This window comes from Balaenoptera acutorostrata, chromosome 10 (genome assembly GCF_949987535.1).
Source record: "Balaenoptera acutorostrata chromosome 10, mBalAcu1.1, whole genome shotgun sequence".
Lineage (NCBI taxonomy): Eukaryota > Metazoa > Chordata > Mammalia > Artiodactyla > Balaenopteridae > Balaenoptera > Balaenoptera acutorostrata.
In genome coordinates this window covers 68,047,719-68,290,907 of record NC_080073.1, presented here as the reverse complement: position 1 = coordinate 68,290,907, position 243,189 = coordinate 68,047,719, and the positions used below count along the sequence as shown (strand labels likewise).

The 243,189-nt window shown below is 47.6% G+C and overlaps 7 protein-coding genes and 1 non-coding gene across 24 annotated transcripts; 2 read left to right on the top strand and 6 right to left on the bottom strand.

Annotated features, from left to right (window-relative positions):
- Nucleotides 1-85,082: 85,082 nt before the first annotated feature.
- On the top strand, nt 85,083-98,485 carry TULP1 (TUB like protein 1). Of its 2 annotated transcripts, none has more exons than XM_007197983.2 (14): nt 85,083-85,129; nt 85,245-85,296; nt 85,668-85,746; nt 86,059-86,217; nt 87,102-87,236; nt 87,958-88,059; nt 88,136-88,255; nt 88,993-89,108; nt 92,057-92,227; nt 92,424-92,536; nt 93,563-93,674; nt 93,754-93,852; nt 96,041-96,212; nt 98,223-98,485. In XM_007197983.2, exons 1-14 carry the CDS (start codon nt 85,083-85,085, stop codon nt 98,354-98,356), a joined length of 1,611 nt encoding a protein of 536 aa, XP_007198045.1. In that variant the 3' UTR covers nt 98,357-98,485. The 2 variants fall into 2 exon arrangements, with proteins under 2 accessions (XP_007198045.1, XP_007198046.1); XM_007197984.2 differs by lacking the exon at nt 86,059-86,217 and adding an exon at nt 85,921-85,927 and having other exon boundaries at nt 85,668-85,748.
- Nucleotides 98,486-99,550: 1,065 nt separating this feature from the next.
- TEAD3 (TEA domain transcription factor 3) lies at nt 99,551-121,929 on the top strand. 5 transcript variants are annotated; one of them, XM_057554271.1, is made up of 15 exons: nt 99,551-99,800; nt 109,027-109,043; nt 109,222-109,480; nt 111,566-111,630; nt 115,613-115,675; nt 115,891-115,953; nt 116,767-116,778; nt 117,674-117,811; nt 117,920-117,969; nt 118,555-118,616; nt 119,259-119,392; nt 119,542-119,715; nt 119,901-120,041; nt 120,118-120,270; nt 120,469-121,929. In XM_057554271.1, exons 3-15 carry the CDS (start codon nt 109,474-109,476, stop codon nt 120,580-120,582), a joined length of 1,176 nt encoding a protein of 391 aa, XP_057410254.1. In that variant the 5' UTR covers nt 99,551-99,800; nt 109,027-109,043; nt 109,222-109,473; the 3' UTR covers nt 120,583-121,929. The 5 variants fall into 5 exon arrangements, with proteins under 5 accessions (XP_057410254.1, XP_057410255.1, XP_057410251.1 ...); XM_057554272.1 differs by lacking the exon at nt 109,027-109,043; XM_057554268.1 differs by lacking the exons at nt 99,551-99,800; nt 109,027-109,043 and adding an exon at nt 107,350-107,385.
- Nucleotides 114,980-115,246, bottom strand: LOC130709012 (ATP synthase subunit f, mitochondrial-like). The gene has a single exon (XM_057554282.1). It carries the CDS (start codon nt 115,244-115,246, stop codon nt 114,980-114,982), a length of 267 nt encoding a protein of 88 aa, XP_057410265.1.
- Nucleotides 121,930-126,699: 4,770 nt separating the features above from the next.
- On the bottom strand, nt 126,700-129,218 carry RPL10A (ribosomal protein L10a). The gene is made up of 6 exons (XM_007197986.3): nt 129,149-129,218; nt 128,726-128,800; nt 128,570-128,650; nt 128,067-128,215; nt 127,188-127,360; nt 126,700-126,903 (listed from the first exon to the last, which is right to left on the bottom strand). Exons 1-6 carry the CDS (start codon nt 129,151-129,153, stop codon nt 126,733-126,735), a joined length of 654 nt encoding a protein of 217 aa, XP_007198048.1. The 5' UTR covers nt 129,154-129,218; the 3' UTR covers nt 126,700-126,732.
- Nucleotides 129,195-141,978, bottom strand: FANCE (FA complementation group E). Of its 10 annotated transcripts, none has more exons than XR_009009540.1 (11): nt 141,517-141,978; nt 138,418-139,042; nt 137,804-137,848; nt 137,410-137,478; nt 136,969-137,112; nt 136,430-136,553; nt 136,126-136,204; nt 134,701-134,767; nt 132,684-132,809; nt 130,841-131,150; nt 129,195-129,328 (listed from the first exon to the last, which is right to left on the bottom strand). XR_009009540.1 is itself a non-coding variant. In XM_057555079.1 (10 exons), the coding sequence occupies exons 1-10, from the start codon at nt 141,762-141,764 to the stop codon at nt 131,049-131,051; spliced, it is 1,629 nt and encodes a 542-aa protein (XP_057411062.1). In that variant the 5' UTR covers nt 141,765-141,978; the 3' UTR covers nt 130,427-131,048. The 10 variants fall into 10 exon arrangements, 6 of the variants coding, with proteins under 6 accessions (XP_057411062.1, XP_057411064.1, XP_057411065.1 ...); XR_009009539.1 differs by lacking the exon at nt 129,195-129,328 and adding an exon at nt 129,432-129,669; XR_009009541.1 differs by lacking the exon at nt 129,195-129,328 and having other exon boundaries at nt 130,427-131,150; nt 134,701-134,763.
- A 3,089-nt stretch (nt 141,979-145,067) lies between these two features.
- LOC103003481 (E3 ubiquitin-protein ligase makorin-1-like) lies at nt 145,068-160,862 on the bottom strand. The gene is made up of 9 exons (XM_028162756.2): nt 160,732-160,862; nt 155,467-155,551; nt 150,436-150,555; nt 150,013-150,257; nt 147,790-147,893; nt 147,428-147,600; nt 147,194-147,304; nt 145,530-145,665; nt 145,068-145,281 (listed from the first exon to the last, which is right to left on the bottom strand). The coding sequence occupies exons 2-9, from the start codon at nt 155,535-155,537 to the stop codon at nt 145,144-145,146; spliced, it is 1,098 nt and encodes a 365-aa protein (XP_028018557.2). The 5' UTR covers nt 155,538-155,551; nt 160,732-160,862; the 3' UTR covers nt 145,068-145,143.
- Nucleotides 159,321-242,747, bottom strand: PPARD (peroxisome proliferator activated receptor delta). Of its 3 annotated transcripts, XM_007197988.2 has the most exons (9): nt 242,606-242,747; nt 238,900-238,984; nt 187,673-188,623; nt 173,302-173,532; nt 164,450-164,604; nt 163,509-163,647; nt 162,661-162,863; nt 162,031-162,481; nt 159,321-161,384 (listed from the first exon to the last, which is right to left on the bottom strand). In XM_007197988.2, the coding sequence occupies exons 4-9, from the start codon at nt 173,429-173,431 to the stop codon at nt 161,137-161,139; spliced, it is 1,326 nt and encodes a 441-aa protein (XP_007198050.1). In that variant the 5' UTR covers nt 173,432-173,532; nt 187,673-188,623; nt 238,900-238,984; nt 242,606-242,747; the 3' UTR covers nt 159,321-161,136. The 3 variants fall into 3 exon arrangements, with proteins under 3 accessions (XP_007198050.1, XP_007198049.1, XP_007198051.1); XM_007197987.2 differs by lacking the exon at nt 187,673-188,623; XM_007197989.2 differs by lacking the exons at nt 187,673-188,623; nt 238,900-238,984 and having other exon boundaries at nt 242,606-242,741.
- LOC114235954 (U6 spliceosomal RNA) lies at nt 222,790-222,896 on the bottom strand. Its single transcript, XR_003622024.1, has one exon. It is a non-coding gene; the product is annotated as a U6 spliceosomal RNA (small nuclear RNA).
- Nucleotides 242,748-243,189: the final 442 nt, after the last annotated feature.

Sequence of the window (243,189 nt, the reverse complement as noted above, 5' to 3'; positions counted from 1 at the left end):
TATTTCAATAAAACTGTATGTCGATTACATTTCAATAAAACTGTCAATTATATTTTCAATAAAAAGTATTTACTTCAATAAAAGAAATAAATAATTTTATTTATTTCTTGAAATAAAATTTCAAGAAAAATTGAGAAAAAGACACTATCCACAGAGTAAAAAGGCAACCCACAGAATGGGAGAAAGTATTTGTAACATATATCTGATAAGGAATTAATATCCAGAATATATGAAGAACTCCTAAACTCAACAACAAAATAATTGATTCAAAAATGGACAAAGGACTTGAATAAACATTTCTACATAGATGATACACAAATGGCCAAGAAACACATGAAAAGATGCTCAACATCACTAATCAGAATTAAATGTAAATCAAAACTACAATGAGATATCACCTTACATCCACTGTGATGGCTACTATCAAATAAACAGAAAACAAATGTCAGAAAGTACATGGAGAAATTGGAAACCTTGTGCACTATCGGTGGGAATGCAAAAGCTACAGCCACTGTGGAAAACAGTGTGGCAGTTCCTCAAACAATTAAAAGTAGGATTACCATATGATCTAGCAATCCCACTACTGCGTATATACCCAAAAGAACTAAAAGCAGGTTTTTAAGAGATATTTTTACACCCATGTTCACAGCAGCATTACTCACAATAGCTAAAACATGGAAGTAACCCAAGTGTCCATCACTAAATGAATGGATAGGCAAAACGCAGTATATGCATAAAAAGGAATTTTTTTTTTTTTTTTTTTTTTGGCTGTGCTGCGCGGCTGGCGGGATCTTAGTTCCCCAACCAGGGACTGAACCCGGGCCCCCAGCAGTGCAAGTGCAGAGTCCTAACCACTGGACCACCAGAGAATTCCCCATATAATAGAATATTATTGAGCCTTAAAAACGAAAGAAATCCTGACACATATGACTACGTGGTTGAACCTTGAGGACATTTATGTTAAATGAACTAAGTCAGTCACAAAAAGACAAATAATGTTTGATTCCACTTATGTGACATATCTAGAGTAGTCAAAATCATAAAGACACAAATTGTATGGTGGTTACCAGGGGTTGGGACGAGCAGAGAATGGGCAGATGTTGCTTAATGGGCATAAAGTTTCAGATTCACAAGATGAAAAGATTTATGGGGATGGATGGTAGTGATGGCTGCACAACAATGTGAATGTATTTAAGACCATTAAACTTTACATGTTAAAATAGGTAAGATGCCTATAGGCTACCATTTTCGATTATTTTTAGTAATTTTCTCTCTGTTTGCCTCCATGCCTGATTAATGTGTTCATAATCCTATTTCTTGATCTGACAATTTTCTACTTCATCTGTTGACTAGCTGTTATGGTAAATAAGGATTTATTTAGTTCTTTGTACCTTTTCTCCTGCCCTCATCCTTCCAGTAGAGTTATATCTCAGTTTTTTGCTAAATCAAGCAGTCTGTGTTTACATTATTAATACCATAAAAATATTGTTTCCTGCAAAGCTAAGTTTATACCTTTCTTACATACTTACTGTTTTTTCTGAGATCAATAATTGCCTGGTTTGTTTATTGGTTTGTTTCCAACGTATCTATTCTTAATTTTTTACACACTCCACTATATCTGTTACGTACCTACTAATACAATTTTCAAATATCGAACTCTGAGATAGTCCAAATGTTCAACCCATTTGGAAACCGATGCCCTTCACATCTCCATCCTCCTGCTGTGATCTGGACTGGTTATTCTCTGAGGTCTGCTATACAGCTGATATTCTAGAACATGGCATCATCCTTGACTACTTTCTTTCACACTACATCCAGTCTGCAGACAAATCTACTGCCTGTACCTTCAAAATGTATCCAGAACCTGATCTCCTCTCTCAACCTCCTCTGCTACCATCCTGCCCAAGCCACCATCAGCTCTCACCCAAACGACTGAAAGTATCTCCTTAATCCTTCCACCCAACCCCCTTTGGCCTGCACTCCACACTATAGCCTTTAACAACATAGCTCAAATCATGTCTCATGTATTTATAGTGAAGTGTAAATAAAGAAAAGAGCTATGTACTGTTGGAAAAAAAAAATGGGTAAGATGGTAAATTTTACGAGTATTCTAACACAATAAAAGAAATGTGGGACTTCCCTGGTTGCACAGTGGTTAAGAATCCTCCTGCCGGGCTTCCCTGGTGGTGCAGTGGTTAAGAATCTGCCTGCCAATGCAGGGGACACGGGTTCGAGCCCTGGTCTGGGAAGATCCCACGTGCCGCGGAGCCGGCTAGGCCTGTGAGCCACAACTACTGAGCCTGCGCGTCTGGAGCCTGTGCTCCCCAACGGGAGAGGCCGTGACAGTGAGAGGCCTGCACACTGCGATGAAGAGTGGCCCCCACTCGCCGCAACTGGAGAAAGCCCTCACACAGAAACGAAGATCCAACACAGCCAAAAATAAATAAATAAATAAAAATTTTGAAAAATGAATCCTCCTGCCAATGCAGGGGACACGGGTTCGATCCCTAGTCCGCAAAGATCCCACGTGCCGTGGAGCAACTAAGCCCACATGCCGCAACTACTGAACCTACGTGCCACAACTATTGAAGCCCGCGCACTCTAGGGCCTGCATGCCGCAGCTACTAAGCCCATGTGCTGCTACTACTGAAGCCCGCACGCCTAGAGCCCGTGCTCCAAAACAAGAGAAGCCACTACAACGAGAAGCCCATGAACCACAACAAAGAGTAGACCCTGCTCGCCGCAATTAGAGAAAGCCCGCACGCAGCAACGATGACCCAACATAGCCAAAAAAATAAAAAAAACGAAATGTGAAGTAGAGTGTTTTCCTTAGAAGTACTTCTAGGACCACCCTCCTAGTCAGCAACCAGCAAGCTCCCAAACATTTATGGCCCATTTGGGTACCACTGTTCTATATGCAGGGGATCCTGAGAGAAGGACAGGGCCCTTGTGCTTGAGAAGCTCACAGACAAGTAGGAAAGGAGGCACGGAGATGGTTGGACCACTGCAGAGCATCTGTCATCTGCTATTCAGACCTACAAAACCTGGAGAACAGAGCAGGAAACTTAATTCTGCCTCCTCAGTGTCCTGCTCGTACAGTGTCCCAGCCAGGGCCCACCCCACAGCCAACATCCAGACCCACTACACACAAATGGCCCTTCTGCAACAGCATCTGACGTAGGTACCTGCCCTGATGTAGACCCTGCCCCGGGCCCAGTCTGGGTAAGTTTCTCCTGGTGGCAGAATCTTAATTCCTCCTTGGCGCAGTACCTCCCTCTTTAAAGGAGCTCCAGGCAGAAGTCTGGGGCGTCGGGGGGCTGTTTTTCAGTGATTCACCCACTAGGCTGCAGCTACAAAATCCCCAGAAGTTTCCTTTAGTTAACAAAGCAACTGGATGGATACACCATGCCTAACCTTGTTTACTGCATATCTACTAGAAAGTATAGAGTTTCAAAGAAAGAAGTTTGATGCTTAATTAGAATTAGCCCCTGCCCTTATGAATGTAAATTGGTACAGCCACTATGGAGAACAGTATGGAGGTTCCTTAAGAAACTAAAAATAGAGCTACCATATGATCCAGCAATCCCACGCCTGAGCATATATCCAGAGAAAAACATGGTTTGAAAGGATACATGCACCCCAATGTTCACTGCAACGCTGTTTACAATAGTCAAGACATGGAAGCAACCTAAATGTTCATTTACAGAGGAATGGATAAAGATAATGTGGTACACATATACAATGGAATACTACTCAGCCATTAAAAAGAATGAAATAATGCCATTTGCAGCAACATGGGTGGACCTGGAGATTATCATACTAAGTGAAGTAAGTCAGACAGAGAAAGACAAATATCATATGATATCACTTATATGCAGAATCTAAAAAAGTGATATAAATGAACTTATTTACAAAGCAGAAACAGAGTCACAGACTTAGAGAATGAACTTACGGTTACCAGGGGGAAGGGTGGGGGAGAGGGATAGATTGGGAGTTTGGGACTGAGATGTACACACTGCTATATTTAAAATATATAACTAATAAGGACCTACTGTATAGCACAAGGAACTCTGCTCAATATTCTGTAAAAACCTAAATGGGAAAAGGATTTGGAAAAGAATAGACACATGTACATGTATAACTGAATCACTTTGCTGTACACCTGAAACTAACACAACACTGTTAATCAACTACATTCCAATATAAAATAAAATTTTTTTAAAAAGAACATAAAAGGGGGGAAAAAAGAACTACCCCTCTTAGAGGGGCGTCAGTTCCCAATATTGAGGGGAGACCCACACCCTTGCTGCCAACCTGGCCTCCCTGCAGACAGCGCTGCTCTGTTGGAGGGGGCTGTTGAATCCCTCTCCCCTCTCTCCTCCGCACAGTTTCTAGAAGGGTCTCTAAGCTTCCTCTGAGCCCAGCTGTGGCTTATTAACAGGGGCAGGTGGTAATAAGACTTTACAGCGAAGCATGCACTCTTCAGTTGTTATCAAACATGACAGCAAATAAACCAAGTGCCACCTTCAGGCTGTGAATCTGGGCCTCAAGAACCAAGTTTTGTGGGACGACCCAAGTTGGCTGTATGATAGCCGGGACCAGATTTCCTGTGGACAGTGCTACACACCTTTGTGCTGTGATTTCACCATCCCGACTCCAAAATGATGCTCCCCCGGAAGGTCCTCGTCAGGGCTTCGAAATCTGAGGAACCCCAAGGCAGAGTGGCAAGAGCACAGGATCAGGTCCAGCTCCGTGTTGAAAGGAAGTGATTTTGGTCAAGTCACCTCTTCCCTCTTGAGACTTCAGTTTCCTCACTTGTAAAACAGCTAATATTTATTTAACTTTTCACATTTTAATTGTGGTTAAAAAAAACATAAAATTTATCATCTTAATCATTTTTAAATGTATAGTTCAACAGTGTTAAGCATTTTTCCACTGTTGTGCAACCAATCTCCAGAACTTTTTCATTGTGCAAAACTGCAATTCTATACCCACTAACCCAATTCCCATTCTCCCCTCCTCCCCAGCCCCTGGCAACCACCATTCTACTTTCTATTTCTATAAATTTGATTACTGTAGATTCCCTCATATAAGTAGGATCACACAGTATTTGTCTCTTTGTGATTGGTTTATTTCACTTAGAAAAATGTCCTCAAGTTTCATCCATGTTGTAGCATATGTCAGAATTTCCTTCCTTTTTAAGGCTGAATAATATTCCTTTGTATGTATATACCATATTTTGTTTATCCATTCAACCACTGATGGACACTTGGATTGCTTCCACCTTTTGGCTATTGTGAGTAATGCTGCTGTGAATGCAAGGGTACAAATATCTCTTTGAGATCCTTCTTTCAGTTGCTTTGGACATAGACCCAGAAGTGAGGTTGCTGGATCATAGGATGATTCTAATTTTTGAAGAACCACCACAGTGTTTTCCATGGAGGCTGCACGATTTTACATTCCCACCAACAGTGAACAAGGGTTCCAATTTCTCTACATCAGGGGTCCCCAACCCTCAGGCCACAGACCGGTACTGGTCCATGGCCTGTTAGGAGCCAGACCGCAGAGTAGGAGGTGAGTGGCGGGCAAGCGAGCGAAGCTTCATCTGTATTTACAGCCACTCCCCATCACTCACATTACTACCTGAGCTCCGCCTCCTGTCAGATCAGCAGTGGCATTAGATTCTCATAAGAACGTGAACCCTACTGTGAACTGTGCATGCGAGGGATCTAGGTTGCACGCTCCTTATGAGAATCTAATGCCTGATGATCTGAGGTGGAGCTGAGGCTGTGATGCTAGCGCTGGGGAGCGGCTGCAAATACAGATTATCATTAGCAGAGGGGTTTGACTGCACAGAGACCATAATAAATCAATTGCTTGTAGACTCATATATCAAAACCCTATCAGGGAGTGGCAAGGGACAATTAAGCTGCATCTGGTGGCAGGCTTTATAGTAGAAAGTGAGTTGATGTACTTCAGTTGTACAGCTGCCTCTGGTGGCAGGCTTTAAGTCAGAATCAGACACTTATTTTAGTCTGCGTGTGGCCCACCCATTATTTTATTTACCACTTCTGTCCGCGCCTTTTTCCCACACTGCACACTTGTCTCAGTCACAGTTTTGGTAAGTCCACAAGCTAACCCTAGCCAAAATGAGTAAAAAAACAAATGTCTCTGGAGAGCATCTTTGAAAAGGGGGAAAGACCCAATGATGAGACAGCAGAAGACTCTAAGACTGCCAACAAAAAGAAAGCTTCATTTAAAAGAAAATACCAAGAGTCCTACTTAAATTACGGGTTCATTGCAACAGGTGATTCACATTCTCCAAGCCTGCTTTGTACAATATGTGGTGACCGGCTATCCAATGAAGCCATGAAACCTTCAAAACTGCTTTGCCACATGGAGACTAAGCACCCTGAATTAAAAGACAAGCCTTTGGAGTTTTTCAAAAGAAAAAAAAACGTGAACACAAAGAACAGAAGGAATTATTGAAGGCCACCACTTCATCAAATGTGTCTGCACTGAGAGCATCATTCTTAGTGGCTAACTGCATTGCTAAAGCTAAGAAGCCCTTTAGTATTGGTGAAGAGTTGATCCCGTCTGCAGCTATGGACATTTGTTGTGAACTTTTAGGGGAGGCTGCAGTTCGAAAGGTGGCATGTGTTCCTCTTTCGGCTAGCACCATAACTAGACGAATTAATGAAATAGCAGAGGATATTGAGGCACAATTGTTAGAGAGGATTAATGGGTCACTGTGGTACATGATTCAGGTTGACGAGTCTACCGATGTTGACAACAAGGCAACAATGCTTGTTTCTGTGCGATGTATTTTTCAGGAGGACGTGCATGAGGATATGTTATGTGTACTTTTGTTGCCAACCAACACCACAGCTGCAGAATTAGTCAAGTCTTTGAACGATTACATATCAGGAAAACTGAATTGGTCATTTTGTGTCGGTATATGCACAGACGGAGCGGCTGCCATGACTGGATGGCTTTCTGGTTTCACCACTCCAGTCAAAGAGGTCGCTTCTGAATGTGAGTCTATGCACTGTGTCATCCATAGAGAAATGCCGGCTAGCCAAAAAATGTCACCTGAACTTAACAACGTTTTACAGGATGTGATTAAAATTATCAACCACATTAAAGTACATGCCCTTAACTCACATCTGTTCATGCAGCTCTGTGAGGAGACAGACACAGAGCACACACGTCTTCTCTTATACACAGAAGTGAGATGGCTTTCTAAAGGTAGATCACTGGCCAGAGTTTTTGAGTTACGAGAGCCACTCCAGAGATTTCTTTTATTTTTTTTAAAGATCTTAAATATTTAGACTGCGCTGGGTCTTAGTTGTGGCATGCGGGCTTCTTAGTTACGGCATGCATGCGGTATCTAGTTCCCCACCCAGGGATCGAACTCAGACCCCCTGTACTGGGAGAGTGGAGTCTCACCCACTGGACCACCAGGGAAGTCCCATCCAGAGATTTCTTTTAGAAAAATAGTCACCACTGGCAGCACATTTCAGTGACACAGAATGGGTCGCAAAACTTGCTTACTTGTGTGACATATTCAACCCGCTCAATGAACTCAATCTGTCACTTCAGGGAAGAAGACAACTGTGCTCAAGTCAGCAGATAATGTGGTGCCTTCAAAACCAAACTGGAATTATGGGGGCGATGAGTGAACACTGGGATTTTTGACATGTTTCAAACATTAGCAGAGATTTTGAAAGAGACTGAGCCAGGGCCTTTTTTCTCCCAGCTGGTGCGCGATCACCTATCTCAGCTTTCAAAAGAGCTTGAGCATTACTTCCCAACCACAAAAGACTCCCGAATTGGGAAGGAATGGATCCGCGACCCATTTGTGAATAAGCCAAGTGAATCGACTTTTTCCGTGCTAGAAGACGATCAACTGCTTGAGATCTCAAATGACGGTGGCCTTAAAGGTATGTTTGAGACAACCTCAAATCTCCATATGTTCTGGATTAAAGTCAAGGTGGACTATCCTGAGACTGCCACAAAAGCACTGAAAAGCCTGCTTCCATTTCCAACATCCTATCTTTGTGAAGCAGGATTTTCTGCAGTGACAGCAACCAAAACGAGATTACAGAGTAGACTGGACCTAAGCAACACACTTCGGGTGTCAATGTCTCCCATCACCCCCAGATGGGACCATCTAGTTGCAGGAAAACAAGCTCAGGGCTCCTACTGATTCTGCATTATGGTGAGTTGTATAATTATTTCATTATATATTACAATGTAATAGTAATAGAAATAAAGTGCACAGTAAATGCAATGAGCTTGAATCATCCCGAAACCACCCCCCTTCCCCATCCATGGAAAAATTGTCTTCCACAAAACCGGTCCCTGGTGCCAAAAAGTTTGGGAACCGCTGCTCTACAGCCTCACCAACACTTGCTATTCTCTGGGTTTTTTGATTAGCAGCCATCTTTATGGTTACGAGGTGATATTTCATTGTGGTTTTGACTTGCATTTCCCTAATGTTTAGTGATGTTGAGCATCTTTTCATATGCTTATTGGCCTTTTGCATATCATCACTGGAGAAATGTCTATTCAAGTCCTTTCCCTATTTTTTATTCTGGTTATTTGGTTTTTTTGCTGTTGAGTAATAATAGCTTACATTTATTTAGCTCACATTATAGTGTAGAAAGTATGCTCAGGACCAAACTAAGACAGGCAGTACCCTGGCAGGCTAACACTCTGGTGTCATTTCAAACTCATAGTCTTTTTTTTTTTTTTTTTTTGAAGTATAGTTGATTTACAACATCGTGTTACTTTCAAGTATACAGCAAAGTGATTCAAGTTATATTTTCTTTTTATTTTCCATTACAGTTTATTATAAGATATTGAATATTATTCCTTATGTTATACAGTAAATCCTTGTTGCTTATCTATTTAATATATAGTGGTTTGTTAATCCCATACTCCTAATTTATCCCTCCCCCTCTTTTCCCCTTTGGTAACCATAAGTTTGTTTTCTATGTCTGTGAGTCTGTTTCTGTTTTGTAAATAGATTCATTTATATTATTTTTTAGATTCCACATATAAGTGATATCATATTTGTCTTTCTCTGATTTACTTCACTTAGTATGATATTTTCTAGGTCCATCCATATTGCTGCAAATGGCAATATTTCATGCTTTCTTATGGCTGAGTAATATTCCATTGTGTATATATACCACATCTTCTTTATCCATCCATTTATGGACACTTAGGTTGCTTCCATGTCTTGTCTATAGTAAACAGTGCTGCTATGAAAACTGGGGTGCATGTACCTTTTCCAATTAGAGTTCAAATCCATAGTCTTTAAATATTTGCTAAACATTTACTTGGAGGGAAGAGGAACAAGGAGAAACTGATTTCCTGTTATTAAAACTTATATATATGGATGCAGCATTATTCACAATAGTCAAGACATGGAAACAACCTAAGTGTCCATTGATGAATGAATAAAGAAGATGTGGTGTATATATACAATGGAATATTATTCAGCCATGAGAAAGAAAGATATCCTGCCATTTATGACATGGATGGACCTTGAGGGCATTATACTAAGTGAGATAAATCAGACAAAGGAAAACAAATATTCTATGATACAACTCATACATGGAATCTAAAAAAGGCAAACACATAGAAACAGAGTGGCAATTACCAGGGGCTGTGAGGTGGGGGAAATGGGGAGATGTTGTTAAAGGATACAGACTTGCAACTAGAAGAGAAGTAAGTTCTGGAAATCTAATGCACAGCACAGTGATTACAGTCAACAACACTGTATTATAAACTTCAAGGTTGCTAAGAGACTAGATCTTAAATGTGCTCACCACAAAAAATAATTATGTGCCAATAGAGGTGTTAGCCAGTGCTAACTGTGGTAATTCTATTGCAATATGTAAATGTTTCAAATCAACATGTTGTACACCTTAAACTTACACAATGTTATAAATCAACTATATCTCAATTTTTTTTTTTAATATGTAGAAACAGATCCACTAATTCACCCCTACTGGCCACAGTCTGAACAAAAAGATTTTGGTTTGGTTCTTTTTGTTTGTTTTATAAAATCGTTCCAACTTTTCTGAAATTCTTGTTCTCCCTTCAGTTTTTGTCTCTGATCTCCAAACCAGATAAATTCTTGGGAGGCATATTAAAGGGCTTAGGATTTTGATAATGAAATGAATCACTCCTTCCCAATAAACAGCATCAAGCCAAGCATTACTCAGTCTTGCAGTTTCAGCTGAGTGCCCTGCCAACTTTCAGCTGATGGAGACAGAGACTCCGTACAAGTGCTGGAAAACTCTCACAAGATAGGTGGGTGCTAGCAAGCAAAGCTTTCCATCTCATCTTGTGGGTGCTGGATCAATTTGCATTTCAAGTTATATAAAGAGACATCTGCAGAGACCTGAGTGGCCTGACAGATACTGCTGATTTACCGAAGTGATTTTTTAATTAGGAGATATTTGTAAGATACACTTAAGTGTAGAAAGTAATGATACCCATGTACCCATCACTAAGCATAAACAGGTGGTGACATTTTTCATTTTGAAGAAAGAAAATGTTTCAGGGGAATTCCCTGGCTGTCCAGTAGTTAGGACTCCTTGCTTCCACCGCAAGGGGCACAGGTTCCATCCCTGGTCAGGGAACTAAGATCCCGCAAGCTGAACAGCGAAGGAAGGAAGGGAGGGAGATGTTTCAGATACAACTGAAGTTCCACATCTTTTCCCTGACCGTCCCTCCTCAGAGGTACCTATTATCCTGGAGTTAGTGCATGTCATTCCGGTGAATGATTTTGTTCTCATTGTGTACTTATCTACAAACAATCTAGGCTATTGCTTTGGGTGTCTGTGAGTTTCACATAAATGATAGCTATGTGGCCATCTGTCACTATTTTGGCTGCTCAGTGTCTGAGGCCCCTTCCCAGGAGGAGGAAGAGTCCCTTCACCATGAGAGCTAAAAGGCCAGCGGGCTGCCCTCCCAGCTTGGGACAGGCCTGTGACCACACGAGGGTCTGCAATCAGACCACAGCCCCTGACAGCACTGGCAGCGCTGACCAAAGGGCCTGGGGCTCGGCTGTAGCCACACAATTTGGTCCTGGATCTCAGTCCTTCAGCTCTCCTGCTGATTCTGTGAACTACCATTATCCTCCCAATGAATCCTTTTTCTGCTTAAGTGAGAAGCATTTTCTTTACTTACCGTTAAGAACCTGATTGAAAATGATACTTTTGCAACTCGCTTTTTTCATTCAACTTTTTTTTTCAGACTCAAATTAATATAATTGAAGGGCAGCAGAATATGCCACTCCAAAACATGCCACTTTGGCATATTGATATTTTGAATTAAAGGTACTTGAGAAACAGGAGGACAGGCTGATCCTCCTTTGTCTCCCTGAACTGTACTATAGATCTCGGAGGCTTTGCTCATTTTGCTTCATTCTTTCCTCTTTCTGTTCCTTATACTGATAATCTCAGTTGAACTCTCTCCAAATTTTCTGGTTCTTTTGCCTGCTCAAATATTTTGTTGAGCCCCTCTAGTGAATTTTTCATCTCAGTTATTGCACTTTTTAACTTCAGAGTTTCTATTTGGTTCTTTATTATAATTTGTATCTTTGTTGATATTCCCTATTTAGTGAGATATTGCTCTCATATTTTCACTTAGTTCTTTATTTCCAATTTTTTTAAGTTTATGTCTTTTTTTAAATTGAGGCATAATCAACATATAATATTATGTTAGTTTCAGATATACAACATGATTCAATATTTGTATATATTGCAAAACGATCACCACAATAAGTCTAGTTAACATCTAGCACTATACACAGTTACAATTAGTGCCATTGGTGTAGTGGTAGGTATTATGCAAGATTCCCATAGTTACAATTTTTCTTGTGATTAGAACTTTTAAGATCTACTCTTAGCAATGTTCAAATATGCAATACAGTATCAATTATAGTGACCATGCTGTACATTATATCCCCATGACTTGTTTATTTTATAACTGGATGTTTGTATCTTTTGATTCCCTTCACTCATTTCACCCACCCTTCACTTAATTTTTTAGAAATTATTTTCTTTAGTTCTTTAAACATACTTAAAATAGGTGATTTAAAGTATTTCCCCGGCAGTCCAGTGGTTAGGACTCCATGCTCTCACTGCCGAGGGCCTGGGTTCGATCCCTGGTTGGGCAACTAAAATCCCACAAGCCATGTGGGGTGGCCAAAAAATATATATAATAAAGTATTTTTCTAGTTGGTTCCACATCTAGACTTCGTTAGAAATGGTTTTTATTGATTACATTTTTCTGTGTATGGGCCACATTTTTGTGTTCCTTTTCATGTCTCAATTTTTTGTTGAAAAATGAACATTTTAAATAATATAATATGGTAACTCTGCAAGTCAGATTCTCTTCCTCCCCAGCAGCTTGTTATAATTGCTATTTTTTGTAGTGACGTTTCCAAAGTAACTATGTAAAGTCTGTATTCTTTGTTGTATATGGCCACTGAAGTCTCTTCTTAGTTAGCTTAGTTGTCAGCTAATGATTGCACAGAGATTTCCTTAATCGCCTGGAATCAATAAGACTCCAAGTCTTTGCCAAAGGGCTCTGTGCGCATGTTGGGGTATGCATTCAACAATCAGCCTGGAAGTTGACAGCTCTGCCTTAGCCTTTACTCCCTCCTTGCAAGGAGCCTCAAGGTCAAAGAGAGGTGAGAGCTTAGCATCTTCTCAGGCCTTTTCCTTAGCATGCATACAGCTCTGGGCATACTCACAACCCGACACATGCATGTGGCCTTCTAGATTCCCAGAAATATGTCAGTGCTTTTATTTTTTTTTTAAAGAATTTCACTTTTTTTTTTTTTTTAATTTGTTTTTGGCTGTGTTGGGTCTTCGTTTCTGTGCAAGGGCTTTCTCTAGTTGCGGCGAGCGGGGGCCACTCTTCATCGCGGTGTGCGGGCCTCTCACTATCGCGGCCTCTCTTGTTGCAGAGCACAGGCTCCAGACGCGCAGGCTCAGTAGTTGTGGCACACGGGCTTAGTTGCTCCGTGGCATGTGGGATCTTCCTGGACCAGGGCTCGAAACCGTATCCCCTGCATTGGCAGGCAGACTCCCAACCACTGCGCCACCAGGGAAGCCCCTGTCAGCTCTTTTTAAGACCCCTATGGACATCTCATTTCCCACTTTTCCTTTTAAGATTTCTAGATTGTCTATCATGTGTTCCAAATGCTATCCACTGTCTCAACACAGCCACAAAGGCAAGCAATTGCCTATCATTGTTTTTAACAAACACCTCCACCCCAACCCATACCAGAAAAAGGCTTTATGCATTGAGTGAAAGAAGCCAGGTCAAACACAGTCAGCTTTACAGGTGGTGTTTTCCAGGGCACCACTTGACAGGTCAAATAATGATAATCCTCTGAGAATGAGGCTTTGAAGTTCTAGACCTCTTCTCCTTCAGTGGCTACTACGCCGCTAGTTTCCACTGCGAGTGAAGTCTATTAGTTTTCAAAGATAACACAGAGGGCTTCCCTGGTGGCGCAGTGGTTGAGAGTCTGCCTGCCAGTGCAGGGGACACGGGTTCGAGCCCTGGTCTGGGAAGATCTCACATGCCGCGGAGCAACTAGGCCCATGGGCCACAACTACTGAGCCTGCGCGTCTGGAGCCTGTGCTCCGCAACAAGAGAGGCCACAACAGTGAAAGGCCCGCGCACCGCGATGAAGAGTGGCCCCCACTTGCCACAACTAGAGAAAGCCCACGCACGGAAACGAAGACCCAACACAGCCAAATAAATAAATAAATAAATAAATAAATAAATAAATAAATAAAAAGTCAGGAGCTCTTTAAAAAAAAAAAAAAAGATAACACAGAGTAGAAGAGAAGGGGATGGCACTAGGGGAAAGTTAAAACCCTAAAAAGCTCAGAGGACTCTGGGAATATGGAAAGTAGGAAACACCAGGAACAAGTCTCCCCACCTACACAACAACTGCACTCACAGAATCTGATGTAACTATTTCGGAACTCTGGGGTCTGCTGAAGGCTAGCAACTTACAGGAGAAGACATTAATGGTGAATTGAGGTTAATTTTGGTCACTTTCAGCTCTTATCATAGTAGCAGATACCCATCACCCCCCCACCCCAGCCATGTGGCAGGAAGCCGTGCAAGTTTTCCTGGAGCAGCTGTACCCAGCCTGTGGGAGCTAGGGTGGGCAAAAAGGACTCCTACCTCCAAATATTGGGTATCTGTGCTCTGACTGCCAACTGCTGCTTCTGATCACAGAGATGCAGACAGATATGAGGACAGTCATTGTTGTTTCACCTCCCCCTATTGTGGCAGCCCCTCCATCTCTGGCTCAAGTGACTTCCAGGGGGATTTAAAGGGCCAGTGCAATTCCCACCCCCCTTTGCTGTTCACTCCTTGTTCTCCTTTGGAGAGCCAGATATTAAATACTAGGATATTCAAAAACAACTGCAAATACGGGGAAAATCAGAAAGCGACCACATATGCCCAGGGAAAAGCTCAGAAAAGACCCAAGAAGACATTAAGTTTACACCTCAGACCAACCCTCAGCACAGAGACAGTCTATAGCAATCAAAAAACTAAATAAATAAATAACAAAATACAGCAAAACCTGGGGAACGGGGAGAATCTGATTTCCAGAGTTAATATCACATTATTAGATTCAAATGGCTTGAGTGCAACAAAAACATCACAAGGCATACAAAGAAACAGGAAAGTATGGCCCATTCAAAGGAAAAAATAATTCAACAGAATCTTTCCCTGAAAAAGACCTCGTGGCAGATATACTACCAAAATTTTAAAACAGCTGTCTTAAAGATGCTCAGAGAACTAAAGGAAGATATGGAGAAAGTCAGGAATACAATGTGTGAACAAAATGGAACTATCAACAGAGATTTTAAAAACGTAAAGAGAAACCAAAAAGACTCAAGCTGAAAAGTATAATAACTGAAATGAAAAATTCACTAGACAGATTGAAAGGCAGATTTGAGCAGACAGAAGAAAGAATCAGAGATCCTTAACGTAGGACAATGGAAATTATTGAGACTGAACAACAGAAAGAAAAAAAGGTTCAAGAAAAGTGAACAGAGCCTAAGGGACCTGTGGGACACCATCAAGTGGACCAATATACACATCATGAGAGTCCAGAAGAAGGAGAGAAAGGGGCAGAGAGAATATTTGCACAGTGGCTAAAAACTTCCCAAATTTGATGTAAGACATGAATATGAACATCCAAAAAGCTCAATGAACTCCAAGCTAGACTGACTGACTCAGAGACCCATCTCAAGATAGATTATAATTACACTTTCAAAAGCCTAAGACAGAGAGCAAATCTTGAAAGTAGCAAGAAAGAAGTGAACCACCACATACAAGGGATTCTCAGTAGGATGATGAGCAGATTTCTCATCAGAATGTTAGAGGTCAGAAGACAGTAGGTTGGTATATTTAGTGCTAAATGGAAAAAACTCAACCACGAATCCTATATCTAGCCAAACTGTCCTTCAAAAGTGAGGGAGAAATCAAGACATTCCCAGGTGAACAAAAGTTGATAGACTGTGACCACTAGACCTGCCCTGCAAGAAATGGTCAAGGAGTCCTCCCAGGTAAAATAAAAGGATACTAGAGAGTACCTTGAAGCAATATAGAAGTATAAAGATCTCAATAAAGGTAAATACATGGACAATTGTAAAAGCTAGTATTAATATAACAATGATTTTTAACTGTACTTGGTTTTCTACATTCCACAAGACAATAATACATTAAAAAAAAATTAGTGTAAAAGTATTATTGTAACTTTGGCTTGTCACTCCAAATCTTGTTTTCTACATAATTCAAGAGACTAATGTAGTTAAAAGAATGATTAGTTTATATTTTTGGTCCTTACAATATAAAAAGATATAATTCTGTGATATCAACTACCAAGGGTGGTGGGGAAAGAGCTATAAAGGAACAGAGTTTTTGTATGTTATTGAAGTTAATCTACTATAAATTTATACTAGAATATTGTAACTTTAGGATATTAAATGTAATCCCCATGGTAACCATAAAGAAAATATCTAAAGAATACACATAAAAGGAAACAAGAAGGAATTTAAACATTTCACTAAAAAAAACAAACAAAAAAATCAACCTAACACAAAAGACAGGAATGAAAGAAATGAGGGACAAAACACTCTAGGGCATATAGAAAACAACACAATGACAGAAGTCCTCTGTATCAGTAATACTTTAAATGCAAATGGATTAAACCCTCCAATGAAAGGAGAGATTGGCAGAATAGATGAAAACACAGATCCAACTGTATGCTACCTACAAGAGACTCACTTGAGATCCAAAGACATAAAAGGTTAAAAGAGAAAGGATGGAAAAATATATTCCGTGTAAATACTAACCAAAAGACAGCAGGGGGACTTCCCTGGTGGCACAGTGGTTAAGAATGTGCCTGCCAATGCAGGGGACACGGGTTCGAACCCTGGTCCGGGAAGATCCTACATGCCGTGGAGCAACTAAGCCTGTGTGCCACAACTACTGAGCCCATGTGCTGTAACTACTGAAGCCCACGGGCCTAGAGCCCATGCTCCACAAGAGAAGCCACCACAGTGAGAAGCCCGTGCACTGCAACGAATAGTAGCCCCCTCTCGCTGCAACTAGAGAAAGCCCACGCGCAGCAACGAAGACCCAATGCAGCCAAAAATAAATAAATAAGTAAATAAATTTATTTTTTTAAAAAAGACAGCAGGAATGGCTATATTAATATCAGACAAAATAGACTTTAAATCAAAAAAGTTTACAAGGGACAAAGAAGGACTGTATATATTAAAGAAAGGCTCAAAATATCAAGAAGATAAAACAATATAAACATTTACACACCTAATGACAGACTATCAAAACATATGAAGCAAAACCTGATGGAATTGAAGAGAGAGTTAGACAGGTCTAAAATAGTAGTTGGAGACTTCATGACTCAACTCATAAGAATGGAGAGAACAACCAGACAGAAGATAATTAAGGAAAGAGAGGACTCAAGCAATGTAATAAACCAACTAGATCTGAGAGTCATATGCCGAACACTCTACCCAATAAGAACAGCATACACATTCTTCTCAAGTACACATGGGACATTTTCCAAGATAGACCATATGTTATGCCGCAAGTATGTCTCAACAGATTCTAAAAGATAGACATCATCCAAAGTATTTTCTCTGACCGTAATGGGATGAAGTTAGAAATCAGTAATATACAGAAAACTGGAAATTTTACAAAACTGTGGAAATTAAACAACATATTTTTAAATGACCCATGGACCAAAGAAAAAATCACAAGGGAAATTAGAAAATACTTAGAGATGAATGAAAATGAAAACACAACATACCAAAACTTATGGTACATGGCAAAAACGGTGCTAAGGGGGAAATTTTTAGCTATAAATGTTTATGGGTGTTTTTCTGTTTAGTTTATTTATTTTATTTATTATTTTATTTTTTGGCTGCGTTGGGTCTTCGCTGCTGCACGTGGGCTTTCTCTAGTTGTGGTGAGTGGGGGCTACTCTTCATTGCAGTGCACGGGCTTCTCATTGAAGCGGCTTCTCTTGTTGCAGAGCATGGGCTCTAGGTATGCAGGCTTCAGTAGTTGTGGCACATGGGCTCAGTAGTTGTGGCTCGCAGGCTCTAAAGCGCAGGCTCAGTAGTTGTGGCGCATGGGATTAGTTGTCCCACGGCATGTGGGATCTCCCCGGACCAGGGCTCGAACCTGTGTCCCCTGCATTGGCAGGCAGATTCTTAACCACTGCGCCACCAGGGAAGTCCCTATAAATGTTTATGTTAAAAAAAAAAAAAAGGGCTTCCGTGGTGGCGCAGTGGTTGAGAATCTGCCTGCCAATGCAGGGGACACGGGTTCGAGCCCTGGTCCGGGAAGATCCCACATGCCACGGAGCAACTAGGCCCGTGAGCCACAATTACTGAGCCTGCGCGTCTGGAGCCTGTGCTCCGCAACAAGAGAGGCCGCGACAGTGACAGGCCCGCGCACCGCGATGAAGAGTGGCCCCCGCTTGCCGCAACTAGAGAAAGCCCTCGCACAGAAACGAAGACCCAACACAGCCATAAATAAATTAATTAATTAATTAAAAAAAAACAACACAGGAAAGTCTCCAATCAAGAATCTAATTTTGCAACTTAAGGAACTAGAAAAAGAACAAACTAAACCCAAAGGTAGCAGAAGGAAGGAAATAATGAAAACTAGAACACAGAATAAACACAGTAGAGAACAGAAAACAGTGAGGACTTCCAGGGTGGTCCAATGGCTAAGACTCCATGCTCCCAATGCAGGGGGCCCAGGTTCGATCCCTGGTCAGAGAACTAGGTCCCACATGCCGCAACTAAAAGATCCCACATGCCGCAACTAAGACCTGAGGCAGCCAAATAAATAAAATTTTTTTTTTAAAAAAAGAAAAAGAAAATAGTGAAACCAAGGTTGTTCTTCAAAAAGAGTAACGAAATTGACAAACCTTTAGCTAGATGGACTAAGACAAAAAGAGGGAAGACTCAAATTACTAAAACCAGAAACGGAAGTAGGGACATTTCTAACAATGCTAAAGAAATAAAAAGGACCGTAAGAGAGTGCTATGAACAACTGTACACCAAAAAAAACCGGAAACCTAAGTGAAAGAGACAAATTCCTAGAACACAAAACCTACTAAGACTAAATCATTTAGAAAAAACCTGAGGGAGCCGGTGCATCAGTTGCTGGTGGGTGCACAGCCCGGGAATGGGGGCAGGGAGGCAGCTCTCTACCCATACTCTTCTAGGTCAGTGATGCACTGCAGCAGCTGCAGGGCCTCCTGACGGCAGATGAGCACGTGACCAACTCGGCCTTCCGCACCAACTTCAACCACGTGCGGCTGTGCCTGCTGGGGCACGTGCGCTGCCCGGCCACACATGATCCTGACCAAGGTGCTGTGTGACCAGGCACTCCACGTGCCCCTGGTTGTCTCAGCCTTCTACACCTGCGTGAATACTCTCCAGAGAAAGAATGACATAATTTTGGACCTGAAAAGCAATTCTAGAATTCATCTGAGCGGTCCATGATGTGCTAGCCTTTTGTACAGCTGACCAACTTCAGCTTGTTCCTGTTCACTGGAGAAAAGCTTTCACTGGACTCTGGTTTTCCACAAGCCACCTTCTTTTGCTTTTCACAACAGAGTGGTCATGGCACACTGAAGTCAGCTTTCACCTTCCTTAATATAAAGGAGGCAAAGCAGTTGAAAGGGCCCCGGCGAAATGAGAAGTCAAGAACTCCCTATAAGTGACTTTTTTTTTCCCTTAAATACAGTGGATTGCCTGCAGATAAAATACTCTGCTTACCAGTTATGTGCTCCATTTTGAATAATTACTATTCCACAGACCCAACTGTTTTTTAATTAGCAATGATAACTTTAAATTTTATTCAGTCTTTTCTGCCATTCTAATCTAAAATTATTACTTCTCTAATTTTTTAATTTATTTATTTATTTTATTTATTTTTTGGCTGTGCTGGGTCTTCGTTTCTGTGCGAGGGCTTTCTCTAGTTGTGGCAAGCGGGGGCCACTCTTCATCGCGGTGCGCGGGCCTCTCACTATCGCGGCCTCTCTTGTTGCGGAGCACAGGCTCCAGACGCGCAGGCTCAGTAGTTGTGGCTCACGGGCCTAGTTTCTCCACGGCATGTGGGATCTTCCCAGACCAGGGCTCGAACCCGTGTCCCCTGCATTGGCAGGCAGATTCTCAACGACTGAGCCACCAGGGAAGACCCTCTCTAATTTTTTAACTTCTCTAATATTTTTGTTTCTCTAATACTTTGGTTAATATTAACAGTGGCAAAATGATATTTTATAATCATTGCTATTTCTATTCTAATATTTTAATGCCAGTTGATTTAACAAACCGCCTTTTGACTGTATACATCTCCCTTCTAAAATCTCAGGTTTCTCCTAAATACTTTTGGATCAGATTACCTTTTATACCAAAAATAGTGAAAAAATAGTGCTTATAGTAAATTTCTATTTGTACAAAATTCAGTCAAGAAGAAGACTGAATAACCAGCTTTTCCCCAAAATACTGTATAATAATTTATTGTTATGCTTATACTAAAGTTCTGCAAGTACATTTTGTATCAAAAAAAAAGAAAAAGAAAAAGCTGAATAGTAAGGAGATTGAATCAGATATCAAAACCTCCCAAAAAACAAAAGTCTAGGACCAGATGGTTTCACTGGTGAATTCTACCAAACATTTGAATACCAATTCTTCCCAAAAACTGAAGAGGAGGGAACACTACCAAACTCACTTTATGAGGCCAGTATTACCTTGATACCACAACCAGATTAGGACACTACAAGAAAAGAAAATTACAGGTCAATATCCCTGATGAAAACAGATGCAAAAAACCTCAACAAAATATTAGCAAACCAAATTCAACAATATATTTCCAGGATCATATACCATGATCAAGGGGGATTTATCCCTGGGATGCAAGGATAGTTCCACAACCCCAAATCAATGTGATACACCACATTCACAAATGAAGGATAAAAACCAAATAATCATCTCAATAGAAGCAGAAAAGGCATTTGACAAAATTCAACATCCTTTCATGAAAAAACTCACAACAAAATGAGTACAGAGGAAACATACCTCAACACAATAAAGGCCATATATGACAAGCCCACAGCTAACAACCTACTCAATGGTGAAAAGCTGAAAGTTCTTCCTCTAAGATCAAAAGCAAGAGAAGGATGTCCACTCTCACCGCTTTTATTCAACATAGTATTGGAAGTCCGAACCACAGCAATTGGGCAAGAGAAAGAAATAAAAGGCCTGCAAATCAGAAAGGAAGAATTAAAACTGTCACTGTTTGTAGCTGACATAATATTATACATAGAAAACCCTAAGAGTCCAGTTCAAGATGGCAACATAGGAAGATCCTAAACACACCTCCTCCCACAGACACACTAAGTCTACAGCTACATATGGAACAATTTCCTCTTAAAAAAACAAACAAAAAACAAACCCAAGAACCCGCTGAGTAACTCACACACGAGGAAAACAAGAAAGAGATCACATCCAGGTGTGTAAAAGAGGCTGAGAAACAATCTTGCCATAAACCTCACACCTGGTGTGGCGACCCACAGTCAGGTGGGAACTCAAAACCTGGAGCTTCTCCCTGAGAGGCAAAGGGTTTGAACCCCACATCAAGCATCCCTACTTTTAAAACCTGAGAAATGAGGGAATTCCCTGGCGGTCCAGTGGTCAGGACTCCTCGCTTTCACTGTTGAGGTCCTGGGTTCAATCCCTGGTTGGGGAACAAAGATTCTGCAAGCTACATGGTTGCATGCCAAAAATAAAAAAATAAAATAAAACCTGAGAAACGAGCCCCCAAAACACTGAGCTTTGAAAACCAACAGGTCTTGCATCCACAAGAACCACAAGGCTATAGGGAACTGAGAAATGGCTCTTTAACACCTCATGCACTTGGACTCACCCATCCCAGGGACCAGCACAGAAGCATCCAATTTAGAGTTGCCCAGACTTTACATGAAAGAGGCTCATTTGCTGGTCTTGGAGCACCAGCCCGAGGGGCAAGCATCTAGTACCCCCACAGGTGGAGGCTGACAGGTGCCATGTTTGCGTTTTCTGTCTTGCTCCAGTTGGTGGGCACCATTTTTTGAAACTCTTCTAAGCCTTTTTTTCTGGCAAGAGCTTTTACACATGGTTGGTGCCCCAGTTTTTAAAGCTGCTGCCCAGAAGATGCTCCTTGATCACCTGGCTCTGGAGGCCAGGAGTCTTGCATTCCTGAGTCTCATGGGATTGTAACACACAGAGAGACAGTTTTTGTCAGACTACCACCACCTCGCACTGCACAGACAGCAGACTGAAACACACCCCAAGTCTTTTCTGAGAAAGAGACCTATTTGCTTGTCAAGAAGCTTCAGTCTGAGGGGCAAGCTTCTGGTTTGGCACACATCTAGGGGCCTATGGAGGTGTTCTCGGGGAATGGACATCAGTGGACACAATCCCTGTACTCTTCCTCTGCCTTGATCCAGCTCACCGGTGTCTCCCATAAAGGAGCTTACACCCATGCTTGGTGCCCTGATTTTTGCAGCTGCCACCAAGGGACACTTCTACATCACCTGGCTCTGTGACCTGTGGGGCTCACACTTTCAGTCCCACAGAACAATATATTTTTTCATACTTTAAAAGCTGCTGCCTAAGGGTCTGGCATCTAATCAGCCTGAATCCGGGTGCTGACTGACTCCTCTCCTTGCAGAAACTGACAGGTCTTAGAACACCCTCAAAGACTGGAAGCTATTTTTTATAAATTTATTTATTTATTTTTGGCTGTGTTGGGTCTTCGTTGCTGCGCATGGGCTTTTTCTAGTTGTGGCGAGCAGGGGCTACCCTTTGCTGTGGTGCGCAGGCTTCTCATTGCAGTGGCTTCTCTTATTGCGGAGCACGGGTTCTAGGCACACCGGTTTCAGTAGTTGTGGCGCATGGGCTCAGTGGTTGTGGCACGCGGGCTCAGTAGTTGTGGCTCGCGGGCTCTAGAGCACAGGCTCAGTAGCTGTGGTGCACAGGTTAGGTTGCTCCGCAGCATGTGGGACCCTCCTGGACCAGGGCTCAAACTCATGTCCCCTGCATTGGCAGGTGGACTCTCAACCACTGCGCCACCAGGGAAGTCCCCAAAGACTGGAAGCTATTAAAAACAAAACAGGCTGCTTGGATAATCACAAAGGTTTGAGAGACAACGAACAGCTAGGGCAGGACTGAATGATAAGATTCATCTCCTACATGAGGCCACTCCTTCAAGACTGGGAGAGGTAGTTATTTTATTTACTGTATAAAAACTAACACAGAGAGTAAAGCAAAATGAGGAAAGAGAGGAATATGTTCCAACTGAAACAACAAGAAAAAAAACTCAGGGAAAAAACCTCAATGAAACAGAGATAATTAATTTACCCAAAAAGAGTTTAAAGTAATGATTATAAAGATGCTCACCAGGGAGATCCCTGGTGGTCCAGTGGTTAGGACTTGGTGCTTTCACTGCTGTGGGCCCAGGTTCAATCCCTGGCTGGGGAACTAGGATCCCACAAGCCATGCAGCAGGGCAAAAAAACAAAAACGAAACAAAACTCACCAGACTCAGGAGAAGAATTGATGAATTCAGTGAGAAATTCAACAAAGGATACAAAATATAAGAAAGTACAAAATAGAAGTTGGGGAGCTGAAAAGCACAATAACTGAACTGAAAGATATACTAGAGGGGTTCAACAGCAGACAAGACGAAGCAAAAGACAGGATCGATCAACTCGAAGACAGGGCAGTGGAACTCACCTAATCAGAACAGCAAAAAGAAAAAAGGGAAAAAAAGTGAACTTAAGGGACTTATGGGACAATATCAAGCAGACTGACATTTGCATTACAGGAATCCTAAAAGGAGAAAAGACAGAGCAAGAGGTAGAAATTATATTTGAAGAAATAATTACTGAAAACTTCCCTAACCTGGGGAAGGAAAACAGACTTTCAGATCCAGGAAGCTCACAGAGTGCCAAACAAGATGATCCCAAGAGACCCACACCAAGATACATTATAATTAAATATCAAAAGTTAAAAACAAGGAGGGAATCTTAAAAGTAATAAGAGAAAAACAACTTTTTATGTATAAGGAAACCCGCATAAGACTATCAGTAGATTTTTCAGCAGAAACTTTGCAGGCCAGAAAGGAGTGGCATAATATTCAAAGTGCTAAGGGGAAAAACTCCCAACCAAGAATATTCTACCCAGAATATTTATCATTCAGAAGTGAAACAGAGATAGTCTTCCAGACAAGCAAAAGCCAAAGCAGTTCATGACCACTAAACCAGCCTTACAAGAAATGTTAGAGACTTCTTTAAGCTGAAAAGAGTGCTAATTAGTAAGAAGAAAACATATGAAGGTATAAACTTTACTGGTAAAGGTAAATATATAGTAAAGGAGGTGGATTAATCACTTATAAAACTAATATGAAGGTTAAAAGACAAAAAGTAGTAAAAACTAACTATAAATACAGTAATTAGTTAAGGGATACACAAGATAAAAAGACGTAAAATGTAACATTAAAAACAAAACTTGGAGGGAAGAGTTAAAATGTAGCATTTTACAATTCATTCAAATAAGTTGTTATCAACTTTAAAATAGGCTGTTATAAATGTAAGTTGCTATATGCAACCCGCATGGTAACCACAAAGCAAAAACCTATGGTAGATAAAGACAGAGGAATATAAACATACCACTAAGAAAAAATCATCACACAACAGAGAGAGAAAGCAGGAAAAGAAAGTAACAGAGATAAACTACAAAACAGCCAGAAAATAATGAACAAAATGACAATAAGTATATACCTATCAATAATTATTTTAAATGTAAAAGACTAAATTCTCCAATCAAAAGACACAGTGATTAAAGCAACAGAGCTCCTAAATGATACAATAGAACAGTTAGACTTAACTGATATTTTCAGGACATTACATCCCCAGAAAAGCAGAATACACATTCTTTTCAAGTGCACATGGAACATTCTCTAGGATTGACCACATACTAGGGCACAAAACAAGCCTTAACAAATTTAAGAGTATAAAAATTATTTCAAGCATCTTTTCTGACCACAACAGCATGAAACTAGAAATCAACCACAGAAAAAGAAATGAGAAAAAAACAATTACATGGAGACTAAACAACATGCTACTAAAAATCCAATGGGTCAGTGATGAAATCAAAGAAGAAATTTAAAAATACCTTGGCAAATGACAATGAAAACACAACTATACAAAACCTGTGGATGCAGCAAAAGCAGTTCTTAGAGGGAAATTCATAGCAATGCAAGCCTTCTTTAAGAAACAAAAAAATCTCAAATAAACAACCTAGCCCACCACTTAAAAGAACAAGAAAAAGAACAAACAAACCCTAAAGTCAGCAGAAGGAAGGAGATAATAAAGATCAGAGAAGAAATAAATAAAATAGATTAAAAATAAAATAGAAAACTCTCAGCCATGTGAGAATACAGTGAGAAGGTGGCAACCTACAAATTAGGAAGGGGGCTTTCACCTGACACAGGATTTGCTGGTACTTTGATCTTGTACTTCCCAGCTTCTAATAGAACTGTGAGAAATAAATGTTGTTTAAGTGGAAAAAAATAGAGAAATCAATAAAACCAAGAGCTGACTCTTTGAAGGGGTAAAAACTATTGACAAACCTCTGGCCAGGCTCACCAAGATGAAAAGAGAGAAGACCCAAATAAACAAAGTAAGAAATAAAAGAGGAAAAATCAATTGATACCACAGAAATACAAAAAACCATAAGAGTCTACTATGAACAATTATATGCCGACAAATTCGAAGACGTAGATGAAATGGACAACTTTCTAGAAGCACACAGCCCACCAAAACTGAATCAAGAAGAAATAGGTAACTTGAACAGACTGACTACTAGAAATGAAATAGAATCTGTAATTTAAAAACTCCCTACAAACAAAAGTCCAGGACCAGATGGTTTCACAGGTGAATTCTACATACAAAGATCCCTCTCAAAGTCTTCCAAAACACTGAAGAAGTGGGGACTTCCCTGGTGGCTCAGTGATTAAGAATCTGCCTGCCAAAGCAGTGGACATGGGTTCGGTCCCTGGTCCGGGAAGATCCCACATGCCGCCACAACTACTGGGCCTGTGCTCTAGAGTCAGCAAGCCACAACTACTGAGCCCATGTGCCACAACTACTGAAGCCTGTGTGCTCTAGGGTCCGCATGCCGCAACTACTGAGCCCACGTGCCGCAACTACTGAGACCCACACACTGCAACTACCGAAGCCCGCACGCCTAGAGCCCATGCTCCACAACAAGAGAAACCCCCGCTTGCTGCAACTAGAGAAAGCCCATGCACAGCAACGAAGACCCAACGCAGCCAAAAAATAAATTAATTAATAAATTTTTAAAAATTCGACATCTGGACTTCCCTGGTGGCGCAGTGGCTAAGAATCCCCCTGCCAATGCAGGGGACAAGGGTTTGAGCCCTGCTCCAGGAAGATCCCACATGCCACAGAACAACTAAGCCTGTGTGCCACAACTACTGAGCCTGCGCTCTAGAGCTCACGAGCCACAACTACTGAGCCCACATGCCACAACTACTGAAGCCCACGCACCTAGAGCCCGTGCTCCACAACAAGAGAAGCCACCACAATTAGAAGTCTACGCACCACAACAAAGAGTAGCCCCCACTCGCCGCAACTAGAGAAAGCCTGCGTGCAGCAACAAAGACCCAAACCAGCCAAATATAAAAAAAATTTTTTTAATTGGTAGGAAAGAGGTAAAACTGTCATTATATGCAGATGACATAACACTATATATAGAAAACCCTAAAGACTTCACACAAAAAACTACTAGAACTGATAAATGAATTAAACAAGGTAGCAGGATACAAGATTAACATACAGAAATCTGTTGCATTTCTTTACACTAACAATAAAATATCAGAAAGGGAATGTAAACAAACAATCCCTTTTACAATTGCATCAAAAATAAAATACTTAAGGAATTCCCTGGCAATCCAGTGGTTAGAACTCAGTGCTTTCACTGCCGGGGCCCAGGTTCAATCCCTGGTGCGGAACTAAGATCCCGCAAGCCATGCGGTGTGGTCAAAAATAAATAAATAAATAAATAAATAAATAAATAAATAAAGATTGAACAGATGACAGCAGCCTCGCTTTGAAAAATATTTTTAAATAAATAAAATAAAAGAGGAATAAATCTCACCAAAGAGGTGAAAGATTTATATGCTGAGAACTACAAAATTAATAAAGGAAACTGAAGATAATTCAAAGAAATGGAAAGATAGCCCATGCTTTTGGATTGGAAGAATTAATATTGTTAAAATGGCCATACTACCCAAAGCAATCTACAGATTTAATGCAATCACTATCAAAATACCCGTGACATTTTTCACAGAACTAGAACAAATAATCCTAAAATTTATATGGAACCATAATAGACCCAGAATTGCCAAAGCAGTCCTGAGGAAGAAGAACAAAGCAGGAGGCATAGCCCTCCCAGACTTCAGACAGTACTGCAAAGCTAATCAAAACAGCCTGGTATTGGGCTTCCCTGGCTGCACAGTGGTTGAGAATCTGCCTGCCAATGCAGGGGACACGGGTTCAAGCCCTGGTCTGGGAGGATCCCACATGCCGCAGAGCAACTAGACCTGTGAGCCACAACTATTGAGCCTGCGTGTCTGGAGCCTATGCCCCGCAACAAGAGAGGCTGCGAGAGTGAGAGGCCCGCACACCGCAATGAAGAGTGGCCCCCGCTTGCCGCAACTAGAGAAAGCCCTCGCACAGAAATGAAGACCCAACACAACCAAAAATAAATAAATAAATAAAAATTAAAAAAAAAAAAGAAGAATGTGCCCATTTCTTCCAGGTTGTCCATTAAAAAAAAAAAAAAAAAAGTCTACAAATAGGGACTTCCCTGGTGGTCCAGTCGGTAAAACTCCACTTTCCCAATGCAGGGGTCCCGGGTTCAATCCCTGGTAAGGGAACTAGATCCTGCATGCATGCCGCAACTAAGACCCCGCACAGCCAAAATAAATAAATAAATAAATATTTTTTTTAAAAAAAGTCTACAAATAATAAATGCTGGAGAGGATATGGAAAAAAGGGAACCCTCTTACATTGTTGGTGGAAACGTAAATTATGTAGCCACTTTTGAAAAAAGTATGGAGGTTCCTCAAAAAAATAAAACCAGCAGTGCCATATGATCCAGCAATCCCACTCCTGGGCATCATATATCTGGACAAAACTATTATAATGCAAAAAGATACATGCACCCCTATGTTCATAGCAGCACTATTTATGATAGCCAAGACATGGAAACAACCTAAATGTCCATCGACAGATGAATGGATAAAGAAGATGTGGTATATCTATATCTACATAGATATAGATATATAGATATACAATGGAATATTACTCAGCCATCAAAAAGGATGAAATAATGCCATTTGCAGCAACATGGATGGACACAGAGATTATCATACTAAGTACAGTAAGTCAGAAAGAGAAAGTCAAATCCATATGATACCACTTATATGTGGAATCTAAAATACGACACAAATGAACACCTCTATGAAACAAAAACAGACTCACAGATATAGGAAACAGACTTGTGGTTGCCAAGGGGGAAGGTGAGTGGGGGAGGAAAGGGTTGGAAGTTTGGGATTAGCAGATGCAAGCTATTACATATAGGATGGATAAACAACTTCCTACTGTATAGAACAGGGAACTATATTCAATATCCTGTGATAAACCATAATGGAAAAGAATCTGGAAAGAAATATATATATGTATAACTGAGTCACTTTGCTTTACGGCAGAAATTAAACACAACACTGTAAATCAACTATATTTCAATATAGTTTTTTAAAAGATAGTGGCTAACAACAACAACAAACACAGAAAATAACAAGTGTTGAGGGTATGGAGAAATTTGGAACCCCTGAATGTTGCTGGTGGGAATACAAAATTGTTTAGCTGCTGTGCAAAACATATATCAATTCCTCAAAAAATTAACCATAGAATTATCACATGATCCAGCAATTCTACATCTGGTATATATCCCAAAGAAATGAAAGAAGGGACCCACAAAGATATTTGTACACCCATGTTCACTGTAGCATTATTCACATTATTCACAATTCACAATTATTCCAAAAGGTGGAAGCAAATCAACTATACTTCAATCAAAAAAATATTTTTTTAAAGGTGGAAGCAACCTAAGTGTCTGCCATCAGATGATGGATAAATAAAATGTGGTATATCCATACAATGGATTATTTAGCCTTAAAACGGAAGGTAATCCTGTCACATGCTACAACATGAATGAATCTTAAAGATATTATGCTAAGTTAAGTAAAATAAGCCAATCACAAAACAACAAATACAGTTGACCCTTGAACAAAGAGGGGGTTAATCCACATATAACTTATAGTCAGCCCTTTGTATCCATGGGTCCTCCAAATCTATTGGATTCAACCAATCATAGACCATGTAGTAGTGTAGTACTTACTACTGAAAAATATCTGGGTGTAAGTGGACCCATGCAGTTCAAACTTGCATTGTTCAAGGGTCAACTGTACTGTATGACACCACTTATAAGGTACACAGAATAGTCAAATTCATAGAGACAGAAAATCGAATGGTGGTTACCAGAGGCTAGGGGGAAAGGAAATGGGGAATTATTATTTAATAGGTACAGAGTTTCAGTTGGAGAAGATGATAAAGTTCTGGAGCTGGGTAGTGGTGATGGTTGTACAACAACATGAATGTACTTAATGTCATTTTACACTTAAAAATGGTAAATTCTATGTTATATATTTTGCCACAAAAAAGAGTGACAGAAAAATAAAGACATTTTCAGAAAAAAAAAAAAAAAGACAGAGTGATTGAATGGATAAAAAAGCAAGACCCCTCTATATACAGCCTACAAGAGACTCACTTCAGATGTAAGGACACACACAAACTGAAAGCGAAGGCATGGAAAAGATACTCTATACAAATGGAAACCAAAAGATAGGGTAGCTATACTCATATCAGACAAAATTGATTTTAAGACAAAGACTAATAAGAGACAAAAAAGGGCATTAAATTATGATAGAGGGGTCAATCCAACAAGAAGATACAACATTTATAAATATTTATGCAACCAACATAGGAGTACCTAAATATATAAAGCAAATATTAACAGACCTAAAGCAAGAAATAGACAGCAATACAATAATAATGGGGGTTTTTAATGCCCCACTTTCATCAATGGATAGATCATCAAGACAGACAATCAATAAGGAAACAGCAACCTTAACACTTTAGACCAGATAAATTTAACAGATATATACAGAACACTTCATTCAAAAATATATAAAATATATTCTTCTCAAATACACATGGAACATTCTCCAGGACAGATCATATGTTAGGCCACAAAACAAGTCTCAGTAAACTTAAGAAGACTGAAATCATATCAAGAATCTTTTCTGACCACAAAGGTATGAAACTAGAAATAACTTACAAGAAGAAAACTGGAAAATTCACAAATATGTGGAGATTAAACAATATGCTACTGAACAACCAGTGGGTCAAAGAAGAAATCAAAAGAGAAATCAAAAATTCCTTGAGACAGGGACTTCCCTGGTGGCACAGTGGTTAAGAATCCACCTTCCAATGCAGGGGACATGGGTTCTAGCCCTGGTCCAGGAAGATCCCACATGTTGCAGAGCAACTAAGCCCTAGTGCTACAACTACTGAGCTCATGTGCCACAACTACTGAAGCCCGCATGCCTAGAGCCCATGCTCCACAACAAGAGAAGCCCACACACCGCAACGAAGAGTAGCCCCTGCTCGCCGCAACTAGAGAAAGACCTCACGCAGCAATGAAGACCTTGTGCAGCCAAAAATAAATAAATAAATTTATTTTTTTAAAAAATACCTTGAGACAAATGAAAATAGAAATACAACATACTCAAACTTATGAGATGCAGCAAAAGCAATTCTAAGAGGGAAGTTCATAAATGATAAATACCTACATCAAGAAACAAGAAAAATCTCAAACAACCAAACTTTACACCTCATGGAAATAAAAAAGAACAAATGAAACCCAAAGATGGTGGAGGAAAGAAATAAAGATCAGAGTGGAAATAGCAACTAAAAAGACATTAGAAATATCAATGAAATGAAGAGTGGGTTCTTTGAAAAGAAACAAAATTGAGAAACCTTTAGCTGGACCCACCAAGAAAAAAAGAGGTCTCAAATAAAACCAAAATAACAGAGGAGACATTACAACTGATACCACAGAAACACAAAGAATCATAAGAGACTACTATGAACAATTATATGGCAACAAATTTGACAACCTAGAAGAAATGGATAAATTCCTAGAAACATACAACATACAAGATTGAATCATGAAGAAATAGAAAATCTGAGCAGACTGACTACTAGCAGTGAGTTTGCATCAGTAATCAAAAATCTCCCAACAGTTAATGCATTGGTTGTTTCGCTAGGAAGCATAGTAGTAAGCGCTAATATCATTCTTCCTAATGAACATACAACCTGGTACATATTTCATCATGAAATGGATTGTGAAGTGGCACTATTATCACTTACACTACTACTTTCTGGGTGCAGCATCAGAATGCATCAAGTTTGGGATCAAGTCAGACATAGACCCACTTAGACAAATATCTTGACATAGTAGTTCGGATGAGTTGATTTACAAGAGTTGATTCTAGCCTGTAAAGAACATACAGCAACTTGCTTTGGACTAGTCTTACATAAAGGGGTTTGTGGTTGAATGAAAAGAGCTACTAAACCACTCCTCCGAAAAGCGAACCTCACAGATGTTTCTGCTGGTTTCGGTTGAGAGAAACTACGTGGTTTACGAACAAACTCATAGACGTGTTGTTTCACAAGCTTTTGATTTTTTCCGGTAAAAGCACCTCTTCAGGGTACCATGTTACCTTTTATCTTCCAGTTCCAAATGGCTTGTCGAGTTTATATCCCTTGTATTGTAGCCGACCCCATGTGTATCAAGAGCACACACCTCATCCCGTGTGTATCACAAGCAGTGAAGGCACTTGACCCTGAAGCCAGATTCCCACGCAGGACCCAACATTGTCCTGTTGGTTCCCAATTCCTCCACTGTGGCTTTACTCAATGTTTTTTTGTTTGTTTTTTGTTTGTTTTTTCATTTGTTTTGTTTTTTGGCTGCACTGCACAGCTTATAGGATCTTATTTCCCAACCAGGGATTGAGTCTGGGCCCCAGCAGTGAAAGCGCCATGTCCTAACACTGGACCACCAGGGAATTCCCTATTCGATGTCTGTTAAATGGCCTGGTCTTTAATTATAAACAACCACTCAAAAATACAAATGCTTCTGGAGGGGCTGAGAGGCTAGTCAGTTGTATGTAACTGAATGTCTTTAATCCTTTCTTTCTCTGTTCATGGTGAAACAGCTCCACTAAAGACTCAGGAGGGTGGGGTATGGGAGTGATGAAGTAATAAATAATTGAACTACTAAAAAAAAAAAAACTTCCAACAAAAAAAAGTTCAGAAGTAGACAGCTTCACTGGTGAATTCTACCAAACATTCAAAGATGAATTAATATCAATCCTTCTCAAACTCTTCCAAAAAATAGAAGAGGAGGAAGACTTCTAAACTCATCTTACAAGGTCAGCATTACACTTATACCAAAACAAGAAGGACACCACAGAAAATTACAGGCCAATATCACTGATGAACATAGATGTAAAAATCCTCAACAAAATATTAGTAAACCAAATTCAACAATACATTAAAAGGATCATACACCACGATGAAGCAGGGTTTATTCCATGGATGCAAGGATGGTTCAACATCCCCAAATCAATGTGATACACCAAATTAGCAAGATGAAGGATAAAAATCACATGATCATCTAATTAGATGCAGAAAATCATTTGACAAAATTCAACATCCATTTATGATGAAAACTCTCAACAAAGTGGGTGCAGAGGGAACAAACTTCAACATAATAAAGGCCATATATGATAAGCCCACAGCTAACATCATACTCAATGATGAAAAGCTGAAAGCTTTTCCTCTAAGATCAGGAGCAAGACAAGGATACCCACTCTCACCACTTTTATTAAACATAGACAGAGCAATTAGGCAAGAAAAAAATAAAATAAAAGTCATCCAAATCAGAAAGGAAGAAGTAAAACTGTCACTATTTGCCAATGACAAGATTTTATATATAGAAAACCCTAAAGACTCAACCAAAAAAAAAAAAACAAACCCCTGTTAGAGCTAAGAAATAAATTCAGTAAAGTTGCAGGATACAGAATCAACATACAGGGCTTCCCTGGTGGTGCAGTGGTTGAGAATCTGCCTGCCAATGCAGGGGACACGCGTTCGAGCCCTGGTCTGGGAAGATCCCACATGCCGTGGAGCAACTGGGCCCGTGAGCCACAATTACTGAGCTTGCGCGTCTGGAGCCTGTGCTCCGCAACAAGAGAGGCCGTGACAGTGAGAGGCCTGCGCACCGCGATGAAGAGTGGCCCCCACTTGCCACAACTAGAGAAAGCCCTCGCACAGAAACGAAGACCCAACACAGCCAAAAATAAATAAATAAATAAATAATTTTTTAAAAAAAATCAACATACAAAAATATGTTGCATTTTTTTAATAAATGTATTTATTTATTTTTGGCTGCGTTGGGTCTTCGTTGTTGCGTTCAGGCTTTCTCTAGTTACAGTGAGCAGGGGATACTCTTCATTGCCGTGCATGGGCTTCTCATTGCGGTGGCTTCTCTTGTTGCAGAGCACAGGCTCTAGGTGCGTGGGCTTCAGTACTTGTGGCCTGTGGGCTCTAGAGCGCAGGCTCAGTAGTTGTGGTGCATGGGCTTAGTTGCTCTGCAGCATGTGGGATCTTCCCAGACCAGGGCTTGAACCCCTGTCCCCTGCTTTGGCAGGTGGATTCTTAACCATTGCGCCACAAGGGAAGTCTGATATGTTGCATTTTTATATACTAACAATGAACTATCAGAAAGAGAAATTTAAGCAATACCACTTACAGCTGCATCAAAAAGAGTAAAATACCCTTGAATAAGTTTAACCAAGGAATTGAAAGACCTGTACACTGAGAACTATAGACACTGATAAAATAAACTGAAGACACAAATAAATGGAAAGCTATTCCATGCTCATGGAATGGAAGAATATTTGTAAATGTCCATACTACCCAAAGAAACCGACAGATTCAACGCAATCTCTATTGAAATTCCAATGGCATCTTTCACATAAACAGAACAATTTTAAAATTTGTATGAAACTACGTAAGTCCTTGAATAGCCAAGGCAATCTTTTTTTTTTTTTCTGGTTTTTTTGCATTGGGTCTTCATTGCTGCACACAGGCTTTAGTTGCAGTGAGCAGGAGTTACTCTTCATCATGGTGCACGGGCTTCTCATTGCAGTGGCTTCTCTTGTTGCAGAGCATGGACTCTTGGTGTGCAGGCTCAGTAGTTGTAGCTCGCAGGCTCTAGAGCGCAGGCTCAGTAGTTGTGGTGCACGGGCTTAGTTGCTCCACAGCATGTGGGATTTTCCTGGACCAGGGCTTGAATCCATGTCCGCTGCAAGGGCAGGCAGATTCTTAACCACTGTGCCACCAGGGAAGTCCAGCCAAGGCAATCTTGATCAAGAAGAACAAGCTGGAGGCATCATGCTTCCTGATGTCAAACTATATTACAAAGCTACAGTGTCAAAACAGTAATGGTATTGGCATAAAAACAGACACATAGATCAATGGAACAGAATAGAGAGCGCAGATATAAACCCACACAAATATGGTCAATTAATTTATGACAATATGCCAGAATATACAATGGGGAAAGGACAGTCTCTTCAACAAATGGTGGGAAATGGACTGCCATATTGGGAAAACTGGAGAGTAACATTCAAAAGGATGAAACTGGACCACTATCTTACACCATACATAAAAATCAACTCAAAATGGTGAAGAGTTGAATGTAAGACCTAAAAGCATAAAACTCCTACAAGAAAAAATAGAGGAAAACCTCCTTGACATTGGTCTTGGCAATGATTTCTTGGATTTTACACCAAAAGCAAAGGCAATAGAAGAAAAAAACAAATAAGTGGGACTCCATTAAACTAAAAAGCTTCTATACAGCAAAGAAAACCATCAACAAAGTGAAAAGGCAACCTACCAAATGGGAGAAAATATTTGCAAAGTACATATTTGATAAAGGGTTAACATTGAAAATATATAAAGAACTCATGCACTTCAAAAGAAAAAATAATCCAATTAAAAAATGGGCAGAAGAAATGAATAGATATTTTTCCAAAGAAGACATACAAATGGCCAACAGATACTGAAAATGTGCTCAACATCACTAATCATCAGAAAAATGCAAATTAAAATCACAATGAGATATCACTTCATATCTGTTAGAATGGCTACTATCAAAAAGACAAGAGATAACAAGTCTTGGGAGGATGTGGAGAAAAAGGAACCCTTGTGCACTGTTAGTGGGACTGTGAATTGCAACAGCCACTATGGAAAACCACACTCTTCCTCAAAAACTGAAAAATAGAACTACCATGTGATCCAGTAGTTCCATTCTGAGTATTTATCCAAAGGAGACAAAATCACTGTCTCATAAAGATATCTGCATCCCCATGTTCACTGCAGCATTATTTACAATAGCCAAGACATGGAAACAATCTAAATGTCCATTGATGGATGAATGGATAAAGAAGTAGTGGTATATATATAATGGAATATTATTCAGCCATAAGAAAGAAGGAAAGCCTGCCATTTGTGACAATGTGGATGGACCTTGAAGGCATTATGCTAAGTAAAATAAAATTCAGACAGAGAAAGACAAATACTGTATGATCACACTTATAGCTGGAATCTTTTTTTTGTTTGTTTGTTTGGCTGCATTGGGTCTTCATTGCTGCGCCTAGGCTTTCTCTAGTTGAGGCAAGCTGGGGCTACTCTTTGTTGCAGTGCACAGGCTTCTCACTGTCATGGCTTCTCTTGTTGCAGAGCATGGCCTCTAGAGCATAGGCTCAGTAGTTGTGGCGCACAGGCTTAGTTGCTCCATGGCATGTGGGATCTTCCTGGGCCAGGGATCAAACCCATGTCCCCTGCATTGGCAGGTGGATTCTTAACAACTGTGCCACCATGGAAGCCCTATCTCAATCTTTTAAAAATCTCCCAACAAAGAAAAGTCCTAGGGAATTCCCTGGCTGTCCAGTAGTTAGGACTCCACGCTTCCACTGCAGGGGGCCCAGGGTTTGATCCCTGGTCAGGGAACTAAGATCCCGCAAGCCGCACAGCGTGGCCAAAAAAAAAAAAAAAAAAATCCTAGATCTGACAGCTTCACTGGTAAATTCTACCAAACATTTAAATAAGAACTAATACCAATCCTTCTCAAATTATTCCCAAAAACTGAAGAGGAGGGAACACTTCCTAACTCATTTTCTGAGGCCAGCATAACCCTAATACCAAAGCCAAACAAAAACACTAGAAGGAAACTGCAGATCAATATCCCTTACGAACACCAATACAAAATCCTCAACAAAATACTAGCAAACAGAAATCAACAGCATATTAAAAGGATTATACTCCATGACCAATGGAATGTATTCATGTAACGCAAGGATGGTTCAACATACAAAAATTATTCAATATACAGTAATATGCCAAATCAACAAAATAAAGGGGAAAAAAAAAACACATGACCATCTCAATTGATGCAGAAAGGAATTTGACAAATTCAGCGTCCTTTCATGATAAAAACACTCAACCAAATAGGAATAGAAGGAAACTATCTCAACATAATAAAAGATATGTACGAAAACTCAAAGCAAACATCATACTCAATGGTGAAAGACTAAAAGCTTTTCTTCTAAGATCAGGAACAAGGCAAGGATACCCAATTTCACCACTTCTACTCAAATAATACTGGAAGTTCTAGCCAGAGCAATTAGACAAGAGAAAGAAATAAAAGGCATCCAAATTGGAAAGGAAGAAGTAAAATTATTTCTGTTTGCAGATGATATGATCTCATGTGTAGAAAATCCAAAAGCCTCCACAAAAAAGCTACTGGAGCTAATAAATGAATTCAGCAAAGTAGAAGGATACAAAGTCAACACACAAAAATCAGTTGCATTTCTATACACAATGAACTATCTGAAAATGAGTTACAAAAACAATTCCATTTACAATAGCATCAAAAAGAATAAAATACTCAGCAATTAACTTAAACAAGGTGGTAAAGACATACAATGAAAAGTATAAAACATTGCTGAAAGAAATAAAAGACAACAGAAATAAATGGTAACATATTGCATATTCATGGATTGGAAGACTTAATATTATTAAAATGTCAATACTACCCAAAACAACCTACAGATTCAAAGCAATCTCTATCAAAATCCCAATGATGTTTTTTGCAGAAATAGAAAAACCCATTCTAAAATTCATATGGAAACTCAAGGGGCCCCGAATAGCCTAAACAATCTGGAAAGGACAAACTGGATAGCTCACACTTCCTGATTTCAAAACTTACTACAAAGCTACTGTAATCAAAACTGTGTAGTTTTAACATAAAGACAGACATATAGACAAATGGAATAGAATATAAATAGCCCAGAAATAAACCCTCACTTACATGGTCAAATGATTTTTGGCAAAGGTGCCAAGACCATTCAATGAGAAAAGGACAGTCTTGTCAACAAATGGTGCTGGAGAAACTGGGTGTCCACATGCAAAGAATGAAGTTGGGCCCTTTCCTCATACCACAGACAAAAATTAACTCAAAATGGATCAAAGACCTAAATATAAGACCTGAAACAATAAAACTCTTAGAAAAAAATTGGACAAAACTTCACAACATTGGATTTGGCAATGATTTCTTGGATATGACACCAAAGGCACGGGTAACAAAAGAAAGACAAATTAGACTTCATAAAAATTTTTTTAATTTTGTGCACCAAGAGACACTATCCACAGAGTTAAAAGGGAACACACAGAATGGGAGAAAATATTTGCAAATTATGTATATAAGGGATTAATATGCAGAATATGCATAGAACATCTAAAACTCAACCAAAAAACAACCTAATTCAAGAACGGGCAAAGGACTTGGATACTCCTCCAAAGAAGATAAACAAATGGCCAATAAGCACAGGAAAAATGCTCAACGTCACTCAGTCCTTAAGGAAATGCAAATCAAAACCACAATGAGATACTACCTTATACCCATTAGGATGGCTACGATCAAAAAAACTAAAAACGGGCTTCCCTGGTGGCGCAGTGGTTGAGAATCTGCCTGCCAATGCAGGGGACACGGGTTCGAGCCCTGGTCTGGGAAGATCCCACATGCCGCGGAGCAGCTGGGCCCGTGAGCCACAACTGCTGAGCCTGCGCGTCTGGAGCCTGTGCTCTGCAACAAGAGAGGCCGCGATAGTGAGAGGCCCGCACACCGTGATGAAGAGTGGCCCCCACTTGCCACAACTAGAGAAAGCCCTCGCACAGAAACGAGGACCCAACACAGCCATAAATGAATAAATTAATTAATTAAAAGAAAAAAAAAACTAAAAACAACAAATGTTGGTGATGAGGTGGATAAACTGGAAAGTTTGTGCCTTTTTGGTGGGAATGTAAGATGGTTCAGCCACTGTGGAAAACAGTACAGCAGTTCCTCAAAAAATTAGAAATAGAATTACTATATGATCCAACAATTCCACTCCCAGGTATATACCCCAAAGAATTTAAGGCAGGGGCTCAAAGAGATATTCGTACACCTATTTCACAGCAGTATTATTCACAATAGCTAAAACACGGAAGCAACAAAGTGTCCACAGCTGATGAATGGATAAGCAAAATGTCGTATACACATACAATGGAATATTATTCAGCCTTAAAAAGAAAGTAAATTCTACAAAATGCTACAACATGGATGAACATTGAGGACATTTTGCTAAGTGAAATAAGCCAGTCACGAAATACAAATACTGTACGATTCCACTTGTATGAGGTACTCCGAGTAGTCAAATTCATAAAGACAGAAATTGCAATGGTGGTCCTAGGGTGGGAAGAGTGAAGAATGGGGAGTTATTGTTTAAAAAGTATAGAGCTTCAGTTTTACAAGATGAAAAGAAATATGGTGATGAATTGTGACAATGGTTGCACAACAATGTGTATGTATTTAATACCACTGAACCGTACAGTTAAAAATGGTTATGGCAGTAAATTTGATGTTATGTGTATTTCACCACAATAAAAAAAAAAAAAACCCACAACACTAAAAAGCTCACTATTCTTACTGGGATTCAGCCATTTTTCTTGCATAAATGCTTCCTGAATTGCTGCAAGCCTTTGGTTAATTTCCAGAGTTTGGAAAAGTTAACTCTGACCATTTTGGCCAGTTTTCTCATTGCTTTTATAGAGGAGAGAAATTTTGGAGATCCTTACTTTGTTGTTTTTGCCAATACCCATGGCTTTGCATTGTGCATATCCCCATGGCCGCCTGCTTCTACCACTTGGGGAAAAGTAAAGGCTATAATAACCCCAGGCCAGGATTTCCCTGGTGGCGCAGTGGTTAAGAATCCACCTGCCAATGCAAGGGACATGGGTTTGAGCCCTGGTCCGGGAAGATCCCACATGCTGCAGAGCAACTAAGCCCATGTGCCACAACTACTAAGCCTGCGCTCTAGAGCCTATGAGCCACAACTACTGAGCCTGTGTGCCACAAATACTGAAGCCCCCACGCCTAGAGCCCGTGCTCCACAACAAGAGAAGCCACCGCAATGAGAAGACTGCACACTGCAACGAAGAGTAGCCCCCACTCGCCACAACCAGAGAAAAGCCCGTGCTCAGCAACAAAGACCCAACGCAGCCAAAAATAAGAATTTTTTTAAAAATGATAATAACCCCAGGCCATTAGGAAAATTCCTGCTGGCTGGAAAGGGCCCCAGCTCGACCTGTAAAGCTCACCTCTGCCAAAGATGAACAATCAAAAAGGAACCTGTGCAAAGATACTAGATGAAAAATGGAGGAAAAAAGCAGGACAAACATGAACACTGAAAAACACTTAGAAAACTGTTACCAGAAAGCAGGTGAAAAAATCCCATCAGATATTTCATCTTCAATTTTTAAAAAATCAACTCTTCCATGAAACCAGAGCCCCAGGACAAGAGTAAAAAGATGTATGAGCACTGCATAAAAAAAGAGCAAAATGTGAACTGGCAAAATGCAGGAAATAAGTGAAAGTAAGAAAATTAAAGCAACACAGAAGAGAAGATGAAATTGGAAAGTATCACAGGGAAAAGAGAGGCTGAGACACACAGAAGGGGGTTTAAAGGACTGGTCTTTGAAGAGTGAGCAAGATGAAATGAAAATACTTAAACAGGCTTAAAAGGAAATAATATACATGGCAAATGGGCAAGAGAGAATATACATATATATAAATATATATATATATATACACATACACACACACATATATATGTTATTGGCATCCCTAAGGAAGCAAATCCAAAGACGGAATTAAAAACAGAATCCTGGGACTTCCCTAGTGGCACAGTGGTTAAGACTCCGCACTCCCAATGCAGGGGGCCCGGGTTCAATTCCCGGTCAGGGAACTAGATCCCACACGCATGCTGAAACTAAGAGTTCGAATGCCACAACTAAGGAGCCCGCAAGCCTCAACTGAGGAGCCCTCGAGCCGCAACTAAGACCCAGTGCAACCAAATAAATAAAAATAAATAAAAATAAAAAAAACGGAATCCTGACACGGCTTCTGGCAATGAGAAAACACATGAGACAAGTAGAAAGGCCAGGTCCCATTAAAAGGGGATATAAATGGTGAACACTTCCAATGCTGGCAAATTTGCTGGACTTCAAAGATAAGAATCCTTTGAACCAAAAAAAAAAAAATCCTTTGAACCAACAGGCAAACAGATCACATCACGTCAGAAATATGGCAGGGCTCACATGACCCTGCACCTATAGTCAGTGTTGGGTGACAGTGGAGCCAGCAAGGCCTCAAAATGCAGGAAAAAGCAAACATTACCCAAGACATTTATACTCAGCGCAAACAGTTTTGTACATGCTCAAGGACTATTGTTCTCAGAAGCCTTCCTGAGGAAAAGACTCAAAGGTGAAATTCAGCCACCCAAGAGGGAAAGTCAGAACAGAAGATCTGGTGTAGCAGGTCTCCTGTGATGACCCGGCGGAGGACTCCTGCCTCTGTGTTCACTGCCCCATTTCATACCCCAGGTGAATCATTTTAACACCCCCTTCTCCATAAACAAAATTATTTTCAGTAATAATCATGTTCTAATCAGTAATCATTTTCTTGACTCATTCTTCAGTTTTAAAATAGCTATTAAAAAGAATAACTTCAAAATTTAAAAATATTCAATCAAGCAAAGTATTTCATGTATGAAAATTTGTGTTGACCAAAGAATATATACATTTACGCCCGCGCACACACACACGCACACACCTTGCAGTTTACACTCAATTTTGCCATTTAAAATTTTAAACACAAAATAAGAACTTTAATTGATCACATAAAGACTGACAGAATTAAAATTATACCAGTTCTGTTTTATAATTTTTACAACCACTATGCCATCACTGTTTATTTCATATTCACTAATTAAATGAAGGAATACACAGTACAGATGGGGCTGGAGACACACAATACACCTGAAGTGAGCTTGAAGGATTTCAAACCTCTAGGTCCCTACTTTCCTAATGAACCTATGTAACTGAGTTTATATGGGTGTGTGTTGGGTCAGGGGGAGGTTTCCTACTATATCAATTGAGAGTTCTCCAAATTAGCTTCCATGTAGACTATAAAGCATAAATAATAAAAATGTGCTAATTTGAAGCACATGGTTTTATACTGAAATTCAACAATGACCGAAGCAATTGTAACGAAAGATTTGGGGAAGGGTACATTTTACCACTAATATTGTTTAGGATTGCCAGTGCAAGGTTTTACAATAAAAAGCAGACAAGCTATTAGGTTTTATCATTGTTTTTAAAATTCTCTACATCTGTCTCATCAATTTTACATTTTGCAACCTTGCTATGATCTAAGAAAGAAGTCACAGGTAGAAAAGTAAAAGTGGGCAGTCATTTAAACAGGGAAAACAGTCCCTATTATATATTCAAGCTAGACCACCTAAATCAACACAAGGTAGAATTACAACAACAAATCTCCACAGACCATGCACTCCCTTAGTGCCAGCACCTGGGGCTGACATGCCCACTGCCCACCCTAGTCCAGCACTGGAATCTCCCCAGTCCTCCTCCTGCCCTTGTTACTTGACCCTGGAAACTCACTGCTCCAGATCCCCAGCCAGGAGGCTACTCACGCTTGGAGGCGCTGCCCTCTGGGTCAGGTACAGACAGACACTGACACACGTGTGGTGGAGAAATGTGTCCCGCTGGCTGCTCCAAAGATCCATTCAGGGGCAAGCAACAAAGCCCAGAAGACACTGGAACTGAAGACAACGGTGAATAAGGACATGAGCGTCATGGCCCAGCAGAGAAGTAGCAAGATGTTGCCAGAGAAAGCAGAACGAGACCTGAAATGAATGAGCCAGAAGAGGTTCCACCTATCAGAAGAGGCCAGCAGTCTGATTGCCTACAAGCTGAAGGATATTGGTGATTCAGAATTTGCAAATTGTCCCGGCCTGACAGCCAAGGAGAGGGCACTTGTTTTTGATCTAGAACCCGTGGTTTTCACCAGGCACCTGGGAGCCTATAATTATTACGCTTTATTGGGAATTGGTGCATTTGCCATCTTCCTCCAGGGAACTTTCTTTTCCATCAAGAGTAGAAGATATCAGAGGACTGAACAACGGGTTCTGCAGAAATCTTTTTCTTAGTAATAAAATAAGTTATTTCAAAACGTCAATTTATGACCAAAAGAGCAAAACAGCTCTGATCTCTTTTGAAGAAAATAATGTACAAAAGGAGAATTCACCTGAAGAGGTGCCTGGGCTTTACAATGCACTCTTCTAGAAGTCTTGAGGATCTGGACCAAATGCAGGGTGTAAAATCTGCTTGTCTGTGGGCTGGGGTGTGGGGTGGAGGGGGTGGGGTGGAGGGGCGGGGGAGGGGGAGCTGAGGGAAAAGAGAATGTAAAGGAGATGTGGGAAGCTTGTAACAAGGAATTTGGTATAACTTTAGGAAGGAAAAGAAAAGCCCTTAAAGAAACAAAACCGATTAGAAAGAAGATGAAGTCTGAATGCCTTCAAATTCTAGAGAAGAAAAATACCGGATTTAAGAAGAGCACGGAGCAGTTATCATGGGAAGCTTCAGATGAGAGCAACATTCCAAGCCTTCCGCCGACTCCAGAAGACTTCGTGCAAGAGCGCCCCCTACTGGCCACACGGTGCAATCACAGGGGGGCTTTAAAACCTCGGACTCTAGGCCCCACCCACTTCCAGAGAGCCTCACTTAATGGGTCTCAGGTGTGGCCTGATTGTTGGGATTTTAAAACTCCCCAGGTGATTCTAGTGAGCAGCCAGGATTGACAACCAGAAGCTCTGACTTCTGAAAAAGAAAGAAATTCAAATTTTGGATAATTGCATTATACAGCTGACAATGACAGGATGACAATGCCTTAAAGCTGGAAAAGGCCATGAACAAAATTCTGGTTAAAAAATATTGTATTTGAGCTGGAAAAAACTCAAATGTTCGTCAACAGGAGGATGGATAACCAATCTGCTCTATCCACACACTAGGATACCACTCAGTGATAAAAAAGGAACTATCTTATACGGGCACCAAGGATACCTCTCAAAAACATTATGCTATGCTGAGTGAAAAAAAAAATCAGACACAAAAGAGCACTTCCTATATGGTTTTGATTATGTGAAGTCCAAGAACAGGCAAGATTAATCTGTGGTGACAGAAATCAGAACAGTGGTTGCCCCTGGGGAGCAGAGGTGGGAATTGACTGGGAAAAGCCACAAGACAGAATGTTCTCTACGTTGTTTTGAGTGGTGGCTACACAGGTGCATACATTGTCAAAATTCATCAAACTGGACACTTAACATCAGAGTATTTTTTGCATGTAAATTACACTCAATTTTTTAAAAAGAGTCCTGTACTTGAAAAAGAGACCATTTCTAATCAAACTGAGTGATGAGGTGTAAGCCTGACAAGAGCTATATTCTGCCACAGAGATGGTGGAGCAGAAATACAGAACCTTGCAGCATAGAGCAGACACCTTTAAGTACTGCATCAGCAGAGAAAGGAGCTTGGCAGGAGAAGCTGGCTTGAGAAAGAATGAATGGGGGAATTCCCTGGCAGTCCAGTGGTTAGGACTTGGCACTTTCACTGCCGTGAGCCTGGTTCAATCCCTGGTCAGGGAACTAAGATCCCACAAGCTGCCAAAAAAAAAAAAAAGCATGAATGAACAGGAGGAGAGCAGAAGCTCTTAGCTACAGAGGAAGCAAAAAACTTCTAAGCAAAAAATTCAAGAACGGGAAGGCAAATTACAGAAAGGAGAGAGGGAGAGAGAATGATCAGTCTAATAAAACCTAGACTACTCTTCATGATCAGAAAGTTCATGATGATCCGAGAGCTGCTGTTGCTGCCAAGAGAGCTCTTGCTGGAGAGAAGAAGCAAGCAGTCAGTCTGTGACAGAAATTAATATAAGTAAAACCAAAGACAGCGATGCTTCAAATAACAGTGACTATAAAACCAATTCTAGAAAGATGGGATCATAAAATACTACTATCGAGAGGTCCTCTAAGCCAGACATGGGCAAACTTTTCCCAGTAATGGGCCAGATAGTAAATATCTCAGGCTGTGCAGGACATAGGGTCTCTGTCACAAATACTCAACACTGCCATCATAGCATGAAAGTAGCCATAGACAATACATAAATGAATGAAGGTGCCTATGTTCCAGTAAAACTCTATCTACAAAAACACATCACAGATCTTTGCAAGACAGGCCACGATGGCTGACTCCCTTCCAGTCAAAAGAGAGTACAAGGGACTTCCCTGGTGGCACAGTGGTTAAGAATCCACCTGTCAATGCAGGGGACACGGGTTTGAGCCCTGGTCTGGGAAGATACCACATGCCGCAGAGCAACTAAGCCCATGCACCACAACTACTGAGCCTGTGCTCTAGAGCCCATGAGCCACAACTACAGAGCCCACGTGCCACAACTACTGAAGCCCGCATGCCTAGAGCCTCTGTTCCACAAGAGAAGCCACTGCAATGAGAAGCCCGCGCACCGCAACAAAGAGTAGCCCCCACTCGCCACAACTAGAGAAAGCCCACACACAGCAACGAAAACCCAATGCAGCCAAAATAAATAAATAAATAAATTTATTTATTTATTTAAAAAAGAGAGAGAGTAGGAAAGGAGAAAGGGCCAGCACAACTCGGAGTTGCACACATCACTTTCATTCACATTCAGTGACCAGAACTTAATCCTTGGGCCATAGCAAGCTCCAAGGAAGGCTGGAAGTGTGGTCTACACCATGAACAGCCATGTGTCTATCAAGAATCAGGCATCCACATAAAAAGAAATGAAATGGAGGTATTTGTAATGAGGTGGATGGAGTTAGAGTCTGTCATACAGAGTGAAGTAAGTCAGAAAGAGAAAAACAAATACAGTATGCTAACACATATATATGGAATCTAAGGAAGAAAAAAAAAAAAGGCCATGAAGAACCTAGTGACAAGATGGGAATAAAGACACAGACCTACTAGAGAATGGACTTGAGGATTTGGGAAGGGGGTGGGGTGAGATGTGACAGGGTAAGAGCGTGTCATGGACATATATACACTACCAAATGTAAAATAGATAGCTAGTGGGAAGCAGCCGCATAGCACAGGGAGATCAGCTCGGTGCTTTGTGACCACCTAGAGGGGTGGGATGGGGAGGGTGGGAGGGAGGGAGATGCAAGAGGGAAGAGATATTGGAACATATTGTATATGTATAACTGATTCACTTTGTTATACAGCAGAAGCTAACACACCATTGTAAGGCAATTATACTTCAATAAAGATGTTTAAAAAAAAAAAAAAAGAATCAGGCATCTGCCACCTAAAAAACTAGTAGAGCTAATAAACTAGTTCAGCAAAGTTGTGGTATACAAGACCAATTTACAAAAATCAGTTGTATTTCTAAACACTTAGCAATGAACAATCCAAAAATGAAAACGAAATTAAGAAAACAATTCCATTCACAAAAGCAACAAAAAGGATAAAATACATAGGAGTAAATTTAACAAAAGCAGTACAAGACTTGTATGCTAAAAACTACAAAACATCGTTGAAAGAAATTAAAAACCTACATAAATGGAAAGACATCCTGTGTTCATGGATGGGAAGACTTAATATTGTTAAGATGTCAATACTCCCCAAATTCGTCTACAATTCAATGCAATTCATATCAAAATTTCAACTGCCTTTTTTATAGAAATGGATAAGCTGATCTTAAAATTCATATGGAATTGCAGGGGATTCTGAATAGCCAAAATAATTATGAAAAGGAACAAAGTTGGAGGACTCATAGTTCTGCTTTCAAAATTCACTACAAAGCTACAGTAATGAAGACTATGTGTTACTAACATAAGGATAGACATAGAGATAAAATAGAACTGACAGCCCAGAAATAAACCCATACATCTATGGTCAGTTGATTTTTGACAAGGGTACCAAGACCATTCACTGAGGAAAAAGTAGTCTTTTCAACAAATGGTGCTGGTTCAACTAGATATTCACATGCAAAAGAATAAAGTTGGACCCTTACCTCACACCATATATAAAAATCAACTCAAAGCAGATCAAAGACCTAAACATGGGAGCTAAAACTATAAAACTATTAGAAGACAACACAGGGATAAATCTTCATGACCTCGGATAAAGCAATACACACACTTATATGCACAGAATCTCAATACCTCTGGAAGATAACAAGAATCCACTGGTAATAGTAGCTGCATCTAAGGAGGGAAACTGGATAACTGGGGAATGGAAAGAGGGGGAATTACTTTCAAAGGCATATTCATTTTTACCTTTTAAATGTTCTACCATGTGTTTATAATATCTATTCAAAAAATACAATTTAATTTAAAAGAAACAAAAAAACAGATGGCAGGCTGGATTTGGCCTGAGGGGTTGCCTAGCCCTGCTCTACATCAAAATGGCTTAACGTAATGGGAAAATTCACTTCCTCCTGTGTTTCCTTTACTGCTCACACTACTCTACTACAAAACTACTGCACTTCTGACACCAGATGTGTGGGTATTTTCCACACATTCAAGCAATTCTGTGATGTCAGCTGGGTGTTCTACAGTTTAACTCAATTTTACACTATCTACCTGGAGCTTACGTCAGATCCCACAGGTTAAGGACTCAGTCCACAAGACTGCCCACTACCCCAACTTCAGATGCCAATCAAAAGTCCAGGTTGTCTCTTGCACTTCTGACCAGTGAACTATAAATTCCCCTCCTCAGTTTCAATTAATTTGCTAGAGTGGCTCACAGAACTCAGGAAAACATTTACTTACTAGATTATCAGTTTATTACAAAAGGATATAACTCAGGAACAGCCAGATGGGAGAGATGCAGAGGGTAAGGTATGTAGGAATGGGGGTGGAGCTTCCATGCCCTCTCAGAGCACACCACTCTCCCAGCACCTCCTGAACCATGTCCTTTTGGGTTTTTAAGGAAGCTATGTTATGTAGGCATGATTGATTGAATCACTGGCCATTGATGATTGAACTCAATCTCCAGCCCCTCACCCCTTCCCAAAGAGGAGCTCAAAGTTCCAACCCTCTAATCAGTGATTGGTTCCCCTGGTAACCAGCCCCCATCCTTTGGGGCTTTCCAAAAGCCACCTCATTAACACAAAGCAACTGTGATTGAAACAGGTTTGTTATGAAAAAATTAACAAAACACTCTTTTTGCCGTTATGGCTCTGAAGCTGTTTCAGAAACCAAGGACAAAAGACCAAATATTATGACAAAAAATTCTCCCACTGCACTTATTTAGGAAATTCCAAGGGTTTTAGGAGCTCTGTGCCAGAAGCAGGAGGAAGACCAAATACATATTCTTATAAGTCACATTCCTTTGGCCCTCCACTGAAATCAGCAGTGCACTCTATCCTCAATAAATGATAAGTCTATTGCCATAGAATGTTATGAATTAGGACAGGCCAGCTGCTACAATGAACAGACGCCAAAATATGTAAGGCTCATACACAATAGAAATTTCTTTGTGTGCTATGTAACAGTACTGAGCAGGTGAATAGCCATTGTCCATGCGGTCATTTAGGTACCCAGGCTATTGGAAGAAACGCAGGCCCAGTAGCACAACACGTAGCGTAACCACAGAACCAGCCCAAACTGGCCCTATCCTGCTTCTAATAAGACAGTGAGTTGCTTTTCAGAGACAACAGAACAAAACCTCAAGTCATATAGCCAATGCATGAGCAGAGGAGAAAATTTTGACCTCAATTAACTGCCCCCAATGGAAACAGAGGACCAGGACATGACTGGAACCTGAACCCTGGAACCCTTTCAGAAGCGAAGTGTCATTGTCCAGGAAGATCTGGTGCTGAAGTCCCCTTTGCCACACCTTACTGTAAATGGCCAAGTTCCAAAGCCCTCCAATCAAAACCTGAGCCACCAGCACTTCCCCAGACCAACCCTCCTCCCCTACCTCATAAAAGTTTGACTGAACCTCAGATTGGAGAGACAGATCTGAGCTTTGTCTCCTGTCTGCTTGCTTGGCTACTGTGCCATAAAGACTTTTCTCTCTGCAGAAGACTATTGCCTCGGTATTTGGCCTTTCTCTGCTCAGCGGGCAACGAGCCTATTCGCTCGGTTACAGCAGCAGCGTAGGGGGCTAGAACACAGGCAGCCTGGTGCTTGGCCTAGAGTCCAGTTTCTTAGCCATGCTGAGCCCAAACACCAAGCTGCTTAGGTGCATTTTACTTTCAAAATTTTTTTATTTCTTGACCCTGCATCATAAGGAGCATCTTTATTAAATTAAGAACAGTGCTGGGTATGTTAATTTGGTGTGTAGAATATTTTTTTTATTTTCTTTTTTTTAATTTTTAATTTTTAATTTTTTTTGTTTTTTAGCTGTGTTGGGTCTTTGTTGCTGCACGCGGGCTTTCTATAGTTGTGGCGAGCAGGGGCTACTCTTCATTGTGGTGCACGGGCTTCTCACTGTGGTGGCTTCTCTTGTTGAGGAGCACGGGCCCTAGGCACGCGGGCTTCAGTAGTTGTGGCACGCAGGCTCTAGAGCGCAGGCTCAGTAGTTGTGGCGCATGGGCTTAGCTGCTCCGTGGCATGTGGGATCTTCCCGGACCAGGGCTCGAACCCGTGTCCCCTGCATTGGCAGGCGGATTCCTAACCACTGCGCCACCAGGGAAGTCCCTAGAATATTTTAAATGAGTGTAAGATTGAATAAATGTATGAATGAATAACCACTACTATGATGTGACTTCAGTCCTTTCCTTCTCGTTTTACATTTACTTAGAGCTGTCTTTTACTATAGGCAACCTCAAATCCTTCTAGGTAGTGGGTATGTTATTCTAGTAAATAAATCAGAGGGTTGAAAATAAGGGCCCCTCTATGGACTCAAAACAGACAGGACACTGACCTGTCTGGTTAAGCCATGTGGATGTGACACTAGAAGAACTAATTTCCTTAGGAAAGTCATCTCTCACGTCAATTTAATCCAATTCAGTATTCATATATTAGCTTCCTGTGGCTGCTGTAACAAAGATCACAAACTTGATGGCTTAAAACAGAAACTTACTCCGTTACACTTCTGGAGGCTCTAGAGGAGAATCTGCTCCATGTCTCTTCCAGCTTCCAGTGGCTACCAGCAGTCCTTGGCTTACAGCTGCATCACCCCAGTCTTCCAAGCCAGCATCTTATTATCTCCCTTTGCTCCATCTTCACATCACCTTTTTCTCTATCAAATCTTCTTTTGCATCCCTCTTATAAGGATATTACATGTGTGTGCATTCAGAGAACACCTGGATAATCTAGGATAATTACCTCATCTCAAAATTCTTAATTTCTTCTGCAAAGATCCTCCCCGCACCCCCGGTTCCATGGATTAGGACATGGATATCTTTTGTGGGCACATTGATTCATTCAATATTCATTACTCAACTCTTTACTGAATATTTGTATAAGTCAGCATTCAGTCTTGTGGGTATGCAAAAATTTATAAAACAGGGTCTTTGACTTCTGATTTTAATACAGTAAAGTTGATATTTTCCCCCTTGTCTAGAAATCATCTGTATAAGTCAGGGTCCAGTCAAGAAAATAGATTCCACACTAGTTATTTTAACAGAGAGAATGTAAAATAGGACATGGATTAAACAGGGGCTGGAGGACTTAAAAAGCAAAAGTGGGACACGGAGGTCGCACCAAGATATGTGTGCTACTCCAGGAAGCGACTCCCACCGGAAGGGCTGGGGGGAAAAAGGAAAGATGCTAAAAGTTTAGAGGGGGCGCCTCTTGGATGTGTTCCGGACCTCCGAGGAAAGGAAGGAACCAGCTGCTGCTACCATGTCAATGGCTCCAAGGAAGGGCCTCCTACTACTGGGCTCGACCTCCAAGGAGGGATGCTGTGTCACTGGTGCGAGTGTTTCAAGGGGTTGTGGGGAGACTGGAGCCTGGACTCCCAAAACAAGCTGGAGGCGGAAGCCAACCTGTGCGGCCTGGGGTGATGTGCTCATTGCTGATGAAATGCTGGGAAGGCTCAGCAAGCGCACAGGGCAAATCCCTACTCCGGCCCTCCGGTCTCCCTCTAGCGCCCCCTGCCGGCAGAAGTCCGCAGGAAACCATCTAGCAGGAGAAACTCCACAGAGTTCCACCTCCAACGCGTTAGAGCAGAACATAGAAGGGTAGATTAGGAGCTGAAAGACAATAACAATCGACACAAGCCACCCCTCTGGCTCCTCAGCATCCATTTCCACCCTTCTACTTATACTTGAACTTCCATATTCCAACGAAACAACTTTATGCTTCTGCCTAACAAGATAGATGCAACTATCCTTCAAACAAATGAAGACACTGTCACTGTTTCCCCAAAAGGGGACACACTAAGTCCCTACGGCCATCTCTAAATGATGTTAATGACTATGAGAGTCAACCACAGTTCTAGCTGAATATTCTGTAATCTAGAGACTAAATCATAACATTAACCATCAATAATAATCCTTATATAAAATAAAAAGGGCAGTTGAAGTCAGAGGGAAAAGGAAATACATTTATATACACATACATACATATATTTATATATATATATTTCTTTATACATATATATGTGTGTGTTATGGGTAGAGTTGGGTCTCCCAAAAAGATGAGTTGATGTCCTAACCCCCAGTACCTCAGAATGTGACCTCATTTAGAAATAGAGTCTTTGCAGATATAATGAAGTTAAGATGAGGTCATTAGGGTGGACCCTAATCTAATATGACTGGTGTTCTTTTCTTTCTTCCTTCCTTTCTTTCTTTCTTCCTTTCTTTCTTTCTTTCCCTTTCTTTCTCCCTTCCTCCCTCCCTTCCTCCCTTCCTTCCTTCCTTCCTTCCTTCCTTCCTTCCTTTCTTTCTTTCTTTCTTTCTTTCTTTCTTTCTTTCTTTCTTTCTTTCTTTCTTGGCTGCATTGGGTCTTTGTTGCTGCGCATGGGCTTTCTCTAGTTGCGGTGAACGGGGGCTACACTTCATTGCGGTGCACAGGCTTCTCATTGCAGTGGCTTCTCTTTGTTGTGGAGCACGGGCTCTAGGCACACAAGCTTCAGTAGTTGTGGCACGTGGGCTCAGTAGTTGTGGCTCACAGGCTCTAGAGCACAGGCTCAGTAGTTGTGGTGCATGGGCTTAGTTGCTCCGCAGCATGTGGGATATTCCTGGACCAGGGCTCGAAGCTGAGTCCCCTGCGTTGGCAGGCAGATTCTTAATCACTGCACCACCAGGGAAGTTCAGACTGGTGTTCTTATAAGAAGAGGCAAATGTCATGTGAAGACACGGACACGGAAAGAACAGCACATTCTCAGAGACAGAGATTAGGGTGATGTGTCTACAAGCCAAGGAACACCGAGGACTGTTGAGAACCAACAGAAACTGAAAGAGGCAAGAAAAGATTCTTCCCTCGAGCCCTTGGAGAGAGCATGATCCTGCCCAAACCTTGATTTCAGACTTCCACCTCCTGAACTGTGAAAGAATACATTTCTGTTGTTTTTTAAGGCACTCAGCCTGTACCTTTGTTACAGCAGCCCTAGGAAACTAGCTCTGTGTGTGTGTGTATACATACATACATATGTGTGTGTGTGTGTATGTGTGTGTATATATATACACACACACACATAATAAGCAAGAAAGAAAGTGTACCTAGCTAGTACATTCTCGTTTTTGTAATTCACTACAAGGCAGTAGTTAATGTCAATAACTTCTTTCTTTCATTCCCCATCCCATGTTCCCTTTGCCTTCAACTAGCATCTCAGCTGGCTGAATTCTTTATTTGATGGGGTAACCCTTTATTTAATTACTGAAGAATATGAGTTATCAGTGGTCCTGTCTTTTGTTGATTGCTATTGTTTTCCATTAGCTTTTACTTTGGAATATGAAGCACTAAGAGGCACCCCAGAGAACATTCCTGATTCTAGACATACTTCTGACCCTCTTTTCCTTGGTCACTAGGTTTGATCATTCCAGCAAGTAGAGTAACCCCTTCCTTTGCCTGTTGGTTCAGTGACATGAGGAGCCCCAAATGGCCAGGTGGCAGTCTCGGCTTCCAGATTAATGAAATCAATGTCATGTCCCATGGCAGAAGCAATTCCTCTACTGGGAACAATGACCTTTAAACCAACAGAGCTCAGATTTGCAGGAATAGGAAGTACCTATATATTATTAGATGTTATGATGAGAGGAACCATGTACACTTTCACCGTTTGATTTCCAGATCTGTATATTCTGGGCACTTCTTTGAAGCAGTTCATCTTATAAGATGAACCCCAGTATTTCAAGATGTTGTCGCTTTTATGACTTGGTGGGTCAGATAATTCCCAGTACCTAACAGGCACCTCAGATCACATGGCCACTTGATGTCTCGCAGCCAAACATTCAGTCTCTACCAGGTCCTAGAAGAAAGCTTGCAGCTAAATCAAAAGGAAAATAGTTCTCTGCAGAACACAGCATGGAATTGCTTGGAGAGCTTACATGTGTGTGCTGTGATTCTCCATCAGGGCTTGCATGGTTGGATCATAAAAGGCCCAAGTGATGGAGCCATTTGTACTGCAGCCTGAGCCCGCTGCAGAGCCCACCCCTCCCTGGACCCCACTCAGAACTCAGTAAATGGGTCTGAGTTGTACACTCAGTGTGATGTTCATCGCCTCCTGTATTCATTCCCTAGGACTGCTGTAACAGGTTACCACGAACACGATGGCTTAAAACTTCAGAAATTTATTTTCTCATAGTTCTAGAGGCTGGAAGTCTGAAATCAAGGTGTCACGCTCTCTCAAAGGGTCTATGTGAGAATCCATCCCATGCCTTTCTATCTCCCAGCTTCCGGTGGTTCCCGGCAGTCCTCGGTGTTTCTTGGGTTGCAGACACATCACTGTAATCTCTGCCTCAGCCAGAACATGGCCTTCTCCCTGTGTGTCCCTGTGTGTCTTTACATGACATTTGCCTCTTCTTATAAGAACACCAGTCATATTAGATTAGGGTCCACCCTAATGACCTCATCTTAACTCGATTACATCTGCAAAGACCCTATTTCTAAATGAGGTCACATTCTGAGGTATCGGGGGTTAGGATGTCAACATATCTTCTTGGGAAATGCAATTCAAACCATGACACCCTTCAGATCCAAAAAGACCCACAAAGCATTGGACATCATTTTTAGTCAGAGGCAGTACAAGGTACCACACTCACCTTTAAGGAAATAACCCAACTTACTCCAAACCACTGGACCCTCAGAAAGGTTGTTGAGATGGCAAGTTCCTACATTTTTACAGGCTTTGTCTCCCACCCGCTGGCTTGCTTGGGCCTTACTAAGGTATCTAAAGTCCTTGCTATGACCTGCTCCTCAGGTCCAATCAGATTAACATCATCAAGGCCGTGACATTCCGTGAGATAGTAGGATGATGGAAACCTCTGCAGACTAGATTACAAGAGAACTAGAGGGTTGACGTGACCCTGAGGAAAGATTGTAAAGGTATACTGTTGGGAATGATAGGTGATAGTAAACTGCCTTTGGTAATACTTGCAAGTTGTTACAGAGAAAATATCATTTGCCAGATCAATAGTGCTATACCAGGGGGACATGCAGCTATAATAATTTGTTCCAATAAAGATCTGGAACAGCAACTACAATTGGAGTCACCATCTGATTATGTTTACAATGAATTACAGAAATTTGCTCTGAAAGCCATCTCTTCTGCACAAACCAAACAGATAAGATAAATGGGGGTGTAACAAGTAGCGTCATCCCTGCAGTCTCCCCAAGTCTGCAACATTGCTTTTACTTTACTACCTGGTTACAGAGGGTAAGTTCTGGGATTCTTCCTTGTGGTCCTTCCTGCCAAAATAGCCTTTATTCAATGGTTCTGAGAGCCAATGTGAGGATTCTACCACTGTCCTAGTATTCATTCAAGAACTAGGGAAAGAGCCACAGGTTGGGTCTAGGGTTCTGCTTGGCTCACTGTGATTTTGATTTTAGCAAAAATTCCATTTGTCATCTGACCACTTTAAGCCCCTACTGGCTTTTTTGGTTCCCAGGAATTAATGACAATTCAAAGCCAGTATCTAGTGATCTCCAAAGAGTCTGAGAATGTCCCTTTCCCCAAGACACAGTTACCCTAGTAAATGGCTGCAGGGCTTGGGAGATTTATATTGCATGCTTACGGGAGTTTGCAAGATCCTATCTCAAAGGGACCCCAGCCTCAACTCAATCAAGGGGCTCTGGGGCCTTCTCCAGTGGCCCAGTGGTTACGACTCTGTGCTTCCATTGCAGTGGGCATGGGTTTGATCCCTGGTCCGGGAACCAAGATCCCGCGTGCCGCACGGTGCGGCCAAAAAATAAATAGATAAATAATTTTTTTAAAAAAAGAAAGGGGCTCTGAGTATATGAACTGCCTTAGGTCCAGAAACTGGGTGGGGTCTGTGACCATTATCGTGGGGACTAAGGGTTCTGGCCACCTGACCTGTCATGTTTCTGCTCTGCAGATCAAGAAATATTTTACAGGTTGTTCATCTATTTTATTCCTAGGGACACCATGGTCAATTAGCCACCCTCGAAACCCATGCAGATCAAAGCATTCTGATTACCATTCTCTGATGCCCATTATGGCTCTGGTGACTAAATGCTGCCATGTGACCTCTCCTGCTCCAGGACTCCAGCTTTCCTATTGAAATATGGGAGCCTGTCTCAGGGGTGGGTCCCCCCCCAACTCCTGGACAGTGGGAAGCAGCCAGCAGAGAGCTGGTCGAGGACACTGGGAACCCCCTTGTTACAGAATCCTAATGCCCTGGGGTGGGTGTAACTTCTGGGACTTCTCAGGAGATGCAACAGGAGGGGATGTGCCTGTCACATGTGACAAATCCACTTCACATTTCTTCTTTCCTGCATGTTTGGACTCCTTCTCCTACGTAATTCCAGGGACGTGCTAGCACCTCAACTTCACCAAATGGAGGCAATCACTGAGTCCAAGTTTTAGTCAATCACCCAAGCAAACTGCTAACTCCTCTCTCAGCTGCAGCAGCTGACATACTGTGGCAGATCCCAAAATAAAATGGCAACAATCCCTCCCCTCTGTGTGTAAACCCCTTCACAATGTAACTTTACTGCAATTCCCATCAAGGGGGGCATCTATTTCTCCACTCCCTTAAATGCGAATTGGTCTTGTAATGTGCTATGACCAACAGAATACGGCAGAGGTGATTTTGTGGGTGTTCTGAGGCCAGGTCCCCAGAGGCTTTGCAGCTTCCACTCGCCCTGCCCTTCCATTCTGTCACTGCCCTGAGACTGCCAGGGAAAGAAGCCAGGGCGGTCCTTTTGGAGGATGAGAGAGCGCATCGAGAGACAGTCCCAACGGAGGGCCAGCACTAACAGGCCAACTCTCTTGGGTAGTTCATCCAGCCCCAGACAAGCCACCAAAGACTGCCACCAGGTGAGACCAGCAGAAGAATCGCCCAGCTGAGCCCAACTAAATTGTTGACCCACAGAATCATGAGCAAATAAAACAGTTATTGTTTTATGTCACTAAGTTACACAGCAACAGATAACTAGGGCACACGTCCCATCCAGAGTCTCTAGTAAGTGATCTCATATTGATGAATCCAGTAACAGAAATGCCACTTCTGACGAAACTAGGAGATAACTAAAACCACAAACTACAAAATGGGCAAAGGCGGTGCCCAAAGCAATGGAGATGAAGAATTGGGGAGAGTGGGGAGATAAGTGGAGAGAGGATGCCTACATCTCAGATCTCAGGCAGGGCCAGCAAAGAGCAGGCCCAAATGAGAGGCCTGTCACTGGTAACAGCAAACCCTCAGGTGTGACCATGGGGGAGAGTTTGGAGGCCAGGTGAAGGGCAAGGTCACAGGTAGAGAGAAGTCAGGGGACTGAGAGGCCAGGGATGGGAAGGACCATCTATGTGGACATTGAACATGTAAAGAATTATGACTGGAGAGACTCCTCTGGTGGCGCAGGGGTTAAGAATCTGCCTGCCGGGCTTCCCTGGTGGTGCAGTGGTTGAGAATCTGCCTGCCAATGCAGGGGACACGGGTTCGAGCCCTGGTCTGGGAAGATCCCGCATGCCGCGGAGCAACTGCGCCCGTGAGCCACAACTACTGAGCCTGCGCGTCTGGAGCCTGTGCTCCGCAACAAGAGAGGCCGCGATAGTGAAAGGCCCGCGCCCCGCGATGAAGAGTGGCCCCCACTTGCCGCAACTAGAGGAAGCCCTCGCACAGAAACGAAGACCCAACACAGCCAAAAATAAATAATAAATAAATAAATTTATAAAAAAAAAAAAAAAAAAGAATCTGCCTGCCAATGCAGGGGTCACGGGTTCAAGCCCTGGTCTAGGAAGATCCCACATGCCACGGAGCAACTAGGCCCGTGAGCCACAACTACTGAGCCTGCGCTCTAGAGCCTGTGAGCCACAACTATTGAGCCCACGTGCCACAATTACTAAAGCCCGCACTCCTAGAGCCCATGCTCCACAAGAGAAGCCACTGCAACGAGAAGCTCGCAGACCACAAGGAAGACTAGCTCCCGCTCACTGCAACTAGAGAAAGCCCGCATGCAGCAACAAAGACCCAATGCAGCCAAAAAAAAATTAATTAAATTAATTAATTAATTTTTTAAAAAAAGAATTATGACTGGAACAAACAGCCCATTGAAAATGGGCAGATGGGCTTCCCTGGTGGCGCAGTGGTTGAGAATCTGCCTGCCAATGCAGGGGACACGGGTTCGAGCCCTGGTCTGGGAAGATCCCACATGCCGCGGAGCAACTAGGCCCGTGTGCCACAACTACTGAGCCTGCGCGTCTGGAGCTTGTGCTCCGCAATGAGAGAGGCTGCGACAGTGAGAGGTCTGCGCACCCCAATGAAGAGTGGCCCCCGCTCGCCGCAACTAGAGAAAGCCCTTGTACAGAAACGAAGACCCAACACAGCTAAAAAATAAATAAATTAATTAATTAATTTTTAAAAAAAAGAAAAGAAAATGGGCAGAGTAGCTGAATAGACATTTTTCCAAAGAAGACATACAGATGACCAACAGGTACATGAAAAAATGTTCATCATCACTAATCATCAGGGAAATGCAAATCAAAACCACAATGAGCTATCACCTTACACCTGTCAGAATGGCCATCAACAAAAAGACAAGAAATAACAAGCGTTGGTGAGGATGTGGAGAAAAGGGAACCCTTGTGTGCTGTTGGTAGGAGTGTAAAATGGTGCAGCCACTATGAAAAACAGTATAGAAGTTCCTCAAAAAATTAAAAATAGAACTACCACACAATCCAGCAATTCCACTTCTGGGTATTTTTCCAAAGAAAATAAAACCACGTATTTGATAAGATACATGCACCCCTATGTTTGTTGCAGCATTATTTACAATTGCCAAGGTATGGAAGAAACTAAGTGACCACAAGAGATGAATGGATAAAGAAGATGTTACATATATATATATGAAATGGAATATTACTCAGCCATTAAAAAAATAATGAAATCTTGCCATTTGCAACAACATGGATAGACCATGAGGGTATCATGCTAAGTGAAATAAGTCAGACAGAGAAAGACAAATACTGTATGATTTTACTTATATGTGGAATCTAAAAAATAAAACAAATGAACAAACATAACAAAATAGAGGGACTAGCCTCATCCACCAGAGGGAAGACAGCAGAAGCAAGAAGAACAGAAGCAAGAAGAACTACAAAAGCAAAAAGACAGCAGAAGCAAGAAGAACTACAATCCTGCAGCCTGTGGAACAAAATCCACATTCACAGAAAGATAGACAAGAATGAAAAGGCAGAGGGCTATGTACTAGACGAAGGAACAAGATAAAACCCCAGAAAAACAACTAAATGAAGTGGAGATAGGCAACCTTCCAGAAAAAGAATTCAGAATAATGATAGTGAAGATGATCCAGGACCTCGGAAAAACAATGGAGGCAAAGATCGAGAAGATGCAAGAAATGTTTAACAAAGACCTAGAAGAATTAAAGAACAAACAAACAGAGATGAACAATACAATAACTGAAATGAAAAATACACTAGAAGGAATCAATAGCAGAATAACTGAGGCAGAAGAACAGATAAGTGACCTGGAAGACAGAATGGTGGAATTCACTGCCATGGAACAGAATAAAGAAAAAAGAAAGAAAAGAAATGAAGACAGCCTAAGAGACCTCTGGGACAACATTAAACGCACCAACATTCACATTATAGGGGTCCCAGAAGGAGAAGAGAGAGAGAAAGCACCAGAGAAAATATTTGAAGAGATTATAGTCAAACACTTCCCTAACATGGGAAAGGAAATAGCCACCCAAGTCCAGCAAGCGCAGAGAGTCCCAGGCAGGATAAACCCAAGGAGAAGCATGCTGAGACACATAGTAATCAAACTGGCAAAAATTAAATACAAAGAAAAATTATTGAAAGCAGCAAGGGAAAAATGACAAATAACATACAAGGGAACTCCCATAAGGTTAACAGCTCATTTCTCAGCAGAAACTCTACAAGCCAGAAGGGAGTGGCATGATATACTTAAAGTGATGAAAGGGAAGAACCTACAACCAAGATTACTCTAGCAAGGATCTCATTCAGATTCGATGGAGAAATCAAAAGCTTTACAGACAAGCAAAAGCTAAGAGAATTCAGCACCACCAAACCAGCTCTACAACAAATGCTAAAGGAAATTCTCTAAGTGGGAAACACAAGAGAAGAAAAGGACCTACAAAAACAAACCCAAAACAATTCAGAAAATGGTAATAGGAACACACATATTGATAATTACCTTAAACATGAATGGATTAAATGCTCCAACCGAAAGACATAGGCTTGCTGAGATACAAAAACAAGACCCATATATATGCTGTCTACAAGAGACCCACTTCAGACCTAGGGACACATACAGACTGAAAGTGAGGGGATGGAAAAAGATAGTCCATGCAAATGGAAATCAAAAGAAAGCTGGAGTAGCAATACTAATATCAGATAAAATAGACTTTAAAATAAAGAATGTTACATGAGACAAGGAAGGACACTACATAATGATCAAGGGATCAATTCAAGAAGAAGATATAGCAATTATAAATATATATGCACCCAACATAGGAGCACCTCAATATATAAGGCAACTGCTAACAGCTATAAAAAAGGAAATCAACAGTAACACAATCATAGTAGGGGAGTTTAACACCCCACTTTCACCAACGGACAGATCACCCAAAATGAAAATTAATAAGGAAACAGAAGCTTTAAATGACACATTAGACCAGATAGATTTAATCGATATATATAGGACGTTCCATCCAAAATCAGCAGATTACACTTTCTTCTCAAGTGCACACGGAACATTCTCCAGGATAGATCACATCTTGGACCACAAGTCAAGCCTCAGTAAATTTAAGAAAATTGAAATCATATCAAGCATCTTTTCTGACCACAATGCTATGAGATTAGAAATGAATTACAGGGAAAAAAACGTAAAAAACACAAACACATGGAGGCTAAAAAATACGTTACTAAATAACCAAGAGATCACTGAAGAAATCAAAGAGGAAATCAAAAAATACCTAGAGACAAATGACAATGAAAACACGACGATCCAAAACCTACGGGATGCAGCAAAAGCAGTTCTAAGAGGGAAGTTTATAGCTATACAAGCCTACCTCAAGAAACAAGAAAAATCTCAACTAAACGATCTAATCCTACACCTAAAGGAACTAGAGAAAGAAGAACAAACAAAACCCAAAGTTAGCAGAAGGAAAGAAATCATAAAGATCAGAGCAGAAATAAATGAAATAGAAACAAAGAAAACAATAGCAAAGATCAATAAAACTAAAAGCTGGTTCTTTTTTTTTTTAATTAATTAATTTATTTAATTTATTTATTTTTGGCCGCATTGGGTCTTCCTTGCTATGTGCGTGCTTTCTCCAGTTGCGGTGAGTGGGGGCTACTCTTCGTTGCGGTGCATGGGCTTCTCATTGCGGTGGCTTCTCTTGTTGCGGAGCATGGGCTGTAGGCGCGTGGGCTTCAGTAGTTGGGGCACGAGGACTCAGTAGTTGTGGTTTTTGGGCTCTAGAGCGCAGGCTCAGTAGTTGTGGCGCATGGGCTTCATTGCTCCGCGGAGTGTGGGAACTTCCCGGACCAGGGCTTGAACCCTTGTCCCCTGCACTAGCAGGCGGATTCTTAACCACTGCGCCACCAGGGAAGCCCTAAAAGCTGGTTCTTTGAGACGATAAACAAAATTGATAAACCATTAGCCAGACTCATCAAGAAAAAGAGGGAGACGACTCAACTCAATAAAATTAGAAATGAAAAAGGAGAAGTTACAACAGACACTGCAGAAATACAAAGCATCCTAAGAGACTACTACAAGCAATTCTATGCCAATAAAATGGACAACCTGGAAGAAATGGATAAATTCTTAGAAAGGTATAACCTTCCAAGACTGAACCAGGAAGAAATAGAAAATATGAACAGACCAATTACAAGTAATGAAATTGAAACTGTGATTTAAAATCTTCCAACAGACAAAAGTTCAGGACCACATGGCTTCACAGGTGAATTCTATCAAACATTTAGAAAAGAGCTAGCACCCATCCTTCTCAAACTCTTCCCCAAAATTGCAGAGGAAGGAACACTCCCAAACTCATTCTATGAGGCCACCATCACCCTGATACCAAAACCAGACAAAGATACTACAAAAAAAGAAAATTACAGACCAATATCACTGATGAATATAGATGCAAAAATGCTCAACAAAATACTAGCAAACAGAATCCAAGAACACATTAAAAGGATCATACACCATGATCAAGTGGGATTTATCCCAGGGATGCAAGGATTCTTCAATATATGCAAATCAATCAATGTGATACACCATATTAACAAATTGAAGAATAAAAACCATATGATCATCTCAATAGATGCAGAAAAAGCTTTGGACAAAATTCAACACCCATTTATGATAAAAACTCTCCAGAAAGTGGGCATAGAGGGAACCTACCTCAACATAATAAAGGCCATATACGACAAACCCACAGCAAACATCATTCTCAATGGTGAAAAACTGAAAGCATTTCCTCCAAGATCAGGAAGAAGACAAGGATGTCCACACTCACCACTATTATTCAACACAGTTTTGGAAGTCTTAGCCACGGCAATCAGAGAAGAAAAAGAAGTAAAAGGAATACAAACTGGAAAAGAAGAAGTAAAACTGTCACTGTTTGCAGATGACATGATACTATACACAGAGAATCCTAAAGATGCCACCAGAAAACTACTAGAGCTAATCAATGAATCTGGTAAAGTTGCAGGATAAAAAATTAATGCACAGAAATGTCTTGCATTCCTATACACTAATGATGAAAAATCTGAAAGAGAAATTAAGGAAACTCTCCCATTTACCATTGCAACAAAAAGAATAAAATACCTAGGAATAAACCTACCTAGGGAGACAAAAACCTGTATGCAGAAAACTATAAGACACTGATGAAAGAAATTAAAGATGATACCAACAGATGGGGAGATATACCATGTTCTTGGACTGGAAGGATCAATATTGTGAAAATGACTATACTACCCAAAGCAATCTACAGATTCAATGCAATCCCTATCAAATTACCAATGGCATTTTTTACAGAACTAGAACAAAAAATCTTAAAATTTGTATGGAGACACAAAAGACCCCGAATAGCCAAAGCAGTCTTGAGGGAAAAAAACGGAGCTGGAGGAATCAGACTCCCTGACTTCAGCCTATACCTCAAAGCTACAGTAATCAAGACAATATGGTACTGGCACAAAAACAGAAATATAGATCAGTGGAACAAGATAGAAAACCCAGAGATAAACCCACGCACCTATGGTCAACTAATCTATGACAAAGGAGGCAAGGATATACAATGGAGAAAAGACAGTCTCTTCAATAAGTGGTGCTGGGAAAACTGGACAGCTACATGTAAAAGAATGAAATTAGAACACTCCCTAACACCATACACAAAAATAAACTCAAAATGGATTAGAGACCTAAATGTAAGACCGGACACTATAAAACTCTTAGAGGAAAACATAGGCAGAACACTCTTTGACATAAATCACAGCAAGATCTTTTTTGATCCACCTCCTAGAGTAATGGAAATAAAAACAAAAATAAACAAATGGGACCTAACGAAACTTCAAAGCTTTTGCACAGCAAAGGAAACCATAAACAAGACGAAAAGACAACCCTCAGAATGGGAGAAAATATTTGCAAATGAATCAACAGACAAAGGATTAATGTCCAAAAGATATAGAGAGCTCATGCAGCTCAATATTAAAAAAACAAACAACCCAATCCAAAAATGGGCAGAAGACCTAAATAGACATTTCCCCAAAGAAGACATACAGATGGCCAAGAAGCACATGAAAAGCTGCTCAACATCACTAATTATTAGAGAAATGCACATCAAAACTACAATGAGGTATCACCTCACACCGGTTAGAATGGGCATCATCAGAAAATCTACAAACAACAAATGCTGGCAAGGGTGTGGAGAAAAGGGAACCCTCTTGTTCTGTTGGTGGGAATGTAAATTGATACAGCCACTATGGAGAACAGTATGGAGGTTCCTCAAAAAAAACTAAAAATAGAATTACCATATGACCCAGCAATCCCACTACTGGGCATATACCCAGAGAAAACCATAATTCAAAAAGACACATGCACCCCAATGTTCATTGCAGCACTATTTACAATAGCCAGGACATGGAAGCAACCTAAATGCCCATCGACAGACGAATGGATAAAGAAGTTGTGGTACATATATACAATGGAATATTATGCAGCCATAAAAAGGAACGAAATTGGGTCAGTTGTAGAGATGTGGATGGATGTAGAGACTGTCATACAGAGTGAAGTAAGTCAGAAAGAGAAAAACAAATATCATATATTAACACATATATGTGGAACCTAGAAAAATGGTACAGATGAACTGGTTTGCAGGGCAGAAATTGAGACACAGATGTAGAGAACAAACTTATGGACACCAAGGGGGGGAAAGCGGCGGGGGGTGGTGGTGGTGGTGGAGGTGTGATGAATTGGCAGATTGGGATTGACATATATACACTAATATGTATAAAATGGATGACTAATAAGAACCTGCTGTATAAAAAAATAAATAAAATTCAGAAAAAAAAAAAAAAACCAGAGGGACTTCCCTGGTGGCACAGTGGATAAGACTCTGTGCTCCCACTGCAAGGGGCCTGGGTTCGATCCCTGGTCAGGGAACTAGATCCCACATGCCTGCAGCAACTAAGAGTTCGCATGCCACAACTAAGGAGCCCGCCTGCCACAACTGAGACCAGGTACAACCAAATAAATAAATAAATAAACAAATATTTTTTAAAAAAACAGAAACAGAGTCATAGACACAGAGAACAAATAGATGGTTGCCAAAGGGGTGGGGGGTGGAGGGAATGAGTGAAATAGGTAAAGGGAATTAAGAGGTACAAACTTCCGGTTTCAAAATAAATGAGTCATGGGGATAAAATGTACAGTGTGGGGAATATAGTCAAAAATTATGTAATATCTTTGTATGGTGACAGATGGTAACTTATTGTGGTGAGCACTTTGTAATGCATAGACATATTGAATCACCATGTTGTACACCAGGAACTAATATAGTATTGTAGGTCAATTATACTTCAAAAAATTATGACTGGAGTGGTATTAGCGAGAAGGGCAATGAATTAGGTACTAACTCTTTCAAGGAATCAGAAGGAGCAACCAAGGGTCCGTAGATGTCTGCAAGAATAGTTCTGTTAAATAGCATGAGATTTAAAGCTGGGAGTTTGGGGGGGAAAGCGAAGGATCATTTTCTGGAAGCGAAGCAAGTAGGTCAATCTTGGCCCAGTGGCAGGAGGAGTGAAGGAGAGAAGACAGTCACCATTTGAGCTAGTGGTGGGGAAAGCAGTGTCACCAGGGAGATCCAGTTTTCCAGAAGATCAAGAAGATGAAGGAACTGTCCACAGAAGACAAATCCTAGGGCCCTTCTCATGCCTGAGTTTGGAGGGGCTTGGTGAAGGGTTTTAGTAGTTAGGGGGCAGGAGACAGGATGAGAGAAGGGGAAGCAGGGCCAGACGGGGATTAGATGCAGGGAGGAGGCTGACCAGGGACCATAAACAGGGATTAAGGGTGTAATGAGATTAGTCCTGGCGTCTGCAGCAAAGCAGTGGTGGGGCTGAGTGGCTGGTGAGGCTGTCAGGGAGAAAAGTAGTGCAGAGAAGTATGTATAAGCATACCACACCGAAACAATCCGGTATATGCTGGGGAGGGGTTGTCTTGCCGTGTGTATGCAGTAATCTGGGCTGCTCACCCTTCAAGTCCGGCTAAGGACGTGGGGAAGATGGGCTTTTCCAGAACTCTGACACTTACCAACACTTTTCCAAGAATGGTCAAGAAATTGATGAAAAATTCAGTGAAAGAGAAGAGAGCACAAGAAGAGATACCAACATAGATTTGATTTAAAATGTAACAATGGTGAAATTTCAATTTGGTGAGGAAAGAATGGTACTTTATTTAATAAGTGTTGCTGGGACTTCCCTGCTGGTCCAGTGGTTAAGACTCCCGCTCCCAATGCAGGGGGCCCAGGTTCTATCCCTGGTCAGGGAACTAGATCCCGCATGCCGCAACTAAAAAAAAGAAAAAAAAGATCCCGCATGCTGCAATGAAAATCCCGCACGTGGCAACGAAGATCCCACATGCCACAACTAAGACCCAGTGCAGCCAAATAAATAAATATTAAAAAAAAAATAGAGGCTCCCCTGGTGGTGCAGTGGTTAAGAATCCACCTGCCAATGCAGGGGACACGGGTTCGAGCCCTGGTCCAGGAAGATCCCACATGCCATGGAGCAACTAAGCCCATGCACCACAACTACTGAGCCTGCGCTCTAGAGCCCGTGAGCCACAACTACTGAGCCCACGTGCCACAACTACTGAAGCCCACGTGCCTACAGCCCATGCTCCGCCACAAGAGAAGCCACGGCAATGAGAAGCCCACGCACTGCAACAAAGAGTAGCCCCTGCTCGCCGCAACTAGAGAAAGCCCATGCGCAGCAGCGAAGACCTGATGCAGCCAAAAATAAATAAATAAATAAATAAAATTTTTTTGAAAATTGATCAGCAAAAAATAAATAAATAAGTGTTGCTGACTCAACTGGGATCCCACCAGGAAGAAAATGAGGTAGAACCCCTATCTCTCACCATAGTGAAACAAAAAACAAATTTCAGATGGTTTAAATGTGTACATGTAAACAATATGCAGAATATATAAAAAATATACTACAAAAAGCCTTTTATTTTATTTTAGGCCGTGCCTCGTGGCTTGCGGGATCTTGGTTCCCCAACCAGGGACTGAACCCAGGCCACGGCAGTGAAAGTGCTGAGTCCTAACCCCTGGACCACCGGGGAATTCCCTCCAAAAAACCTTTTAAGCTAGACCAGAAAGACAGAAACTATAAGAGAAAAGGTCGACACATTTAATTACATTAAAATGGTAAATTGTTTATGGCTAAAGATACCTCAACCAAAGTCAAAGGGAATTAATAGAATAGGAAACCATTTGAAATCCATGTGAAAGACAAGTTAATATCTATATTATACAAAGAGCTCCTGGGAATTCCCTGGTGGTCCAGTGATTAGGACTCGGCACTTTAACTGCCATGGCCCAGGTTCAATCCCTGGTTGGGGAGCTAAGATCACGAAAGCCACGTAGTGCAGCCAAAAGAAAAAAAAAGAGCTCCGATAAAGTGATAAGAAAAAGACAAATAATCCACTGGAGAAAAGGAACAGGGTAGAAATAGTTCCCAGAAGAGCAATCCAAGTGTCTAACAAGAAAATGAAAAGATATTTAGTCTTATTAGTTGTCAGGGAAATGTGAATTAAAGTAATAGCGTGTTATCACTTAATACCCACAGATCAGGACTTCCCTGGTGGTCCAGTGGTAAAGAATCCTCCTTATGATGCAGGGGATGCGGGTTTGATCCCTGGGCAGGGAACTAAGATCCCACATGCTGCGGGGCAACTAAACCCATGTGCCACAACTACTGAGCTCGCACTCCTCAACTAGAGAGTCTCTGTGCCACAAACTACAGAGCCCACGCACCCTGGAGCCCACATGCCACAACTAGAGAGAAGCCCATGCACTGCAACTAAGACCCAACGCAGCCAAAAATAAATAAATAAATAAATAAATAAATAAATAAAATACCCACAGATCAACAAAAAAGAAAAACACAAATGACACCTATTGTTTGTCGGAATATGGGTAAAATGGCTCTATTCTCATTCATTTCTGGTGAAAAAGTGTTTCCTTACAGCCGTTTTGGAAAACAATCTGGAAAGATCTATTAAAATTGAAATATACACACCCTTTAACCCAACAATTCATACCTGGGAATCAACCCACTTTAAAAATAAATAAATAAATAAATAAAAGCAACAGCACACAAAGATGGATATGTCCAAGAATATTTATGGTAGCATTAGTCAAAGTGGTGAAAACAAAACAACACAAAACTGAAAAACAAAAGGAATGCACCTTAATAAGGCAATGAGTGAATAAATGGTGGTGCATCCATGTTGCAGAATATTATACAGCCATTAAAAAGGAGGAATTTAGCACTATGCTAATTGATGTGAAGGGTTAAGTCAAATAAGCCAGAAGAAGAGATATGTATATAACATGGTCACACTACTTTATAAAAATAGTGACAAAAATAATCCTATACATCAGGGGTCCGCGGCCTGTTAGGAACCGAACCACACAGCAGGAGGTGAGTAGCAGGCAAGCGAGCAAAGCTTCATCTGCCACTCCCCATCACTCTCATTACCGCCTGAACCATCGCTCTCATTACTGCCTGAACCATCGCTCCCATTACCGCCTGAACCATCCACCCCGCGCCCCCCTCACCGCCCCGTCCATGGAAAAATTGTCTTCCATGAAACCGGTCCCTGGTGCCAAAAAGGTTGTGGACCACTGCTATATATTTTCCAGGTTTTTTATGTGTGATTCTATCAACAGGTGGAAAGTCTAGAAGAACACTTACCAGAGTGTTAACAGTGGTTTTCTGGGGAAGAAAAGTCAAAATGATAAATAAGTAAAAATTTTAAAAGAATAAAGGCATCTATAATAATAACCATTTTTCCAACTTTTTATAAACTAACACATTTGGTGTGTGTAAATTCATAGAGAGGCAAATGAAGGGACAAGCACCAATGTTATAATGGTGGATTTTCTCAGGGTTGAGGGATTTCGGGTGATTTTAATTTTCTTTCTTTTTCTTTTCAACATGCTTAAAATTTTACAATGATCAACATTACTTTTTTTTTTTTTTTTTTTTTTTTTGGCTGTGTTGGGTCTTCGTTTCTGTGCAAGGGCTTTCTCCAGTTGCGGCGAGCGGGGGCCACTCTTCATCGCGGTGCGCGGGCCTCTCACTGTCGCGGCCTCTCCAGTTGCGGAGCACAGGCTCCAGACACGCAGGCTCAGTAGTTGTGGCTCATGGGCCTAGCCACTCTGCGGCATGTGGGATCTTCCCAGACCGGGGCATGAACCCGTGTCCCCTGCATTGGCAGGCAGATTCCCAACCACTGCGCCACCAGGGAAGCCCAACATTACTTTTTTCTTCATTGAGGGAAAAAATGTTGTGTGTGGGTATGATCAACAAGTCTTGGTATGGGATTGGCATTATGGGATAGGAAGAGGATGGAGCCAAGGAAACTCAATTACCCTCCACACCCTGGTACCCTCCATCCCCTTGTGCCCTCCATCCCATGGTCCCCTCCATTCCCTGGTATCCTCCACACCCTGGTACCCTCCATTCCCTGGGGCCCTCCATTCCCTGGTACCCTCCATTCCCTGGCGCCCTCCATGCCCTTGTACCCTCCATCCCTTGGTACCCTCCATCCCATGGTACCCTCCATTGCCTGGCACCCTCCATTCCCTGGTACCCTCCATCCCCTCTGCCTGCTTGTTCCCTTCAATCACTCATCACAGTCAGTAAGTAGCTTGTTAGAAGGGAGGAGGGGAGAGCAGGAAAGTGTGATGTCATGGGCACCCAGGGAGAGAGCATGTAAAATGAAGGAGTGCCAAGAGCTTCAAATGCTGCAGAGAAGGCAGGTAAGACAAAGACTGAAACTGTCCCTACAACTTAGTGACAAGGAAGTCTAAAGACCTTGAGTAGAGCAGCTTCAGTGGCATGCAGGCACCAGAGGCCACCCTGCAGAGGGTGAGGGAGCATGAGGGGGCCAAGAGAAAAGCCCGCTTGGTAGACCAGAAGGACACAGGGGTGGGTAAGGATGATTTGAATTAGATGTCAATTTTAAAATGTGTGAGGGGCTACATGGTTTTTCAAATTTATTTAGGCATACACAAGCATAAAAAGTTGAAATCATAGGTGTAGACAACCCCTTCTGAAAGTGTGGCTGTGAATGGGATAAAAATGTGATGGCAGGACCCTGAGGGGATTAGCAGGCTTACTCCAAGAGAGAGAGACTTGAGCATGTTCATCAGCTTATGGGATGGGGCCAGTTGGGAGGGGGAGGGGACTGAATACGTTTGAAAAGAGATCATGAGGGGAGCCCCAGAGAGGCCCATGTTCCCAGGCCTGGCTGCACATCAGAATCACTGGGCCCACCCAGCACTACTTATTCAGACTCTCCAGAGTCTGAGCCAAAAAATCTGGACTTAAAATAAGACACTTGAACAGCACTAAAAAATATAGCAATTATCCAGGAATAAATTTAACAAAAGAGGGACTTCCCTGGTGGCGCAGTGGTTAGGAATCCGCCTGCCAATGCAGGGAATGTGGGTTTGATACCTGGTCCGGGAAGATCCCACATGCCACGGTGCAACTAAGCCTGTGCACCACAATTACTGAGCCTGTGCTCTAGAGACCATGAGCCACAAGTACTGAGCCCGCACACCACAACTACCAAAGCTCGCATACCATAGAGCCCATGGGCTGCAACTACTGAGCCCGTGTGCTGCAACTACTGAAGCCCGCGTGCCTAGAGCCCGTGCTCCGCAACAAGAGAAGCCACCGCTCGCCACAACTAGAGAAAGTCCGCACGCAGCAATGAAGACCCAATGCAGCCAAAAAAAAAAAAAAAATTTAACAAAAGATGTGCAAAAAGCATTATAGAGAAAAAAATTTTTAATTAACTGAATAAATGTGTGTGTGAGTATACGCATGAGTGGACACACACACACACACACATCGTTCGAAGATCGGAAGACAAACTTCCAGGATACAAACTTCTAGTCATAAGATTAACAAGTTTTGGGGACGTAATGTACAGCATGGTGATTATAGCTAATAATACTCTATTACATACTTGAAATTGCTAAGAGGGTAGATCTTAAATGTCCTCACCACACAAAAGAAATGGTAATTATGTGACTGGTTGGAGTGTTAGCTAATGCTATGGTGGTAATCATTTTGCAATTTATAAATGTATCAAATCATCACATTGTATACCTTAAAAATACACAGTGTTATATGTCAATTGTATCTCAATAAAGCTGGAAAAAAAACAAATTTTGTTAGGTCCCCCCATCTTATATCTTCTCTTCTTAATATGTGCACATTTGAAAAAAAAAAAAAAAGGATTAGAAGGCTCAGTTTTGAACAATGTACTGATCTGTAGATTCAATGCAATCAAATCAAAATCCTCATGGGGTATTTTTTTTTGGTAGAATGTGACAGGTTGATTCTAAAATACACATGGAGGGGGCTTCCCTGGTGGCACAGTGGTTAAGAATCCGCCTGCCAATGCAGGGGACACAGGTTCGACCGCTGGTCTGGGAAGATCCCACATGCCACGGAGCAACTAAGCCCGTGCGCCACAACTACTGAAGCCTGCACACCTAGAGCTCGTGCTCCACAAGAGAAGCCACAGCAATGAGAAGCCCGCACACCGCAACGAAGAGCAGCCCCCACTCGCTGCAACCAGAGAAAAGCCCACACGCAACAATGAAGACCCAACACAGCCAATATAAATTAATTAATTAATTATAAATTATAAATTAATTAAATTGATAAAGAAAATACATATGGCAATGAAATGGCCAAGAATAGCTTTCTAAATATATATATATATATATATATATATATATATATATATATATATATATGAACATCGCTCTACTGAATATCAAACTTCATAAAAGTACAGTGATTAGGAGAGGGTGGTATTTGTGCAAGGATAGACAGACTGAAGAAAAGACTAGAAACTGACATCGAGATGGACACAAGCTGTGATTTATGTAGCACTAAAGAGTGCAGGGAAGGATGAGCCTTTTCGATAAACAGATTGAGTGTTCACATGGGGATAAAATGAAACTCCACCCTTACCTCACACCATAGTGGGATCATAAAGACAATAAAAGATTAGAATAAAGAACAATAAAGATTATAAAAGATGATAGAAGGTGAAAGAAAAGTTTGAGGATGAAAGCCTCAGGGTGGTGACAGATTACTTTTCCTGACACAAAAGCACCAACCTTAAATGAAAAGTCTGACAAATTTGGCTTCATTAAGGTTAATAAATAATTCCATTTGTACAACATTCTAAAACAGGCAAAACTGGGACTTCCCTGGTGGTCCAATGGTAAAGAACCCGCTTTCCAATGCAGGGGACACAGGTTCAATCCCTGGTCAGGGAACTAAGATCCCACATGCCGTGGGGCAACTAAGCCCATGCGCCACAACTACAGAGCTCACGTCTCAACGAGAGAGCCTGCACGCCCCAAACTACAGAGCCCACATGCCCTGGAGCCTGCACACCACAAGAGAGAGAAAAACCCACACGCCACCACTAGAGAGAAGCCCGCGCACCACAACGAAGAGCCCCCATGCCTCAATGAAAGATGCCACATGCCGCAACGAAGATCACATGTGCCGCAACTAAGACCCAACGCAGCCAAAAAAATAAAGAAAAAATAAATAAAATAAATAAATGTTAGAAAATAACTGCAAATATTAAAGAAGAGAGGTGCTTCTTTAAAAAATAAATAAATGAAACGGGCAAAACTACCCCATAGTGTCTAGGAAAGCATACTCAGGCTGAAAATGATCAAGGGAAGCAAGAATGAGATTGCACAGAAGTCAGGGGGGTGGTTCCGTGAAGGGGAGGAGGGGCTGAGGCTTTGAGTCTAACAACATTCTTTTTCTTTTTTTTTTTTTTTTTTTGGCCAGACTGTCTTAGTTCCCCTACCAGGGATTGAACCCGCGACCCCTGCATTGGAAGGACAGAGTCTTAACCACTGGACCACTGGGGAAGTCCCAAGTGTTCTCTTTCTTGACCCTGATGAGGTTACATGGGAGTTGGCTTTGTAATAATACATTAACTTATACATTTATGTTTTATGCTTTTTTCTGTATCTATAAAGGTTTTAAGGGGAAAAAATCTTCCCATGTGATTCTGATGAGCAACCACATCTAGGCACCCGCCATCTAGAGCCTCAATGGAGCAGCACTGTAATAGCCACGTCTGTTTCAGGTGATGGAATCTAATCCGGACTCACAGATCTCAGACATCAACTCACGTATCTGAAAAACCCAGGGTAGTTTCACCAATGGTTGGTTCCAGATACTCCAACAAGATTATTAGGAACCTCCCCTCTTTGCTCAGCTTTTCTCCTTATCCTGCAGGCTCTAGACCCCAGGACAGCCCTCACAAGTCCAGGTTAAGTCCTGCAAGGTGAGCCACATGAGCAGAAAGAAAACGTCCCCTTCTCTGGCATCTCAGCAATAGTACTGGGTTGGCTCTCCCTGGACTGAACAGGGTCACATGCCCACCCCTGACCAATTGATGTGGCCAAGAGTCTGAAGTATGATTGCCCAGATGTGAGGGTAAAGTCAGCCTCACCCGAATCATATTATCCATATGGGAGAAAAAATGAAGTTTCCTCCAAGGAATAAGTGGGTGTCATTACCAACAGAAAAGGGAAAAGATGCTTGGGCAGAACAATAGGGACCAATGGGCTAGAAGCCCCAGTGGGGTCAGAGGAGCGGTGTGGTAGAGGAAAGTGGGCAGGGGTTGGGGGGAGGTGATTGTCACTAAAGAGTGGGACGTCTGAATTGTAATTTCAGAGGTGGAGCAGTTTCAGGTGATGACAGGGTCCAAGGTGTGGCCTCGGTGGTGGGTGGCAGGGCTGTCAAGGAGCCAAGACCCCAGGGTGTTGGAGGCTCGAGAGCTCATGCCCAAGTCTTCATTAGTAAGGGTGGAACCCTACTAAAATGTGGGCACATGTGACTCAGTCTCAGAATGGTTTCTGACACAAGAAATACAACCCAATAGCCTAAAGTAATTAACAAACAATTTCATTCTTTGGTCACACCTCTCAAGGGATTTAAAGGGAGTCAAATACATAGTTCAAAGCCACACTAATTAAAATCCCCTTTCCTCTCCTCTTTCTTTCCTCATGCCCTGAAGCTACTCAATCTCTATCTCCCACCAAAAAAAAAAAACATAAATCAAGAATGCTCCTCCTCCATACCCAGCTCGACTCAGCCACTTTCCCACATGGAAGAATCAGTCTTCTTTAGGAAGGGAAGATGGAGGGAGGAGAAATTGGACCAATAATTACAGGACTCTTTTTTTGGGGGGGGGGGGGGTTGGCACATGTCTATGCCAGCCTCTTGCTGACCATTTTTGCCCCATCACAAGGAGAGTGACCCAGAAGGTACGTAATAAGAGCCACTGGGAGGGCCGCCATGTGGTGCCACAAGATGAACAGGAGGCTTTACACTTGTGGTCTCCAACCCCACCCCTCTCTTTGTGAGCCTCATCTCAGAACCTGGAATTAATGTTGAATAACCAGGAACAATCATGGCAGAAGCTCAAGCAGGAGCCACTTACTCCTCTCAGTAACAGACCTAGGAGGTTTTTTGGTTTTTTTTTTTAATTTTATTTATTTATTTTTGGCTGTGTTGGGTCTTCGTTTCTGTGCGAGGGCTTTCTCTAGTTGCGGCGAGCGGGGGCCACTCCTCATCGCGGTGCGCGGGCCTCTCACTATCGCGGCCTCTCTTGCTGCGGAGCACAGGCTCCAGACGCACAGGCTCAGTAGTTGTGGCTCACGGGCCCAGTTGCTCCGTGGCATGTGGGATCTTCCCAGACCAGGGCTCGAACCCGTGTCCCCTGCATTGGCAGGCGGATTCTCAACCACTGCGCCACCAGGGAAGCCCCCTTAGGAGGTTTTTAAATTTACTTTAACAATAAACATGGACTTGTTTTATTCAGTATAATAAATCGAGAATTAACATTTTGTTTGTTTGTTTGTTTGTTCTGGCCCTGTGTGTGGCTTGCGGGGATCTTAGTTCCCCGACCAGGGATCGAACCCAGGCACCCTACAGTGGAAGCACAGAGTCCTAACCACTGGACCGCCAGGGAATTCCCCAAGAATTAACATTTTGAGGAAAATCATTCTGAGGCTGTCAATGACACTGGTCAATTCTGGACCTTCGACTTTAAGTCTAACAAACGGTAATGCAAATTTAAATAATAATGAAGTACTATCTCTCACCTATTAAACAGGAAAAAAAGTAAAATAATAAAACCCAAAATTGGTGAAGTTATTGGGGAAAAAGTACATCCATACATTATTAGTACAATCCTTTTTGAGGACAGAGGTGATCTGACAATACTCATCAAATTCCGTATAATATTTATTCATAAAATCATTCAAAAGATGAAGAAAATCACACACCTTCTCATGCTTCACCACTGTCAACCCTCCAGGGCTGGGCATAGATTCTCTTATCTTTTTTTTCCAATTTTTTGTATTCTAGTAAAATACACATAACATAAAATTAACCATCTTAACCATTTTTAAGTATACAGTTCAATGTAAGTACATTCGTATTATTGTGCAACCATCCACCCCCAGAACCATTTTCATTTGGCAACACTGAAACTCTGTAGCCATTAAACAATAACTCCCCATTGCCCGCTCCCCTCAGCCGGTGGCAACCACCATTCTACTTTCTGCCTCTATGAATTTGACTATGTTAGGTACCTCTTATAAGTGGAATCATGTCTTCTTGTGATGGGCTTATTTCATTTAGCATAATACCCTCAAAGTTTACCCATGTTGTAGCGTATGTCAAAATTCCCTGCCTTTTTAAGGCTGAATAATAATACATTGTATGTATACACCACATTTGCTTATCCATTCATCTGTTGAAGGACACTTGGGTGGCATCCACCTTTTAGCTATTGTGAATAATGCTGCTATGAACATGGGTGCTCAAATATCTCTTCAAGGTCCTACTTTTAACTCTTTGGGGCATATACCCAGAAGTGGAATTGCTGGGTCATGTGCTATATTGTCTCATCTTTTGGGGGGTATGGCCTGGCTTCTGAATTAGAGGGTATTAAGAGGTTGGAGGGGATTGGCTGTGTGACCTTGGGCAGGTTACTTTCCCTCTCTGAGAGCAGATCCATGTTTCCAAACAGGGACTTTTGTTAACCACACACATTCCCAAGCCCATTTTCCTGGGAGATTCTAATTCAGTGCCTGTCCTGGGACCCAGGAATTCTGAATGTTTTTAAAAGAGCCTCAGGTGATTTTTATCATCATACAGGTTTGGGAATCACAGGGCCCGAGGAATTCCAAAGGCCCCTGCAGCTGTGACTATGACTTCAGTGGTTAAGAGAGTAATGTGGAGTCCTACTGACTGGGTTAAATTCCTGGTCGCCAGGTACCAGCACCACCTCTATTTCATCCCCTAAAGGAGGGTAATGGCGCCTACCACAGGACTGTTGCATTAAGTAAACGGAAATTTAAGAAAATAAAGATTTAGTATTTACCTAGTACTCAAAAAAGTTCTCAAAAAAATCTTTGCATTATTCCCAGGGGTCCTCTCCTTCAGCCTGGCTGGTCCTCTCGCAGTGGGTAGGTTCCTGTCGCCACCTGGTGGTGAGACTAAGTCAGTGCATTCACACAGCCATTTCCCCCAGTCCCCCACCCAACTCTGCCCCAACTCCCACCCTGCCCATTCCATCCCAAGCTCACCCTATACTCAGAAGCCTCAAGTCCCTCTGTGAAGGTGGAAGACCAAGGCGGGAGGGCCTGGGGTCTGAGGGTTCCAGCAGCCCCAAGAGTCCATTCCACAGCCTCAACCTAGTAATGGTGAGTCACTGGCACAGCTCTGCCTCCCTGGATGGTCCTGCACAGGCTGGTCTGTCCTGCCCCCTCCTTAATGGTAAGGATGGAGCTGAGTGCCAGCTCTGTGCTGGGGGCCTTACAGACATTGTCTCATTCAGCTCTCACATAAAGTAGAGGGACTTATACCGTTTCCACAAATAAGGAAATTGAGGCTCAGAGAAGTCAAGTGACTGGCACACACTCACACAGCTTGCAGTGGCGGAGCCAAGTCTCAAACCCAGGTGGATCTTAAACCACGGCTATTTCTGCTAAGCTACAAGGCCTCTAAACTAGTGATTCCCCACCTTGGCTGGACATTTAATTCACCTGCGGAAACTTAAAGACTACTAACGCCTGGGCTCCACCCCAGAGATTCTGGTTAATTGGTCTGGGATATGGCTTGAGCACTGGGGTTTTGTGAAGCTCCCCTAAGTATTCTTGAGGGCAGCCAGTGAGAACCACTGCTCTAAATTCACCCATTCTGTTTTCTGTTTCTTGGGGCTCTGGGGGTAATGGCAAACTTCCCATAAGCGATCTGAACCGAGGTGTTCCACTTCCGCCAGCCTCACAGATGCACTGGAGGGCGGGAGTGCCACGTGACAGTCCAAGCCTGGAGCAGAAGTCCAGATTCTACCGCAGGGAGGATAGTGGAGGGTGTGCTCCCTGGCGCGCCAGCACCCACTCTGGAGCGAGGTCTGAGGATGTGGGGCCCCGCGTTCTGCTGCGTACTGGCTGTGTGTCCTTGGGCAAGTGACTGCACCTCTCTGTGAAGTTGCGGGTATGGAAAACATGTATGAAAGTAGCATCAACCGCATAAAATGGCTGAGTATTAAATGAGCTAATAAAGAGAAAACCCACTTAGAACAATGCCCGGAACCCAGCAAGCTCTCAATAAATGTTACAACTACTGCTGCTGCTATTATTATTATTATTCCTGACTCTGACAATAGCTCCCCGTGTGGACTACTCACCAGTTGATCAGGAGTAGCAAAAACCCTCTCCCGTTTTATAACTACTATTCTCTCAAATCAAAAACAGAGAGCCCCGCCCAGAGGCGGGCACATGACTCGAGCTGGCCAATCAGAGTACCTCCATCCTCAGACTTAAACGGACAGATCCAGGGGTAAGCAAGTGACCAAGTAGAGCCAGTCAGGCCCCCACCTGGGGGAACTGATGTGGTCAGGGAGCCGTCAGCGGTCACCTTTCCCGCTAACGCAGAGGAAAGCAGAGTGAGAGAGAGACTTGGGGACTCCTTTTGAGCCCCTGGGTACAGCCATGCCTGAGGTGAGACTGCGTCTAGCTGACCCAGTTGAGGGGCCAATCAGTTCCCTTTTGAGCTTATGCTAGTTTGCATTGTACTTCTGTCACCTGGCATCTGCAGAGTCCTACCTGGCTTTAGGTTGGGTTCATAGTCCCTGATCACCCCCCAAGGATTCAGCTGAGACGATGTCCAGGAAGCGGCTTCTTACGTGGAGGTTGGGTCCTGAAGGCAACTCTCAAATTACTTTAATTGCCCTTAAGTGAAAATCGCACATAGCAGAATTGCCCTTGACAATCCCTCATAGATTGACGAGGACTAGAATGCAGTGTTTTCCTGGACTTATAACAGCTATCATTGAGACAATAAGAAAAACTTATTGGTCTTTGGCCAAGGGTATGCCAGAGTTCATTATACTATTCTTTCAAATTTACTATGTGTAAATTTGAAACTGTTTCAAAAATAAAGAAAAAAATGAACATTGGAGGAAAACTAAAGAAAAATAATTTGAAGAAAAATATCTCGTAATTTGCCTGTCAAATACTGTACCTGCCACACACGAGCACCACACTGGAGACACAAATGGACTTTGAACAACTGCCAGGGGCGGTGCTCCACCAGGGGTGCAAGGAGTCCACATCTCTTCCCTTGAGCACCGGGTGGAGAGACAGGCGTTTAAGGACCCATTTGTGCCAGGAATCTGTATCTTGAAACACTAGACTCGCATGTCGTGGGACCAAGACAGAAAAAGAGACAGGCAGGGTCTCCCTCTCCTCCCAGTTCACAGCACCTGAGATAGTTCTCTGTCTCTGTCTCTGTCTCTCTCACCTTATTCAGTTATTCATCACATGCTGTGGACCCTGGAGAGACAGCTGTGAATGGGATGGACAAAGTCCCTGGCCTCATGGAGCTTGTCCTCACAGCTCATGTGACATTATTCAGGGAAGTGTGGGGAACTACCCAACGGTGAAATAGCATCTGCCTTTCTTGAGGGCTTCCTGGAGATGTTGCTGTATTGAGTGGCTCTCAAACTTGAGTGGGTATCTGAATCCCCAGAGGATGTGCTAGAATGCTGATCACTGGGCCCTACCCCAGAGCTGCTGATGGTCAGAGATGAAATCTGAGAATCTGCGCTTCTAACATGTTCCCGAGTGACGCTGATGCTGCTGGTCTGGGGAACCCACTTTGAGAACCACTGCTTTAGTGAGAGAAATAATTTCAAGAGTGAGAGTTTCAGGCCCCACAGGAGGCTCTGATCACTCAAGGAACTTTTAAAACTCCTACTGCCCAAGATCCACTCCATACCAATTAACTCGGAATTTCTGAGAGATAAGACCAAGCATCAGCACTTTTTAAAGCCTCCTGAGCTGAGTAATTCTAACACACAGCCATGGTTGGGCATCATGACCCCCAAACTAACCCAAACCCAGACTGAACTTCAGTTTTACCCAGATTTGCCTTCAGCTTGGTCCAGACATCTCCCAGTTGCAGGCCCTTGGGCCAGCCCTGTGCTGGGCCGTCTGCAAACTTATTACCAATCTCACAGTCCTGCAAGGCCTCTATCATCATCCCATTTTATAGATGGGAAAACTGAGGGCTATGTCCACCTGGGGAAGAAATCAGCAGAGCAGGATTCTAACCCAATAGTGCTCAGCTTCTCTCTTCTTCCTGACGCCACTTTGCCTCAGTGTTTCCCAGGAATGCACGGCATTTGGGGCTGGACCACCGTGCCTGTTTCCCACGTTACAGGACATCTAGAATCTCGAGCTGCTGCCTCTAAACACCATGAGCAAACCACACACACACACACACACATACTCCGCTGTCATTGTGACAATTCAAAACACCCCACACGACTTCCCTGGTGGCACAGTGGTTAAGAATCTGCCTGCCAATGCAGGGGACACGGGTTCGAGCCCTGGTCCGGGAAGATCCCACATGCTGCAGAGCAACTAAGCCCATGCACCACAACTACTGAGCCTGTGCTCTGGAGCCCACAAGCCACAACTACTGAGCCCACGTGCCACAACTACTGAAGCCCACACACCTAGAGCCCGTGCTCTGCGACAAGAGAAGCCACTGCAATGAGAAGCCCGCGCACTGCAACAAAGAGTAGCCCCACTCATCGCAACTAGAGAAAGCCCGCGCACAGCAACAAAGACCCAACACAGCCAAAAATAAATAAATAAAAATAAATAAATAAACAAAACACCCCATACATTTCCAAATGCCTCACCTGAGTACCACTGCATCAGACACTAAGCCCCAGGCATATCCCAGAACACTTAAATGTCCCTTCCTAAGTCTGCCCGACACCTCCAGTGACACCTAGCCCTGCTATTAGATTCTTCCAATTTCTGACTTAAAATCCAACCCTGGTATAAACTTCAGCTCAAAACCTCACCCCAACCTGACTCTAGCCATAATCAAGTTCCTGAATTGCTTGTTAAACCTAACACCAACCTCACAACCTTCCTAAAACCTGACTTCCAGACCCAGTCCTTCAGATGCCGTCATTGATCTGAGTCTTCAGAATATCTAAATGTCCCCCTTAACTACACATCCTCACCTCAGCTCTCTCCACCTTATTTTTTATTTATTCTCCACGCCTTTCTGAATGTACAGTTCTCGTCAGCTCACCTTCTGTTCAACAACTTTCCAAGGCTTCTCAGCATCCACTCATGCCCACTAGCATTTAATGTCATCTTCAGTAGGACCCAAACATAACTTTCTAGTTGCAGCCATTCGCATTAGGTTCAATTACAAGTTTAAAAAATCCCCATGTCACAGTGACTTCAGCAATATGGGTTTGTGGTTTTTGTTTTTGTTTTTTTTCTTCTCTCTCTCTCTCAAATCAAGGCTCCTAGGTGGTTGCTCCACAGTGGCAGCTCACATTCCCAAGGTTACCTCATGGTCCAAGATGGCTGCTAGAGCTCCAGCCATTAGGTCCTCTTGCCAGTCAGTGAGAAGGAAAAAGTAACCAAGAAGGGTGCACCTCTTCTGTAAAGGACCCTCCCCAATAGCTGGAATTTAGCTACATGGATGCAAGGAAAGCTGGGACACGTCTTTTTCTGCGTGTCTATATGCTCAGCTACAAATCAGGGACTTCATTATTAAGGAAGAAGAAGACATACTGGAGGACAAGTAGATGCTTCCAGGCCTTTACACCTCCCTCCCTACCCCTAGGAAGGACCTCAGTTTTGAATCATATCATCAGACTATATTATTCTTCAAGGATTTTGGCTCCTGGCTCATGATTCTCTGGCATGCTCCTGTCCTAATTCTTGGTGATTTCCTTATCCAAGTAAACTCTTCCAATGCTCAGCCTCTCCGTTTGTTGCCATGCACTCCTCTCCCCTGTGGTCTTGTCCTCTACTTTCCCTGTGCCACTAGATTCCATCATCACTCTGTCATAACTGACACACACACCCCCCACCAAGAATTTCCGTCACATCCCTACCACTCTCTAACCCAGCTCACTCCCTTTCAAAGTTTCCACAGGGACTAGAGATAACACAATACTGCACACCTAGTAGGTGCTTGTCAATGGGATGGCTCCACCAAGCACCAGCTGTGTGACCTTAGACAAGTTACTTAACTTCTCTGAGCCACAGACATGCAAGTGTGCTGTGAGAATAAACTGAAAGCACTGGGCACAGTGTCTGGCACATGGTAGGAGTCATTATTGATCAGCATCATAGTCACTGGTGGTAGCAAATCTTCATCTTCTGAAAGTAGATTTAATTTTAGAAAACAGCTAAAATTCAGGTGGAATTGAGTCTGGTGTCTATTGCCAGTGACCAAACTGAGAAATGTCATTTTTAGACCAAAACAAAGTGCAATTATAAAGCCACAAGCTTGTTTTTCTTTGTGGAGAGGCTTGGTGTTCTGGTGTCAGATCAGAAGGTATCGGAAGTTATGTGTGTTCCTGATCTGAATCTTATCCCTAAACTCGCCCTCATTTTCACCAAAATCTTGATAGTCAATCCTAAACCCACCCACCCCTGACCCAAATCTAAACATTGGCACCGACTCTAATTTTCCCACACATGCTCACCACTTTGGCCCCTACCAAAACTCTGAAGTTCCTTTTTATTCTTTTCTGAGTTCCACTTTGCTACTTTCTGTTCCTATCATGATCTGGACCCAGACTAACTCTCAAAGGACTCAAAAAACATGTCATTGCATTCAAAGTGTACAAAATTTGAATACATTCTCCTCAAAAGTAACTAAGTAGGGACTTCCCTGGTGGTCAGTGGTAAAGAATCCACCTTGCAATGCAGGGGACGAGGGTTAGATCCCTGGTCAGGGAACTAAGATCTCACATGCCGCGAGGCAACTAAGCCCACGTGCCACAGCTACTGAGCTCACCCACCTCAACTAGAGCCTGCCTGCTGCAAACTACAGAGTCCATGCACTCTGGAGCCTGCGTACCACAACTAGATTAGAGAAAACCTGCCGCCCAACTAAGAGCCCGCGTGATACAACGAAAGATCCCCGCGTGCCGCAACTAAGACCTGATGTAGCCAAAAAAATAATAATAAAAATTTTTTTAAAAAGTAACTAAGTAAACGTGAAACTTTTTAGCTAAAATTATTTTTCATATATGTTTTAAGAAGTGACTTTTCTTCTTATATATTCAAAATTATGTTTTAAAATTTAAAAGGAAATATAGTTTACACTTAATAAATATCCAAAATTAATCAAATTTAAATGGTTTTTAGAAATTTTAATTCCATCTTATTAAACACTTTTAGAAAAACTGAACTGTTCTCAAAATAGCATCCAACTAGTTGCCAACATGAAGAATTGCTACCATGCTTCACACGTCATGTCCAGACCTACATATGCACAAGTTTAAGTTATGTGAGTTGTTCAATACTGTACAGTGTTCCTCAGCTGCCATGTGCAACTGTTATGAAGACAGTGCTGATTCATGAGACCCTTCAGAACATGAAAAAAAACAAGTAAATGGACACTTTGTTATGCAAGTGTCTGTCATATCCATGCAACCCGAGAGGAGAGATATGAGAACTGCATTTACCTTTTCTTTCACTTAAAAGCTTCTGCTGCTCAAATCTTCCCCTCAGCTCCAAAGCAGCGTCCATCTCTGGCATTGGCCGAAGCTCAGCTGACACTCCTCCCACAGACCCGTGCAGGAATCTTTGTTCTGAGAACAGTGGGCAAGAGATGTGGAGCAGTGTTCCCTGGGGCCTGAGCAGTGTTAGAACGGGGATGTTTACGTTTACAGCCTGCTGAGCGCCAGGCACCCTGTGGTTCTTGGCATGGATTTGTTTGGGGGTGGACATTCTCCAGAACCCTCTGAAGGGCAGTTCTTAGGCAGGGTCGCTCTTGTCCTGGTCGAGGGGACCCCACTGCTCCATGGTGCCGAGTTCTTTGCTGCTTGGAAACATTTGGCATAAACTGTGCCTTTTACCTGGAACATTCTCTTTCCTAGTCTTTGAAATCCTTCGGGTCTCAGTTTGAAAATTCACTTCTCAGGGCTTCCCTGGTGGCGCAGTGGTTGAGAGTCTGCCTGCCAATGCGGGGGGCACGGGTTCGAGCCCTGGTCTGGGAGGATCCCACATGCCGCGGAGCAACTAGACCCATGAGCCACAATTACTGAGCCTGCGCGTCTGGAGCCTGTGCTCCGCAACAAAAGAGGCCATGATAGTGAGAGGCCCGCACACCGCGATGAAGAGTGGCCCCCACTTGCCGCAACTAGAGAAAGCCCTCGCACAGAAACGAAGACCCAACACAGCCATAAATAAATAAATAAATCTTTTTTTAAAAAAGTAAAAAAAAAAAAAAGAGCAGGCTCTGCAGTCAGCTTGCCCACCTCTAAAAAATTCACTTCTCAGACAGCCTCATCTGTTCTCTATATCCAGACTGCCCCACCCCGCCCCCGCCCCACTATTCTCATGGAACCCAGTTCTTTCCCTTCTTGGAATTTATTACAATTAATAATAATGAGAGCATTAAAACTAATTTGTGTATTTATGGCTTTACCATCTGTCCTTCTCACAGGAATGGAAGCTCCATGAGGGCAGGGACCACATCTTTTTGTCCATCACTGTATAACCAGTATTGTTTGGCACAGAGTCAGTGCCCAGGAAATACTTGTTGACTGACTCTCAGCTGTGAGTTTCCTTACCTTTCATGTCAGGGTTTTAGTGTCTGCCTTATAAATATCATCATGAGGGTGGTGAGAGAATGGGAACAAGGGCCTCACGCACAGTAGGTGGTCAATAAATGCTATTATGATTATTACACATTCAGAGTCAGATGAGGACCAAAGAATCTTGGAGGTTGGGACTTGAGGGCTATTTAGGGTTGGATGGGTTTCATGGAATAGGGATTCCAGGAGGGAACAGCTTGAACAAAGGCATGAAGGAGAGAAAGTACAAAGGAAATAAGTAAACCTATGGGGCTGGATGGAGAGTAGGGTATGAGACAGCCCCATAGTTAGAAAGGCAGATTGGAGCCAGATCGGGGAGAGCCTTGAATGCCAACTCAGCACACTTAAACTTGATCGTAGGGACCCAATGACAATTTTTGAGCAAAGGTGTCAACAGAAGAAGTGGTATTTTAGGAAGATTAATTGTGGCACATCTGAATCAGGTGGACCAAGGGAGTGGCGAAAGGCAAAAAGACTGTTTCATTCAAATTCCATCTCTAATCGTTTCGACTGTATAAAACATAAAAGGATTAAGAACAAAAGCTCTGACAGGAGACAGAGCTGGTTACCATCTGGCTGATACTGAACAGGTCACTTCACCTCCCTGGGCCTCAGTTTCTCCACCTATAAAATGGAGATAATAATCTCTACCTCGCCTATCTCACTGGACTCTTGTCCAGTGAAAATCACATGAAATAAGGAATTCCCTGGTAGTCCAGTGGTTAGGACTCAGCGCTTTCACTGCTGAGGCCCAGGTTCAATCCCTGCTCCGGGAGCTAAGATCCCTCAAGCCGCACAGCCAAAAAAAAGAAAAACTGTGCTCATTAATTCACTCATGAAAAAAATGAACCCCAATCATGTGTCAAGTTGTGCTGTAAATGCTGAGGAGACAGAGATGAAGCTGAAGTGCTCTGAAAAGGAGCACATAATTACCAATTCTTGAGCCCTCACTGTATGCAGCTTTCCATCTGTCATCTCACTTAATCTGCACAACATCCCTACTAGGTCAGTGCTTTATCAAACCCACTTTATAAATGAGGAAATGGAGGCCCAGAGAGGTTAAATCTGTCACCCAAGGACGTTCACCTCTTAAGCGGCAGAGCTTAGAGCTTGGGCTCAGGACTGACCCATGCCTGACACAGCTGCCTCCCTCCTAGTTCTAGACCTTTGAATACATCTGCCTGATTCCAACCTCTAGGTCTCTATCTTGCTGTTCCCTTTCCAGGTATAGCCCATCCCACTTTTTTTTTTTCCTTTTTTTCTTTTTTCTTTCTTTCTTTTTTTTTTTTTTTTGGCTGCAGAACCCCCCTCACCTTTTTGAGTTTCAAGTTTTAGATCAGGTTTCAGGAAGCCTCTAGGACCCCAAATAGGGCCCCTCTTCTGGGCTTCCTCTGCACTTAGCCAAACCTCTCCCATGATATTAATCACATCAACACTACATCCCTTGTCTCTAAACTCTTAAAAAAGCATGTTCCTGGGAATTCCCTGGTGGTCCAGTGGTTAAGCCTCCACGCTCTCACTGCTGAGGGCCCGGGCTTGATCCCTGGTTGGGGAACTGAGATCCCACGAGCTGCAAGGTGAGCCAAAAAAAAAAAAAAAAGTTCCTTATCAGTAAAAAGATATTTAGGTGGACACCCAGAATATAGGCATGTTTCTTTATAAAGTATATACACATGCATCTATCAATCCATATACATTAAATATTAGTAAATCCTAGTTTTTATTTTTTTAATGAAAAAGAAAGATAAATACAGGATCTGATGTCATATTTTCTTCCCATGCTCCATTTACCACCAACAAATTATCAATACAAATCAGCATCTCTAAGCCAAAGCTCAGGGCGCAGGAGGACCTGGTACAGAGATGCCATCCTTCAGGCTGCTGAGGATCTGAGTTTTCAGCCTCTTCCCTCAGTGGGCCAGGCAGGGGGGTGGGTTCGGGGCAGGAGCACCTCCCACAGTGCTGCCACCCTCTTGAGCCAGCAGGAGGTGGGGGTGAAGCTGAGCCCGGATTAGCTGGGGCCCGCGGGGAAGCTTCTAAGGCTGCAGGGTGGCCAGAGCAGGGGCTGTGGATAGGCGCAGGCACCATGCCGCTGCAGGACGACACCCTCCGAGAGGTGTGGGCCTCAGACAGGTCTGGAAAGCCCTCACCTCATCCTACCTGAACCCTGGTTGGGGGGCCAGATGGAGGGTTTGGGGAGGGGCAGGAAAAGGGGAGGGAGACAGACTGATTCCTTTGCTACCCTCAGCGGGCATGAGGAAGAGGGCCAGAGCCCGGAGGTCCAGCAGCGCACCAAGCAGGTATGTCACCCCTGCTTGAAGAAGAGACAGAAAGAGCCCCCCATGCAGGGTAGGGGGTCTGAGAGTGGGGAGGGTCCCCCTCAGCAGCCTCTGGGGCTTGTTGCTTCCCTGGAGGTTTTTGTTTTGTTCTGTTTTTGCACGAAGGGGGTGTTTGGGGGTATGGGGTGTCCAGGGGATGAACTCGGGCTTTGGGGCATTGGAGGTGGCCGTGGTACACGGGAGGGGGTCATCCTTCCTCACCCCAAGAAGGGGCGCAGTTCCACTCCAGATAATCTGCGGTTATTTCTGGCGGCTCAAGGGATTAGAGAGTGATAGGCAGCCCTCAGAGCCCTCTTTCCTTCCCCTCCCTCCTCTTGACCCCCACTCTGCAGCGACAGAAGTTGAGGAAGAAGAAGACAGAAGCCCCCGAGTCCCCCTGCCCCACGGGATCCAAGCCCCGGAGACCTGGAGGCGTGCGGAAGGCTGAGCCCCGGGGCGCCCCCCAGGGTGAGGGTCACGGGAGGGAAGGACCGCAGGCGAGGGTGCCCTTGAGTCTGGGAACCCTCCCTGGGAGCAGGGGCGTGGGAGGGGGGGTAACTGGAGGGGTAAGGGGCGGAGCGGGCTTGGGGTTGAGCTGGGGGATAGGAGGAGTGTAGGGATGATGAAAGCTGGGAGAGGGATGTCCAAGGTGGAAACAGAGCCCAAGGGAGACCCCAGGGTGAGGAGCCTGAGGGGGAGTGGACGCCGTTGGAGGTCCCGCCTGACCCGCGCATCTCGGCTCAGCGGGACGGAGGAGGAGCCCGCGGGAGGAGCCCTCCCGGGAGCCCGCCGAGGCCAGGGAGCTGCAGACGGTCTACGCCAAGTTCCTCAGGGACCCCGAGGCCAAGAAGCGCGACCCCCGGGAGACCTTCCTGGTAGCCCGCGCCCCAGACGCGGAGGACGGTGAGAGAGCGCCAGAAGGAAGGGGGCGTCTGGAGAGGAGGAGGGAAGGGGCTGGACAGGAACAGCAGATGGAGAGAGGCAGAAAACTCGGAAAAACCGCGTGCACGTCCCTGGCTTCGTCTCTGAGCTAGGAAAACTTTTATTCTCGTGTTCTTGTCCCATCTTCGGGAGGGGGAAACCGAGGCACATTGAGGTTAAGAGTTTTGCCTTAAACTGCAGCTTCCCTGGTGGTCCGGTGGGTAAGACTCCACCCTCCCAATGCGGGGGGCCCAGGTTCCATCCCTGGTCGGCATGCATGCCGCAACTAAAGACCCCCGCATGCCACAAGGAAGATCCTGCGTACTGCAACTAAGACCCGGCACAGCCAAAAATTGTTTTAAATAAATAAATATTTTAAAAAATTAAAAAACAAAAAAACCCTGCAGCTAGGGACTGGAGGTAGCTCAGATGGGTCTGGCTAGAAGTTAGAAACGGCAACAGACCAGGACAGGGAGAAGCAGAGTGGGAGAAGCAGCGCAGGTGTCTTTTAGAAGAGGCTGAGAAGGGGAAACTGAAAGACCCCAGGAGAGTGTGTGAGGAGCTGAGGGTCCCAGAGAGAGAGGAAGGACCTGCAGAGAAGGGCATTTTCCCAGAACAGGATTGCCAAGCCCTCAGCATCCCCCCAACTCCAGCTCTCTCTCCTGACTTGTAGACCTTGGAAGACTCTGGGGTCACCCCCTTCTTTGAGGAAGGCGCCGAAACTCCTTTCTTCCTCCTGTTTCTGTTCCAGAAGGGGAGCCTCCTACCCCCAGCTCCTTCACCGCCTCCCAGCAATCTGGAAGGATTGGGCTCCCCAGATAATGGGGCCCACCCCAGCCCCCGTTATGAGGAGTTTTTACCTGCAGGGGATGAGGAGGAGGAAGAGGACAAGGAGGAGAAGGAAAAGAAAGAGGAAATCCGTCTGCCACCCAAGAAGCCCCCCAAAGAGAAGGCTTCTGCCGACATCAAGGAGAGGAAGGCCAAGGCCCAGGGTCCGAAGGGTGGGTGTTGAGGGTCCAGAGGGGGCAAAGACACACAAAACTAGCCCTGCCCCTGAGGGGCCTGGTGTCTCATGGATACGCAGGAGTTGAGACATCAAAAAGCTCCCCGGTGCCTGGACCCAAGAGTTTTTCCCTTTGGTGGTTTCTTCCCTTCGATGGTCCTTAAATCAATATGTGCTCCCTCCACCATCCCCCCAGCCCCCTGCCCAGGGTGCTCTGTGAGCCAGGGAGGGCAGAGGATTTTAGTTTTCTTTGTGATTTTTTTTTTAACTCTAGATGGATTATTTTTATGATTTTTACAAAAGTATCAAAGTGATTATAATAAAAAATCAAACAGTGAATAAATGCTGTGATAGCTCCCTGGCTGGGGAACCTTGCCCCATGGGTACTGGGGCCTGGTCTACATGTGGACATGTAGCTAGGACCTTGGGCTTCTCGGAGGGGTGGGGAGGACTGTCTGTAGCACTGACCACAGGAGGTTTTCTGGAGATGGGGTGGGAGCTGGGATTCAGAGGCTCAGTTAGGAGGCCTGGCATTCATCCATTCATTCATTCATTCATTAACTACTTATTAAACTCCTGGTGTTCATCCAGTCCTTTTTGGACTCAGGGTTAAAAACAAGACAAGCAGAAGCTGCTCTGGGGCTCCCTGGGGACTGAAGGAACAATGAGTGGATTGGAAGGTGGCTCTTCTTTGTCTAACTCCCACCCTCCATTTCCAGAGGACCTGGGAAGCCCTGTCCCCCCACTGAAACCTCTGCGGATTAAGAAGAAGGAGGCATCAGCAGGGGAAGGCACCAAGATGAGAAAGATGAAGAAGAAAGGTGAGCCTGGTCTGTGGAGGAACAAGGGACTCTGGGTGAGGCGGGGGGTGTGACCTCTTCACATCCACACACACAGGGTCCGGGGAGGCCGACAAGGACAGCTCAGTGAGCCCGACCAGAGTGAGGAAGAAGACACCGGCAGCCATGTTTCTGGTTGGGGGGGATGACCCTGGGGAAAAAGCTCTGAAGAAGAAAGGTGGGTGGCAGTGGCCTCTGGTGTCAGGACATCCAGAGGCAGTCGTGGGTGTGGAAGGAGGGATGCAGCATAGGGTGAGGAGTAGGGGTTCTAAAGTCAAAGACTTGGTATATGTATGGATTATTCGCTTTGCTGTATAGCAGAAACTGACACAGCAGTGTAAAGCAACTATACTCCAATAAAAAAAAATAATAAAGTCAGAAGACTGGGGGCATCTTGACCCCCACTTTAATAGCTGTGTGGCCTCAGGCAGTGTCTTAGCTTTTCTGAGGCTATTACTTTCTTTTCTTTCTTTTTTAAATTTACTTATTTTATTTATTTATTATTTTTGGCTGCATTGGGTCTTCGTTGCTGTGCGCGGGCTTTCTCTAGTTGCGGCAAGCGGGCTTCTCTTGTTGTGGAGCACGGGCTCTAGGCACGTGGGCTTCAGTAGCTGCGGCTCGCGGGCTCTAGAGCGCAGGCTCAGTAGTTGTGGAGCACGGGCTTAGCTGCTCCGCGGCATGTGGGATCTTCCCGGAGTAGGGCTCAAATCCATGTTCCTTGCATTGGCAGGTGGATTCTTAACCACTGCGCAGCCAGGGAAGCCCTATTACTTTCTGATAATAGTGAAAGGGGGTTGCTCTCTTGTGGTTGTGGGAGGGGTCCAAGTGAGGCATGGGTGTTGGACGTACCTTGCAAAACATGATGGGTTCTGCCAGGGTAAGGGGTTAACAGACTTGCTCCCCTACAATGCTCAGGCACTCCCAAAGGCTCAGAAGAGGAGAAGGAGGAGGAGGAGGAAGAGGTGGCAGCTGTGGTGACCAAGAACAGCAATCAGAAGGGCAAAGCAAAAGGAAAAGGCAAAAAGGTTGGAGCCCAGACGGGAGAGGGTGAGGTCCCTCCAGGGAGCAGTGGCAGGGGCCTGGGCTTGGGGGACCTGACTGTGGGACCTCGTGGGCTGGGACCATGGAGTCACTTGGGGTTAGAATCTTAGCTGCCTCTCTGGTGACAGGATATGAGGACAAAGGGAACCAGGTTTGTGAGAACAGAAGAGGCAGTTGTGGGGTCACTAGGCTGGGACTGGCCACCCGGGGGCCTTATGTCACCTGCTCTGAGCCCTCCCCCCTGCAGCCTAACTATCAGACACAGCCGGAGATGCTCTCATGGCCCCCACATGAGAGCCACACATTTTCTGTACCAGGGAGGTGGAGCACAGGCAGACAGACACATGCATACACATCCCTGGGCGCACTGACTGACTGACAGCCAGCTGTAGTTGAGCTTTTTTTTTTTTAATTGGGGTATAGTTGCTTTACAATGTTGTGTTAGTTTCTGCTGTACAGCAAAGTGAATCAGCTATATGCATAATATATCCCTTCTTTTTGGATTTCCTTCCCATTTAGGTCACCACAGAGCATTATGTAGAGTTCCCTGTGCTATACAGCAGGTTTTCATTAGTTATCTATTTTATACATATTAGTGTATATATGTCAATCCCAATCTCCCAATTCTTCCCACCTTCCCACCCATCCACCCTGTACCTGAGTTATTAAAATAGTTCCACTCTGCTACTCTGAGATACTGCTCAGAGTGCCTTCTGCTCTCCCACCCAGGCCCTCCCAACCTTCCAGCATCCAAACTATCCAGCAACCAAAGGGTTAACACTGGCCATCAGAGGCCTCCAGGACCTCCTCCAGTCCTACCAGTGTCCACTCTGACGGGGCTGTCTCCATGGGCAGAACACGTTGTTAAATATTTCCTATACAGCCACCACTCACAAACAGGACTCAGGTACCAACATGCACAGGCAGGAGTAAGCGGGAGAGAGAGGTCGAACTGGAGAAAGAAAGTGATGAAAGTCTTCGAGAAACAGGTTTCCATGAATGGAGAGATCATCCTGAAGGCAGGGCCTGGGGGGATCTTAGTTTGTGGGTTTATTCCTTTGTACAGGAGTGGTCAGGTCTTGGGGGACTGATTCACATTAGCCAAGATCACCAGAAACTGATATATAACTGAAAGGCCAGTTTATTGTCTTCCAGAAAGAATATAACTGCAGTACAGCCTTTAATATAGTAGGCCCTTGAAATTCACCTCTGTAGAAATGTTTGAATGAGTCTGGCTTTCCCCACACCACGTTCCAAACATAGTCTTGGATTTCCCAAGTTTCTTCTAGAGCAGCCTAGAGCAGAGAAGAGATGCCACTTACCTGGAGGCTAAGGGCCCGCTCCCTAACACCAGCCTCACTTTACACACAGTGCAAACCTGCCCTCAGCAAAAATGGGCAACCTCAGCACATCAGGGCTTCTTAGTGACTCCCAGACAGCATTTACACCTGAAATGCACACACCCAGGTGGCAGTCCCTTGTCTCCCCAGCTGGGAAACTTGGAGTTAGAGTCTTGGTTCCCCCTCTTGTGAGGGACAGAACATGACAGCAAAGGGCACTAGGTTTGTAAGAACAGAAGGGGCAATGGTAGGGTGGTCACTAGGCCACCCTAGGGCCTAATGCAACCACATAGTTATTAAAAGTTTTTCAATGAGCAAAATGAGCTTATTTATTCATTCATTGTATTGACTATGTATTGCTATATAACAACCACCCCAAAACTTAAAACGACAATTTATTTTCTTAATTTCTGTGAGTCAGAAATCTAGGAGTGGCTTAGCAGGGGTAGTTTTGGCTCAGGGTCTCCTGTGAGGTTGCAGTCGAGATGTCAACTGGGGCTGTGGTCATTCTGAAAGCTTGACTGGAAATGGAGGATCCACTTCTGAAATCGTTCACTGTCATGATTGTTGGCTGGAGGTCTCTCCAGAGGCTGCTTGAGTGTCCTTAAGACATGGCAGCCAACTTGCCCCAGAGCCCAAGAGTGGCCCAAGAGATACAGCAAGGCAGAAGCTGTAATATCTTTTATGACCTAGCCTTAGAAGTGACCGCCCATCACTTCTGCCATATCCTATTGGTCACAAAGACCAACCCTGATACAGTGTGGGAGGGGTCTACACAAGGGTGTAAATACCAGGAGGCAGGGAGCATCAGGGGCCATGTTGGAGGTTGGTTGCTACATTCATTGAGTATTTACTGTCTGCTATAATTATATAGTGGTAGCTGACACTTCTATAACACCATGTGCTTAGAACACAGCAATCCGCACCTTCAGCCTCACCTCAGTTCACCCCCTGAGAGCATCCATATGATGGAAGGTCTTTCTAAAGGCTCTGGGTTTAACAGCATTCAAAGCCCAGCTTCACCTCTTACTATGTGAACTTGGACAAGTTATTTAAGCTCTCTGAGCCTCAGCTTCTTCACCTGTATAATGGAACAACTACCTCAGTAGCTACTGATAAGAGGAATGAGTTAATATTTGGAAAGTGCTTAGAATAATTCCTGGCACATTGGTAGACCTTCTATGAGTGTCTGTTAAATATATAAACTAAGGTCTGTCCCAGGTATCCACCCCAACCCTACATACTTCTCAGATGAAAAAACTGAGTCACAGTGTGGTTAAAACTTAACAACCATGACAGACAGTTAGTGGTGGAACCAGGATTTGAACCCAGGCTGTCTGGCTTCAGAGCCTGGGCTCTTAACCACAAGCTACACAAAATAGTAATAAAGCACAAAGCTCCCCAGAGCCTCCTAACAAGGCCTGGCGAGCTGCTGGGGGAGGGGGAGGGGCCGGCTGCACTCTAACAGCCTCTGTTCTCTCCCCAAACAGAAAACGGTGAGTTGTCCTGCCTGCCCTGCCTGCATCCTGGCACTGGGGACCTGCTGAGGGCCGGGGAGCTAGTGCTCTGGGGCTGATGCACCCTCTGCTCCCACCCAGAAGGAGGAGAGGGCCCCATCCCCACCCGTGGAAGTGGACGAACCCCAGGAGTTCGTGCTTCGGCCTGCCCCCCAGGGCCAGACGGTCCGCTGCCGGCTGACCCGGGACAAGAAGGGCATGGACCGGGGCCTGTATCCCTCCTATTTCCTGCACCTGGACACAGAGAAGAAGGTGGGTCGGAGAGAGGTGGCAGCCAGTGGGACGGAGAGTGGAGGGGCCAGGACCCAGACTGAGGGAGAGTCTAGAGCCAAAGTGGGGTGGGGGGAGGGCTGCGGGGCAAATGGGCCTTCTCTTTCCCCGGGTGCACCTCCTTCCTCCAGGGGTGCACCTCCTTCCTCCAGCGCATCTCTGCGACCCCTCTCCCCAGGTGTTCCTCCTGGCTGGCAGGAAACGGAAACGGAGCAAGACAGCCAATTACCTCATCTCCAGCGACCCCACCAATCTGTCCCGAGGAGGGGAGAATTTCATCGGGAAGCTGAGGTGGGGCTGGGAAGCTCAGTGGCCAGTCACCTCTGTCCCCTTGTGCCTGGCAGAGTGCTCACCACATCGGACACTCTGGAATTGTCCCCTGGCCCGGGGCTTCTCACACTTTGACAGGCATAGATCACTTGGGGGTCTTGTTAAAATGGTTCAGTGGGGGGAGTTCCCTGGTGGCTTAGTAGTTAGGATTCTGGGCTTTCACTGCCGTGGCCCAGGTTCAATCCCTGGTCTGTGGAACTGAGATCCCACAAGCTGCAGGGTGAGCCCCCTGCCCCCCACCACCCAAAAAAAAGGTTCAGTGGGTCTGGGCAAGGAGTGAGGTTCTGCATTTCTAAGAAGCACCCAGGTGATGCCCACACTGCTGGTCCAGAGACCTCACTTGGAGTAGGACATAAGGTCCATGGGACAGGGATTATGCCTGTCTTGTTCAGGGTTGAATTCCTAGCACGTGGCACATAGTAGCTATTCAATAAATATTTACCAACTGAACGAACGAATAAATATTCAGCACCTACGCTGTGCTATGTCTCTCCATATAGCTCATTCAATCCTCACCACAAATCTGAGAGGTGAAGGGAAAGTGAACCCCCGAGTCAGGCCTTATTTCTTTAATTTATTTATTTAACAAACACTTACGTAAGGCCTACCTATGTGTTAGGTGTATTTCTAAGTAACTTCCAAATATTAATCCATTCAATCCTCTTATCAACCAAATGCGGTAAATACTGTTATCATGCCCATTTTACAGATGGGGAAGTTGAGACTAAGAGTTTAAGTAACTTGCCTGGGGTCATACAGCTAGTAAGAGATGGAGCTGAGATTTGAAAGCTGCCCAGTCTCCTTCTAGATCCAGCTCTTAAAAAGACTTCATGGGGGAAGCCAGGGGCAGGGGACCTGAATTGCTCCGGTCCTAATACACACCCATGCTTGAGGTAGGAAGCTCTCAAAGCTTGGCTGTGAGGAAGGGTCTGGGAGGAGGGGTGTGGACCCTCCTCAGCCCCGCCCCCAGCTCCACCCTGCTTGCAGGTCCAACCTCCTGGGGAACCGCTTTACCGTCTTTGACAACGGGCAGAACCCGCACCGCGGAGGTAGCACGGATGTGGGGAGCCTTCGGCAGGAGCTGGCGGCTGTGATCTATGTGAGAGTCCCACCTGTCCCCCGCGGCAGGCAGGCCCCTCCTCTCGCCGGGGCCGGCCTAACGCTTATCTCCCTCCCAGGAAACCAACGTGCTGGGCTTCCGAGGTCCCCGGCGCATGACGGTCATCATTCCCGGCATGAATTCGGACAAGGAGAGGGTCCCCATTCGGCCCCGCAATGTGAGCCCCGCACCTCCCTGAAGCCCTTCCCAGAGGGTCCTGCTCCGTACTGACCTGCTTGTAACCCACTCCTGGGAAGCTGGGGGGCGGGGGAGGGGTGCTCGGCCTGCCCAGTACCAAACCCCTGAGCACACCCATCACCCTGTCACAAATCACCCTGTCACCCCATCACCCTGTCACAAATTCATTCTGGCAACTTGTGGAATGAATTCCCCAAGAATTCAGTTTTTCACTGAATTCACCAAAACAGGCACAATAGGGATTGTTTTGTTTTGCTTTGTTTTTTTCAGTTTACATCAAATCCATTCATATATTCATTCAACACACATACATTGAGTGCCAGGTATTAGTCTAGGCAACTGGAGACATCAATGGACAAAACAAAGATCTGCACTCATGAAACTGGCATTCTAGTGGAGGGAGGCAGACAGTAGACAATAATTGTGATAAATAAGTAAATTGTGTAGTATGTTAGAAGGTGATAAGTACTGTGGGGAAAAAAGAAAAAGTCGAACAAGGGAAAGGAGATGAGGGGTGTGTGTGTGTGTGTGTGTGTGTGTGTGTAGGTTTCAATTTAAATACAGTGGTCAGAGTGAGCCTCACTGAGAAGATGAAATTTGAAGGAGGTGAGGAGCAAGCCTGCAAATATCTGGGAAAAGAACATTCAGGAAGGGGGAAGAGACAGTGCAAAGGCCCTGAGGCAGGAGTGCCTGGTGGGTTGGAGGAGCAGGTCAGAGAGGTGACAGTGAGGGGCAGATGAGTCTGTATAACTGGTTTTTACTCAGTGAAACAGGACGCTATAGCAGGGTTTTGAGGAAAGGAGTGATATGATTGACATATTTTAAAAAGCAAAGGTTGTTTGTTTTGTGTGTGTGTGAGTGTGAGGGGTAGGGTAAGATGGAGAGATGGCCTGGAGAGAGGTGGCCTCCTTCAGTGTGTCAGTCCCACGCTCTGCTCCTTAGCACTGCAAGTTGGGTGAGCCTAGGATTTCAGAGACCGATGACTGGCATGTCGACACTCACAGTGATGTCACTTTACTCATTTGCAATGAAAAAGAATACTCACATCAGCTGATCACACATCCCTCCCTGCTGGAAAGTCACACTGTAATCAGAGGCCTGGCCAACCCATGGGGCACGAGCCCTGGGAGGCTCCGGTCTTTAACAGCCTGTGGGTTCCACAGTTGCTCCTTCCGTCCTGGAATAAACACATAAATCCTCCAGAGGCAGTGCCTCCCACGTGTGTTTGGGCTTGGTAAGAACTACCCAGTGCTGCTTTGGGTACCTCTTCATCATCTTACAGTTCATTCATTCCACAATCATTTATTAAAGCCAGGCACTGAAGATCCAAAATCAACACAAGAGTTACCATCAAAACAATATCTGATATTTATTGAGCATTTACTCTGTGCCGGGAACTGATCTAAATAACACTTCATGCACTATTAATCATTTAATCTTCACAAAACCCTGTTGTGAGGGAAACTGAGGCACAGAGCCATTAGTCAAATACTGTGCATGCTGTTAGGGTATCTAATTCTGTCCATAACAGTGCAGTGGGAGAAATGGTAAGAGCAAGGTGTAATGGAAGCTCAGAGCTGACATCTAAATCAGACATGGGGTCAGGAAGGCTTCCTGGAGGACACGATCTTGAGTGGACTCATTCTAAGTCATGAACATGAACAGATGACAAAGAAACTAAGGAAAGAAATGTCTCAAGAGCACCATCATACAGACACTGCGCCTTCCTTCCAGAAACTCTTCCAGGACATTTTATTTTAAGTACTCTTTACCTATACATCTCTCCAAGCTCAACTGTGAGCTCCTTGTAAGTCCTAGAATAGCTGGTTCATCCTTGTAATAAGTGCCAGCATATGGCCGTTCCTAAGACCCCCTTGGGCACCAATGGCATCGAGCACCTCCTGTATGCCAGATGCTACTTTCCACTTTCCAACCCTCCACTTTGGCATCCCACAGCAAAGCCCATTCTCACAGATACACACCCTGCCCATAAGGACGCCACAGAGACCGCGCATGCGCTCAAGGATACCCCGCATGGACGTTGACACCGAGGCTGCACACACACAAGGGCATGCACACATCCCCAGCCCCCCCCCCACCAGTCCTGAGATATCTCAGCCACCCCTAACTGTCCTCTCCCTAATACTGCCCCACCCGTGGCACCCCAGGCCAGCGACGGGCTGCTGGTGCGCTGGCAGAACAAGACACTGGAGAGCCTCATCGAGCTACACAACAAGCCCCCCGTCTGGAATGATGACAGTGGCTCCTACACCCTCAACTTCCAAGGCCGAGTCACCCAGGCCTCGGTCAAGAACTTCCAGATTGTCCACGCCGATGACCGTGAGTATCTGAGGACCCAAGCCAGACTGTTCCCCACCACCTCCGTGACCTCAACCCTTACTCAAGTCTTTCCCCCACCCCCCATCTCTCTCTCTCCCTCTCTCTCTATATAACACACACACACACACACACACACACACACACACACACACACACACACACACACACACACACACACACACACACACACACACACACACACACACACACACACACACACACACACACACACACACACTGGAGAGGAGCTGTCCTTTATCTCTGGAGCCAGAACATTCAGGAAGGTTACTCTCTCCTGCGGGGGCATTGACATGGTGCTCCCAGGAGCCTCATATATTCCAAGCAGGTGTCTTGGGGCTCACTGTTCCAGGCCGTCTTTCTAGCACTGACTAGAGCCTGGGGTAGATATTGGGGTATTCTGGGTAAGACTGTATTGAAGGGACAGTTACGCTGCTGGAGCTTAAAAGACATTGATAGGGAGTTCCGTGGCGGTCCAGTGGTTGGGACTCAGCGCTTTCACTGCCGTGGCCCTGGGTTCAATCCCTGGTCAGGGAATTAAGACCCCGCAAGCTGATACCGCAAGCCACGTGACGCATCCAAATAATAATAATAATAATAAATAAAAATTTAAAAATAAAAAAGACTGATAGACCAACCCCCATGTGGCCAAGAAGGATGCTGAGGCTCAGAGAGGGCCGCCCATTATCCAAAGTCTCTCAGCAACTCCAGGCAGTTACCCTGGCCCTCAAAATTCATTTCATAAACACTTACACAGTGCTTTCTATGGACCAGGCACTGTTCTCAGGACTTCACAGATACTGAATCATTAAATCTTTTCAGGAATTCCCTGGCGGTCCAGTGGTTAGGATTCTGTGCTTTCACTGCTAAGGGCATGGGTTCAATCCCTGGTCGGTGAACTAAGATCTCTGCAAGCTGCGCCACCGAAAAAAAAAAATTAAATCTTTTCAACAGCCCTGTGAGAAAGGTATTATTATTGTCCCTATTTGGCAGAGGAGAAAACCAAGGCACAGAGAAGTTAAGTAACTTATACATATAGCTTGTGAGAGGCAGAGGTGGGATTAGAACCCAGGTAGTCTGGCTCCAGTGCCCAACCCCATGAGGATGGTTGCCTTTTAGGAGTAGGAAATATAAATCAAGCATTTCTATCGTTCTCTCTCCAGTGAGGTCAAAGGCCTGCCCTCGAAGAGTTACGGAAACAAAATGTACCTTGAACACAATTAAGTGAAAATGTCCCCTGTTACAAGCCTTGGGGAGAGGTCCCCACTAGGGTGAAGGGGTTTGGATATGGAAAGTTATCTCCCAGGGGCTTTCCAGGTTCCCAGGATTGGTTAACATTGAGCGAGTTCCCCACCCCCACTCCATCCTAGGGATGTGCCCCCTGTATCACCTGTCCTGAGGCCTTGAAAAACCGCTCTCCAGATCACATTTCTGGTGGAGCCTGGTCGGCCGAGGTTGGGGGTATTTTTAGCAACATCCTGTCCCTATGGATGCTGGGGGAGGTGTTGGGATTGAGGCTGGAAACCTGGGCCAGATATGGGATGGGGGCTGAGGGGGCCACTGGTTAAGGAAGGGAACCATGAGGCTGGTGGTCTAAGACAGGACTTGGGGTCTGGGGGTGGGAAGAAGAAGGAATGGGGCAAAGACAACAGAGGCGTTGGAAAGGAAGGATTCTAGGCTTAAGGAAGTTTGACCGGTTCCTCTAAGTGTGGGCTGGTCATATGCATAGCCCTGGGCAGCAGAAGGTAAGGCAGGGTCGCCACCCTCAGGGGCTTACAGTGGCTGGTAAAGCTGCAGGCAAGTGGGGCTTGCTGGGCGAGATACGAGGGTAGATGGACGGTGGGGTGAATAACTGAGACGTGGCTAAGGACTGGGGCCCCAATGCAAGAGTGGGGGACTTCCCACAATGTTGAGGGCACTGTCTGCCAGGAGGGAGAACCCAAGAGGTCTCGGGCCGGCGCCCCCCCCGCCCCGCCCCGTCTGTATCCATAGCCGACTACATCGTGCTGCAGTTCGGCCGCGTGGCAGAGGACGCCTTCACCCTAGACTACCGGTACCCGCTGTGCGCCCTGCAGGCCTTCGCCATTGCCCTCTCCAGTTTCGACGGGAAGCTGGCCTGCGAGTGACCCTAGTTGTCCTCAGCGCCCGCCAGGGTTGGGGAAAGGATTCAGTTTGGAGGCTTTAACGGTCCCTTCACCAGAGTCCCCACTGAAGACTCCTCCCTTGTCGGGGGCTGACCCCTCTGTCTCCGGGTGACCTCCATCCACTGCCCAGCCTGGCACAGGCCGAGGCAGGGGAGGAGCTCACACGGCGGGTCGGACGGAGATGAAGAACATCTGGAGTTGGAGCCGCACATCTGGTCGCGGAGCTAGCCTGCGCCGCTTCACCAACACCACCCCCGCCCGGCGCCCCAGTCACTTCCTGTCCAGGAGCAGTAGTCAGTGTTGTTTTAACCCCCTCTGGGACCATACTAGGGCTCCAAGGAGGGGGGCGGGCTCCGAGGAGGGGGTAGGTGATGGGGAACGAAAACCGGGTACCCACATCCCCAATAAAGCTGCGTCCTAGGCCAAGAGGAGCAGTGGTTCTTCAGCGCGTGCGGAGAAAGGCGGCGGGAGGGGTCCGGAGCGCGGGAGAGGTCCGGAGGGCGGGCTGGAGGCCTCCCTTCCCCACCCTCCACCCCGCTCAGGCCCCGGGCGCTCCCGCGTCCCCTCCCACGCGCCCATCGTGGGTCCTACCGAAACTCGGCTGGCTCGCGGTGTCGAGACGCCCCCCGCGGGGGCCCCGGGGAGCCGGGCCGAGAGGGAGGGCCCCGGAGGTCCGGGAAGAGGGGGAAAGGGAGAAATTCGAGAAACAAGCCTCTCGGGGAGAACCAGACAAACCGGGTTCGGGCAGGGCGGGCGCAGCCTCCAGGGCGGGGCCGGGTCTGGGGCCCGAGGAGTAAGGGGGCGGGCCCTCGGTCGGGAGAGGGCGCTCCGCCTCGGCCGCTCGGGACTCGGGTAGGGGGTAGGGAGACCCGAAGACCGTGCGCCCCGGCTCCGCCGGGCTCCTAGTGACGCGGCACCCGGGCCCCTGCACCGACGGGAGTCCTGCCCCCGAGGTGGGAGCTCCGCCCTCGGCCCCGCCCAGGCCGGAGCCCCAAATTCCGGCGGGGGACTGGGGAGGTAGGGTAGGGCAAGGGAGGTTGAGAGCGCCGCTCCGGCGGGCGAGGAACGGGGCTCCGGGAGCGGAGAGGCCGGGGGCCGCCTGGGGTCCCGAAGCGTCAGGGTGGGTAGCCCAAGCGCGGTCGGGGGCGGCCCCGCGCGGCCCCGCCCCTCCAGGCCGGTGCCCGCCCCCCTGCGCGCCCCGCCCCCTTCTTCCCCGCAGCCCCCACCCCCAGTCCCGGCTCCTCAACACAAACTTTCCGTCCCGCTCGCTCCCTCCTCCGCGCCCGGCGCCTCCCGCTCCAGCCCGGCTCATTCCGCACATTCCGGTCAGCCCCCTCCCCACGACCCCCCTTCCCCAGCCCCCCTCTTCGCTCCCTCGGGCCCGGCGGAGCCGCCCGGCCGGAGCGCCCCCGCGAGATCGGACCAGGTAAGCCGGGCGGACGCCGGGAGGAGGCCCTGCTGGGAGAGGTGGTTTGGTTGGTTGGTTCTGGGTTGGGGGGGCACTCGAGGGGGGCTGGTTCCCAGAGCTATTGTCCAGCCTGAGCCGGAGCCCCGGATCTGGGTGCCGGGAAGTTTAGAGGAGAGGGGGGAAAGCCCTCCGGGAAGCCCCGCCCACCTCTCCCACCCCACCCCCATCCTCCCCCACCCCCCCGCGACCCGGACGAGTTGTTCGGGGGAGGTCGGGGAGCCGGGAGCTTGGCCCCGGTGCCAGCGCCTGGCCCAACGTCCGCCTTTGGGGTGTCGAGGTCGGGGTCTGGGGGCCCGCACGGTCTGGGGGGCCTGCCACCGGAGAGCTCCCAGTCCCGGGCCCCGCCGCCCTTTGGACTCCCAGCTCGCGCTCTCTCGGAGCCCGCTGGGCCCCAGCTCCACGCAGGCCTCGGGCCCGGCCTCCCGGCGCCTAGGCCGGCTCCTGCGCGCGGTGCCCGCAGCCGCGCCGGGTCGTGGAGGGTGTCTGGCAGCAAAGCTGCGCGCCCTGGGCGTGTGCCCCCTGAGGGGCAGGGGCTTAAGTTCCCTCCAGTTCTGCCGCCTGCGTCGGGGTGGAGTTTTCGGAGTTCCAGCCCTGAGCTCTGTGAGCCTGGCTCTAAAGGGGGCTGGATTTGGGGCCTTCTCTTCGCCACGCTTCCTCAGAGCCCTAGTTTAGACTTCAGAGGGTTTGAAGACCGCTTGTCTCCTCTAACCCTAACCCCCCAACACTACCCCCACCATTGTCTGTCGTACCCTTTACTCCTGCCTGGGGAAGGAAGGCCGGGAGTGCCTGTCTGCGTCTGGTTTCCAGCTTAGCCAGGCCGCACGGCAGTGTCATGGAGACCCCACTGTGTCACCTTTCCAGGAGAGGGGCCCTGATCCAGGGCTGAGAGATTCTTTCTGAACAAGGGGGAATGAGGCGCTGGGGTAGGGCTTCTCAGGGGGCACCTCCTTCTGTGTCTTTACTCGCTCCAGGTAGAGGCAGAACCAGGTCAGGCCTGGACTTGTAGCCCAGGAGAGCAGGGGGTGGGGATGGGGGCTGGACACAGTTCAGAGGGGCTGGTGCGAGCCCACGGCGCCTCTGTATATCCGGCCTCCTGCAGCTGATTCTGTGTCCAAATGTTCCACCCCAGTGCTGGGGGCCAGGGCGCCTCCTTGGCCAGAATGCTGGGGGCAGCCTGGGGCAAGGAGGGAAATCTAAAGTTGCCAGAAGTTAGAGATTTGGGGGAATTAGGTATTCCTCCCTTCCAGATTCTTGTAGCTCCTTTTCCAAGACCTCCCCCCAGCGGTGCCACCACAGGACGTGGTTCTGTGGTCTTTCTGGATCCCTAGGAGATAAACAGATGTATTTTCTAGGACTAGGCTATATGGTGACAGTGACTTCAGGGGCGCTGGATGCCCCCTCCTCAGAGAGAGGCTGGGATCCAATGGGAGTCTCAACCTTGTGGGCCTTCCCCCACCACCATCCCCCCAGGGAGGGAACAATAATTAATGCTAATTAGCGCATTTGGGCAAGGGAATGGCTGAGTAGGATGGTCGGTGATTGGCAGGACAGAGCTGTGTGTGTGTGTGTGTGTGTGTCCTGGGCCCTGCTCCCACCCTCACCCTCAGGTTTGCAGACCTTGGTACATTCTGACAGTTGGGTAAATATTAAAACAAAAAGGAGACCTCTCAAACAGAGGAGGTCAAGAAATTAAGAGATGTGGCCCCAGCTGGGCCTTTAACCAGTTGTGTCATCCTGGTGGGCCTCAGTTTCCCTGTCTGGAATCCATGACTTCTCAGGTCCCTCTTCTCTGAGCTTCTCTCGGAGTCTCTGTCTCCTAATCAGTCGGCCTTCCCTCTCTTCCCATCATGGAACCTGAACCTGGTGGGGCCTGGAGAGGTGAGTAGGTGACCCAGTGGTCTAAGAAGAAGGCGAGGGCTAACCAGGGGGTGACTGAGGGCAGCTAAGCCAGGTGAGAGTGGCTGCAAAGGTTACAGGCAGCAGGTATCAGGGGACAGGGAGGCCAGTGGAGTCCGGGGAACTGCCCTGGGAGGTGGCAGTGGGGTCTGGCAAGGCTGGGCAGGGTAAATGGTGTTCAGAGGCCGCCTGGATGGCCGACCCCTCTCCCGGATGCCTCTAGGGGCTCAGGGTGGAAGTTGGAAGGGAGTGAAAGCTCCCAGTCCTGTCCACCTCCTCGCTCAGGAAGGGAGAGGAGCCTAGGGGCCGGCTGACAGGGAGGACAGTGGGGGAGGGAGCTGGTGGTGCCAGGCCCCAGGGAGCCAGGGAGCCAAGAGGACTCCCAATGCTGCAGCTTCCTGTGGAGGTGGCCAGGAGGTCGCAGTCTCTGCTTCCCACGTGGGCGCTGCAGGAGCTGTGGGGTCCGAGGGGTGGCCTTGAGGGTCCAGGTCTCCATGGCCCTCTGGGGCCACCCTGGGGCCATGGCAGGAGCTTCTCTGCTCAGAGCTGGGGTGGAGGCCAGCAGGTCACACTCGGCCCTGTCCCCGTGGCCTCGCCCTGCCCTCCCCTCCCCCCTGGTGTGCCAGCCTAGGGTGGTCTGCAGGAGAGGCCCTGCCCCTCCAGGGAGGACTGTGGAGGGGAGAGGGCTCTGCCTGTCCGCTCAGGGTCCCACAGGGGACTGGGGGCAGGAGCCAGAGAATTCTGTTGCTCTGCGAATCCCCAAAGCCTCGGCCCCTGAGGTTTCCTAGAGTGCTGATTGCTTCCTGTACTCCCTGCCAGGCCCGACAGGACAGGAAGTGATAGAGGGAAACGAGAGTGCCACTGTGTGTGCCGCTGGATGTGTGTGAGAGAGAGAGAAGCCGAGTGGGACACTCTGTGTGGGTGACGCTTGGGGGGTGGATGCAGGTGGGGGGAACTGGGTAAAACCAGTTTGTGTGTGTGACTGCATGTGAGAGCAACTGTATGCAACATTGTAACTTTGTAACATTCACGTGTGAGAGAAGCTATGATATTCTCAATGTGTGACTGACACTGCAGGTACATGAGGGAACCTATGAATGATGTTCTTAGTGTGTGACTGACACTGCGTGTGTGTGTGTGTGTGTGTGTGTATGTGTGTGTGTGTGAGGCTGTATGGGGGACCTATGTGTGTGAGGGGCCATCACATGGGGTACGTTTATGAAAGACACCGTCTGCTTGACCAGCGGTGTGAGCTCACACTCGTGTCTGGATGGGATTCCGATGCTCCAGGTGTGTGAGGGACATTGAGATTGTGTGATGCCGTGTGTGTCAGAAGCAGAATGAGTGACACTCTGTGTGACGTATGTTGCTGTGGCATGCCTATGTATGGCGCAGTGTGAACAGCAAATGAGATGACCTTGGGTTTGTAGAAACTCTGATGGTCTGTGTGTGACTACGTATGACACCACGTATGAGAAAAGTTGTCACAATATGGTGTACATGTGTGTGTAAGGGGGAAACCGTTGTGACACGGCGGACTACATCCAGTGCAGCAGGTGTGTGCTGAGAAGCTGTGGCAACAGCTGAGTGTGAAATCAGGCGTGTGGGTGAGACTGAGCACGAGAAAGAAACTCCGCACATGGAGGGACGGTGCTATTTGTGGGGTGTGACTGAGACCGACTCTGTGGGTGGTCACATCTGAGATGGTTTGCGACTGTGGGGCAGTGGAGGTGACATCCTTCAGGACTGTGGCATATATGGTGTGGTTTGCCATGTATGATGAATTTGGGGGACTGTGACCCCAATGCATGTGGTGTCTACGTGGAGGACCACAGAAAGAAAACTGTTGAAAACAAAGAAAGAATGGGACTTCCCTGGTGGTCCAGCAGTTAAGACTCCGCACTTCCAGTGCAGGGGGCACGGGTTCGATCCCTGGTCGGGGAACTAAGATCCCACGTGCCGTCAGCATGGCCAAAAAAAATACAAGGAAAAAAAAAAAACAAAGAAAGAATGTCCTTAATGCCGCTGAAGTGTGCACTTAAAAACGATTAAAATGGTACATTTTTGATTACGTATATTTTATCACAATAAAAAAAGTTAAGAAAAAGAAATAAGGGAGATGCAGGTAACAGTGAATGTGCAGGACAGTGGCTGTGAAAAGGAGTGTGTGCGTTTGATAGAGAGGAGGCGCCCACGGAAAGCCTGTGTGTTTATAGACGACATTGACATTGTGACCTTCCTGAAGGGGCAACTGACTGAGGGACCAGTGGCAGCTCAGTGGGTGATCCAGAGTCCAAGGGGCCCTCTGACATGTTCACTGAGAACTGTGAAACCCAGTTTCACCCCTTGGCTGCATCCCCGCCCCCTCCAGCTTGGATCCCTGGCCTTCCTGGAGTGGGATGAGATGAGGAGACAGGACAGTCTCAGAGTGGGGGTGAAGGGAGGTGTGGGAAGTGGGCCCCTTCTCCCTGCAGGAGGTTTGAGGGCTCTGAGTCTCTTCCCTCCCTCCCTCCCTCCCTCCTACACTGCTGGAAGCAGGGGTGACAGTGAGGATGAGCCTTGGAGAGGGAAGCCTGGGGGGCTACCCTGCCCCATCTGCTCCCCGAGGAGCCCGCGCCCTAGGAGAGGGGGTGGGTGGGTGCAGAGACTGGATTCCCAAATTGGAAGCACATTAATAAGCTGGGGAGGGGTGGGGAGCCCCCCTTCACCTCCCTCCTAGTGGGCTCTGCAAATTGCTTCCTCCTGTAAAAATCTCTACCCTGCTCCAGGGAGGAGGGTACTCCATCTCCAGCCTGGCAGGGTGCGGTCACTTGGCAGGGTCCCTCAGGGGTCCTTGGCCTGCAGGTGGGGGAGGCAGACACCATCCCCATCCCGCCTGCCCTGCTCTCCCATCCCAACCAGAGCACGGCCAGTTCTAGGGTGGGAGCCTCTGGCAGCTGGAGAACAGCTGGCCCGCTGTGGGGGTGGGTGGGGAGGAAGGAGGGAAAAGCAGAGGGGGCGGGGAGGCTCCCTTAGCCCTCATCTACGCCTGCCCCATCCTCGCCCCCCCTGGCTGGTCAGCCCAGCCCAGGTTTGGGGGCAGGGCATTCAGGATGAAACTGCTGATTTCACTAATCTTCCCACACTTCGAGTGATGTTCTCACTCAAAGTGAGAGCACTTTGAGGGCTGAAGTCCTGCAAGAGTGGACAGCTGCTGCCCGCTAGACCCAGCACAGTCACCGGGCTCAGTCCGACCTCTCCGCGGGGCTGGTGCCGGGGGAGGGGTGCGGGGTGCAGACACCTGCCTGGACTTGCCTTTTCTGCATCCCCCACCAGGCAGAAGCTCTGGGGGAGCCCAGGTTTCAAGCCCGTCCCTCCCCCTGCTTGAAAGGCGGTAGAGGGCTGGGTGGTCTGGAGGCTGCGGGGCCCTGGGGGTGAGGGCCTAGGGCCTCTGCAGCAGCCCCTGCGCTGGCCTCCACCCCTGGAGCTGTCCAGCCAGTTATTCCAGCAGGTCTGGCCCCAGGGTGGGGAGTGGGTAGCAAGGTGCCCCTTATCTCCCTCAGGGCCCTGAAGCCTGCTCACCCAGCCTCCTATCTCCTACCCGGCCACCACCCAGAGGCACCTTCTGACCTCAGAAGGCCCTGGGAGAGGGGAAGCGGGTGTGTGCTGGTCAGATTGAGGGTAAAGTTAGAGCGAGAGCACAGGAGGTCCTTGGGCTGTGCAATACCAGGGAGATGGGAGGTCCTCCGAGAGGAGGGCTGGAGAGCAGATGGGCCGGGAGTGGGGATGTCCTGGATGCGGCCCTGTTGTGGTTGACCCCAGCCCTCAGCCCCCAGCAGTGGCTCCCCTGGTCACTCCTTCCCCCTAGGTCTGCCCCAGCCTCTGGGTCTTTCTGTCCGTGGCTCCCGCTCTCTCTCTCTCTCTCTCTCTCTCTCTCTTTCTTTTTCTCTCTCACCACCATCTGGTTTTCCCCTCCCTCACTGCCTGACTGTATCTGAGTTTAGTGATTTACCCCCTTCATTTGTGTGTCTCCATCTCCTCCATCTTGGTCTCTGTCTTTCTGTCTCTGTTGGTCATAGTCACTCTCTCCCTCACTCTCTCCCCACTCCCCCCAATGTCTGTGGATCTCACTCTCTCCAGCACTCTACCTGTTCCGTATGTCTGTCTCTCTCTGGATCTCTGTCTCTGTCTCTCCCTCTGGGTCTCACTCCAAGATCCCCTCTCTGGGTCTCTGTTTTTGTCTCTCACTCTGTGACTGTCCTGTCTCTTTTGTCTGTTTTCTTGTCTGTCTGTCTCCTGCTCTCTTCACCCACCCCCAGACTCGCCCACACCGTGTCCCCCTTCCCCTCCTGTCTATCCCAAGCTCCACCCTCTTTGCCCCTCACTTGGGTCTTTCTCCCCCTTCTCCCATCCCTACTGGTGGTGCAGCCCAGCAACGCAGAGGTTCTAGACACCTGCGCCAGCGTCAACGAGCAGATGGGGGGCTGCCACCCCTGTCAACCCCTCTCTGTAAAGGGCAGATAAGACCCGACGCTGGGCTGGGGCTGCCTTCCCCTGGGGCCTGCCCTCTGACCCCAGGCAGCCCCCTCCACCACGCCTGAGTCCCGCATTGGCCTCAGTCCAGCCCTGCAGCTGGCTGAGGAACCCATAGCCTCCTCCCTGCCCCCCGCCTGAGTCCCAGTGGTTTGGGGTCTAAGGAGAGGAGGGTGGCCCTCTCTCATCTCTGTCCTCATCCCACAGCAGTAACTCTGGGAAGGCCAGAGCAGCCAGTGCAGACTCCTTGCACTGACCTGCTGCTGAGTGATGTGGTAGGACAGAGACCCCAGTTCAGCCCCCAGCGGGGCTCAGCTGCCCGCCTGCCATTGCCCACGGGTGTGCCTCGGTCTGGGGGTACAAATATTCTTATTGGGGTGTCCGCTCGCGCACCCACGCAGCGTACTGCACACACGTGCTCCCGTGCATGACTGTGTGGGGTGGGGGTCACCTGCGGGCCCCTGTGTGGGTGCCTCTCCCCGCAGGGGCGGTCCTGGAAAGTGAGTCTTGCATGTGCCTGTGAGCCAGCGGAAGGGACGGTGGTCCTGCTTCTCTCCTTGACTTGTCCTTGTGGCCGCCCCCTGGGCTCCCCTCCCCCTCACCAGCTGCCAGCAGTCCCAGCCAGGGGCCGCCGCCCCGCCCCCCCAGTCTGTCCCAGCTCCCAAGCACTGCTGTGTTCGCCATATTTGGCCACAGTGCTCCTGCGGGGGGCGGGGCGGGGCTGACATCACCCCGAGAAGGGGGGGCCACTCCCTGGATGAGGGGAGGCGGGCACAGACTTGGGGGAGGCAAGAAAGTTGCTTTGAAAAGTCTGGGGCTGCCAGGGCCCCCCATGCGCCGGGCCCCTGCTGCTCTGAGGGAGGCCTCAGGAAAAGATCTGGGGGGAAATGGGTTGAGGACTCTGTTGGGAGGGGTCTTAGCTCATTGTAGTCCCTCTTCTGCCTCCCCTCTAACGCCCGCCTGTGGCACTGTCAGACTTGGGGCATGGGGGTGGGGCGGTGGCTTGCCTCCCAGCTAGCTCAGTATAGGCGCCGCTGTGTCCCCCGGCATCCCACCCCTCCCCCCGACTCTTATTACAAGAACTTGCCCTCAAGGGGTTGAGGAGGGGATGGGGATGAGGATACAGCTTGCCGGGGTGAGTAGAGGGGTGTGGCCCCTCTGACCCGTCAGGAGCATGGCTTCCTCTCTCCCTGGCTGCCCGCTGGTGTGGTGGTCTTGGAGGCCTCACAAGGAAGGGTTACAGTGGTCTGGGGGTCCTTGAAGTTGCTCCAGCCACCTGTGCTGAGGGGGACCCTGTGGTCTGGACCCCACTGGGCATTCTCAGGTGGTTGCCATGACAGCTGGGCCTCCTTCCCCTCTGCAGATGGTGGGGCTTCTTACCTTGGTTAAGAGACTGAAGCTAGATTGCCTGTGTTCAGAACCCAGCTTTAGCACTTACTAGCTGTGTGTCCTTGGGCAAATTGCTTAACCTCTCTGTTCTTTGGTTTCCTCATCTGTAAAGTATAAGTAATAGTAGTATCTACCTCATAGGTGATTGTGAGGATTAAATGAGTCAATGTGTGTAAAGTCCCAGACTAGTGCCTGCCATATGCAGGTGCTGTCATTCGTAGTAAAGTTAAATGTAAACTCTATATCCATCTGACATTCAGGCCCCCAGGCCCTCCCCATCCCATGCCACTAGCAACTACCTTCAAGCCTTCCAAAGCGAAGAGGTGGCCCCCACAGGGAAAATCCCCACCCATTTGGCAAGACCTGGATTCTTGTTTGAGGGGAAAGAAGTCTCTTCCCCAGCTTCTGATGGGGTCTCCCACTCTCCACCCTGCTCCCCCCTTTCCCTACAACCCTGAGCAAAGTCCTGGGGTCTAGCCATCTGGGGCTCTGGGGCTCCCAGGACCCTGATACACATTGGACATGTGGTTCTGAGGCTGAAGGGGGCCGGGGGGTGAGCCTTAGGGCTGTGTGTGTTGGGGGACTGTCTGGGTGTGATCTACTTTAATAACCCAGCCTGGCCTGTGCAGGGAACTCAGAGTTTACAGAGCCCTGACCCATCCACCATGTGGGCCAGGGCAGGGGCCAGTGTGTGGGTGGTTTATGGGCTGCTGTGGGGCCGGGAGGTGCAGGAACAGGAAGTGGGATGGAGGAGTGGGTGGGGTTGAGCAAGGCTGTCAGCCAGGCACCTTCTCAGCTGCTCCCTTACCAGCCAGTGTCGCTCCCGTCTCATGATTCCTGGGGCAGTTCCTGCCCTGAGTTTAGGTTCCTTGGCAGGGTTCTCATGAGTTATCTTTTGAGGAAGGCAAAACTGTACCCTTCCTGGGTCTGGGACCCTCCTCAGGCCACAGCGGGTCCTTGGCAGGACTGCACTGATGCTGGGGGGAGAATGAGGGGTGGGGGGGGGTCCCTGGTTGGGGATCCTGATGACAAGGAGGAAGAGATGGCAGAGCGAGAGCCAAGGAGCCCCTCTGAGAGCCGCAGAAGCACTGGGCCCTGCCCCTCGTGGTCCTCCTCTCCGCCCATCATGGTGCCTTTGGCAGCTGCATGGCCTTGTGAGCCTGTTTTCCTCATCTGAATAATGGGCATCACTCCTTGCCCTCCCTGCCTTAGTTTTGAGGATTGAATGAATATGAAAGTACTTTTTCCCCACAAAAGTACTGTGTAGGTATAAGGCATTGTTATTGTTGCTATTGATCACCACCAGGCATCGTGGTTGGCACTTTGTCTGATCTCATTTCATTTTAACTCTCACAACCTCAAAGGAGACCTTTCCTTCGTTTTACAGGACTGAGGCTCAGAGAGGTGAAGTAACTCATCCAAGGTCACACAGCACTGACTAAATATAACCTCTGGTCGCCTCCACCCCACCCTGGAGTACCTGCCCCGGGGGTGGAGATTGCTGTGGTCTGGGAGGACCCTGCCCTAACCCCTCTGTGGTCTGGGAGGACCCTGCCCTAACCCCTCTGCGTCTGCCCCCCAGGCTCAGGCTGCCCAGTGGGCTCAGGCCCAGAGCCCAGAGCCCAGAGCAACCAGCACAATAGCGTCCAACAGCTGGAATGCCAGCAGCAGCCCCGGGGAGGCCCGGGAGGATGGGCCCGAGGGCCTGGACAAGGGGCTGGACAACGATGCGGAGGGTGTGTGGAGCCCGGACATCGAACAGAGCTTCCAGGAGGCCCTGGCCATCTACCCACCCTGCGGCCGTCGCAAGATCATCCTGTCGGATGAGGGCAAGATGTACGGTGCGTGTGGGGAGGCACAGGGACCCTGGACTGGACTTGGGGAGGCGGTCCAGCCCTCCTCACCCCTCCCCCTGCTCTCTGCCCCCTCACCCAACCGGTTTGGCGAAGTCCTGGAGGCCGCCAGCCCTGAGGGCGGGCGGGTCTGGGCGTGCAAGCCTGTGTGTCTGGATCCTCCTCATAAACAGGCCAGGCTTGCCCCCTCCACCAGAGCGCAGCCCACACGCGACACCACCCCCGCCCCCGCCCCCACCCCCGACTGCCCCTCCTCTCCTCGCCCCGGCCAGCCTGGAGGTTTCGGGGTGACTCAGTGGGCCCGGGAAACTGGGTCAGTCCGGTGTGTTCCAGGCTGGGCCCAGGAGAGGGTCCCTCTCCTGGGAGGACATGGGGGAGCCTGAGGGGTGAGACCTGGGGTGGGATCCCAGCAGAGAGCAGTGTTTCCCACTGGCGAGTTCCCTCCAGAGAACGGGGGTCGTGGAGAGGGGGCTGCAGAGTGGTGGGAGGCCCACACTGTGACAGGGCTTGCGTGGGGAAGGGCGCTGGAGAGACAAGGGGGGACAAGGGGACTCCCTCACTCCTCACACCCCCTCCCAAGTCTGCTGCTCTCCTGGCCCCTCTCTTTGCCACCTTGCCCACCTCCCGCCTCCAGAAGGGAGCATCCACCCTGGTCCATCCCTGAGAGGGCTCTCCCAGGGCTGCATTTTTGGGATAACTCAACCCTTTGGGGCCTGACTCCTTGCCAGCTCCCTCCAACCCGCCCCGACAGCCTATGGCTGGGTGAGGCAGGCCCTCAGCCTGCCCCCTCCCAGTGTCCAGCACCGTGGCGGGTGCAGGAGGGAGACAGCTGGGCTGCCCCGTGTCCCCTGCCCCACCGCCGTGCCACGCCCACCCCCAGCCCCAGAGCCCCACTCATGGGGCAGGCAGATGTTCCAGGGCGCCTTCCATAGGGCGGGGGCCGCCTGCCCCCACTGCTCCCTCCCAGATGGCTGGGGCAGCCCCACAGGGTATTTTTAGACAGGGCGGAGGGAGTGGGGTGGAGAGGGGCAGGCAGGAAGGGAGGAGCAGTGGGGCCAGTTCTGTCATGGAAGAGGAATTTGGAGAATGCGGTCCTTCTGGGGAGGCTATGGGGTTGGGGGGCAGGGGGCCTGAATTTGGGGGTAAGAAGTATACACGCTGAGGATGCTGACACATGCTTCACCGTGCGTCCCAAGCACCCCCCTTTACAGGGCCATGGCCCCTGGATGCCGGCCACCCTCTGGGCCCCCAGAGGGTCCCTGGTGCTGAGCAGAGCCCCCACCCCAAGTCTGACGGGCTGCACTGGGAGGGACAGACACTAGTAACCAGTGACATGGGGGTGACAGGTTCAAGGACACGGTGACGTGCTCAGTGACACATCTTGACCCAGGCTGTCAGTGTAGGAGATGTGTTGGAGACCATCTGGTCCTTCCTGCCCATTTCACCAGAGAAGGGCAGGGACTTGTCCAGGGCCTCCCGGTGGCAAGGACAGCTAGGACAGGAACCCAGGCCAGAGTTCTTACAGACGCACAGAGGGACGCGTGCCCAGACATCTCTCTCTCTCTCTCTCTCTCTCTCTCTCTCTCTCTCTCTCTCTCTCTCTGTCTCACACAAACACACACACACACACGCACACACACACACACACACACGCGAGCCCTTACCCTCGGAGGTTTGGAGCTGGTGACAGCATGGAGAGGAAGGAAGCACTGCCGGGGGCTGGGATGAGGGGCCCAGCTGTCCTGCAGCCCTTCGGCCACACCTGCCCCTGTCTGTCTCGAAGGGAAACCTGTCAGGCCGCCTGACATTGTTCCACCTCCTGCTCTGCTGCCCCTCCCCCAACAGCAGCCCCCCAGGTCCTGGAGGCGGTGGGGGGAGCTCTGGGTCTTCCCCACCATCCTTCACCCACCCCGCTTGTGCCCCTTAGGTGGGGTGGAGCGAAGAGAGTGGGGAGAGAAAACAAGAGCAGCGTGTGTGGGAGGGGCCTGGTGTATTTCCAGCTGGTGGGGGGGTCTCCAGCCACCAGGGGTCCCCTTTGACCACTCCCCATTTTTTCCTGTCACCCCAATCTAGGCCGAAATGAGTTGATTGCACGGTATATTAAATTGAGGACGGGAAAGACTCGGACAAGAAAACAGGTAAAAGATGATTTACGCTGCGGCCCCTCTGCCCACACACACTCTCTCCCCTGCCTCTGTCAGCCCCTTCCAGGCCGAGCTGTCCCATTGCCCTGCCCACCTCCTCAGAGCCACCCCCTCGCCCAGCGCACTTCCCTAGTTCCCTGACCGGGGATCGAACCCATGCCACCTGCATTGGGAGTGAGGAGTCTTAACCACTGCACCGCCAGGGAAGTCCCCACTGTCCTTTCTGACCCCCCTCCCAGACCTTTCATCCAGCGACCACAGATACGCCCCAGTGGGCAACTGTGGCAGCTGCATGTCACTGCCCTGAGTGGCTCACTGACCAGTCAGGGAGACAGACAGTTGGACAGGTGAGGGCAGAGCAAGGCAGCATGGCTGAGGTCAGAGCATGTACTGTCAGACAAGCATTGAACCCGGACCAGGGAGGGGAAGGGAGGAGGGAGGGCTAGGAAGGCTTCCTGGAGGAGATGACACTCAAGATGTATTTTTAAGAAGGAAGAGGATTTAGCCAGGCAGGAAAAAGGGAGAGGATTCTTCCAGGCTGAGGAAGTTGACTATACAAATAGTAATTGTAAGCCCATTCAGAGCTGACTTTGTATTAATTTATTTAGTCCTCATAGCAACCTTATGAAGTAGGTACAGTAATTATCTCCATTTTACAGGTGAGAAAACCGAGGCACAGGGAAGTTAAGTAACTTCCTAAGGTCACTCCGCGGGTAGGTGGTGGATCCAGGATTCAACCCACTGGGCAGGAAAGAGGCTTCCGTTAGCAGTGTGGTGTGTGGAGGGAGGGGTGGGAGGAGCTGAGGGCTGTGAGAGATTGAGCTGGAGGCCGGAGGGACAGGTTTCCCTGGGGGCAGCTGGGGGCCATGGAAGGGAATAGATCAGGGAGTGGCGCGTGGCATCTGTCAAGGCATCTTGTCTCCGGAACACCCAAGGCAGTGGATAGAGAGGACCAGGCCAAGGCAGGGACTTAGGTCAGCAGCGGTGGCCTGGGCAGCGGCAATGGTGAGGGTAGTGGTGGTAGGGACGGAAGAAACTGGTGATTTGGGAGACGACTGGGTGGCGGGAGAGAGGCAGGCTCTAGGCAGGGACCTGGAGAACCGAGGCCAGCTCTGGCCCTCAGCCCCCCAAACCTCCCTCTCTGGATGGGGTTTGGGCCTTGCACCCACCCCCGAGATCCTCACTGTCTCAAAGGAAGGTTCTGGGTCCACCCACCCAGTGCGGAAGTAGAAACGCTCCCTCATTGTTCAGGCCTTTATTAACCACTCTCCCTGGGCCAGCTCATGTTGTACAGCATTTATTCACTTAGCAAATCATTGAGCTACTACTATGTTCTCGGCACTAGGGATCCGGCGAGGAACTGGACAGACAAGGGCCCAGTTCCCTGGAGCCTGGGGCCACAGGAGGAATACTGGCTGATCAGCCCCTGGGTTCAAATACCTTGCTCCTATACCTGCGGGGAGGGGATGCCTCATCTCCAGCCTCTGTTCCTCAACCATTCAATAGCCGATATGTAGAACAGAGTGTATTTGTATAAGAATGTGCCGCTGCTGTTGCTATTATTATTACTGTAGTTGTAAACAGAAAGCCATCCCAGGCACTGGAGGAGGACACTGTCCCAGCGTGTCCTGCTTCACCCAAAAGACATGTTCGTAGGAATCTGTTTGTCAGAGCTGAAAGGGGCCCAGGGATCTCTAAGCGAGGCCCAGGGAGGGTAGCAGAGCCTCTTAATTCTGGGTCCAGCATCATACCTGCTCCTGGCCAGGTATCCCGAGAAGGCTTGGCTGTACGTTAACATTTTACAAACGAGCTGTCGGCAAGCTCAGGATTTTAAAAACCTCTGGCCTTTGTCATTTTGCAAGGGTGGCACTCCTCTAACTTTATTCTGTAGTAGAACTCTGATGTCTAATATCTCCTTAAAGGGGGTTCCTTCCTATGGTTGTGAGAACAAGGCATGTCTTTATGTGTCGCAAAGAGCAACCCGCTGACATGCAAGGTTTTTTGGTTGTTTTCATTTTACTCTCTGTTGAAAAAAAATGCAGTTTTCATTTTTTTTTACAGCTACGTACAGCAATTAGTAGCAAGTACAATGCCTCCCTATTGAAAACACAGCTAAATATTACATTAAGATTAAGTCCCATGTGACTTTCAGCTGTCACAGAGTTGACCATTTGGAGACAGTCTTCTGGGCTAAGGGTATATTGGTGGTGGCCAAGTGGGCTGTGGAGTCAGGCCACCTGGGTTCATCTGTGTGACCTTGGATAAGTTGCTTAACCTCTCTGTGCTTTGGTTTCATCATCTGTAAACTGGGAATAATATTAGTACCGACTTCTTAGCATTGCTGTAAAGGTCAGAGGAGTTGGTACACGTAAAGTGCTGGGAACAATAGTAGCTGTGCTCGGTAAACGTCAGTTATTGTCATGACATGAAGTGATCGGGAATCTTGCCAGACATAGGTCTGAATCCTAGGCACCATGAGATGGCATGAGAAGCACCTGCCTAGGTTCTAACCAAGTAGCAGGGGGCTGCCTAGCATCGTGTACATAGTAACTTTTAGTCCATGATTAAAAAGAAAAGAAACTGTTTCTTTATGGAGATAAAAACAACTTGCAAAGAAAGCCAACTGCAATTGCTGATAATGAAAGTGTGAAGCAGCTTAGAGGATCCACCTGTTCCCTCGCGCTTGTTTCATGGGGAAAACAGTGACACTTAGGTTCTTTGAGGCTGTGGGCCAGATCCTTGACAAAGCCAAGGTCTGTTGTGCCAGCCCAGGGCGCACACATCCAGACCGTGACTAGCTCAGGTTTGCCAGGAGAGGGAGGCTTCAGGGAGGAGGAGCTGGAGAAGAAATGCAGTTAAAAGCACATACTGTGTACACAGAGATAGTGTACACTGCCATGTATTAGTCCGAGGAGAAGGAATGTGTACTGGGGGAGGAAGCTGCATGAACAAAGCAGGAGTCAGACCAGGCCAGGTTTCATAGGCCAGCAAGCTGGTGGGTTTCTCAGGAGGACTTAGGCAGTGGTACAGGGGAGACCTTTTGTAAAGGATTTTAGGCTTGATGTATAATCTGGTGGCCAGCAGGAGCATTATGGCCGTGGCTAGCCTCTGTGATGCCAATTAGAAAAAAAAGTGTCTCCTCTGAGGATACCAGTGAGAAAAAGTCACCCCTTTTTGGAAGAATACAAAGATGCTCTTCCTCTGTTTTTTACCAGTCATCTTTTATTGGGTGTTAATTCTCAATTAGGATATGAAAGGATTCAGGGCTGCTGGGCAAAGGTCAGGAATGCAGAGTGTGCCCTTCACACTGAATGCAGAGTGTGCCCTTCACACCGGGACCTCTTCAATGGTACTTGCGTGGCCGCTTGTGTTTGAACTCCTTGTAAGAACAGCGGTAGTTGAAAAGCATGTAAGCTGCCAGCACCATAGAAAGCCCAGCGAAGCTCCCTTTCTTTACACTGACATACTTATTGTAATACTGGTAGTAACCTCTTTGAAATGCTCCAGCAATGCCTTTAGGGGTGAGATACTGCATCAGTATCCAGCTTGGCAGCTCCCCTATTTTGACATCCAGGAGCTTCTCTTCCTTCAGTGGTATGACTGATGCCATCTTGGATTCCTGGGTCTCTCTTCCTCCACTTTAGATGCAGCCGTGCACCAGGGCACATAGCTTGGCCAGCAGAGCTTGGGCTGGATTTTAGCCCTCACTGGGCCAGGTGCTCTTAGGCAGTGAACAATCTGTACAACTGTACATGGTGGTCCTGAAAGCCACGGTAGGCTCTTGATCAAGACAGGGCCAAAAGAGAGCAGAATTGGCAGGGCCAAGGTGTGTCTGCCCACAGGGGCCCCACGGTTGCCCCTCTTACATTTGGTCCCAGAGATGAGGGCTGGGATGCTCCTTGCCCGTGGCCACCCTGTGCTATGCCTCCTCACTGTCTGTGTTTTCCTCTCTGGCTGGGCGCGGGGCGGCCCCTAGGTGTCCAGCCACATACAGGTTCTAGCTCGGAAGAAGGTGCGGGAGTACCAGGTTGGCATCAAGGTACGTTGGGCGCCTGACTGGGGCCTCCAGCCCTTCCTCAGCCTCTCACTCACGGCGCCTCTACCACTTTCTCTGCACAGCTCAGGCCTCTGCCTTGGCTGGCTCTCTGGCCCCACTGTGCCTCTTTTCTGGCTGAAACTCTGTTCTTGCCTCTCCTGTTCTTTCTGTTCTTTTTCTCTTTCTCTCTCTCTCTCTCTCTCTCTCTCTCTCTACAGGTCTCTAGCCACTTGCAGGTTCTAGCCAGGCGGAAATCTCGGGAGATTCAGTCCAAGCTGAAGGTATGGGGTCCCCTGCCACTTGGCCTGGCCCTGTCCAGGCCTGATGCTGCTCTCTGACCCCAGCCTGGGACAGGGAGGAGCTCCCTGAGGAGCTATGGGGGGCAGCAGGGGGGTCTCAGAAAGACAAGCAGCAGAAGAAGCCCATTTGCCACTTCAGGCTACACAGGGCCAGAGCCCCTGGAGAGTAAGCAGGAACCCAAGGGGACAGTCAGCCCTACAGTGAGGGAGAGGAAGACCACCTGGGGGCCACTAAGGCCCACCTCTCTTCTTCTCCATTTTCCTTTTCTCCTTCCTCCTAACTGCTGCTTGCTAATTGCATGGGGACTCCAGGTGGGCAGGGAGGAGACACTGGTGGGGACTGGCGGGCATGGCCATTCCTTGTCTTGGACGCTCAATCCTGGCTGCTCTGTGGCTGAGGATCTCAGAGCCTTGGGTTCATGGCCCCGGCCCAGGTCAAGACCCCTGTAGGCTGCATCTTCTTCTCCCTGCCCACGACTGCCCAGCAGACTGGGCCTCCCGCCCCAGTCCCCACACCTATAGCACAGTACATGTGGACAGACCCAAGGGGCCCCAGCTTGGTCCACCATCTAGATCTCCAGCCCCTCCGCCCTCATCCTACCCTTTCCAGGGCACGCACTCCCTCTAGGTGGCAGTGGGCCTGGGGGAGGGTCCACAGCTACCTCTGAGCTTCCCTGCACTCCTCAGGAGCTGAGAGCCAGGTGGGCATTGAGAGGATGGTGAAATGACATGTCCCCCCACCCCATCTGGCCCTCCTCTGTGTCTCTTCTAATCCATTCTCTTTCTCTTCCACAGGCCATGAACCTGGTAAGTAGCACTGCCCCTCCCCAGGGGGTGGGGGGCAATGGAGGGGAGAGCACCTAATATAGGATTTTCAAATTATGGATTGTGAAATCAATGTAATAGGCTTGCAAACAGCATTTTTTAAAAAATGCATTATAGGGACTTCCCTGATGGTCCAGTGGTAAAGAATCTGCCTTACAATGCAGGGGACATGGGTTCGATCCATGGTCAGGGAACTAAGATCCCACATGCCACGGGGCAACTAAGCCCACGTGCCACAACTACTGAGCTCGCACGCCTCAACTAGAGAGCCCGCGTGCCACAAATTACAGAGCCCGCGTGCTCTGGAGCCCGCACATCACAACTACAGAGCGCACATGCTCTGGAGCCCATGCACCACAACTAAAGAAGAGAAAACCTGCGCGCCACAACTAGAGAGAAGCCTGTGTGCCGCAACTAAAGACCTGACGCGGCCAAAAATAAATAAATAATAAATCTTTTAAGAAATGGATTATAGTGGTTCTCAAACTTTCACATGCATGAGAATCACCTGGAGGGCTTACGAAGCCAGATTTCTCGGCCTCACCCTCAGAGTTTCAGATTCAGTAGGTCTGGGCTAGGGCCTGAGAATTTGATTTCTAACAAGCTTCCAGGTGATGCTGGTGCTGCTGGTCCGTGGACCATACTTTGAGAACCACTGATGCAATAGAAAATATGAGAGCGCGTGACACACAAAATAAGCAAACTAAGGAGAACTGTTTTGGCTTATACTGGGTTATGGGGTAAAATAATTTCTTATTGTGGATTATGATCAGAGGGGTGATGTACACAGGAGACGACCTGGGGGGAGGCCCCTGAGGCAAGCCCCTGTCTTGTCTCTGGCCTGGCCTGGGGCTCACAAGGCTCCTCCCCTCCTCAGGACCAGGTCTCCAAGGACAAAGCCCTCCAGAGCATGGCGTCCATGTCCTCTGCCCAGATTGTCTCAGCCAGCGTCCTACAGAACAAGTTCAGCCCACCCTCCCCTCTGCCCCAGGCCGTCTTCTCCACTTCCTCTCGGGTACAGGGGTCCTGGGAAGTGGGACTGGGGTGAGGGAGTGCCTTTAGGGTGGGCCGGGGTGGGGGTCCTGGATACTGAGAGGCCCTGGGCTTCTTCCCATCTCTGCAGTTCTGGAGCAGCCCCCCTCTCCTGGGACAGCAGCCTGGACCCTCTCAGGAGTGAGTATGGTGGCACTTCCTCCCCACACCCTCTTCTTTCCCCTGGCAGCCACGCTGGACTTCCCCTCCCATCTGGGTTCCAGCAACAGCTGAGCAAAGTCTTTGTTCAAAATAGAGGGTTGGAGAGTGCCAGTTACGAGAGCTAATGCATCTGTCTGTTCATTCATGTGTTTGTTCATTCATCAACCACTTGTCATCCATCTTACAATTATTTTTCACTCAGTTAATCTCTGAGTCAGTCTTTCATTCAACAAGTCAGGTAGTCAAGTATTCTCAGCTCCTTCAACCCTTAGATGACTTTCTTCCTAAGGCACGCCCTCAGTTTAATGAACAGCTCTGCAGGGTGGGTTTGAAATGCTGCATTAAATGTGCACATCAGTTGTGAGATGCAGCCAGACTTCATAAAGTTAAAACGTGAAGAAAACAAAAAGCTTGTGAGTTAGCTGGTCAGCATGCATTTCTGGGCCTCCACAGGAAGGCCTGGTGGCTTCCTATGTGGGGTCCCAGATGAGACCCAAGTGACTGGGCCAGGCGGAAGGTGGGGAAGGGGGTGACCCTCTAACCAGCCCATGCTCCTGTCTGCAGCATCAAGCCCTTTGCACAGCCAGCCTACCCCGTCCAGCCACCCCTGCCACCGACGCTCAGCAGTAAGTTCCCTGCACAAGGTAGCCACCACCTCTCCCTCCCTCAGCAGCTGCACCTCCGCTCAGAAGAGCTGGGGCCAGAGTCGTGTGTGTGCACATGTGCGTGTGTGCGTGTGTGTGTGAGTGTGTGTGTGCGCGCGTGGGCTGGGAGGGAGGAGTGGCTGGCATCTGTAGGGGATTGGGACAGGCCAGGAATAGCCCCCTTACCTTTCACAATGTTGCTTCCAGAACTCTGCTACAAGTACACACCACTAAAGGTGTTAAATTGATATGTGTATGTATATATAATTCCTTCAAGGGAAATACACCAAAATCTTCAGAGTTTTACTTTCGCTAGGCGTTAAGATTCTGGGTAATTTTTATTTTTACGTTTTTCACTTGTCTATATTTTCTGTTTGGACACACATTAATAGTGACATGAGGGAAAATCCACTGATGTACACTGTTAGGGCCACCATACACGGTGCTGCAGGCTGTGCACTGCACAAGGACACCTGGCAGGGGAGTCAAAATCCAGGCCGTGTTCCCGTCCAAAAGGGGCACCATTCTCCAGCTTGCACACAGGCTCTGTGCGGGGGTGGGGGGCGGCTCTGTGTGTAGCCGCACACCCGCCCGTGCAGACGAGGGTCCGTCTCCTCCTCCCAGGTTATGAGCCCCTGGCCCCACTCCCCTCAGCTGCTGCCTCTGTGCCCGTGTGGCAGGACCGCACCATCGCCTCCTCCCGGCTGCGGCTCCTGGAATATTCCGCCTTCATGGAGGTGCAGCGCGACCCTGACACGGTAACGTAGGGGGTGGGGCAGGGTCTGTGCGGTCCAGGGTCACGGGGTTGGGAGGCCATAGGCCAGGTCTGTTCCCTTGCAGCCCCCTGCTCCCCCTGGGCCTGCACACTCTCGAGCTCTCCTGACCCTGTACTGGGCCCTCCCCACAGTACAGCAAACACCTGTTTGTGCACATCGGCCAGACGAACCCCGCCTTCTCAGACCCGCCCCTGGAGGCGGTGGATGTGCGTCAGATCTACGACAAGTTTCCCGAGAAGAAGGGTGGCCTGAAGGAGCTCTATGAGAAGGGGCCCCCTAACGCCTTCTTCCTCGTCAAGTTCTGGGTGAGCTGCCCTGGTCCCTCTCTGCTCCCAAGGGTCCCCTCAGATGTGCGGTGCACCCAGGCCTACCCTACCGACCGCCACTCCCCGGGCCTGTGGGCACTGTGCGGGCTGTGCCCCCAGCCCCAGGGCGGGACGCCTCCCTGGGCCTCGCGCAGCACCTTAGGCCGCCCCGCCCCCTCCTCCAGGCCGACCTCAACAGCACCATCCAGGAGGGCCCTGGCGCCTTCTATGGGGTCAGCTCCCAGTACAGCTCGGCCGACAGCATGACTATCAGCGTCTCCACCAAGGTGTGCTCCTTTGGCAAGCAGGTGGTGGAGAAGGTGGAGGTGAGTGGGGGCCCGGGGGGCGGGGCGGGGGCGGGGGGCGGGCCAGCCGAGCGACGCCTGACCCCAGCTTCCGCAGACCGAGTACGCCAGGCTGGAGAATGGGCGCTTCGTGTACCGCATCCACCGCTCGCCCATGTGCGAGTACATGATCAACTTCATCCACAAGCTCAAGCACCTGCCCGAAAAGTATATGATGAACAGCGTCCTGGAGAACTTCACCATCCTGCAGGTGTGGAGGTGGCGGGGGGGAGAGGGCGGCATGGGGGTCATGGGAGCACCCCAGGCACAGGGGCCTCGAAGCAGGGGTGGCCAGACCCATTCCTCAGAGGAGGAGACCGAGCCCCAGAAAGGAGAAGGCTCTGCTCAGCCCGCACGCCCCATGGCCCTGTGCCGCCTGACCTCCCGCATCTTCCTACCCGGCCCCCAGGTGGTCACGAGCCGGGACTCCCAGGAGACCTTGCTCGTCATTGCTTTCGTCTTTGAAGTCTCCACCAGCGAGCACGGGGCCCAGCACCACGTCTACAAACTTGTCAAAGACTAGGGTGCCCTCCGCCCCCACCACCACAATCCAGGACGAGCATCTTCTCCACACACCTGCCTGGCACCCCTAGGGGTCCAGGACTGAGGACTCATCCACCCGCCAGGCCTCAGGCCCAGGACCCAGGAGGCCTCCCCATCTACCCTGCACACACACTCCCTGCCACTGTTCTGCGCTTTAACTGAGGGAGAAGAGAGGAGGGCTCAGCGGCGGTGATGCGGACCACCGTACCCAGCTCTGCACAGCCTCGAAAGACTGGGAGGACACCTTCGAGCTCAGGCACGCGTGGCCGCTGGCCCCTCGGGACTGTGACGGGCGGGTGAGGGCAGAATGGAGACCAAGGGAACCGGAGCGCGGAGGCCCCAGAAGGGGAGTGTCGAGTTGGGGTCAAGTTGAGAAGAAGAGAGAGGAGCCCACACTTTCTGTGCTCCTGCTGTGTGCCAGGCCTCGTGCAGGCCCCCAAGTGCCTTGTGCCATCCTCAGACCCTGCAGGGCAAGCGTGGGACTCGGTATCTCAGTGGAGGGACCTGTGGGAGGGGTGGGTGGAGTTGGAGTCCTCGCCTGGCGCTGCCTGTCTCCTAGAGCCCAGGTTTATGCTACCTCCCTGGAGTGGGGGCAGGTCTGCACTGAGAGGCCAGCTGGCTGGATTGGGGGCCCGAACAGACCACCTCCTTCCAGAGCACGGGGGGCTCCTGTGCGGCCCTCAGAGCTGCCTGACCCGGGTCCGGTCCCGAGCCACCCAGCAGCCTCCCGATGGGCGAAGGCTTCCAGGGGCAGGCCCGGGCCTGAAGCAGGCTGGTGGGTCAGGTGGGAGGATGGAGTCCCAGCCCCTGGGCAGGCCACTGGCCCAGGGACAAGGGGTAGCGGAAGAGTTTGGCATTTTCTCTTGCCTAAGATTTGCGTCTGGTGGTGAACCCTCGGGGGGCACCTGTCCCTTCTGTCTTCCCCACGTCAGTCTCTCTGGCCTGGAGCAGCTACCCACACCCAGTCCTGGGACTGAAGGTTAACCCTTCCCGGGCAGCCCCTTGTCAACACCCAGGCTCCTCCGCCCCCAGCCCCGTCCTCCCGCTGCCTGTGGGTATTTATGAGTTTCGTATGAAGTACTGTGCCCCTTCCTCCCCGCGCCCGGCCGCCCCTGAGCTTCCTGAAGGTCCTCACAGTTTGCATATCGCTCAGGCCACCTCCAAACCCAACCTAGGTTTTATAATGTATATTATATATTTGTTGTGTATTTTTTAAATCCAGCTGTGATGGGTTATATCATAAATGTGGCGCAAGGCTGGCGCAGGGGCCCTCAAGGCCCAGCTCCTGCTTTAAAAAAAAAAATTAAAGTTATTTGTTTGTGGGTTAGTCGTGTGACCAGTTGTGTGCCAGACCTCTGGGTTTGGACAGCTTCGGGTGGGCACTCCTCGTGGGTCAGGTCCTGGTGTGTCACCCCACCCCACCCCGTCTCTGCTGGGGGGCCCCAAGCGCTACCCACACTCAAAATAGACAGGATTTGGGAATTCCCTGGTGGTCCAGTGGTTAGGACTCCGCGCTTTCACTGCCGGGGGCCCGGGTTGGATCCCTGGTCGGGGAACTAAGATCCCGTAAGCTGAGCAGCGCAGCACGGCCAAAAAAAAAGAAAAAGAAAATAGGATTCAAGGGTCTTGTGAAAGCTTTGCCAACTCCAACCTTTCTCCCACCCCTCCTGCCGTGAGTTGAGCACTGAAGTGTGGCCAGCACTGGCCTGAGCCTTATGTTGCCTTGTCTCTTTAAGTGAAGTGACTTGCCCCAGGTGACTTCAATACTGAGATGGGCCCCCTGTTAAATCCCCACAGTCCACAGTGGCTACTACTGGTTCTCACCGCCCCATCCTCACTCCACACATGAGGAAACAGCCTCAAGGAGGTGAGTGCTCCCGAAGTGGATGGCTGCTAGTGGGGGCGGGGTGGGGCGGGGCAGGGGGCGGGGGAAGCTGGACCCCAACCTGCCCCTGTCTGCCTGGGAAAACCTCTCCCCTCTGAGCTGTCCTGTGCTCACACGGCCGGGACCACAGAGTAGAGGGTGGGGGACGGTGACCTCAGTGGACATGGGTTGTTAATCAGAAATTCAAATTTAACTGGGCATCCTGTATTTTCATTTGCTGAATCTGGCAACCCTACTCTAGAATCTTGTCTTCTAGATCAGTCTGGTCCAACCTCCAATTTTGCAGATGGGGAAACAGAAGAGGTTAAATGCTCTTCTCACTCAGCTGTCAGTGGTAACACCAGGATTTGAACCTGGTCTTCTGACTTTAAGCTCAGGCACTTGGTATACTATTAAATAATCAGGCGGCCTTTTGTCTTGGTCCACTGCATTGGAGGGACCCAAGACTGTTGCTTGCAGGATGGGGAGCGTGCCTGGAGCCCCAACCAGGTGGGAGGGGGTCCTGGAGATAGAAATGGTTTATGAAAGACCCACCATGTGCTCGGCCTAGGGCTGGATGCAAAATCCAGTCTCTACTAATAGGTGATTGTATCTGTTGGGTGCTTGAATCATCATCACGTGGGTTGCCTTCATGCTCCTGGAGTAAACAGCCTCCAGGTGATTTCTATTAGAATAATGTAGGTCTCAGGCAGAAATATCAAGAAGTGAAATATGGCTGGCCTCCTCACTTGCCACCCCCCACCCCCATATACGAATGTAACAGATACAGGGGCACAGGGGCGGGTGATAACTACATAGTTTTGAGGTCTCAAAATAGGGAAGGAACCAGGATAAGAAGGTGGGTCTCGTGAGCCCAAAGCTCAGGGCTCTCTCCTGGAAGTGGCTCTCCCTGACCAGGGTTCTGTGGAAAGCTGTAAGAAAAGGCCAAGAAAGCAGGGGCCCAAAGAAGAGGCCGGTAGTTAGTTCTCTTTCCTGCCCCTCTTGTTTCTGATGTCCCTAGGGAAGATGGAGGCGGGCCATCATTTTGCCAATTCCACGGTCAAAGCCTGAGCAGTCCTGGGGTTTCATGGGGGCTCCTTATTTCCTTCTAGTACAAATGCTGGAGAACTGGGGCTTCCCAGATATCTGAACCCTGAATTCTAACTCAGATGCACACTAAGCTTTAGTCTAAAGTCTAAAATCATCTTAGAGGCTGGGATTTAAGATAGCTCAACCCTCATTTATAATCGAATCAGTCTGCCACCACACGTGTTCTCCGTTGTTTGCTTTGCTTTCCCATTCTGCCTCCTGCTTTTTCCTTTCGTCTCTATCATGGCCACGGGCCTCTGGAGCGCAGGCACCACGGCTCTAAACAGCTTCTGGGCAGGCCAGCAGAAGGTAGTGAGTCATATTGGTTTAATAGAGTTGTTAGTTTTTAAGTCCTCCTACCCCAATACATAAGGCATAGATTTATAAAGTGGAGTGGGTTTAATTTTTAAATTCAGGTGATGCAAATCAATAACCCAGTAAGACTCAAGTTCCCAAGTATTTCTAAAACATTCCCATAGTTTCCAAAACTATTTTTAAGGATTTCAATCCTTGGCTTTTTTCAAACAGGAGGGTGTGACTGATTCTGAAGGCACCTTGTTCTCCCCACTCATCACCATTAATGAGATAGATGACCTTGGGATGGCCTCCATTCAATCTGTCCTAAACCCAACCAAGGCAGACAAGCAGGGACTTGTGTGCCAGCCCTGGTACACACGTCTATGCAACTATACCTAACTGCCATTTTACAACTGCTGTTTAACTGAGTACTAAGTGCCTGGCACTGTGCAAAGCACGTCATGCTTTTAGTAAGTACCATCATCAGCTGCACTTTCAGATGATTTTTCTGGAAGTTAAGAGGCTGGCTCAGCAGGCTCCCACAGCTCCTGAGTGGCAGAGCTGGGATTCACTCAGGCCCTGGGGGTGCCTCAGCCCACAGGCAACCACCTGGCTGGTCTTCTTGCACCCAAGAAATTGTATGCACAGTGTCATGGGAACCTCCCCTGTGAAACCCTTGCTCCACCGTGACGCTGCTCATTGATAGCACAGCTGCTGGTGCAAACAATTGTCTTTCTGGCTTCTAGAAGTGGTTTGCTTTTATCTCACAGGGCTTGTGATCATTATGGCTCTCAGGATTGGCCACCAAATGTGCACTGGGGCCCACCTTAGCAAGCATGTGAGGCCTGCTTGTTTGCCTTCACCTAATGGTTCTCACGTCTTTTATTTTCTCTTGCTGTACTCAGCTTTGTAAGACAGGATATAAAATGTACTCACTTGTCAATTACGTTTTATATTATATTCCTCTATTCATCAAATCACAAGTTTTCCTGCCTTATTTGAGGTGTTGCCTTTCTCCTTCTGATTACAAAAATCATAGAACTTCAGAAAATCCCCTAAATCACGTAACTCCCAGCTTTGAATGTGGTCAACATCAGTATGTAAACTTCCAATCACTTTAACTAGGCATAAAGTTTTTTCCTTTCAGTAAAATTGGATCCTAACTAGTTTCACAGCCAGCTTTTCCCCCTCCTTACCTATTGGGAACATTGTTCAACAAGCCTAGGTATTTCATTACTCCTAACTGTGGTTATATTACCAGAGGAGCAAGTTAGGCCTATCACCTTGAGAACCAAAATTCTCTGCTCATCACAAGATTAGCTATTTTACCTGCAGTTGTAACTTGAAGGCTAAAATGACAAATCTTTTGGTGAATACCTTGTGCTCTTCACCGTTCAAATACAGATAAAGCTTCTTTTGAGAAGGTGCAGCATTTTTATTTATGCTTTGATTAGCCTTTCAGCTCTAGTTCCTTTATTTACCAAAGTTAAATGAGGCAGATTAAAGTCAAAGGTTAGGGGGCTTCCTTGGTGGCACAGTGGTTAAGAATCCGCCTGCCAATGCAGGGGACACGGGTTCGAGCCCTGGTCTGGGAAGATCCCACATGCTGCAGAGCAACTAAGCCCGTGAGCCACAACTCCTGAGCCTGCGCTCTAGAGCCCATGCTCTGCAACAAGAGAAGCCACTGCAATGAGAAGCCCACGCACCGAAGCGAAGAGTAGCCCCCCCTCACCGCAACTAGAGAAAGCCCACGCACAGAGCAACAAACACCCAGTGCAGACAAAAATAAATAAATTAATTAAAAAATAATAATAATAATAAAAAATAAAAATTAAAAAAAAAAAGGTTAGGGACTTCCCTGGTGGTTCAGTGGCTAAGACTCTGCACTCCCAATGCAGGGGGACCGGGTTGGATCCCTGGTCAGGCAACTAGATCCCTCATACCACAACTAAGAGCTCCATGCTACAACTAAAGATCCAGCGTACAGCAACTAAGACCCGGCAGAGCCAAATAAATATTTTAAAAAATAAAGTCAAAGGTTAAATCACAGGTATTTCCCACCACACCAGAGCCACCTATCCAGTGCTGGGTGCTGGAGGCAAGAACTGCAACAGGAAGTTCCTCAGGCCAGGGAGGGGACCTAGGAAGTTTCCACAGGCAGATTCCACCCATTTGCCAAATTCCCCTAGACAACAGGGACCCTAGATCAGAGTATCATCAGGTCTGCTAATTTTTCTTTCTAAATATCTTACCTAGTAAATCACTACCCCCCAACGTTAAGGGTACTCAATTTGTGGGTCAAGAAAGCAAATACTAGACCAGTTTCTCAGGGTATGTGGACCACTCTAGTCAGAAGCATCTAGGAAGCCAATCCCAGGCTCACCAGCCCCAATCTCCACTTGTTAACTACCTGGGGATTCTTACAGACCAAGACCCCAAATGATTTCAAGGGATCAAAAAGCCCTCCAAACAAAAAGCCCATGTTAAGAACTGCTGGCATACAGGCCATAGGTTAAACATGCTGCCAAGGAAGGGCCAAGTCAGTGTCCTCAATGTGAAGGTTCTAACCCCCCCTTTCCACTAGTAACAGGCAGCAGCAGTACAGGCTGGGGTAATGGCCCCGATCTGCTCTTCTCAGGGTTATTTGGAAAAACTTCAGCCTTGTTTAGCAGCCCTATTAGTATCCAGGAGATCTGAATAAGACTCCATGCTTTTGAGGGCAGAAAGAATGCCCTGCCTTGTTTGCAGTAAATGACTACCCATCACTGGCTCATCGGTGCAGTGCTGTGGCATGCAAGGTCAGCTCACAACGCACCCCCCCCTTCCCGAAGCCACAGGAGACGGTGGTAATGGTGGGAGTATTGTTTATTAAGCTGTGCCTTAGTACAGGCGCTGGGGCTTGCCCATGGTGCTCTTAATGTACAAAGCCCGAACGTTCTGCCAATTTTTCTTGAGCAACGACACCAGGAAGTTGACAGCTAAGTGGATGTTGTACACAAGCTCATCATCTGTCATTTTCACGTGGCCAACAGCCACTGCCAGACACAGCACCTGTGGGGAGAGGAAGGTCAAATCAGGTTGGTGGCTAGATTCAAGAGAATGTGGAGAGTGGGCCCATCTACAAGCCAGATAGCCCATCCCTATGACCTCCAGTGACCTAATGAGCAGTGCTCTGGCCGCAGACCAAGACCAGAGTTATATGAAAAGCTTCAATCCTGTTAGATGACTGTCAAAGGTCCTAAGTGTCCACAGAAATGCAAACCAGAGCTCCCCCTTGGAGAACGTGGGTCAACTTCACCACTGTTCAGCCTATGCAACCAGCTAGACCTTCTCACCTTCTTCATCTGGAACTTGATTGTGGACTTCACTTCATCAACTTTGGCCACCATGTTCTCATTGTGGGTCAGCAAGGAAGGGAACTTGCCGGCCTTATTCAGGCCTGGGCCCAGGATTCGTGGGATCTGCTTGATCAGAGACTCTGAAGCCAAAAAGGCATCATACTTCTTGGCTGGTAAAGGGAGGAAGCCGTTAGGACCTGGCCCCTGAAGACACCTCTAAACAAGGCTATGAGACAACCGCAGAAGTGGCCTCTAACCAGCACTCTACCCCTTCCCCAGCTACCGAGTCTTTTTAATCCTCTCCCCGTTCCAGTATTATCTCCATCCTCTGGACTTTTACTGGCCCAACATTCACATGAAACCTGGTAGCAGGAGTCCAGGCTGACTCACAACCCATCTTGCAATGGAAAATGCTCACACTAGTTAAGACTGCCTGGTTTCAAATCCTGCCTTTTTAGCTACACGACAACTGGGGAACCTATTTATCTGTAAAATGCTCAAATCACATAACCTAAAGGTTAAAATGAAATAGTGGGAGCTTTAAGTAGAAATTTCAATTCAGAATGTACTAACACCTGACCTATCAATGTGACAGTTCTCGCTTGCTTAGAAAAGAACCACTGCCTGGCCTTCTTCCCTTATTAAATCCAGTCCTCAAAGCAAAACAGAATTTTCACGTGGCTAAAAAATACCACTCAAGTTAACCAACCACAGCAGATCCTTTCTGTCATGACTCTACTCCATCATCACTTTAAAATCCAAATGGCAGAAATACCCCTGTTCTACCACTCCAGTGAGAACTGCCTCCACCCTACCCCGCATACAAAACCACACCATGGTGGGTGGGCGGGGAAGAACCACACCAGGCACACTCACCCAGCTTCTTGACCAGTTTCTTATTCTTGTTGAGTTTCTTCAGAGCCTCGATGTCCATGTGGGGGATATCCACAGCCTTGGCCTCATCACAATGCTGCTGGTCCCCCAGAACACACACGGAAAACTTGGGGCGGGGAGTGGACTTAAGCCTGCATTTTGGGGGACAGTATAGGTCACACCCAGCCCTGGGTCCCAAGTGCAGGTGAAGGGGTCTGGGACCGCTGCAGCACTGAGCCTTACCCAGAGCGTCCGCGTTCACCAACAGCTAGTCTGGCTTCTCAAACTAGCCGGCGGGCTCAGCCAAGGCCTCCCCACGCCTCCCCTCTTGTTTTAAGACCCAGGGTGGGGGTCCGTCCAGCCACGCCTGCCCGGAGCAGGGGGTCTGAACTACCCGGGCACTTCAGTGCCACACGTGCCTGGCCGCCTCGGGCTCAACAAGAGCCTGAAGGGAGGAGACAGGCATGGGGACACTGAGGGCTGGGTGGGATTAGAACGGTGCCAACCTGACGGTGCCCGAGAAGCGTTTGTCCTTCTGAGGGTCATAGTTCTTCAGGCTTATCTGAAGCTCCACCGTCTCCAAAAACCTTAAAAAAGCGTAACAAAGTTAACGGACCTTCCGCGGCTTCCCAAAGCAGCCCTCCGTGGAAGTCCGCGCTTACTTCCGGCGCTTGCGCTGGTTCCCGTGCAGGACTTCCCGCACCGCCTCGTAGAGGGTGTCTCGGGAGACTTTGCTGCTGCAAGAAGGAAGCAAGACGAGCGCTCAGAACCAGCGAGCAGTGGACCAATCCGTTGGGGTGTCAGAAGGCTCAGGCTCGAGGATGGTCCACGGAATACTCCCCGGGAATTCCGGACGCCAAGTGGGGCAATCTGGACCAGATGCAAACCCCGGGGAAGAGGGGCCCTACTGGCGGCCGGCCTTGGCACGCGAACTCCCAACGCCAGGCCCGTAGGCCGAAGCCTGGCAAAAATGCCCCGCGGCGAAGCATAGGCAAGGACCCCCGATTCCGCCCGTAGTGTCTCCCTTTCCACGGGGGCACCCGGAGGCGCGGATGAGTGCGGATAGCACTCGAAGCGCCACTAACCTCATAGTCCCTGGCGCCGCGAGAACCGGAAAAGAGACAACTTCAGTTCGCGCATGCGCTCAAATAGGACGTGGTTATCGCGAGAGATGCCTTGTTCCCGCGGCTTCCCGCTTGAGAGCAGTCGGGTCCCTCAGTGCCGGGGGTGGGGCGCCGCGGCCGCTGCATGTTGCACCGCTAGACCTGCGCGGAGACCACATGAGCTGCGGCGGTCTCGGGCGCCCGTTGCCACCAGCTGCTGCCCCAGGTCCTTAGGGAAGAGGCTGGGCCCAGGCCGGTGAGCTGCAGTAGTCACACCCCTGGGCGCCGCCCCGTGCCGGCCGCTGAGAGCGTGCAATTCCGACATGTTTGTCCCTTAAACCTCCTGCGCCGCTTCCTCCTGACCTTAGCACCCGCTTCACGTCTCAAAAGCAGGCTTTGCTCCTGACCTCTCTCCCTCATCATCTGGTTCTAACGGGGGCTCACGGCTTCTGAGGAAGTTGTGGGAAGGGAAATGTCGAGTTCTCTTCCTGGCGCCTCAGAGCCTGCGGTGGGGAGGAGCGGGTAAGGTTCTGTGATGAACTTTCACCTGATAGTTGACTCAGTAACATCTACAGGATAAGTGTCTTCTTGTTTGTTTTAATATTTATTTTGGCTGCGCTGGATCTTCGTTGTGGCATGTTTAGTTGCAGCATGTGTGATCTTATTTGCGGCATGCGAACTCTTAGTTGCAGCATGCATGTGGGGTCTAGTTCCCTGCCCAGGGATCGAACCCGGGCCCCCTGCATTCGGAGCCCTGAGTCTTTCCCACTGGACCACCAAGGAAGTCCCCAGGTTAAGTGTTTACTATGAACAAGGCGCCTAGCTAAGTGCTGTGGGAATATAGTTGTAGAACACACAAACCCACAGTATTGCACACCCTTTCTGCCTTTCCTGTCCAATAGGCCTTATCCTGTTCTCTGCTCACAGTAATCCCAGGAGCCCTTCAGATCCCTCCTCAAAGGCCATCATCTGCCCAAAAGTCTTCCCCAACTCCAGGCTGATTCACTCTCACCCTCAAGCCCCCCTCCCCAGTGCAGGATGCACAGCCTCACCTACTCAACAGACAGCTCTGATAGGGCTGGGGTGGGTGGTATCATACATGATCTGGCCCACAGAACTCTACCACCTTCCCCTCATAGAACATTTCCCTTGGAAAAAGATGCCCCTGTCACTGAGCAGGGTGGGGGTGGGGTGGTATGTGTTAGTTTTCAGCAAACACCCAGAGTTAGTAGGAAGGCAGGCACTGCTTCTAATAAGACATTACTGAACTTCCTGCTTTTTATGAAATACCACTGATAAATTATTATTCAAGTCAGAAACAACACAGAGGATCATAACATACACTTGAGCACAAGAGATTTGTGCCAAGCATACAGGTCTCCCGGGGCTCCTGGAGCTTCACTGTCGTCCACTCTGGGTCTGCTTTGACCCTACTGAGGCCTATCTTAACTCCTATTTTATTTATTATTATTATATTTTGGCCACATGTCACGGCATGCGGAACTCCCCCAACCAGGAATCCAACCCTCGTCCCCTGCAATGGAAGTGCGGAGTCTTAACCGCTGGACCATCAAGGAAGTCTGATGCCTATCTTAAAGTGTCTGTCCCCACAGCCTGAGGTAGAAATGACAAGGAGGCAGCCCAGGCTCAGCAGCTCTTGGTAATATAACTCACCCAGCCCCCTTAGCCCCAGACCCTTCCTGCTGGCTGGGAGGCCCAGATGGCCTCTCTGCAGCCTGGAGCAGGGAGGCAGTTGACTCCTGGGATGGCCAGGCTCAGCCCTGATCCCCAGGCAAGGGGCAGGGTGAGGTGCTCAGGGCAGAGAAGTGTCCTTCGGGAATCTGATGAGGGAGGTCCAGGAGGGTGGTCCCTTGGTGGATGGTCAGGGGGCCAGATGTCTCAGGGCGGCCTGCAGGGACTTCCTCAGGAAAGTGGTATTGAGCTCCAGAGCTGCAGCCAGGCCCAGCCTCTGGGGCTCACTGATCTGGAAAGAAGGAAGAATCACGTCTGGACTCTAGCAGCTGATCCCTCCCCTCTCCCCTCTGCCCCTGGGCTCTGTTTAGTTAGAAGAGAGAAATCCAGGACACAAGGACAATAGGAGATGACTCCCTGACCAATCTATCCTCATTATCTCACCATGGTTAAGCAAGGTGTTTGGATTCAGGTAGACCTCGGGTCAAATACTAACTGCACAACGTACTGTGTCAGCCATATTAAGAATAGTTGACAATTATTAGGTGCTTACTATGTGGCAGCACTTTATATGCATGACTTCATTTAATCCTCACAATCCTCCCATTTTACAGATGAGGAAACTGAGGTTCAGAGACATTCCACTGTGGCTGACACATTCCTTCTGGGCCACTCTTTCTTCCCTGACCTGCTGCTGCAACCTCCTGACCCATCTCTGCCCTGTACCTTCGCTCTCCAATCCCCACTCCTTGCCAAGGCCAGAGGTTTCTTTATAGAATACAAATCTAATCAGGTCACTCCAGCTGAAGGCCCTGAGATAACCTCTGATGCCTCATATTGGAGGTCCTTCCAGGATCTACAGAGGGTCTTCAGAGGATCCAGGAGCCTCCTGAAATTGTGCATAAGATGTGTATTCATATTTCCATTTTTCTGGGAGGATGTATGCCTTTCACCAAATCATCAAATAGGCCTGTGATCCCAAGAAAAGGGTTAAGAGCCAAGAGAAGACCTGGTCTTCAAGATAAAGTCCAAGCTCCTCACCATAACCTACAGGGCCCTCCATTAGATGCTACCATGACTTGGCAATGTGACCTTGGGCAAGTTACTTTAACCTGCATCTCAATTTCCTCACCTATAAAATGGAGCTAATAATAGTATCTTCTCATAGGACTAACACCTGGAATAAACTAGTGAGTTAACATATGCAAAGGGCTTAGAATGATGCCTGGAACATATCAGGGGCTACAAGCATCAGCTCTCAGTATTTTAGCTCTCTAACTTCATCCCCTACAGCCATCTACTCTTGGGATTTTAGGCCTCAGCTACAATGATATACCTGCAGATCCCCTGGGACATTCAGTGCTTACACTGTTTCTTTTGCCTGGAATGCCCTTTCTTTCATCTCCGCCCTTGACTACCACTCACCCTTTAAGAGTCAGGAAGCCTGTCCCAACTCCCAACCACAAACAAGGTTTAGTTGCCCCCTTTTCCTCTGTCATCAAATGCCCTGTGCATACCTTTCACCTGGCTCCTACCAGATATTACAACGAGCCATTTATCATCTCTCTCCCCTCTCACTAACTGGGGGAGAGGGTCAAGTCCAGGACAGAAACTGTGATATGGTCACTGTTGATTCCCTAATGCCCTAGATAGCATCTGGCCCACAGCAGTGTTGGCTGGATGAATGAACTCCTAAGCAGTCTGACTCCCCTGTCTTGGGCTTGAACTTGTGGTTTCCCAGGCTAATTTTCTCCCTGGCAAACATATACCCTCATGGCAGGCTCAGAGCAGCAGAAGCAGCCCTCATGGCCCTACCAATACTCACATTGGCCTGATACTTGGTTATCACTGTCAGCATGAGCTTGGCATAGGCCATGGACGTGGTGGCTGCTGGCCCCTCTTTACAGAGTTTCTCCATCAACACACTGAACTTCTCAGAGGGCATCTCCACCTGCACACGTTAGGAGATCGGACAGTAGCACAAGAAAGGGCCCTGGATTCAACTCCCAACTCCATCACTTCCTAACCAGGTGACCCTGGGCAGGTCACTTAACTGAGACTCAGTTTCCACATCTATAAAATGGGGTTCATGATGTCAAACTCTGAAGACTGTGAAAAGGATTAAATGAGATTATGCACATAAAGCCTGGCACACAGGTCTCAAATAATGGTGGCCACTGTTGCACAGGCTCAGACTAGGAGATGGGGGGCAAGGATCCCTTGCCTGGCTTAGTGGTTGAAGATATAAAGGAGTGAGGTCCCAAGGGGGCACTGGCAGTATAATTACAACAGATCTTCATAGTCACGATTTAATAAACACTTATTATGCATTAGGTACCATTCTGAGCACGTTACACCAATTATACCATTTAAACCTCACTCCAGTTTTATGTGGTAGGTGCTATCATCACTCCCCTTTTGCAGATGAGGAAACTGAGGCATAAAGAGGTTAAGTCGGGCTTCCCTGGTGGCGCAGTGGTTGAGAATCTGCCTGCCAAAGCAGGGGACACGGGTTCGAGCCCTGGTCTGGGAGGATCCCACATGCCGCGGAGCAACTAGGCCCGTGAGCCACAACTACTGAGCCTGCGCGTCTGGAGCCTGTGCTCTGCAACAAGAGAGGCCGCGACAGTGAGAGGCCCGCGCACCACGATGAAGAGTGGTCCCCGCTCGCCGCAACTAGAGAAAGCCCTCACACAGAAACGAAGACCCAACACACCCAAAAAATAAATAAATAAATAAATTAAAAAAAAAAAAAAAAAAAAGAGGTTAAGTCAACTACCTACATTATAAACAAATGAGGCAGAATTTTAGGTAGTGATATATGGAAAAACTGCCGAAATGTACTGTTAGATGAAAAAAGCAAAGTGCAGAGCACTGAGCTTGGTGTGTTACCATCTATGTAAAAAGCAGGGGAAAAGTAAATTTCACCGTGTGTCCTTATATACATACAGCATCTCTGGGAGGGTTCCCCTGCAACTAGTAACACTGATTAGCCCTGGGGAGGGGAATCTGGGTGGCTGGGGGAAATTTTTTCACTCTATCATTTTAAGCTTTCAAAATTGTGAACATATGAATCTATTACCTATTCAAAAATAAACTAGGGGCTTCCCTGGTGGCGCAGTGGTTGAGAGTCTGCCTGCCAGTGCAGGGGACACGGGTTCGAGCCCTGGCCTGGAAAGATCCCACATGCCGCAGAGCAGCTGAGCCCGTGAGCCACAATTGCTGAGCCTGCGCGTCTGGAGCCTGTGCTCCGCGACAGGAGAGGCTGCGACAGTGAGAGGCCCGCGCACCGCGATGAAGAGTGGCCCCCGCTTGCCACAACTAGAGAAAGCCCTCGCACAGAAACGAAGACCCAACACAGCCATAAATAAAATAAATAAATAAAATTTAAAAAAAAAAATTTAAAAAAATAAATAAATAAATAAAAAATAAATTAGGCACTGTCCCTAGCAGTCCAGTGGTTAGGACTGCGCGCTTCCACTCCAGGGGGCACGGGTTCAATCCCTGGTCGGGGAACTAGGATCCCGCATGCCACGCAGTGCGGCCAAAAAATTAATTAATTAAATTAAAAAATAAATTAAATTTACACACACACATCAAAAAGTCCCTCCCCAAGGCCACACAGCTATTAAGAGGCAGAGCTGGGATTCACCTTGCAGTCAGCTCTCTGCTACCGGCCTTTCAAGCCCCTGGACCCTCCCACTGTCATGGGCACCCTGCCGGAGGGCAGTCATCCTGCTTGCCCCTCCATCACTGAAGGGGTCAGACAACCAGGAGCCGCACACCCAGCCACAGCACTGCAGCGCTTCTTTGTCCACTCTTCCCCAAGGCAGCCTGCTCACCTGCCGCTCCAGGAGTGACTGCAACACCAAGAAAGTCTCTTCCTTCCAGGGCAGCTCCAAGATCTGTCTGCAAGGCACAGGCCCCAGTGAGGAAAGCTCAGCCTCCCACCTGAGCCTGAGTATCTACTGCTCCTACCCCAAGGCAGGGCAAGGCCCTGGGGACAGCCAAGATCTCCAGCCAACAAAGGAAGTAGTCAGAGCTCCCCGATGCTGGCGGCCATCTAGCAGCCACTGCTGCAGAGCCCATACTCAGTGCTGGGAAGGCCACAGCCCAAGACCCCCGGGACCTGACATTAAGGATTTGGCAGTGAGAGGTATAAAGGTCCCCTGAAAGATAACCAGGAGTCGACAGTGCCTCCTGAGTTCGAAAGCGGAGGATGACCCAGGGAAGAGGAGGATGACGATGGGTGAGATGACACACAGGAGGCTTCCTAGAGAAGGCGAGACCTCCCTGCGGAGCCCAGCCCACGGTGAGGTCCACTCCAGCTGCACCTACTGTCCTCAGCTTGTTTGGAAAAGCAGGATGTCACATGGAAACGGTGCGGCTTCTTGGGTGCACAGACTTGGGTTTGATCCCAGGCTTTTGCACTTGCTGGCTGTGTGACCTTTGGCCACCTCCCTCAACCTCTCTGAGCTTCAGTTTTTCCATCTCTAAGGTGGCCGCAGCACTTACCTCACAGGATTGCACGAAGACTAACGAAGTAATAAATCTAAAGCACAGAGAAAGTGCTCAATAACTGGTGGCTGGTAGTATTTTTGCTACTGTCCCCTTCTCGTATTATACTTAGCATTTCATATTTCACGTTAGTGTCCAATGAGATCTCACCTACTCATTATTTCTACACATCTGTATCTTGACTCCCCAATTTTGATACCCAAATTTAACACCAATTTAGTAACAATATTTGAGCACTCACTAGGTGCCAAATACTGTGCCGAGGTCATTATATGCATTACCACATTTACTATCTAGAAAAACTACAGAGTTCATACGTGGAAACAGAGGCGCAGAGAGGTGGAATAACCTGTTTAAAACTCACACATTTAAATAAAAGGCAAGGTTGAGATCTGCAACCATGTCTGTCTGACTCCAGAGCCAGTGCTCTGAAACACTACGCCATGTTCCAACTACGCCAAGAACTCAAGAGCTGGAGCACCAGCCTCTTCGCATTCCCGGGGGCACCTGGCACAGAAGACTGAAACCCTGGGCTTGGGAAGGTGCATGGGATGGCAACTTCCAGGGGCCCACAGGTGGGAACGCACAAGCCAGGCTCAGGACAGCGAGAGGGGGCATTGGCTGTGCCACTGCCTGTATTTCAGGCACAGGGCCTGGTACCCAGCCGGCTCCAAGTCCAGAATGCCAAGAGCAGGTTTGGCCAGAGGGAGGAGGTGTGGGTGGGGCCAGCATGGAGCTTGTACACTCACCCCAGCATTAGAGCCTGCATGTCCGGCTCCAGGGCCTCGTCCTTTGTCAGGCAACACAGTAACTCTGTTTGAGCTGGACCTGGGTGGGCGACAGCAGAGGGGAGAAGTCTGGGAGAAGCTGGCAGCAGAGAATGGGGCTAGCAGGGAACAAAATGCCTGGCCCTTTACAGGTGGCATCGTCAGGGAAGCAACAGGTATCTTCACTCACTGAAAACTCAGCTCCTGCCAGGGCCACCCGGGGGGTGAAGGGTGCTGGGAACAGACAGGGCAGAGCTACCAGGCCTGGGGCCCATTCCAGAATTACCTGTTCCTGGGGCTTGGAGCACAGGTCCAAGGAGGGCTCTGCAGACGGCGTAGGTGTACTTAGTACAGAAGGAGGTCAGGGCAGTTGTGAGCAAGCGGGAGGCTGAGGAAGTCAGCGAGAGAATCTACAGCCAACGGGGAGGAAAATATTAATTTCTTTCTTCTTCCTTCCCATCAGTGTTTATTGAACATGTATTTCAGAGGCTCACACATTACAGTACAGAGGAAAAAAAAAGTTCTTTTATCTAGGACTCACATGGATCCACTCATTGGAAAGGACACATAGCTCCCTTCCCCAGCTCCCAAATCCCTGATCCCAAACCCCAAATCCCTTCCGCTCTGTAAGGATCTGGGGCCCAAGAGGGAGGAGTTAGATGCCACGTGGGTAGATGGCCTAGGGGGCTATGCCCTTCCCTTGCCCCAGGCTCCCCAGACAAGCAGATGCATGCAAGGCTGGGAACCCCCTCTCCCACCCTGCTGAGGGTTCAGACTCTCTCCCTCACTGTCCCTGGCACGCCATGTGCGTTCCAGCGCACCTACCCGTCCAAGGAAGAGGCTCCTGGTCAGCACAGTAGCGTTGCTGAGGCTGAGGTCTGGTGAAAGGGCCAGCAGCCAGGTGCAGAGCTGCAGGAGACCTGTGTCCGAGAGCTGCGGGAGCTGCAGCTGGGCACACACCAGGTCCACCTGCCAAGGAGGAGGGAGGACACCAGGACACTCAGCCTGTCTCTGCTGGGCTGTCTTAATCCAACCAGGCAGCAGAAGGGGCGGGGCCAGGACACTCCAGGGTAAGGTAAGGTGGGGAGAGCTGCCCTACGGGGAGGAACCAAGGGCTAAAAGAAACTACTGAGGGTCACCCCTGCCCCTGAGACCAAAACACCCAACAAAATCCCCTCCCCAAATTCCTACATGAGGCAGGGAAACACAAACTTAAATGGAGAGAGGGACCGTGTCCTCAGGGCCAGGCGGTTTTTCTGGACTTACCTGGCCAGGACTGCATTCGTGGAGAAGCTGCAGCTCAACTGGTGGGGTGCCCTCCAGCCCTTCCAACCCCTGGGAAGGCAAATGCCATGTTAGGACCTGCAGAGCCCTCAGTGACAAGTCACTGAGGCCACCCCTTCAATTGGCAGACTTGGTGGCTAAGGACCCCAGAAGGTGCTACTAGAGGAGAGGAACTTGCCTGGAGTTAGAACCTGTCTCAGGTTAGACAACATACTTGGACCAAGAAAAGCCTTTGCAGGGACTGTCCTCAGACCTTCATTCCAACCCCCTCACCCAAACAGCCTGTGCCTCACTGCACTGGGGCTTCCCTGGGCACAGCTGGGGTCCAGGCAGGGGGCGGAAGAAGGGTTATGGGTAGCAGAGTAAGGCCAGTCACCTTCCCGAGGGTCTTGAGCAGCTGCTGCAGCCTGGGAACTTGTTCCTGCAGAAGAGAGCCCCGTCACTGCCATGTCCCCACCCACACAGCATGGCCCCCAACCTAGACCCAGCCCCCTCTCTGAGAAGGCCCCAGGTCAGTGGGCGCTAGCGGGCAAAGATGATTCAAGAGAGCCAGAACATGAAGCCTAAACCTTGCAAAGTGCTTAAGAACTCAAACTCAACAAGACCTATGTAAACCCAACTGAAGAGACTTGTCTTCTCTGCATCCATCCTAATGGGGGCAGACCCAGGCCTTGGGCTGGGAGGACAGGCTGGATGCTGGCATGATTCCCCCATTCCCATAAGATGGGTGGCAGGGGTAGCTCCAGAGCCTTTCCTCTTCCGTGGTACCCTTAACCTCACACTATTGATCATTAGGTCAAGGGCTCCCACCTCCAGTAACTCCTCAGAATCTGTGGAGCAGAAACTACATTCCCTCAACCCCACCTCCTTCCCCTTGCTCCACGGACTACAGTCATCCCAAGTGGGACACAGTATCCCAACAGGTTTCTGCCCTGTATAAACCCCCCATTCCTGAAGAATCACTCTAAAGCAGCCTCCTCACCCTAGTACCTGGATAGCTCTGGGCAACTCCAGACTCTCAGGTAGGCTCTTAGCATCCTCTAGACTCTGACCAGCCTCACTGGGCTTAGGCCCCAAAGCAGGCTGGTTCTTAATGGATGATGCACCTCCTCCACTGGCCAGGGATTCCAAAGTTTCATGTTCAGGTCTCTTTTCCTCATGACTTTCTTCTTCTTCCTTTTCCAAACACCGGAGCCTTTTGGGGGCCCTCCCCCCCTCAGGACTGGCAGGCTCCTCCTCCCATTCCTTTCTGCGTTTCCCAGGCCGCTGGGAGTCCTCGACCTCCTCCTGCTCTTCTTTCCCTTCAGGATCTGGAGCCTGGGGCAACTTCAACTTCCTGCCCCCTTGGCCCAGCTGCCTACACAGGCCTCGGAGCTGTCTCTGGCACCTTTTAGACAGCGGGGACGCTCCCTCAGTGGAGACCCCAACACCCAGATCCCTTCGCAGAAATTCCCCAAGGGCCCGGAGCCAGGGATCAGGGTCGGGGCTTGGATCCTGCTGCACAATCTGCAGCACAGGGAGGAGACTGCTTTCAGGCAGCGACGGCCAAACAGCCATCAGCAGGGACATCAGGTTCCTCTGGCATAACGGGGGCAATCGCAGCAGCAGTGGTTTCCTGGGTAGCAGAGGGAGAACAAGCAGTTAAGAGTGTCTTGCTGAAAGGAACATAGGGCAGACTGGGTAGAGCTAGAGGCTAGATGGCACTGGACAGACGGGGGCGCTGGTGGGCAGTACCTGCGAGTCAGTATGGATGGAGGAGGGGACAGCATGGAAATCATTCAACAAGTGAGCATCTATTCTACACTACACTAGGCCCTGTTCTTCGACATCTCCTATTTCAGCTCAAAAATTCACGTTGAAACCTACCCTATAATAGATCCATGCTTGTTTTATGTAAAAAAAAAAAAAAAGCCCTTTCCCAAACTTTACGTAAAAATAATACTCCAGAATACTGAGCAATGCTTAGCCTGCAGCCCTGTGCTCCCCTTGGCAGTCCCCTGGAACTCACAGGGTCACATCTGTCCAGCTCTGATGTTCCTTTCACTGAACTGAGTTCCTGAGAGGCAGAAGCTGTGTCTCTTTCCTCTGTGTCCCAGTACCCAGCACAACACCAGCCTAAAGCAGGCACTTGGTGCACATTTATTGACTGAGTTAAATCTCTGAGAATAAGTGTTCACAGATCAGCAAGACTGCTGTGGACAGAGCAAAGTAGCCATCTGTAACGTGACAAAGGCATGCATGCAGATGCTATGTGACCTGAGGCTTGCTGGAGTGGCAAGCAGGTCATGAGTGCATCTAGCCCACCACCCATCACACCTCTGCACCTCTGTATACATGACTTTGTGGGGCTGTTTGTCATCACACACAGAGGCACTTGGGATATATGAGAGAGGAATGAAACCTTTTATTTTTGTGTGTGGAGAAAAAACACTAAATGAGAGAGAAAACTAGAGTAAAAGTTAAAAAGATCGTCAATTTGTGGTGGAGGATACTGGGATAGAGAAGTGGGGAAGAGCCTACTCCAAGGACTTTTACCTTTTTTGTGCATGGACCCCCTTATCAGAATAAGAGGGTTAAATGCATAAAATACATAGGATTACAAAAGAAAACAATTATACTGCAGTACAGTTCTATCCAGGGACCGCAGGTTAAGTTCCATTCCCCTTACTCTGTCCAGAAAGAGCCAGACCATTGGGTAAACATTTCTAGAGCGTCCAATTTGTGGATTCAGAAAATTCTCTTGACCATTCTCTTGAAAGAAATTCAAGATGGAGTGTGGGAAGAAAATAATAGAACTTCTATTTCTATTTATCTAAAACATAAAAAGTTAAGTATTACAAATATTTAAAATATGGATTGGCCCTCCATATTCCAGTGTCCAGCCCAATTCTTAGGGAGGGGTAGTCAAGGAGAGTGGGAGGCCTGCTCTTCAGCCCCCTAGAGGCTGAAGGTGGCACCTCACTCCGTTACTTTCTGTATTTTACTTAACTAGATAGTTAAGTGCATCTATGGACGCTGTATTATCTTTCTTAACAAAACGAACCCTCACAAAATGGACACATGGCTTACAAGGATGTCAGAAAAGAAACTGACTACCAGTAAGGGAAGCACAACCTAATTTAAAAATGGCAGAGCCGACACTTCTGCTCCTAGTAGGGATTCTTAGCCACATAAAGAGGAGGAAAAAAGTTCAAAGTCACCCAAAAGACTAGAAATTATCAAGAACACCATCCTTAAGGTAAGCGATCTTGCCCTAAACTGTATATTATGCTTTGAAAAACTGATAATATAAAGCCAGCATGATCAGATGTTTATTGTCATTTACCACGTTTTAAATTTCTATTTATGGGGACTTCCCTGGTAGCGCAGTGGTTAGGAGTCCGCCTGCCAATGCAGGGGACACGGGTTCCATCCCTGGTCCGGGAAGATCCCCCATGCCGCGGAGCAACTAAGCCCGTGCGCCACAACTCCTGAGCCCGCATGCCACAACTACTGAAGCCTGCGCGCCTAGAGCCCGTGCTCCGCAACACGAGAAGCCACCGCAATGAGAAGCCCGCGCACTGCAATGAAGCGTAGCCCCCGCTCTCCGCAACTAGAGAGAGCCCACGTGCAGCAACGAAGACCCAACACAGCCATAAATAAATAAATAAAAATTTTAAAATTTTCTATTTATGTATACTTGACAATGTACGTATTTTAACACACGTGTACTCTTGACCTATACTGGAGGTAAGAGATCGAGTTTTTTAGAGATGGAAGTGTGTGATTAAAATTAATTAGAATCCACTGACTTATAATTATTCATTTACACCCAACCGAGGGCAGGTGTCTTCCGTCTAGGTAGGCAGCACTGCACCCAGTACCTACGCTATGAGGGTCTGCCGGAGGCCCCTCCTCACAGGGCGCACGGCAGGGACCCCCTCTCGGGGAATGTATTTCACCTCTCCGTGCCTCGGTCTTCTCATCTAGAGAAGTGGGTAGCGCCAGCCCCTGCCTCACACCACCGTGGAGGATGACGGGCGGCGCCCCGAGCTACGCCAGTGGCCGCCGCGACCAGCAGGGCAGGAGGAACGCGGGCGGACGACTTACAGCTCCAGGCGACAGTCCGGGCCCTCCAAGACGGGCTCCTCCCGGCACAGCTCCTCGAAGACGCGGTCCCAGCCGAAGGGCTCCCCGCCGCGGCCGCTCAGAGCCCGCAGCACCCCCAAGCCGCGCCGCGCCCCGTCGGGCCCCGCCTGCAGCGCCTGCAGCAGGAGGCGGGCGGGGGCCTCTAGGTGCGCCCAGGGCGCCGGCTCCGCGCCCTCAGCCTGAGCCGGTGCCGCCTCCGGGGCCTCCATGCCCGGGGCCAGGGAAAGGGAGGTGGACGACAGCGCCGGCCCTGATGCTGCGGCCGGCCCCTTCCCGCGCGCGCCACATTCCCTCCTCAGCGTTCGGGGAGGCTCTCGGACTCGCACCCCGCCAGAGCGCGATACTAGAGCTGTCAGAAAGGAAAGGAACGGGGAAGTGCGGCTGGGGCTGGGCACAAGGGCAGGCCGGAAGGTGCAAGGAGGAGGCTAGCAGTAGGGAGGCGGGGCTAAGGCCGAGTGCAGATCTGCTGACGGGGCGGGACCAGAGTGGGGGCGGGGCCACAAGGAAATAGGTTTGTGGGCGGGGTCATGCAAGAGAGAGAATGGGGCGGGGGTAGGCGTAGGAGCGGGTCCTCTGCGGCTGACCCTAACCTTCCTTCCTCCACCAATCGCTGAAGTAAGTGAGGGGGCGGGCGTACAGAATGGATATCAGGGATCCTGTTGTTTGCACTTCAGGATCCAAGTATCATTTAATTTTAGCTGACGCCCATGTTGCTTATAGATCATGGGCTTTGCCATAGGATTTGATCATAATTTACCATAACGTCACCTCTTCCACAGGCAGTCAACTGCCATCATTCGGGTTTCAGTCCTCTCCAGAAATGTTTGATCTACTAATATACCCGAGAATGGAGTCGCAGTAAAACCTAATGCCATCTATATGGCCAAAGGCATTCCTGTAAACTTCCTCCCTAAGATCAAGAAGTGGCCTTGCTCTGGTTGTTTATAAGGGACCAAGAGTGCCTCCACTTCCCAGGGTTTTGGTTTAAGGAAATCTGCTGGAGGAGGCAGGCTTCCAGCGAAGGGAGGGACCATAGCAGAGGATAGGAATAAAGGCAGAGGGGAGAAGAGCCCCACAGCGCTCCATAAACCCTCCTTTGGGTGTCAGCTTGTATTTCCAACCTCCCAGCTTCTGCTGCCATGCACACATCCACTCAATCAATAAATCTTTACTGAGCACCTAGGGCTCAGGATGCAGGGAACAAAATAAAGGCCTTTGCCCTCATTGTTGCTGACCCTCAACTGAGGAGAGACAGACAACTAAGTGAACAATAGAATGTTTGCTTGTGATAAGCGCTTTCAAGGATATAGCAGGGAAGGGAGATACAGTGAGGTAGTTTTAAATAGGTGGTCAGGCAAGATGAACCTGAAGGAGATAAGGGAGCAAGCCAGGTAGAGGTCTATGAGGAGATCATGTCAGGCAGAGGGAACAGCAAATGCACAGGCTCTGGGGCAGAGGCATGGCTAGAGCAGAGTGCACTTGCTGGGGAGTAACAGGAGAGGTAACCAGACCAGATCTTGTGAGGCCTTGACGTCATAGAGAGGAATTTGTCTTTCACCCTGAATAGTATGGGAAGCCATAGGCATATTTTGAACTGGATCTGATTTCCATTAGAGCCAAATTTTTTATTTTTTCCAAAATGATTTCAAGGGAGGGACTTCCCTGGTGGTCCAGTGGTTAAGAACCATCTCGCAACGCAGGGGATGCCGGTTCGATCCCTGGTTGGGGAACTAAGATCCCACATGCCACAGGACAACTAAGCCCAAGTGCCACAACTACTGAGCCCTCACACTACAACTAGAGAGCCGGTGTACTGCAACTACAGAGCTCATGAGCTCTGGAGCCCATGCATCACAACTAGAGAGAAGCCCACACACTGCAAGGAAGAGCCTGTGCGTCGCAACAAAAGATCCCATGTGCCGCAACTAAGACCTGATGCAGCCAAAAAATAAAATTTTTAAAATTTTTAAAAAATGATTTTAAGGGAGCTATTGGAAAGGACTACGGAGTATTTCTTAGATCAGTGGTCCCCAAAATTTTTGTCACCAGGGACCAGTTTCGTGGAAGAAAATTTTTCCACGGATGGGGGTGGGGGTGGGGTGGATGGTTTGGGGATGACTCAAGCACATTACATTTATTGTGCACTTTATTTCTATTATTATTACATTGTAATGTATAATGAAACAATGATACAACTCACCATAATGCAGAATCAGTGGGAGCCCTGAGCTTGTTTTCCTGCAACTAGATGGTCCCATCTGGGGGGTGACGGGAGACAGTGACACCCGAAGTGTGTTGCTTATGTCCAGTCTACTCCGTAAGATGCAGCTTCATTGTCACTTGCCACCCACTGATAGAGTTTTGATATGAGTCTACAAGCAACTGATCTATTATGGTCTCTGTGCAGTCAAACCCCTCTGCTAATGATAATCTGTATTTGCAGCCAATCCCCAGCGCTAGCATCACTGCCTCAGCTCCACCTCAGATCATCAGGCATTAGATTCTCATAAGGAGCGTGCAACCTAGATCCCTCGCATGCACAGTTCACAGTAGGGTTCGAGCTCCTCTGAGAATCTAATGCCACCGCTGATCTGACAGAAGGCAGAGCTCAGGTGGTAATATGAGCGATGGGGAGCGGCTGTAAACACAGATGAAGCTTCGCTCACTGCTCACCTCCTGCTCTGTGGCCTGGTTCCTAACAGGCCATGGACTGGTATCGGTCCGTGGCCCAGGGGTTGGGGACCTCTGTCTTAGATAGTGCCTGCTTTGCAAAGGGCAAAATAGTAGGAAAGAAGTTTCTTCCAGGAACCTCTATCTCAGTTTATCAGTTCTAACTTCATAGGAGATGTTTTTGGTCTTCAAATGAACAAATGATGTTGGGGGCAAAGGGGTGGAGGCCCTGATAAGTAGTGGGCAGGGCCAAGAATGCTAAACAGCCTTCAATGCCCTGCCCATCCTCAACTGCCAGCCTTATCATGGTGGCTCTGGTTCATTCCCACCAAGGTCTGCATTCTAGCCAATGGGAAGGAGAAAAGGGAGAAAACTTCTAAGTGTGGTTCAAGAACCATACTTGGAATCCACAAGGATTCCAAGGGGGAATCCTTGAGACCCTTTCATGGGATCTCTGACATTACTATTTTTATAATACCTACATTATTTGCCCTTTCTGTTCTCATTCCCTTATGAGCATAAAATGAAGTTTTCCAAAGGCTAAGTGACAGGTGATATTGCAACAGATTAAATGCAGAAGAAACCCTTGGTGGGGGTAGGGGTGAGGGTGCACCTGGGCTATAAGCAGACACTCTTCAGACACCAGCAGTGATGGCTTAGGTGCACTTTATTGGTTTTCTTTCAGAATCCTTCTACAAAAGAGCAAAGTTAAAAACCAAGTCCCTGGCAAGAGGGTGAGAACCCTTCCTCTTTCCCGAGAGCCATCCCCCCTCCCCATGTTCCCCAGCTGTGTCACTGCTGCGGTTCATGGGGGTGGAGCACTTGCTACTTTCGTCCCCCACCAAGCTCCAAAGGGAAAAGACCTACCACCTGGCAACCCCTGCCCCTCAGCCCCATCCCCCCACACGTTGATCCTGGTTACAGGAGGCAGTGGTAAGAACTGTTGGGGTCCAGGAAGAGTTCTGAACCCCAGAAGGCCATGGTCAGGGCACAGTTCATGAAGAACACTTCCTCCTCTGGCTCAGTGCCCCCTAGGAACGCTGTTTTGCCCACCACCTGAGAGTAGAAAAAGAAATCAGTGAAAACCCATCAGCTTCGACCCCAGTTGTACCTGGTACAGGGGAATCAAGGCTGACACCTAAGGTTAGGCAGGTTGTACATAGCACAAAGGCACCACATCTAAGCAGGCACCATTAATGTCATAGACATCATACATAGGTTTTACATTTATCACAGACATTTATTATAAACCATGGCCAGCAGCCTCCCCGACCCCTTATCCTTGCTGTTAACACCTCACTCACAGAGGCCAGCTGCATACTCCCGGGCCAGGAAGGATCAGAACTCGGGGCCTTATCTGGGAGCTGATGCAGGTAAATGCAGTCCGACTTGTAGGGGCAGCGGCCATTCCCCCGCATGAAGAACCGGCATCGAATCTGGCTATGAGAGGGCAGAAGGATAGAAGACCATCACCTTCAAGCCCAGCTGCCCCAGGAACAAGGGGCACTCAAGACCGACATGTAAGGTTGGGTAGGTTACACACAGCACAAAGGCACCACATCTGTGCTGGCACCTCTAGGATCACATAGACAAGTGTAGATGTTACATTTATTACAATTATTTCCCAGCAGATGGCAGTAAAGTGTCTTAAGTGGTACCTTTCTCTTAATTCCCACAAAGTCTATTTGGGACAGAAGTGACCCTGGGAATCTCCTTTCTTTCTTTGAACTAAGTTTCAGTAATACCACCAAAGGAGGAGGGAGAGCAGATAACCCTACAATGTGTCTCTGTAACCAGGTTAGAACAATGCCCTCTTCTGAGGGGTGGTCTTCTGATTTGGTAACTGCTAGCTAATGAAATGGATTAAGAAGTTTCCCACTTCTGAGATTTCAAATTTCATTCTGTGAAAGGTCAGATACAGGAAGGGTTTGTGGGCAACGTGTGATCTGCTTAAGTAGGAACAGCTTTTTCTTGCACAGAAAGATGGACGAGAGGGAGAAAAAGATAAAGCGCATATTTATAGCCTTTTTCCTTTTTCCTGCATCATCACCTCTCTGCTTGACTCCAACGCAGTTGAGTCTTTCCCACTTCCTGCAGTCCCAGCGTGAATGGAGGATCCCGCTGACCACCAAGCTGGAAGCCTGGGAATCCCTCTAAAATGACTGTCCCTCTTCCTCTTCCTACCATTTGACCAAACCTAGCATCAGGAACCCCTCCGTCCAGATAGCATCCAAAACCACCCCACTCAACCTGACCAGATTCTCCATCAGCCTCCCTCACCCAGCTCTCACGTGACAGTACCAGTCCTGTGGCCGTCTATCTGGAAACATTAATCATCTTACAGTTTCCTTTCAACCTCATGGTCAGTTGGCTACCCAGGTATGGCCCTTCTTCCTCTCAAGTCAATATCCTCCCCATGGTTCCCTGTAGTCCATGCTAGGAGTCAGAATGCCTGGGTTCAAGCCCACTTCCTTACTTAAGCCCCATAGACCTTGCCTCACTTTCTCCTTCTATAGCGTGATAACAGTAAGAGTCTCTACTTCCATGGTGGCTTGTGGGATCTTAGTTCCCCGACCAGGGATAGAACCTGGGGCCCCGTCAGTGAGAGCGCCGAGTCCTAACCACTGGACTGCCGAGGAATTCCTATACTTTCCTGCTTTAAAAAAAAAAATCCGAAATAAAAGCCAAGAAGGGCTTCCCATCATGCTGAGAGAACCAGAGTTTCCCTGCGTGGATCCTGAGCCAGGCTAGAAGAGAAACTTGGCCTTGACTGTCTCAGTCACTCACCATTATTCACTGGGCTTTCTGGAATAGTGGAAATAGCTCACACCCTCACCTGCCGTCTTGGTCACTCTGCACTTCCAGGATTTGGGGGATGCCATGCTGGGAACCACGGCTGACAGGGTATGGATCAGGGGCTGCTTCCCCTCTTTCCTAACCTGAGTCATGGTCCCCCTGCCAGGCTCACCTGGTCCGAGCCTTGAAGTTCCTGATGAGTTGCTCCTTCTCAGGCCCCTTGCTCACCCAGAATTTGCAGGGGATGATGTAGCTGGAAGGGACACGGCACTGGGGACAGGCCCTGCGGGGTGGGATGGGGTGGGAGGTGGGAGAGGAGTAGTCACAAGCCCATCGGCCTGTCTCTGAGCCCACCCCTCTGTGGGACCTTTCCCTCCCTCCCTGCTGGCCCCTCCATGACACTGACTTGATGACACCCAGCGGGAAGTCCCCTCGGCTCTTCCGCCAGGTGCGCAGGCAGCCCAGGCAGTGGGGATGGCTGCAGTTGGGCAGGACGCCAAAAATCCGCTCGGCCTCTGGCTTGTTCCACACCTTGTCCATGCAGATGCCACACACGATGTCCCGACTGTCCTGCACCCTCTGCAGCCACGGGCAGGGTCAGAGCACATCCTCCCTTCAGCCCCCATCCCGCCAACACACACACACACACACACACACACACACACTGCCACCCCAAATACAGCCTCAGGGAACACAGAGCCCTCCTCCAGCAGGTCTGGGCATCCCAGAGGTCCAGCATGGCATCCTCTTCCCCTCCCCCTCCACTACCTGCTGCACCTCAAGGTCCAGGCTCTGAAGTGGGGCTAGGAGCTCCTGGACAGGGTCTGACATAGGCCGAGACTTCGGGAAGTAGCTGTGATCACCATCAGCAGCTGTTGGGGAAAACTGGATCCATTCATTCATTTACTCATTCATGTGGTATCTCCTGAGTGTCTGCTGCATGCAAGGCCCTGAGGGTGTGTAAAGTTCTGTCCACCAGTAGTTCAGAGTCTAGCCAGAATTATGTCTCTAACACAACTGTTTAGACCTGTGCTATTCAATACGATAGCCACCTGCCACATGTGGCTATCAAACACCTGGAATGGAGCTAGTCTGAATTCAGATGTGTTGTAAGTGTAAAATACACATGAGATTTTGAAGCTGAATACCAAAAAGTCTCTAAAATGTTTCATTATTAACTTTTTATATTAATTACATATTGAAACGATATTGGATATGTAATTTTTGATATATTGGGTTAAATATTAAAATTAATTTCACCTGTTTCGTTTTCCTTTTTTTAAAATGAAGCTGCTAGAAAAATTTTAATTACATGCGTGAATTGTAAAATGGTGCAACCATTTTGGAAAACAGTTTGGCGGTTCCTCAAAATATTAAACATAGGGTTAACATATGATCCAGCAATTCCACTCCTAGGTATATACCCAAGAGAAACGAAAATATACATCCACACAAAAATTTGTACATAAGTGCTCATAGCAACATTATTCATAATAGCCAAAAAGCAAAAACAACCCAAGTATCCATCAACTGGTGAATGAATAAAACAAAATGTGGCATATATCCATACACTGGGATATTATTTGGCCATAAAAGGAAATGAAGTACTTCTATATGCTACAACATGGATAAACCTAGAAAATATTATACTAAATAAAAGAAGCTAGACACAAAAAGGCCATATATTGTATGATTCCATTTATATGAAATGTCCAGAATAGGCAAATCCATAGAGAGAGAAAATAGATTAGTGGTTATCAATGGCTGGGAGGGGTTGTGGATGGAGAGTGACTGCTAATGGGCTTCTTTTTGGGGTAATGAAAATCTTCTAGAATTAAATAGTGCTACTAATAAGAACCTACTGTATAGCACAGGGAACTCTACTCAGTACTCTGTAACTACCTATACGGGAAAAGAATCTAAAAGAGCGTGGATATATGTATATGTATAACTGATGCACTTTGCTGTACAACAGAAACTAACACAACATTGCAAATCAACTATACTCCAATAAAAATTAATTTAAAAAAACAGTGCTAATGTTGGTACAACTCTGAATATACTGTATTACACTGAATCGTACATTTTAAATTGGTGAATTTTTTGGTTTGTGAATTATATCTCAATAAAGCTGATACAAAAAATTGCATATGTTATATGGAATCTAAAAAAAAAAAAAAAGGTTCTGAAGAACCTAGCGGCAGGACAGGAATAAAGACGCAGACATAGAGAATGGACTTGAGGACACCGGGAGGGGGAAGGGTAAGCTGGGACGAAGTGAGAGAGTGGCATGGACATATATACACTACCAAATGTAAAACAGATAGCTAGTGGGAAGCAGCCACATAGCACAGGGAGATTAGCTCGGTGCTTTGTATCCACCTAGAGGGGTGGGATAGGGAGGGTGGGAGGGAGATGCAAGAGGGAGGAGGTATGGGGATATATGTTTATGTATAGCTGATTCACTTTGTTATACAGCAGAAACTAACACACCATTGTAAAGCAATTATACTCCAATAAAGACGTTAAGAAAAAAAATTCCATATGTAACATATTTCTGTTGGACAGCACTGAATTAGAGCAATAATCTTAAAAATAACTACTAACATTTAGTGTTTACTCTGTGCCAGGTACTGTGCTGTGCATATCACATATACGAACTCATCAAGACCCTGTGAGTAGGTGCTATTATCAGTGCCCTTTAGCAGATGAGGCAGTTGAGGCTCAGAGAGGTTAAGTGACTTGTTCAAGGTCACACAGTTCCTAAGTGGTGGAGCCAGCATTTGAAACTAGGTGGTCTGACTCCACAGGCATCATGGTATTCTGCTTCTAGAACACAGAGAGCAACAGAGCCAAAGGAAATTTTCCCTCTGGCTGGGAATCTTGAGGAGGGAGAGGGTGGAAGGAAATATAAACCTTGCTCAGAGACAGAGCAGGAATCCTGGTCTCAGATCTCACTTGTGCCCACCCGCAGTACCCCTGATGACTCACATGATAGGGACAGGGACTTCCAGGAGCTGCCACCAATGTCCTCAGTCTTGCTGAACAAATCCTCCAGGCCAGGCTCCATGCCCTGGTAGGCCCCGGCCCAACCCCATCCGACAGTCACAGAGGGCAGGTAGGAGGGCTCGGAGCCCCTGCGGGTCAGTCCCTGCGGGGGGCCTGACAGGGTGATGTGTGGCTCTGAATGGCGGCGGCCCCACTCAAGGTGGCAGGGAGGCTGCAGGTGCTGGTAGCTGTCGTGAGGAAGAGAAGGGTAAGGAGAAAGGGATCGCTCCTCCAGGGCTCAGAGCTAGCTCAGCCTAGTACTTGGAGCTGAGGGCAGAGGGGCTCTGGGAAGATGCATGGTCCATGAAGGATGATTCCTCCCAAGTCTCCCAGCCTGCTCCCCACTCAAGGAGAAGAGACGCTTACCTGCATCCATCTCCATGGAAGCAGAAGCCTCGCTGGAAATATCTGCAGACCTGGGATGCCTTCCGGTCCTGAGCGAAGCAGCGGCTGGACCCCCAGTGACAGGCCCCTCGGTCAAAGTTCCTAAGAGAACATCTGAGTCATGCCCAGCCCCATTTTAGTTCCTGCCTTTGTGATCCTTCTAGAAAGAGGCTGTGTGACATGAGGACTCAGGCTCCAGGCTTGGTCCTGTGTTCAAATCCTGACTCTGCTTGACAACCCTGGGTGGTAATTCAATTTCCCTAAAGCTTGGTTTCCTCCCCCTGAAACATGAGGGTAACAACGCCTCCTGTTACCTCAGGGTTGTCGTGAAGTTTTTTTTAGATTTCACACAATGCACATAGCAGGTGCTCAGTAAATCATAGTGATTCCTATTACTTTCTCCAAGCACAGAGTCTTGTGGGCTCTGGATTCAGAATTCTGGGTTCAGATTCCGGAACCAGGGCCTGCTCTATGGGCACGGACCTATTTAGTCACGCAGGGGCCCCACGCTTGCTTCAATGTTCTGCCGTTGCTGTCTTGAAATTATTAAATTTTTGAACACGGGACCCTGATTTTCTTTTTGTGCTGGGTCCCACAAATGATATAGCCAGTTCTGCCTGGTACCACTACTTCTTGGTTGTATGAGCTTGGACAAACTTTCCATGCCTCAGTTTCTTCATTTGTAAGTTATCAGTACTTAATTTATGGGATGATGGAAAACGTAAATGAGATATTGTATGTAAAGCATAGTTATCCCTTGGTATCCGTGCGAGATTGGTTCCAGAACCTCCATGGACACCAAAATCCATGGATGCTGGAGTCCCTTATATAAAATGGCACAGGGACTCCCCTGGTGGTCCAGTGGTTAAGACACCGTGCTTCCACTGCAGGGGGCACAGGTTCAATCTCTGGTCAGAGAACTAAGATCCCGAATGCCACGTGGCCCAGCCAAAAAATAGAAAAAATAAAAATAAATAAATAAAAATTTTAAAAAAATAAAATGGCATAGTATTTGCATATAACCTATGCATATGCTCCTGTATACTTTAAATTATCTCTAGATCACTTATAACACCTAATACAATGTAAATACTATGTAAATATTTGCTGGTACGCAGCAAATTCAAGTTTTGCTTTTTGGAACTTTCTGGGATTTTTTTCCCAAATATTTTCAATCTGCAGTTGGTTTAATCCACGGATACGGAACACACAGATACACATGGCCAACTATACCTGGCACATAGCAAGCCCTCAATAAATATTAGCTGTTCTTATCACTCTGCTGTCATCATTATCATCATCATCATCACCACTACTACAGGGACATTTGAGGGTCAGCCTGTGAGGTGGGAAGGGTGGGAGGAGGCCAAGTTGGGCCAACATTTATTGAGAATCTACTATGTGTCCAGGCCTGAGCCAGGACTCTGGGGACCTCTGCTCTTGTCGTGTGCTTCCTTGCCAGGAGTGGGAATAAGCCCACATGTGAAGTGGCCAGGGCAGCCGGGATGGGGACAGAGGCCAGACTCTTGTCCCAAGAGGACACAGACTGCCAGCTGATGCTGGGGGTCTGCCATAGAGTGGCCCCCACCATTCTCCAGAGAATGTCCAAGAGAGGCCCTGGCAGAGAAGCAGGTGGAGGAAGGGCAGGATGGGTGACAGGCACCCAGTCTTGTTGGTGAAGGTACCAGATCGTCGGGCACATGGTCCTTATTACAATGATTATTATTATATTATTACATAATATAATACTTATAATAACTGTAGTTGTTATTATTTTGTTATTTTTATGGAAGCTGTTGTGAGGGCCAGGAGGGTAATATAAGATCATTAAACGGTAACTTTTGATTTTAATTCAGACATTTTTGGTTTAATTCAGAAGAAATTCAAAGAATTGAGTGCCCCTGCTATAACAAATAACCTTTCATTTCCATTTGCTTATTTATGTGAACAAGATTTCTCAGTGCTTCCATTCATAAATATTAAAAATAGAAATTGATGTTGATAACACATTGTAAATCAATTATACCCCAATAAAAATTTTAAAAAATAAAATTGAATAACAGACAAAACCCCTCCCCCACAAAAAAGAAAGAAACTGATGTTGAATCCTGTCTTATTCTAGCAATAAGTAATGTTTATCCATGGATACATGAGCTTTTTTTGGTGGGGGGGAAGCAACTATCTCATCTAAATTTTCTAATGAAAATTTTGTTATTTAGTAATTAACTGTTAAAATGTGTAGGGAGTTCCCTGGCAATCTAGTGTTTGGGACTCAGCACTTTCACTGCCAGGGCCTGGGTTTGATCCCTGGTGGAGGAAATAAGATCCTGCAAGCCTTATGGCATGGCCAAAAAAAAAAAAAGTGTGTAATTTACTTCTTTTGATCAGTTGAGTACTACTAATAATTAAATCTAGAAAAAAATCATATTTCCGTTTCACAAATATTTTTGTTGCAGGAACAGATAATATCGTGATCAGTGAAAGACTTCTGAGAAGAAAAATATTTGTATTGGTAAAATTCTGTGAGAGAAGTAGAATAGGCATTCAAGGAGAAAAAGGAGTTACGTAAAACTGTAAAAGCCTGCTTTTATATACTTTTAAATGGATGACAGTATATGTTAAATCTCTCTGGTATTTAGATGCCACTGGATGCATGAAAAGAATAATGTACTTAATCAAATCCACCCTGCTCACCTGCCATTGCTGCTCAGCTGCCCACACAGCAAGTTCATTGGCAGGTCCCAAAGCAAGCAGCCTGAAATACCTTCGACTGAAATTCTGCACAGAGCTACAGCCAGCCCCAGCCCGGTACCCCATGGTGACTTTCAATCATTCTCACTGCCTGGCTTGGAAAAATTGAGAGGCTCCTGCAGGAAGATTGAGGGCAAGTTCTTGTGGGCTGAGAGCTTTGAACACATCCCTCAAAATCTTGCCTGAAGTGCCAGCCTTGGAGAAGAAAGATTCAGAAACGGTAAAAAGCATTCGATTTAATGATGTAACTACTCTAAAAACATCTTTTAAAACTTTCTTTTGGAATTAAAAAAGAATAATTGTATTATTTTAAAGTGGGACTATTTAGAATACATTATAAATTTAACCTTTGCAACAATTTACGTTATGATGAATACCATTAGATAACTTGGAGTGTGGAGGGGATACATGTTTTTTCAAATTTCTTTTAGGTTTATAGAAGATGCCTGGCCTGGTATGTTTCTGCTCCCAATTATAACATGAGGAGTAGATAGGAAGAGGCTGCAGTGGGGGAGGGACCAGATCAGTGGTGACAGCCAAAGTTAGGGAGGATGGAAGGTGGATGGAGGTTGGGGTGAGGGGTGAGGTGGAAATGACAGTCACTGGAGAAAGGGTGGGTGACCTGAGAGGAGGAGCCTCTCACCCCCTAGGGGAGGAGCCAGTGGCCCTCAAAGGAAGGGCTTGAAAGCCTCCTGTCCCCAGTCCCCAAAGCTTTGCTTTCCCTAAAGACCACCAATGAAGCTGACCTCCAGGACTGCCTAAGAGGCCACCATACTAGCTCCTTCACAAGCTGAGAGATCCAACAACAGAGCTCTCCCAGCATGTCCAGAGGTGCTCTTAGACCATCAGACGAGCCAGAGCAACAGGAGCTAGGGGCTTTGTGATCAAATTGATTTGAGAAACTCCTCCTTCTATATTTTTTAGAGTCATGTTGTATATTGCTTACCGTACATGAACATATTAAATGCTCTGATAAGTCCTGCCCTCCACCCACCCACACAGCCTTAACATACCAATAAAACACATTTTGTTCGGGGTACTGGCAAATTAGTTCATTTAATCCTCAAAACAAGCCTTAAAAGTCAGGAGTCATCTTTTGTTTTCAAAATCTGAGGCTCAGAGAGGTCAAGTAACTGGCCTGGGACTCGGAACAAGAGTTAGGACCATAACCCAGGTGTCCTCACTCAGCACAATACTTCTCTAGTTAACCAAGATTGACTTGTCAGGGGTGAGGGCTGCTGGATTTAGGGAATTTCTTAAGCCAAATTCTGAGGCCAAGGGTTGGGGACAGAACAGCCAGAGGTCACTGGTAATCCAGGCCTGGGGAGGCAGCAAAAGCAGCTGGGTGGCTGGGAGGCCAAAGCAGTGGACCCCTGAGCAGTAATCAGGACTGGCCTGTTGGGTGAACACAGGGTGTGCAGAGAAGAACAGGGATGAGGAAGGTGGGGCTGGGTGCAGTGAGGGGGAGGTGGAACCTGCCAAATGAGCCCCCTGACCAAGATTCTTAAAACTTGAGGGCCAAACTTAGTCTAGCATGCCACCTTCCTTCTTGAGCTTTGGGCAGGACCAGGAACAACTGAAAATCTCCTTTAGTAAATGTCCATCTTCTTTTTTTTTGCCTTCCTTTTGCTGCCAGATTGCCTTTCTTCCCAGCTTGGGAAAACCATTTCACACTGAGACCCTAAGGTCTACAATGATCCCTCCTTTACCCAATATTCAGTTCTCTCTGGGGAACTCGTCTCTTCCATCTGTTGGCAAAATGAATCTGTGCTAAGGTATGAATGCCTGATGGAAGGCTTAGTGAGCTAACATACCCAAAAGAATGACTCTCTAATGGTGTAATGTTCAACCTGAAGTGTTTCCATTCACACACTTATGAACACCTGGCACCAGGCTACATACTGGGGCTACAAAGATGACCAGGGGACCAGATCCCACTGCAGGGAGCTGTACAGTATTTCTGGGCAGAGAAACATTTGTTGAGTGGAAGAGAAAAAAGGCAAGTGGGGAATCTCTGTCCTAAATGGTCAGACCCTGAGCTAGCCCTGACTTATCCCCTCTCTGGCCTCAGTCTCCTCCTCTGAACTGTGAAGGGTGAGAGATAGTCTCCAGACCCTTCCAGCATTGGGGTGGGGGCTAGGAAGCCCCTTTTCCCACCTGATGCACCCCAAATTCTTAAAGACTGAGCTTTCAGTGGACAGACAGAACCCCAAAGAATTTTCTCCCACTCCCCCTGTGGTCTCCCAAAACCCAGGCCCTTACCTGTGTGGTCGCTGGGAGCGGGGCCTGCTCTCTCCACCTCGGCTGCCGCCATCCGGCTCCGCAGGGTCCATCCCAGCTGTGGCCCCTAATGAGAATCAGGCAGGGCTGCTCTGGTGCTCCTTTATCCCTCTCTCTCTGGGCAGGGCCAAAGGGAGGAGGGGCTGCGCAGGCAGGCCCACCCCTCCCCATGGCCCCCGGCCTGCAGGAGGAGGGATGGACGGTGAAGCAGGATGGCTGGAAGGCTAGGAGGCTGGGGGCTCCAAATGCCCTGTCCAGGCTACAGGATGTGGGTGGGGTGGGGCATGAAGGCCTTAAGGGATCCCTAGATGATTACTGGAGGAAACTGGGGGGATGGTTTAAGGACTTTAAGGGCCTCAGCAAGGGCCACCATAAGAGGTGGCCAGGAGGGGGCTTGTCTGAGGCTCTAATGAGGAAGCTCCAGATTGGATGATAGCACATCAGCCAGTCAGAGCCTCTCCTGGGCAGTATAAATTGCTGTTGGATTTGTAGCTTGCACCGTGGAGAACAATTGGACTGGGCCCATTGATGATGGGGAGTGAGGAGAAGGGGGACCATGAGCTCTAAGAGCCCTTCCAGCTCTGACTATTCCTAAGACCCCCTCAATTCCTATCTTAATCCTCCAAAGCCCATGTACTCTCCACTAGACTGCAGTGCCCCACGTGGGAGGTAAGTTGGGAAAGTTAAAAAGACGAAATAAGAGGAATTCACTTAAAAGTTAAAGGAGAGATTTTTAAATTGAATTTAATCAGCTTCCTATATTTATCAGTAAATTGAGACACTAGTTTGGGAAACAAATTGTCTTGGACATCTTTGTTATTTCCTTAACTTTTGCTGGATCAAAATTATTTTTTATTTATTTTTAAAATTTATTTTATTTTATTCTTAACCACTGTGCCACCAGGGAAGCCCTGGATCAAAATTATTAAAAAAAAATTTTTATAGGTGCTGCCAGTTAGCCCTCTGTGGTGGCTGTGCCAGATTATACTCCCACCAACAGTATGAGAGTGCCTGTGTCTGCACACCCCTGCCAACACAGTATAACCAAACTTGTTAGTATTTGTTAATTTGTTATGTAAAACAACAGTATCTCATTGTAGTTTTATTTAATTCTTTTGGCTGTAGTTAGTTACCCAACCAGGGATCAAACCCGCACCCCCTGCAGTGGAAGCATGGAGTCTTAACCACTGGACCGTCAGGAAGTCCCTTGTAGATTTTTTTTTTTTTTTTTTTTTGGCTGCGTTGGGTCTTCATTGCTGTGCGTGGGCTTTCTCTAATTGCGGCGAGCGGGGGCTACTCTTCGTTGCGGTGCACAGGCTTCTTATTGCAGTGGCTTCTCTTGTTGCAGAGCACGGCTTTAGCCACGCGGGCTTCAGTAGTTGCGGCACTGGGGGTCAGTAGTTGTGGCAGTTGTGGCTCGTGGGCTCTAGAGCACAGGCTCAGTAGTTGTGGCACACGGGCTTCATTGCTCCGTGGCACGTGGGATCATCCCTGACCAGAGCTCGAACCTGTGTCCCCTGCATTGGTAGGCACATTATTAACCACTGAGCCACCAGGGAAGTCCCCCCCTCATTGTAGTTTTAATTTATACTTCTCTTACTATGAGATTAAGCATCTCTCCATATGTTTTAGAGGCATTTCTTTTCCTGTTCATATCCTTTGCCCATTTGGGTTGTTGACATTTTACTCATTGCTTGGTAGGTGCTCTTTACATATTAAGGAAATTAACCTTTGTCTTATTATGTCACACATTTTTTAACATGGTTGATTTAAATTTTTTTGTGTTGCCCCCACTGGAAGAAATTTTTTTAGTGTGGTGTAGTAAGATCTTTTATCTATTTTATAGACTCTAAGTTTTGTGTATACTGCATGAAACTTGGAACCTTCTGTGTGTACAGAGATTTTTGAAAGGTCTATCCACTTCAAGATTATATATAACTTTCCCCATGTGATTCTTCTAGGTTGTTTTTTCCCTCCCCCACTCTTCTAGTTTTTTTTTTTCTTAAACATTGTATAAATATATCAAATTTATCCATTTTCCTGTTGATAGACATTGTTATTGTTTCTAAGTTTTTGCTCTTGCTGTAAAGAACATGTGTGTGAGTCTTAGTGCAATTTGGTGGCTTTCACTCTAGGGTACTGTGTCAGGCTGCCTTCTCCAGGAAATAAGATTTAGAGGTTTACTTGCAGGACACTCACTGGGGAGTGCTCCTGAGAACAACACCTGTAAGGAATTGTAGGAAGCAGGATCGGGTAGAGAGAGAAATTAAACTGCAATGTACCTAGGACAGAAGCCCCAATTCTGGAGCTGGACGATTCTTCACGTTGTTTCAAACTGGGGCAAGGAGGCTTGGCTTGTCCCCACATGTTGGCTATAGGCTGCCCCTGAGGAGGGAGTGTGCTTATCCTGGGCAAGGTGGCCCCCTTCACTGTGGGCAATTTCCTGAGAGGAACTCAGCTGTGAGCCCAGCAGCCATTGACCTCAGTGCCTGGGTTCTGAGGGGTGGAACCTGGGTGATGCCTCACAGCTTCCACAGGCACATTTTAACTTTACAAGATTTTGCCAAATTGTTTTTCAAGTTGATTTTATCAACTTCTATTCCCTTCTGCAGTATATGAGAATTTGTATTGTTATTCTTCCTTTCCACATTTTCTATCTTGGTTTTCCTATGTTATTTTTGGGATAATTTCTACAGATCTTTTCTGAGGGGCAAAAATGATCTCTTTGGCTGTGTCTGTTTTTTAACTCATTTTTTTCCTGGAAGTTCCAGGTATTTCTTTTAAAATGTTTGTCTTTTTTTTTTCCTTAAAAAGCAAACTGTTTCTTTCGTATGATTTTCATATCTTTATATTTTTAAATAATATAAAACTTATTTGTCTCTTATATGATAATCAATAGCTATACTTTTTGATGTCCTGGGGCTCTAATTTCACTGATTATTCTATTTATTTTCATGCAGGCTGTCTCTTCATGTTTGTAATTTTGTGGGAGTTCTGTACTGCCTGTGTCTGTCCTCCAGAAAGGTTTTGCGTCTGCTTCTTCCAGGCTCCCCAGGCATATTACCAGCCTGGGACCCCATTTCTTCCTTTGATAATAAACCTTTTTAAGTTTCAGAAGTTTTACAGAATTATCACAAAGACGGTATCTTCTAATTCTCTTAAGGTTGCTTTCTTCTTTTTTAGTCTAAATTTTTGATTCATTTGTCTGTGAAGATGGCACCACTGTAAGTAAAGGAGAAAACTGGGGTGTCAGCTAAGGAGAGGAAAGCCCTGATGTCTCGTGGGGTAAAACTGTGCAAGTCCCGGGGACGTCCCTGGCGGTCCAGTGGTTAAGACGCCACGCTTCCACTCCAGGTGGAATGGGTTCGATCCCCGCTTGGGGAACTAAGATCCCGCGTGGCGTGGCAAAAAAACCCCAAAAACCTGTGCAAGTCCCACATACCACTCAAGGCCCAGGGGGACTTGCCTCCTCCCAGGCCCTTCTTAGCCCCTCCCAGACGCCCTCACCCCCAAACCTGGTTTGTGCCATGGTTCCACACACCCTTCTCAGAGGGTGTGTATCCTTTCTCCCCCTCCCACCCCAAATGCTCCATCCGGGTGGGATGGCATCTTCTCAGTTCTCCACAAACCTTGCTGACTGAGGACTGGTGAGCAGAGCAAGAGGTGAGGGGGAACGACGGGCAGCCCCACAAGCCAGAACCGACCCTGCCACCCCGGCCAGCACCCCACAGTCTCATTTGCCTGACCAAGTCTCCCCCTCTGTGCACTGGATGTGGAAGAGGGGGAGGGGTCTCATCAGCCCCCAGGAAAAACACTGTAAGCTGAGTTAGCTTAAATCAACTCTTAAATATTTAATTCCCATTTATTTAAAGTTCCATCAGTCTGTATACACTATTTATATTAAAAACACAGGAAGCTGGGGCTCCTAGCAAAAATATACATTTCAATTTTGGAGATTGTTCAGACACTGAGAAGAGCTGTATCCTCAGTACCAGACCTGGGGAGGGGGATGAGGATGGGGTGTGTGGCGGGGGAGGGGAGGGAAGAATCTTGCCAGTAGAGAGTGATCCTCAGGCATGGAAAGGCGCCTCGGAAAGGAAGACCAGACAGGACCCAGGAAGCCTGGGCTCTAACCCCACGTCCTGCCACCTTCCTCAGAGACGCCAGCCAGCCCCTCACCCCTCCAGACCCGTTTCCTCCCTGGAGAAGCAGCCTGGGTAGGCTCTCTGTCCTCTGCTCAAACGGCTCCAAGCTGCGCTTCTGTCTCTCCTCTGGGGTGAGTGCTTATCAACGGGGAGGAGGGGGAGGGGCGGGGCCAGGAGTGGGACTGGGCCTAGCAAGGTCCCTGGTCACCAGAGGCGGTATATAGGGAGACTGCCAGGTGACCAGCTGGGCCAAATACAAGGAAAAGGGGAGGGCAGCAGAGTTGTTGGGACAGACGGGTGTCACAAACGAGCAGGATCAGTTTATCCCCAGTACCTCCCCTGTGGGTGCTGGAGATGAGACCCAGCAGGACCCCGTGCCCACCAAGGGATCTGGCCTAGCCTCGGGAACAGGGGCACAGCTCTGCCCATCCACCTGCAGGCCCCTCTGGGCACTCGGCCTGCCTCAGGGAGGGGAGGGTGAGGGGTGTGGAACCTGCAGGTAAAGTGATTTCAGTGCTTGTGGTGTGTGGGCTGGAGGGAGTGTGTGTGGGGCGTGAGCTTCAGCTGGGCTGGAGCCACTGCCAGTGTCTCCCGGAGGCCAGAGAAAGGAGGGGTGCGCGTGAGGCCAGGCCCTGGCGCTGCGGGAGACGGGGGAGCGCGGTGCCGACACCCGTAGGCAGGACTCGGTGGCTGCTGCAGAGGGGCAGACAGAGTGGGGTGCTGATGGGGGACCCGCCCCAGGCCTGGGCTCAGAAGCATGTCTCCGGCTCGCCACCTCCCCTACCTCCCTCCGCCTCTCTTTAAGCTCGCTCCTCGTCAGTGGGGGTGTAGGGACCCCCAACCTGGAGGGAACCCCACCTCTATCCAGGCTGGGCGGGTGTCCCCCAGCGGCCAGCGCGGGGAGGCCATCAGTGACACTGGCCTGCGAGACCGGTGGAAAGAAGAAGGGAAGGGCGGCGGGCGTCAGTGGGGCTGAGGTGTGCGCTGCCTGCTGGGAGCCAAGCCGCCGCAGCCCGGGCGGGCCTGCCTGCTGGGGGAGGCGTCCTCCGCCAGGGACCCGGTGACCAGGGGCTGCTCTGCACTCAGCCCTGGCCCTGCTTACCTTCCCTGGGAAGCCAGGCCCAGAGAGCTTAGTGTTTCTTTGGATGGCTCGAGTCCTTTGCTGTGAAGACTGAAGACGGGAGAATGGGACTGTTGGTGCAGAGGGCAGGCCCCTCCTGCTGTGGGGGGGTGGGGGGGCGCAGGGCGGGGAAGCAGAGGTGCTGTTCTGCGCTGCTGGTGAAATAACACAAACTGCCTCACAGGAAGAGGAAGAGGGACAGACACGGAGATGGGGAGAGAGAAAGGGAGGGCGAGAGAGGAAGGAAGAAAAAGAGCAAAGAAATGAGAGAAGACAGAGGAGCTGAGAAGGAGGGAGCCGGGGAAGGGAGAGGGAGGCGGGCCGACTGTGTGTGATCCCCCTCGGCCACCAGGCCCAGCGCTCAGCGGCTGGTCGACAGAGAAGCCCTCAGTACATGTCCTTGTAGATCTCCTGGAGCAGGGGGTGCAGCGAGGTCTCGGTCTCCGTCTTCTTGATCCGCTGCATCATCTGGGCGTGCTCGGTGACCAGCTGCCGCAGGTCAGCCATCTTCTGCAGCAGCTTGGGGAAGAGGTACTGGGCGTCAGGGTGGTTGGCCTGCAGGTGGAACTCGAGGGCACGCAGGATGGTGTCCTGGATGGCCTCCACCTGTGACACATTCATGAGGCCTGGCCGATCTGTGGGGACAGAGGGCAGAGGTGTGGGAGGGAGCAGGCACACACGGGGTCTCAGAAGGGCAGGGCAGCTCCCCTAACCCCGCCAGTGTGGGCAACTTGGCCCTGGGAACAGTGGGCCTCCCTGCCTGGACTCAAACCCCTTCTCTACCACAGTCTAGCAATGAGGCTACAGGCAGGTCACTCAGCCTCTCTGGACCTCAGTTTCCTCATCTGTAAAACGGGGATAACAGAAGTGCCTCTGGCATAGCATCGTTATGAGGATTAAAGAGTTATAATCTAGGAAAAGGAACTTGAACAGTGCCTGGCATGAAGCAAGCTCTATGCCACTGTCAGCGTGAGTCTTACTATATTTATTGTGTTGGAATTTGAAAAATGCAGGTAAAACACAGAAAATTTCTCCACTATCAGAAATAACCCCCATCAACATGTTGGTATATTTCCTTTCAGTCTTTTTTCTATCTCATCTCCATCTATACTAGATGGAGCTGGTCCTGCACACACAGTTAGTGCCTTACATGTTCCACTGCCATCATCACATGGACCCTTCCTCACGCTGTCAGAGCTTAGGCTCGGCCCCTGCAGTGAGGGCCCAGCCCCCAGGAGGGCTGGCTGTGCGGGGCCGACCCACTGCCCCTCCCTCACTTACCTCCGCACAGAATGATAGCTGCGATGAAGAGAGCCAGGTCACTGTCATCAAGTTCCAGGGCATTGAACTTGACAGCAAACTCAAACTTGGGCTCGATGATGTCACTGAAGGGCTTTCGGAGGCTGCGCAGGAACTCACGGGTGACAAAACCAGTGCCGTTGGCCACCAGAAGCCCGTCCTTGTTGACGATGGAGGCCAGCATGGCAAAGATGGCCTCGTGCACACCATACTTGAGAAGGGTCACCTGGTCGTTGAGGAAGAGGTCGCTGAAGCTGGGGATGCTCTTGGCGAACTCGGTGAGCTCACGCACGGTCTCCACCGTGGTGCACTGGCAGCGGTAGAAGACATGCACGCTGATCTCCTTGTAGGGGGGCAGACCGTTCACCAGCTGCTTCCACACCAGGCCCTTCTCTGCCTGCCACAATGTCTCGATGTCGTGGATCACAAAGGGCTGAAAACCAGGCCCCGTTAGAGGCCAGGCCTCGGGGGACCCCCGCCCATGTGTGCCCCATACCCCTTGCCTGTACCACGAAGTGAGGGGAGGGAGGAGGCCTGGTTCTCCCAGGAGTCAGGCAGGTGGCAGCAGGGCCCAGAGCCCGGGATGCTGCCAGGCTGAGCAGTGACACTCACCGCCGTGTGGCTGGCCTTGCCGGTGAGGATGCCACGGGCCTTCTTTTTGGTCATGTTGAAGTTTTTCAGGTAGGCACTGTAGATGTGCTTGGAGAAGGCCCTCAGGTCAGCCACCTGGGGGTTGTGCTGACTCCCCTCGTTTGCCGTCAGCCCTGCCACCAGTTTCCTCTTCTCAGCCTCCGGCATCCGGCCAAAGCGGATGGCTGCACGGGGAAGGGGGACAGTCATGGAGGAGCCTGGGCAGGGGCCAGCACCTCTAAGGTACACAAGCCAAAGATGGAGACATACTTTTTGAGCACAAGGCCCGTAGAAGCTCTAGAGCCAGCAAGTTGGAATGTTGGGGAACCCCTCCAGAATACAAGCTCCGGAGGGGCAGGGCTTCTGTCTGTCTTGTTCACAGCGCCCAGCAGGCTCTGTCTCCCAGGAGTGCCGGCCTCCAGGAAACTCCAGCCTGGCTCCTGGCAGCTGACACACGTGGTCACTCACTGGCTCCTGCCTGCCCTCAACAACCAAGAAGACCTGAGGGGATCCTGGGCCCTGGCAGTGGCTTTTCACACCCTGTCAGGTCATCCAAGACAGGCTCAAGGTTCCGGGAGTGGTGTTTCCAACACTACTGGAGTTAGGGTCAATTCCCAGGTCCCTTCTGGGCCAGAGAGGGTGAGGCTCAGGTGCAGACAGGTGGCAACTGCCCCCGGCCTGGGAAGCATGGCGGCCCCTGGGCGATCTGGGAAGGCAGGCCTCAGCAAGGTCAAAGCTGACCCATGTGCTGACTGTGTGCTGGGCGCTGCTCTGAGGGCACCCCCTTTCTGTTCCTGGGCTCTCGGAAACCTGGTTTCAGGTTGGCTCACCGTTGTGCGACATGCCCAGTGCCAGGCATTTCTGGAAGCGGCAGTACTGGCACTTGTTGCGGTTCTTCTTCTGGATCTTGCAGATCCGCTCACACTTCTCGTATTCCAGCTTCATGCGGATTGTTCGACGGAAGAAGCCCTGAGGGACAGTGGACAGGTGAGGAAGAGAAAAGCCATGAGGAAGGGAGAAAGGGTAAAACCCTGCCTGCTGGGTTATGCCAGGGGGCTTGATTACGCGTCGAGATGTAACAATTCCTGAATTTTGGAAGTAATGGGGGGGAAATATTATTGGAGGAGAGAGGGAGAAAGAAAGTAAACAACTCTAAAACTTTTGAAAATAACTGAAATAATGTAGCATATTTATTTTAAGTGCTTCTCTGTTAGTTCGGTGACACAAAACTGTACTGTGGCTAACTTGATTTATTCGTAAATGCAACCTGGTTCTGCATCTTTTCTAGGTAGTCGTTTAATAAAATAATATGTGAAATTTTGATGGGTGTGCAGTTAGGAGGAAGAATCCAAAAGCAAAACCATAAAAAGAAATATAACGTTTCCTTTTTTATCAAAGAGCCCCCTCGGGCTTTGAGGCGCAGGAAACCCTGACCTTGGGAAGATGGCTCAAGCCCAAGACCCTCATCCTGTCCTACCTGTCTTCTCCTGTCAGGTCCCCAGGGGGCACCAGCAGCCCAGAGAGCCCAGGTGAGTGGCTGGGTCGGCACCACCGGTACCCAGCAGGGTAGGCCCAGCGAGGGAACCCCTCCTCTACAACAGGACCCAGAGCTGAGCCTGGAACGGGCCCAAGGGCCTGGCTGCCTGCCAGGCAGGAATTCCACAGTGGGTATGGTCAGGACCTTGCCCGGCAGCAGGGAAAGCCTTCCTGGCAGGTCAACTCACCATGTGATCACAGCCCCGATGGGCAGCCACCCCTCCACTGCCCGTACCTTGCACCCCTCGCACGCGTGAACACCGTAGTGGAAGCCTGATGCCTTGTCCCCGCACACCCTGCACTCCATGTTGAGGCTGCCACACGAGGTCCCGTCGCAGCCCATCTGCAGCTGGTCCAGCAGCGAGGGTGGAGAGCAGCTCCGGGAGAGGTCTGCAGACACACAACACAGGGAGAGGTCGGCAGACACACAACACAGGGGCGGCTTTGTGTTCCGCCAGGCCTGGGGGCCTGGGGAGGTGACCAGAGCCCGCAGGGCAGCCCAGGTGGCGGGGCGGGAATCACACAGTCTTGGCTCAGCCACTTAAGGGCTATGTGACCTCTGGGAGTCAACCTTTCTGAGGATCAGCCTCTACATCTAGAATGTGGGGTCAATGACAGCTGCTCTGGGTGGAGGGCGAAAGTGTCCAAAGCATTTCCCCCAGACCCAACACCCAGCAAGTGTTCCAGAAAGGCAGCTTACTATCTGGGCTGAGTCAGACCTGCCTGGGCTGAGCTCACTGCTGGCGGGGAGAGGGCATGCGGGGGATGGTTGTGTTTTGGGAGGAGGGGAGCAAGAGGGAAGAAGCAGAGAGATTCTCTTTAGACTCCTTAGGAAGTGGCTCCCTGGCTTAAGAGACTCCACCGTGTGGGCCCACAGGGGATTGTGTGAAATGTGTTTTGTGGAGGCTACAGAAGCGCAGGCCTCTGCAGAGCTCAGCCCCCGCCCCAGAAATCTGATTCCTGCACGGACTCCTGAGATGCTGCAAAGGATCTCTCAAGAAGCTCAAAGTCATTCCCACGAAACTTCTTGCTAGAGCAGAAAAAGCAGAAATCTCAGTCACTATGACCGGGCGGTGGACTGAACTTCCTCGAGTGTTTTCCTGTTAAATGTACAGACGTCTGAACCCCGTGTTGAGTGTCGGCGAGGAAAGCAGTTGGCCACAGGCGACTTCAGGGTATTTGTGCCGTCAGGTGACTTAGTAAGAATGGCTGCGGGGTCTCTCCTGAATCTCTCCCCTGGACGCTCAGAAACGAGCCCTTCCCTGGGAAAGGGGGCCTGACTGGGCCCGTCTCTGCCCCCAGCCCAGTGCCCCTGTGTGACCCCACGGGCTGCCTGCCCTGCCTCTGCCAGGCTGGCCTGCCAACCTGCTATTCTCTGCTTTCTTCCTGACGACTGCACAACCTCCTCAGGGGCAGGGGCCAAATCCCCAGACCAGAGGAGCAGTGGCTTAGAGCAGACAGCTCCGCAGGGAGACCCAAGCCACGGCGGTCAGCCCAGACTTAAGGTTTTCCAGGCCTGCCTTCCACCCTCTCTACAGTATGGTCACTGCACAAGAGCCTGACTCCCCACGATGGAGCTACCCCCAGACCAAAGCGTACTCCACTCCCCCACACCTTCCTCCCAGCTCTCCCGGTGTCTCCTGGGGTCCTAGGAGTGACAACAAGAAAGCCTCCAGCCACACCCCACCCCGCCAGCAGGAAGGAGCTCGAGCACCAGACCCCCAGGCTGGGGAGGGTAGGGGTGACACGGTCCCTGCTTCCTGAAACAGCCTGGCCTGTCACAGAGCCTTAGCTCTCAACTTCAGTCACTCCAAGGGGTGTAACCACGGCCGCCTCAGCCCGGGGACGGGGAGAGCGGTCGCCCTCGGCTCCTGCGCATGCGCCGCGGGGAGCCGGCAGCCTGCGGGGTGGGGGTGGGGCCGAGCCCTTCTGGTCTCCTCAGGAGCCTTTGTGTTCACTCAGCGTTGGACGCCCGCACCAGGACACACGGGCCTCGGGGCAGGGACTCTGTCCACCAGGGCGCTGCTGCTGGACGCGGGGCAGGCGCTCAGCGACTCTGGACTAAGTGGTCCTCAAGCTGCCTGGGCGTCCTGGCCTCAGCGCCCGGGGACTGGAGGCGCCACGCAGGACCCGCCGCTTCTGCCGGCGTTATCGCGGGGGCAATGGAATTCACATTACCGGCTGCTGGGAGAAAACGAGATAACATGTAAAACCGCTCTGTAGAGACCTGCGCAGATGCCAGGCAGGGAGGGTTTCCGGCACTTCCTCCCCCGATCTGTGCGGTCTGTGTGCATGTTTGCTTTCTGGCACTTCTTGTAAGCGGTGTTGTTTTTGTGGTTTGCACGTCTGCCTCCTCTGCTAGACTCTGCACGTCTCTACTCACATTCCCCTTGGATCTCAAAAGCCACCTCCTCCACTGAGTCTGGTCCACAGTGACCTATCATCCCACTCTGTTCCCACCTCTTGGTGGTGCCTTCCTCGTCCCCCTTGTGGCCCTGGAGGCCTGGCAGGTGTCTGGTCACTTGGTTGCTGTTGGTACGGCACGTGGCAATACCACCCTACCTTTTCATTCCACAGACATTTGACGAGCACCTGCTGTGTGCAGAGCGGGAGTCAGACCCTGCCCTCAACCAGCTGAGGTAAGAACACTAGGACACAAGGTAGCGAGTGGCAAGGCCAGCGGCGGGGCAGGCAGCGTGGTGCAGGATTGGGCGTGAGGTGGTCAGGGAAGGTGACTGCTCCCCTCTCTGGGCTCAAAGGTCAGGGCTTCGATGACCCCCAAGTTGGCTTCCAGGTGCTCAGAAGCAGCCCACCTAGGGGGTGAGAGTGGCCTCAGGAGCCGCACAGCCTGAGTTCAGGTCGGGGGTCTGAGGCTCACAACCCAACTCTGCTCTCTGGGCCTGTCTCCTCCTCTGCAAATGGAGGTGACAGAAGCATGTGTCTCAGAGTCACCGTGAGGAGCAGAGGAGTTAACAGAGAAAGTCCCTGGACCTTGGAAGTGCTGTGGAAATACCAGCTTAAGTTAGGATGAGGCTTATTAGTATCAGAAAGCTGCAGTTCTGCAGCTCCCAAGCGTGTGCCCACACAGGCAGGGGCCGTGCCTCTTCCTTCCTCTGGCTGCTTGTTCTTCTTTCCCATGGCTTCACAGAAACCCAAGGTGGGGGAGAAGGGTCCTCTGCTTATGAGGCCGGGAGAGCCCCGAACAAGACCTAGCCTCCTCTCACTTCTGGCCTGCCGCCGCCCCCTGCTCACCCTGGAAGAAGCCAAAGTGCCCAAGCCCCATGCACCACCGAGGCGGCTGGAGCTCTGGATTGTAGGGAGAGGCCCAGGGTGAGTGTCCCAGGGGGGCCCCAGTCAGAAAGAGCAGCAAACTGGACTGGGGGGGGGGCGCGGAAAGAGACCCAGGGCAGCGTGGGGGCCCTGGGCGTGTCCTGCCCCCCAGGTGGTGGACGGGCATAGGTAGTCCGGGAAGCCTGGGGCGTAAGGGTGATGGGACAAGGCCCCCCGCCCCCGCCGCCTATTTGAGGGGAATAAGAGAACTCGAATAACTGACACACGAGGCAGAAAGAGGCAGGGGAGATGAGGGGCTGGGGCGGGTGCAGTGTATGTATCCTACAGGGGTAGGTTTTGTTGTCAGGTGCATGTGTATTGGGGTATCCCATCACTTCGTGGTGAGTTTTCCAAAGATAAAGGTTCTCTTTCTTCCTTGTTGACCACCTGGCTTAAGACTTTATCCTCCAATCACCATCACATCCTACCCAAAAGTAATGATGGCAGAATGCTCCCCATTCAAGGGACCAGCTTCTGAAGGTCCCCCCACCCCATGACCTCTTAGCAGGAGACTGGGCTTCCGAGAGGCCCTCCCTCCTACTGGGAGCCCCTGCCTCAGGGATCCTCTGCCTCAGGGACCCCCAGGCATGCTGGATGGAAGACACACTGGGCTCGCCCTCTGAGGGCTGTCTGCCTGCAAAGCCACTCTCCTGGGCCAGCCCAGGGCAGTCCTCTCACCTGGCCTCCTCCTCTGCTCTCAGGAGATGCCCTTGCTCACCTGATGGCCATCATCTGGGCCCTGAGCCCCACCTCTGAACTTCTGCCCCAGCCACACCCTGCCTGCCTTGCCTCGCCTCCCAAACCCCTCCTGAGGGCCTGCCTCTACCAGTCCTAGGAGGGAAGGGGAAAGAACCAGCGTTTATCAGGCCCCCACTAAGTGCCGGACGTGTTAGTGTCTTTATGCTCATTAGTATCATTTCAAATCATCTTGGAAGACAGTAACTGCCACCATTTAAAGGTGAGGACGCTGAGGCTCGGGAAGGTACGGAATCTGTCCGAGATTACCTGTCCAGTACGTGGTGGGACTGGGATTTGACCCTAAATCTGAGTCCCCGCAAGGGCTGTGTGTTTGAAGCAATAACACCTCTTTTTTAGTGCACGCCTACTGTGTTTCAGGCCCTCTACTGGACGCTTTACACCATTAGCCTCACGTGACCCACAAAACAACCCTTCAGGCAGGTCTTCTTAACGCCTGTTTCATAGGTGAGGAAACAGGCTCAGAAGGCTAAGTGACATGTTGATAGTGGCTCTGAGGGCTAATTTTATGTCAGCTTGGCCAGGCCATGGTACCCATGGAATCCAGCTTTTGGTCAAACACCAGTCTGTTACTGTGAAGGTATTTTTTAGGTGTGACTGACATTTAAATCATGAGTCTCCACAACGTGAGCAGGCCCCAGCCAGTCAGTTGAAGGCCTGAAGAAAATAAGACCAAGGCCTCCCCAAGGAAGAAGGAATTCTGCCTCCAGGCTGCCTCAGACTTGAGCTACATTATCAACAACCCCAGGTCTCCAGCCTGCTGGCCTGCCTGCAGAATTTCGAGTTGCCAACCCTCACAATTACATGAGCCAATTCCTTAAAATAAACCTCTCTTTCTCTCTCTCTACACACACACACACACACACACACACACACACACACACACACACACACACACACACACACACCCCTCCTCTTGTTTCTGTTTCTCTAGAGAACCCTAACACAGTGGCAGTGTGAGAACTATCACCCAGAACCATCCAACCCCTGGGGCTGAGCTCTTACCCACTGCACTCTGTGACTTTCCGTATATGTGTGTGTGCGCGTGTGTGTACGTGTGTTCATTACTACTAATCAACAGTTCGTGATTATGATAAACGATGAGATGCGTCACTGCCAAGGATAACACTATGCCATTATTCGAATGTTTGGACTCAGCATAAGCACTACCCTTGTCACGCAGAGAGTGAAGTATCAGTTGCACCATCTCTGATTACAAGTTCAGCAAACAGACACTATTGACCTTATTCACGTCATTAGTGTAGTCGAGAGTTCTCCTGCATATCTAGTCTCCATCCCTGGAGATAGGTTGTTGTCATAGCTGTGAGGGTGGCCCAGAGGGAACAGCCCTGTCTATTTACTTTGCTGGCAGAGCCCCAAAGGCAAACAGCTTCTGAAGTCAGGGCCAATTCTGTAGGACTCTGGGGCTGGGTTACCAAGCAGCCTCCTGACTTCTGTTGGCCTGTTGGCCTGTTGGCCTGGACTGTGGGCTTCTCAGGGCAGGCACTCAGCCTTGCCCTTCACTGGATGGCCGACCCCTGCTGGACACCCACCAAGCACTTGCTGACTGAGAGGAGACACCAAGGTCAAGAGGAAGGACACTTTATCTTCCTCAGCCCTGCACTGAGACCCCTGACTTCTTTCTTGGGTGTGACTGGGACCTTCATCACTGACGCAAGAGAGGAAGAGAGTGGGAGTGGGAGGTGAACACTGGCTCAGCTGCCCCTGCCCAGCCGGGGGACCCGGGCACGCGAGCTTCCTCTTTGCTGAGTGCTAACGATGAGGCCTGTCCTGCCCGCCTCCTGTGGGGGGCGGGGGGAGGGGCTTGGCAGGTGCTGAGCTTGGTACAGAGGTGCACAGGGTCAGCGCAGAACCTCTGGAGGGTCAGAAGGAAAGCAGACTGTGCAGCCTTCCTGCTGTTTCAGGGCTTGAGACTGTGCCTCATCCTCATGGGTCCCTGAGGGGACTCCAGAGGCCAAAGTCATAGACTCATGGGGTGGGGCAGGGAGCCAGCACCTGTGGCGTGTCACATGCCACCACTGACTCCTCACCAAGCCGGCCCTTGAGATGGGCAGGATGCAGCTTTTTTTTTGGGCCGCACCACGCAGCTTGTGGAATCTTCCCCGACCAGGGATTGAACCCAGGCCACCGCAGTGAAAGCCTGGAATCCTAACCACTAGACCACCAGGGAAGTCCCAGGATGCAGCCTTAAAAGGCAAAGAGCCTGAGACTGGAGAGGTGAGGGCACTGGCAAGGACCACAGTCCACAGGGGCAGATCTGGGATTCTAGCCCTGGGTTGTGTGATCCCCAACACAAGAAGCTCTATCTCCAGGGCCCCTCACCTGCTGGCTTTTTTTTTTTTTTTTTTAAGAAAACAACAACAACTAATTTATTTTACCCTTTTAAAGAAAGTAATGCATTTGCTTTTTAAGTTATGAGAATACTGCAGGCTTGGTGAGAAAAACACATAAGGGCACACAGGCAGCATCTGACAGATCCCCTCCACCCACGATCCTACTCCTCAGAGTAGCCTCACTAGCTGTTTGAGTGTCCTCTTCCAGTGCCTTCTAAGATATATAAGGATTTTTAAACAATGGGATCCCCAAGTTGTCAGGAACTTACTTCCCTCTCAGTATACACAGACCTAATGACTGCAGAGCATCCCGCCGTATGGCTCTACCACAGTTTATATAACTAATTCCCCACACATGGGCACTTTCTAATTTTCTGCTATTATAAGCAGTGCTCCTGTAGATAAGTGTGGAAATCTCTGTGCATGCTGAGCGAGTATTTACACTGGATACATTCCTAAAAGAGGAACTGCAGGGCCAAAGGAATGCACGCTAAGTAGTAATGGCCTGCACTACCCAGCTGCCCCTTCCACCCTCAGGGACTACTGGAGGGCCATGTCCTCACCCTCTGGCCAACCCAGGCCTCGCTGCCAATCTGACAGGCTAAACGACATCTCATCTGAAGATTCCTTCTTTGACTATTGAGTAGACTGAAAAATGTTTCATGTTTTCTGGCCATTTGTGTTTGTCCTGCCGTGAATTACCTGCTTCTGTTTTTCTGGTGGGGGGCTTGTCTTGTAGAATTTTACATACTGTGGCTTTCACCTATTGATTAGGTTAAACAGCCCCCTCCATTTCAATTACTGAACAAGTAAGTCTTTCTACCGCCAATTCATCCATTTATTGATAAACGGAATCTATTAAACACAACATCATACACAGCACTGTGAGACTGGCTGGGCAAATTCTGCCCCAGACATCTCCCCACGTGCCCTAAATCCCACCAGTACAGCTCCCTGAGATGCCATCACCATGCCCGCCTCGCCTGCTTCTGCACCAGCTACCACACTCTGGTCTGCATGCAAACAGCCTATCATTTGGGGATACGGTCCCCACAGCGTGTGTAGGAAACCCCCGGACAGGACACCACACTGCAGGTACTTCTACGTGCCTGGGCCAGCCGTGCGGGCAGTGTGGGCTAGGGTAGGCAGTAAGGCCACCAACCCCAGGGCCCTCTCTTCCCCTTCCACTCTCCCTTGGTGTCCTCAGTGACAACTCTAGCTCATTCTTAGCTCCCAGTGTCTCCCCTCTGCCTCCTAGGCCTCCCCGCTTGTCTCAAGTTCAGGACAGTGTGCGCAGGTCCTGTGTGCAGGTCAGCCATTCATTCCTCTCTCCTGAGAAAGGTTGGGTCTGCAAAGCCATCGGCCAACCGACAGGGAGTAGGTTACCCTGGGGGATAGGGGATACCTTCTCTCAAGCCCTGAAATCACACTGGGCCTCCTTTGGTCGTTCCAGGGTGTCTGGTGGGATCAGAGGGACTGGATGATGGCTCTCCCCTCACCCTACCCCACCGTGTGCCCTGAAGAGGAAGAACCTCTGCAAAATCCCGGGACTCTGCTTTGTAGGTTCAAAGCAGCAAGCAAGGCCCAAGGATTCAGGCCTCTCTTAGCTGCAGGCTCAAGCAGGAGCTTGTCCCACCCCAAGAGCCCCCACCCTGCCTTAACTCCTGACACCATCTGCCTCCTTCTCCCCATGCAGACACAGGGAGCCAGAGCTCATCTTTGTGGGGCAGGCCTGCTCCTCTGCTCCGAATCACCACTTGTGGTCAGGATCCCCTTCAGCTGAAGCCAGCAGCAAAATCAGGATGCCCCCCCCACCCCGGCAGCACATCCTCTAATGACGCTGAGTACCCTCTGAGGGAAGGGAGCAAGGACCAGCCGAATGTGCTGGCACTCAGGTGGAGGGAGCAGGAGAGAACTGGGACCATGGGGCAGGGAGCAGGGAAGGGGCGGCGGCAGCAGCAGGGAGAGTCAGGGGCTGAGAGGGGGTGCAGCGTCTGGATGCCCTTGAAGGTGGACATAGCACGATGATGATGATGAAGATGAGGACACCACAGTACAAGGTACCAGAGGAAAACGTCTACACTGCTGCTGGCAGTAGATAAAGGGGAACCAACAGGTTAGACAAGAGAAGTAAAATCTGTCTGGCTGCACAAAAGTATGATTAATTCCAGTCATTCTCACTAAGTGCTTAGCATTTGCCTAATTACAATGCACCTTGATGATGTGTAATTAGTACCAGATTGAGTTGTGTGTTCTGACTGATCCTAACCATCACAGGTACAGATGATCTTTCTGGCATGTTGTTGATGCACATTTGTCCTGGATCCCTTGTGGTAGGAGAGGTGGAATAATAATGATGACAACATGCATTACACAGGCTAACTCATTCCATTCTCACAGAAGCCCGTGTGCACGTCCCCTATAATCCCTGTCTGTTTTACAGGGAGAAGGGGTGCAACTTGCCCAAGATCCTGCAGTTGATGAGCAACAGAGCAGGGGTGTGACCCTGGGCTGTCTGGCTCCAGTCCTTAACCACCCTGCTGCCCTGCACCCCATGATGATGCTGTTAGCAGAGGGCCAGGTTCCCTGTCCCCCAGACCCCATCTGTGCTCTCTCTGCCCCGTGTCCCCTGCCTGCTCCCCCTTACCTGTATAGCTGCTGGAAGGAAGTGAGTGCCCTGGTCCCCCATTGAGCTCTGGGGCTCCTTCTGCCTTTGCCATTTCCTTTTTCTCCTCCTCTTCCCGGACCTCAGGGGCCTCCTCCGGTGGCTGCTCCATGGCTGATTTCCCCTCGGCACCACGCCTGCAGGCCCGGTCATAGCTCTGGCATCTTCTGGGTCTGAACACAGACGGACCTCTACAGGGCAGTTCCTGTCAGCCTGGGCAAAGGAGAAGACAGGGAGAGGTTGGGGAGGCAGGGAAGAGGACGAGAGGGGGATGGAGTGGGGCAGGATCGAGGGCCACCGTCTGGGGGGACTGGAGGGGCGCTTCTGCTGCCCCTGGTCCCGCAGAGCAGGAGCGACTCATCCCTGCAGTGCGAACCTCTAATCCTGCCATCACAGGTCACTGCCCCTCCACCCTTTGCCCACCGGGCTCTTGTGGCAGGTTTGTGGGGTTCAGGGCAGCTTCCGTTAGCCAGATGGGGTGATACACCCCTGTGCCACCCTTCCCGGCATCCTGCTCTTTGAGCCTCCTGAACCTACAGGAGCCACATGAGAATGACTTGAGGGGCTTTTTCAAATTTTCCAGTCCTCTTGGAGATCCTGATATGCATCAGACCTCCCAACCCCCATCCTGTCCCCACCAGCACCCAGGCCCAAGAATCATCGCTCTCCTAAGCCACCTTTCTTCAAGGGAGTGGATCCTACCCTTCCTATGTTTGGGTGTGGGAAAAAGACACGAGCCCCTGCCACGCTAGACTCACAGCTGACAGCAGATCTGCAACCAGACGCTCAATGCAGAGCCGTCAGGCAAGGGGCGATGCACTCTGTCCTGGAATCTGGGTTACTGGGTGGTGACCCCCATGTCTACATCACCCAGGAGGGGGCAGTTCCAACCCTCAGCAAGTAAAATACTGTCCACAGATGCCACAGTCAGATGGGGTAAGGCTACGGGTGCTGTGGGAGAGAGTCCTCCCAGCAGGGAACACCTCTCAAGAATACGGCCTGAGAAAAGACACTGAGGCAGCACAGTGTCTGTGGAGTGGTGAGGGACCCTGTTGGCTGAGGCGTGGGGTGCTGTAGGAGAGAGGATTTGAAGGGCGGGCTGGGAAGGTGGGTTTTATCCAGGCATGAGCACTTCAAATGCCCTGGCGTAGGGAGTGTGACTAGACTCTGTCCTGTGGTGCTGCAGGCCTGGAAGATTCACAGCAGGAAAGACCTGCTTTAGGGAAATTCAAGCATCTGTGGGAACTTATCTTGGATGTTCCACAGGCAGCTCAAACTCAACCTATCCAAACAGGAGCCACCATCTGGCCCTAAGCCCGCCCTTCTCTTCCTCTGGTAATCTCTACTTTAGTGACCCAAATGCCCAACTACCCACCTATCAAAGCCAGAAGGCGGGAATCATTTGACACTCCACACCCTCTCTCTTCCTGCTCTAGGCCTGCACACTTGGCTATACTGGAATCACTGGGGAGTTTTTTTTTCTTTTTCTTTTTTGGAGGTTTGAACTTGAGTAAGACATTTATAAAAACCTAGACAGGGGCAGTGTCCTCCCCAGCCCAGGGGCCACTAGGCACAGCACAAGAGACTACAAACGCAGCAGCGGAAGGCTGGACGTTCAGGGTGTGGGAGTGTAGGCACCCCCACTTCTGGCTCAGGGATTTGGGGAGTAAACAAAACCTACTTGGAGAAGAATTGGGGAAGAAAACCAGCAATTGCCTTCTGCACGGGTGGGGACAGGGAAGGAGGCAGGGACAGGGGCAGGAGCATTTCACATCACTAACCTAACTTGGGAAACTGCAAGGGACCATCTTCGACTGGCCTTAAGAGGAAGACCAGATGGATGATGGGAGAATCCACAGGAGGGAGAGGAGGAGAGGGAACGTGGCTAGGGGGCAACAGCCCCTTCCTTTCTGGGCACAGGAAGGCAGCCAGGGCACCAGGTCCAAGCAGTGACCTCACAAGGACAGCACAGTTTTTGCAGCTTAGAGATCACCCACCTGCCCCCACCCAGCTACTCATTCTGTTCGCTCGATGGTGTAGGGCCACTCTCCGGCCCCAAGGGATTGGATGGCTCTGTGGCCTGGGGCCCTGCCTCTTCTGTGCCTCCTCCCTTGGAGGCAGCGCTAGCCCTCTGCCCCTTTGGCCTGGGGCTCCTTGCTCTCAGGGGTGGCGGCAGCCTTCCCTTCCAGGGCAGTGCCTTCCTCGCTGCAGGCACCGATCTCCACTGGGGAGTTTTTAAAAATATGGATGCCTGGGCTCATCCTCAGGGATTCTCATTTGATTGGTTTGGGAAGCAGCTTGGGCATCAGGATTTTTTTAAATTACTATGATTGATTGATTGATTGATTGATTGATTGACTGATTTCACTGCATCGGGTCTTAGTTGTGGCACATGGGATCTTTTGTTGTGGCGTGTGGGCTTCTCTCTAGTTGTGGCACGCAGGCTCAGTAGTTGCGGCACGTGGGCTCTAGAGTGTGCGGGCTTAGTTGCTCCGCAGCATGTGGGATCTTAGTTCCCCGACCAGGGATAGAACCCGTGTCCCCTGCATTGGAAAGCGGATTCCTAACCACTGGACCACCAGGGAAGTCCTGGGCATCAGGATTTTTATTTTTAATTCCCCTGGTGACTGTAACACGCAGCTAAGCTTGAGAACCACTGTGCCACAGCAAAGCAACTTCTAGCTGATGGTAAATCATTCCCTCTTAATCATTCCTTTCCACAAGGCCTTCATTTTCCCTCGTTTGGATTGACACAATGACCTCTTAATTGGTCTCCTAAAGGCAGTTTGGAAATTCAGTGCTAGAGTCTAAGAGCTGGGGAGTTGGGGATCTGGAGATTTGTCGGGGGCATGGGGGGGATCGTCACTGATGTGACAGGCGCAGGAAGGAATTCAGTTCACCAAAGGAAAGTGACATGTCAAGGGAGGACAGAGGAAGAGGCACCAGAGCAGACAGTGAGGCAGTGGCCAGAGACAGGAGAGACTCGGGACAGCCGGGTGTCTCAGAGACAAGGGAAGGGCTGTTTTTTGGGGGGAGTGGGCGGTCAACCATCTCAAATGCTGCAGAGTTCAAGGGTGAGAAACTGACACATGGCCACTGAATCTGGTGACTGTGAGGTCATCTTTGACCTTGTTATACAAATTTCAACCAAGTGGTTGGGATGGAAACCTGAGGTCTGAAGAATAAGTGGCAGCAAGTAAGCTGGGACAATGAATAGAGACTAATTTTTTAATGAATATGTCATGGAAAGGAATGTACAAGAGGATGTAGCTTGAAGTAGCAAAGCCAGGAACACTTTTTTTGGAATAGAGGAGGCTCAAGTAAGCAGTGCCTAAAGGAGAGGTCTTCAGAGAAAGACAGCCTGAAGATTCAAGGGGGAAGCTGGGGCAGGATGACTGATGGGAGAGGAATAATTCAAGGGCACAGGATGAGGAAAATACAAAGTATCGCAGCAGTGTGTATGGGGGTGGTGGTGGCGGTGTGCTAAAGCTCATAGGGAATGACTTCACTCTTGTTAGTTAACTTAAGTAGGAGGAATGGTGGTCTACTGAGAGTAAAAGATGGGACTTGAAGAAAGCAAAGAGGCTGAGTGGAAGTACTCTGGCAAACATGATAGGGAATTAGCTGAAGAGAAATAAAAAGGATTATATAGTAGGGCTACGGTAATTAAAACAGTGTGGTACTGGCACATGAATAGATAATCATTGAAAGAGAATACACAAAGTCCATAAACAGATACAAATGCATATGGGACTTTAATGTTATAAAAATGGTACTCCAAATCAAAAAGAAAAGTTGGATTCCTCAATAAATAGTATTGGGACAAGTGAGTAGCCATCTGGATCCCTACTGTACATCTTATACCAAGACAAGGTCCAAATAAATCAAAGGTTTTAAAGTTAAAAACAAAAATACATGAATTATAAAAAGTGTTGAAAAGCTAAGTGGGAGAAGAGCCAAGGTGGATACTAAGCCCATAAAGCTTAATGGGTAAAAAAGTTAATAAATTTGATTTCATAAAAATACAAACTTACTACAAGGTGAAAAAACCATCATAAGAGAAAAAAAAAACAACCAGATAATAGACTGGGAAAAGTATTTGCAGCTTATCAGACAAAGGGCTAATTGCCCTAAAATAGTTCCTACAAATTATTAAGTAAAAGACCAGCAATCCAATAGAAAAATGGGCCCAGGATACAAAAAATATACACAGAAAAGGTATATACACTTAGTTCTTAAACATATGAAAAAACTCTCAACATCATTCATAAAAGAGAAATGCAAATTAAAACGACACTGAAATATACTTTTTACAATCAGATTAAAACAGATGCTAACACTCATGGGGCTTCCCTGGTGGCGCACTGGTTAAGAATCTGCCTGCTAACGCAAGGGACGTGGCTTCGAGCCCTGGCCTGGGAAGATCCCACATGCCGCGGAGCAACTAAGCCCGTGCGCCACAACTACTGAAGCCTGCGTGCCACAGCTACTGAAGTCTGTGTGCCTAGAGCCCATGCTCCGCAACAAGAGAAGCCACGACAATGAGAAGCCCGCGCACTGCAAGGAATAGTAGCCCCCGATCACCGCAACTAGAGAAAGCCCACACACAGCAACAAAGACCCAACACAGCCAAAATTAAATAAATAAATAATTTATTTTTTAAAAAAACCCAAAACAGATGCTAACACTCTGTGGCTAAGCACGTGGGGAAACATCATCTCACATGTCCCTGTGGAAAGGTAAATTAGCACAACCTCTAAAGAGGGTAATTTGGCTACATCTATCTAAATTACAGGACACATTCCCTTTGATCCAGAGATACCACTTCTAGGTTGTATCTTACAGCTATCCTTCCACTGAAGTACACTGACATAAAGTATTAGCACAAGGTTACTCATTACACTATTACTTGACCAGTATGTGTGGGGAACAAGCTAGATGTCCATTAACAGGGGACAGCCATAAACAAGAATGATGATGTTTATGGACTGATTTGGGAGTATCTCTAAGATATATTAATAAGGGAAGAAAGCAATTTGCAGAATGAAGTGAAGAGCTATAGTTTGTGCAAAGAAGATACAATGAAGCTGGATTTGATTGTGTATGTGTAAGACAGCGCTGGAAGGCTACTTAAAAACTGGGAACGCTGGTTGCCTCTGGGGAGGGAACTGAGTGTCTGGGTCACTGATGGGACAGAGATTTTTCACTGTACCTGTTATTTTTATTTTATTTTTAAAAAATTTTTATTGGGGTATAGTTGATTTACAATGTTGTATTAGTACTGTACCTTTTAAATTCTGAACTATAGGCATGTTACCTGTTCTAAAAATAATTTAAATTGGAATAAAATAAAAAAGCAAAACTTACAAACAATAATGTGGAAGATGAGAGGGCATGATCAGCGTTAAATTGCTCAAGTCCTTTTTTTTTTTTCAATTTATTTATTTATTTTTATTTTTGGCTGTGTTGGGTCTTCGTTTCCGTGCGAGGGCTTTCTCTAGTTGCAGCAAGCGGGGGCCACTCTTCATCGCGGTGCGCGGGCCTCTCACTATCGCGGCCTCTCTTGTTGCGGAGCACAGGCTCCAGACGCGCAGGCTCAGTAGTCGTGGCTCATGGGCCCAGTCGCTCCGCGGCATGTGGGATCCTCCCAGACCAGGGCTCGAACCCGTGTCCCCTGCATTGGCAGGCAGATTCTCAACCACTGCGCCACCAGGGAAGCCCGCTCAAGTCCTTTTATTTTTCAGGAGACAACTGGAGATGTTGATGAACTTTACAGTTCAGTCAAATGTACACGGAAAAATTTCAAAGGTAACCACTAAGACACCGTAAATAGAGTGTATAATTTCCAAATTATTGCAGCAGAATGGGAAAACTTGGGAGAAGTCATGTAAAATTCTAGTTTTCGGACTGAGAAAGTCTCACAGACGGAGACATTACAACCAAATGCAACGTAGGGTGGTGGATTAGATCCTGGAACAGAAAGAGGACAGTGGTGGAAAAACTGGGAAGTTCCAAATAAAATCTGCTTAGTTTAGTTAATAGCGTTGTACCAGCATTCATTTCTTAGCTTTGGTAAGTTTGGTAATCATTACAGTATTTCGGTAACCCTAGACTTTTTTCAAAATAGAGTTTTTAAAAAAAGCTTTAAAAAATCTGGCTTTCTGGCTTCTTTTCTGGGGGGGGTGGGGGGACTGCACTGCACAGCTTGTGGGATCTTAGTTCCCTGACCAGGGACTGAACCCACACCCTCGGCAGTGAAAGTGTGGAGTCCTAACCACTGGGCTGCCAAGGGGACTTCCCTGGCTTCTCTTGAAAATCGGGCAAACCTGGCCTGCATGCCCCTGGCCCCCTCCCACCCCCACCCAGGGGCTAGGCAGTGGCGGCCCCTTTACCTGGAATCGCGCTCTCCACTGGCAGTGTCTTCACTGCTTCCAGCTGTTACTCCTAGGCTGCTTTACTCATTCACAATGCATGAACTGTCCCCATTTGCAGGGATGTGAGTCCGGTTAGCATAAATCGGTTCCTCAAGGATCAATCCCTGATCATCCCTGAGCATTAAACCTGGGAATCACCAGACCCAGAGCAAGGGAAATGCTCAGAGGTGCAGTTCCCGCCACATGGTTCTGACTAGGAACGAGGAACCGCCATCTGGGGTAGTCACTTCCAGCTGCTACCTGGTTCCAATTCCCCTTCTTTCTCACTGAGTCCCCATTTTCTCTGGATCAGCCACGTGCCTAGCTACACACTCAATTTCCCAAACTCTCTGGCAGCTACAGTGTTCATGTGACAATTCTGACCAACAATATGTAAACAGAAATCTAGGGATTTCCCTGGTGGTCCAGTGGTTAAGACTTCGCCTTCCAATGCAGGGGGTGCAGGTCTGATCCCTGGTCGGGGAGCTAAGATGCCCTGCGGCCAAGAAAAACCCCCTAAAACATAAAACAGAAGCAGTATTGCAACAAATTCAATAAAGACTTAAAAAAAAAAAAAAAGAAATCTACTAGAAGGTCTTCTGGAAACAGAGGTCAAGAGGGTGGGGCAGAAAGGAGGAAGGAGCCGGGTCACCACAGCATCACGGAGCTGCTGAACTAACCCTAGAATGCCTGTCTCCAGACTACTTGTTAGGTGGAAAAAAAAAATTTTTTTTTTAATTTATTTATTTGGCTGTGCTGGGTCTTAGTTGTGGCATGCGGGATCTTTAGTTGCAGCATGGATGTGGGATCTAGTTCCCTGACCAGGGATCAAACCTGGGATACCTGCATTGGGAGCGCAGAGTCTTAACCATGGACCATCAGGGAAGTCCCTAGGTGGAAAAATGAAATGCCTATTTCACAAGGCACTGTTTGCCAGATTTCGGTTTAGTGCAGTTGAACACAGTCCTAACTGAAATAGCAGCAGGATAAAAGAGGAGAGGAGAGGACTGTGGGGAGGGGGTTGGTGACAGCACTGTAAAGGACCTCGGTGATCACCAAGAGCAGTGTGTGACCGTCGTGGCTCGTATAAAATGCTCTACAAAAATTGGCGATTATCTAAATAACAAGGACCACAGACGCTGATTCTTCATGCTCCACAGAATTGAAAAGCCTGGAAGTGGAGGAGGCAGGGGCGGGTGAGTGGTGAGAGACCCTCAGCCAGGCCTGTGGCTGAAGGGGCTCCAGGAGGCTTCTGAGGAGCAGCATCAAGAGGATGGGCAGCACGGTGACAGAAGGGGCAGATGATGGGACACCCAAGAGCCAGAGGCACAGTGGTGGCACTGACCACAGGAGTAAGCAGAGGAGGCTGATTAGAACAAACTGTTTGGGGATCCGTGTAGCCTGGGTGTCAGTGGACACAGGGAAATCACACAGGCTGTGGTGATGAGAGCCAGGGAGAGAGGGGTGTGAGGACTGCAGGCACACCGGGCAGGTGGAAACAGAGGAGGAAAAACAACACTTCCCCGTACAGATACTCGACAAAATATTTTCTCACACATTCCCTCATATCCTCTGACGCTCTGAGTGACCCTGGGAGATGGGACAGAGGTCACTGTTGGGACTGAATCCTGGAGGGAGGGGCAGGAGCTGACTGAGTTCCCACTGCATGGCAGGCTCCGCCCAATCCTCACAAGTCCCCACAAGGCCAGCCCCGTGGGCTCCCCTGGGCAGATGAGGAAAGTGACAAAAAGCCCAGGCCCGCCTGGCCTGACAGGCGTCTCTCAGAGAACACGCTAGAGGATGCAGCAGAGGACCACGGGGTGCAAACACCGCGGGGCCCGAGCCCAGCCCGGCCTCTGAGGAGCTGTGCGCACGGGGCCACCTTACACACCTAACGCTCCTGAGCCTCAGCTTCCCTTCCACATATCAGCTGGTAGAACGTTCTTTCACCATGACCAGAGGAACTCTTCTCAGTTTCTGGGGTGCAAGTGGTGGCCTCTTGGAATCAGATGTGATGCTGGGCTCTGGCTAGAGTTTGGGATTTGGGGCCAGGGTCTCTGGACTCCAGGTGGATGTTCCTTCCCAGCCCGAGCTGTCCCTTCTGTTTGCGACTTCTTAAGGACAGCAGCTGCAGGGGGAGGGAAGCTGCAGTCTGGCTGCTCTAAAACCCACACACATCCCTTGGGCTGTTGCTTGTTTAGATGCAACCCCATGCTGGGGCCCATCCCTGCAATTTGCCGGAAGCCATCCATTTTCACACAGCCCTGGGTGCTCCATCTACAGCTGAGGTCTGCCCCTCTCCCCAGCGCCTGCCCCCACCGCTGGTCTCAGCTCGCCCAGCCAGGAGCCGCTTTATTCCCTAGGCCCTCCCCCCCCCCACCCCCCCCCCCCCCCGCTCACCGGGCCGGCCCACAGCCTGGGTTTTCACAGGTAGCTGCCACCACAGCCTCCACTCTCCCTGCAGTGCACCCTGTTCCCTTCTTCCTTCCTTCAGTCCTGGCACTAAAAATAGCACCTGGCACTAGGTTTAACCTTTATGTGGCTGAGAAACCTTGGTTTTTGCTTTTGCCACCCCCCAGCACTGTGCCAGTGCCAGAAACCCTCTGACTGTGTCACAGCTTTGCCCCACTTAAGAGGTTGGTGCTGTCCTCAGGACAAGGGTCCTGCAGCCAGAACGAGAGGGGTGCTGCTCTGCGGCCCTTGCACAGAAAATGGAGTCGCTACCAAAAGAAATTCTTACAAAAACAAATACCTGGGCTACTCTGATTCTGGCATTCACACACGTGTTGTGTGTATACACGCTCACAAAAGCCTGCCAAGCAAGCATTCCACCCTCTTGCCCCTTCTAGGAGCTAAAGTTGGGCAAGGGGCACGACTCTATCCATTTCCCACTGGGCAGGTAGATTTCATGCGCAGAGGTAGTTAGGGGCTTAACCCAAATGACCCAGAGCTCCAGAGAGGCCTGGTCTGGGGCTCGAGCGACCAAGCCACCTGGGGCCCTAATCCTTCCACCAAGTCTAGTCATCCTCGGGAAATGGAGCTTCCCTGACACCCAGCAGCAGGATGTATGCTCTGAGTGGGGTTACTCTGTGTCAGGGCCCATTCAGCTGTGATGCATCCTGTCAGGCCTCTCCCTGCACCACAGCCTAAGGTGGGTCACAGCTCCAAGCCTCGGGTCCACCACCTCCATCACAAAGGTACCAGCTTCCAATTGTCCAAGGGTTTATAATACACCAAGCTGTGTGTATACTGACACATCTAATCCTCACAATAGCCCTAAGAGTCGGGTGCTATTATTATCTCCATTTAACTGATGAGGAAACTGTGGCACAGAGAGGGAAAGTAATTGAGTCAAGGTCACACAGTAACTGGAGGAGCAGGATTTGAGTCCAGGCAGGTTGGCTCCAGTCTTAATCACTATGCTGTACCTTGCATGTGGTGCTGGGTAAGACTGGACCAGAAGCTGGTAAGTCCTTGCCCTGTTGGATCTGGAAGCTGCTCTTAGCCTCAGTCTGGAGCCATCATCCCTGAATCCTCTGTCTAGATGCCAAGAACCGCTTCTGTCAAGAACACCCTGGTTGAAGCCCTTCTGAATACTCCCTGCCAGAAAATGACTGCTGTGTGCTAAAGACAGCCATAGGCTCTGGTCCTCAGTTCCCTCCCCAGCGCATCCCACTCGCCTCATGTGCAGCATCACTCTCTGAACACAGAGGCTCGCACCAGCCTCAGCCTGGAATGCCATCCCCGCCACTAGCTAAGGCCTACTCTCCTTCCAGACCTGCCTGCACCGCCTCCTTTAGGAAGCTCCCCTTGACTAGTCCTATTCTGTTCCTTCCTACTGCAACCCTGACCCAGGCTCTCCAGCTCTGCGGTTACCACATCAAACTGCAACGTCTGTTAGCTGGTCTGTTCTCACCACGTTACCAGTTTCCCACACCATGCCCTCTATGTATCTTGCAGAGGTAGGTCCCCGGCACCTCGCACGGTGCCAGGCATTCAATGGGTGCTCAACGTACACTCCTTGCATGAATAAACAGACTAAAAACATTAACCTCAGCCACACTGTGTCCAGTCGTAACAGTTGTCACTATACGAGTTTTCACCTATTACTGTATTACTGCCCTTGAGATGCAGCGAGTACCCCGCAGAAGTTCATTCCACAGGCTTCTGTATCAGGCCTGGGTTCAAACCCTGGCTCTGCCCCTCCCTCTCTGTGACTTGGGGGAGACACCAACCCTTCAGTTTCTCAGCCCTAAAGCTGGCCTACTACCACATAACCTGAGCGGCCGTCATGCGGATGAGATAGCCACACCGCAAATGCTTAACAGTGCTGGGTGTAAACACCTAACAAATGGGGCTGTGGCTACTGCTACTGTCATCACTCCTGGCTTGCCTTAGGGGATGACATGGAACAAGTGATATTCCAGGTCTGGACATGTGGCGGCCTTTGGAATTCCAGGGACCTAAACCCAGAATTTCCCAATTCCCTGCCTTACAATCAACCGTGAGAAGGGAGAGCTGACAGGGCGCCCCGCTCTGGGTTTGCGCTTCTTTCAGAGAGATGGGCCCGGACCCTTCTCCACCTCTGCCCCTTCCCCCGCCCCTTGGGACGACCTAGTAGCTGCATTTCCTCCTTCCCTCACTGCAGGGGGATGAGGAGCAGCAGCCCCTGGATACAGGGCAGAAGAGTGCTCAGGACCAGAGAGGCCACGGGCGTGGGGCCCGGCCAACTCACTCCCAAGCTTCCCTATCAGTCATTAACCCAGTACTGACCCAGTGCCCTGGGTTTCCAGACCAGCAGCTCCGCAGTGCTCTCTGCTCTCATTTGTCAATCTCAGTCACCCTACTGCCCTCAGCGCACGTGAGAGGCCTGTGTGGCCTTGGAATGGATTCACCCCAGCAGGTCCCCTGAGGCCAACCCCAGGAGTGGCCTGGGAGCTGGTTTTGTGCAGAGAGTATGGGAACCAGAGGAAAGTCTGCTAGCCCCTCCCCCCGTCCCCCATTCTAGAATTCTTCCAATTCCACCAAGAGCCAGCCTGTCAGCCCTGTGGAGTGGAGCTAAGCTACAATAGAAGGAAAAGCCGGCCTCCTTTCATTGTACCTCCTCAGGGAGCTACTGAGAATGTGCCCAGAGAAGAGATCATAGTGGGCAGGAGGGCTCCTCAGCTGGGACCAGCGAGGGGCCTGACGGGCGGCCGGCTTCCGGCCACTGACCCCCATGCAGGTCAGTGCGCTGAGCTGCCACTGACTGTCAGCGGCGGAGGACTGAGGAGATACTAAAAGTCTTGTCTTCACAGACAATAGAACCACAGCGATGTCAAAACATGCACATAATGCACAGGAACAAAACCGGAAAGACATGACCCAAATTGTTAACGGGGCTTCCCTCTGAGGGGTGATTCTTATTTTCTTAACTATATTTTTCCGTGTTCTTCAAATTCTTTACAGTGAGCATGGGACGCTTTCATGATGGGGGGGGGAAGAGAGGGAGATACGTTTAAAAGTGTTTTGAAGAAAGAAAACTGAATAATACACTGAAAGATACTGAGGAGGTGAAAGAAGGGCCTGCCCAGAAGCGAGCCAGGCCTCTCCTCGGCAGCCTGAGAGCTGAGGACCCTCCCTGCTCAGAGAAGGCTTCGGAGGTAAGGGCAGGGGTGCCAACGGGCAGAGGGCCACAGCCGGGGACCTTTCCAGAACCTTCTCACCCGAGCACCTCAGGAGCTACAGCTGCTGATGCCGCCAGTGCCCTCCGCTCTTCCTCTGGTTCCGGCTGCTGCCAACTGTTTTCATTCACTCAGTTAACAAATATTTGTTAAGCACTCACCATCATGTGCCCAACACAAACACCTAACTGTGAACGATGACCAGGGCGCCAAAAGGCCAACACCGCCACATGAGCCTAGCGTGGCTGGTCGGGGAGGGGGTCCCGAGGACGTGGCCTCTGACTAAGAGGCAGGCAGGTGGGGGGACAGAGACCCCAAGAAGGGAGGAGGACAGCACAGAACCTCTGAGGGGTAGAAAGAAGGGCCGCGCGGCTGGCGTGCCGAGAGCACGGGGCGGCCGGTCTGGCTGAGGCTGGAGATCAGCTGGGGCCTCGAAGGGCGAGTGAAGGATGTGGCTGTTTATCGGAAGGGCAATGGAGAGCCTAGGAGGGCTATGAAGAGGACGGGCAGGGTGAAAGCAGCGCTTAGAAACGAACTGGAGATGATTTCAGCTGGATGCCGAGAGGCCAGGGTGACAGCAAACCCAGCTGGGGTGGTGGTGGGAGCGAGAAGGCCACCTCCCAGAGCCCTGGAGAGCTGGGGGCAGGAAGCAGCCGCCTGTTCCATTCCCGGGAGGATCCGGGCTGAGGAGCCGAGGGATGGGGCCCTTACACAGATTTGAGTACGTCTCCTGTCACCTCACTGGCGTCCTCACTGAGGAGAGCGTCAGGGCAGGATTAGATACTCCAAGATCCCTTCCTGCTCTGACTGGCCTGGGCTCCAGCCTCCCAGCACTGTTCTGGTCATAGTGATTCCTGGCTGCGACACACACACGTGTGGGGAGCAAATGTGGCACCTGGCACTGCTTGGCAGGAGGCCAACTAACACAAACAGCCCCCACATTCCTGGGCCCGACAACTCCATCCAAGCCCCCCAAACTTCTGACACCCAGCTCTCGCCGCCAGCACACCAGCTTGTGCCTCAGTGGCCCTGCTGTGGGGGGGTGTGGTTACGGGACATGCACTGGACACCGCTACTCATACCTTTTTCTTTTTAAGCAGAACTGAGACTGGGACATGGGCCAGCCCTTTAAAGTTCACAAGACGCCTTCATGTACATGACCTCACTTAGTGTGTTGAGCACCTACACTGGACTATTTCATCCTAACACTCCAGTGAGCCTGAGGGAAGCTCTAACTCCTGCTGCCATATGAACAAACTGGGTGAGGGGACAGAGGCTGGTGGCAAGGTGAGGGGCAGCGCACCGAGGGGTGGCCAGGCCTAGTGAGGGGGAACAGAACTCGGATTGGCCCAACTCTAATTGGAGGGGAGGAAGGCAGAAATGGGGGTCAGCAGGGCAGAGTGACTTCTGAACCTCCCTGAGGGGAGAGGAGACACAGAAGAGCCCTACAGCTAAGTTCTGTCCAGGAGAAACTGTGACTCCCAAATTTAAGCTTCACCTAAAAGTGATCACGTCCTTTGACCTTGTAATTCCTCTCACAGGAAACTGTACTGGGCTGTTCAATGCAATGTCATTTACAATAATGAAATCAATTTTTATAACAACAAAAAAATATTTTTAATAATGAAAAGAAAACAGAAATGACTCAATGTCCAATAATAAAGGAATGGATAATAAATTAGGGCACCCCCAGAAAATGGAGTATTATCCAGCCATTAAAGTCATGTTTCCATAGAATATTTAATAACTTGTTAAGTGAATAATAGCAGAATACAAAACTACAGAGACAGCATGGTTCCCATAAAAATGACTAGAGAGGGACTTCCCTGGTGGTGCAGTGGTTAAGAATCGCCTGCCAATGCAGGGTACATGGGTTCAAGCCCTCCCTGGTCTGGGAAGATTCCACACGCCGCGGAGCAACTAAGCCCGGGCGCCACAACTACTGAGCTTGCGCTCTAGAGCCCGCAAGCCACAACTACTGAGCCCACGTGCCACAACTACTGAAGCCCGTGCACCTAGAGCCTGTACTCTGCAACAAGAGAAGCCACCACAATGAGAAGCCCGCGCACTGCAACGAAGAGCAGCCCCCGCTTGCCGCAACTAGAGAAAAGCCCATGCATAGCAACAAAGACCCAATGCAGCCAAAAAAAAAAGGCTAGAGAAAGAACGAAGTTTCCTTGTATGAATAGGGTGGTAGGTGATTTATTATTTTTATGTTGCTCTACTTTTAAAACTTTCTGTACTGAACATGTATTACAGTCATCTTACTTGACTCACCAAAGCATGGGATACATTGCTGGATCCTTTCTCCTTTACGTCTTTTCTTCACTTGGCTCCCAGGTTTTCCTCTGACCTCAATGGCTGCTCCTTATCAATCTCTTTTGCTGGTGCCAGTCAGCAATTTTCTTCCCAATCTCTAAAGGTCTCTTTCATTCTCCATCTACATTCCCTCCCTGCATGATCTTACGCTGGCTCATGGCTCTCAACACCTTCAATATGCTCTTGACTCCCCTATTTATTTCTCCATTCCCAGCTTCTCTGAGATCTCCACATGGATGCCCATTGATATCACAAGCCTAACACATCCAAAACCAAGCCTTTGACACTTCCCCTAAAGTCTTTCTCATCTCAGTAAGTGGCAACTCCAACCTTCTAGATGATCAGGCCAAAATGTAAGAGTCAGCAAATCTGGTTGCCTCTGCTTTTAATAAACACCCAGGATCTAATCACCTCCACTGCTAGGATCCTGGTCCAAGTCAACATCATCTCTTGCCTGGATTACTGCAACAGCCTCCTAACTGGCTTCTCTGCTTCTGGCTTCACCCCCCACTACTCTCCACACAACAGTCAGACTGATCCCTTTAAGTCCGATTCTGTTCCTCCTGTGATCACATCCCTCCAGGCGCTTCCTGCCCATCTTTACACTGGCTTGGAGGCCTTCCAGAACTGGTGGCCCTGCCTGCTACCTTCCTCCCAGGATACTAGGCACCAGGCACATGGCCTCCCTTCTGGTCCTGAACGAAACAGGCATAGCCTGCCTCAGGGCCTTTGCAGCTGTCCCCTCCAGCTGAAAATGTTCTTTCCCCATGGCTTGCTGCCTCACCTCTCAGGACTTTGCTCAAATGTGACAGTCAACCTGACCACCTGATTTAAAATCACCCCAGCCCACCCTTGGGTACTTCTATTTCTCTTCCCTGCTTCAATTTTCTCTGTAGCTCTTACCACCATCTGGAGAGAGAGAGAGAGAGAAAGAGAGAGAGAGAATGCGCATGCGCATATACACAAATATTTATATACATACACATACACATACATGTATGTATGTACCTATACATATGTGTGTGTACTTTTTTACTCATTTGTTAACTGCTTGTCTCTCCCCAAAAGAATATAACTCTACGAGCCAGAGATTTTCGTCTGTTACAATCACACCGATCCTCAAATCTTAGAGAGGAGTGACTGGCAGACAGTAATTGTCCAACAAATCTTGCTGAATAAATGGATAACTTCTTACAGTTGGAAAAAAGCTTTTCGTTCCCAGCCCAGCCTGAAGTAGCCCCGTGGATATCATTTGTCCTCAGGCTTCAGTTTTCACGGGGTATTCGAGGCTGCTCTCCAGACCATTCCAGTCAAAAGAGGAGCTTATCAGGATTACGATCAATTGGTAGAAATGGGTGGAGGGGAAAACACAGAGTCCAGAAGCAGCTGGCTGAGGGGGCCTAGCTGTGGTCCGGGCAGCTCTTCTGCTAATCTGCAAGGTGACCTTGGGGGAGATGGTTCATTCTTCTTGGCTCCGTTGTCCCCATGAGGAAGGAGTGTTGGGCGTGTCAACACACTTTGACTCTAAAATCCTCGCACAGGGTAGACCTAGAGAGCACAACCCAATGGAGGGAGGCCCAGGCCACTCACAGGCCTCAGCTCCTCTCAGGGCAGGGGTAGGGAGGTAGTTAACAAATCCTCAGGAGCCCTTTAACGTGTTTACACTCCAGTCCAGGAGGAAGATAAAACCAGTACCTGCAACCACCTTGGGGAAGGCTGCACACAAACAGGGGAAGGGGAGGAGGGCGGCTGAGTCCTTGGGGAGGAAATGGTCTCTTGCTGGAGGCCTCAGGGAACGGTCAAGGCCAAGGAGAGCTGGGTTATCCAGAAATGATCTTAATAGTAAAATATGCTCATTAGAAAAAACACTTAAGGGTTCAGAGAAAAAAGTAAAGTCAAGGAATGGGCAGATGGCTTTTGTTTACACAGGCTGAGGGGTAGGGTGTTCTAGGTAGGGGGAATGCAGGCTCCCAGGCCCAGGAGATGGGGGTGGAGAGAGACACAGCAGAGCTGGGTGGCGGGGACCGGAAAAGGCTGGGAAAGCCAGGATGCAGGCCAGGAGTTGGTCTGCCTTCAGGGTGGGAGCTCTCAACCACTCCAGGGTCCTGCTTCTCACTTCCATTCCTGAAGCCCTCTAATGCTACAGTCTCCCGTATCCTGGGGAGTGGACCCTCCGTCCAACTAATTTCCATTCCTGGTCCTGTCCTGTCTGACCTCTGGTCACCAAGTCTCAGCCTGCACCTTCCTCCTCCCCAAAGCCATCTTCTCCAGACGAAGCGAAGCCTCTCCTTACTGCAGCTTTGTCATTGGAAGGTTTCTCGACCCCTCCTCCTCCTTGGTTTATCATGCTCTCTCCCTGTGCAGCTCCTGAAACCCCCAATAATCAAGGTGATGAAGCCAAGTGCTGGAAGGGCAACACTTTAAATCTCAGGAGCACATTTGCCTTCTCTCTTTTCTCCTGAATCAGTGAGGGGCCAAAGTGTCATGAGATGCTTTCCTCTAGGCGTTTATTAACCTTTGGATAAGGCAATTCAACAAATGATAGCAACTGCCCAGGTCCTGCTGAAATCCAGACCCCAGCATGACTCCTCTCTATCTGGAGGTGAGAAGGTAGTGGGACATAGTGGAGAAAGCACTGGTGCTGGACTACATGACAAGTATACTCCCAGCTCTGTCTTTACTATGCTGTGTACCTCTGGGCAACCTTCTAACCTCTCTGTGGCTCAGTTATCCCATCTGTAAGATGGAACTAATATCCACACGCCTTCCGAATGGAAGCAGCCAAGCTCAGAGGAGACATTAAATGTGAAAAACATTTGTATTATACAAGTTATATGCCAAAATGTTAATGATAGTTATCCCTTAGGGGTAATTTTGATTTCTTCCCTTATTGCTTATCTGGTTTTTCTATAATGAATATGTGCTGTGTTTAGTAAGCAAAATAAAGCAAAGAAAAAGTTTTAAAACTTGATGATACAAACATAAGATACTGTTATTTTAGAGAGGAGCAAGATGAAGCAGGGAAACTGAGGAAGTCTACCTCAAGACGCAACATTCTGGCACATGCATGTCATGGGATCCTCCGCCGACCCTGCAGGTGGCACAGATGTGGTGCCGCAGCAGGACGGCCGGAACACACGGCTGGGAGGAAACAGCGAGCAGTCGAACTGCATGTCTGCCGCACGCCCATTTTATGGGACTGCAACACAGAGCTGACAGACGCCTGCCCAACAACATAGACAACCGTGGAGGGTTTAGAATGGGAAGGAGGGAAGGAGGAGTGTGACGGTGGGGAGATTAACAGTCTTTACACGATCGTAGCTGTAGTTGTTTTTAAAACAAGCATCAATGTCTTTTGTAATGAAGCTGAGTAGAAAAGCCAGGAGTCTCCTTCAAAAACGCCTTGCTTTCTCCCTAACACAAGCTCTGGGCCTCACTTGAGAGAAATCAGCTCAGGAACTAAGGGTGAGTACTGACAGCAGGAAGAAAAGCAAAGCAAAGCAAAGCGAAGCTCACCTGGTGGTGGATTCAAAGGCATTTTCAGTACTTGCTTTCTGTTCTCCCTTTCCGTTTCGAGTGCACACCTGTCTGTTTGCTTTCTAAAGTCCCAGATAAGGACCTAGTTAACAAATATTTGGAAAGCATGAAGTCTCCCAAAGAGGAAAGGGAGAACCAGAGGTGAGGGGGTGAAAGGACAAAAAACAAGAGTTATCAAATCTCAGGGAGCCCAGAACAGACTTTTTAAACATTGAAGCACCTTGGAGAGTCAGAAGAATGGCCCATGCCCTCACCTTCCAATTCTCATAATATTCTGACAGCAGCTTCCGGATTTTACACCTGCATGACAGCTTGCAAGAGCTCTGAGGGAGAAAACTGGTCAAAACCCTGCAATCTCACTCCTTAAGACTCAGGAGCCAGGAGGAGGGGTGTGTGGGACGAGATGGAGAAACTCCAAGATTGAGTGATTTAGTAATGACACTTGGGGAATTCATTCAGGGAGCGGAAGGCCTCACACGTTCGGTCATGTCAGGTTCCCAGTAAGGGTTCCAGCCTCACCCGGAAGGAGGATAGAAGGGGCTCCCTCAAAAGAATCATGTAAAGCACCGCTGCTGTTCCTTGAGTGTTACAACCAGCGGAGGTGGGGGATCTGTTCACACCGCTTTCCCTCCGGGCTTCGCTCTCCAGGGCCCCCTCGGCCCCTGCCTGCCCGGCTGCCGGAGCCCTGGAGGTCCCTCCAAAAGGCAGGGCCCAAGGAGGCCATGAACCAGGGGCAGAAGAACTTCCCAGAACTCCCCGCAGGGCCCACACAGCACGGCCTGCTCTTTGCTGGGCTGCTTTGGCCCAGGTCCTGAATTCGGTCTCTTCCCTCTGGAGGCCTGTGGGGATGAACAATGTAGGGAGAAGCAGCTGGAACTCGGGGAGGCTGACTCTCCTGGACTCTCAGCTCTAACAGCAACAGGAAAACATGGCCTTGACAAACCATGTCCGGATTCAGCTGGAGCCACTGTTTTCCTCAAAACAACTGCTCTGGGGAAGGACACCATTAAAGTGTGAGGACAGATGCTACTCACCGAGCACGCAGGTGCTACTTGCCTGGGGAGAGGCGCTAACCGGGAAGGTGACAGGCCGGGGGGCCGGCAGGGGCCGTCCTGGGGAACTCTGGAGCTGCTGCCCGGCCCTTCTCCCTAGCTGCCTGCTCCAGAACCTCCGCCCCAATCCTGAGGCGACCAGAGTAGTAAGTACGTGGTGTCTCCCCACCCACAGTGACCTGCTTGGCAAGGCTCTATGCACCTTTCCCCCATCAATACTTCCTGTCCCCCACCCCGGCCCCCAGGCACCCAGGCAGGCTGAGGCACTGCCTACCCCCATCCCTCCGGACCGTCCTGGGCATTCATGGGCCAATGTGGGGATCCTGGGCAGCAACCCGAACATGGGCCAAGGCCAGTGACCTGAGGCCCGCACCTCCCTCCCTGGACAGGCGGGGCCGGGCCGGCACCTGCAGCTCACCTGTGTCACACCCATGCGAAAGCCTTTATTCCAAGGGTGGTGGAGGAGTGCCCGACAGCCCACTGACCTTCCTACAGAGCCGCCTGCCACGTGCGGAGAGGAGCCCAGGTGGGACAGGCACCCCCTCTTCCCTCTCTCCCCACATCCTCCAGGTGCTGGTGTTCTTTTGCTTCTGAGCACTAGTGCCTGGTGCCACCCTAACAGTGACCAGCCACGCCAGACAAGGCGGACTGGGGTGAGGGCAAGGGCAAGGGCAGGGCTTTGGCCCAGCTAGAGCTGAGTCTGAACCCCAGCTCTGCCACTCACCAGCTGAGTGGCCTTGGGCAAATTGCTTCATTTCTCTGAGTGACGATTTCCTTATAGGTACAGTCACCCAGCCCAGAGAGATGACATAACTTGTCTACAGTCATGGGGAGAGATGGTTGTAGAGCTGGGTTCCCAGTGCCGGTTTCCTGGCTCTCAGGGCTTTTCTGACTACACCAAGATGTTTCTCAATAGCAGGTGCAACTGACAGAGAAATTGTCTCTTTTCCAACATGGCTGTCAGTTATTCCCAAAAGTCAGTGAAAAGTTCCTTCCAAAGTTCTCTGCCTTAAAACAAAAGTAGCCTTCACAGACACCAACCTACCAGGTGACTAAAGTCAGCATCACCTTTACAGGGGCAACTGGCATCATCATGCCTCCTTATGCGAAGTAACAGGAAGCACTCATCACCTCTGCGGGCTCCCATAAGAAACGTTTAACCACAACCTGATCACAAGGAAACCAGAGAACAAATATGGAATGTGGATGATCTATGACATAATGTTAAGCAAACGTAACACTGTTAGCAATTGGTGAACCTCAGTAAAGGAAATACGAAAGTTCATTGCACTATCCTGTCAACTTTTCTGTAGCTTTGACCTTTTTTAAAATAAAAAATAGAGAGGAAAAAGGCTATTCTGCTTTCAGCTCATCGCATGGCTCTGAGCCAACGAAGACTCAGTTGTGTCGTGTTCAATTCTCTCCCCAGTAAGTGTCCGGAATATAAAAATCCAAGCTTCTCTGCATGTCGTTCAAGGCTTAGCACAACAGAGATCTCAGAGTTTTCCGAGCTCATCTTCCATAAGCCTCTACAACCTGAATCATCTTCGTCAGCCAAAGCTGTTTATACGCTGCTTCCAGCCACTGGTTGGAAACCCATCTGTTCAGCCAGCAACTTTCAAGGAGCACCCTCCATGGACCAGGCACCCACCTTGGGTCAAGTGCTAAGGGGGTCCCAGAGACGCTGTGCTGTACGAGACACAGCAGCTGCCCTGGGGAGCTCACCAGCCAGGAAACCCTATGACGCTCGGCTTTCGTCAAGTCCTGCCTTGTGACATCTCTCGATTAGTATTTCTATGCAAGACTTCCTTCCCAACATTTCTTGGGAAATTTATGTATTACTGAATCCCAAAGCCTGAGAAACATCAATTGAGTATTTGGGAAAAGGTATTATAATCCTCTTGTGAGAATTAAAGCCTAGCAATCAACCTAGGGATGTTACTGGTTCAAAGGAATCCACTGCTTCAAGTCAAATCAAGAGCAAGAAACTAACATGCAGAGTTGAAGGTTAAGGCTAACATCTTTGGGAACCAAGACAGGAGTGCATAGGAAAGAAGTGACAAGAATTTAATCAAGTCCTCCTTGAAGCCACTGCCATGTTGTAAGTGTGTATTCTTGGCCTGCTCTGTTGCTAACAGTCATTCTTGCAAATATGTATTAACGTATTTATATACATAGTATATACAAATTCTCCCAGCGGTATTCTAAGAAATCAGTTTGGAGGCAAAGTAAGTCCTTAAATTGGCAATTTTGACACGTGATTCTGTGTACTACTGTTAACGTTGTTAGGAGATCCACGAGTTAGGTTATTAAAATACTACCCAATAATGTTTACTGGCATTTTCTAGCATTTGACTATTTGCTACAGAAGAAATACAAAGAAATGATGAGTATGTGGAATTCTAGGACACAAAATTAGAGACATCTAAAATGTGAATTAGTAAAAGCAGTCTTGATTAGAAAAAGCAATAGTTAAACCAAAACTGGGGCAAGCAAAGCGTTTTCATCACTAAAAAAGGAAATGAGTTTATACAAAATGTAGCATGTACCTCCATGCCCAACCTGAAGATATTTTGGACACACCCTTAACAAGTCAACCAACATCAATGCAAAATGAAAGAAATTTTTCTACATTCGGAACACTTGTCTGTATCATGGAAAATTTTTCTACATTACAACATTTCATGAAACAAAGATCAAGATTATCAGAAAGGGTAATTAATGCTTTGTGTATTTTATTTTATTTTGGCCTTGCCGTGCGGCTTGTGGGATCTTAGTTCCCCGACCGGGGATTGAACCCAGGCCCATGGCAGTGAAAGCACCGAGTCTTAACCATTGGACTGCCAGGGAATTCCCATGCTTTGTGTATTTCAAAATTTCATTTTAGACCCACACAAATATGACCAACTGATTTTTGACAAAAGTGAACAGCAATTCAATAGCGAGAACTCAACGAATGGTGATGAAACAACTGAAACAACTCAAATGCAAAAATTAAAAATAGGAAAACCTTGACCTATGTTTTATACCTTTTATAAAAATTAAGCTAAAAACGGATCATAAATCTAAATATAAATTAAAAGACCATAAACTTTTAGAAGAGAACATAGGAGAAAAACTTTGTGACCTTGGGTGAAGTTCTTAGATGTAACATCAAAAGCACAATTCATATTAGAACATTTTTTGATAAACTGGACTTCATCAAAATTAAAGACTTATGCTCTTCAAAAGACACCATTAAGAGGATGAAAAGTTAAGCCAGCTTCTGGGGTGCTGGAAATGTTCGCAGCTGGGTGATGATTTTGTGGAGTATATAAACGTGAGACTAAGACTAGTCTTAAGTAACCAGTCTTAGCTACGTAGGACTAACGCAGACGGCACACTCCAACTGCGGTATGTTACACCCCTTATAAAGCAAGCAAGAAAATAAATAAATGGCACATCCCCAGATTAAATACATAAGAAAAATGCAATAGCAGGAAAGTGCGGAAAGGGCTATGGGGAAATACAGAAACTTTAGGAGCACACTGCAGGAGGCTTATCTGAGGAAGTGATACAAGCTGAGATTTGAAGGATGAGGGGTGTTAAGGGGGTGAGATGTCCCAGGTGGGAAGAACAGCCTGTGCTGAGGCCCAGAGGCAGACAGTGCCTGGTGTGCTAGAAAGTTTTGGGTGAACAGAGTGTAGAGTTCTGAAGGGATGAGAGACGCGATTTCAGGCACTCACCTTCTCTCACTGTGTTGTTTTAGAAGCCCACCAGTGAGTCTCTGCCTTTCTCTGCTCTAATTCTACCCACCCCCTTGCCTCAGAGTTAAGTCCACCCTTAGAAACTAGGAAGTCAAGGCTGCCCATGTCCGGGCCCTTTATCTGTCCTTCAGAGAACTGAACACCTCAGCGAAAGGGACAGCTCGCCATTCCCAGATGGGCTCTGCGTTCTCAGCCGACTTGCCTGGCTCTCCTTGGCCTTCCCTGGGAGTGCCTTTCCCAACCTGCTGGTCTGGCTGAAAGAAGTGCCACAACACCTACTCCAGAATCATCCCTGCTTCTCCCAAGTTGGAAATATTTCTTCCTTCGAAGTGGCCACCTCTTGTGTGGCCTCCATCACCCAGCTAGCTGTACCCTCGCCCTCTTCAAGGGCAGTCTCTGTCTTCCTCCTTTTGGCATCTCCCCTGTGGGATAGTTGTACATAGTCAGTTCCCAAATCAATCCCATAAACGATTTTTTTAATTGAATGAGGCTCTGGCTAGAGGGAGGGGGAAGGGCGCCACGGGGGATCATAGCAAAGGCTGCCTGGGAAAGTGTCAAGACTTTCGTGCTTCCAAATTCCCGACAGTTATTAACTTTCAGGATTCGGGAATGAGGAATAGAATTTCCTGGGAATTCCCCAAATTGTAAATTACTCTATAACTTTCACAACACTTTATTTATGAGCTTTTAAATAAGAATGAGAGATCATAATAAACTGAATTATTTTTCTGTGAAAAAGTTTCAGAGGTTTTACTATAAAAGAAAATAAAAACATATACTAGTAAATGCATGCATAATTTATTATTACTAGGAACAATATAATGTGACAGGATTACACATTTTATTAACATGTAAAAGTTATCTCTACCTGATATAGATATTTGATAATAGAAAATGTTAATGAAGAAAACATTAAAATGAAAAAAATAAAAATCATTTAATGATTTAAGGATAGTACCACAAATATTGAATACTTAAAAGTTATTCTTAAAGTGAAATTAAAATTTTTTATTTTTAAATTTCCAGACACTAAAATTCACCCTTTCTGGTGTGCAGTTCTGTGAGTTTTGGCAAACTCATAGTGATTAACCACTGCCATAATCCAGATAAAGAACTGTGCCATCACCCCCTAAAGACAATGACATTCCCTTGTGCCACTCCTTTGTAGTAAACCTGCTCACATCGTATATCATTTACTCCTGGTCTGTTCTCTCTTCCTGTAGTTTTGCCTTTTCCAGGATGCCATATAAATGGAATCATAAGTATATGGCCTTTTGCCCCTTCATTCTAACCCCAGCAATAGTCCCCCAGAACCTGAGGAAGTGGGAACAGTTGGCAGCTTAGTGGGAGTCTCTTGGATGGGAGCCACGTGTTTGAAGAGCCAAGTTCCAGACCCATAGACAGTTAGAGACTGGTGGCAAGAGTGCAGCCTGTTCCTGGACACGCCATGGCACTGCCAGGAGATACTGCTCCAGGAATGGGGTTGTCATTGGGAGGGATGTTTCTGACCAGGCACCTGGCATCAGCTACACTGTGCTGTCCCTGGCAGCTTGTAACAACGTGAACATTTGCGAGTAGTAAAATCAGGAAGGGCCTTGGATAGCACAACCAACAGTCTGGGTTTTTATGGTAGCAGGGACTTTTTGAAGAGTCCTAAGCCTGGAAGTAGATGTGACCAGATTTGTGGTCTGGCTGCAGACTGGGGAGGGGGCAAAGAATGGAAGCCGGGGGCCTCTGAGAGACTTTGGAGTAATTCAGATGAGAAAGGAAGAGGGTAGGTCAGGGAGGTGTTTGGCACTTGGATGACAGTACTTGGTTCATTTGGTACTTGGATTATTTGGATCTTGGGGGGGACACTGGGGAATGAGGGGATAGCTTCAAGGAGTCTAACTTCAAGAATGAGACCCCAACCCAGGATCCACCCAAACATAAGGCAGGAAGGCAACAGCAGAATCCACCACACTGTCACCTGGCTGCAGGAGTTTGTTGGTTGACCCTGAAGGTCCTGTGACTCCTCAAAGTCAAGGGTGAGGCTTCAGAATGGGCAGGCCTGGAGATGAGATGGACAGACAGACAGACAGGCCCCTGCAGACAGGTTGCTGCAGTCTTTCTCCCCATTTCCAGCACATGGTTGTTTCTGGCCCCAGGAAGCCCTGCCTTGTGCTGCGTGGAGCCGGGAAGAGAGCAGCTCCTTGGAGGTCCTTGTCCTTCTGCTTTCTCCCTCCAGTTGCTTCTCCCAACCTTGGGTTTGCATATTTGTCCGGAGGCGGGGAAGCCAGGCCACTCCCAGGCCTAGACCCATTTGGGCCACTTGGCAGGGTGGGTGGTATTGACCAAGTACTGTCAGCCCCCTGCCTCACCTAGCCAGGTCCGTGGTGTCCTTGAGGAAGCCCCTCCTTTAGGAAGCAACCAACCCCCACCCCGCCCAGTGGGGTCAGGTGTGTCGGCTGGGCTTCACTTCAGCTTCTCAGCCATAAAATGGGGCCACACCCCTGCCTGACAGGCTAGTGAAAGGGCATGACAATGAATGCTCAGGGCAAACTGTTGCGTACTACACAGAGTATAACAACCACCAGTGAGAAGTTGCCTTCGGCTCTCCAAGGTTCCCCACCACCTCCTCTTGCCCACCAATCTATGAGGTCCTCTGCCTCCATCTCACAGTGCAAGAGCACTGCCACCACCTTCTTGAAGCCCTCTCCTCCAGGCGCTCTGCCCTCTGCTGCCTGCTTTTACTTTACCCACCCCTAAAACCTCCCTTACACACACCTTTCCCTGGGTTTGTCCTTGGCTGGCTTCCCTTCTCAATGCACAAACCACCCACTGGGGTTTTCGCAAACTGTGACTGCATCTTCCATCTCCGTCCTGGGCTGCTCTCCTACTGACGGTCTCAACACCCCACGGAGGCCTCGTAGGGCCTCCTAATGCATCCAAAATGCAATCGGTGATCTTTGTGTCGGGCCTCAGGCATCCCTGACCCTTGTGCCCAGCAGTGCCTGGCAGGTGGCATGTGCTCAGTTTGTGTTTGCGGAGCTGATCACCACGTGCTTCTTTCCTCTCCTGCCACCTTCCACCTGCGACTCCTCCAATGCTCCTTGTGCCGTCAATGGGACACCATCTCCTAGTCACACAGGCTGAAACACCGGCACCATCGGGTCCCTTCTCACCACCGACTTTTCAACCATCCACTGTCCCCTTCCCCTGACTCTGCTGCTGTCCTGGCTCAGGCCCTGCCCACCTCTCACCTGGACCTGCCTCTAGACACTCTCTTGCTCCAGTCCAACCTCCCTACTCCTGCTGGTGACATTCCTAAGCCCAGGCATGATCTGTCACACCACTGCCTACAAATCTCTGCAGCTTTCTTGTGCCCAAAGAAGAAAATTCCAACTCCTTAAATGCAGTATCCAAGGCCTCCCACATTCTGGCCCCAACCTGTCAGTCCAACCACAGTGGGAAAAAGCAGCGAAAATAACTGACATATACCAAGTGCTTCCCACGTGCCTCTTAATCCTTATAATAATCAGGACTACAATTTGACAGAGGAGGAAACCAAGGACAGGAGGGTTAAGTAACTTGCCCAGGGTCACAGTCCAAACTCATAAGGAGTGTCCTGGGTCAGAACTAACAACCTTTTAATCCTTCAGCCTTCCCTGAAAGATTAAATCTTTAAGGCTGGGATATGCCTTTAAAAAAAACCTTTGCAGCAGGCTCCACATTGCCTCCCTGACTTCGCAAAGGGTGAGGAGTGGAAGAGGAGAGAGGGCAACAGGTGTTTCTGAGATTGAAATCAAAGACACTGCGGGTTCTATAAATTATTCCTAAAATTCCCTTTTAGTTCCAAGAAGGAATATCAATGTTTAATGGTACAGAAATTTTATAGTAAATGGAAGTTGTATTTTCTTTACATACAATTAACTACAGCATCCTGAGATTCCTGATCAATCAATGTACACAAATATTCATACCAATTTTACAGGACCAATTTTACAGGAGAAGGATTTTACTACTCTCAAAGGTTCACGTTGTTACAAGCTGCCAGGGACAGCACAGTGTAGCTGATGCCAGGTGCCTGGTCAGAAACATCCCTCCCAATGACAACCCCATTCCTGGAGCAGTATCTCCTGGCAGTGCCATGGCGTGTCCAGAAACAGGCTGCACTCTTGCCACCAGTCTCTAACTGTCTATGGGTCTGGAACTTGGCTCTTCAAACACGTGGCTCCCATCCAAGAGACTCCCACTAAGCTGCCAACTGTTCCCACTTCCTCAGGTTCTGGGGGACTATTGCTGGGGTTAGAATGAAGGGGCAAAACCACAAAAACAACAATGATGATAATGATAAAAGGGAGAGAGCAGAGGAGAGGGCACAGGAGAACTGAACATCAGAGAAGAACACTGGTGTGATAAATTCCGGAGGCTGCTCGGGTGCCCACTGGCTGGTGGGTGAGGTGTGCTTCCTCATGCCTTCCTCCATTCTGCCCCACTTACCCTTACTCAGTACTGTATTTGTTTGCTTATCTATGTCTCCCCTCTGGAATGGGGACTCCTTGACTGGTCCTAATAACTAGCAGATGGGAGGTGCTAAATTAACGCTGAAATGGTGGTGGACCTTGCAAATTGTTTATACAATATCTACTCTCTTCTTTTCCCTTAGTTACAAAATCCCAATTTTATTTCAGTTGGCAATGTGTCCATCTAAAAGACTTCTCAGCCTCCCTTGCAGCTATGGGAGGCAAATGAAGGGAAGTGGGAGCTATTACGTGGGACCTCCAGCAAAGCTCCTTAAGGCAGAGACAGTTAGCATATGTCCTTTTTATCTTCTCCCCACATCTTTCTGGAAACTTGACATGATGGCTGGAGCTCCAGCAGCCATCTTAGACCATATGCAACCCCGGGGTTGGAAGCCATGCACTAAGAATGGCAAAGCAGAGAGACTATACCTAGATTGTCTCCCCCAGATTTCTTTTAAAAACCTAATAGAGAATAAACTTCTAGTGGTTTAAGCCACTGCTATTTCTGGTCTCTGCTTACTGGCTGCCAGATGTAATTCCTAATGAATTCATGAATAAGCCAATTAAACTTGGTTTTCTTAAATTACTCACTGCTGATTTGCAGTTCAAAGGCCAGTCACCACCTCTAACCTCTGGTCCTTGTAATATAATGATAATTTTCCATTAATTATGGACATCAGGAAGACGGAAGGACAAAAGCAATACAAGGAAGAGGTAGTACAAGGTGGAGAAGTAGAGGATGAAGATGATGAGCGATGGAAGCAGGAGAGGAAGTGGGAAAATGAGGGGCAGACAAGAGAGGGGACGTGGGGGGAAGGCAGGGTAGGAAGAGAGGGCAAAGGGTGCCAGAGTAAAGGAAAGCGGAAGATGAGGGGCAGGTGGAAACCAAGGAGAGATGATGGGGAAAGAAGGGAAAGGGAATGGAGTTAAAGTGTCCTCTGGCAACAGTCACTATTTAGAGAGCACTCACTGTGGGCTGGGCACAGTGCCAGATACTCTGTACCATTCTCTCTAATCCTCATCCTCCTGATGTAAGTATTATCATGCCCATTTTACAAATGAGTATGGGACTTCCCTGGTAGTCCAGTGGTTAAGAATCTGCCTTCCTTGGGCTTCCCTGGGGGCGCAGGGGTTGAGAGTCTGCCTGCCAATGCAGGGGACACGGGTTCGAGCCCTGGTCTGGGAAGATCCCACATGCCACGGAGCAACTGAGCCCGTGAGCCACAATTGCTGAGCCTGCGCATCTGGAGCTTGTGCTCTGCAACAAGAGAGGCTGCGATAGTGAGAGGCCCGCGCACCGCGATGAAGAGTGGCCCCCACTTGCCGTAACTAGAGAAAGCCCTCGCACAGAAACGAAGACCCGACACAGCCATAAATAAGGAAATAAATAAATAAATAAATGCATCATCACATTTAAAAAAAAAAAAAAGAATCTGCCTTCCAATTCAGGGGATGCGAGTTCGATCCCTGGTCGGAGAACTAAGATCCCACATGCCGCAGGGCAACTAAGCCCACGCACCACAACTAAAGAGCCCATGTGCTGCAACTACAGAGCCCACACACTCTGGAGCCCACACCACAACTAGAGAGAAGTCCGCATGCCACAACTAGAGAGAAGCCCTCACGCCGCAAGGGAAGATCCCCTGTGCTGCAACTAAGACCCGACGCAGCCAAAAATAAATAAATAAATAAATAAATAAATAAATAAATAAATAACAAATGAGGTGGGACTTCCCTGGTGGCGCAGTGGTTAAGAATCCGCCTGCGAATGCAGGGGACACGGACTTGAGCCCTGGTCCAGGAAGATCCCACATGCCGTGGAGCAACTAAGCCTGTGCACCACAACTACTGAGCCTGTGCTCTAGAGCCCGCAAGCCACAACTACTGAGCCCGTATGCCTAGAGCCCATGCTCCACAACAAGAAAAACAACCGCAATGAGAAGCCCACGCACCGCAACGAAGAGAAGCCCTCGCTCGCCGCAACTAGAGAAAGTCCGCGCACAGCAACAAAGACCCAACACAGCCAAAAACAAATAAATAAATAAATAAATAAATTAATTAATTAATTAAAAATTGAGGTAACTGTGGCTCTGACATATTAAATAACTTCTCCTGAGTCACAGAAAATGGAAGAGGCAGAAGACTTCCTTGAAGTAGCCTTGGGGTGGGGGGACATCATCCTCCCTTCTCTCTTTATCCTGCTGCCTGGAATGTGGGTGTGATAGCTGGATCCATGGCAGCCATTTTGGACAATAAGAACAACAGCCACACCCTAAGAATGACAAAGCAGGGAACTGGAAGGAACTTGGGTCCTTTACAACCTAGTGGAGCTTTCACAACTGCCTGAGACTAAAGATTACCTAAGCCACTTGGAGTCCCCATCCATAAATCCATCCATAACTGTTTCAGATCTCACTTTGCTCAATTTTCCTCTGATCTTCAATAGCAGATTCCAAAACCCACTCCCAGAGAGCCTGATTTAGCAATCACTCTTCTAGAAAAATGGCATCAGACTAGAAAAGGCAAAGAAATGATCCAAGAGCCCACAGGAAAAATCTTGATGCCTCAAAAGCAGCAAGCTGGTGATCTGCCCCTAGACAATGAGACCTTGGAAATCAGCAAGTGACACCGTAAACCTATCATTATTTAAAGACATGGAAGAGAGGAGGAGTTCTTTTTCTTCCCCACTTATTTATTTATTTTTTATAAATTTATTTATTTTTTAAGAAATTTATTTATTTATTTATGGCTGTGTTGGGTCTTCGTTGCTGCGCACGGGCTTTCTCTAGTTGTGGCAAGTGGGGCTACTCTTCGTTGTGGTGCGTGGGCTTCTCACTGCGGTGGCTTCTCTTGTTGGGGAACATGGGCTCTAGGTGCGCGGGCTTCAGTAGTAGTGGCTCGCGGGCTCTAGAGCGCAGGCTCAGTAGTTGTGGTGCATGGGCTTAGTTGCTCTGCAGCATGTGGGATCTTCCCAGACCCGGGCTCGAACCCGTGTCCCCTGCATTGGCAGGCGGATTCTTAACCACTGCGCCACCAGAGAATTCCAAGAGGAGTTCCTAAAGACACACTCGGGGCCATCCTCAGTAACAAAAAAAGGTGGTCCTAATAATCTCGGACCAGTCTTTAACGGTGCTCGCAAACCATCCAAGAAAAAAAATAAACTGATGGTCAAACCTCAGAAAAAGAAGAGCTCCTTTTGAGCAAAAGCACCAGGCTGTCAAAGGGGCACATCTGCACACAGCAGCATCACACAGAATTACTGTCTTGGGCAACAGGCTGCAGCTTCCTGTGCGCTAGGAATTCTCTCCAACTAGACGGCAAGCTCTCCTCGCTGAGGAGAGGGACTGTGGCATTACTATTTTGGTATCTTCAGCAGTAGCACCCAGCACAGTAGTGAACACCCAGAGTCGTCAGGAAAGAACTATTGGGAACCGTGTGTACTGGCCCAAGCTGTCCGCCACCTCAGGCCCTGTGCCTACCTCTGAGTTGAAATGAGTCCTGAAATCCCAGCCAAGGGGACTGAGAGTCGGTGCTGTCATTGTTCACCACTCCCACCAGACTACAGTCTGACGGACACCCTCTGGGCATCTTCAAAGATCAACTTCCCTTCTCTTCTGAGACTATTCCTGTGATAGAATCCCAAGAGTCCAGAGAATTCAGGTGGAGCTGAGGAGGGATGGCACAGGCCGTTTAGCTCTGCGCAGGCCTATCCAATCTGCCTCTTTTGGCTGCTGAAATCTCAGTGGGGCAGAAACCTTAACTGCACAGGCGTGGGTGTGGGTGACACTTAGCTCTGAACAGCTGGCTACTGAACTTTCACACCCTGGTCTCCTTCGAGGTCCCCAGCACGTAGAATCATCTACTCCGAGAGCAACTGTCCTTTTTAGAAATGCAGCCTTATTCTAAAATTATAGGTTCTCAGTGTACACTAGGGATTATAATTAGTTTGTATTCCTCTGCCTGGCACTCAGAGAAGCTGAGTTTGGGGATGGAAAGTGGGACATGCATTCTTAAGGCCGGAAACTACTTTAATTTGCAGGCTTTAGTGGCTTTTTCTGGCCACTGGCTTGCTTTAAGTCTCTGGCACCCTCACCTAGACTGAGAATTGCTACCTTGTGTCCCAGCCACATTTCCATCAACTTGGCACAAAACGTGCCAAAAAAAAAATCTTCCCTGCTCTCTTTCCCTGCATCTGGGTCTCATACCACTCCCAAGCCCTTGCCTCTACTCAACCAGAGAAATTCAATGCAATTCAACTCAACAGGCCACACTGAGCAGCCACCAAGTGACAGGGAGAATGCCAGGAGCTTCAAGCACCAAGAAAAACAAGGCCCTGTTCTCAGGGGTCTTGGCATCTGGGAAGGAAAGGAAACGTAAACAAACAATGACCTACCAAGTGATAATTACTATAGAAAGAGACACCAAGCACAGAAAGAGCAAAAGCCATTCTGTCGAGAGGGATCAAGGAAGGCAGTCAAGGGCACTTCCTGGGAGGAACAAGCATGTGCAAAGGTGCAGAAGCCTGAGGGTGTGGCCTCCTGGAGACAGCAGCCACGGACGGAGCTAACAGGGATTAGGTTTACTATATGCCAGACGCTGCCACTTTACAGAGGAGAAAACTGAGGCACAGAAAGGATAAGTACCTTGTCCAAGATCACAAGTTATGAAAGGATGAAGACAGGTTCCAAACCAAACAGTTGGACTCTAAAACTTGAGCTTTTAAACATTACAGTTTGTGGTGTGCAAATAGTTCAGTTTGCTGAAGTGTAAAATTTAAAAGCTAAGTTTACGCAGGAGAGGTAGATGGGGGCTGGATCACAAAGGGCTGCATACGCTATGCTAAGGATTTGGACTTGAACTTTCAGCAATGTAATGGACTGAATTAATGCGAAAGAGCTTCCCCTTCCCACTATGGTCACAGTCATAGGAATACTAGATAAGATAAATGATATCCTTAAACATACAGCCAAATTTGAAAGAAAAATACCCCATGTGCCAGAAATGACAAGAAAAAGGGAAACATGAACAATAAGTGGGACTGACACCAGAATGACCTGTGGACTTTTGAACCCACACATGAAGTAGTTATAATATCTGGCTGTGGCTTTGAGCCCAGATATCAACATGAGAACCTCAAAGGGCTGCCCAGTACAGGAAAGCAATAAGGAGCTGGCCATTTCTCCAAGGCTCTGTGGAAGGGTGAAAGTCACCCATAAGAAACTCAACTACTGAATCCTGCAGCCTGTGGACCAAAAACCACAGTTACAGAAAGACAGAGAAGATGAAAAGGCAGAGGGCTATGTACCAGATGAAGGAACAAGAAAAAACCCCAGAAAAACAACTAAATGAAGTGGAGATAGGCAACCTTCCAGAAAAAGAATTCAGAATAATGATAGTGAAGATGATCCAGGACCTCGGAATAAGAATGGAGGCAAAGATTGAGAAGATGCAAGAAATGATTAACAAAGACCTAGAAGAATTAAAGAACAAACAAACAGAGATGACCAATACAATAACTGAAATGAAAACTACACTAGAAGGAATCAATAGCAGAATAACTGAGGCAGAAGAACGGATAAGTGACCTGGAAGACAGAATGGTGGAATTCACTGCTGCGGAACAGACTAAAGAAAAAAGAATGAAAAGAAATGAAGACAGCCTAAGAGACCTCTGGGACAACATTAAACGCAACAACATTCGCATTATAGGGGTCCCAGAAGGAGAAGAGAGAGAGAAAGGACCAGAGAAAATATTTGAAGAGATTATAGTCGAAAACTTCCCTAACATGGGAAAGGAAATAGCCACCCAAGTTCAGGAAGCGCAGAGAGTCCCATACAGAATAAACCCAAGGAGAAACACGCCGAGACACATAGTAATCAAAGTGGCAAAAATTAAAGACAAAGAAAAATTACTGAAAGCAGCAAGGGAAAAACGACAAATAACATACAAGGGAACCCCCATAAGGTTAACAGCTGATTTCTCAGCAGAAACTCTGCAAGCCAGAAGGGAGTGGCATGATATACTTAAAGTGATGAAAGGGAAGAACCTACAACCAAGATTACTCTACCCAGCAAGGATCTCATTTAGATTCGATGGAGAAATCAAAAGCTTTACAGACAAGCAAAAGCTAAGAGAATTCAGCACCACCAAACCAGCTCTACAACAAATGCTAAAGGAACTTCTCTAAGTGGGAAACACAAGAGAAGAAAAGGACCTACAAAAACAAACCCAAAACAATTAAGAAAATGGTCATAGGAACATACATATCGATAATTACCTTAAACGTGAATGGATTAAATGCCCCAACCAAAAGACATAGACTGGCTGAATGGATACAAAAACAAGACCCATATATATGCTGTCTACAAGAGACCCACTTCAGACCTAGGGACACATACAGACTGAAAGTGAGGGGATGGAAAAAGATATTCCATGCAAATGGAAATCAAAAGAAAGCTGGAGTAGCTATACTCATATCAGATAAAATAGACTTTAAAATAAAGAATGTTACAAGAGACAAGGAAGGACACTACGTAATGATCCAGGGATCAATCCAAGAAGAAGATATAACAATTATAAATATATATGCACCCAACATAGGAGCACCTCAATACATAAGGCAACTGCTAACAGCTATAAAAGAGGAAATCGACAGTAACACAATAATAGTGGGGGACTTTAACACCTCACTTACGCCAATGGACAGATCATCCAAAATGAAAATAAATAAGGAAACAGAAGCTTTAAATGACACAATAGACCAGATAGATTTAATTGGTATATATAGGACATTCCATCCAAAAACGGCAGATTACACGTTCTTCTCAAGTGCACATGGAACATTCTCCAGGATAGATCACATCTTGGGTCACAAATCAAGCCTCAGTAAATTTAAGAAAATTGAAATCATATAAGCATCTTTTCTGACCACAACGCTATGAGATTAGAAATGAATTACAGGGAAAAAAACATAAAAAAGACAAACACATGGAGGCTAAACAATACGTTACTAAATAACCAAGAGATCACTGAAGAAATCAAACAGGAAATCAAAAAATACCTAGAGACAAATGACAATGAAAACACGACGACCCAAAACCTATGGGATGCAGCAAAAGCGGTTCTAAGAGGGAAGTTTATAGCTATACAAGCCTACCTAAAGAAACAAGAAAAATCTCAAGTAAACAATCTAACCTTACACCTAAAGAAACTAGAGAAAGAAGAACAAACAAAACCCAAAGTTAGCAGAAGGAAAGAAATCATAAAGATCAGAGCAGAAATAAATGAAATAAAAACAAAGAAAACAATACCAAAGATCAATAAAACTAAAAGTTGGTTCTTTGAGAAGATAAACAAAATTGATAAGCCATTAGCCAGACTCATCAAGAAAAAGAGGGAGAGGACTCAAATCAATAAAATCAGAAATGAAAAAGGAGAAGTTACAACAGACACCGCAGAAATACAAAACATCCTAAGAGACTACTACAAGCAACTTTATGCCAATAAAATGGACAACCTGGAAGAAATGGACAAATTCTTAGAAAGGTATAAACTTCCAAGACTGAATAAGGAAGAAACAGAAAATATCAACAGACCAATCACAAGTAATGAAATTGAAACTGTGATTAAAAATCTTCCAACAAACAAAAGTCCAGGACCAGATGGCTTCACAGGTGAATTCTATCAAACATTTAGAGAAGAGCTAACACCCATCCTTCTCAAACTCTTCCAAAAAATTGCAGAGGAAGGAACTCTCCCAAACTCATTCTATGAGGCCACCATCACCCTGATACCAAAACCAGACAAAGACACTACAAAAAAAGAAAATTACAGACCAATATCACTGATGAATATAGATGCAAAAATCCTCAACAAAATACTAGCAAACAGAATCCAACAACACATTAAAAGGATCATACACCACGATCAAGTGGGATTTATCCCAGGGATGCAAGGATTCTTCAATATACGCAAATCAATCAATGTGATACACCATATTAACAAATTGAAGAATAAAAACCATATGATCATCTCAATAGATGCAGAAAAAGCTTTTGACAAAATTCAACACCCATTTCTGATAAAAACTCTCCAGAAAGTGGGCATAGAGGGAACCTACCTCAACATAATAAAGGCCATATATGACAAACCCACAGCAAACATCATTCTCAATGGTGAAAAACTGAAAGCATTTCCTCTAAGATCAGGAACGAGACAAGGATGTCCACTCTCACCACTATTATTCAACATAGTTCTGGAAGTCCTAGCCACGGCAATCAGAGAAGAAAAAGAAATAAAAGGAATACAAATTGGAAAAGAAGAAGTAAAACTGTCACTGTTTGCGGATGACATGATACTATACATAGAGAATCCTAAAACTGCCACCAGAAAACTGCTAGAGCTGATTAATGAATATGGTAAAGTTGCAGGTTACAAAATTAATGCACAGAAATCTCTTGCATTCCTATACACTAATGATGAAAAATCTGAAAGAGAAATTATGGAAACACTCCCATTTACCATTGCAACAAAAAGAATAAAATATCTAGGAATAAACCTACCTAGGGAGACAAAAGACCTGTATGCAGAAAACTATAAGACACTGATGAAAGAAATTAAAGATGATACCAACAGATGGAGAGATATACCATGTTCTTGGATTGGAAGAATCAACATTGTGAAAATGAGTATACTACCCAAAGCAATCTACAGATTCAATGCAATCCCTATCAAATTACCAATGGCATTTTTTACGGAGCTAGAACAAATCATCTTAAAATTTGTATGGAGACACAAAAGACCCCGAATAGCCAAAGCAGTCTTGAGGCAAAAAAATGGAGCTGGAGGAATCAGACTCCCTGACTTCAGACTATACTACAAAGCTACAGTCATCAAGACAATATGGTACTGGCACAAAAACAGAAACATAGATCAATGGAACAAGATAGAAAGCCCAGAGATTAACCCACGCACCTATGGTCAACTAATCTATGACAAAGGAGGCAAAGATATACAATGGAGAAAAGACAGTCTCTTCAATAAGTGGTGCTGGGAAAACTGGACAGCCACATGTAAAAGAATGAAATTAGAATACTCCCTAACACCATACACAAAAATAAACTCAAAATGGATTAGAGACCTAAATGTAAGACTGGACACTATAAAACTCTTAGAGGAAAACATAGGAAGAACACTCTTTGACATAAATCACAGCAAGATCTTTTTCGATCCACCTCCTAGAGTAATGGAAATAAAAACAGAAATAAACAAGTGGGACCTAATGAAACTTCAAAGCTTTTGCACAGCAAAGGAAACCATAAACAAGACGAAAAGACAACCCTCAGAATGGGAGAAAATATTTGCAAATGAATCAACGGACAAAGGATTAATCTCCAAAATATATAAACAGCTCATTCAGCTCAATATCAAAGAAACAAACACCCCAATCCAAAAATGGGCAGAAGACCTAAATAGACATTTCTCCAAAGAAGACATACAGACGGCCACGAAGCACATGAAAAGATGCTCAACATCACTAATTATTAGAGAAATGCAAATCAAAACTACAATGAGGTATCACCTCACTCCTGTTAGAATGGGCATCATCAGAAAATCTACAAACAACAAATGCTGGAGAGGGTGTGGAGAAAAGGGAACCCTCTTGCACTGTTGGTGGGAATGTAAATTGATACAGCCACTATGGAGAACAATATGGAGGTTCCTTAAAAAACTAAAAATAGAATTACCATATGACCCAGCAATCCCACTACTGGGCATATACCCAGAGAAAACCGTAATTCAAAAAGACACGTGCACCCGAATGTTCATTGCAGCACTATTTACAATAGCCAGGTCATGGAAGCAACCTAAATGCCCATCAACAGACGAATGGCTAAAGAAGATGTGGTACATATATACAATGGAATATTACTCAGCCATAAAAAGGAACGAAATTGAGCCATTTGTTGAGAAGTGGATGGATCTAGAGACTGTCATACAGAGTGAAGTAAGTCAGAAAGAGAAAAACAAATATCGTATATTAATGCATGTATGTGGAACCTAGAAAAATGGTACAGATGAGCCAGATTGCAGGGCAGAAGTTGAGACACAGATGTAGAGAATGGACATATGGACACCAAGGGGGGAAAACTGCGATGAGGTGGGGATGGTGGTGTGCTGAATTGGGCGATTGGGATTGACATGTATACACTGATGTGTATAAAACTGATGCCTAATAAGAACCTGCAGTATAAAAAAACAAACAAAACAACTAATACTAAACTATCATTGGGTTATTTGTATGGAAATATGTTAATATAAATGTTTCAGACATTACATGAAATTTCTAAAAATCTTATATTTGTATTTGTATGGAAATATGTATGGAAATATGTTAATATAAATGTTTCAGACATTACATGAAATTTCTAAAAATCTTATATTTGTATTTGTATGGAAATATGTATGGAAATATGTTAATATAAATGTTTCAGACATTACATGAAATTTCTAAAAATCTTATATTTGTATTTGTATGGAAATATGTATGGAAATATGTTAATATAAATGTTTCAGACATTACATGAAATTTCTAAAAATCTTATATTTGTATTTGTATGGAAATATGTATGGAAATATGTTAATATAAATGTTTCAGACATTACATGAAATTTCTAAAAATCAAAAAAAAAAAAAAAAAAGAAACTCAACTACTAAGCTAGCCCCACCCATGGATACAAATCTGATTTTACACTAAGAGAGTGGTGAAGGGGTGCCAAACTGAGAAATGAACATAAAAACTGAGCCAGGACCTTTAACCCTACGGCCCCACCAGATGCAAACTGTTCTTAGGGATACTTTCACACCCCAGGACACAAAAGTTGCCCATGACAGTCCTTCCTGAAGATGAGCTCACAACCCAGTTACAAACTACACGGAAATAAACACCAAGAGGGACAACATCAGACACAAAAAGGGAGGAAGCATCCCAAGAATCAGGAATAATAAAATAATTTGAAAGGGCTGACAAAATGAGAAGATTTAGATGGTTAAAGAGATAAAGCAGCACAGAAAAAACATATAAGAGACCTGGATGGTAGAATGTCAACAGATGTCTAAGAGGAATTCCGGGAGGCTAGAGTACAAAAAATGGGAGGGAACCAAAGAGAATGACTGAGAATTTCCCAAAATTTAAAAAAGAATTAAATGTAAGATGTTAATATTAGGGAGCGCTGGGTAAAGGTGTACAGAAACTCTCTAAATCTAAATTTATCTAAAATTATTCCAAAATAGAAAAAAAATTTTTTTAAGTGAGTCTCTCAATAGAAGTAGCACACCAAATCCTGAGGAAGAAAAAGAAAAACAAGTCCACACTTACTTTCAAATGGTTCTAAACAAAAGTATATAAAGAGAGAAATGCATTAAGTGTAAGTAAAAAGAATACAGATGTTCACTATATTATTTTCATGTTTTCTCCAAAGTAAAAAGATGGGGGGTAAGAGGAGAAAATGTAGGAGTAAGAACAGAAATGAGGTGTATAATTTTCAGACCAGTAACGAGAATAAAGAAAACTCAATCAATCGAACAGAAGGCAGGAAAGGAGAAAAACAGGCAAAAAAGGAAAGTATATGGAAAGGACTCAAAAACATGATAATATATTTAAGTCAAACCCCAAAATGTAAATAAATTAAACTCATTTAAGGCAGATTTTCAGATCTGACTTAAAATTTTAAATCCAGCCACGTTCTGTTTATGAAAGAAACTCCTAAAACATGATGACACAGAAAGGTTGAAAATACGAGGCAAATAACACACAAGCTGGGGTAGCACTAGTGTCATCAGACTTTAAGGCAAAAAGCAGGAAAGATATTAAGGAAGAAGAAGTGACAAGATCTGGTGTAAAAGAGACATGAAGGGTGACCATCAGGTGACCAGGGGGGTGGGGATGCTCCCATTAAGGTGGGGACCGTGGGAAGAGCAGGTCTGGCAGAGAAGGGGCAGGAGCCCCCAGACGCTCACACTCAGGCAGGGGAAAGAAGAAGAGGAACCAGGGCAGCAAAGGCACAGTCAGAGAGGAAGGGAGAAAAGAGATGTTTCATCTCCCAGAGGGCAAGGCCAATCTTTTTCTGCTGCATCTTTCCAGAGTCTAATAAGGTACTAGGCACAAAGCAGGCACTTGGTAACTGCATTAGTAATAATAAAACAAACAAGTATGTGAGGGCCCAAACACGAGAGATCTCTGAGATGCAAGGAAAGAAGTTACGGCATCTGTAATGCCTGTGATCTCCACAGTGACAAGAGGCAGCATCTTCTTGAGAGGGATGGGGGTGAGTGGAAGAAGGCTTGTACCAAACTCCAAGGAGAATGTGACATGAAAATCATGAGAGATGAATAAAAGGATAACCAGCCAGCTGTTGTTGGAGAGCCTTAACTGACTCCACACAGGGATACAGCTCTGCTACCTAAAAGCGCTGCCTTGGCCATCCAGCTCTTCCTTCAGATCCCAAGTGTACAATCCACAGACTTATCCAAAAAAACAGGCAGACACCACAACTCATCTCTGGAGAAAAGAACTGCTGTAAAACCAGAGCCAAGAGGCTGCCACCATGACCTGGGGAGACCTACACCGCGTCCCTGGCCACTGTCTTGGGCAGGTCCTCTCAGACAGGAACTGTTTGGACAGGAGCAGGGACTGTGGCCAGTGGTGACTCAGGCAGCGTTTACCAGCTGCATGGGTGCCCACCATCTCCAGAGGGTTGGGCTGATTGTGTTGGGCTTCCTGGAAGCGTTTCTTCATTTCTACTTCTGAAGACATGCAGCTTCCAGAGTAACATCTCTCTTGATGACGTCAGAAGGCATGTAAATCAGCAGCTGGAACCAACGTCTTCTTTTTTTTTTTTTTTTTTTTAATTTATTTATTTTATTTTTGGCTGCGTTGGGTCTTCGTTGCTGTGCGCAGGCTTTCTCTAGTTGTGGCGAGCGGGGGCTACTCTTCGTTGCGGTGCGCAGGCTTCTCATTGCAGTGGCTTCTCTTGTTGCGGAGCATGGGCTCTAGGTGTGCAGGCTTCAGTAATTGTGGCACGCGGGCTCAGTAGTGGTGGCTTGCGGGCTCTAGAGCACAGGCTCAGTAGTTGTGGCACACGGGCTTAGTTGCTCCGTGGCACGTGGGATCTTCCCGGACCAGGGCTCAAACCCATGTCCCCTGCATTGGCAGGCGGATTCTTAACCACTGTGCCACCAGGGAAGCACGAACCAACGTCTTCTTACACACACTTGACCAACCCAACTTTACTCACTCCCCAACACCTCCACACGTGACAGGGGAAGTGGCCAGAGAATGCCACGTGGCCTAAGGGAGACAGGAAATGATGCAATACCACGGGGCCACAGTGAGGACTGAGGAGGTCAGAGCTCCCAGACACCACCGTCTCACCCAACACGCAGGACCCTGGTGGCCCAAGGAAAGGGAAATGTGAGCATCGACTCCAAACTAACTGGTTCCCAGGTCAGAGAGTGTTACATTTCAGAAGACCACAGGACTTCCTTTATAAGTTAACTCAGATTCAAGGGAACAGGGGGTCAGAAACTCTCACATACTGCTGAGACAGGGTAAATTAGTGTAACTTTCTGGAATCTGGCAAAATTTATCAGTATCCTTACATTTTGATTCATTCAAAATTACACATATACACACACACACACACACACACTCTCTCTCTCTCTCTCTCTCTCGCTCTCTCACTCTCGCTCTTGCTCTCTCTTTTAAAACCAAATATGGGGACTTCTCTGGTGGTGCAGTGGTTAAGAATCCGCCTGCCAATGCAGGGGACATGGGTTTGATCCCTGGTCCAGGAAGATCCCACATGCCATGCAGCAACTAAGCCCATGTGCCACAACTACTGAAGCCCGCGTGCCTAGAGCCCGTGCTCCGCAACAAGAGAAGCCACCGCAATGAGAAGCCCGCGCACCGCAATGAAGAGTAGCCCCCGCTCACCACAACTAGAGAAAGTCCGCACGAAGCAATGAAGACCCAATGCAGCTAAAAATAAATAAATAAAATAAATTTTTTTAAAATGCAAAAGAGCATCCTTTGAGCAGATGCACTCAGAAACCTGGAGGCTTTCAGGAGTCACTTCCTGGTTGTGAGGTGTGAGGCCCTCAGGACAGTCATTCTCAGGCCCCACTTGAACTCTGATCAGTGACTTCAAAGGCACCTTTCTGAGAAGTCAGTGGTTCTCCAACGAGGCTGCCCCCTCAGGTCAATGGGGAGCTTTAAAACGCAGATTCCTGGAGTTCATTCTTGGAAATTCTAATTCGAGAGGCCTGAGACCAGGCCGAGGAAACTACCTTTCTTCCAGAATTCCCTGGTGAATCTGCCAGCTGAGTCTTGCCTGGGAATCACTGGACTAGACACCACCTGGGACAACTTGCAATGGGGCCCGTCTGCACATCCGGCTGCAGCACTGCAGGGATCCCGCAGGCCAGCGCTAAGTGCAGAAGGGAAACTCAGTGGGGAAGTTCCAGGCGTGTTGGCAATCAGTGCCAAAGAGCCTGGGGGACAGCCAGCAGATCCCCCGGACAAAGCCAATGTCGGAAGGTTCTCTCAGGCATGGTGATCTTGGAGGCTAACCTGTGAAAAAGAGGTGACTAGTGCAACTTCTGCTCTGGGAGGCCAAAATAAAAATTAGTTCCCTTCAACAACACACGTGAGCCAGCAAGCTCTACAGGCCCCAAGGAGTCGGAAGCAGAAAGGAATGCAGGGTGGTGTGGCAGAAAGAGCCCTGGGCCTGAGTCACACAGCTGTGAGTTCGAATCCCTGCTCTCCATCACTGGCCCTTAGTGGGTTAAAGACGGCTGCCCTTGCTACTCCTCCCTCCTTGAATCAGGGCTGGTCCAGGGACTGCTCTGACCAGCAGAATGTGGCAGAGGCCCCACTCAGACTGCCGAGGGAACACGAAAACCCAGTGTTCAAACAAACAAGCTCCTCACAGAACCCTCTGACCAAGAAGCTCCCACTTTTAGAGCCCTTTTTGGCCAAAAGCACATCTTCATACACCAAGTCTGGGAACTATTTATGATCCCCTATAATTGGGAAGGACCCTGCCAACAAGCACCCAGTGTTCCAGGATGACTCACCTTCCCCCACCACAGCAGCGACCCACTGGCCTCTCTTCTTCCTGTTACAGTGTCATCTTTGTCCTGGCCACCTAGGTTCAAAAAATCAACCTCTCACACTCCTCCGTCTCCCTTCAGCATCCAGGGAAGGGCCAAGGCTTTGTCTCCACAGTCATTCCCACCTTTCCACTCGCCCTGCCACCCAAAGGCACGGTCCTAAAGGCCAGGCAGACCTGAGTGCCGCTTTGCAACTTACTAGCTGTGCACCATACACAAGTTTCTTAACCTCTCAGAGGCTTAGTTTTCTCAGCTGCAAACAATATACATCAGTAATACCTTCTTTTTGTGGTCGTTTCTAAGACAGAAGAGTTGAGAAAACACAGCCAAACTACACGGTACAGAGAAGGTGCTCCATGCGTAGCAACTGTAACTAAAGGCCAGAAACTTTTCACTTCGGTTAATACAGACCTCTCCTAATCTAAGTCTCTGCCTGTGTATCACTCTCCATTTTGACCCATCTGGTATAATCCTAGCAGATTAACTGCCCTAGATAACGCCTATCACATTATTCTCCTGCTCAAAGGCCTTCCGTGGCTCCCATGTTCTCACGTCAATCCCAACCTCCCAGCCAAGCATGTAAGATTACCTCCATTAATGGCTCCACCCCACCTCCAGCCGGCTCCAAGTCAATCCCATCCTCACTACAACTTGCTATTGGAGGCAGCCTTCTAAAATGGCTTGCAAAACACCTGCCTCCTAATATTCAGGCCCTTGTGTAACTGCCTCCTGACCCACAGACACTGCCAGATCATAAATGCTGTTTTATGCCACTAAGTTTTGGGGTAATTTGTTATGAAGCAATAGATAAACAATACTCCTGATTTCCCCAATCACATCTGAGCTGCTGCTCTTTTACTCACACTTGTGCTTCCTACACCATCTCAGCCTGCTGCAATTCTGCCCAGCCTGCGAGGCCCATCCCAGATGCCAAATGCTCACCCCGAGCCTTTCTTACGGCTCCATTAACCAGCCCCTTCTGAAAGCCTTTACCTCCTTCCCTCCCGGCAGTTTTCCCACACACAGCTCCACCATGGCATCTGTCACATTGTATCCTTATCAATCTGTTTGTTATATCTGTGTGCAAAATGATACATGTGAAGGTTATTCACTTGGCAAAAGACTGGAAATCACCTGTACGCCCATCAATAAATAGGGGGGTGGCACACACATAAAAGAGAGGAGGGAGCAGTGAAAAAGAATGAGGAAGCTCCAGGCGCACTGGATGCCACATGGACAAGACACACTACGAGAAGCGAGAGGCAGACCAGTGAGCGTGGCAGATAGTCATCTGCCTGGAAAGTCATAATGTCATAACAGAAAAGAGGTACATGCTCATAAACAAGAGTGGCTAAGGGGGCTGCCTCCACCGGGGGGCTGGGCAGCTGAGAGATGGGGGAGGGAAAGAAGGAATACCTCTGAATTTTGTAGCACGTCAAGAATTCTCAATTCAAAAATAAGCAGCTCCTAAGGAAAAGCTTTCCTCCTAAGATCAGGAACAAGACAAGGATGTCCACTTTCACCACTTCTATTCAATGCTGTACTGGAGATTCTAGCCAGGGCAATTAGGTGAGAAAAAGAAATAAAAGTTATCTGATCGGAAAGGAAAAAGTAAAACTATCTCTATTGGCAGAAGTCATGGTCTTATACACAGAAAATCCTAAGAAATCCACTAAAAAAAAACTATTAGAACTAATAAATAAGTTCAGCAAGGTTGAAGTATACAAGATGAATATATAAAATTAAATCATATTTCTACACACTAGCAATGAAGCAATAAGTCCAAAAGTCCAAAGTCTGTCTAATAAGAGTCCTAGAAGCAAAGGATAGAGACAATGAAGGAAAACAAATAGAAGATTTCCTGGAGATTCCAAGACTTGTCTTTAGCAATTAAGGGCTCCGCAGAAATTAAGGAAAGAAGACAAATATCTAGATACATCCTGGTGATATATCTGAACTCCAAGAATAAAGAATATTCTTACATCTTTCAGAGAAGAAAAAACAGATTACTTACAAAGGACTTAGATTCCAACTAACTTCATTATTCATATTGAAACATGGAACAGTAACCTCAAAATTCTGATTCTATATTCAACCGAGCTATCAATCAAGAGGGAGGGCATGGGTACCTTTGTACACTGCTGGTGGGAATGTAAAATGGTGCAGCCACTATGGAAAACAGTACGGTGGTTCCTTAAAAAATTAAAAATAGAATTATCATACAACCCAGCAATTCTACTTCTGGGTATATACCCAAAAGAACTGAACAAGGGGATGTGAACAGATATTTGTACATCCATGTTTATAGCAGTACATTCACAAAAGCCAAAAGGGGAAAGCAACAGATGAATCATCAACAGATGAACGGATAAACAAGATGTGGTATATACACACAATGGAATATTATTCAGCCTTAAAAAGGAACGAAATTCTGACACATGCTACAACATGGGTGAACCCTGAAGACATTATAAGTGACATAAGCGAGTCACAAAAGGACAAATACTGTATGACTCCACTCCTATGATGGATTTAGAGTAGTCAAATTCATAGAGACAGAAGGTAGAATGGTGGTTGCCAGAGGCCTTGGGGGGGTGGGGAATGGAGAATTATTAATTAGGGTACAGAATTTCTTTTTTTTCCCTTTTTTTGTGATTTCAATATTTATTACAATATAGAAATCAAGACAGTGTGGTGTTGGCAAAGAACAGATACATATTTCAATGCAACAATGTAAGAAGTCCTGAAATAGACCAATACTAACATAGTCAACAGTTCTTTTGAGAAAGAAGCAAAGTCAATTCAATGGACAAAATAGTCTTTTCAACAAATGGTGCCTGGAACTATATATATATATATATATATATATATACACACACACACACACACACACACACATATACATACATATATGTATACATATATACATATAAAAGCCTAGATCTTATGCAAAAGTTACCTTAAAATGTAACATAAACTTAAATATAAAACAGGAGAAAATCACCATCTCCTGGGGTGAGGTGACGAGATTTTAAATATAATATCAAGAGCACAATCCATGAAAAAAAATTTGATGAACTAGACTTTACTAAATTAAAAAAACTTCAGCTCTGTAAAAGACTCAGTTAAGAGAATGAAAAGGCAAGCCACAGACTAGTAGAAACATCTGCAAAATACGTATCTGACTAAGGATTTATATCAAAAATACACAAGGGCCTTCCCTGGTGGCACAGTGGTTAAGAATCCGCCTGCCAATGCAGGGGACACGGGTTCGAGCCCTGGTCCGGGAAGATCCCACATGCTGCGGAGCAACTAAGCCCGTGCGCCACAGCTACTGAGCCTGTGCTCTAGAGCCCGTAAGCCACAACTACTGAGCCCACGAGCCACAACTACTGAAGCCCACGCGCCTAGATCCCGTGCTCGGCAACAAGAGAAGCCACTGCAATGAGAAGCCTGCACACCACAACGAAGAGTAGCCCCCGCTCGCCGCAACTAGAGAAAGCCCGCGTGCAGCAACAAAGACCCAACGCAGCCAAAAATCAATCAATAAATTAAAAAAAAATTTTTTTTTAAATACACAAAAAATATTTAAAACTGAACAATAATAAAATATATAAGCCGGGGCTTCCCTGGTGGCGCAGTGGTTGAGAGTTTGCCTGCCAATGCAGGGGACACGGGTTCGAGCCCTGGTCTGGGAAGATCCCACATGCCACGGAGCAACTAGGCCCGTGAGCCACAACTACTGAGCCTGCGGGTCTGGAGCCTGTGCTCCGCAACAAGAGAGGCCGCGACAGTGAGAGGCCCGCGCACCGCGATGAAGAGTGGCCCCTGCTCGCCGCAACTAGAGAAAGCCCTCGCAGAGAAACTAAGACCCAACACAGCCAAAAATAAATAAACAAATAAAATTAAAAATAAAAAAAAAAAAAGAAGAAGAAGAAATACTTGCATTACAGGTCTCAAGCTGGAGGCTTTTAAAAATATATATATATATATAAGCCACTTGAAAAATGAGCGTAAGATCTGAACAGACCAAAGATTTACACATGCCAAATAATCATACGAGAAAATGCTCAACATCACTTGTCATCAGGGAACTGCAAACCAAGACAACAGTAAGATACTACTAAACATATATTTAGAATGTCTAAAACACAAAACATTAACAGCCAAATGCTGCTGAGATGTGGAACAACAGGAACTCTTACTCCTTTCTGGTAAAAATGCAGATGATACAGCCACTTAGGAAGACAGCCTGCCAGTTTCTTACAAAATTAAAAATCGTCTTATCATATGATCCACGGTCATGTGTCTATCTAGGTTTACCTAGACTTGAAAACTTATGTCCAGATAAAAACCTTCTTGTGAATGTTCATTGCAGCTCCATTCACAACGGCCCAAAACAGGAAGCAACCAAGATATCCTTAAGAGGTAAATGGATACACAAAATGTGGCACATACCCACAAAAGAATATTGTTCAGTAATTTTTTTAAAATGAGCTGTCAGCCATGAAGAGACATGGAAGATTCTTAAATGCATATCGCTAAGTTAAGGAATTTAGTCCGCAAAGGCTACACATTGTATGATTCCAATTATATGACATTCTGAAAAAGGCAAAACTAGAAATGGGGGGTGGGGGGGGGGTTGAATAATTGAAGCACAAAGGAATTTTTAAGGTAATGGAACTAAATGTATGAAACTATAACTCTGGGTCCATGGCATTATGCCTTTTTCAAACCCCATTTAAATGTACAACACAAAGAGTAAACCTTAATGTATAATTTTTTTTAAATGGCCGTATGAGAATCCCAGGATTAAAGACAGAATATGATAAAAGAATCAATTGTATACAACAAATATACTGAACCACTTCACTGAAGTGGTTAAAGGTATAAGGAACTGACCTAAGTAACTTTATTTTTTAATTTTTTTTGATATATTTTTTAACATCTTTATTGGAGTATAAGTGCTTTACAATGGTGTGTTAGTTTCTGCTGTATAACAAAGTGAATCAGCTATACATATACATATATCCCCATATCCCCTCCCTCTTGCATCTCCCTCCCATCCTCCCTATCCCACCCTTCTAGGTGGTCACAAAGCACGGAGCTGATCTCCCTGTGCTATGCAGCTGCTTCCCATTAGCTATTTACTTTACATTTGGTAGAGTATATATGTCAATGCCACTCTCTCACTTCATCCCAGCTTACCCTTCCCTCTCCCCGTGTCCTCAAGTCCATTCTCTACGTCTGCGTCTTTATTCCTGTCCTGTCCCTAGGTTCTTCATAACCATTTATTTTTTTTTTTTAGATTCCATATATATGCGTTAGCATGCGGTATTTGTTTTTCTCTTTCTGACTTACTTCACTCTGTATGACAGATTCTAGGTCCATCCACCTCACGACAAATAACACAATTTCGTTTCTTTTTAAGGCTGAGTAATATTCCATTGTATATATGTGCCACACCTTCTTCATCCATTCATCTGTCGATGGACACTTAGGTTGCTTCCATGTCCCTGCCACCATAAATAGTGCTGCAATGAACACTGTGGTACATGACTCTTTCTGAATTACGGTTTTCTCAGGGTATATGCCCAGTAGTGGGATTGCTGGGTCATATGGTAGTTCTATTTTTAGATTTTTAAGGAACCTCTACACTGCTCTCCATAGTGGCCGCATCAATTTACATTCCCACCAACAGTGCAAGAGGGTTCCCTTTTCTCCACACCCTCTCTAGCGTTTACTGTTTGCACATTTTTTGATGATGGCCATTCTGACCAGTGTGAGGTGACACCTCATTGTAGTTTTGATTTGCATCTCTCCAATGATCAGTGATGTCAAGCATCCCCTCATGTGTCTGCTGGAAATCTGTACATCTTCTTTGAAGAAATGTCTATCCAGGTCCCCTACCCATCTTTGGATTGGGTTGTTTGTTTTTTGATATTGAGCTGCATGAGCTGCTTGTATATTTTGGAGATCAATCCCCTGCCAGTTGCTTCATTTGCAAATATTTTCTCCCATTCTGAGGGCTGTCCTCTCTTGTTTATGGTTTCCTTTGTTGTGCAAAAGTTTTTAAGTTTCATTAGGTCCCATTTGTTTATTTTTGGTTTTATTTCCATTTCTCTAGGAGGTGGGTCAAAAAGGATCTTGCTATGATTTATGTCATAGAGTGTTCTGCCTATGTTTTCCTCTAAGAGTTTTATAGTGTCTGGCCTTACATTTAGGTCTTTAATCCATTTAGAGTTTATGTTTGGGTACGGTGTTAGGGAGTATGCTAATTTCATTCTTTTGCATATAGCTGTCCAATTTTCCCAGCACCACTTACTGAAGAGGCTGTCCTTCCTCCATTGTATATTCTTGCCTCCTTTATCAAAGATTAAGTGACCATATGTGCGTGGGTCCATCTCTGGGCTTTCTATCCCGTTCCATTGATCTATATTTCCGCCCTTGTGCCAGCACCACACCGTCTTGACTACTGTAGCTTTGTAGTATAGTCTGAAGTCAGGGAGCCTGATTCCTCCAGCTCCGTTTTTCTTTCTCAAGATTGCTTTGGGGGCTTCCCTGGTGGCGCAGTGGTTGGGAGTCTGCCTGCCAATGCAGGGGACACGGGTTCGGGCCCTGGTCTGGGAAGATCTCACATGCCATGGAGCAACTGGGCCCATGAGCCACGATTGCTGAGCCTGCATGTCTGGAGCCTGTGCTCTGCAACAAGAGAGGCCGCGATGGTGAGAGGCCCGCACACCGCGATGAAGAGTGGCCCCCGCTTGCCACAACTAGAGAAGGCCCTCGCACAGAAACGAAGACCCAACACAGCCATAAATAAATAAATAAATAAATTTTAAAAATAATCTGTTAAAAAAAAAAAAAGATTGCTTTGGCTATTTGGGTCTTTTCTGTTTCCATACAAATTCTGAAATTTTTTGTTGTAGTTCTGTGAAAATGCCATTGGTAGTTTGATAGGGATTGCATTGAATCTGTAGATTGCTTTGGGTAGTATATTCATTTTCACAATGTTGATTCTTCCAATCCAAGAACATGGTATATCTCTCCGTTTGTATCATCTTAAAAATATGGAACGCTTCATGGATTTGTGCGTCATCCTTGCGCAGGGGCCATGCTAATCTTCTCTGTATCATTCCAATTTTAGTATATGTGCTGCCGAAGCAAGCATGGGTACAGAGTTTCATTTTTGCAAGATGGTCTTTTTTTTTTTCTCTTCTTTTTTTGGCTGCACCACGTGGCTTACAGGATCTTAGTTCCCCAACCAGGGACTGAACCTGGGCCCCCGGCATTGAAAGCACAGAGTCCTAACCACTGGACCGCCAGGGAATTCCCATTTTTGCAAGATGAAAAAAAGTTCTGGAGATGGATGTGGTGATGGTTGTACAACAATGTGACGGTACTTAATGCCACTGAAATGTACATTTAGAAAATGGTTAAAATGGCAAATTTTATGTTATATATGTTTTATAATTAAAAATAAATAGCCAATAAATGTAATAAACAAACAAACAAACAATAAGTGAGTGAGGACATGATGCAGGCACTTTGGAAAACAGTTTGGTAGTTCCTCAAAATATTAAACAGAAAGTTACCGTGACCCTGCAATTCTATTCCTATGTATAATCCCAAAAGAACTTAAAGCATATGTCTACACAAAAGCCTGTAAATGAGTGTCCACAGAAGCCAAAAACATGGAAACAACCCAAATGATACAAAGGAATATTATTCAGCCATAAAAAGGAATGAAGTACCACAACATGTTACAGCACGGATGAACCTTGAAAACATTATGTTAAGTGAAAGAAGCCAGATACAAAAGACCACATATTGTATGATTCCATTTATAGGAAATGTCCAAAATAGGGAAATCCACAGAGAAGGATAGTAGATTAGTGGTTGCCAGGGAATCAATGAGGGGAAGATGGTATTAGGACTAAGTACTAATAGGTACAGGGTTTGTTTGGGGGTGATGGAAATGTTATGGAATTAGATAGTGGCAATGATTGTACAACACAGTAAATCTACCAAAAACCACTAAAGTGTATACTTTAAAGTGGTGAATTTTACATTATGGGAAGTATATCTCAATTTTACAATGCTACAGAAATACGCAGAATATAAAATAAAAGAGATTGATCACATTCTGCCTCGTAGCTCGGTGACTCAGAACGTTGGCCCTGTCCATGCCCTCCTGCCCTGCAAGGCTGCCTGTCCTGGCCTCCACCTCGGTGTGCCCTGCACTCTGGCTGCTCACCAGCCCTTCATCTCCCCCTTGACTCCCCACTTTCTGCCTCTTGGGCAAGGCCTGCTCCTGCCTCACTGGACCCACGCCTCTCCTGGTGGGTTCCCACCACCTACTCAGACCTACCCAAGACTGTCTGGAGGCTGAGACACCAGCCCCTGGAGTCACCCCAGAGGAGCTGCCCAGTGACCAGGACTGCGGTTACAAGTGTGTGTCAGCTGAGGGATACGGTTTCATATAGGAACTTAATTATAGCTCAGGAGTGGAGGAAGGGAGAGGAGCAGTGCAGGCTTCGAGGGGCCCCACAGGAAGCTACCCTGCTCTGCAGCCCAGCGGGTGGCTGCCAGGTCTCACCAGCACTGGGATCCACAGGAAAACAAGTATGATCCAGTGAGGAACACACAGCTTATGGAAATCATCCTGTTCATAAGCATGAATTCCTGGCCCCGCCATGAAACACCAGCCTGCGTGCAGACCAGAGTAGCCCAGAAAAAAGCTGAGATGCCAAGTTTCACTCATCCTCAGGGCTCAGAGGCCTTCTCCTCACCTACGGCCAGAGACCCCACTTTATTCAGTAAGAAGTAAAGGGGAGGCATCGCTTGTTCCTCCCAGACCACCTCAGCTTCCATTTTCTCCCTGGCTCTGAGCTGTTTTTCTAGAATGGAATCTGAGCTGCCAATTCTGAGGATGCTGGGAACATCTTCCCCATGCCTGACTACATGCTCCGATCCCTGCCTACTGGCCAGGGAGGGGCCTTGGAGCAGCTGCTGGCACAGAGGTGTCAGTAGGGCATGGTGGCCGGGTCTGCCAGACCCGTCAAACCACCTGGCCTGGCCACGGCCAGGTAGGGAAAGCAGACCAGCAGAGGTTCATGGAAAGAGCAGGGCCTGGGTGGAGGAGCATATGCTGTCAAGACACAATTCCTTGTCCCCTATTTCCGGCCTATATCCAGGCCCCTTATATAATTTCCAGGCCTCCTCCTGGTCATCTTGGTCGCTGTCTCTGCAAGAAGGCCCCACAGCCACCTGCTATCCCCCCCAAACCTAACACCCAGTTTCTTCTCACTGCTTCAAGACAGAGCCAGGGACCTGGGCCCTCCTCTTAGTCACCCTTCCCAAGACCCCACCCCAGCTTAGGCACGACCTTTCCCATCTCCACTCTGTGTACCTTTTTTTCTGAGCTCCTGAGAGGTTTTTCTCTAAAAGCCATGAAAAGAAACCTTCAGACTGGAGGCAGTATCCTTTCCTGGGTTTGTATGGAAGGAAAAGAAAAGGCAGAGGGGTGGGTAGGGAGAGCAGATGGAAGACAGGTAGCGAGAAACACGGAAAGGGAGAGGCAGAAACACACTTCATGCACCTCTCTGCCGTCCACCCTTTAAGAAACTACACCAAGAAATAACCAGATGGCTCTTCCCAAATGCCTCCCTTTGGGCAAAATGCCTTTCTTTGCTCACTCACAAAAGGCAAGGAAGGTCAGAGAGTAAACAGAGACATAATGAAACCACCTGAAAAATGGGAAAGGCAGGTCACAAAGCTAAAAAATATACCATTTTTGAAAGAAAAAGAATAGGTATACATAGTCATAGTAAAATCTAAAAGAACACAGTCCTTGGCTTGTGAGATCGTTATCCACATTCTTCACCAAAAAATAATAATCAATTAATTGATAGATAAATGAATGAATGAACACAGATCAAAATTTATAGCAGTCGCTTATAGATGGCGTTATGTATGATTTTTTTTTTTTTTTTTTTGGCCATGCCATGTGGCTTGCGGGGTCTTAGTTTCCTAACCAGGGATTGAGCCCACGCCATGGCAGTGAAAGCGCCAAGTCCTAACCACTGGACTGCCAGGGAATTCCCTATGTATGACTTTTAAAATTTATTTTTTTAATTGAAGTATAGTTGATTTACAATATTGTACTAGTTTTGTGTGTACAGCACAATGATTCAGTATTTTTACAGATTATATTCCATTATAATTTATTACAAGATAATGGCTATAATTCCCCATGCTATACAATATACCCTTGTTGCTTATCTATTTTATACACACTAGTTTGTATCTTTTAGTCCCATACCCCTGATTTGTCCTTTCTCCCTTCCTTCTTCCCTTTGGTAACTACAAATTTGTCTTCTATATCTGTGAGTCTGTTTCTGTTCTACATATACATTCATTTGTATTATTTTTCAGATTCCAAACATAAGTGATGTCACACAGTATCTGTCTTTCTCTGTCTGACTTATTTCACGAAGCATAAGATTCTCTAGGTCCATCCACATTGCTCCAAATGGAAGAATTTCATTCTTTTTTATGGCTGGGCAATATTCCATTGTAAATGTATACCATTCTTCTTAATGAATTTGTCTGTTGATGGGCACTTATGTCTCTGTTGATGGGCACTTCCATGTTTTGGCTATTGCAAACGATGCTGCTATGAATATTGAGGTGCATGTATCTTTTTGAATTAGTGCTTTTGTCTTTTCTGGATATATTCCCAGGAGTGGAATTGCTGCATCATGTGGTAGTTCTATTTTTAGTTTTTTGAGGAACCTCCATACTGTTTTCCACAGTGGCTGCACCAATTTACACTCCCACCAACAGTGTAGGAAGATTCCCTTTTCTCCACCTCCTCTCCAACATTTGTTATTTGTAGACTTTTTAATGATAGCCATTCTGACAGGCATGAGGTGACATCTCATTGTAGTTTGGTTTGCATTTCTCCAATAATCAGCGATGTTGAGCATCTTCTCATGTGCCTGTTAGCCATCTGTATGTCTTCTTTAGAAAAATGTCTATTCAGGTCTTCTGCCCATTTTTTGATTGGGTTGTTTGTTTTTTGATATTGAGGTGTATGTGTTGTTTATATATTCTGAGTATTAACCCTTGTCAGTCATATCATTTGCAAATATTTTCTCCCATTCCGTAGGTTATATTTTCGTTTTGTTGATGGTTTCCTCTGCTGTTTAATTAGGCCCTGTTTGTTTATTCTTGCTTTTATTATTATTATTTTTTTTGCCTTAGGAGACTATTCCAAAAACATACTGGTATGATTGACGTCAAAGCGTATTCTGCCTATGTTCTCTTCTATAAGTTTTACGATTTCAGGTCTTACATTTAGGTCTTTAAACCATTTTGAGTTTATTTTTGAATATGGTGTGAGTGAATGTTCTAATCTCATTGTTTTACATGTGGCTGTCCAGTTTTCCCAACACTACTTGTTGAAGAGATTGTCTTTGCTCCATTGTACATTCTTGCCTCCTTTGTCGTGAATTAATTGACCTCAGGTACTTGGGCGTATGACTTATTTCCTTCTCAGTGCTTATCTGTATTTTCCAATTGTCTATAATGAATAACCACTATCTATATAATTAAAACATATTAAAATAAATTAAAAACCACACACAGGGAAATTCTTGTGCTCAAGTACCAGATCCACATCCCAGAAAAGAGAGTTTCCCAGATTTCCACAATCCTGGCACAGGGCCCCTGCGCCTATAGCTGGGCGGAGGAGAGGCCATAACCGCCCCCAGAGCCCAGGCAAGGCCCCCACTGAGATGTCCCTTATGCCTACCTCTTCTGATTCCCAATACCTTCTCTGCACCCCAACCCCTGCCTCCAGTGAGGAAGTGGGAGCAGAAATAAATACAGCTCTCCAAAAATAACCCAGGGATGACAAGGTACAAGAAAGGAGAAAAATGTAATGCCACTGCTGGTTTCAGCCCAGTAAGTCCTGCTGGTCTAGGTAGGGCCCGTCTGAACAGGACAGGTGCCAAGAGCCCCGACTCTCCTACTGCCTCTGCTCACAGCCTGCGGATGCCTACTTGCACCCATTCGTACATGCCTGGAAAGCCCAGGCTAAGGGGACATGAGCAGGGAGAGCAGAGTCACTGAATTGAGAACAAGGGCTCCAAAGGGCTCAACCCCAGCTCCGTCATTTGTCAGCTGTGTGACTTGAGCAAATTGTTCAACTCTGATCCTATACCTCCTCATCCAATACCCACATCTTGCAGGCTGGTGTGAGGGCGAGTGAGCTCCTCCGTGGGGTAATGCCTGGCCCAAGGGAGAATGTGAATAAAGGCAATTTCCCTTCCCCCCTTCTCTCCATATGTGCACACCTGGGCCATCTTCTCTTTCTCCTCTCCCTTCACCAGGCTGGAAGCGGGCTGATTAATCACTTGGAGCAGTGATTGTTTTCTGCTCCTACAAGTCCCTCCCACCCTACATGCCTGGCCCACCAGTTGGCTGGTTATTTCTTACGGTTCTAGGGGGTTTGCTCACTGCCTTGGAGCAGATCCAGGGAGCCACTAAGCACAGTCCTTCTCAGGGCCTCCTCTGCCCCCTGACCTGGAATGAGGCTCTGCAGGGGGTCCCAAAGCCTGCCAACACTTTGCTTCTGCCCAGTGGCCAACAAGAGACTCCGCTGTGCTTGAAAGCAGGGAGTGTTCTCTGAAGCCAACATTAGTCTGGCCAGTCAAGCAGGTACTTTCGAAGCTGGAAGAACTGGATTTGGCCAGCCACCCCTTTGTGGGGAGGCCCTGCTGTATGGCGATCAAAGAAGCGGGCTTCACTCACCTGGGTTCAAATCTTAGCTCTGCCACTTACTAGCTGTGCAGCTTCAGGCGACTTTCCTAACCAGTCTGAGCCTTAGCATTCTCATCTGTGGAAGGGGTACGATGATTCCTACCTCTCAGGGTGTGTGGATTAAACAAAGTGATGCATGTAAAGTGATTAGCACAGTGCATTCAACACATGAGAGCCATATTCTACTCAGCTACTGGTGTCTACTGACTTCTGCAGGGGATGGAAAGGGGATTAGATACAGGTGAGCCCAGCTCCTGAAGAAGCCACAGTCTGATGTCGGAGGCTAGCATGCAGGCAGTAACTACACCATAATATACCACGGCAGGTGCCAAGCCAGAGGTGTGAGAAGGGAGCCTTACTAGACCCCCAGTGGAGGAAGCAGGGAGAAGGAGGCAATTGAGAAAAACTGCCAAAGCCAAAAATCTCAGTTGTCTCCACTGAGCTTCAACCAAAGGGAGGGGCAACAACTGAGGAAGGGGTCCTAGAGGGAACACGTCAGCTTTCTGACTGTTCCCCATGAAACAACTTCCCAGATGGCTCTGGGGTAGGCTAGTGCCAGGGCCACTCTGTGGGAAGAGGGCCACTCAGGCTGGCCATCTAGCCACCCTTCCATCCAACAAGTGCTTGGTGAGCCTCTCTGCACAAGGCACTTGCCCCTCAAGGAGCCAGTTTCTAGAGAGAAGAACTTTGATGGTGGCTAATGAACACCCCTCAGGACTGAGGACGTGACCGTGCAAGGCAGGCTGCTCCCCTGTGACTCAGCAAGGTCTCTGACTCATAGAGAACATTGGATGGATGGACTGGTTCTTTCTCAAGACGGAAGCAGGAAGCAGAAAGGAAGGCAAGGTTTAGGCTTCAGTCCACAGAGAGGAAGCAGCACATGGGCAGAAGCCCTGGGAGAGCTGGAACCAGCTCGTGAGAGGTACCCCTTGGCTATCTACAAGGTGCCAGGTTGGGGATACAAAAGTGAGTCCAAAACACAGGGTCCTGGTAGTGCAGAGGACGAGGCCACCCTAGGCTTGCCAGGGACAGAGGCAGGCCTGGGCCTGAGTGCAGATATGCTTACTGGATCAGGGAATGGGCTAGAAAACAGACAAAATATTTTTCTAAAAGGTGACACACTGCAAGGATTATGAAAGGCAAACTGTAAGTAGGTGCTGTAAATACACTGGGGTGTTAAGAGGCCAAAAAGAAGTCACAGCAATCACACACTATAATAGAATATAAGCAGGGCTAGATTAATACAATGTTGATTGGATGCAGTCTGCAGTTTGGGAATTTATTTACCTAGTGATTTTCACTTGGGAGATCAAAATTATTATTGGTCATTTTGTTTATTACCAAAGATTTTTCATGTTTTCAATGACAATCTATTTGGTGCCATTATTTAAAACAAGCTCTGGACAGAGTCACCTAGGACTAACTATAAAATCGGAGACATAGGCATGGAGGATTTAATCCATGGAGACAATCTGTACCTGGCCCCTAGATGACAATGAAGCTGACAAAGTGTCATTTTGGAAGCTTGCCAGAGCACCTGAACTGTCATGGGGTCACTATCCAGGGAGAGTGGCTTTTCAAGCTGGACTTACTTGACCTTTTGGAATCTGTTTCTTAGAAATCCCAGCCATACCGTGAGGACCTAGAAGAGCAAGAGTCCTGAGGTTTGGAATGGTCACTCCCAGGAACGAGAGAATCAGTGGCTCAGGGACGTGGGGGGCCTATGAATGCTGGGAGCCTAGGTGACGGCCACAAACGTGCAGTGGCACCGGTTCACGTGCTCCTCCTTTCTCGGGCAGTCCCCAGGCACCTGGCTGAGTGTAGGGATGAAGGCAAGCTGTGGTGCTGCTCCAGGCAGGGAAGGGCAGGGAGACGAGGGGGCTGTGAAGAAAGCATTTTAGGTGGGCAACGGTCGGCTCCACACTGGGTAGACAGTGGGAGGGGGGCGGGGGCAGCCTCGAGGCCTGGAGATCCTCATGGGGCTGAGGAGGAGGGGGAGGGAAGTGAGGACCCCCAGAAACCACCCCAGAGCTGTCTTTCTAGGCACACAGCTCCATACCTGCACTGACAGTGGAACTGCTTTTATTATCAGAAAAAGGAGGGTGCTCTTTTTCCCCTCTTCTAATGTTTTAAGCTGCCTATGTTTACCTGCTGATACCCCATAGGTACCACGTGACAAATATTCTACAGAAAGGGATTGATGAACACAAACATAAAGGCAGAAGGGTGGTGAGAGGAGGGAGGGAAGGAGGGAGAGGGGAAGGAAGAAAGGAAGCAAGGGAGGGGGGGAGGGAGGGAAGAAGGAAGGATGGGCCATGTAGAGAGATTTTACAGCATTTCAGGGTCAATGGCGATCTGGTCCCCAATCACGTTTCTGACCTCATCTCCCATTCTCTTCCTCCCTCACTGCTCCAGCCACCTCACTTCCTGACTCTTCCTCCAACACACCAGCCATGTTCCTGCCTCAGGGCCTTTGCACTTGCTTTCCCTCTGCCTCTAAGATTCTTCCCACACATGGCTCACTCTCCTCTTTCGGCTCAAATATAACCTTCTCAGCGAGGCCTTCCTCAAGCCCTCTATTTAAAACTGCAACTGGACGTCCCTGGTGGCGCAGTGGTTAAGAACCCGCCTGCCAATGTAGGGGACACGGGTTCGAGCCCGGGTCCAGAAAGATCCCACGTGCCGCGGAGCAACTAAGCCCGTGCGCCACAACTACTGAAGCCCGCGCGCCTAGAGCCCGTGCTCCGCAACAAGAGAAGCCACCGCAATGAGAAACCCGTGCACCGCAACGAAGAGCAGCCCCCGCTCACCACAACTAGAGAAAGCCCGTGTGCAGCAACGAAGACCCAACGCAGCCAAAAGTAAATGAAAATAACTAAATAAAAATTTTTATAAATAAATAAATAAAACTGCCATGACCTCTTTCCTACTTTATTTTTCCATACAGCATTTCTCACCATCTGACATGCTATTTACTTAATTCTGGTTCCCTCCCCTTTCCCCAGCACAACTACCATGAGAGCAGATCTGTTTATCTGCTTTGTTCATTCCTGCATCCCTAGTGCCTAGAACAGAGCCTAGCATGTAGGAAGTACCCAATAAATAGCCACTGAATGAATGGAAGGAAGGAGAGTGGAGAGAAAGATGGAGTTGGAGTCAGATTTAAGCTAATCCTGGATCCTCAACAATCTGAAAGAAACTATTACCATCTGAGTGAAGGTGTGGGGGAGTTCCAAAAGCAAGGAGCAGATGCTATCTGAGCCTTCTCTTTTGCTCCCAAGAACTCCCGAAAAGGTTCCCCCAGAGAGCATATTGTCTTAAATATTAGTTTGCAGAAAGTCTGGACCTAGAATCTCCAACATAGCCATGAAAGGGATGCTCTAAGACTGCCTTAAAATAAGAACAAGGATCAGCCAAGTCACCACCTGTGCTTGGAGGCGGATGACCCCTGTAGTAGTTTCCTGTTGCCACTGTAACAAATTACCACAAACTTAGTGGCTTAAAACAAAACATTTATCCCCTTAGAATTCTGAAGGTCAAAATCCAAAATTAGTTTCACTGGACCAAAATCAAGGTATTGGCAGGGCCACACTTCCTCCAGAGGTTCTAGGGGAGCACTTGTTTCCTTGCCTTTTCCAGCGTACAGAGCTGCATTCCTTGCATTCCTTGGCCTCTTCCCCCATCTTCAGAGCCAGAAGATCTTGCTGCAGTAGCCACTCTGCCTTCTTCTGTATCAGATCTCCCTTTGCCTCCCTCTTCAAAGGACAATTGTGATTGCACTTAGGGCCCACTAGGATAATCCAGGATAATCTTCCCACCTCAAGTTCCTTAACTTAGTTGCATCTGCAAAGTCCATTTTGCCATACAAGGCAGCATCCACAGGGCCCAGGGCTTATGGCCTGGATATCTTTGGGGGCCATTACCCAGTCCACCACCATGAAAGACAGGAGCCAAGAGTTTGGGAGAAACACAGTTCAGACCTCTGGTCCACTGGAAAGAAGAGTCAGATCGGGAGCCTTGGCAAGGTCCTGGGCCAGAGTCTTTCTTTTGCTGTAACTAGGGGGCGGGGAGTTATTTTCATGCAACTGAGCATTTTGGTCCTTGGAGGGCCTCCTTAGAAGAGAAGGGTAGTTTTCTCTTCTCCAACCTGATGTCCCCAATGGACCACTCAGAAATCCATCCCGGGATGCACATGCTGACGGTCAAGGGGAACCCAGCAGGATCTCTGGACTGTCCTGAAGGCTTTTTTTTTTTTTTTTTGGACTGTCCTGAAGGCTTTTAAGGAGGGGAAGCTGCAAAGAAATGGTGTGGGTCAGACGAACAAGCTCGGTTTCAGGGATGGCAGGTAAGCTTTTTCCCATGAGACCTGCCTGGGGTGGAGGGTTCTGAGAACCCATCTGGGTTGCCTGCTTGTTTGGAAAAAGGGATGATCAGTGAGCTCTGGGTTCTGGCAAGTTCAAGGACAGCCTGTTTGTGAGGCGAGTGGGCCCGCAGACGACTGTGTCTGCAGGGCAGCCTGCCTGGCTCCTGCTGCCACCAGGAGAGCAAAGCTGGCTTGTACTTCCATCAGAGCGGTGACCAAGAAGCTCCACGCCGCTGAGGTCACAATTCTTGGATGAGGGAAGTGCCAAAAGCAGTGACAAGGATCAAAGAGTTACAGCAGATTACAAATGAAAGAAACGAAAATCTGTTTTTAGGTACCTATCAATATAATAATATAGAAATGAACTTAAACATGAGGTAGTTTCCCCATAACACCTGGGAGCCTCTCCCTTCAGGATCCTCCCCATGGGAGAACTCTTTCGAAGCTGCGTGGCTATGAGCTGTGGATAATTCAGTAATGGTCTCGGGAGAGCTGCTGAGATGACGCCAAGGCCCGGGAGAAGTCAGGCTTGGCAGATGGGACTTGAAAGAAAAAGAAGGGCCACGCACTGCCTGGAACCCCAGGAACTGTTGAGCAGCAGATGAAGACTCCCCGTGCTCAGGCTGGGCTTCCAGTGCCATGGCCCGGTGTCAACCAGGGAGGGAACCAGTGCAGGAAGGCACTTCCTCCTGAGCTCAGCACCCCAGAGCCTCGGCTCCGTGAAACCAGCACTTACCGAGGTGCCTAGATCTCTAAGTCACGACCCCACTCACTGAGCGCTAAGAGTCACACCCAGGTCTGCCCAACAGCAATGCAGCTCCTGCACTTCCCCAGGCATCTTCTCAGACAGAAAGAGTCACAGAGACAAGGCAGGAGCACGAGGTGCTAAAACCCGGCAGGCAGGGCCCCGGGAACCGCAGAAGCAGCCAGCCGCACGCTAAGTCTGGAGACCCGCGGAGAGCAGAGGCTTTGCTGGGTCTCAAGCAGCTCCTCCAGCCTCATCCTCCATCACTCTTTTTGCTGTTTTCCCCCTCGACCCCCTTCTTTCCTCCTCTTTATCCCTCTCCCCACCATCCTCTCATTTGTCCCCTTCTTTCTTCTCACTCTTCTCCTCACTTCCTCATGGTCTGATACTGAAACTGAAGTGTTTTTGAAACACTGTCAGTGGTGTTACATGAAGCTTTATTTTTCCTACTTTTTATTTAATAAATTATGATTGACTTTTTAATGTGTCTTGACAATAAAACCTAAATTTAGTTGCCTTTTTTTTTTTTTTTTTTTTTTTAATTTTATTTATTTATTTATTTATGGCTGTGTTGGGTCTTCGTTTCTGTGCGAGGCAAGCGGGGGCCACTCTTCATCGCAGTGCGCTGGCCTCTCACTATCGCGGCCTCTCTTGTTGCGGAGCACAGGCTCCAGACGCGCAGGCTCAGTAATTGTGGCTCATGGGCCTAGTTGCTCGCGGCATGTGGGATCTTCCCAGACTAGGGCTCGAACCCATGTCCCCTGAATTGGCAGGCAGATTCTCAACCACTGCGCCACCAGGGAAGCCCGCCTTTTTTTTTTTTTTTTTTTTTAACTTTGGGTTTATTTATTTATTTATTTATGGCTGTGTTGGGTCTTCATTTCTGTGTGAGGGCTTTCTCTAGTTGCAGCAAGTGGGGGCCACTCTTCATTGCAGTGCACGGGCCTCTCATTATCACGGCCTCTCTTGTTGTGGAGCACAGGCTCCAGACACGCAGGCTCAGTAATTGTGGCTCACGGGCCTAGGTGCTCCACGGCATGTGGGATCTTCCCAGACCAGGGCTCGAACCCGTGTCCCCTGCATTGGCAGGCAGCTTCTCAACCACTGCGCCACCAGGGAAGCCCCTAGTTGCCTTTTAATTTTTGTGAGCCCTTTTATTTTTGTGAGCCCTCTGGTGTATTGGCATCCCTAAATAACACGTGTGTGTGTGCGTGTGTGTCACTCCACCCATGCTCTGGGTACTTAATCAGTGTGGCTGACAGCTCAAAATCAATTAATTTTAACAGCAACCAGAGGAACTCAGATTATATATGAGGAAGAATTTCCTCATACTTAGACTACTGCAGTAATCTCCTACCTAACCTCTCTACCTTCATTCTTTCTCCATTTAATCCACCTTTTTGCACTATTAACATAATCACTCCTTGCTCTAAAACCATCAATGGCTACCCACTGCCCAAAGAACACAGAGTACAAATTCCCTCACCTGGCATTAAATGGCTTCTATCAACCTACTAGGAATTTCCTAACAGTGGTTTCCAGGAATGGAAATTGTGAGAAAACACTTTTCTCCTGGAAGTATTCATATACAGGCCAGGTTATCTCACATAAGGAATGCTAAAAAGAAGTAGTAGCTGGTCTCCAAGGAGGCCTCTCTCCCTCCCAGTGAACCGTGCCTCTTGTTGTTCATACCCTTGTGTAGCCCTCTCCTGAATCTGAGCCGGTCCTATGACCAAGAAAACACAAAGTGACATTGTGTGACTTCCAAGATTAGGTCATAAGAAACCTTGCTATTTACGCCTGGATCTCTCAATACACCCCCTCTTGGGATATTTCTGCTCAGAACAGCTGCCATGTTGTGAGAGGCACAAGGCACATGGAGAGGCCACATGTAGGCACCCTAGTCAACAGCCAGCATCAGTGCCAGCCATTTGAGGGAGCCAGTGTGGACATCCAGCCCAGGTGAGCCTTCAGATGACTCCTGCCCTGGCCTCCACTTGACTACAACAACATGAGAGACCCCAAGTGAGAACTGCCCAGCTGAGCCCAGTCAACCCACAGAATCATGAAAAATAATAAAGCGCCAATTCCACTTAAGAATGTCCTAGATGAGCCAATAAAAACTAACTTTATTAAATCATGACCCTTCAGTACATGTCTTTTATTTTTATTTTTTTTAGGCCATGCCACACAGCATGCGGGATCTTAGTTTCCCAACCAGGGATTGAACCTGTGCCCCCTGCAGTGGAAGCCCAGAGTCTTAACCACTGGACCACCAGGGAAGTCCCCGGAGTACATGTCTTTTAAATATCCTATGTAACAAAACAGGAGTTCCATGATTGTTTCAAGAAAAAGCAATTGTGCAATTGTTTGAGTTGCAAGCTAAACTAGCCACATTTTTTCATGAAACACCATTTTTACTTGAAAGAAAAGAATAACAGACAAATAAATTATGATTACTTAGATCGGGTATTTGACAAACTTTCTCTTGAAAATGAATGAAGTGAGACTGTCAGTTCAAGAAAAGAAACTGACAGTATGTTACCAACAATAAAAATCAAGCTTTCAAGAGAAAATTCAAATTATGGAAAACTTGTATCCACCACTGTGAGCTTCACAGCTTGCCAATACTTGAAGGCTTTTCTGATGAGATCAGTGGTCTTAATATGATTTACTGACATTGTAAAATGAAGCATGTCAACATTTAGATCTATATAACTCAGTAAACCAATTATTTCTCAATGACCAATTCAAAGTAAAAGATCCATTCAAAGTGCAAGATGGGCCAATGGATTATAATGCCACAAAGTATGAAAAGTTTGTTGGTAAGATTTCAGACTCCACATTCCAACTAACCTTTAAGAAACTACCACTCATCCAGTTTTGGTATAGTAACAAAGAAGAATATCCACAATTATCTGCAAAAGCTATTAAAATATCCCTCTCCTCAATTACATATCTGTGTGCAGCCAGATTTTCTTCATATCCTTCAGCTAAAACAATGTACTTCAAGAGACTGAACACAGAAACAGTTATGAGAATCCAGTTCTCTTCTATTAAACCAGACATTAGTAAAAATGTAAAACAATGTCACTCCTCTCAACATTTTTGTTTCGGAAAATAGCTATTTTTCATTAAAAATGTCATTTATGATAAATGTAATGGATTTATTATTATATCAAATGAATTCATAAATTTGTAATTTTTAAAACTGCCTCAGTTTTAATTTCTAATACAGTAAACAAAAGTTCTTGAGGTCCTTAACAATCTTTTTTTAATAGTTTTTTTAAACAAATTTATTTTATTTATTTATTTATTTTTGGCTGCGTTGGGTCTTTGTTGCCGCATGCGGGATTTCTCTAGTTGCGGGGAGCGGGGGCTACTCTTTGTTGCGGTGCGCGGGCTTCTCATTGCGGTGGCTTCTCTTGCTGTAGAACATGGGCTTTAGGTGTGCGGGCTCAGTAGTTGTGACTCTCGGGCTCTAGAGCACAGGCTCAGTAGTTGTGGTGCACGGGCTTTGTTGCTCCACGGCATGTGGCACCCTCCCGGACCAGGGCTCGAACCCGTATCCCCTGCATTGGCAGGCGGATGCTTAACCACTGTGCCTCCAGGGAAGCCCACTTAACAATTTTTAAGAGCATAAAGTTGACTTCAAAATAAACCAGCTTTCTTTCAAGGTGGCCAATCTGACACCCAGTTTCTTCAGGGACAAAGCCAATCCTCAGGGATGACTTGCTCCTATAAATGAGTATCCTTGTACAGCACCATGTTTTTAGTACCCACTGAGTCTCTAATGTCTAAAAAATCTTTCTGTGCATATGTCTTCTCTCACCAACTAGGTTCCACTTACTTGGGCCATGGGGACAGCCAAGGACTACGTCTGAAACCATCTGTCACAGCACCTGGCCCACAAAAGTGCCTCAGATGGGAAAGACTAAGATGACAACACCAGTTTTTTGAGATTAACACTGAAAAAATCTGATAAACCTATAGCCTCATCTTTGCCAGTGGAAACTAAGAAAGAAAACTTCTAGCTGGGGCTGGGAGCTCAAAGCTAAGGGATTAACTGGACAACCAACCCTGGACATGGACATAGGTGCCACTGTGGCTAGCTGCTGCTCAAACAAATGACAAAGCGAATCGAGTCAACGCAGCAGCTCTCCCTGCTAAGGGGGAACTTCTCTCTCGTCTCCTCTCAGAGAACCTCAGAAGCCTCCCAAACCCTCCTTCTTCCGCCTTCACATTTCCTTCAGAGGAAAGGACTTGGTATGGGTTTGAGAACAGGAGGGGCCCCCGCCTCAGGCCTTCCTGCAAGATCCACAAACAACCCGACCCCCGCAGACTGACAGACACATGGGCTCAGCACCCTGTTTGGCAACAGGAAAACTCACGGGGTGTTAAAGGCAGAGAAAGGGAAGTGAAGCCCATAAACAGCTGGTAGAACCACTGAGCTTCAGAGACTAAAGCAAATCAGAGAAGAGCCCCACGTTTCCCCTGGCCCCCAGCAGGGACCCCACCATGGCCTGGCTTCTCAGATAGTTGGGACAACGAAAATCAAATTCCCTGGAGTGCCCCTTCTGAGAGTTTACAAAACCTGCCAGGCATCCTGAGAGCAAACAGGGAAACAGCAATGCAAAGCACAGAGCATTGTTCTGACTCTCGTGAGGACCCAATATCCCAGCAGAGATGGAAGAAACAATTCCGTGTATCATGCCCAGCTCTCTCTCATACATGCCAGCAAACTACAGACCCATGAGACAGGGACAGAATCTGGTTTTTCACTATCATCATTTTCCAAGTGCCTAGTAATGTACCTGGCACATAGCAGGCACTCAAAAATGTTTGTTACACAAATGAAAGAAAATAATGGACACTATCTTTGAGGCCTGGCACCTGAATAATATGGGCAGAGAAGAAAGTTTGTACATTTATTCATTCAACAAATACTTAGCATCTCCTCTGTGCCAGACACTGTCCTAGACACAACAGGAAACAAAATCAGTCCCTGCCATTATGGAGTCTATGTTTCAGTGGGTGTAAAGGTGAAAATCTTAATGCTCCTCAAAAAAAACCACATAAGCCATAGATTCAATAATTATTTAATAAGTGCCCACTATGTGCAAGTACCAGATGCAGTGACAGGCTCCTGGGATCTGGGACTCAGCGCTAGTGAAACCATTTCATCTGAGATGTGTCCGTCAGTTGTCAGAGGCCCCTGGGTAAGGAAAATGGGATTACCTCTTTGGTGCATCTGTCCTCATCTGTTGGTGAACAGAAGCCACTGCGTGAGTACCACGTGCATACCCCAAAACACCACACAACGCTGCGGGATAGAAAGAAACCCAACAACTTTAGCTGAGAGGCACCAGGGGTCAGAAAAGCAGCTCTGATACATTATAATTAAACATCAGGGCTCAGAGAGTGCTCCTAAGGCAAGCTGGCTCCTCCTCTGTCCCTCACCCCCACACCCCCCACCCCCCAGAGATGTTGTGATTCTGTGCCTGAGTCAGCAAATATTTCCCAACCCTGGAAGTAGTCTGCTCATTTCCAAGTAAGCAGACACCGGCTTTGCTGATTCTATCAGCGTGGGGCAGGAGGAGCTGGCAAGGTGAAGAAGAAGCCGGAGCCCAACACCCCCCCACAGGTGGCAGCTCCTAAATGGAGACGCCCTGAGTCATGCTTGTTCTTTGACCAAAGCCCAGTGGAGACGGCACTGGAGTCACACCCTAATCACCAGCCTCTGAGCTGTGAAGGCCAAGAACCATATGCCTAGGAAGAAGACCCACGTATGTGAAACCTGATACAAGGGGCCGTTTCCTCCCTGCCGGGCTCAAGCAAGTGCCTAGCTCTCCTGACACCACAGAACTCAGCGGCAAGTAGCTCCTCCCTCTGGATCCAAAGGCACAGAGGAGGGCCTGTATTTTAGCTTCCCAGTCCGCAGGTAACACCCTAGGAGGTGGGCCTCTGTATTTGGTGACAGAATACAGCTGAAACCTTTAGAAGCGACAGGGCCAGCCCCTCCTGAGAGAAGCTGCGCCATCCCAGGACATGCCAGGAGCCGCAGGCCCTGAGGACAGTTTGCACAACAGCCAGGACATCTGCATTCTATCCAAAGAAGAGGCCTACCAGCTTCCCAGGCCAGCGCCCAACAATGGCTGTCCTCTCACCAGGCCCAGGGGGATGGGGTCTGAGGGACCACAGGTGAGGCTGGAAGGCTGAGTGAGGGCAATTCTTCCTGAGTGGGTGGAGGCACACAACAAAGAAGGAGGAAAGCAAGGAGAAAGGCAGCCAAACAAACGAGCGGTTCATTAAACTAAGGAGTTAATGGGCTACACCATCTGTAGGATAATGTCAGGGGCCTGTCTGCCCACCCCTTTGAAAAAGAGAGGCAGGCCGACCCAAGCTCTGCAAAAGTCACCGAATGGGCACTTGGTAATTGATGATCATGACTACCCACGGGGAAGATGACGTGGTGGACAAACTGCAGAAGCTATCTGGCCAGAGCTTCTGGTGCCCAAGCTGCTCCCCAACGACTGGTCCTGACGTCCTCTCAAGCCCTTCTCACCTGCTGCCTCAGTAGAGAACACTATCAATGGGTAAGCAGACAGAGGAGTAGCAAACGGCTCAAAAGAGTCAGGTACAGTCCTGGGGAGCCACAGGCTGGACTAAATTACCACCAAATACACAACCCCAACTTCATCAGAATGACCCATTAAAGCCCCAAAGGGATGTTTTCCATTGGAACAAGGAACCCCTTTTGGTCCAGTCTGCCCTACTCCCCCCACCGCCCAAGTGCTGCTTAGGAGAGGGCTCAAAGGGTTAGTGGAGAGGGCACTGGCTCAGCCATCCACGACCCTACCCCTTTCACAGAAAAGGGTCTGTGCACAAGAGGGTTCCAAAACTTTAAAGTCTCGTCTGGCTGTTTCAGTTGGCTCTCTACCACAGTTCCTGAAGGCTGCCAATTCTGTGTCCAATACTGGCTCAAAGACAGAGAGCACGATCCTCAAAAGAGGAGACCTAGAAACCCGGAGCCCGGTGAAACAACAGGCCTTCATTTCTGAACTGAGAGTGGGTCACGCTTTCAGAATCCTCCAAAATCAGACTGGGCAGAAACAAAGGATATGTTATTTCCTGAAGATCTCTCTAGGGGACCAACGCCAAATAAAGGAGCTCAAATTGAACGCATCTGTAAAGAACTTTCAGCCTGGCAAGAAGGTTAAAGATCCAGACGCACCGTGAAGGTGGTGGGTTCTCTAGCCGCAGAGGGGATGATCCCTCTCTGCGACTGGAAGCAACTCAAGTTCCTGACACCATCTTCCTAATGCAGCCCCACAACCTGTCCAGGCAGATACTGACTGGCTACTCCTGGGCAAAGGGAACAGGACTTCAGTGTCAGCCTCTCTCTCTTAGAGCCACAGGAAATGAAGCTCCCAAGGAAAACAGAGGGAGAAGAACCTTCAAGAGAACCTGCTCAGTGATCGACATCAGAAGCCCAAGACACATTCAGAGATGCGTGAGGGAAAAATCAGCAGGTGGTTCGAGCCACCAATAACAAAAGGGACAGATACCTGCCAGCCCCAGGGCTATCAGGCTGGCAATCTATTTCAAAACTCAAACAGGAAAAAAAATGTTCTGGAGCCAGTACAGAGGAAAAGGTTGAGGACCACAGGCATTCTCTGGGGCATAGATTCTGGAAACTTCTCTTAGCTCTCTGGGATAGGGCATAGGGTGGAGGGTGGGAATCAGGGCACAGATAGGCTGGGGTATCATGGTTTAAATGTGTACAGTACATCCAGAGTGTAAAGCCACAAAGCCCTGTTTCCTGGAAGGGGAAAAGAGTTGGATGAGGCCTCCAGCTACCCCTGGCATACACCCAATTCAGCGGCTGGTCTCTTCTCAAAGGTTCCTGGAAGTCAACAGACCCATAAAGGGGAAGTACTAAAGCTGAGATTGGAAGAATGGTCTACAAATTGGACATTATCCCTGATGCAACACCCCAGTAAATTCTCCCACACAAACATTACCTGCTATTTACCTCAGACATTCAGCGCCTTACTTCAATCAGGGGCTGAACACCCACACGCCCACTCCACGGGTATCTCAACTGCGGGTCATGGGAAAGCAAAGTAGTGTCTGCAGCTAATGCTTCTCCCAGAAGCAGAGGCAAGGAACTGGGAAGGAAGGGGAGGTGGATGACAGGAATGCAGAGGACATGGCTGATTGGAAAGAAATCAGAGAGTGGGGCAAAAACAGGGCTTCTGGGGGGAACCTGGGTAGGAGGGGCTTAGGTAGACAGGGATTGCAGGCACGGGCTGAAAAAGCCCAGTAACATCGCGAGGAAGATGATGCGGACGGGTGATACTGAGAGGGGCCAGGCAACGGGGGAAAAAGAGGACAGGGATGGGAAAAGAGAGAGAAGACACAGGGCAAGGATGGGAGGACGAAGACAGGAGACAAGGATAACGAGGGGGACAGAGAAGATCTCCAAGGAGACCCTGGGTAGAGAGGGCAATGAATTTGGGGACACCAGAAAAGATATGAAAGAAGAGATCAGAGGCAAGGCTGGGTAGTGGGAGAGGACCTAGAGCCTGAGATCGGGCTCTCAGAACACAGAAGTGGGAGGAGACGGAGACACGAGGCCCAAAAGGGGGCACAGAGTCCGGGGGTTGGGGGGAGGCCCGTGGTTCGGGCTCAAATATTGATGGGCGTCCAAAGGCTGGGGGCGCAGGGGAAGCGGGGCGGGGTGCCAGGAGAGCAACGGACGACCGCGACCCGCCCGGGCCAGAGCGACAGGAAGCGGCAGCCGCTCGGTCCGCCGACCCCTGCGACTCTCCCCACTCCACTCCCCGCCGGGCCTTCCGCCCCAGCCGCGTTGCCCGCCTCAGCCCGGGCCCGCTGCTTCCCTCCGCTGCTTGCCTACCCGCTTCCCCGGACCCGGACTGACCTGTGCTAGCTGCCCTCCGCGCCACCGCCGCCGTCCCGCAGGCTCCGTAAGATCCTCCGGCTCCTGCCAAAACTTTTCCCATTAATCCCCAGATCCGCGGCGGCCGCGGCGGCCGCGGCGTCACACGCTGCGCGGCCTGGCCCCGCCCCCGCCAGAGTGACGTCACCCCGCAGCCCCGCCCCGCCCCTCTCTCCACGCCCCCTTCCGCCCCGGTCGCGGCCAATCACCGCGCCTCCTGGAGTCGCCCCTGATTCTGCCACTCCGCCCACCAGCACGCTGACCCGGGCCCGCCTGCAGCGCCCTCTGGTGCGGGACGAGGGCGCGGCAGCTCAAGGAGGAGCTGAGTAGGAAGCTCCAGGGCCAGTGAAGCAAATCTGGCAAGTATCACAAAAGAGAATTTAAAGCTGGAAGGGAACTTAGAGATCATCTCGTACAGTCTCCTCAAACTTCCAGTGAAGAAACAGTCCCAGAAAAGGTGCGTGACTTGCAGTGAGAAGCAATGCTGAGGCTAGAACCTGGATATCCAAATTCCACTGGAGAAGACTGTGCTCCCTGTAATTTTCACAAAAGGGCTTTGCTCCCTC

Bases quoted from the DNA above. Each gene is read 5' to 3' on its own strand.
- TULP1 (XM_007197983.2), top strand. From the start codon at position 85,083: ATGCCGCTGCAGGACGACACCCTCCGAGAGGTGTGGGCCTCAGACAG. The intron at 85,747-86,058 runs GCGTGCGGAAGG...ATCTCGGCTCAG, and splicing joins CAAGCCCCGGAGACCTGGAG to CGGGACGGAGGAGGAGCCCG. The intron at 86,218-87,101 runs GTGAGAGAGCGC...TTTTACCTGCAG, and splicing joins CGCCCCAGACGCGGAGGACG to GGGATGAGGAGGAGGAAGAG.
- TEAD3 (XM_057554268.1), top strand. From the start codon at position 107,359: ATGGGGATGAGGATACAGCTTGCCGGG. The intron at 109,481-111,565 runs GTGCGTGTGGGG...ACCCCAATCTAG, and splicing joins GGATGAGGGCAAGATGTACG to GCCGAAATGAGTTGATTGCA. The intron at 115,676-115,890 runs GTACGTTGGGCG...CTCTCTCTACAG, and splicing joins AGTACCAGGTTGGCATCAAG to GTCTCTAGCCACTTGCAGGT.
- FANCE (XM_057555079.1), bottom strand. From the start codon at position 141,764: ATGGAGGCCCCGGAGGCGGCACCGGCTCAGGCTGAGGGCGCGGAGCCG. The intron at 139,043-141,516 runs GTAAGTCGTCCG...TCTGCTACCCAG, and splicing joins CCGGACTGTCGCCTGGAGCT to GAAACCACTGCTGCTGCGAT. The intron at 136,205-136,429 runs GTAATTCTGGAA...TCGCCCACCCAG, and splicing joins GCTCCAAGCCCCAGGAACAG to GTCCAGCTCAAACAGAGTTA.
- LOC130709012 (XM_057554282.1), bottom strand. From the start codon at position 115,246: ATGGCATCAGTCATACCACTGAAGGAAGAGAAGCTCCTGGATGTCAAA.
- LOC103003481 (XM_028162756.2), bottom strand. From the start codon at position 155,537: ATGGACCCTGCGGAGCCGGATGGCGGCAGCCGAGGTGGAGAGAGCAGG. The intron at 147,894-150,012 runs GTGAGTCATCAG...TTTCCCCAACAG, and splicing joins GAAGTCCCTGTCCCTATCAT to CTGCTGATGGTGATCACAGC. The intron at 145,282-145,529 runs GTGAGTGAGGTG...TTCTACTCTCAG, and splicing joins GGAGTATGCAGCTGGCCTCT to GTGGTGGGCAAAACAGCGTT.
- RPL10A (XM_007197986.3), bottom strand. The intron at 128,216-128,569 runs GTTGGCACCGTT...CCCAAAATGCAG, and splicing joins CGCTTCTCGGGCACCGTCAG to GCTTAAGTCCACTCCCCGCC. The intron at 126,904-127,187 runs GTGAGAAGGTCT...CTCTCCCCACAG, and splicing joins TCAAGTTCCAGATGAAGAAG to GTGCTGTGTCTGGCAGTGGC.
- PPARD (XM_007197988.2), bottom strand. From the start codon at position 173,431: ATGGAGCAGCCACCGGAGGAGGCCCCTGAGGTCCGGGAAGAGGAGGAG. The intron at 162,864-163,508 runs GTGAGCCAACCT...TTCCCCGTGCAG, and splicing joins ACTGGGCATGTCGCACAACG to CCATCCGCTTTGGCCGGATG. The intron at 162,482-162,660 runs GTGAGTGTCACT...CCTGGTTTTCAG, and splicing joins GCAAGGCCAGCCACACGGCG to CCCTTTGTGATCCACGACAT.